This window comes from Schistocerca americana, chromosome 4, assembly GCF_021461395.2.
Source record: "Schistocerca americana isolate TAMUIC-IGC-003095 chromosome 4, iqSchAmer2.1, whole genome shotgun sequence".
Taxonomy (NCBI): domain Eukaryota; kingdom Metazoa; phylum Arthropoda; class Insecta; order Orthoptera; family Acrididae; genus Schistocerca; species Schistocerca americana.
Window position 1 is genome coordinate 643,667,684 of NC_060122.1, and position 288,358 is coordinate 643,956,041.

The 288,358-nt window shown below is 42.6% G+C and overlaps 1 protein-coding gene across 1 annotated transcript; it reads left to right on the forward strand.

Moving 5' to 3' along the window:
* Nucleotides 1–46,207: 46,207 nt before the first annotated feature.
* LOC124613669 (galanin receptor type 2-like) lies at nucleotides 46,208–175,018 on the forward strand. Its single transcript, XM_047142386.1, has 7 exons — nucleotides 46,208–46,446; nucleotides 118,250–118,438; nucleotides 118,517–118,843; nucleotides 145,619–145,698; nucleotides 157,756–157,771; nucleotides 168,688–168,943; nucleotides 174,545–175,018. Exons 1-7 carry the CDS (start codon nucleotides 46,208–46,210, stop codon nucleotides 175,016–175,018), a joined length of 1,581 nt encoding a protein of 526 aa, XP_046998342.1.
* Nucleotides 175,019–288,358: the final 113,340 nt, after the last annotated feature.

A 288,358-nucleotide genomic window follows, 5' to 3' on the forward strand; every position in this document is an offset into this window, starting at 1 on the left:
ACAACAGATCGACGTCAGAGATATAGGTCTATAGTATTGCGTATCTGCTCGACGACCCTTCTTGAAGACTGGGACTACCTGTGCTCTTTTCCAATCATTTGGAACCTTCCGTTCCTCTAGAGACTTGCGGTACACGGCTGTTAGAAGGGGGGCAAGTTCTTTCGCGTACTCTGTGTAGAATCGAATTGGAATCCCGTCAGATCCAGTGGACTTTCCTCTATTGAGTGATTCCAGTTGCTTTTCTATTCCTTGGACACTTATTTCGATGTCAGCCATTTTTTCGTTTGTGCGAGGATTTAGAGAAGGAACTGCAGTGTGGTCTTCCTCTGTGAAAAAACTTTGGAAAAAGGTGTTTAGTATTTCAGCTTTACGCGTATCATCCTCTGTTTCAATGCCATCATCATCCCGGAGTGTCTGGATATGCTGTTTCGAGCCACTTTCTGATTTAACGTAAGACCAGATCTTCCTAGGATTTTCTGTCAAGTCGGTAGATAGAATTTTACTTTCGAATTCACTGAACGCTTCACGCATAGTCCTCCTTACGCTAACTTTGACATCGTTTAGCTTCTGTTTGTCTGAGAGGTTTTGGCTGCGTTTAAACTTGGAGTGAAGCTCTCTTTGCTTTCGCAGTAGTTTCCTAAGTTTGTTGTTGAACCACGGTGGGTTTTTCCCGTCCCTCACAGTTTTACTCGGCACGTACCTGTCTAAAACGCATTTTACGAATGCCTTGAACTTTTTCCATAAACACTCAACATTGTCAGTGTCGGAACAGAAATTTTCATTTTGATCTGTTAGGTAGTCTGAAATCTGCCTTCTATTACTCTTGCTAAACAGATAAACCTTCCTCCCTTTTTTTATATTCCTATTAACTTCCATATTCAGGGATCCTGCAACGGCCTTATGATCACTGATTCCCTGTTCTGCACTTACAGAGTCGAAAAGTTCGGGTCTATTTGTTATCAGTAGGTCCAAGATGTTATCTCCACGAGTCGGTTCTCTGTTTGATTGCTCGAGGTAATTTTCGGATAGTGCACTCAGTATAATGTCACTCGATGTTCTGTCCCTACCACCCGTCCCTCAGGATGGCCCACCAATGGTAGCCATATGAATTTTAACCAATACTATCATTTCTCCAGTACGAACGCCAGAAGACTCCCCCTTTATAAGTGGACGCGACACTCGTCTCTGACAGTGTTCTAGCGGTAGTGGACACCAAAAGATCCCAGCAGAGGGGTCGAAACGTCGAACATTTTAGAAAAAACATGATGCGGCCTAACAACCCAGAAGATTTTAACTTCAAGTCAGTAACATGCTGGTCCCTCTGTGGTCCTTATGCAAGCAGTTATTCGGCTTGGCATAGACTGACAGAGTAGTTAGATGTTCTCCTGAGGAATTTCGTCCCAAATTCTGCCAAATCGGCGTGTTAGATCTCAAAATTCCGAGCTGATTGAACGGCCCTGCTCATAATGCTCTAAACGTTCTCTACTGGTGATCGATCCAGTGACCCTGATGGCCAAGGCAGGGTTTTTGTGAGCACGAAGACAAGCAGTAGAAACGTTCGTCGTGTGCGAGCGGGCATTATCATGCTGAAATGTAATCGCAGGATAGCTGGCCGCGAGGGGCAACAATATGGGGCGTAGAATGTTGTTGACGCATCACCGCTGTAAGTATGCAGCGGATAACAACCAGAGGGGTTGGCACCCCAGACCTTTACTTCTGGTACCGGGCGACTGTCGGGTTGGCACTCCACACCTCTCTGGGACGTCTCCAGACACGTCTTTGGCCTGTATTCTCACTGACTGGAAGTAAATTGTCTTTATTGAACAGTCCAGCTTCGATGAACGAAGGCTTGTTTGGAGACGCAATGATAGTGATGGGATACCAACCTGATTGTTGCATTCCATACGACCCGACAGCCAGGAATGACAGTCCGGGGTACCATTTCTTTTCATAGCAGGACCCTCTTGTTTATCATCCTCCGCACCCTCACAGCACAGCGGTATGTCGGCGGTATTCTACGTCCCGTTTTGTTTCCCATAATGGCAAGCCTCTCTGGCTTATATTTCAGCAAGATAAGGTCCGCCCGCTCACAGCAGAGTTTCATTGCTTGTCTTCATGCTTGCCAAACTCTTACCTTGACCAGCGAGGTCATCAGATCTCTCCCCAATTGAGGTCGTTGGGAGCATTACCAGCAGAGCGCTCCAACCACCTCGGGATCTAACGCGCCAGTTGGACAATATTTGCCACGATGTCGCTCAGCAGGACATTCAATAACTCTATAAATCAATGACAAGCCGAATAACTAACTGCATAAGGGCCAGAGGTGGACCAACGCGTTATTGACCTGATCTTTCGATAAATAAATCATTCCGCTTTTCTGAAATTGCAATTTTTTTTTGTCTGTGCATGTAGATAACATCTAATGATTTGCGTCTCATTCGGGCAATTCCTTCATGGTTCGCAGTTCTTTTGTCTTAACATACAGGCTGATTATAATTAAACTTTCAAACCGCTGTAGAAATAACACCACTAGTCAGAATGACGTCAAATTGCAACGGAATATTATCGGAGAAGGGGGAAAACGTATGGCAGAAGAAAAGTAAATAGTTACAAAACGTAGCAAGAGATGACGCTGTAAGCATCATAATTTAATAGTGGTCGACTACAAATAACAAGCGAATCATACAACAATGCCTAAGGTGTACGTTTGACGTTAAACAAACTGTACTACTCAGTGTGGATGGGTATACAGGTTTGATACTGTTAGTTACGTAAGCCCATCCACCACGGAAAGGTCCTGAGGCCAAAAACCGCAAAAAAGCATCAATCAAAATCATATCGTATTATTAATTTCCGTTTGACTGGCGCAAAATATGTTCAATATGCTGTCCAGCGTTTTCTGCAACAACTTTAAATCGAGAAACAGCATTGCCCACAAGTGTTTCCGGGGCCACGTTCAGAATATGTTGCGCAATGCGTGCCTTCAATGCAGCTAAGTTTGCAGTCGGAACACTGAGCACAACATCTTTCAATTGGTTCATATGGCTCTGAGCACTAAGGGACTTAACATCAGACATCAGTCCCCTAGAACTTAGAACTACTGAAATCTAACTAACCTAAGGACGTCACACACATCCATGCCCGAGGCAGGATTAGAAACTGCGACCGTAGCAGTCGCGCGGTTCCGGACTGAAGCGCCTAGAACCAACATCTTTCAGATAGCCTCACAGGCAGAGGTCAGACGGATCAGGTGATCGGGACGGCCAGGCTGTAGGGAAATGGCGGCTGATAATTCTAGCCTTTCCGAAATGGCGCTTCGGCAGCTGCTTAACTGGATGTGCAATGTACAGAGGTGCGCCATCTTGCACAAAAATGATCCCATCCACACATCTACGCTGTTGGCGGTCTGGAATGTCGTGGTTGCGCAAATGACACTCATAGCGCTTACCGGTGACGGTACAGGTAACAGGACCGAAAGCACCTGTCTCCTTGATAAAAATGTGGCGCTGTGATAAATGGTGCCGTAAACCCGCACCACACTGTGACCTTTTGAGGATGAAGTGGTACTGGTCGATTTGCGCGTGGATTTTCCGTTACCCATATTCGACAATTCTGTGAATTGACATATCCTGTCACATGGAAGTGGGCTTCGTCTGTCCTCAAAATCTTCCACGGCCAATCATTATTCACTTCTATGCGAGGAAGAAATTCTAAAGCAAAGGACTTTCTTGCTGGCAGGTAAACAGGAAGGAACTCGTACACATGGGTAATTTTGAATGGATGGCAAAGAAGGATGTTTCGTAGGATTTTACGGAGCGGGCTCACGGGTATGTCCAATGATCGGGCAATCCTCTATGCACTGCACGTTTGCACACCACCTCTCGTCTCCTCCTGCGTTGCTGTGGCCCCACATCGAATCAATTCGTTTCCTCCCACTACCAGGTTTCCCACCAAAACAACACCTCTTTTCGAATTTCCGAATCATGTTCTCCAGACCCACAGAAGTCATCGGACCAACGCCTTTTTCAGACCCTTCAGTGTCCGGAAATTCTGTAGAGCGACGTGTGCACAGTGACATTCATGTAATACAGCTTTACAAGCAGTGTGCGATCCTGCATTGAGACATTCATGGCGAACGTTACAGACGCGAAAGGAGGAAAAGCTGTGTATGCGGCGCGTTTATACGAACTTCAATGGGTCTTGCACATGAGAGGGGTTTTCATTTACGTATTTTGACACATACAGCGTCATCTATTGATCAATTTTCATACTTTTTTTTTTTTTTTTTTTTTTTTGCTGTACGTTCTCCCCCTTCTCCCATAATATTCCGTTGCAATTTGACGACATTCTGACCAGTGGTGTTATTCCTACAGCGTTTTAAAAGTTTAACTTTTATTACTTTTATTATAATCACTCTGGATATAGGCTGGAAGCTCCTAAGATTGTTTGCAGATGAAGCATTTGTATATACGCAAGTTGAAACAGTAGAAAACCATACAAAAATGCAGAAAGACCTACAGTGGAGCAACACTTGGTGCAGCTATTGCTCCTGAACATAAAGAATTGTATTTTATCGCCCACTACATGTTTTCAGAGCAATGAGTAATTGCAGTCTCACCCCTTAAACGTTTGGGAGAACATCTACAGAGCAATTTGAAGTGTAACGACCACATGAAAGTAATAGTAAGAGAGGGAGATGGCAGACTGAGTCTCTTTGTAAGAATGCTCAGTAGCTCGGTACGGGCTTTTGTCAAAGTTTCGAGAACATACCTTCACCGAAGAGTCAAGCAGTATATTGCTCCCTCCTACGTATATCTCGCGAAGAGACCAAGAGGATAAAATCAGAGAGATTAGAGACCACACAGAGGCATACCGACAATCCTTCTTTCCACGAACAATACGAGAATGGAATATATGGGAGAACCGATAGAGGTACTCAAGGTACCCTCCGCCACACACCGTCAGGTGGCTTGCGGAGTATGGATGTAGATGTAGATGTAGATGTGTACTCCACCCACAAACGAGTCAGCTTGCGAAACCATGGTTCAACCGATACTTAAGTTTGGCTTTAAATCTGGGCAATTACCAGATAAACTAGACAGAGGAAATAGTGAAGATCTAAGGAGGAACAGCAAGTTTCGTGACACGAGTTCGTTGAGTAAGCACGAAAGCGTCTCAGAGATGCTCCTCAAACTACTTCTGCATCAACACTCAACAAGCCTCCTGATGGTTTGTGGCGGAGGGAACTTCTGGTACCACTACAGGGAAGGGTCCCTGTTCGATTCGCGAATGGCACTTAGGAAGAATGATTGGCGCTAAGCTTCTGTAATTAGCTCTAACTCAAATTGTCTCGCTACTGTCATTTCACGAGATGTATGCGGAAGGAAGTAATATTTTGTCTCACTCTTCACGGAAACTACTCTCTCTAAATTTTAATACTAAACCTCTCCATGATACACAACGCGTCTGTTTCAATGCCTGCCACTGGAGTTTGTTCAGCTTATCCGCAACGATGTCGCGCCGACTGAATAATCTCTTAATTCCTTTGGATCTTCTTTCTTCTATCAGTTCTACCTGGTAAGGATCCCAGATAGTGTGAACAATATAATAATTCGTTGAATAAGCGCCTTTTAAGGCACTTCTTTACTGGATGAATGACATTTCCTTAAGATCCTTCGTATGAATCTCAGTCTGGCATCTGCTTTTCCTGTTATTTGTTTTATGTAGTCATTCGAACTAAGCCCGCTCCGGATAGATACTCCTAGATAGTTTACGGTGATTACAGTTTCCAGCAATTTGTCATCAATAGCATACTTTTACAGTAGTGGATTTCTTTTAATATGTATGCGCAATATATCGCCTTTATTTACATTCAGGGTTCATTGCCAGTCCCTGCACCATTCATCAGTCCTCTGTTGGTCCCTCTGTAAATCGTTACTGTGTGTCGCACTACTACCTTCTTGAAGACAACTTCATTCTCTGCGAACAGCCTTCAAGAAACTCCGATTATTCTACTAGATCCTTTATATACATTCTAAACCGTAATGGTCCTACCACACCCCATGAGGTACCCCCAAAATTACGTTTACATCTGTCGATCTTACTCCGTCAAGGGCGACGTTTTTAGTTGTATCTGCAAGGAAGTCTTGAATGCAGTCGCAAACCTGGAGAGATGCTGAATGACGGCGCGGGGCTGTGTCAAATGCCTTCCTGAAGTCGAGGAATACCGTATCAGCCTGAGCTCTGTGGATCTCGTATTCATGAGAATAAAACGAGTTCCAGGCGTGCATAGTGTCCCCCAGTGAGTGTGGTAGCATTTACACATGTCAAACTATTCGCACTGTTTCTGAGCGTTGTGCACAGCATTCATGACATGTTAAACAAAGAGAACTTGAGAAGTCGCCCGCGGCTGAACATTGACTACAAACTGGATATAAATTGCAATCTGAGAAGACGAGAGTTTTGGCTCAAACACCATCGTACTGGGTTTCCGTTATAACAGAAGCGGCCGAAGTTAGAATGAACAGCAACAGTTTTAGCAGGGACGAGGGGTACACGCTTAGTAGGGATGTGGGAGGAGTTAGGACACTGAGCGAAAGCAAAAACCGAGGCTTGACGCTTTCAGGGACGCGAAAGCGGTCGCGGAGCTGACCCACTGCGCCGTCTGACGTCAGTTGGTCCCGCGCGAGGCCCTCGAGAAAGACAAGCCGAAACGCGTACGTCACGAAGGTAGTCCTGAACTCGCCCGCTCGCCCAGCTCAGCAGACAAAATGCGTTTTTAAACCTGTCAACTCGCAGCTGGGCGTGTAAGTACTAACGAGAACTACATCTTCCACTGGAATCTGCTGTTATGAAGTCTTACTGATTAACAGTAGTGCAGCAAAGTTTAAGATCAATAATCGATATAACTGATATAACGGCTTGTTCATAGCATTTAGTCTCTTCTGCTCAACAGTATTCAATACATGCTGGAAGTGGTACCTTATTCAACTGATAATCATTTTAGCATGATTTTATTTTATTGTACGCCAGTAAAACCTTAACAAATTATAAGCAGGCCCATGGACTTCCCATCATTATAGGACTAATATCAGTAAGATTCCATAGCAGTGGGTTCTAGTTGATGATTCAGTTTTCGTTTGTTCGGACACGCCTAGTTACGAGTTAACACGTGTAGAAACGTAGTTTGTCTGCTGATGTGAGTGAGCGAACGACACGAGGACTACCTTCCTGACGTACGGGCCGCGGCCTGCCTTTCTCGTAGACCTCGGTCCCGCGCCGGGGCCAACGAAATATACAGGCCCTGTGGCGTTCGTCACAGCACTACAGGCTGGGCACCTTTTCAATTACATATTGATTTCCCGTGGGACCGGCACGGGGCCGAGCTTACGCAATGTATGGCGAGAAAGATTTTATTGTATTCCAAGTAGATTCTATTGAAATTTGCCACATCTAAAGACTACAAAATGGTTCAAATGGCTCTGAACACTATGGGACTTAACATGAAACGTCTCCTTAGAAAAATTAATGAATGACAGTGCTGGAAAACCTCTACGTTATTTGATTTTCAAACAGCTGAGCAAAACTGAACGTACTCAGACATTCACTAAACTGACACACAATATTTTTAGTGCAACGCAAACTGACTTTCAATAATCCCTACAAAAGAAGGACCGTGATTAACAATAACCTGTACCTTTCATGAATCGCTTACCTCACAAAAATCTTCGCTACTCGAACTACTGCAATACAGCGAGCGCCAATACTGCCAGCTAAATAAAAGATTCTAACTACTGAAAGCACTAACTACTGATAGGCGTACTTAGCAAATGAAAGATTTCGATAAAGAACAAACAATGTATTTACCTTAACAATGTTCAAAAGTCATTTTATATATATATATATATATATATATATATATATATATATATATATATATATATATTCATAATATCCAATATTACAAATTTACTCTTTCTGATGGACACACGTCCAGATCGTCCACTCTCAAAATTCTGCCATCTCTCTCCCCACATCCAACACTGCTGGCGGCTAACCTCCAACTGCGCAACGCTACGCGCTGATCACATCCAACTGCCCACCACTAGAATATTCCAACAATGCAAACCGGCCACAGACTGCACACAACACAGTGATTTTCATACAGAGCGCTACGTGGCATTACCAACGTAAAAACCTGAACAGCACTATGGGACTTAACATCTGAGGTCATCAGTCCCCTATAACTTAGAACTACTTAAACCTAACTAACCTAAGGAGATCACACACATCCATGCCCGAGGCAGGATTCGAACCTGCGACCGTAGCGGTCGCGCGGTTCCAGACTGAAGTGCCTAGAACCGCTCGGCCACAACGGCCGGCTGGAAGACTGCAAGAGCGACTAGTTCTCGGAATGTTAACTTTTTTGCGACTCTTCTTAGGAACCTTAGGATGAAACCAATAACTCTGTTACTTTTGTTAACATGACGTTTAACTTTGAAGTTTAATGAAGAATGAACAGAATCGATTCGCTTGACGACATCTATCTACTGTGTAACTGTCCTGCTGAGATGTAACAACTTTCCTGGGGTTCTCTTTAATAGAATAAATGTATCACAGAGGAAATAAGTGCCAGTAAATCAACGAGACGTAACCTCAGTCTGTGTAACAAATACGTCACTACGAGTAGTTAGGGTGTTCCAGTAGATGTTCCCTAGGAGCCCGCCAACCTCTGGGACATCCACTGTGTTTCGAGGCCGCCTCGCTGCTGACTGCAGTCCTGAGAAAGACTGCGCCTGGCCGGGCTATTGTGTGCAGGCGTGGCGCCATCACATGCACCGCAGCGGCTGCGGCGGCGGCCGCTCGAATTGCATCGCAGCGGAAATGCAGCGCGCCCTGAACCAGGCAGTCGCCAGGCGGCCCGCCGTTATCTGTCCTGTTCCTGGCGCAGTCCCATAATATTCCAGGATCAGCAGAGGTCGTTTTATTCGAGTATCTCTAACATAACAACACCGGAAACTGCAGACAATAGTAGTCTAGTATTAAGAGATAAAATTACCGTTGCTTCACTGCCAATTGCCATTAGAGCTTCCATCTAACTCAAAGTTTTGTACCTGTACATTTATATATTTTCTCTGTAAATCACACGTAAGTTTCTAAATGATGAACCACTTTTCAAAATCCACTGTCAAAATGCACCACGTACATATTTTACATTACTGGCCAGCTTCCACCGTTGGCCACTTTCAAATGTCTGCGAACACAGTACGAAATGAACAGTAAACACGCAAGACACATGGGTGAAAATCATTATGCTTGCATATTACAATTGTTGTTAAAGTACTTGCAAAATGTTGTTGATATGTGCGTCAATTTCAAACCGTTCGTGTTCTGTAGGGACTGACACTCGCATTATATTACACGCCATATAAGTAAAAGCACTACTATCAAGTAGCTTCATGGTCATTACGAAGTCATTCAACGACACAGCAAGTCCTTTTTTTTACCTATACATAAACACAGCTGTCACAGAAACTCAGGGAAAATACATCATGCTAAGACTTTGCTTCGACATGCCATTTTGCATACAGTCAAATTTTATTGACAGAGGTTGCTACAGTTGTACAGATCCCTACTAACACGCCATAAGCCATCGGCACCCAGTACCGAAGCGCAACGTTTTACAAACATTTGTGTGGGATATCAGGCGCCGATATTCCGCCCCATGAGCTGAGCCACCTACTCCAGGTTTCCAGGAACAAAGGCTATACAGTCCATCGAATAATGAAGTGATTTCAAGCAAGACTCACAGCAATACCGTTGACGAGGAGGTGGAAAATAAACTTGCTTTCTTGTCATTCTGTGGCTCTGTGTCGGGCAACGTAAGCAACCTGCTGAAATTACAGAAATGGTTCAAATGGCTCTGAGCACTATGCGACTTAACTTCTGAGGTCATCAGTCGCCTAGAACTTAGAACTAATTAAACCTAACTAACCTAAGGACATCACACACATCCATGCCCGAGGCAGGATTCGAACCTGCGACCGTAGCGGTTGCTCGATTCCAGACTGTAGCGCCTACAACCGCACGGCCACTCCGGCCGGCCTGAAATTAGAGATGATCAAATCGCTCTTCAAGTGTCCGACAAAGATCCGTCAATTACTGAGACAGTTAAGGTCGCAGCAGGTCTACGAGATACCTTGCGAGTGTGGCCAGGCGTGTATCAGACAAACAGTACCCACTGTGGAACAACAGACGAAGAAGCATGAGAGTTTTTAGTTGACCGGGCTTCAGAAAACGGAAACCGGATAAATTTTGACGATACATCCGTCGTGGATCACACAAATGCGTCTGGGATTGTGTAAAAAAAATCTATTGGAATAAAAATCACCGGTAACACCTAAAATAGAGACGGTGGCCTGCAGCTCAGCACAGTGTAGGATCCAGGGATCACGCGGTTGAAGCGGGTTCATCGAACGCCGAGTCGACATATGCCCATATATGTCGATGCTGGGGCACCAGTGACGTCACAGCCGACAAGCGAGAGGTGTACGCCTGCACCGAGCTGGCTCTGCTTCACAACGCCTGTCGGCCGTGTTCTGCTTTGCAGTGCATAACACTCTTACCTGCCTGCGGCTGGACCTGTTGCAACTCATTTCGGCCCTGATGTACTTTTTGATCGAATACGGTCGATACGCTACAAAAATGACAATGTTTTACTCGTAATTCATAATCTGAGAGGACTTTTAGCTATCAGTATCTAAATAGAGCAGCAAAACTAGGATTAAATAGTTCAGTTGAAGTAGCAAGAAAATATTTAAAAAGCCATTCCACAGAACTTTAAGCAATTAGAATAGCAACCACATCCTACACTGAAATTAACAGAACTATAATAATTCTAAAAAACAAAACGTCATGTGGCATATGTGGCATTGATGAATTTTCAGACAGAATTCTAAAGCTTTCTTCCTTCTTCTTAAATAAGGTTCTAAGTGGTATATGTAATGCATCACTGTCACAGAAGATTTTTCCTGATAGGTAAAAAAAATGAAGTTATTATAAGATAACTGATAAGAAAGACTTTAATAACTATCACCCAGTTTCCATACTGACATCTTTTTTCCGAAATAGTCGAAAATGTTACGTACTCAACAATAGTTGCGCATGTAAGTAAACACAGTTTATTTAGCATACCACAGTTTGAATCCTAGAAGGTTTGCTGTACTAAATATGTTAATTAAAAATTCCTGCTTCAAATGTTACAAGCCTAAAGTACTAAAATATTGCCCGTTGGTATTATTTGGGATTTTTTTAAGAGGTGTTTGATTGTGTAGATCATGCTGAACTCATGGAAAATTTTAAATTTTATGGAACTGAGGGCGTAACAAATAACTACTTTAAAACGTACTTAACAATCAGGATGCAAAAAGTTGTGCGAATAATCTATCGACGTTGAAAGCAGAGAAAATTTGAGAGACTGGGAATAAATCACAAAGGTGGTCCAGCAAGGTTCGATTTTGGGTCTACTCCTATTCCTTATATATGTCAAGTTCAACAAGCAGAATTTGAAGTTTTTGCACATGATTCTAGTGTTATAATAAAGACAACTAGAAATAAAGCTACAGGAGATACTATTAATTATATTTTCTTAAGAATTGTCACATGTTTCTCTGAAAATAAACTCTCCTTATCTTTTGGGAAAACAGACAATATTCAGTATTTCAATAAATAGAGCCATACGAACAATTGGTGTAACACATGACTGGATCCAGTAAATAGTCTAGAATGCTCAAAATTACTCAGTGCATATACTGATGAAAACTTAAATTGGTAGAGGTATATTACTGATTTCGTCAAATAATGAAGTTCGTAAGATTAGATTCGTGTAGTTGCTAGTCTTGGAAACGAACAAATCAACCTCCTGACATATTTTGCATCTTTCTGCTTAGTAGTGTCTTATGGGATGATTTTCTTCACTTAAAAGAAACTTACTGATTGCGCAAAAGTGAGCAATAAGTGTAGTAGATTGTGTTTATCTGCAGATATCATATAGGTGCTTCTTCAAGGAGTGAAGATTTGTAATTGCGACATTACGATATATATATATATATATATTCGTTAATGAAATTCGTCATAAATAATCAGTCACCATTTCAGAAGATTAGTGATGTCCAAACATAAAACACATTGGAAAAATTGACCTGTATTACGCTTTATTAGACCTGTCAGTGGCCAAGAAAGGAGTTCAATACGCAGCAACATAAATTGTTGATCTTTTTCCCAATAACATAAAGTGTCTGTCAGTTAAAAAAGCAACCTAGAATAATTTCTCCTGAGCCACTCCTTCTATTACACGGACAAATTTCTATTTAAAATCTGGCGTCCTGCAATAAAACGTTTTTCAGTGTAGTTGCATTAGTATGACTAAAAATTAATGAGTTCATTAACGTTAACAGTAGTTATGTGCATGTTTCATGTAAACTGACTCGTTTCACATCATCAACAAAAAAAATCGTTTAAATAACTCATGGGACATGTAACTCTTTAACTAAATCAGGAACTGAGGTACGATACTGAAAGTATTATAAGAACTTCGTTACGTGGCAGGTAAATGGCGATGACTGAAGTAAAGAAATCGTCCTGGCAAAAGTAGCAACAACTCTTGAGAGAAAAGAGAAATACATTCATGTTCAGAAAAAAAGAAGACCTTGAATATCTAGACATAGGATGTTCATACTCACAGGACATGTACATTAGAATTTTCTGCAGAAATTATTGACATTTCAGTCACCTCAATTCAGCATGTCTCCTGTTGCCTGGTAGACACAGGGTCTACCATGAGCCCTGATAACTTGTTCCATGTGTAATGGCATTGACGCGTATAAGGCGCGAATGGCGCCCTGTGTTAAAGCCATTCACATTGCATTCACCCAGTTCCTGTGATGGTTGGCATTAGGTCATAGCACTGCACCCGTCGCTTCACCATATCCCACACATTTTTGATTGGCGACAAGTCTGGTGTTCTGGCGAACTAGGGCAAAAGGTTGACATCGTGTGACACCTATAGGGCACATGTTCATGCAGCAATATGTGGTCGTGCATTGTCTTGCTGGAAAATGGTGATTGGGATGTGGTGCAGAAAGGTTGTGGCTACGGGTTGCAGGATGTCACGCTGGTGACAGTGCCTGAACACGCACCAGCTGTGATTAGTGGTTGTACCTTATAGCAGCCCACACTGTAGGGCCATGCATTGGCACTGTAGGTCTCGTGACAATACAGTCTCTGTGATGCCACTTCCTCTGTTTGCGGCGGACCAAAATGCGGCCTACATTTTCAAACAAACAGAACGTGGAATGGTCCGAAAACACTATGTGATACCATTCTTGACCCCAGTGACGTCTTTCCATACACCATTGCCGTATAGCATGTTTCTAGACATTCGTTAGAGGTAGACGGAGAAGTGGACGACGCACACGTAAGCCATGCCATAATAAACGGCGACGGATTGTCACCCCTGGTCGTTTAAATGTGTTACACTGTTGCGCCAGAGCTGAGGACGACGCACATCTGTTCTGGAATGCCATTCAGATGAGGTGTCGATCTTCTTGGGGGAGGGTGTGGAGGGTGGTCTCGGTTGTTTCTACTTGCCCCATGTCCTCGCGTTCTACCGCCTTCCGTGAACCATTCCGCACACACCCGTTGCACTGCCGAGACAATTCGTCCCACACAAGCAGCAATTTCCCGGATGGATGCACCACATTCTCTCAAGCAAGTCATGCTCCCTCTTTCAAACTCACTGATTTGACGGTACGGTTTACGCGTATGTGTGCAAGGCATCATGCACATCTGCTCAAGTCACACTGATCCATTACCTTTGGTTTATAACGCCAACGACAGCGGCAGGCACATTTTATCAGAAGGTGGTGTTGCGCCGCGATATCGATGCTGACCTTCAACCCACATCCCGACATGGTACAAATGCTAATCATTTCTGCAGAACATACTACTGTACGTATCCAGTGAATATGAACGTCCTATCTCTAGTATCTCAAGGTGTTCTGTTCTTTTTGTACATCAGCGTACGTTAACACCGAAGATATATTTACGTGGTAGGAAGTCTGTTCTGAAGGTATTTCTATAGAATGTAGCTCTGCGTGGAAGTGAAATGTAGACGATAAATACTATAGGTGAAAAGGATTAATTTTTAAAAAATACAGTACTACAGAACAGTACTGAAGATTGTGTACGTAGATTCGATAACGAATGAAGGTGTTCTGAAACAAATCAGGGAGTAAAGATCTTTACTCAACAAGTTGATTAAAAGAATGACAAGTGGTGCTACACATCTGGAGACCTCAAGAAATAGTTAGCTTGATAATGGAGGAAGACGTGTGTGAAGCAGAAAGGGGGGGGGGGGGGGGAAATTACAAGCAGACCAAGATTTGACTTCAGAAAGCGGGTTCAAATGGATATCTATCGTGTGAACAAGAGGCAGTAGCTGTATAGAGAAGAGGCTTCAGCAAGATGGACTTTGGACTCAGAAATGCAACTACAACAGAGTGAGCACTGCCTCAAAACCATACTGCGGAGGCATGTGAATGTCAAAATATCTGTGTAATTTGGAGTCTTCAGCTAATGTATGTCAAAATGTCGTTACATTTCCTGATGGCCACAAACCCCCACAATTATTTTCACAGTACCCAGAGAAGGTTGGCGACATGAAGTCTCTGATAGCGACCGCTTTTAAGCGAGCAAGAGGCGGTACCACTTGTTTTGAGAGTTAAGGCCATCACCACTTCCACGTGCAGCACTCCAGCAAGGAGGGCTGTGCGTGACGCCTGTGTATTTCTATCAGCGAGAGGGAAATTTTCGGCGCCCTCCGTCAGCTGCTTTTTTCAGGGCTTCTACATCTGCATCTACATCTACATGGATACTCTACAAATCAAATTTAAGTGCATGGCAGAGGGCTCATCCAACCACCTTCACAATTCTCTAGTATTCCAATCTCGTATAGTGCGTGGAAAGAATGGACACCTATATCTTTGCGTGCGGGCTCTGATTTCCCTTATTTTATCGTGGTGATCGTTCCTCCCCATGTAGGTCGGCGTCAACAAAATACTTTCGCATTCGGAGGAGAAAGTTGGTGGTTGAAATTTCGTTAGAAGATCCCGTCGCAACGAAAAACGCCTTTCTTTTAATGATGCCCAGCCCAAATCCTGTATCATTTCTGTGACACTCTCTCCCATATTTCGCGATAATACAAAACGTGCTGCCTTTCTTTGAACATTTTCGATGTACTCCGTCAGTCCTATCTGGCAAGAATCCCAGACCACGCAGCAGTATTCTAAAAGAGGACGGACAAACGTATTGTAGGCAGTCTCCTTAGCAGGTCTCTTACATTTTCTAACAGTCCTGCCAATAAAACGCAGTCTTTGGTTAGCCTTCCCCACAACATTTTCTACGTATTCTGAGCTGCACTCCTTGAAATGTAGAGTAGCTGTCATCATCACTGGCAGGCGTGAGGCGGGTTGCCATTTCAAATCCGACCACCAGAACATATTTGTTACTTTGTGTTTATCATTATTGAAAACTTCTCTAAATTTCTTGTGTTTGTAGTGTTTGCACATTTTGCAATATTCATTGTTTTTATAAATAGCAATACTCTCCATCCAGGCGGTAGTTCTGTTCTGTGTGTTCGCTAGTGTGAGTATTAATCTCGCTTTCAATATTAAGCGTTGCACTTCACTGACGACCTTGCTTTCAGATTCAGTCTGATTGTGGTTACGACGTGACATTATCTGGCGGAGACGGCAGTTACTTTAAAACACCTGCATCACAGTGGCTCCAATCAGGCAACATACAAGACACCCAAACACCCGCGTAGTTGGTGATTGGTCCCTGTAGGTACCGGCTCCACCCGTACTAAGGAGCTTCTGGTCTGAAGAAGGTTACTTTGACAGAAACCGTTACCGGAGTCAATAAATAAATAATTACTGCTATTTGTGCTGCGTAATGCTGTGGTAGTTTTAATTACTATTGATATCATTTCGCTATGACATCAAAAATTAATTAAAAAATTTCAATCGCTGTACTTTACGGTTTCTCAGTAGTAATAAATAATTTTTCCTGGAAAATAAATAAAAAAATTATTGTGCACTTACTTTTTCCTCTGAACATGTAATTTGCAATGTAAAGTAGTTCTTTTATCTGTCATTATACTTTTCCAGAGTTAAAACTGGTTTTCTCAATTTATTTAACACTTTTTAGCTGCGTAGCCATTATGTGTTACCTCGCCGGCACAATGACCACTTGCATATTTTTAAAGATTATTGACTATGTAGGTGCTTTGCTTCAGTCCAACAAGAACGAAAAAAAAAGGCAAGTAGGAGAAAAGCCTTACTGGAAACCCTGCTGTTTTGAAGTTTCTAGAGTGACTGAAACACAGGTAAGGAAAATAGCCAAACCATAAGGTGGTTGTTATTCCTGTTCTTCCCCTACACTTCCATAAAACTATTCCTCATTTTTATATTAGTATCCAATATCAGTAGAGCACCTTCACTGAACAAAGCGTTGTTCGCCTTGACAGTTTTCTTCTGATACTTTCCTTTTTCTTCTTCCACCACCCTATGTAATCTAGCTATCAAGGAAGGAGACGCGCGTTTCACAGACGAACTGCATCTGAAAGCAGCCACAACTGGTACACCTGCGTAATATCGTATAGGGCCTCCACGAGCATGCAGAAATGCGGCAACATGACCTGGCATGGACTCAACTAATGTAGCGCTTGGGAGAACTGACACCATGAATCTTGCAGGGCTGTCCATAAATCCGTAACAGTACGCAGTGGTGGAGATCTCTTCGGAACAGCACGTTGCAAGGCGTCCCAGATATGCTCAATAATGTTCATGTCTGGGGAGTTTGGTGGTCAACGGAAGTGTTTAATCTCAGAAGAGTATTTCTTGAGCCACACCGTAGCAATTCAGGATGTGTGGGGTGTTGCATTGACCTGCTGCAATTGGCCAAGACCGTCGGAATGCACAATGGACATGAATCGATGCGAGTGATCAGACAAGATGCTTACGTACGTGTCACCTATGAGAGTCGCATCTAGACGTATCAGGGGCCCCATATCACTCTAACTGCACACGCCCTATACTATTGCAGAGCCTCCACCAGCTTGAACAGCCCGTTGCTGACGTGTAGGATCCACGGATTCATGAGGTTGTATCCATACCCGTACACGTCCATCCGCTCAATACAATTTGAAAGAGACTTGTCCGAGCAGGCCACATGTTTCCAGTCATCAACAGTACAATGTCGGTGTTGAGGAACCCAGGCGAGGCGTAAAACTTTGTGTCGTGCAGTAATCAAGGGTACACGAGTGGGCCTTCGGCTCCGAAAGCTTATATTGATGATGTTTCGTTAAATGGTTCGCACGGTGACACTTGTTGAAGGCCCAGAACTGAAATCTGCAGCAATTTGCGGAACGGTTGCACTTTTGTCACGTAGAACGATTCTCTTCAGTCGTCGTTGGTCCCGTTCTTGCAGGATCTTTTTCCGCCCGCAGCGATGTCAGCGATTTGATATTTTACGGGACTCCTGATATTCACGATACACTCGTGGAATGCTCGTACGGGAAAATCCCCACGTCATCGCTACCTCGGAGATGTTGTATCCACCGTTAGTGCGCCGACTACAACACCACGTTCAGACTCACTTAAATCTTGATAACCTGCCATTATAGCAGAAGTAAGCGATCTACCAACTGCGCCAGACACTTGTTACCTTATATAGGCGTTGCCGACCGCAGCACCGTATTCTGCTTGTTTACGTATCTCTATATTTGAATGCCCATACCTTTACCAGTTCATCTGCATTAAAGAATTTAACAGTGTGCAATGGACATTTAAAATAGTTTTAGCACCCAAAATTCTTTTACTTCTCCCGCTGCTGTGTTTGGTTCAATTTCGGTGTTAAGTCAGTCGTTAGTCTTTCTTCTATTACTCTTCATCACCTTTCTCTTTACTTTGTTTCCCTTATTTCCTTGAATCCGAATTCTGTGTTAAATGTGCTGCCCATTCCTTTCAGTACGTTCTTCTATGTTTTCCCTGCAAGCGACTAGAAGAGCTATGTGCACTCCAAACTCTAGTAGTGGTATCTTTTCCCTTACCCGTTTGTTTCTCGGTCGAAAATTTATTTCTTTTCCTTCATTGCTTCTTCGATGTTCAAGTCGAGCAACAATGTTGATAAGCTACAAATCTGCTTTAAGCAATTGTTAACTTGAAATTTTCTTTCTTGATCTTGCACTTTATTCCTTCCAACTGCATTTTGTAGATGATTTAATTATTCTCTCTCTGTTCTTTAACCCTAATGTACACAGTTACCCTGGGCTCTTTCACAGACACTGACGACCCTAAGTATCACGACCACCTGCTTAATATCGTAATGATACACCTTCAGAATGCTATACAGCATTGATTCCTCTTTCGCTTGAGGTCACCGACGTAGCTGGAATACGTGCTCTGGACAGAACGAACTGGTGAAAGGTCGCTTGCGGCACTTGACTGCATTTATCCAAGGATAAATGCAGTTGTAGTTTCCTTGGATCTGATGAAGATATCAAGAAGCTCTTTCGATACTGATTATTTGTTGACGACTGACTTTTTCAAAATCTTCTTATATTTTAGCAAGTTTGCTTAAGGCAGATCGGCTCTTTGTGGAAAACAGCAGCTCTTTTGACGTCATTAATATATCACTGTGCTGACCTTTTAATTGTGTGTCGGACAACTTAATTTAAAAAATGTGCACAGCATTGAACATGTGGTAGGTCCAGAAGTATTACAGATGATTTTATATCTGAAGCATTCTCCGTTATTATAACTATGATTTTAAACTTGACATTATACGAGTATTTGGTGATAACAACCTTTATCCAGTTTGAAATTATTTCTGCAGTATGTCCTTTTTCAGCTTGTAAGCACTCACAATGATACGATTTAAATTGAGGCTCCCTGTCTCCAAAATGTGTTGTGAGTCCATAGAAAGTAATATTATTTATAGTTGTCAAACCACTGGTGACTCTGCATTGGTCAAATCACTTCAAGTTTTTTTAAGTTACTGAGCATTACAGAACTTAATAACAATATTCGAATTCGTAAATTATAATGTGGGCAAACCATTTTTTTAATTCTAAGGATTATGAGTCCCTAAAGGATTAGTTTTAATTAATGTGATCATCTTCATAACTTCAACAAACTCATTTATGGGTTGTTGCCAACGAAAATCGCTTCAATGTGACAACATCACAAAAAATAAATCAAGATCTGATCAGGAAACAAATGATAATGGCAGGCTGCATACAAACTTAAAATACTTTGACCGTCTGGAAAGAGATTCTCATCTGAAGTGGGAGCAGACTTTGCTGAGGACGATTTGTGAGAGACGATTTCTCGAATTTCTGTGGAACGAACATCAGTTGATCGTGATTTTGACTGTCTTTTTGACACACGCTGTCCCAGGGGTACTACTGTATGCTTCGACTTTAGATGTCTTTTCAGCTTTGTTGAGGAGCCAGAAAGTCAGGAAGTTATCAGCTGACAGTAACAGTGTTTCGTTTCCTTGTCCTGTTTGGTAATATGATCCTATGCCACTTGAAGCATTGAAAAAGACATGATGTGGAAAAATTAAAACTCTTACCATTAAGTTGCACTTTTTATATGGTAAAAACTTGAAATACTAACAAATGTATATGCAGTATATTCTGTAATCTTTAAAAGCACTAATATACATGTAAAATGTGATAATATAGCACACATTCCCTCTGGAATGTGGATCTAAACGACACACCGAAATCGCAGGAGTAATCAATTGTAGTTGCCACATGTTTTTTTATTACAATCAAAGCTTTTATCAAATCCCAGTCATAACAATAACACAAAGGCGATTGCCTTATAAAGCCACATAACTTTAACAAATGACATAAACAAATTTCTTTAATCAGAACAATGCCCACAAAATCTGAAAAATTGAATTTAACTGTGTGAACTAACTCAGATAAATTTCATTAGTTAGATGAAACTAATGTCCACACGATTCCTATCTGAACTCCAATTACTTCCAACCGCAAAGAAAATACATTAAGTCCAAAACACAGATCTTTCAACGTTTGGCTAGCCAACTTTCCTTAAATAAAACAATATTGATAAAAGCTTTATTAGTAAAAAGAAGAACCACTTCCACGACTAAGGAGGTGCATTAATTTCACCAAACAATTTTTTTTAAGTTTGGTTAACCAAGTTGATTAATGAAAAATATTCATAAAACCATTGCTACTAGAACATAAATGAGGCCACTTCAATTCTGCGTATGAATCAGATAGAACCGAGCACACCAAAGGATTTTAACCAATACAAGAGATCCTCGGGACAGAAAATGAAATAGAAATGTACTCAACTTTGCAATGCAATTTAAACTTCAGACACCACTACTCTTCACCGCAAGGGTAGAATCACAAAATACTAATAACATAACCTGATATGCAAAGGGGGGGGGGGGGGGAGCAGGGCCTTAAATATCACTCTGCTACCGTGGTACTCGGCTCCCGGTTTTCTAGCGTCTATCACTGCCAATGATCTGCAACATAAAACACATCAGCAGCAGACAATATTCTGAGGAATGAGATACACAAGCTTATCTAGAGAACTGGTTATCACTAACTTTCAATGATATACGTCACACCCAAATGCAAGCACAATTAATTGACCAGTCACGGCCCTTAAAATTTAATGAACCAATTACTTAAAACCACCAATAAAATAATGGTTCAAATCGCTCTGAGCACTATGGGAGTTAACTTCTGAGGTCATCAGTCCCCTAGAACGTAGAACTACTTAAACCTGACTAACCTAAGGACATCACACACATCCATGCCCGAGGCAGGATTCGAACCTGCGACCGTAGCGGTCACGCGGTTCCAGACCGTAGCGCATAGAACCGCTCGGCCACTCCGACCGGCAATAAAATAATGGCCCAGAAGTCAAAAAGACACGCAGTTATCACGGCGCACATTTTTTTAACGCAAGACTACAATAATGAACTACAAGATAGAATGGGAGAAATATCCCGGCGTGGCTTGGAACGCCAGACACCAACTTACGCACTACTTGTTGCACTTCTAACTACGTATTTAGCCATACTTCGTGTCTGTTTATTGGGCGTAGCTACACTTTCTTAACTGCCGTCTAGGTATCAAGTCACTACCCGATTTGAGTGATAAACAACTAGAACAGTCCCAAACGGTTTTAGTACATTGGAATATTCAGTTAAGATGCACACAACCCACCGAAGCAACTCGACGACTCCAGTTCATTCGCCCTGTGCAGATTGTAACAAACTCGAAGGAACTTGTTCTTCCAACCTCTAGGAAAATCCCATCACCATGGGCAATGGATCTGTCTTGCACGTTTAAACACGTCGTAGCGGCTGGCCACGCTCCTTCTTGATGCCGACTCGGCCTCTCGGCGTGCTACATACATACATAGTCTGGCATCACTCCACCTCATACCGCGGATACCCGCACCCGCCTCTGACAGAGCGCACGTGCTGCCGTTAAATCCCGTCGCCGAAGATGTGAAGAAGACAAATAAGCATCGAAGTCGACTCAAAGATCAAAATGACAATCGATGGAAACAGGTGCCAGAAACGAACCAGCTCACCCTCATTCCCTTATTATTACAGTGAACCATATCCATAGCGAGCTGAACTTGAAAGGAGAGCGCTGGGTCAAGAAGGAATCAGGTAGAATTTTGATCTGAATCAGTGAAGGAGCAAGAGCACAGCGAGCTGAAACAGTGAGTGTGGCAAGAACACAATGAGCTTGGTGACTCTTGAGTCGCCTTGTGGTCGACTCCATCGAGGATCAGGAGGGATACCAAATGCCAGGAGTTAGCTCACCTGCGATCCAGATGGTGCAGAGTAAGGAGCGGTAGGGGAGTGTCGAACGGTGAGCAGTGAGCTGTAGTAGAATCGTCAAAAGAAGACCCCTGAAGATTACACTGGTCTTTGCGCACCTGTTCTATGCATCTATTTCAGCCAGTCACTTAACACCATTTTTGCATGGTTCAAATGGCTCTTAGCACTATGGGACTTAAAATCTGAGGTCATCAGTCCCCTAGAACTTAAAACTACTTAAACCTAACCAACCTAAGGACATCACACACATCCATGCCCGAGGCAGAATTCGAACCTGTGGCAGTAACAGTCGCGCGGTTCCAGACTGAAGCGCCTAGAACTGCTTGACCACATCGGAAGGCCATTTTTGCATGTGCCTATCGCAACCCCTCAGCGTTGTCACAGCTCTACAATTAATTTTGCCTGCAGCCATTTGTACCTCACAGTGTAAATCTGGAAACAGCACTGCCAGCTGTGAGGGATCGTTATTCAGCGACTTTACTATGACTAGCTCACCATCTCTCGTGAGTAAATTCCTTACAGATCCTTCGCTCCTAGGTCACCTGCCAAGCGCTGCCTCCTCCACAGAGCATCGTCTCTCTCAGTGAACTGTCGAATGGGCAAGCAAGGCTGGTCCTTGAAAGCTGTATTTTCAAATCTGGAGTGAAAAAATAACGAAAGGAAGTGTTTCCTGTATTAATACAGCGCTCTGAAGAACGAACCTTTCTCCATTTTCTATTTTTTTCATGGCTAACTAAAGCTCCTCACAACAGCAAGGTAAATGAACACCTACATACGCATTGTCTATAGCGTGTTTTTCTGCAGCTTATTTCTGTAATTTTCAAATGAATAATTCAGCCCGTTGTGTGGGAGGCTGTTGCAGAAACCTGCCCTAGGGTCTTCGTTGCAAGCACTGACGTCACTAGAGAGACATTTCGAATCAGAAACATTTCAGGATTGAAACGTCATCTCTCCTACACACAGATCATCCGACTTCAGTAAATTGCAAGCTGGTGGTTTGTCACCACAGCTAGTGCCTGATAGCATCGTAGAAGTGTTTCATGTGGATCAGATCAGAAGAATTTGGTGGTCAAGACACCTTTTGGAGTTCTCCATCATGCTCTTTAAACCACTTTAGAACGATTATAGTCCTGTGACAGTGACAGTTATTCTGCTGGAAAATACCATCGCACTGTGGAAGACATCAAGTATGAAGGCATCCAGGTGGTCTGCAATAATATTGACGCATTCACCAGCTCTCCTGATGCCTTCGAATACTATAAAATCCACATGTAGGTCAAGGTGATTGTCCCCAAAGCATATTACTGGACCCACTGGCTTGTGTATGTGGCACAGTACATGTTTCAAGCAGCTGTTCGCTTGATAGTGGTATATCCAGAGGCTACCATCGACCTAGTGTAACATTAATGTGGTTCATCCTACCAGGTGACATATTTCCATTGATCCTCGGTCCAATCTGCATGATCGAATGCCCACTGCAATCATATAGAGGTTGTCTGCCGCGTAGCCTCATATTCAATGACGTAATGACGTACACTAAATTAAGTGCTCCGAAACTCTTCTGCCTGCACCAGAATTGATTTTTTTTTCCTTTGTTGGTGACCACTGTCAGGCAGATTTTTGTGAACGAAATTTACGTCATTTTTTGTACTATAAATGGTCGAAATTTAGGCGAAAAAAATTCCCCTGTCGTCAAAGCTGCTGTAGATTGTCGCATATCCTGTTGTACAGAGCGGGAAGTCTTCGATCGCTACGTTTTGCGCTGAGGAGTGGACATCCAACACCTTGTCACCCGCTCATGGATTCACTGTCGTTAAACTGCTTGCTGTTTCCACAGATGCTCACGACAGTAGCGAGCAATCAGCAGACCAACTTCGCTATTTTCCAGACGCTCGTTTCCTGGCACTCGCCACAGTAATCTGCCGCTTGTCGAAGTCGCCTATGTCAGTGGATTTTCTCATTTGCGGCTCGAATCTTCGGTAGGATGATTACCCTTTCGTCGCTGTTTTACTTCCTTTTCTTGCTCACCGCGGTCTCGTGCCCACAACGCCCACAAGCAACATTTAATCTTGCGGTGGGAAATGATCGTAATGTTTGCCTTAATCCGTGTATACAAATCATTGACAGTTGTCAACGAAGCGATTAGTTAGAGAAAACTCTTTGGACCGTCAAAGAACTGATCGTTGGACCCTTGCACCCTGTGTTCTTCCGCGGGAGCTACTAAATTATTAAGGTACCTGTTCAAGATTTCATTCACCCGGAGATTTGTATTCTTGTGATATTCATCGTAAGATACGTTATGTAAGTTAGTGCTCGTTTCTCAAAATGAATTATAATGTGATGAAGGATTATGCTGTACTCTACGTTAGTGAAATTACTCCAAGATCTCCAGAGGTTTAGCCACATTACATAACACAGGACGTCGGCTGAATTTTCTGTCTTTTTAGGGGGAAATGGTAGAATTCACGCGTGTAAATGGCTACACAAAATCTATCCTTGCACAGTTTATATGGTGTACGATTCTGACAGATGAAGACTAGGCACTGATTTCAATCTGTTGAAACGGATAGGCGGCAAACTTACCACTGAATATGGCGTAATGATAAGCAGAACAGAAACAGATGACGAAAAGAAGTAATAAAAAAAATAACCCGCTTAACATGGAAATTGAGTGCGTTACAATGGAGGAAGAAATAATGTAATTCTTCTGTCAAGGAAACCAGATTACGCTGGACGAACGAAGCAAACAATACAGTAGTAGACTGGAACATGTCTACTGGTATCAGATGTTGATGGTGAAATAAGGCAGAAGTACCTGTAAAAACATGTCAGGGGCACAGCACTATCGCAAATGACACGCGGTTGACGACAACTCAGGAGAGGAAGTAACAGGAAGAACTTAAAATGCGAAGCTATCAAAAAATGCTTAAGTTCAACAGAGAGATAAAGTATGAAATGGAGTAGGTTAGGCAAGAAAACTGAAGAATAATTTTGTCAAAAGAAGGGAGAGATTAGTTACCTTGGTTCTGAAGAAAAGACTAGAGAGAAAAAGAAGTACGGACAAACAGACAGATTATATGATGTGTTGGATGTAAAAGATGCGTAGAAATTTAATGATGGAGAACAGCATAAAAGTCAATCAAAATCTAGATGCCAAATAAGTTCATTTGTCTCTTACAAGAAATGTAGTGCAACCCTTCCCATTTCAGACTAACGCAACAGCTGGAAGTGTAGCAAAACACCGTGATATTTACATTACGCTGCTGTCAGTAGCAACAAACACTCGCTTAATAAACAATTGTGCTTCACTTCAATCAGTTGAAGAACGCAAATATCCTTTACTTAAAGTAGTTGAAGAAATACAGGGAACCGGTATGTTGTGGCTGGTTGCTGTATTTCTTCGATTAATTTAATCCACAGCCACGGCGCCTTGCAGTTATTAACATAAAGTAATTACGCTCGGTTGTTTGTAGTATCCTATTGCAAAATTTTTTATCTCTCAATGGGTGTAGTTTATGAATGCGAGAGATATGTCTGAAAAATTGAAAACATTGTTAGACCCCAAACTATCCATTTTTGTCGGGCTTCGCTAGTAAAGCGAAATGAAGTACTGTATGCAGTTAATATTTGAAAAATCAGTCACCAGAACACTGGACCAAAGAAACTGTAAAGGTGAAGTTGCTGTAGGCAATGTAATGTTCAGTGACTTTTAGATTTGTGTCTCACAAGAGAAACTCTTTTGTTTTTAAAATGCGGAGATCTGAGCCTCACAATAAAGACTGTTTTGCTGGTAAAAATACGGAGGCGGCTTTGTAGTATAACCAGGTGTAGCCTGCGGACAAAAATGTTTGTAAACAATTTTTTTGAAAAAGTTGTTTCATTTCTAGCGTTACACACAGGGAGGCCCGAATTACCACAGATAAATCGCCATGCCACAATGTAAGTCACATTAGCTTTCAGCTCTCGTAAAGTGGAATTTGATTTTTACATAATTGAAGAATAATTGTCAAGCTACGCGGCTCTCTGAAAAAAAAGTCGTAATTGACTCCCACATATGTGCAATGTGCGGTCCGTTTAATTACTTACACCAACATCCAACTCCCAAAATCATTCGCCTACATAGCTGTCGCTAATTGCAAGATCTTAAAAAAAGATAGCAACCCACAATCGAGACGGTGAAAACTAGAAATATTTCAAATGTCTTACCTTATCTTGTTTACAACATCTCGGAACTTTTTTATCGATTCAATGTGATTTCCCTTATCAATCTCATTTTCCGGGAAAAAAATTCATTTTCATGCCAATAACCTTAGAGAACTTTCATTATTACAAAGCCATCTGTTTCTCCAACAAACCACAGATATTAGGAATAATCCTGTTGTTACAAATTAAAGAAGGGCTAATTAATCGTTTGTAATCAGGCGATGTCACCGATTTAAAGTTCTGTGGTTCGTTTCAAGTTTACATCATTGACCCACAGATGTCACTCTCGACGACAGTCCATATTATTTCTTTCAAGTAATCATTATTTACATCAGATAACAATACCCTCGTCGGTCACAAGTAAAGGTCTATATAAGAGAGGTGTGGGCACCACTTTTCGACTGGCTGAAGAGCGGGTTATTTGTACCGCTGCAAACACCTCTGCACTCCCCCCCCGCCCCCCCCCCCCCCCCCCCCTCCTCGCTCTCCTGCTACGCTTTCAGAAATTATTATCGTACTGAGCTGGTTTGGAGTCGGAAATAATCTTTTTAAGTTTAAAAATAAAACGTTGATTATTCGCAAGGCCAGTTTAGTTCCCTAGGTCTGAGTAAAACGGTACACCTTCAGAAATCTTACGACGGTATCTGCTCAACATAATGACTTGACAAGAAAATGTGATGCAGCACCACTTGCGAAACGTTCGTTTCGAGAACATAAAGAAATCGATTTTAACTAAATTATTATGGCATTTTATTTTTTACTGTATCCTAAATGAGTAATAAATATGGCAAACGGAAGTTATGTAATGTGACAGTAAGTAACTCATTACGTGCAAATTTGCTCTTTTCATGTGTCTGCATATAATGCTAGTATGCGAACCAAACTGGCCAGAAATGCTGACTAGGAGTACAGTTCTACATCAGAAACCCTCAAACGTTGCCAATAATATGGTACTTAAATGATTGGAAGGCGGTGAAGGATCATACTAAACAGGTATTTCAAATGATAAGTAGGATGAGGAATAAGCAAAGGTTCTCAATGAATGAAATTCCAATACTACTACAAATTTCTATTTCACTGTGGATTTTCAAGTGAAAACCTGTACATTATAACTTTAAAAAAGTACCAACTTAAGATTGCTGCTTGTTATCACCTTTACGAAATAGCAATAGAAGAGAAATTAGTCATGTATCAATAGTGACTTAGCACTAGAAGCTGCAATTTAAACAGCCCCTCAGTATGGCTACATTTGAGACAATGTTTTACAGTTAATTTATCATTTGTGATTAATGAGGGTACGTCAATATGATGACAAATATCTTCTCTTTCATCTTCTACATCTGTGAAGAGAGAAGAATATTTTATATAGGCCTGTCATCCAGTAACATGTAAATGATGATTACTGAGAAACGTTTTCCACTAGTGAATCTTATTATGATGAAAGTGACGTCAATATGAAACCTCATCTCTGATTTCAGTCTTTTGTACCGTAACTGCAAATTTACAATAACATCTTCAGTTGTACTGCGTATCTCCTGCCTCAGTTTGCACGTTTCTTCCTCAAACACTCCAACGGTCGAAAATATATTTCAGAATCTCCTTTATGTCCCAATTAAAAATTTTCTAGGCTTTTCAGTAGCCTTTTTACCAGTATTAGATTCCACAGTTCTTCGTATCAACACTGATCTATGGTGTTACAGTTGCAGTTACTTCAATTTATAAGTGATAATTTACCCACAAGTACGCTCTCAGATAAGAAACCAAATTCGTCTTTTACAATTTTCCCAAGCACAAAATCGCACTTGCATAATACAGTTAATTATTGTGTCAGTTCTGACAGTTGCTATCTTCATGTTTCTTCTTTATATGAATGATTTCACTGATTACATTACAAAGTAACAAACTGCACATACGTATGTTGTCAACAGAAAGCATGCGAATACTGTACCAGTAATCAACAGAAATTGAAATTACGGTACAGCTGAGTTGTAAACGGGAATGCTTCTAATAAATTTATGAACGTCCACAGTTTAATTCAGGGCACAAGTTGCTCGCCACTAATTTGGTACCCTCTTATCTAATTAGAATTTAGGCTAACAAGTGATGGTGACAGATCAAACATTGAGAGCTTACATTCAACAACTTAAGATTAACAACTGCGTTCTGTCGGAAACATGGATACCTGAAAGCTGGGAAACACTGATTAATTTCTCACTTTCATTACTGTTTGATTTGGTTACTATCCTTGATTTTAATTTTTTCAGTTTAGGAAAAACAGGTTTCGGGAATCTGGGACGTCAAATTTCGAGGGAATCGCATTCATCCACCATCTCTCTTCACCTCGAATTTTGACAAATCAAAGTGGAGCTTAAGAACTCACAAAAATATTTGTTGTGTAGAAAGCACAGGAGACATCACCCGTAATTACTTTTACCGGTTATTTTACGTACCTTGCATAACTTGGAAGGTTTAGTCAATTTAGACTCGTCTCTCCTACAGTTTTTTGCTCTCTGATCTTTGTCTATATTGAATCTGAATAGTCTGATCTCTGTAGACGAATTACTGCTGCAATAGGTTGCGATATGTCATCCCATTTCGAAACTTCCTAACAGCAGACTTATGTTCTGGAGAACACTATGCAAATGAGGACTGCTACAGTCGCATTAAAAAGCCAAAATAGCTGCCAAAGCATAGGATCGTGATGGCGTGACCAGATATGTCATACGCAGACATTGTCAGAAATCGCCTCTTTCTCCTGCACCTTCTACAATCATTGCTTTGCGGCATGAAAGAAATCCAAATTAACATCTTCTCCCTTTTTATTACATAGCTGAAACAATTTTACTTAAAATACAGTTTCATTTGCGTGCCGTGAAAATTCTGTACTTTTCATTGGACAAAAACACAGAGCTTGCGAACGGAATTCGCTTTTCTTGCCAGTGGTAGTCTACACGAAAAAGTGTTACAGTACAAAATTGTGAGTACATGCATGAAAATATTTTAAAACATAAATGGAGTCATACATATAGTTTATAGTTAATGATTTTGACATTTGTTTTTTAAAGTACAAACATTTATAATAACTGCGTCAGATTAATTTCATGTGATATCTGAAAATAACATTGCGTCTTCAGATTTGTGTTTGTGAATGAGTGTACAGCAGTTATTAAGTGTGTTACTACGTCACGTTTTGTGACCTGTTTACGTGTGTAACTCTTGATGAGTTGATTGCACGCAATATGAAAAGTATCTCCCAGTGTGCGTCAAGTGTTAAGCAACTCCTGCGCACGCTAGAGGTACAGTTCCGATGGCCATCGTGCAGTAAACATGGAAGATCTGGCCAGGCAGTCATAGTAGTGGCCACGGTTATTAGAATACGCGGTAGGATTTGTGCACAATATCAAACTGCGACGCTGACGTCACAGCCTGCATTGACACCGGTCAGTAATTTGTCACTACAATAACTTCTTGTGTTGTGTGGTGTCATTGCGTTTCTGATTGAATACAAGGTTGTCCTCGCTAGTATGAATTCTTATCGACTGCTGAAGACTAAGTTTAGAGCTAAACTGGAGTTGTTAATGTACTGAAGAATGCTGAGTGTTTACACTTGAATCCAGTGAAAAACAATGATTTGCTACGTAATCGCGAGTTGTACTAACCACTGCAGACCAGAGAAAAGGTTAGGATTTGATTCCATGTAATTCCTAAGAAAAATATGACGAAAAATAAGTGAATATTTGTAAACAGTCTTATTCGTTTTCATTCTGGGATACTTGTGTGCGCACAATACGTTTTACTGACTTGGATTATGAAAGGAATTTTAATATTTAACTGTCGAGTATTTCTCTGAAACGCAAGATGATGCCTGACAGTGTCCCATGTCCATGTCTCCCATCGTGAAAAAATGATTTAGGCGTCAGTAATGAACCTCATACTGAGAGTAAAATTCCAGTAGGAAATCAAAATTATCGTAAAGAAGTAGAACAGAGTTCTCAGGTAAATGTGTGACCAACTAATGAACAAACTTTTAGTAGAGAAGACATCAGATATTAAAAGAAACAGTGCGGGAAATGTGGCAATGCGTTTGTGAGTATACAATTATAAATTATGGAAAAACATAGGTAAACGAAAGGAAATTTTCAGGCTATTCTCTCTCTGTGGAATGCTGAGTTACTTAAAATTAAATGCTTTCATAAAGCAATTGAGTGTCTTCTTTCGCCGACTGTCGACTACAAATAGTTATGAAAGTACTGATTGTTCATTTTAAGATATGGCAATGGTTGCGTCCTTATATTGTACATCTTTCAAAGAGTTACATTTTAAATACAGGGAGATTTGAATATTTATCTAGTAAACAAGTTAATAATAGGTATATAGTACAACAAGAAAAAGCCCAGGCTGTATCTACAGTTGTGTATAAGTTGAACATGAGTGCTCCGTGTGCCTATAAGCTTCTGCACAGAGCGTTGAGGGTAATGACGTCTCACAGAACATCTGCGCTAGATGTGCACGTGAGAGTTTTTCACTGTCAGAAAGGGTATGCGAGCAAAACGTGTCGTGTAAACACCAGCACGAGTTAACTTACCAGCAGTGTCCAAAACTGGGGCAATATAACAGACAGCCTCACTCTACAAGTTCACACCTCTCGTGTAGACGGCACGCACTATCCCTAGATAGCTGCTCGCCGTACCGGCATTGTCAGGAGACCTGAGAGTACTCGGAGATTGCTGAGCGGCATATAGCTTCCCAGATTTCTGCCATATTTTACAATTTTTATTCTATTCTGCCTTGATAAAATATTTTTTCCACTCAGAGCACACATTAAATAAAAGTAGAAACAAAACTGCTTGTTTTCAGCCATAACATGTGGCCGTGGCATATTTCTCAGCGAGGAAATCGCCCGTTTTACCTCCTGAACGAGCAGCATGAACAGTTCGCCTATTTAGAAAGATCTACACTTAAACAACAGTAGGCAGAAAATAAAATATAGGAAAATCACAGACATATTATATAGAATTAACGAACAAAAATAAAAAGATGTTGTCACTGAATAGAACCGACCCACGTAAAATACAAATACGAATCAAAGACTACTGCACTATCCACTGTGCCAAACAACACAGCAACGAGCCGCTCTATATATACACTCCTGGAAATTGAAATAAGAACACCGTGAATTCATTGTCCCAGGAAGGGGAAACTTTATTGACACATTCCTGGGGTCAGATACATCACATGATCACACTGACAGAACCACAGGCACATAGACACAGGCAATAGAGCATGCACAATGTCGGCACTAGTACAGTGTATATCCACCTTTCGCAGCAATGCAGGCTGCTATTCTCCCATGGAGACGATCGTAGACATGCTGGATGTAGTCCTGTGGAACTGCTTGCCATGCCATTTCCACCTGGCGCCTCAGTTGGACCAGCGTTCGTGCTGGACGTGCAGACCGCGTGAGACGACGCTTCATCCAGTCCCAAACATGCTCAATGGGGGACAGATCCGGAGATCTTGCTGGCCAGGGTAGTTGACTTACACCTTCTAGAGCACGTTGGGTGGCACGGGATACATGCGGACGTGCATTGTCCTGTTGGAACAGCAAGTTCCCTTGCCGGTCTAGGAATGGTAGAACGATGGGTTCGATGACGGTTTGGATGTACCGTGCACTATTCAGTTTCCCCTCGATGATCACCAGTGGTGTACGGCCAGTGTAGGAGATCGCTCCCCACACCATGATGCCGGGTGTTGGCCCTGTGTGCCTCGGTCGTATGCAGTCCTGATTGTGGCGCTCACCTGCACGGCGCCAAACACGCATACGACCATCATTGGCACCAAGGCAGAAGCGACTCTCATCGCTGAAGACGACACGTCTCCATTCGTCCCTCCATTCACGCCTGTCGCGACACCACTGGAGGCGGGCTGCACGATGTTGGGGCGTGAGCGGAAGACGGTCTCACGGTGTGCGGGACCGTAGCACAGCTTCATGGAGACGGTTGCGAATGGTCCTCGCCGATACCCCAGGAGCAACAGTGTCCCTAATTTGCTGGGAAGTGGCGGTGCGGTCCCCTACGGCACTGCGTAGGATCCTACGGTCTTGGCATGCATCCGTGCGTTGCTGCGGTCCGGTCCCAGGTCGACGGGCACGTGCACCTTCCGCCGACCACTGGCGACAACATCGATGTACTGTGGAGACCTCACGCCCCACGTGTTGAGCAATTCGGCGGTACGTCCACCCGGCCTCCCGCATGCCCACTATATGCCCTCGCTCAAAGTCCGTCAACTGCACATACGGTTCACGTCCACGCTGTCGCGGCATGCTACCAGTGTTAAAGACTGCGATGGAGCTCCGTATGCCACGGCAAACTGGCTGACACTGACGGCGGCGGTGCACAAATGCTGCGCAGCTAGCGCCATTCGACGGCCAACACCGCGGTTCCTGGTGTGTCCGCTGTGCCGTGCGTGTGATCATTGCTTGTACAGCCCTCTCGCAGTGTCCGGAGCAAGTATGGTGGGTCTGACACACCGGTGTCAATGTGTTCTTTTTTCCATTTCCAGGAGTGTACTTGTCGAGACAGTTGAAACTGCTGACGCGATGGCTACGCTCTGTGAGTGAATGTCAGTAATGTGGCGGCAAGAAATGCAATAAAGAAAGCTTATAACATTTCTATAAAAAAATTGGCTGTATGTGAGAAAACTGAATACACTGAGTTCAAAAACACACTTAGCGTTTACTTTAGATACCGTATTCAATTGGCTCTGAGCGCTATGGGACTTAACTTCTAAGGTCATCAGTCCCCTAGAACTTAGAACTACTTGAACGTAACTAACCTAAGGACATCACACACATCCATGCCCGAGGCAGGATTTGAACCTGCGACCGTAACGGTCACGCGGTTCCAGACTGTAGCGCCTAGAACCGCTGGGATACACCGGCCGGCCCGTATTCAATTGCTGAGCAATACTCACTGTCTTCCGCATGTGAACAGTGTCGTGAGTTAAAACTTTAAACTTCGTGAAATGCAAAATTTAAAGTAAGTACGATAAATCACATTAAATGCCAAAAGAAACTAATGGCCTGCTCAGTTGAAACAATTTAATTAAAACTGCGTCCCGACGCACATTATATGAACGTTGCATGATATAAAGTTTAACGTTTTGCTTGGCACGTACACAAAAATAAATAACTGCTCGACTCGGAAGAAAATAACTGTTTGAAACTGCCAATACTGTCCACTGAAAATTGCCTTACTTGCTAGCACGACACCTGACAATCCTGACTACACACTGTTTGCTCAAGAATGCAAGGTGAGATCTGCTGTGAAATAAAAGCGAATTACCTCTTGCTTGGAGTGCTGTTTCGTGTCTGATGTACTGACGTTCTCGAAAGCAAATACAAAACAGCACATGCAGCAGCGAAGGGAAAATAAACTACTCATTACTAATTTATTTCTGTTTGCTTGTCAGAAACAATCTGTGACTTCGCGTGACGTAAGGTTCAGTACACACACAACAAAATATATTCAACTATTCACTATGAACCACAGAGGTGGGTTTCACTCTAAAGAAAATATTTCTTAAGAAATCAAACTCGGATCATTTAGTAAAAGACAGCACAACATACGAAGACTCTAACAATTCCAAATTTCTCTCATTACAAAAATTACCAACCATTCTGCCAAAAATCTTCTTCATCAATACAAAGAACAAGAAAGTATTATATATCAGTTTTCATCTCCATAACAAAATTTCCAGGTAGTTTCTCCCAGATCCACAAATAACACACCTCATATATATATATATATATGGTGAATATGGGCCTTGACTCTGTTTTTAGTTTTATTTATGGTTGACTGCTCAGTCAGTTCCACAGCCCTGGCGCGTTCTTATTTGAGGCGTAGTAGCGAGCAGTTTTTATATATATATATATATATATATATATATATATATATATATATATATATATATATATATATATAAACTGCTCGCTACTACGCCTCAAATAAGAACGCGCCAGGGCTGTGCAACTGACTGAGCAGTCAACCATAAATAAAACTAAAAACAGAGTCAAGGCCCATATTCACCATTCATGCAGTGCCCTCATTCACCTTTGTGAATTTTATGCAATAGCAGAAAATATGAGAACCTTACCACCTACCAGGATGTGAAATTAGGACGATGTTGTGCAATGAATTAGTTTGCCCATGGAATAGCCAGTACTGTGCAATGTACAGTTACTGGACTGCAGGAACTGTGATAAGAAACAAAGTTTGTTGGTTGAAATGACTACAGTTTTTAACAACTCCACAGAAGAAATGTACCAGAATATACGCAGTTCAAGGAATCAGGTAAACTAGATTTGTAGTTGAGATGGCTCTGAGCACTATGGGACTCAACACCTGAGGTCATCAGTCCCCTAGAACATAGCACTAGTTAAACCTAACTAACCTAAGGCCATCACACACATCCATGCCCGAGGCAGGATTCGAACCTGCGACCGTAGCGGTCGCGCGCTTCCAGAGTGAAGCGCCTAGAACCACTCGGCCACTGCGAACGCAAATTAGTTTTATAACATATTTTAATTAACATAGGGAATCAAATGAAGCTATGTTTGAAATAATCATTTTGGAACTCGGAAAACTGCCATTTAACTTCAGCTAATACAGTTTACCCATAATTTTATATGCCGTGGTGTGTATTTATTACCCTTACATTGGGAGGTGAAGAACAGATAGAAGTTTACGAGTAGTTCCTCAAGTCACAAGTAAAAAAGATCAAATATATACTTGTCCGCAAACGTCTCATTTGTCAGATATCCGCCCTATTTGGCTTTTGAAAGTCTATGGGTATCAAGATGAAATGTAATGTAATGTTATTTCTTAGTAATTCTTACTTTACCAAATATTGAAGAGAAGAAATGTAGCTCATGGTCTTAATATTGGTGTCACAAGCAGTCCGCCTTTAACAGTAACTGATTTTCGCTTAGCAGCACGTAGACTGGAAATTTCGGGCAGTAATACAAACAGTAATTCTTGTATCTCCATCCTGTCATTCTAGTAATATTTCGAAATTGTTGCGGATTTTTCATCACAAGCTTTACAATGAGATTCTTGCACTCCAACGTCATCCCACAGCCTTTTGCGTTCTCGTATGCAACACAAACAAGGTCGCTTATGTTTTTTCTGTACCATTAAAGTATTAAAAGCGCAACTCTAGCCCGATCCTCTTCCATCGCAACCTCTTCCTCCGTGCACAGAACCACGACAGAGAGTGATGTCTTAGCTCTCACAGACGCTCTCACCATGCTGTGTGTGCTCTCACAAGACTCTCGCGCACTTACAGAAAGTACTCCCAAGGAAGTATCAGATAGTAAGAATCATCGAAAATTCGCTCCTAGTGTAAACAATTCTGCGAGTACTAATAAAGAATACTAAACTGTTTGAAAGCATAAAACTCTCTCGTGTAGGCCAGCTTACTGCGTATTCTAGTAACGGTTGGGGTAACCGAAGATGACTTGAAGTTAGCTCACCGAAGGTGGTATTCCACCAGGAGCAAGCTGACAGTAGCCTGAAGCTATTCCGGTGGCAGACAGTGCCGCAGGTTGCAAGTTAGCAGAGCAGACGCTCCGTGGCGTGTCGCGTGTGTGGTGTGGTGTTGTGTCTGGCGCTGTGGGTGGTCCGCGCTGCCCCAGGCGACACTTTTCTCTGACAGGTTCGGAAGCGGCGCTCCGCCTCGCGTTTAGGTGGCGCAGTTGGACCCAAGTCTGTGCTCTAAAGAGACAGTTGTGAATAAGGACGCTGGTCGTAGAGGAGACGCAGAAGAGCTCCAAAGACCTGAAGGAGGATGAGTCGGTAGAAGTGGGAACGCTTCGGCTGGTAGCCATTTTCATTTATTTATTTTGGACGTAAGAAATCTATTCGCTTAGATTAGATTGGATTAGATTAGTTTTTCGTTCCATAGATCCAAAAAAATGTTCAAATGTGTGTGAAATCTTATGGGACTTAACTGCTAAGGTGATCAGTCCCTAAGCTTACACACTACTTAACTTAAATTATCCTAAGAACAAACAGACACACCCATGCCCGACGGAGGACTCGAACCTCCGCTGGGACCAGCCGCAGAGTCCATGACTGCAGCGCCTTAGATCGCTGGGCTAACCCAGCGCTCCAAAGATCCGTGGATGTGGAACATGTCAAATTTTTTTAAGCTGAAGTAACATTACTAATAGTATGAGTATATACAATACATCATTTGCTTCTATTAAAAACTTTTTTTAATCGGAAATAACAGTACCAATACTATGTGTATTTACAATACATCTTTTTTTAAAGCTGAAATTACAATACTAATAGTATGAGTATATACATCATTTGTTTCTATTAAAAAATTCGTCAATGGAGTAGAAGGAGTTGGCTACTAGTAAGTCTTTCAGGCTCCTTTTAAACTGATCTTTATTTGTAGCTAAATTTTTTATGTTTGCTGGCAAATTATTGAAGATAAATGTTCCTGAGTAGTGGACTCCTTTTTGAACCAAAGTAAGTGCTTTCAAGTCCTTGTGCAGATCATTTTTGTTCCTGGTATTGTATGTGTGAACTGAGCTGTTTGTTGGAAAAACAGATACATTATTTAGGACAAATTTCATTGAGGAGTAAATATACTGGGAGGCAGTAGTTAGTATACCCAGTTCTTTGAAGAGGTTTCTACAGGACGTCTGTGAATTTACTCCACAAATAATACGTATTACACACTTTTGGACTCCGAAAAGTTTTGTTTGACTTGCAGAGATACCTCAAAATATTATACCATATGACATTATGGAATGAAGGTAGGCAAAGTATGCAAGCTTTTTCATTGTTATGTCGCCTATGTCTGCTAACACTTGTCGGTCAACTTCCTTGTGTGACAAAATACCGTCAGAATTGAATCGTTAACAACTACGATAATAATAATACAGCATATACGAGGGGGACCGATGGACCTAGCAGTCTGGTCCCTTCAATCCCACAAACCAACCAACCAACCATATACGAGGGTTGGAACTTTAATAGTGGCAACTATTTATTTACAGCTCGTTCAAAATAGATGCGTGTTCCAAAGTTTTACTGAACTTCAAAGTAGTCACTAGCATTGTGTATAACCCGTTGTCAGCGATGTGGAAGTCGTAGGATACTTTTAGCAGTGCCAGTCGTGTTGACAGTTCGAGCGGCGCGGTGTATTGCCCGACGAATTTGTAGCAGTTCTGAAGCGAATGCCGTGAAGTGTTTCCTTCAGTTTAGAAATCGAGTTGAACTCACGAGGGCTTAAATCAGGGGAGTGCAGTAGATGGTACAGCACTTAGTAGCCCCACCAGTCAAACAAATCAGTAACAGATTGCACTGTACGTGCTTGAGTATCGTCCTGCAAAATGATGGTCAGGTCCTGCAGGTAGTGTCATCACTTCTGTCTCTATGCTGTTCATATTTGGAACACAAGCTACGACCATCTTAGAGACAGAAGTGATTACATTTTCTGCAGGACCTGACCATCATTTTGCGGGACAATGCTCAAGCACGTACAGTGCAAGCTGTTACTGATTTGTTGGACTGATGGGGTTGCTATGTGGTATACCACCTACTGCACTCCCCTGACTTAAGCCCTCGTGAGTTCAACTCGATTTCTCAACTGAAGGAAACACTTCACAGCATTCGCGTCAGAACTGCTACAAATTCGTCGGGCAATATACCGCCCCGCTCGAACTGTCACTGCTAAGACTATCGTACGACTTCCACGCCGCTGGCAACGGGTTATACACAATGCTAGTGACTACTCTGAAGGCCAGTAAAAATTTTGAAACACGTATCTATCCTGAACTAGCTGTAAATAAATAGTTGCCACTATTAAAGTTGCAACCCTTGTACATTAGTTGAGCGTACAACGGATAAACAGTGTCTGTACGTGTTTGTCGCGCAGTATTTGTTTTGCCTCTGACATCATCGCACCTGTGTAGGCCCACGCGCGTGATTACGAGTCAGTTTTGTGTTAAGATATAAAATGGTGTAGCCTTAAAAGCGCTTTTAAGCTAGGTTATAGATTCGGCTGTCATTTTGAAGAGCTTGCGGAGGAATACTAGGATCCAAAGTGAGACGATGAAAGCATTTGCCGTATTATAAGAGAAGATCAGTATTAAATTTATTGAAAATTAAAAAGTAATAAAAGATGTCGCCTCGCAAAATTCATAAATTTGTTCGGAATGATAGAAAACGCAAGTCAGAGAAAAGCTCGAATCGAAAGGAATCCAAAAAGCCCGAAAAGTCAAGTTCCGAGAGAATTCAAAAGCTACGGCAGCGATGAAAAAGAAGTAAAACGGCGCAAAGCGTTTTGCACAGATGGCTGTTCGGACATACTGCGGCCACCAACAGCACAAACTTATTGTTTTACTTGCTCTGTACCTAGTATACTATTCCATGTAACGAACGTGTTGAATAGATTGACGATTAAATTACATATTAATGTGAAACATTTGTTAGATTTTATCTCGATGGCCGGCCGGAGTGGCCGAGCGGTTCTAGGCGCTACAGTCTGGAACCGCGCGACCGCTGCGGTCGCAGGTTCAAATTCTGCCTCGGGCATGGATGTTTGTGATGTACTTAGGTTAGTTAAGTTTAAGTAGTTCTAAGTTCTAGGGGACTGATGACCTCAGCAGTGAAATCCCATAGTGCTCAGAGCCATTTGAACCATTTATCTCGACGTTTTTGCGAAAAAGCGTTCCGGCGCTGAACACTCAGAAACTTTTTGTTACTGTCACAGTTACCTACCTAATAGTACATTGTCAGGTAGACATTGTTGTCTGCTGTGTTGATGTAATGTACTTGATTATATTTCCCAGTGTTTCCTTTCCTTGAGATAATTCCACGTAATTGTTGCGGTTAGGATCTTTATTAAATATGTCGATATCATCGATATCATTTCACTTTCAGCCGGCCGCTGTGACCGAGCGATTCTAGGCGCCTCAGTCCAGAACCGCACTGCTGCTACGGTCGCAGGTTCGAATCCTGCCTCGGGCATGGATGTGTGTGATGTCCTTAGGTTAGTTAGGTAAAAGTAGTTCTAAGTCTAGGGGACTGGTGACTCAGATGTTAAGTCCCATAGTGCTTAGAGACATTTGAACCATTTCACTTTCGATTACGGCAGCATTTAAGCGGTTTTTACTATCGAAGCATGAAGCGCATGTAAACGCACCTGCCCTGTAGGAGTGAGGCATGGACTGTTACCCCTCCACATATCCTAACCCAATGGCGGTGTATGTGGGGGCTCAGTACGCGTAAGACGCTCTTAGCAATCGCTCAAGTTACAATTAACACACTGCAGTGAGCAACTGAGTTAGAGATAGCTGTTGCATTTGCGGAAGGACTGCAGCGAATGGAATAGTTTGGTGTATGACATCACAGTAACATCGTCACACTTTATGCTCTCAGTAATCGTTACACGCGGCGCAGGCTGAACAAGACGTGCGATATTTTGACCCATCTGTCGCTGCCGGGACATGTTTCACTGATACATGACAACAACTGATGGCTGTATTTTGCAGCCTCAGGTCACATAAATAGTACCACTACCGATTTTTACTTTCAAGCAAGTAATCATCTGCTGGTGACCTGTTTATAGTAAATTAAAAAAGAGGTTAGTAAAATACACAGCATGACAAAAAAAGCGAAGCACCCAGCAGACAGAGTGGGATGTTAGTGTATTTTCTTCGCGTACAAACCATCGCCCGATATGGAAATTAAACTTGCATTTCTCTGCGACTGGTATAAAGCTCATTAGTCTTACGATCTCTCAGACTTTCTCGGCGTATCTGATTAGCGGTGTGTTCCCGGGTGTTCTACTCAAAATGGAAACACCAACTCGGCAGAACAAATGAAAGCACAGCTTTAACGCATTAGTGTTCTTCGTGTCTTGCGTTGTTACCACGTCTGCTAGGATATATAAGAGTGGTGAACAGCATCAGATGTTGACTCTTCACTGAAAAGGACGCAGACACGGCGCATAGTCGTCTGAGACAGCGTTATCAGCACCTGACAGAGCTTAGAAGGAGGCCACATTGTAGGTCTTCATTTGGTAGGCAGGTCGAAAGTGCAATATCTAGATCTTTAAGGAATTCGGGAAGGACAGTGACCTAATGCTGGACTATATAGGAACATGTGGGCAGGCATATCCGTCGTCCATGTTCCGGTCGACCACGTCTTTCCACCCCAAGGAAGTATCGCAGTTTTGTGCATCAAGCAGTTAGTAACCCGGTCACATCTGCATCAGGTACCTGAGAACAAGTAATGGACTCCCAGTAACATTCTGTGTCATCCTACACCGCTGATCTGAGACTAGCAACAGCTGGATTTGGAATTATCCTCCGATGCGCCGGTTGCAGTTAACGCCAAAACACAGGCGTCAGCGTTGGCAGTGATGCATTAATCAGAAAGCATGCGTTGCTAATGAATGTCGTCGCAATGTGTTCAGCGATAGACCGTGGATCTCAAGTGTTCTGGATAACTGTTGTCGATTTGAACGGCGGTAAATTGCGAAGAGATCTCATTCTTACAGTGTTTTGGAGAGGCACAGTGATTCATGGTGTGCCATCCCGTGTGATTTCACAGCTGTTCAGTGATTGAGGGAAGTCTGACACCACGTCACGGACATCCTGTATCCTCAGATGTCACCTCTCACGTGACAGTATCGTGCTGCCATTTTGCAACAGTACACAGCTCGTCCACATATGACACGCGTTTCTACTATCTGGCCGCATAATGTTGAGGTAGGCTATAACAGAAAGATACACAGATCTGTCCCTGACAGCACATGCGTGGGACCAGCTCGAACATCAACCTCAACCCACTGCCAGTTCCCAGGAAATTAAAAAAAAAAGGTAGGTGGAGACACTCCACGCCCACACCGTCATGTTGGCCAACACAGAATGTCTACTGCCATCTCTGCATAAGGATTAGTTTTCATTAAAGTGAGGTCCCGCAGGACGTGGATACTTCGATGTTTGCGTACGTCTGGTTAAGGTTAACCGTTAATACCCGCTCATCTGGACATAGATTGGGAACCAGTTTCAGAGGCAGAGGGAAAAGAGTGCCAAGCAAAGAGCCAATGGAAGAAAACCTTTGCGTTAGTTGAGTCGGGTAATAAGAGCAGTAGCGGTTTTCTTGCTGCCTGCGACAGGTCATGCAAGGGTAGGCTTTGTTAGTAGTGGGTATCATGCAGGTCGATAGCTTTGACGTTGTGTAGTGGTGTTACTCGGCGACTGTTGCTGCCTGCCGATGTTGGTTTCTCGGACAGTGTCAGCAAACCTGTAACAGTTAGGTTCATCATCGTTTTGTGTCCGAAAGGTCGTATTTCGGATTCACAGTGTAGGGTAGTGTTAGCGGTTTGTTTGTACGTTAGTATTCGAGCTTGTCGGTCTCCCTACTGTAGCCTGTTGGTCGTCTTTAATAGCAGCTGGCACATCCGGTAAAAGTTGTTGATATGCAGGGCCCTGCCGAAGTTGTCGCTTGTGGGTGCATGTTAGCTTGTCGTAGGTGGTTATGCCCTAATACCTGTTGCCATGTGGTGTGGCCTATTAGATGATACCCGAATACATGCAGTATGCGATACGTGCCCCCACTTGATCTATAAGCAAGATTCTTGCAATCGTCGTCGGATATCAAATGTACTACAGAATGGCACCAACGCTAATCTGGAACTATTTTAACAAGTGCGGTATCAATGATGTGCAATGCACCATTTGCTATAACAGATTAAAAACGGGAAGAGACACAACGAACTTAATAATTCATTCACAGTTTACGATAGAAAAAGGAGGTAGCTGATCTGCTGCCTGTGTGTACACAATATGCCTTTCTCCACTTGTAGCCCTTGAAAACGACAAATTAACACGAAAGACGGAGATTTTTAACCTCAGTTTTCATCGTTTAGCACTGCCTGTTCGAAAGGACCAAATGGTGGTATGATCCTCGATTACAAAATGATTTTTGATGAGGGTTTCAAGAAAGTTGGACCAGTAGGAGAATACTGGAGTTTTTTGCAGTATACAGATTAGATTAGATTAGATTAGATTAATACTAGTTCCATGGATCATGAATACGATATTTCGTAATTATGTGGAACGTGTCGAATTTTCCAATACATGACATAATTAGGTTAATTTAACAACATACTTAAGTTAATATAACAACTTTATTTTTTGTGTTTTTTTGTTTTTCTTTATTTTTTTCTTTTTTTTTCTTTTTTTTTCTTTTTTTTCTTAATTTATATCTAAAAATTCCTCTATGGAGTAGAAGGAGTTGTCATTCAGAAATTCTTTTAATTTCTTCTTAAATACTTGTTGGTTATCTGTCAGACTTTTGATACTATTTGGTAAGTGACCAAAGACTTTAGTGCCAGTATAATTCACCCCTTTCTGTGCCAAAGTTAGATTTAATCTGGAATAGTGAAGGTCGTCCTTTCTCCTAGTATTGTAGTTATGCACACTGCTATTACTTTTGAATTGGGTTTGGTTATTAATAACAAATTTCATAAGAGAGTATATATACTGAGAAGCTACTGTGAATATCCCTAGATCCTTAAATAAATGTCTGCAGGATGATCTTGGGTGGACTCCAGCTATTATTCTGATTACACACTTTTGTGCAATAAATACTTTATTCCTCAGTGATGAATTACCCCAAAATATGATGCCATATGAAAGCAATGAGTGAAAATAGGCGTAGTAAGCTAATTTACTAAGATGTTTATCACCAAAATTTGCAATGACCCTTATTGCATAAGTAGCTGAACTCAAACGTTTCAGCAGATCATCAATGTGTTTCTTCCAATTTAATCTCTCATCAATGGACATACCTAAAAATTTGGAATATTCTACCTTAGCTATATGCTTCTGATTAAGGTCTATATTTATTAATGGCTTCATACCATTCACTGTACGGAACTGTATGTACTGTGTCTTATCAAAATTCAGTGAGAGTCCGTTTACAAGGAACCACTTAGTAATTTTCTGAAAGACAGTATTGACAATTTCATCAGTTAATTCTTGTTTCTCAGGTGTGATTACTATACTTGTATCATCAGCGAAGAGAACTAACTTTGCCTCTTCATGAATATAGAATGGCAAGTCATTAATATATAATAAGAACAACAAAGGACCCCAGACTGACCCTTGTGGAACCCCATTCTTGATAGTTCCCCAGTTTGAGGAATGTGCTGATCTTTGCATGTTACGAGAACTACTTATTTCAACTTTCTGCACTCTTCCAGTTAGGTACGAATTAAACCATTTGTGCACTGTCCCACTCATGCCACAATACTTGAGCTTGTCTAGCAGAATTTCATGATTTACACAATCAAAAGCCTTTGAGAGATCACAAAAAATCCCAATGGGCGGTGTTCGGTTATTCAGATCATTCAAAATTTGACTGGTGAAAGCATATATGGCATTTTCTGTTGAAAAACCCTTCTGGAAACCAAACTGACATTTTGTTAGTACTTCATTTTTACAGATATGTGAAGCTACTCTTGAATACATTACTTTCTCAAAAATTTTGGATAAAGCTGTTAGAAGGGAGATTGGACGGTAATTGTTGACATCAGATCTATCCCCCTTTTTATGCAAAGGTATAACAATAGCATATTTCAGTCTATCAGGGAAAATGCCCTGTTCCAGACAGCTATTACACAGGTGGCTGAGAATCTTACTTATCTGTTGAGAACAAGCTTTTAGTATTTTGCTGGAAATGCCATCAATTCCATGTGAGTTTTTGCTTTTAAGCAAGTTTATTATTTTCCTAATTTCAGAGGGAGAAGTGGGTGAGATTTCAATTGTATCAAATTGCATAGGTATGGCCTCTTCCATTAACAGCCTAGCATCTTCTAATGAACACCTGGATCCTACTATATCCACAACATTTAGAAAATGATTATTAAAAATATTTTCAACTTCTGACTTTTTGTTCGTAAAGTTTTCATTCAATTTGATGGTAATACTGTCTTCCTCTGCTCTTGGTTGACCTGTTTCTCTTTTAATAATATTCCAAATTGTTTTAATTTTATTATCAGAGTTGCTGATTTCAGACATGATACACATACTCCTAGATTTTTTAATAACTTTTCTTAATATAACACAGTAGTTTGTATAATTTTTGATAGTTTCTGGGTCACTACTCTTTCTTGCTGTCAGATACATTTCCCTTTTCCGGTTACAAGATATTTTTATACCCTTAGTAAGCCATGGTTTGTTACAAGGTTTCTTACGAGTATATTTAACTATTTTCTTGGGGAAGCAGTTTTCAAATGCATTTACAAAAATGTCATGAAATAAATTATATTTTAAATTGGCATCAGGTTCACAGTACACCTCATCCCAGTCTAACTGCTGTAGGCTTTCCCTGAAATTTGCAATTGTTAAATTGTTGACTGAACGTACTACTTTGAAGGACTGTTTAGTATTGCTGAATGGAGCTATGTCATATATTGTAACTAGCTGTGCACCATGATCAGAAAGACCATTCTCAACAGGCTGAGCATTTATCTGGTTAAACTTATCTTGGTCTATAAAGAAGTTATCTATCAGTGAGCTGCTATCCTTTACCACCCGAGTAGGAAAATCAATAACGGGTGTCAACCACATATCACTTGTCGGGAAGAGAGGCGAGCGGTGAACGGACTCAGTTTTCTTTCATTTGCATATTTAATGTTTTGATTCTATGTATCTTGATATTGGGAGAGTGAAAGTTTTTCAATCTTTGTTCGATTTCTATGTTTATTACAGCAAATAATAAGAATAAAACCGAAAAATCAGTTTTTCCAGAAACTGGTTTTATTGTGCAGGTTAAAATGGTTTAGTAAAAAACGGTATAAACGAAGCCGTGAGGGATTAGCCGAGCGGTCTAAGGCGTTGCAGTCACGGACTGTGCGGCTGGTCCCGGCGGAGGTTCGCGTTCTCCCTCGGGCATGGGTGTGTGTGTTTGTCCTTAGGATAATTTAGGTTAAGTAGTGTGTAAGCTTAGGGACTGATGACCTTAGCAGTTAAGTCTCATAAGATTTGACACACATTTGAACATTTTTTTGGTATAAACGAAAACCGGTTGTTTCAGCGATAACCGTCATCCCTACCACAAAATATTTGTTCTGTTGCAGACGGTTTGCCAGGATCATCCGATGTAGGACGTAAGTCGTGAATACGACTACAGGTGGCAGCACTTTCCCGCAAAATTTCAGACATTTCATTTCCTTTGGTTGGAGCATTCCCGAATTGAAGGACACAGTTGTCCGAAAAAAAAAAAAAAAAACGGTTCAAATGGCTCTGAGCACTATGGGACTTAATATCTATGGTCATCAGTCCCCTAGAACTTAGAACTACTTAAACGTGACTAACCTAAGGACATCACACAACACCCAGTCATCACGAGTTAGAGAAAATCCCTGACCCCGCCGGGAATCGAACCTGGGAACCCGGGCGCGGGAAGCGAGTGGCACCAAGTCCCTTGCGCCACACAAAGTCACACGGGATTACAGTGCGCTGTGTTTTAGCCACTGTCGAAGGTGATTGTGGTCAATATGTCGGTAATGACAAAACTGGCCACCAGGCGCTGTGTAAGACTGCTGCATCTGTGATCTGCTGCTCCCTGGTGATACGCGCAGTACTATAGTTGAGTCGCCGTTAAGTTGGTCCCTCACAGTAGCAATTTTCTGCCCGCGGAAGCTTTGCGGGCCTACCTCAACCAGTAACGTAAGGCGATTTTGTAAACGTTTCTATGGCAATGCTACAATGCTGTCACAGCTCCATAAAAGGCTGCTTTTTGCGCCTGCAGCCGTTAGCGGTTTTGAAAGGTGCCAATAGCGATACGAGCTGTCAGGGATCATCTTACACCATCTTGACTGTAGCTGGTTGGGTTCTGTACCGAGGAGGCGTGTTGTGTTGCAGGCAAGGCGGTGCCGTTAATCGAACTGACGATCCTGGCTATTAGCTTCCAGTACTAGTACAGTGCCTGCGAATTGCTGCATGTCTGTGGTAGTGGCTGGTCAGTCGATAGGTACTGAGGAGTCGCGCTGTGTTGCAGGCAAGGCGGTGCCGTTCGTGGAGCTGACGGTGGCGCACGCGTCGGTGCTGACCATCCTGGCCATCAGCTTCGAGCGCTACTACGCCATCTGCGAGCCGCTGCGGGCCGGCTACGTGTGCACCAAGGCGCGCGCGCTGCTCATCTGCCTGCTCGCCTGGGCCCTCGCCGCCCTCCTCACCAGGTAGGCACGCACGCCCGCCTACCTGCTAGCGCGGGGACTGTCACAGCTAACTACCTAGCGGCGTGGCGGGCTCTAACCACATTACCCCTCCACAGAGGCTTCCTAACAGCATCGGGAGTTCGCTTAGTTTGCATCTCGGGGCATGTTGCATCTGCGGAACCGTGACGCTCTCCTGAAGTGCAAGGTCACTCGGAAATTACATCTCCCCATTTCTTTTTTAAGTGAATGTATTTAGCCGGAAATGTATCGGTCGGACAAATATCCCCTACAGTTAGCAGCGCTCCAGCAGTGAGTGAAAATGGCAGCTCTTATTCTTTCTCTAGCTTTGTGAAGCTTGTGCGGCAGTGCGATGTGGATCTAAGTAGCCACATTCTGCACAGACCGCGAGGCTTGTGGCATGAAATTGTCACTGAGCACCTGCTGTTCAAGAAAAAACATCACACAAGAATACCAAACGAATCGCTTAGGGAACGGCACTGACTATCCACCGTGCAGTTCTGTTCTCGTTACCAGCGATTGTAATCTTTTTTTGCACCTCAGGAAATTCCTGCCCTCCAGTCAGCACTTTCACAACGACGAAAAGCTGAAGACGACTGACACACATTGTGTACATTCCCAAGCGGTAGACTAACTGCTGTGGCTGTTCCCAATATATATATATATATATATATATATATATATATATATATATATATACTCCTGGAAATGGAAAAAAGAACACATTGACACCGGTGTGTCAGACCCACCATACTTGCTCCGAACACTGCGAGAGGGCTGTACAAGCAATGATCACACGCACGGCACAGCGGACACACCAGGAACCGCGGTGTTGGCCGTCGAATGGCGCTCGCTGCGCAGAATTTGTGCACCGCCGCCGTCAGTGTCAGCCAGTTTGCCGTGGCATACGGAGCTCCATCGCAGTCTTTAACACTGGTAGCATGCCGCGACAGCGTGGACGTGAACCGTATGTGCAGTTGACGGACTTTGAGCGAGGGCGTATAGTGGGCATGCGGGAGGCCGGGTGGACGTACCGCCGAATTGCTCAACACGTGGGGCGTGAGGTCTCCACAGTACATCGATGTTGTCGCCAGTGGTCGGCGGAAGGTGCACGTGCCCGTCGACCTGGGACCGGACCGCAGCAACGCACGGATGCATGCCAAGACCGTAGGATCCTACGCAGTGCCGTAGGGGACCGCACCGCCACTTTCCAGCAAATTAGGGACACTGTTGCTCCTGGGGTATCGTCGAGGACCATTCGCAACCGTCTCCATGAAGCTGGGCTACGGTCCCGCACACCGTTAGGCCGTCTTCCGCTCACGCCCCAACATCGTGCAGCCCGCCTCCAGTGGTGTCGCGACAGGCGTGAATGGAGGGACGAATGGAGACGTGTCGTCTTAAGCGATGAGAGTCGCTTCTGCCTTGGTGCCAATGATGGTCGTATGCGTGTTTGGCGCCGTGCAGGTGAGCGCCACAATCAGGACTGCATACGACCGAGGCACACAGGGCCAACACCTGGCATCATGGTGTGGGGAGCGATCTCCTACACTGGCCGTACACCACTGGTGATCGTCGAGGGGACACTGAATAGTGCACGGTACATCCAAACCGTCATCGAACCCATCGTTCTACCATTCCTAGACCGGCAAGGGAACTTGCTGTTCCAACAGGACAATGCACGTCCGCATGTATCCCGTGCCACCCAACGTGCTCTAGAAGGTGTAAGTCAACTACCCTGGCCAGCAAAATCTCCGGATCTGCCCCCATCGAGCATGTTTGGGACTGGATGAAGCGTCGTCTCACGCGGTCTGCATGTCCAGCACGAACGCTGGTCCAACTGAGGCGCCAGGTGGAAATGGCATGGCAAGCCGTTCCAAAGGACTACATCCAGCATCGCTACGATCGTCTCCATGGGAGAATAGCAGCCTGCATTACTGCGAAAGGTGGATAAACACTGTACTAGTGCCGACATTGTGCATGCTCTGTTGCCTGTGTCTATGTGAGTGTGGTTCTGTCAGTGTGATCATGTGATGTATCTGACCCCAGGAATGTGTCAATAAAGTTTCCCCTTCCTGGGACAATGAATTCACGGTGTTCTTATTTCAATTTCCAGGTGTGTATATCGTTTCTTTTAACAGTGGGTAAACTTAATTTCTGGATGGCCCTCGTATTTGGTTACAAGACACATTCGTCGATTGCTTCCCTAAAATACCACGCTGATATAAGTCACAGCCAACATTTGGATTGTGTAAGTATTAACTCATGAAGAAAGTCTGTGATTCGTTTGTCGCAGAAAAATCTATCGTGTGTTTTATGCTGAGTGTTTGAGAGTGTCACCGTAAATCGTCTGGGGCAAAGCGCAAACACAAAGGGCTATTTTGTGTAAGGTAACATTTCTTTTAGTCCACTGTTAGTTGTTTGCGTGAAATGTTCACACTGTTCTCAGAATGAATAATAACTGTGTTCACTCTGCCCCGAGCCTAAGGTCCTGCTTGAGATTTTCTCAGAGATGGCTCCTCAGTTCTGACAAACACTGAGAATTTTACTTCATGGCACGTCGTCGGTCAGGTGTAAAAAAGTAAACCATACCTTTTATATTCCACAGAGGAAATAAACGAATGTTTATTACATCAAAATACACGGCAGCAAAACGGATTCTCTCATTCATCCAACGTTCTCTGGTGTCGACAATTATTTGTGCCCTTGGATCAACACCGAAATGCGTGGGGGCTGCGACATGGCGATTCCAGGAGTTTCTCCACATAATGTGCTGTTCTGCGCCAAGCAGCATAAAGAAAGGGAAGATTCCGTTGACGCTGTCACTATAGATGGAGCAAAAGCTTCTATCGAGGCGAGAATGGAAAACGAACAGACTTTGTCCTTTCGAAAACAACCATCCAGGAATTTGTTTTTAAGGCTTGAGCTAATTCACGGAAATCCTAAATAGAAGTCGCAATTCGGGTTTGAACCGCCACCCTCTGGAATGCGAGTACAATTTCTAGTGACTGTGTCACGTCGCCCGGGTTTGACACTTGTTTCATCATAAAGGACGCGCCTGAATTCTTCCGCAGTCTCGCCCAAATTCGAGGAATATCGGCACCGGTATGTACTGACTCGAATGGGAAGTCCTTGAGAGGTGGAGTGTGGGGTGTAAAGAGCGACTTGTTTGTAAAATATAAGAAACTATCAGCCTCGATTGCGGTAATGACACCAACCTTTACCTAGGTTTCAGCCCAAGCAATTGGGTTTTAAGTATTTTTCCTAGGTGTTTCTCCATGAGACCGCTGAGTTCGCGAACACTGAGCTACATATTAAGTCATTACGTCAAAACGTGGTGGTGTCGTGAATGCTGGATTTGTTATTTGCTAAGGTGCCTTCATTCCATTCACTGTTTCGCATCTGATCCGTTCGATATACGTCAGCTGCTGATTTGACGTAACGCTAAGATATCTTGCCATTACCCTTCTCTTCTAAACTTCCGCTCGAGCCGGCGATGAAATCTGTTTAACGATCTGCCTCTGCATAATGAAAATAATTCAGCATTTTTCAGCATTGTAGGATATCCTCATCATTGTTCAAGCAGTTATCTAGTACTTTCTTGAAGCGTAGCTGCATGTTTGTGTGTGCGTACTGTGGCTAATTATGGTGTGTTTTCTGCATAGTATTTGTAACGTTCTCAGTGTATGACATAGGGATCGCCAATTTTTACGAGTCTTGATATACATTGGATAGATCTTTATTTGTAAGACATCACACATTCAATGCCTTCTCTGCGGGATGGCAATGGAGATACTATAGAAGACAGTGTTGCCAAAGCAGAGTTACTAAACACAGCCTTCCGAAATGCCTTCACAAAGAAAACGAAGTAAATGTTCCAGAATTCGAATCAACAACAGTTGCCAACATGAGTAACGTAGAGGTAAATATCCTCGGAGTAGTGAAGCAACTTAAATCAATAAAAGCAAGTCTTCTGGTCCAGACTGTATACCGATTAGGTTCCTTTCAGAGTATGCTGATGCACTAGCCCCATACTTAACAATCATATACAACCGTTCACTCGAAGAAAGGTCCGTACTCAAAGACTGGAAAGTTGCACAGGTCACACCAATATTCAAGAAACGTAGTAGGAGTAATCCACTAAATTACAGGCCCCAATCATTAACGTCGATATGCAGCAGGATTTTGGAACATATATTATGTTCTAACATTATGAATTACCTCGAATAAAACGGTCTATTGACACACAGTCAGCACAGATTTAGAAAACATCGTTCTTGTGAAACACAACTAGCTCTTTATTCGCATGAAGTGCCATTGACAAGGGATTTCAGATTGATTCCGTATTTCTGGATTTCCGGAAGGCTTTTGGCACTGTACCATACACGTGCTTGTGCAATATCGTCTCAGTAATGTGACTGAATTCGTGATTTCCTGTCAGAGAGGTCACAGGTCGTAGTATTTGACGGAAAGCCATCGAGTAAAAAAGAAGTGATTTCTAGCGTTCCCCAAAGTAGTGTTATAGGCCCTTTGCTGTTCCTTATCTCTATAAACGATTTGGCAGACAATCTGAGCAGCCGTCTTAGAATGTTCGCAGATGACTCTATCGTTTATAGACTAATAAAGTCATCAGAAGATCAAGAAAAAATAGCAAAATGATTTTGAAAATATGTCTGTATGGTGCGAAAATTGGCACTCACCCTAAATAACGTGAAGTGTGTGGTCTTCCACACGAGTGCTAAAAGGAATCCGTTAAACTTCGGTTCACGATAAATCAGTCAAATCTAAAGGCCGCAAGATTAACTAAATACCGAGGAATTATAACTAAGAACAACTTAAATTGGAAGGAACACATAGAAAATGTTGTGGGGAAGGCTAGCCAAAGACTGCGTTTTATTGGCAGTACACTTAGAAAATGTAAGAGATCTGCTAAGGAGACTGCTTACACTACGCTTGTTCGCGCTGTTTTAGAAATATGCTGCGCGGAGTGGAATACTTACTAGACAGGATTGACGGAGTACATCGAAAAAGTTCAAAGAAGGGCAGCACCTTTTGTATTATCGCTAAATGGGGGAGAGATTGTCACTGAAAAGATACAGGGTTTGATGTGCACATCATTAAAACAAATGCGTTTTTCGTTTGCAGAGGAATCTTCTCACGAAATTCCAATCACTATCGTTCTCCTTCGAATGCGAAAATATTTTGTTGTCACCGACCTACATAGGGAAAACGATCACCATGATAAAATAAGGGAAATCAGAGCTCGTACGGAAAGAAACAGGCATTCGTTCTTTCTGCGCGCTATACGAGACTGGAATAATAGAGAATTTACAGGCACTTAAATGTGATTTGCAGAGTATCCATGTAGATGCAGGTATTAAGGGGACAAAAATATCGATGTTTCAATACATCGATCGATATTTTCAACTTTACAGGATTTTTAAAAAATTGACCGATGATTGAAATTGAAATGATTAACAGACATTTAAAAATTGACAGATACTTTAGTACATCCAACATTAACTAACAGAAAACAAACATTTATTACAAAATCACTTACTTAAAAAAACTACCGTAAACTGGGACAACTTTGCCAATCAGGGCAGTATCGCCAGTTTTTTTTTATTATTTTACATTTGGCACCATTCCAAGTTCCTTAATCATCCAATAGAGAAGTCAATACTTTCATTGCACAGGGCAAACAATGAATGACCGATCTGAGACGCATTTTATGTCTGTTTACTGTTTATTGGTCTTTGTCAGTGGTTTTTATTTCGGTTTGTGGAACACGCGTTTTCTGGTAGTCTACAAAAGTGTCTCGCCGTTCCCACTCATTCTAACGTAAGTGAAAACAATTTCTTTTCTTCGGTGCAGTATATAATGACGTTTTAGAATCACTTTTAGAAATAAAGTTATATGGTATATGTAATACAGTAATATAACTTGGGAATTTTGCACCAGGAAGATTGGTAAAAATGGGACAACGTTGCCAATCTAGAATCTTGCCTTTTTCTTACCTCGTTCGCACTTCTTTTAAATCAAGCATTTTTCGGTCTCTGTATAGGCAATTAAAATGCCAAGTCTTATTAGAACCGAACTGGGAGCACACACGTATCAATACTATCAATCACTCGTGAACATAACGAAATGAATACCAGGATGGTCGAGGATCTTACACGACTAAAGCTTGGAATGTCTGTTGTGGTAAAATTCTTGACAAAATAAAAAGTGTCGAGCATTTTCTTTGTTAACGTGTACAATTATACGGAGGACGGGAGCTCGAGGTGTCGTATACAGAGAGGGAAAATGTTTTACTTTCCAGATGTGTCAGATGAGGCATCCCTGAATGTAAAAAACATCGTACGCATAAGTAATCCTCCTTACAATCAAAATTGTGGGAATATTTCTTTTATGATGAAAAGTCAAACTTTTCTTTTAACGTATAACTATGAACATTTGAATTTTTGTGTATCTCTTCGTACAAAATTCTTTGTGACAACCTTCACAATAAATTGTTTAACACTAATTGGTAAATTGTATTCAGTGCTTTAAACTCCATTTTTTGTAATTTTTGTAGTGATTTCCATTGATCTTAGCACAAGTGGCAAAGTTGCCCACTTTGCCAGCTAACTTCGCCAAACCTGTTTTCATATTCTCTGTGCATAAACAGATAACAAAATTTGAGACCTGAGTTTCTCCTGGCGTATACAACTTTCAAATAAATTCCGGGAATTCAGCCAGATGACACTTTCAGCGACCGCCGATATTTCGGCGGGAGAACACCCCGCCATTTTCAAGCCAAACTGCAACGGACAGGCGGCGTACATGCAAATTTAAAACCTCGGTTCTCGGACTGATGCAGGAAAGATAGCACACACACTGAACACTAGTGCCACCAAGGATGACCAAAGTCAGAGCTATCGATAGTGAGACTACGGATTCGCAGGTGAGGTAGTAATGACTCTGCCCCCTTTTTTTTTTTTTTTTGACAAGGGAGAGAGCCGGATTCCAAACAAAGTTTAAACAGAAACCTCCATTCCTCTTAACGAGGATGCTCGCTAATTTAATATCCACTGCCTCCCTAATAACACTGTCCCAATAGCTGGAGGTGCATGCCAATATCTCGGTGTTATTATATAACATGGGGTGACCTGTATCCAAGCAGTGTTCGGCAATAGCAGATCTGCTTGGCTAAAGTCGTGTGTGCCGTTTATGGTCAGTACATCGGTCCTCCACGGTCCTGATAGTTTGACCAATATATGCCATGCCGCAGCTACAAGGAATACGATATACACCCGCCTTACGCAGTCCAAGATCATCCTTAACGGAACCCAAAAGCGCTCTAATTTTAGATGGAGGTCGGAAAACACATTTCACATAGTATTTCCGTAAAATACGACCGATCTTGTTGGACGTGCTTCCTACGTAAGGCAAAAGGCAGTAGACTTAGGTGTTGACTCAGAATTATCATCAGTCACCCGATGTACAGTTGGTCGATAGCGCAACGCACGTACAATCTGTCTATCACTATAACCATTTTGAAGAAATGTAACTTCAAGATGGGACAGCTCAGCTGGCAAAGTCTCAGCGTCAGAAACGACATGTGCCCTGTGTACCAAGGTACGAAGTACCCCTTCACGCTGAGCCGGATGGTGACAACTATTAGCATGTATGTACAAGTCGGTGTGAGTACGTTTCCTGTAGACTGCATGTCCCAATGATCCATCATCCTTCCTCCTAACCAACACGTCAAGAAAGGGAAGACAACCATCCTCTTCCACCTCCATCGTAAAACGAATGTTCGGGTGGCTCGAGTTCAGATGTTCTAGAAAGACATAAAGACATTCAAATTCTCCCTACCATGAGGCGAAACAACGAAGGTATCGTCAACGTATCTAAAGAAACAGGCGGGTTTCAAAGGCGCCGACTCCAATGCACTTTCCTCGAAGTCTTCCATAAACAAATTTGCGATCACAGGAGACAACGGACTACCCATGGCAACACCATCTGTCTGCTCATAATACTGGTCATTAAATAAAAAGTATGTGGATGTCAACACATGCCGAAAGAGATTAGTTAATTCAGCACCAAACCTGGCCTCAATTAACCGCAACGAATCAGACAGAGGAATACGAGTGAAGAGAGAGACCACATCGAAACTCACTAAAATATCAGAGTGATACAACCGCAGTCCCTCCAAACGACGTAAAAAATCAGCTGAGTTCCTGATATGATGTTCATGCCGACCTACTTGTGGACTCAACAGAGAAGCAAGATGCTTGGCTACATGATATGTCGGAGCACCGATGTTACTCACTATAGGACGGAAAGGAACCCCTTCCTTGTGAACCTTCGGAAGGCCGTATAACCTAGGGGGAACAGCACTATGGGTGTTAAGACTCTTGATAGTGTCCTACGACAAACCACTTTTCTTCAGGAGGCTGTTGGTCTTTCTCTCAACACTTTTTGTGGGGTCAGCATCGATTCTGCGATACGCTGAATCAGATAGTAAACGTTGCATTTTTTGTACATAATCATGTTTATTTAAAACAACGGTGGCATTGCCCTTGTCCGCAGGTAAAATAACAACATCAGGATCAAATTTGAGAGAGCGTAAAGCAGCCCTCTCTGCTGATGTTACATTACTTTTAGGTGGACGAGCTCTAGTCAGAACACGGCATGCCTCCCTCCTAGCATCCTCTGCAGCGTCAGGAGTTAGTTTGCAAACAGCCTGTTCAATTGAACTAATAAAATCAACTACTGGCAAAGTTTAAACCCTTCCCAAGCACGGATAAGGTTGCGTCGTCAAAATATTTCTCTGTGAGATTTATCACAGAACGTCGAGATATAACATCAGACTCCGCACGATGAAAACGGTCAAACTTCGCCAAATGCCAGGCAGTAACGGAGTTGTATTCCTAGTCAGCTTGAGTCCATGACGCACCGTCCAACCAATCCCAAGTTAAATTTTGCACCTACTCCGAAGAGTTTGCCAGTTGTTCATTTTATTAGTTCAGTTGAACAGGCTGTAGGTGTAGGTCAAAGTAATCCCTTGCCCCCTACTTCCTCCCTCTCCCATCTATCTTAATAGGGTGAAGTGCAATCGGAAGGAAGTTCAAAAGTGTGGAATGGGGCACTGTCCTTTTACTTGAGGTACGAGAACTGCCTGCAGTTTCCAGATTTTTTGTCGGACATCATATCCAAACATTGAGGATCCAAAATGGCGGAAGGGCAAACATGTCGACAGGTACGTAAAGTGTTGTATGAATTCACCCAGGCTCATCGCTATGACACGTCCGCCCCGATAGCTGAGTGGAGTGGTCAGCGTGACGGATTGCCGTCCTACGGGCCAGGGTTCGATTCCCGGCTGGGTAGGAGATTTTCTCCGCTCAGGGACTTGTTGTTGTGTTGTCTTCATCATTTCAGCCCCTTCCGGCGCGCAGGTCGCCCATTGTGGCGTCAAATGTAATAAGACCTGCACCGAGGCGGCCAGACCTGCCACGCAAGGGGCCTCACCGCCAACGACGCCAAACGCTCATTTCCCTTTCCATTGCTATGACATTACTACGTAAAAACGTTGGGGAATTAAAAATAGTCCACATACGGAAACGTTCCTGAAAAGTATATACCAGTATCAAGTTAAAAAAACGCGCTGAAGGTCACACATTAGGCATCCCAGGTGCTGGCAAGAAATTTAAAAAATGCAATGTAGCCCGCTGGTTTTCTTTTTGTACAAATGGGTTACTATGTTTTGTCGCCACCATCAGTTAATCATGAAGCATCAAAGTTACATTTCAATGAGGGAGGGTGTCGCAAAATTCACGACCAGTAAGGTTTCCACGCCGAACTGTGTCACGTGAACTCGCCTCAATTGATAAGCGCTGTACTGTTACAGACGCCACTGCTGGGCGCTACCACACTTTTGCTTTGTGAGGGCCACGCCAGGAACACCTGCTGACAACCGACATTCCACTCACACATTGCAATTGTAATCTGAGATGTCATTAGTCAATACGGGAACAAATATAGGTCACATGCTACAGAACTCCGTGCTCGACAATTTCAGCTGGACAGTTTCTTCCTAAAAGTCTGTGCCCGCATCAGCATTGTACATTGGCTTAAAATCTGGCGCAGACTGCCGTCTATCCTGATTTACAGAGCAAGCAACTTTCCGACCTCCACATTCTGTCTTGAGGCAAAGTCGTCCAACACCTTGTCGCCTACACGTGGTACTACCACACTAAAAACTCTATCGATAAATACTCTCGAAAGTACTGCACGAACAGCGGACCAGCTTCGCCACTTCCTAGATGTTCGTTCCCATCCACCATACGACGACAGTCTACGCTCTGTCAAAGTCACTGTATCAATTAACTTCCCCATTTGTGAACAGTAACGTCACTAGAACGAACCCCTAATCACTTTTGTTCTCTTACATAACTTCATTACTGCATCAAATGCCTGCACAGTCATCAGGCAGTGAGTAATGGTCATAATGTTATAGTTAATTAGTAGATATACTCTAACCTCCATCGGAGCAGTCTTCGGAAGGCCAGTTGGTACTGTCATCCTCAGCCTATTGCTGTCACTGGATGCAGATATGGAGTGGAATGTGGTCAGCACACCCTCTCCGGCCGTTTTCGTGACCGGAGCTGCTACTTCTCCGTCAAGCAGTTCCTAAGTTTGCCTCCCAAGGGCTGAGTGCACCCTCCATGCCAACAGTACCCAGCAAACCGGACGGTCACCTATCGAAGTGCAAGTCAAGCCCAACAGAACTTAACTTCGGTAATCTGATGAGAACCACTGCGGCAAGGCTTTTGGTTCGTTAGTGTCTATAACAGTTGCAATTTTTCTCAGCTTGTTTGTACTGTAAGGCCATTTGTCAAAAACTGGTTCAAATGGCTCTGAACACTATGGGAATTAACTTCTGAGGTTATCAGTCCTCTAGAACTTAGAACTACTTAAACCTAACTAACCTAAAGACATCACACACATCCATGCCCGAGGCAGGATTCGAACCTGCGACCGTAGCGGTCGCGTGGTTCCAGAGTGTAGCACCTAGAAGCGCTCAGCCAACCCGGCCGGAGCCATTTGTCATCATTCATTCTAACAACAGCCTAATTCGATCTATTTGCCCACACAGTGATTGTATTACGTTTACCAGTAATGGTCATAGTGTGACAAACCGCACGCAAACCCGATGGCGGGACGCGAATGGGCCGAGGCTCGCTTTTCCTCGGGCCTTCTCGGAAGTACCTGGTATTATGTTGCGGTGTTTTTCGCTTCGTACGACTCTCTTCAGTTCGACACAATCGTAGTATCAGCGCTGTTTACCCTTCTTTATTTGTTCATGATATGAAGGACATTCATGGGACCAGTGACTGTTTGCACACAAAGAGGCAGTCTTTCGATCTATCGTTACAAGCGTTTAAAAATCAGTGGGAGTGACGGAAGAGAGGGGTCAGAATTCTCAATATCTATTATGCAGTCGCATAATCGATGGATACCGCAAATTGCATCAAGAAGCACTTGACGCTAAATTTGCAGGCATAGAGCACACGAATGGATCTGTGGTGCGAACAGTAAATTTTCTGTAGTCACACCCATTATTCCTCAGTCAGGTGCAACGGCTTTCGATGGAACTGAAAGAAGAGTAAGGAGACTTTATATATTTCTGCAAAGTATGTTGATGAAGTAAAGAGGCATTCCTGCAACAACTTCCCGATTTAAGTGCAGTGGAGACCCAAAACCAAAATTAGGACATCCAGAATGGATTTCAGACCTCGCATTTTAAGTGGACTTGACTGCACACTGCCCACATTACAGGGCGAGAAACAGCTTATTCCTGGTTTGACAGGGATGCATTTGAAAGGAAAATCATACTGTACCAGGGTAAACTCTGAGAGAAAGCACAGTCGATTTCACAGTTTTAAACATGGCTGAGAACAGCAACGTAAATATTCAAAGAATAAGGTAAACAGCCAAATAGTTGACTGTATACTTTATTTATTGAGAACAGTCGATTTCCCTTGGCTCACTGACATTAAAAAAAACCGAGGCTTTAAGAATTCATTGTGTTCTTGAAAGCATTACAAGACCAGATTTATAGACGTTTCGAAGACACGGCCAATCTTACACGTATTGTCGAGCTGTTTCCGACACCATTTGCCTTTTCAGCTGGAAGTGCCCCTGTGCGTGTCCAAATGGAACTGATTACCTGCAACAGAATTCCCATTTTAAAGACAAATCATTTTACGTTAAAACTGACCAGCACATTTACACTGTTTTCGTCAGGTAGAGTTTCCACATCTCAAAAAATGTTCAAATGTGTGTGAAATCTTATGGGACTTTACTGCTAAGGTCATCAGTCCCTAAACTTACACACTACTTAACCTAAATTATCCTAAGGACAAACACACACAGCCATGCCCGAGGGAGGACTCGAACCTCCGCCTGAACCAGCCGCACAGTCCATGACTGCAGCGCCTAAGACCGCTCGGCTAATCCCGCGCGGCTTCCACATCTCGATAACGAGGTTCCAAATGTTTTGCAATATTTAGATTAACATGTGTGTGCGAAAAACCTCTTTTACATTATGAAACTAATAAGTTACGAGTACGTGACAAATCTGTGAAATTGTCCGCATCTGTGCATATGCTGACAGTTGAAATTATATTATGTCTTCAGTTTTCAGCGGACACACAAAAAACCCTCCTCAGGCTGAGTGCTGTGGCACACGATCCAAGGCATGGCTCACAAGCTAAAATCTCAGCCGTCACTGACGTATACAAAAACCAAATAAACATTGCCAAGCAAAATCGTTACTTTTTTTAAGCGGAGGTTACTGTTGTGCACATCAGTTGCAGAAAATATACCAGAGGCTATTCGTTTAAAAGATTCTTGTTTTTATGCTGAATAGTGCTTACTTCTGTGGCTGACAGGCAATGTGAATGGAAGCTGCACGGTGGACGTCAACACCAGTACTGCCACATTATCGCAGTAAGAAAAGAAATTCGTCTTTCGACATAGCTTTCCGTATAACTAACAAGGCGATGCATTAGTTTCCTATCTCCTTGTCACAATGAAGCAACTTTCAGTAAACAGCAGCATGCCAAAAAATTAATATGTAATCTTCTGCATGTTTCTTCAAAGGAAGAAACTAAAAAGACTGCCACACTAGATCATGTAAACACAGAAATATTTCGTAAGAATCTGGTCACAGGTACCTATATTTCAATTCAAAAGTACTTCAATGTATGGACTTTGCACGTCTACTAACAAATGTATCAATTAAGTGAAATCACAGACGCATAAAAGTGGTTGAAAGATAACTAAAAATATCATAGCACAATAATAATTAGTGAACAAATTCATAATAGTCACTGGGACCTAATAACTTCCTGATTTCAGCACTGAAGGTCTATAATAAGTGCTTTACTTACTGACCCAACTTAACGACCAAGAAAGTTAAATTTAATTATTACAGCAAACTTCTTAATATTGCAATCAAATTTAGTGGCCCCGTTTGATTATAGTTCTGGGGTTATCTCATTACCCCCGTGATAGCTATAATTAGCAATAGGTGCAAAATCTTATTCCAGGTAAGAATAAGAAGAGAATAATGATGATCACTAACTACATAATTACAGTTACAACAACAGAACTGTCTTATTATAATTCAAGCGGGCCGGGACTGCATTTTATTAATATATGCGTAACAGTATGCTTAAAAATGTCTAAGTTTTGATAACGGTAGCGTCAGACGATGATCGGCTTCAACAATCCACCGAACTCCAGTGTACATCTCTCTGGCTTGTTGCCGCAGCGTAAGTTTGCTTGGAACTCTTTCCAGACAGTATCTAGCACGCTACAGCCCACTGAGGTGTCTTACACCGCAAATACTGTACGATTCGCTATTATTCCAGCGCGCCTGGCACCCTCTTCTAAGCTCTACTTCTCTGCAGCCTACACTTCTGATTTCCTAACCGTGGAGGCTTAGAGTGGGTCTTGCGTCTTGTGTCCTGTTTCCTAAGACTTGGGAAGACTACATAGTCCTATGAGCATTCCTTTACAATCCCGTGCCCTGACAAGCAAAGTGCACAAACACAATTTATACATTTTAGATATTTGGAATACAGCTTGAATTAAATTTCGTAATTAGTTTCACGACTGTCATACAAAAATACGAGGGATAAAGTTTCAAATTATCACCTCGGAAAAAATCAAGCAGGGACCATGAAAGCTAGTGATGGAGTTAGTCCTTCTCTACATATACTGTACATCCTTCTACGCGTCACATTTTTCCCAACCATGTATGACTTGGCTGAAATCTTGGTTGTCAGAAACGTATGTTTTGGCTGTTCAGTAAACATTCTACCTCGGACATCGCTTCATCGTCATTCTTCAGAAGCCTACCAATCTATGGGTCCTTCTCCTGACGAAAGGTGAAGATATCGTTGTATGCCATGTCAAGATAATACGGAAAGCACTGGGGCCTGGTGACGCAAAACTTTCGTAGGCCAGGGAAACACCATGTGTCAGTGTATCTTGCGGAGACCGACCTGGGGCCTTGTCAGCAAGCAAAACAACTAGCTTGGATAGTTTTCCTAGACTCTTCGTCTTGACAGTCGTAACCTCATTAGAACATTAAAGTAATATAATCGGTGATGCTTTCCGCCTTACCAGCATGATCTGTTAGCACTACTCCACAGCAGTCCAAAAAAAAAAAAAAAATACTCAGCATCACTTTGTCCTACGTTGGTCGAAGTTTCGCGTTTTTCAGCGGTGGTGAACCTATATATTTTCACAGTACACTTTTTTCGTTTGTATGCAGGTCAGCACTCATCCATGCTGTCAAAAGAGGTCAAATGGATTGGCGTGACACAACTGAAACATTTCCGATCCTGCCTTAGTCCGGTGGACTTACGGAGTGTGAGTGAGCAGTCGCTGTACCCCGAGAGCGGGGACTTCTATCATGTTCAAAATGTCGTCCGAAATGTTGAAAGGTTATATAGGACTGATATTTCACATTTTTCACTGTCGCCTCCATTGTGACGGACCTGTCTCTGAGCTCCGGGGCCTTCGCTTCTTTTGTGTTCCCGATTCTTCACATACGACTGGTCAGCCACTTCGTTCCGCAACTTTTTGACTTGTTTGACCACACTACAATTGTCTCCGCCACCAACCACTGGTTCATATGATGATGCAGTGTCGACACACACTTGGACCCGCTCAGTATGGATTATTACAGTGTTGATCTCCTTTGAATACAGAAAACCAAGGACCACGCGATACTGCCTTTATCAATGGATTGTGATAGTTTGTTTCAGCTCTAGCGGCGTGCTACGGTACTGTGATGCGGGGATTTCAATTTAAACGAGGGCAGCAGACGTTTACGAGCAAATAAACAAAAAATTATTTACATAAGATTATTTTTCAGTGTGATAATTCAAACCTTTTGACTACGCCTCGTATTATATACATACAGCATTTACTTTATGAAATTCGCAATACGATGATGCTTGTGTTTTAAACTGTTATGATTTGTCATAGGCAGAAAACTTATACGTCGAAAGCTCTTTGATGTCAGGATTTCTATGCCCCAACTCATCAACGTGAATTTAAAAATGAGACCGTCCCAAAAGAAATTAAAAACTAACATCTCGAACTTACGTATCGACCAGTCGACCTTTTCGCTGCCATTCTGAAAAACCCTGCCAGACACGCCATCATGAAAAACCTTTGGAATGAATCGTGCAAGGAATATATGTTGCAGATCTGTTCTCCACCAACAAAATTTTTGTACACTGAAGTGCCAAAGAAACTGGTATAGGCATGTGTATTCAAATACAGAAAGACGTAAACAGGCAGCAATCAGCAACGCATGTATAAGACAAAACGTATTTGGCGCAGTTGTTAGATGGGTTACCGCTGCTAAAATGGCAGGTTATCAAGATTTAAGTAAGTTTGAACGTGGTATTATAGTCGGCACACGAACGATGGACACAACATCTCTGAGGCAGCGATCGAGGGAGGATTTTCCTGTACTATCGTTTCGCGAGTGTACCGTGAATATCAGGAATCCAGTGAAACATCAAATCTCCGACATCGCTGCGGCCGGAAAAAGATCCTGCAAGAACGGGACCTAGGACGACTGAAGAGAATCGTTCAATGTGACAGAAGTGCAACCCTTCCGCAAACTGCTGCAGATTTCAATGCTGGGCCATCAACGAGTGCCAGGGTGCGATGCATTCAACGAGACATCACCGATGTGGGCTTTCGGAACCGAAGGCCCATTCGTGTACCCTTGATGACTGCACGACACAAAGCTTTACGCCTCGCCTGGGCCCGACAACACCGACGTTGGTCTGTTGATGCCTGGAAACATGTTGCGTCATCGGACGAACCTCGTTTCAAATTGTATCTAGTGGATGGACGTGTACGGGTGTGACAACCTCATGAATCCATGGACCCTGCATGTCAGCAGGGAACTGTTCAAGCTGATGGAAGCTGAGTAATGGTGTGGAGCGTGTGCAGTTGGAATGATATGGGACCACTGATACGTCTAGATACATACGTAAGCATTCCGTCAGATCACCTGCATCCATTCATATCAATTCTGCATCATTCTGACGGACTTGAACAATTCCAGCAGGACAATGCGACACCCCACACGTTCAGAATTTGTACAGTGTGACTCCTAGCCCTGCAGGATTCAAGGTGTCAGTTTCCTCAAGCACTACTTTAGACATTAGTCGAGTCCATGCCACGTCGTGCTGCGGCACTTTTGCATGCTCGCAGATGCCCTAAACTATATTAGGCAGGTGTAACAGTTTTTTTTGGCTCTTCAGCGTATAACAAAACGTGTACAATAGGTAGAGATGATGATTCCAGTGCTGCTATGAATCTGTAAAAAAGTGTTGGTCTTTGTTTAGTGAGCACCTGTCGCTATTTGTCTGGGTAGGTATAGACCAGAAGTATCGTTAAGGAATCGAAGCAATGTATTCTTCACCTGCAGCGTATTTGCTAAAAACCGGACAATGAGAGCATGACTCGCTCTCCATGGGTTCTGCACAAACTTAATTATGTCTGTAGGAAATAATAATAATTTCATGTGGGTCAGGAGCCTGATGCAAGTCTTTCTATTGGAAGTCACTTCGGTAACCCGCGTGTCGCTAACCTACCACAGTTATCCAACTGGGGAAAGAGAACCCGCAGTTTAATGGGGAATCCGAATAGCGTGTTGTTTTTGGCGACTCGTCACATCGTCGAGAGATGGGGGACAGGTTAAAACTGAAAAATCCGCGGTCCGATCCAGACTCGACCCCGCGACCTCTCGGATTCCAGGCACGTGCATTATCGCTTTTCTCTTCAATTCTTTCGTCATCTTTCGGGTCATTTGGTCTGTGAGAACATCACAAGACACCCCTTCGAGTTAATCTTTGAATATTTCACTCAGCCCTTTTTTTTTTAGTGTAGGTGGAAGCGAGCCCTCTGAGCACACATGCTGACCTGCCGTGTCGTCATCGCTAGACTACAGACCCGCCATGTATCTAAATATCTCGTCTATAGGTTTTGATTAGTGATTTTGCGAGTATCAAAATATGTCAGTTATATGGCCTTATCGCCCGACTGCATTTATTTAGAAGCTTAATTTTTTTCACCGCCAAGGGACTCCAGGTCTTAGTAGGTGACGTAAATTTCAACGTGATACTTCTGCCTCTTCCTGAGAAAAAGGGGTAATAACAGTCGGACAGACAGACAGACAGATAAAGAAATAATCCTATAAAGCTTACGTTTTTACCGGTTGAGGTACGAATTCTAAAACTGATTTCATATAATTTTTGTAGGTATCTGTACACTTCAGTTGACAGGGGTGATGGAAGCTGAGTTATATGCGAATACTATTACCAGTCTAAACGGTACACTGATAGTGGCGGAAACTTTCGGCCTTGTGCTTGCTGTGAGTGTGCACCAACATGCACTACCGCGACTCACAGATAAACGCAACCAGTTCTTACTCCCGGAAGGTCACACACTTTTCTCTCCGCTAACATGGCTTTCATAGTGAGTGGTTACACAGGGATAGACAACTACAGAAGGCTATCCAAATTATATCCAGAAAAAGGTAATACACATAAGTGCAGTTTTCACAAAGTCATAGCGATAATGTGATGAAACATCCAATGTACGCAAGCAATTTTTAACGTTTAAAGTTGCCGAATTATGACAGTAACTTTGGGTTTTTCTTAATGTAACACAACTTTTTAAAGCGGAATTGGAGAGAGCCTTCGAAGAGTACTACAGTGACGTTCGTGCGTGCAGGCTAATCAAATAGATACAAGGTAACAGCACCATAAACCACTGTCCCCCATCTGTAGAAGAGATTCCTATCATCCGAAATGTAAGCATGCACGTAAGTCTAGTGCCGGACGTGGGTTACTAGATCGCAAGAAGTACACCAGTCTGTTCTGCTGTTTCAGTGATCACGTAACTTTATCGTGAATGTATTCAGAATTTCACATTGTACATTGCATGGGGGCTTAATTATTATTAAATTTGAAAATAATTTTTATTTTTGGTAGCTGTATGTCCTATTACGCTGTGTCTCGTAAACGGTTGGCCCTGACTAATATTATTACGCAATCTGACTGCATAGAACAACAACAAAGAATGAAATGAAAATTTTCGTTAACACAATTAATTAATTAAGTCCCCAGCAACTATAAAACCTACGAAACCAAAGCACAAGTGTAATTGTTCTGTGTGTGGGAGTGTGACTCAACGTACACATCTGGCACGGTTCTTCTTCAACAAGACAAGAAATTTTAAATACCATTTATACTGAAGTAACTAAAAAATAGAAATACTATAATTGCGTAAGGAAAGCAGAATTACACTCTAATGCAAGAACACAAGCCAGATGCTTTGTTGACTGAACCTGTAATGGTGCATTATTTAAGACATTGAGATAATAAAAAGAAAAGGAAATTTTTTTTTCTTTTACCTTCATATATTGACGAAAAGCACTCTAATCATTACAATAATTCCACACCGACTCGTTACTATCACATCTCAACAAGAACTTTTCAGTATCACATCTCAGCAAGCACTGCCTACTACGAGTTCTCGACCATCACTGACTACCACGAGTTCTCCCCAAGCACTGCCAGTGGAGGCGGCTGAATAATGCTCTTTGGCGCAATCTCTGGCGCTGTGGCTCAGTGTAGCCACCTTTCAACATGTGACTCAGTAAACTGGGTACGGTTTTACTTTATGGCGAATGTTAGAGCTGCGATGCGGTTGTATGCTGAAAAGCATCCAGATCATGGAAATCCCTCACTACCTGTCTCAGCAAACTACCAAAAATTTAATAATTTAAAAAAGTCAAGAATAAAATAAAATAAAATAAGCCAACACAAAATAATAGCACCTGGGAGAGAAATGTAACTACCATTTTGCCAACGGCAACACTACAAGGCAGCTTGAATGTACCAGAGCTAGCTGTCAAATAAGCGTTCTGTGAATACTACATTCGAACACATTTCATCTTTTCTGTATCTCTCTCCACCAACAGCTTCAATGACATCACTTTCAAAATGTGCTACAGTTTCCCCAGTGTTTTCAGGGAAATTGCAATGTGATGTATATTTTAAGGCTTGCGGACGCTGCATTGATAACAAACCACAGACAAACCTATCTTAACAATGAGCACTAACGGTCAGTTGTAAATCCATACTGGCTAACATAAGACCTTCTTTCGACATTTCAATCCTTGTGAAGTAAGGGAAGAGGACCACAGCCGATTGGAATATTACAATTGTCAACACTACTATCTGCTGTAATTTCATCCTCAATTTACTGGCAACCGGTTCCGACGACACACTCCATCACCATCAGGCCCTCTAAACATATAGTGCGATGAAGTGTATCGTCGAAACCGGTTTCCAATAAACAGATGATGAAATTACACTGACGGTAGTGTTGCAAATGATAACGAAAAAGCACCTTGTTCTGACATAGTTTGCAGGCTTTTGAATAATCACATTGTTAGAACCTGATTCAACCACCGGACTGTATATAGCGACACGTACTTACAGACATGGTGGCGCAGTTGTTGGAAGCCATCCCAGTGGACATAAAAGAGTCATTGTGGTACATTACGGATATACCGCTCAATCCTCACAGAAAATTACAGACCTTCTTAAATAATATTTTAAGATTCTTCGAACGGGCGTTCATGGTACAAGAAATATTCTGCACGGTCACCAAACGTAGTACCACTGGATATTTATCTGTGGGGACATTTAAAACAAGGGTCTACCTGGAAATACTGCCGACCCCCAAGGAGATGAAATTTCTTACGACACGGTACTTCGTAAGTGCAGACGAAATCTGACGTGCACTATTATCTGTCCGATATCGGCTTGTAGCGTCTACCAGTGCTCAGGGTGAAAAGTGTGAGTATTTGGTAAGACAGTAAAAATTACAACCCCCTAATGGTACCTGACATACCCGTTAGCTGATACTTGGTACAGTATGGGAGACGTGTGTGGGGTCTCTTCTGCAGAACAGCGGGTTAGTAGTTGGCGGCTCTTTTTTTCGTTACTATTTCACCATGGTCCATTGATGATGTACCCCTCTTTCTGAATGTCTGCGTCAATCGGCAGCTATTACCGTTAAAGATAACTCGCAGTCATCAGAAAATTCGCTGCATTGTCGACTACCTCTTAACGAGTAGTGCACCTCTTGAAATATGTTAACGATGTTCTGAGTTATCTGCCTCACCCTCTGTAGCATGAGCAAGGCTTCGGAACCACATGGAAGAGGAAGACATGAAACTGCAAGCTGCTATTCTTCAGATATTGCCCTTGTTCAGCAATGAGTGGACGAGAGACGTACTGCGTTTTTGTCGAACTCTGAGCAAACCGGGCGCTGATGTGATCGTATGCCTTCCATTATATTGTTCTGAGTTGCTGTAATATGTGTGTAGTGCATAAACGATGAGGACCATCTGCAATACTGGCCGAAACGTTGTGTCACCATTTTGCAGTAAGACGCGGTCTGCAGTTTAGAATACTTTTGTGAAAAGTGACTGCAGCATTGAAAGCTTACAAATATTTCTCATTATTGTGCAAATGACTTATAAAGGCATCACATAAAAATATTCACATTTAGGCCGAGGCTTTACAATTTTTCACTAGTATCCGTTTCGGCTGTTTCACTCTTTGTAACAATATAATCCACTGCTTCCAGATTCCGTAACGATACGAAGAATATTTCACGGACAGAACAACGAAACTTTCAACCCAATTCTGTTTACTACTTTTGTGTATTATTCTTTTAACATGGTCTGATTTATAAAGGATGCTGTCACATAAATTCCTTCACGTCCGAATTGTGCAGAGATTAATTAGCATCCGTGTCTTTTCCCGTTAGAATGCTGAAACAATATACACCTTGTTCTGACAGTGAAACGTAAGACTTAACAAAAAGCCCCTACAACGCTTCAGGAATTACGGAATGTCCTCTTGTATTCTCATCGAATTAGAGCTGCGAAAGCTGTAATGCATTATTCCTTTTCTTTCCTTCCCCTCTTGATGAAATCTTCATTTATTCGAGCACAAGTTCTACAAATTACTTCTCATTTATTACCATAAGCTGCTCTACAAGCAGCCAACGTTAATGGCTTTTAAAAAGTTCTCAAACTTTCGCTGAAGAGCTTTCCATTTCTTCCCAAATTAGTAATGGTGATTTGTTCTGACCGAATCCCTTTTAAAATCAGCTGAGTGCAGCAGACGAGTAAACATCACTACGCTCTAAATAATAATAGACCATCGTTATGAACTAGATACGTTCTCAATTTACCAACTCAAGGCACATCAATGCTTTTTTATTATTACAAATACGGTTAATCTGAACAAAAAGACATTCAAGAATTTCGCATAGGTGAACAATAATAGCACAATGAACCTGTGCTCGAGAAATATTAAATTGAAACAGACGCTGTCCTTTTTTTAATTTCCAGGGAACTATAATCAGCATCTGCCAATGAAAACGCTATTTAATTCGCGTGGTTCGACTCTAAGACCTCACCAATACGTAACGATACAGCCATACATATTCGTGTAGTTTTCTTTCCCAAGTCCATAAATATGAATGTCATTCCATGAGGTAATAGGCTCTAAAAGTGCATAACAATAATATAACCCTTTAACGCACATAATTACAAAAAGCATCTTTCTTGGTACCGAATTTACGCGAGAGAAATTAGTAATAACATATTATCCATGATAGATACTGTGAGTTGTTGAAAGAATCCTCAAACAGAAAAAATGCTGTAAATAGTATCGGGCCGTGGACAATCTTCAAGTGGTCAAATTACAATTGAAATGACTATTTGAAATGTTTTCAATAACTACGGGAAGATACGTGTGCATTAAAATACGATTACAGCTGTTATGGACGGCCAAATATCAGATTCTTTTTCCACTCTGTAGTGGAATAAGCACTTCCACGGAATTCACTAACGTATTGTAATAGTTCATGAAATTTCATAGCAGATTAGATTTTGATTTAGAGTCAAATTTTTAATGTTGAAAAGCTCAATGTGTTTATTTGGATCGTTGTTCAAAGGGAGTTCGGGATAGAAAATCGGTAGAGGGCTGTCAGTAAAAGGAAAGAACTAGATTAGAATCAGTTTTAGAAAGAGTTTCCATCTGGCTGGAAGTTTAAAAGTCTTTGCAGAAAAATTACTTTATTGAGTTTCAGTTTCAGAATTTGTATGTGCAAGGAAACACAAGTCAGTTTCTGTAAACAGTTGTTTTAAGTTTTAAATTGTTAAAATAATTCACTTATTACTTCTCACACATTTTGTTGTTACACTCGTTTTTCTAGACGCCATTAAACGGCCTGTATGCAGCTGTTGTATTACTTCTTTCCCTCAGCATAAATATCGACTTCATTTTCTGTTGCATCGTCCAGAAACACAGTTCAAAAGAAGCGCTATTTCACAAATCAGACACTCACACTTCAAATATTAAGGCTTCTTTGACATTTCTTCATTGTCTATGTCTATTGTGGATCCTTACTCTCCAAAGCGATTACTTTCTTTGCATTCAGCATCGTTCCCTGCGACGAAATAAAAAGTATTTCCAGTTTCTGCCAAACGCGTTTCGCTTCCTTTATTTATTAAGTATTAAAAGTGCCATGTAATATAAGTATTTACTTCCGTATATACTAAGATATGCGGTTCTGTATTTTAAACAACTTTCTGTTTCGGAGGTCTCGGCATTAGCTTTGTTTTGTCAAGGTAAGAAAATTGGACTCAGGTCACTCGAATTTTTAAAACTCTTTAGCTCGACTTCTGCATTCTTGCAACTCGTTCTCCAGAACTGGGACACGGTGATAATTTTATATAGTCTAATATGTGATACATCGAAGATCTGAGTGAACATTTCAAAGAGCTACAGCTCATATTAACTAACACGTTTTCAAGCGCCTTTCTTTCGTATACACTGCTGCCAATTATCTGAGTCGTCCCAAATTATCTGGAGATAGAAAAACAGCCTTCAGTTGCTGTTTGTTTCTCATAATTGTAGATACTTGTGTAGAGGAAGGTGCTGCCAAGAAAATGGTGTGGGTTGATACGTCGAGTGTGTAATTTTGGCATATGGGTAGCGCCTTTGGGTAGTAATCAGAACGCCCGGGTTCGATCTCAGTCAGTGCTCAAATTTAGAATAAAAGTCAATTAGCAATGGCAGCCAAAGGGTTCCGCTATAAGGAGTCACTGTGGTTCTTCCAACGGCCTTGTCAAAGACGGTGAAGGAGTAGACAGGCTTTCACGCCAACTTCTTGCCCTTGGGGTGGAAAACTGTAGCTAAAAGACAGATCAATAAGCAATGATCAACGGTGTAAGGATGCAGAAGGCAATGGAAACCACAATGCTCAAGACAAGTAATTTATATCGATAGGACATGTAGCCTGTAATGGAAATGTGTCGTGATGGTCTCTCCATCCAGAATAGTTCCCCATTCGGATCTCCGAAAGGAGATTTTCTACGAGGAGGTAGTAAAAAAAAAAGACTGAGTATTCCAAGAAAGGATAGCATTCTACAAGTCGGATCGTAGAATGGCACAATTTCGAACATGGTAGGGTAGCTAGAAAATGTGAAAAGGGAACTGCAAATGCTGAAATTAGAGACAGCGGGGGTCAATGAAGTGAAACAGAAAGAAATAAGGATAAACGGTCAGACAAATAGAGAGAAATATCAACAATAACGGAAAACGGAATAACGAAAGTAAGATTCGTTAAGAGGAGGATGGTGTGGCTGAGAGTGAGTTACTATGAACTGTTCAATGATAGGCTTGCGCTCGTAAGAATCGACACCAAACTATGGCCAACAACAAAAGTTTAGCATACGTGTCGAAGTCACAAGCAGAGGAAGAAGACGTGAAGACAGAATACGAGGATATTGAACGGATAATTCAGTTTGTAGAGTGACATGAAAATCTAATAATAATCAAGGGGATTCGAACGCGGTGCTAAGGGAAGGAATATAAAGAAGAGTTAGTAGTAGGAGTCACAGAGGAGAAAGACTGATTTCAGCCACAAATTTCAGCTAGTAATATTGTTAAACAGCCCACCCTGTTGGCCGTGCCGTCTAACGCATGGAGCGCCTGGTCCCCGGCACGAATCTGCCTGGCGGATTTGTGTCAAGGTCCGGTGAACCGGCCAGTCTGTGGATGGTTTTTAGGCGGTTTTCCATCTGCCTCGGCGAATGCGGGCTGGTTCCCCTTATTCCGACTCAGTTACACTATGTCGGCGATTGCTGCGCAAACAATTTCTCCACGTACGCGTACACCACCATTACTCTACCATGCAAACATAGAGGTTACACTCGTCTGGTGTGAGACGTTCCCTGGGGGTTCCACCGGGGCCGAACCGCACAAAAACCCTGGGTTCGGTGTGGGGCGGCGAAGGGGTGAAGTGGACTGCGGTAGTCGTGGGGTTGTGGACCACTGCGGCTGCGGCGGGTACGGAGCCTCTCCGTCGTTTCTAGGCCCCTGGTTAACATACAACAATACAATACAATTTCGTAAACACTGTTCAAGAATCACAACAGGAGAAGGGAAAAAACTGGGGGGCACGGGAAGATTCTAGCTTAACTACATCACGGCCAGACAGATCCTAGAATCAGATATTGGACTGTAAGAAGTAGCAGATATAGATTTAGATCATAAATGTTCTTGTCTGTCTGAAGCTCTCTGAATCTGTGGATGCTGTGATAATGAGTGCCACAGTAGGCAATTCAAATGAAAACGACTGTCACTGAAGCTGGATGGACAACCACAGGTAGAAAGAAGTGGAGTTTTAGTGGGTCAGTATTTAGTATGTGCATCTCCGTACCTGAATGGTCACGGTGTATGACTGTCACGCGGAGATCCTGGATTCAGTTCACGGAAATGACAGGAAATTTTCCGTGGTGTTAACACTGTAGCGGGGTGCTTTCAGCTTCGTAATTCTGACCGAGTAGCTAGTTGATGAAGAAGTAACGACTCCAAGGTCTGAGAAGCTGACCACGGCTGGAAGAGCGTTGCACTGCCCCACATCCTCCAAACGGCACTGGAATTACGCCATTGTCCGAGGATGTCACGGTGGCTAGTAGCCACTGAATGTTCTATCATGGCCGGAACGAGAATATTGTACAGTTTGGTAGAATTATGTTCCATATTCCTGTTTGTCGTTGTCTGAGCAGCTAACAACTTCTTTAAGATGTTACGTTTATTATTTGGGTATGTTATCCAATTTCTTACTCAGTATTAGGTGCTCTTGTCTGTAAAATTTTCCCTGGAGTATTAGAAGCATCGGTAGAAGCTGTAGATTGTTATAACCATATCTTGTTCCATATACGATTACCGACGGTCATGCTTTACTAAATGCTGTGAGAAGATGGTGTGGCTGTCCACGTATGTATTTTTGTACCGCATTTAGAAGTTTGTATGCGTTATCCCGAAAAGTATTTAACTGCAGTATTCAACATCTAACTCATGTATATTTGTCCCTTCGTATTTTTCTGCTTCTGTGTCCTGTTTGGCTCCCCAAATGAGCGCTAGCTGCTTTGCCAAAGGACAGTCTTGGCTTCTGGTAATCTCATGGACGCTTCCTTGATCTCCAATGGACAATAGATACTTTGCCATACATTTGTATGTGACCTGCAGAGAAATCACATAGTTGTAAATGCAGACGGTGATTAAGAAGACTTGATAGGAGTGGTCAAAGGAATTCAGAGACACTGCGAGTATTTTTACCTGTCATATTGGTTCGTACATTATAGTCGAAGATTAATTGAAACTCTTTGCAATTTGACGAAGACAGTGGAAGTTAGTACCATCATTCACTGAAAACGCTTTAGTCGGTAGTAACGTATCTTCGTTCTCTAAGCACAGGGTAAACCACAACACCACCGACAAAATTTTAGAGGTGAAGTAAGAATCAAAACAAGGAAAAAATGTCTACTACACAAGGGCTCTAAAATACCTACCCTAAAAGCTGTGAGCACTTGCTCATCTTCGCTACTGTGAAACACATCTCTTCCACTCATAAAACTCTATGTTTTCCAATTTAGTAAGGACCAAAACAAGCAAAAAGTGTCCAGTAAATATAGACTCTAAAAAGCAGAACTTAAGATCTGTGAGAACTTGTTCATGTTCACCATTATGAAGCACATTTCTTCTAATGAACAAGTGATCATAGCTCTTAAGCTATGAATCTTAGAGCCAATGGTTGCTGAATCGTATTTTTCTTGGTGTGGTCCATACTATCTCCTCCTAAAATATGTAAAGCAAAGATCTTGCAATAGAAGAGATGTTTTTCTCAGTATGGAAGATGAACAAGTGCTCATAGCTCTTACGATAAGCAATTTAGAATCCACGTTTACTAGATTTTTTTTTCTTGTTTTGGTCCACACTGCCGCCTGTGATGGTCTGTCAGTGATGTTCTGGTTCACCCCGTTTAGTCTCTACGGTGCGGTATTCAAACTCCAGGTGTAGACGACAACTTAGAGTTGATGAAATATGTGCATGCGAAGCAGATGTGTTTTGCTTATTGAGTTTCACTATTTGAATTTATCTTAAATTGCACTGTCCTAACCCCTTCACTTTCTAAATAAAAATTTAATATTTGTTTCCACGCACGGATCCTCAGTAGCCATATCTTTGGTTCTCAAGTTTAAACGACCATTTGTATGAATCATTATTTCCAGTCTCGGAAATACTACAGGGGAAGCAATATGAAGTAATGAAATACTTCTTCTTCGTATAAACGTACGAAAATAGTTAACGTCTCGTGCTGTTTGTCAGAAATGTTGTTATTCGATCAGTGATATAACATTATGGGACAACTTCTTCAAGAACCTGGCTGCGCAACTGGTACCTTTCCTTAAGAAAATTCAATTACCACTTTCTTCAGATGGAATGCATTGTTAAGTATATTATTTAGTTTATCTCTCGCGAGGGGGGGCGGGGTGTGGCGTGTAGACATTGGTCGTACAATAACAAATAAATAAATGAAAAGTTACATTGCATATTCATGTTACGTGCTGCACAGAAGGTGCATAATAGGACGACGTGCTAATCATCTGCTCACCCTTAGGAAGCGGTATGTCAGTCATGTTCTGCCACATATTCGTATGTTCAGCTATCCTGCAACTTACTGTGTTCTGAGGCGTACGTAAATACGTACAGGAATATATTAGTACTACCTGCGGTTCAGAGGTGACAACTTCTACCATGTAAATCAAATTATGTTAACAGACGCAAGCCGTATGAAGATATTTTCCGATGATATGTGTTGCTAATAATAAAAGCATCTTTTTAAAGAGACTGATTGCTCTTCTCAGTCATCAATAATAAATTCTGGTAACAGTGATCTTCCAAAAACTATGAAAGTCAATCTAAGGTTTATGCTTTTATAGAGCAGTTAAGTACATTTCAAAAAAGTCGCATTAGCAGGACATGATACATTCAAATTTTGTATAAATAAATGTAATTTCTAGATAAAGAGCAAGAAACAGGAGTCAATTAACTGTGTTACGTATTCTGGTAATGTGGTGACAACTTTTTTAAAGTTGGACGACATCCTCGATGTAGGATATAATCTAGTACGTAACGGTATTAAAAAAAAAGAATTTGCATCCTGTACGATAGTTAAACAATACGAAAAGGTCTTAGCGACAATTTGTGAAGGAGATGTCACCTCTTCCCCCCCCCCCCCCAAAAAAAATGCCCACCACTATGCACGATCATTTCGAGGTATCTCAGGGAATGTTTAGAACGGAATCCATAATTTTAAAAAGATTACTAATAGATTTATTACGCAATATTCAAATTAAGTTCCGTAGACATTTTAGCACAATGCAAGAACGAAAATTGACAAAAATCTTCCCATTGTAGAGTTTCTTTTTCCTCATTCTTTCTCAACCGTCTCTTCAAGACGTACGAACCTCATGGTATCATTCCAGCAGGAAGTCCGATGGAAAAGGCAGCTGATAATGAAGATCAATTCTCAGTTCATTTTGAGAGCGACTTAATGGTTGTTCGTCAGAGGAATGAAATACTTTCGGAATACCCAAAAAAAAGAGATCATAATCTAATGCAAGATGTCTGTGTTTGAATGCTGTAAAGTTAGTATTTTTTTTTTCATCGATAGGGAAATTAGTTTCTTTTCACTGAAATGGTAAATCGTCCCGATGCGCATTGAGGCTGGTGGTGTATAAACACTATTACTGGATGTCTTGGCAAATTATGGAGTAGCAATTCTAGAAAAAATAACTTCTTTACTTTAATCGATGTCAGTTGAAATTTCAGTCACGAACCGCTAAACTGAGTAAAGATATGCGATCTGCCAAAGAATCGAACAAATAAGGCCCTCTGCCACGCAACAGTTTCCTTTCACGCCGCCGCCTGCTTTATGAGTCTGTCGGCGTAAGTACCCACCGCTAATTGGAATCACCGTCTGCCTCATTTAGTTCCTTTCATTTCTACTCCGTAGACCGAGCTTAATTTTGTCAATCAGAAGCGGTTCGCATTAAGCCCAAAAGCGTGCGCAAATTGGCACACCTGGCGGCTTTCCGGTTGGAAATTGGGAAATTGTCCCCCCGTAAGGCAATACTTCCCCCGAGCAGAGGCCTAAGTTCGGTCTCTAAATTAGAGCGGTTCGATGCAAGTTTCTTTGCCGTCTCGCTTTGAGATAGGTTCCCCACGGCAACCGCCGTTTTGGCTTTGTGTTGGAAGAACAAAGGCTGCCGCTCCGAATTTCACCCAATGGGAGTGTGACTCCTTCGTTCGTATGTGTGTGTGTGTGTGTGTGTGTGTGGGTGTGTGTGTGTGTTCTGCTGGTGGGGTCGTTAAGATGAAACTCTGAGAGGTGCGAGACAAGACTGATAAACTAAGTATTACTCACGTATGCAGGTTCCAGGAATTGTTGTTCTCTGTAAATGCTGCCAAGTAACGTATCAGCAGCAAGGATTATGGGAATCTGTGGCACTGCAAGCCATTGGTAGGATTTCAGTAAACCTAGATTCTTTAAGGGCTCGAACGCCTACGTATAAAATACACTCCTGGAAATGGAAAAAAGAACACATTGACACCGGTGTGTCAGACCCACCATACTTGCTCCGGACACTGCGAGAGGGCTGTACAAGCAATGATCACACGCACGGCACAGCGGACACACCAGGAACCGCGGTGTTGGCCGTCGAATGGCGCTAGCTGCGCAGCATTTGTGCACCGCCGCCGTCAGTGTCAGCCAGTTTGCCGTGGCATACGGAGCTCCATCGCAGTCTTTAACACTGGTAGCATGCCGCGACAGCGTGCACGTGAGCCGTATGTGCAGTTGACGGACTTTGAGCGAGGGCGTATAGTGGGCATGAGGGAGGCCGGGTGGACGTACCGCCGAATTGCTCAACACGTGGGGCGTGAGGTCTCCACAGTACATCGATGTTGTCGCCAGTGGTCGGCGGAAGGTGCACGTGCCCGTCGACCTGGGACCGGACCGCAGCGACGCACGGATGCACGCCAAGACCGTAGGATCCTACGCAGTGCCGTAGGGGACCGCACCGCCACTTTCCAGCAAATTAGGGACACTGTTGCTCCTGGGGTATCGGCGAGGACCATTCGCAACCGTCTCCATGAAGCTGGGCTACGGTCCCGCACACCGATAGGCCGTCTTCCGCTCACGCCCCAACATCGTGCAGCCCGCCTCCAGTGGTGTCGCGACAGGCGTGAATGGAGGGACGAATGGAGACGTGTCGTCTTCAGCGATGAGAGTCGCTTCTGCCTTGGTGCCAATGATGGTCGTATGCGTGTTTGGCGCCGTGCAGGTGAGCGCCACAATCAGGACTGCATACGACCGAGGCACACAGGGCCAACACCCGGCATCATGGTGTGGGGAGCGATCTCCTACACTGGCCGTACACCACTGGTGATCGTCGAGGGGACACTGAATAGTGCACGGTACATCCAAACCGTCATCGAACCCATCGTTCTACCATTCCTAGACCGGCAAGGCAACTTGCTGTTCCAACAGGACAATGCACGTCCGCATGTATCCCGTGCCACCCAACGTGCTCTAGAAGGTGTAAGTCAACTACCCTGGCCAGCAAGATCTCCGGATCTGTCCCCCATTGAGCATGTTTGGGACTGGATGAAGCGTCGTCTCACGCGGTCTGCACGTCCAGCACGAACGCTGGTCCAACTGAGGCGCCATGTGGAAATGGCATGGCAAGCCGTTCCACAGGACTACATCCAGCATCTCTACGATCGTCTCCATGGGAGAATAGCAGCCTGCATTGCTGCGAAAGGTGGATATACACTGTACTAGTGCCGACATTGTGCATGCTCTGTTGCCTGTGTCTATGTGCCTGTGGTTCTGTCAGTGTGATCATGTGATGTATCAGACCCCAGGAATGTGTCAATAAAGTTTCCCTTTCCTGGGACAATGAATTCACGATGTTCTTATTTCAATTTCCAGGAGTGTATCTTCAAACGACTAATTACTTTACAAGTGAGTTAGTGTATTGCGTATTTGACGTTACGCATGGAAGCGTGAGGAGTTCAGAAAAAAATTTGAAATTAGGATTAAAGTTTGTTTAGGTCACTAGGTGTTCTCATTATGAAACACTGGCTGAATGTAGTCTGAGCAATTCTCGCTACATTATAAACAAAAGCAAGTTTTTCACGCGTCTCAATGTTTATGACATCATGTCTTATGAACTATTGATCGTGCAGTGATACAATTTTGCAGGTACATTCACTGATACAAATGGCAAATCGTTCAAATGGCTCTGAGCACTACGGGACTTAACATCTGAAGTCATCAGTCCCCTAGTACTTTTTTTTTTTTGGGCATCAGTCTACTGACTGGTTTGATGCGGCCCGCCACGAATTCCTTTCCTGTGCTAACCTCTTCATCTCAGAGTAGCACTTGCAACCTACGTCCTCAATTATTTGCTTGACGTTTTCCAGTCTTCCTCTACAGTTTTTCCCCTCTACAGCTCCTTCTAGTACCATGGAAGTCATTCCCTCATGTCTTAGCAGATGTCCTATCATCCTGTCCCTTCTCCTTATCAGTGTTTTCCACATATTCCTTTCCTCTCCGATTCTGCGTAGAACCTCCTCATTCCTTACCTCATCAGTCCACTTAATTTTCAACATTGGTCTATAGCACCACATCTCAAATGCTTCGATTCTCTTCTGTTCCGGTTTTCCCACAGTCTATGTTTCACTACCATACAATGCTGTACTCCAGACGTACATCCTCAGAAATTTCTTCCGCAAATTAAGGCTGGTATTTGATATTAGTAGATTTCTCTTGGCCAGAAATGCCTTTTTTGCCATAGCGGGTCTGCTTTTGATGTCCTCCTTGCTCCGTCCGTCATTGGTTATTTTACTGCCTAGGTAGCAGAATTCCTTAACTTCATTGACTTCGTGACCATCAATCCTGATGTTAAGTTTCTCGCTGTTCTCATTTCTACTACTTCTCATTACCTTCGTCTTTCTCCGATTTACTCTCAAACCATACTGTGTACTCATTAGACTGTTCATTCCGTTCAGCAGATCATTTAATTCTTCTTCACTTTCACTCAGGATAGCAATGTCATCAGCGAATCGTATCATTCATATCCTTTCACCTTGTATTTTAATTCCACTCCTGAACCTTTCTTTTATTTCCATCATTGCTTCCTCGATGTACAGATTGAAGAGTAGGGGCGAAAGGCTACAGCCTTGTCTTACACCCTTCTTAATGCGAGCACTTCGTTCTTGATCGTCCACTCTTATTATTCCCTCTTGGTTGTTGTACATATTGTATATGACCCGTCTCTCCCAATAGCTTACCACTACTTTTTTCAGAATCTCGAACAGCTTGCACCATTTTATATTGTCGAACGCTTTTTCCAGGTCGACAAATCCTATGAAAGTGTCTTGATTTTTCTTTAGCCTTGCTTCCATTATTAGCCGAAACGTCAGAATTGTCTCTCTCGTCCCTTTACTTTTCCTAAAGCCAAACTGACCGTCACCTAGCGCATTCTCAATTTTCTTTTCCATTCTTCTGTATATTATTCTTGTAAGCAGCTTCGATGCATGAGCTGTTAAGCCGATTGTGCGATAATTCTCGCACTTGTCACCTCTTGCCGTCTTCGGAATTGTGTGGATGATGCTTTTCCGAAAGTCAGATGGTATATCGCCAAACTCATATATTCTAAACACCAACGTGAATAGTCGTTTTGTTGCCACTTCCCCCAATGATTTTAGAAATTCTGATTGAATGTTATCTATCCATTCTGCCTTATTTGACCGTAAGTCCTCCAAAGCTCTTTTAAATTCCGATTCTAATACTGGATCCCCTATCTCTTCTAAATCGACTCCTGTTTCTTCTTCTATCACAGCAGACAAATCTTCACCCTCATAGAGTCTTTCAATGTATTCTTTCCACCTATCTGCTCTCTCCTCTGCATTTAACAGTGGAATTCCCGTTGCTCTCTTAATGTTACCACCGTTGCTTTTGATATCACCAAAGGTTGTTTTGACTTTCCTGTATGCTGAGCTTCCCACAATCATATCTTTTTCGATGTCTTCACATTTTTCCTGCAGCCATTTCGTCTTAGCTTCCCTGCACTTCCTATTTATTTCATTCCTCAGCGACTTGTATTTCTGTATTCCTGATTTTCCCGGAACATTCTTGTACTTCCTCCTTTCATCTATCAACTGAAGTATTTCTTCTGTTACCCATGGTTTCTTCGCAGCTACCTTCTTTGTACCTACGTTTTCCTTCCCAACTTCTGTGATGGCCCTTTTTAGAGATGTACATTCCTCTTCAACTGTACTGCCTACTGCACTATTCCTTATTGCTGTATCTATAGCGTTAGAGAACTTCAAACGTATCTCGTCATTCCTTAGTACTTCCGTATCCCACTTCTTTGCGTATTGATTCTTCCTGACTAATGTCTTGAACTTTAGCCTACTCTTCATCACTACTATATTGTGATCTGAGTCTATATCTGCTCCTGGGTACGCCTTACAATCCAGTATCTGATTTCGGAATCTCTGTCTGACCATGATGTAATCTAATTGAAATCTTCCCGTATCTCCCGGCCTTTTCCAAGTATACCTCCTCCTCTTGTGATTCTTGAACAGGGTATTCGCTATTACTAGCTGAAACTTGTTCCAGAACTCAATTAGTCTTTCTCCTCTTTCATTCCTTGTCCCAAGCCCATATTCTCCTGTAACCTTTTCTTCTACTCCTTCCCCTACAACTGCATTCCAGTCGCCCATGACTATTAGATTTTCGTCCCCCTTTACATACTGCATTACCCTTCCAATATCCTCATACACTTTCTCTATCTGTTTATCTTCAGCTTGCGACGTCGGCGTGTATACCTGAATTATCGTTGTCGGTGTCGGTCTGCTGTCGATTCTGATTAGAACAACCCGGTCACTGAACTGTTCACAGTAACACACCCTCTGCCCTACCTTCCTATTCATAACGAATCCTACACCTGTTATACCATTTTCTGCTGCTGTTGATATTACCCGATACTCATCTGACCAGAAATTCTTGTCTTCCTTCCACTTCACTTCACTGACCCCTACTATATCTAGATTGAGCCTTTGCATTTTCAGATTTTCGAGTTTCCCTACCTACCTAACGACATCACACACATCCGTGCCCGAGGCAGGATTCGAACCTGCGACTTAAGCAGTCGCGCGGTTCAGGACTGAAGCGCCTAGAACCGCTCTGCCACCGCGAACGGCTTCACTGATACATATAGATACTGTGTGTAGAGCGTTTTTCAATCAGATTTGCTTGTAAAGAAGTAATAACTGAAAACGTCATGCCGACGTTGAAATTTCACTGTGTGCCATTTTAAGCGGGAGCCAATTTTTCATTCATTTAAGTGTTTATAACGCCATACCTCCTCAATTATGTATCAGTCAGTGATGTTAGTGTTCAAGCACACTCAGTGGCAAATGTGGATAGTTTCTGCCAAATGAGTTGCAAATAGATGCGGTAGTAGAAAAGTATAAATTAATACGTCATGTCTAATGTTGAAGTTTGATTGCACGAACAGCGAAAATACAGTAAACGATACACTTTTTTTCCATTCATCATTATGTGTGTTTGGTGGCGGGGGGGGGGGGGGGGGGGGGGGGTCAGCGAGAAAAAGTTTCCGCAATGGTTTGAAGTTCTGCGTACAATTTTTAGGAAGTCGCCAAGACTGGATGAGCAAAGTCTGTGCTCTTGCGCGTAGTATGTTACACTGTCTCGAGACAAATACATTGTTTCCGACTGTGCAATGAGGTGATAAAAGTCATGGATTACCACCTAATATCATGTCGGACCTCCTTCTGTCCGGCGCAGTGCAGCAGCTCAACAAGTCGCTGGAACTCCTCTGAAGAAATACTGACCCACGCTTCTTCTATAGACGTCCATCATTAAGAAAGTGTTACCTCTCGATTATATCTCAGAAATATTGTGAAGGATTCATGTCGGCCGATCTGGGTGGCCAAATTATCAGCTGGTACTCTCCACAATGTTCTTGAAACCGTATCACGAGCAATTGTGGCCCAGTGACAGGTGCACAGTTGTCTGGGAACATGAAGCCCATGAATGGCTGCAAATGATCTCCAAGTAGCCATTTCCAGTCAATGATTATTTCATTTGGACCAGAGGACCCGGACCATTCCCTGTAACCACCAGCTTTCACCTTTCCTTGTTGACAACTTGGGTCCATGATTTCGTGAGATCTGCGCCATACTCGAACCGTCAGTTCTTACCAAATGAAATCAGGAGTCATCTGACCTGGCCGCGGTTTTCCGGTCCTCAAGGGTCCAACCGATACGGTGACGAGCGCAGGAAAGGTGCTGCAGAGGATGTATTGATGTTAGCAAAGGCACTTGCGTCGGTCGTCTGCTGCCATAGACCATTAACACTACATTTCACCGCACTGTCCTAACGGATACGTTCGTCGTACGTCCCACAGTGATTTCTGCGGTTATTTCAAGCAGTGTTGCTTGTCTGTTATCACTGACAACTCTATGCAAACTCCGCTGCTGTCAGTCGTAAAGGGAATGCCGTGGACCACTGCGTCGTCCGCGGTGGTGTGGTATTCTCGGCACATTCTTGGCACTGTGGATATCAGAATATTGAATTCCCTATCGATTTCCGAAACGGAATGCCCCATGCGTCTAGCTCCGGCTACCATTCCGTGCTCAAAGTCTGTTAATTGCTGTCGTGTGGCCATAATCATGTTGGCTCCTTTTCACATGAATCATTTGAGTACAAATGACAGCCCTGCCAATGCACTGCCCTTTTGCGTCTTGTTTACGCGATACTACCGCCATCTGTATTTGTGCTTATCGCTGTCCCATGACTTTGCGTTACCTCGCTGTAGTACTTGTCTTATTGTGTCAAACATTTAACGTAGGAATGTATCTCTTTATATCTGGACTATAAAAACACTTTAAATTGTTAAATCCGGCCGTTAACTACGCGAATACTGAAAACCAAATTTTTGTCGTTCCTGGAAGCCGTTAGACGGTAACGTACAACTAGTTCACACTCCAAGTCCGGGTTATGTTTTCATTCGTAGCATAAGGTTGCAAGATCCCCTCGCTTCTAAACTGATACTGATATTACTCAGCTTAGCCGCGAGTCCGTAGAGGGTGGTTTATTTGACGTACAGTATAACTGGTCAGCATTTCCACCCGGAATATGCGAGTGTAAGTCGGACCTTCCTTGATCCTCCTTGGTGGGTCGTGTCGTCGGATTTCCTCCTAGCTGTGCGCGGTGCAGCTCTCGTAAATGTCGTCCCGTGCAGATCCTTCATTGGCGCATTGGATGTCTCTGTCGGTGGAAGCCAATTATCTGAAATTGCTGTCGGTCAACTTTGGGGTATCTATTTACTCGAAATTAACATTCAGAATGCCGTAACATCACTTTTATTCCTATTGGATCAATAATGAAACACTCATGTCACAAACTACTCGCAACCGAGAGCAGGGCTACCATCCAACAAGACAGGAAGAGCTCTTAACGCCGACTGCCGACTTTGGCGCGCAGTTTGTATCTCTTACTAGTTTCGTCATAGTTCGTGGATTTCCGATCAAGTTCGTACTTACTAAGATATGCATTTGTTAATGAACGGGTGTGAATTTTAACGAGGCAAAATTATGATAAATAGTTTTAAACATCCAGAGGCTCCTCCTAGTATTCATGTTGCCATAAATGACTTTAATTATTAAATATAAATAAACAAAATCGGTGACTTTGGCGCCAAGATGGCGGTACTTCCCGTCATGTATATTTCCCAGGCTGACGCTTGTTGCTACGGTCCAGCGCCGAGCCTCACCCCACTACGCGCGACATATGGTCGCTTCGTCACCTAGCCAGCCAGCGTGGGAAAGGCTCTCCGATTCATGACCGGCTACGGACTACAACACTTCCTAACTATCGTGAATACATCAATAAGGGACAATAATTTACTAAAACTGGTAAAAATGTCTTCCTCACGAAAGAGGCACCTCACAAGGTTTTAATTATTGCGGATGCCTCAGCAGGTCGCATTATTTGAAGATGAGTTTATACATTTGAAATGATACTGTCGGGCACTCCTAAGGTTTTTGGTACGTCGTGCAGCCAGAGTGGTTTTTCACCATTCAGCAGAGTGTGCGCTACTTAGAAACTTAATGGTCGATTTAAACTCTGTGCCCGAAACAGGGCTCGACTGCGGTTAACTGTCCTACCGACTGAGCTACCGAGGTACGACTCACGACCCATCAACACAGCTGTCAGCATCTCTCTCATATATATCCTGCTTTCAGGATTAGTACTGCTGCAAGAAAAGATATCGCGTGATCTTAACATGCGAGAAAGTTTCGAAACAGCGCACATTCTGCTATAGAGTGAAAGACAAAAAATGTTCAAATGTGTGTGAAATTTTATGGGACTTAACTGCTAAGGTCATCAGTCCCTAAACTAACACACTATTTAACCTAAATTATCTTAAGGACAAACAAACACACCCATGCCCGAGGGAAGATTCGAAGCTGCGCCGCGACCAGCCGCGCAGTCCATGACTGCAGCGCCTAAGACCGCTCGGCTCATCCCGCGCGGCGAGTGGAAGACACATCCTCTCTGCACCAAGCACCAAAAGTTAGTTCAATGATTAAAAATATTTATTTTATGCCTATGAATTCGCTTTCAAACAAAGAGACATATTGGGGTATAACCGCAAGTTAGAGTCTCATGCTGTGAGTGTAAATCATATACAGAGAAAGGAGGGGGGGGGGGGGGGGGGGTGGAGTGACAAAAAAATAGAAACACACAAACACAACGAATTGCCATACTTAATACGGTGTAGGAAATGCGTTGACATTCAAAACAACTTCCAGTAGTCTCGGAATACAGGTCCTAAATGCTTTACAATGCAATCTTTTACCCTTCATTCTGCAAAATAGCAGCAAATTCGGGTAAGGAGGATGGAGTTCGATAGCAATCACGTATCCTTCTTTTCAAAATTGGCAACAAAGGCTCAGTAATAACGAGATCGTGTGACTGAGGTGACCAGAGGAGATGTGACGATTCATCCTTGCCTTCACAAAACCAGTCCTAAGCGATGTGCGCTGTGTGAAGTGCCCTGTAGTCTGGAAACACAGCACCACCATTGGAGAACAAACATTGTACCATTGGATGTATCTGATATGCCAAAATTGTCAAATAATTCTCGGAATCCGAGGAATTCTTGGCAGTAATGCGACATTGCAGACTAACCATATGGCCCAAAGAATACCATGGTATGGCTGCCAAAATCGTCACCGAACACTCACCACGTTTCACTCTTGAAACGTAAACTAGGCCAGAAATTGGAAATGAGACTCATACATCCAACGGAATTTCTTCTATTGCTCCACAGTCCAGATTTTGTAGCTTGCACACCACGTTTTCGTGTTACAAGTATTTGTATCATGTATGGATGGTTTTGCAGTTCCAGTTGGAATTGTAATTCTCTGCTTATGCAGTTCCTTTCATGTTATTTTGATGCTGACAGCGTTCGCGAGTGCGACATTCAGTTCTGTAGCGACTTTTGCTGCTGCCGTCCTGTTATTTTCCGTCGCAGTTCTCTCCAATGATGTCTGGCACGATTCCTCAACACATTTTCGTCGGCTTTGTTACTTAACGAATGATGTTTTTCAGTTTTCCCTGTACGCGGCATGAGTTTTCAGTAAGATCCCTCTTGAAATAACTGGCACTTCGGTTACCTTGGTTACGAAAGAACCCACCATGCGAGGAACAACAATTTGCCCATGTACGAATTCGCTAAGCTCCAACATAATGCGCTTAGAACTACAAATAACACAGCTGTGGCCACTGCTGACACTTGCAACGTATGAAGGGCACAGCACAGGTGCCTTTCGTGGCCAAATACGACAGCGCAGCCTGCAGGTTTGGCCAGCACCTGCATATTTTGCATCTATGTTCAAGCACGCTTTACTCGCAGCGTTTCCATATTTCCCTGCAATCCCGTATGCTAGCAAAGACTTGTAGTGCTACAATCCTAAGGCTACACTTACGCCGTTTCTCTGTGATATCCTTTCTTCCTAAGCTGCTACTGCTATGCGAGAGTGCTTCTATCCAGTTTGAGAACTGGGAGATAGGTACCGGCAACATGAAGCTGTGACAAAGGGTCGTCAGTCGTGTCTGCGTAGCTTAGTTGCTAACAGCTTCGCCCTAGGAAGGAACAGAAGTCAGAAGAACTTTTCATCATTCGAAACATCCTTCTTTGCTTATGCGACATGCCCTGTTAGTCTGATCTGGTATGAGTGCTGTACACTTCAGCAGTATTGTACAATAGTATGGGCAGTACTAGTATTCCCCTCCAAATGTAGATTGCTGATATACTGCGTTTCCCAGAACTTAGAACTGTGTACGGCACTGTCGGCTGGTAAACCAAGGAATAAATTCACTTGCCTAGTAGGAAAACGTTTTCTTCCAATGGTTCAAATGACTCTGAGCACTATGGGACTTAACATCTGAGTTCATCAGTCCCCTAGAACTTAGAAATACTTAAACCTAACTAACCTAAGGACGGCACATACATCCATGCCCGAGGCAGAATTCGAACCTACGACCGTAGCAGTCGAGCGATTCTGGACTGAAGCGCCTAGAACCGCTCGGCCACCGCGGCCGGCACGTTTTCTTTCCCCGCTCACGAACGCCCCTTTCCTTGCGGATATGTTACAGTTGTCATATGTGTATTTTTTGTTGTGTGTATTTGACAAACATGTGGTTTCTGAAGAGGGTAAGCAGCCTTTTCAGAAGTTGCGGGGCAACAATCCGGATGATCGACTGATCTGGCCTCGTAACATCGACCAAAACAGCCTTGCTCTGCTGATCCTACGAACAACTGAAACCAAGGGAAACTACAGCCGCAATTTTTCCCGAGGTCATGCAGCTCTACTGTATGGTTAAATGAGGATGACGTCCTCTTGGGTAAAACATTCCGGAGGTAAGATAGTCCCCCATTCAGATCTCCGGGCGGGGCCTACTCAGGGAGATGTCATCATCAGGAGAAACAAAACTAGCATTCTACAGATTGAAGCGTGGAAATTTAGATTCGGGCAGGTAGACTACAAAATTTAAAAAGAGAAATGGTTAGGGTGAAGTTAGATGTAGCGGGAATTAGTGGAGTTCGGTGGCTGGAGGAACAGAACTTGTGGACTGGTGAATACAAGGTTATGAATACATAGTCAAATGGGGTTAATGCAGGAGTGGGTTAAATAATGACTAAGAAAATTGGAATGCGCATAAGCTACAATGAACAGCATAGTGAACGCATTATCGTAGCCACGATAGACACGAAGCCCACTCCTGCCACTGTAGCACAAGTACGTATGCCAACTAGATCCGCAGGTGATGAAGAGATTGATAAATGTATGATTAGAGAAAAGAAATTATTCAGATAGTTACAGAAGGTGAAAATTTAATTGTGATAGGCGACTGGAAGTCGACAGTAGAAAAAGAGGAGAAGGAAATAACAGTAGGTCAATATGGACTGTGGGAAAGGAATGAAAGATGAAGACGCCTGGTAGAATTTTGCACAGAGCATAATTTAATCATCACTAACACTTGGTTTAGGAATCATAAAAGAAAACTGTATACATGGAAGAGATCTGGAGACACGAGAAGGTTTTAGACTGATTATATAATGGTTAGACAGAGATTTAGAAAGCAGATTTTAAACTGTCAGTCATTTCCAGGAGCAGATGTGGGCGATTCATTGGTTATGAATTGTAGATTAAAGTTGAATAAATTGCGAAAAGGTAGCAATTTAAAGAGATGGGACCAAGGTAAGTTGAGGGAATGAGAGGTTGTAGAGAGTTTCAGAGGGAGAATTAAGCAGCAGCTGACTAGAACAGGGGAAAGAAACACTGTAGAAGACAAATGGGTAGCTTTAAGATATGAAGTAGTGAAAGTAGCAGAGGATTAAGTAGGTGAAAAGATAAGAATTAGTAGAAATCTCTAGATAACACAAGAGATATTGAATTTAATTGGTGAATGTAAAGATTTAGAAGCATATTTCATTAGGGGAAAGATGGATACCGCATACAGGAAAATTAAAGAGGCCTTTGGGAAAAAGAGGAGCAGCTGGATGAACATGAAGAGCTCAGATAGGAAACAAACGCGAAGCAAAGTAGGGAAAGCTGAAAACTGGAAGGAATATATAGAGTTTCTATATAAAGGAGGTGTAGTTGATGGCAGTTTTATAGAAAGGAAAGTGAACGTAGAAGAAGATAAGAGAGGAGATGTGACGCTGCGAGAAGAATCTGACAGAGTTCTGAAAGATGTGAATCTCTAACAAGGCCCTGGGACTATACGAAATTCCATCAGGACTACTGATAGCCTTCAGAGAGCCATCTGGTGTGTAGGATTTGTGAGACAGATGAAATATCCTCAGACTTCAAGAAGAATGTAATAATTCCAATTTCAAATAAAGCAGTTGCTGGCAAGTATGAAAATTACCAAACTGTTAGATTCATAAGTGATGGCTGCAAAGTGCTAACATGAATTATTTACAGAAGAATTGAAAAACTGGTAGAAGCTGATCTTGGGGAACATTAATCTGGATTTTCTGAAAGTAGCAGGAGAAAAATACAGGGAGCGAAAGGCTATTTACAACTTGTACACAAACCGGAGTCAGGAGGTATGAAAGAGAGGCAGTGATTGAAAAGGGTGGGGGACAAGATTGTAGCATATCGCAGATTTTATTCAATCTGTAGATGAAGCAAACAGAAGGGAAACCAAAGAAAAATCTGCAGAAGGGATTAAAGTTCAGGAAGAAGAAATGAAAACGTTGAGGTTTGCCGATGACATTGTAATTCTGTCAGAGACAGCAAAAACTTGGAAGAGTAACTGAACGGAATGGACAGTGTCTTGAAAGAAGGATGTAAGATGAACACCAACAAAAGCAAAAGAAGGATAATGGAATGTAGTCGAATGAAATCATGTGATTCTGAGGGAGTTAGAGTAGGATACGAAACACTTGAAGTAGTAGATGAATTTTGCTGTTTTGGCAGCAAAATAACTGACGATGTCCGAAGTAGAAAGGATAAAAATGTAGGCTAGCAATGGCAAAGAAAGCATTGCTGAAGAAGACAGATTTGTTAATATGGAATATAGATTTAAGTGTTAAGAAGTCTTTTCTGAAGATATGTGTTTGGAGTGCAGTCATCTGTGAAAGTGAAACATAGTCGATAAACAGTTTGGATAAAAAGAAACTAGAAGCTTTTGGAATGTAGTGCTACAGGAGAATTCTGAATATGAGGAGGTACTGAACAGAATAATGGGGAGACAAGAAATCTGTGGGAAAACTTCACGAAAAGAAGGGATCAGTTGACAGAACACATTCTGAGACATCAAGGAATCATAAGTTTAGTGGTGGAGAGAAGTGTGAGAGATAAAAATTGTAGAGGGAGGTCAAGAGATGAATATAGTAAGCAGATTGAGAAAGATGCAGCAGCTATTAAGAAATTACTTTCCCCTTTTTAATTCTTCCAAAATAAAGTCTATTTATCCCCAATTTTAATTAATATGATGCTAATTGACACGCCTGCCCGCAAAATACCGTTATACCGCCCCCATAGAATGTTGGCAGATTGCTTGTATAGACAATCGGGCAACATTCTACCTTACTATTGACTTTCTCTTGCTTTAGGGCTGTTAAGTTGGTATAACATTGTTTTTTGGTGATATGACTTAGATCTTTCTTTTTATTTTTATTTTTGGGTTTGGGCTTGCCTTCTTAGACTTACAATTTTCATTGGGGAATGAGGTAGGGACAACATAATATTTGGTGACTAGTTTTCCTTTTCTTTGGGTTAGGGGTTTCTTTTTTCATTGGGGTTTGTTGTGACCTGCGAGGCGGGAGCAGCCTCTTATATTTTGCTTGGTTGGCACGGAAGTGCTGATCAATGATGTTGGTTGAATGTGATTGATGGAATGATACATCGAGTTATACATCGAATAATACATGTCTCAATATCATTTCAGTTCTCAACACAGTACTTCTTAGGTTCGAATTAGATTAGCACTTAAATATTTCATTTTTTGTCTACTTTGCAGAATAAGTCCGCTTATCATAGTAAGATGTCAATTTTACAATATTCTTTGAGACGTCTTCATCCTGTTGTACCAGCTGCCAACGACCCTTGGGGCCGAACTCCAACCCGCCGAACTGCATCTTCTTTACGCCCTAATTCTCGCAGATCTTCGTCTCCTAACCCGCCGAACAGCGACAATGCTCAGCGACTCATCTTCTTCTCTGACAGTTAACAAGTCACCTCTTAAATGGCTAGTGGCTTGACTATGGTGAACCTCGGCCTCAGTTGTCAGATACGTTCATTTACTCAAGCCAACTCTTTTATAGCTTGTGAATTGCAACAATCTGGATCGTCTGGACAATTTAGTGACATTAACATCGACTGAATGTTCTGGTGCTCGCCTCTTCTTATAATTTGCGAACCACCGAGATAATCAGTCCCGAACGTTTCCAGAGAATGTTGTTCGAACATGACGATAAGATCTCTGACAACTTCTGCTCTCGCCGAGATGTCCGCCAGGTGTGCGCGGTTCACTGTACTGCCAGATGTTGATCTCCGACCACTGGATTGGTAGGCTCCAGACGTCGAAGATGTCTGCGCTACTGTAAGCAATGTCGCTCGCCCCATCGGGTAGGTTATGCCGCGACAGCATGATCCAGAATCACGTGGCAAGCGGCGGTTCATACCACTCAGCAACACAGCTCATGAAACAAAAATGAGAGCATCGGTTTCTGCAAGACATGTACATTGTTTCGTCACTCCTCTCCTTAAACGTTGGTCACCTCCCACCTGCTACGAAACTTGTACAGTACTCTGTTCATCATCCTGGGTATTGGTTTCAAAAATGTATCGATAATCCCTTCCTCCACTTTCCTTACACTATATACATCATTAAAATATTCATTTATCATCAGTAGCAATCTCTTCATACTAGTTCAAAACGTTTTTCACGTAACTGTTCTCAGTTACCATCAGTAGCAATGTCATCATGCTAGTTCAAAACGTTTTTCCCGTAACTGTTCTCAGTCTATCATAGTCTTTAATATGATACCCATTACGCAAGTCCATGCGAGCATAACGTTTTGTAGTAATACTTTTCCCACAAGAAACGTACCACATAGTATATAATTATCAAATATAGGATACTCTGTGTCCTTAACTAGCTCCATATTCCACACGCTATAAATGTGTTACCAGTCACACGTAATCTCAGTCTCGGATTCTGTCTGTATTCAGTTCCTCGACCGCAACACACTCTCTGATTGACCATTCCAACTACTAGCAACAAGTCTATACGTCAGTTATCGTTTATTTTTGACCTCCATCACGAACATCTCTGCTTTTCATGCAGCATCGGTATTATTCGTGCCGTGTTACAGCATACGTCAACCTTTACACGTCACATGTTTGGTATTTCACTCACTGTACTGCACACACGTAATCATAGCAATTTATAAGTTTTTTAATTACGGAAGGATAGGAAGAAACTAACTTTTGGTAGTTGTATCAACCTCGCGACATTAAATCCCAGACACACTCTTCCTGATAATCATTGTACTTTTACATAAAACATGTACTCATCGGTACATGAAAACATACATATTTATTCATACATACACATATACATATATACAGCCTCATATTGACTTTTACAAAGAGGCATAAACTTACTTAACTAATTTTTCCAAAAACCTAATACTACCATGAACAACGATGAAATCTTCAGTTGCTCATACAGGAACACATTATGTACCACTCGAACACAATAACAACGAAGCACTATACATACCTCGAACTTTTTCATTTTGTTCATTTGCATTATACGCAGAAATTAGAAATTCTTATATACTACGTTCTATTGTACTAATACTAAATAACGTCATTCACTTTTCTCAATTCCGCAATTAGGCTCACTCATAAAATTTCTTCAAGTCTTTATGCGGATACAATCCACCTGTTTTATAGTCTCCACTTACATCTCGTAACAAATAACTCCCGGAATGTGGGATGTCGATTATTTGGAATGGACCCGCGTACAAATATTGCCACTTTTTGTTAATCTTCATTACAGATGACGACTTTACATGCTTCTTCAACAGGACATTATCGTAAATTTTACAAACACATACTCTAGATAACTTCTTATCATATTTTCGTTTTCTTAACTCTGCTTTTTTATTTAAAGCCACTTGGACGTGTTCAATGACATCTGCATAGTCCATCTTATTATCAAAGACACGTGGTAAACCTTTAATCCAGTTAGAACTAGGTTCTCGATGAAACATAACTTCAACTGGAGAAAAACCAGTCGAGGAATGAGGTATTTCATTATGTATCGTTTCAAAAACTTTCACATAATTAAACCAATTAAAATGGTTCTTTTTAAGAAAAGTTCGCATGAACCGGTTAAAGTTATCCGTTAATATGGCTAAGGGTTTACCCACATTAGGAATAAAATCCTTAATCAATTTTGTTAACTTAGGTCGATCAGTTGCTGTTCTTAACGGATACATTCTGACATACTTAGTGAAACAATGAAAAAAAGTTACAATGTACTTAAATCTACCCTTCGACGTGGGCAATGCCCCCACTACGTCACATGATACCAATTCCAACGGTCGAGAAGGTATGATTGGGTGTAGCCAAATCTTCGTGGAATAATTGATAGGCTTAACCTTTTGACACAGCTTACATCGTCGCAGGATTTCACGAATTTTTCGTTTCATATTAAACACGAAGCAATGTTGTTTCAGAATTTCTGCGCATTTATCCGCACTTAAATGTCCCCATGTAAAATGAGTATACCATGCAAGATCATTTAGAACACCTTCCGGAATACATACACGCCATTTCACCAGACTGACCATCACCATTCGAAGAAGTACACCATTTTCTAACTTATACTTATCTAACCTAGACTCAAATATACCTGATTCCAACTTATCAATAATGACTCTCCGAATCGGATCTAGACGTTGTAACTTTTTCATATTTTTTCCTAGTTGACTTATTTCCTTCTTGTACGGCACATTTTCTATTACCATAACCTTAAAATTATAATTGGTATCCTCAACACTTCCACTTACGTCGCTACCCCGTGGTAAACGAGATAGAGCGTCGGCTATCACGTTATCTTTTCCCTTTACATATTTAATGCTTATCTGGTATTCCTGTAACAATAACGCCCAGCGCATCAACCTTGTATGCACGATCTTACATGTCATCATAAAAGTCAAGGCTTTGTGGTCACAGTATATGTTAACCTTCCTAGCGAACACGAAATACCGAAACTTATGCAACGCCCATACAACGGCCAAAATTTCTAGCTGCGTCGTGGTATAGGCTCTTTCACAATTAGATAATGTCCGATTGGCAAGCGCTATTATTTTTATATCATTTAATTGATCTTCTCGCTTGGTCTGGAACAGAATCGCGCCAAACCCCGAATTTGCCGCATCAGTCATTATACAAAAATCTGCGTTAATATCAGGGTGTGACAACAATCCAGCGTCAAAAGCTTTACTATGCCTCTCATTCCATCTCCATGGTGCATTCTTCTTTAAGATCGCCAACAAGTCATTGTTAAGCAAGCCACTAGGTACAAATTTTCTAAAAAAAGAAGCTAAACTCAAAAACGACTTCAACTGCTTTTTTGTTTTAGGGTATGGGCAACATCGTATAGTCTCCAATCTTAGGATTTGTTAAAATACCTTCTGGTGAGATAATGTGTCCAAGAAACTTTTCCGAACTTAGATTTACTTAAGTTTACTGTAACATTATACTCTCGAAATCGACTCAACACTTCTCGTATAACATCTATGTGATCTTCCCATGTCTTAGTAGCAATTAGCAAGTCATCCACGTATGTGGTTACCCTCTTCCTCAGATCTAATCCCAGTACCGTATCCAAAGCAGTTATAAAAACCCCTCCACTGACGTTGAGTCCGAACGGCATTACTCTTTGGATTTCCATTAGCGTTATCTCCGTTAATACGATAATCACATCCTCTTCCATTATTGCCATAATGATTTCCCATGCTTTTAGCATCTTCCATTATAACATCTAACGAATGAATAACCGCTAAAAAATGATGTACATCATCTACGGGTACATTAATTAATTTCTCACGTAAATGTATGGGCAACTTCCCCGTTAATATTCTTAACACTTCACAATGGCTCATAGGATTGTTCCAGTAACATGTTTTGTTAATATATTTATCAAAATATCTCCTAAGCGTACCTTTTTTCGGGTTGAAATACTCAGCCCTATCTTGTCTATTCATTGACCAATACTTTGCTATAAATAATTGTTCAAATTTGTGGCATGAGCGACACTTTTCAGCGATTTCAGACGCCCACAACGCTACTTCTCCACTGCTGTGTTTTGTCCCGTTCCCTCCAGGAACAGGGAAATACATTTTTAAAACTATTTAGGAACACCATAGGGTGTAACCAGTTACGCTCATTAGAAAATATCCGAAATTGTCTTGACTTAAAAATACTGAGCTCTATTTTACCTGATTCTACAGCCCCCCTGTCTGTACAACTTCTCTCGTTATCCTATTTCTCCTTATTCTTAGTGTTCATTCCCATTCCATTCACCGTACAATTATGATTCCGGTCAGATGATACCGGTGGACGACTACCTTCACACATTTCATCTCTATAATAAGGGTGACTTACGGGACTATTACTTGTAGTTAACCGTTTATCTACCTCTCCTGCCACATGGATAATTCAGACATTACTTTATCTTTAATTATATTAAATTCTTCTTTAAACTTACTTACTAAGTCTGATTCTTTCGACTGTGAGGCATCAAGTCTACATTGGTGTACGGCAGTACTGACAGCCTCAGTAACCTCCGTTTGAATTTCCCCCGATTTTACTTCGATCCATTCAGACATTTCTTCCTCAAATTTTTTTGTTTGCTTCTGAAAATAATCATCTACGTAATTTTGCCCCGAGATATCCAAGTTCTTTACTTGCTCACAAATCTGTGCCAACTGTGTGTTCAATTGATTCTGTTATTATTAATAGCTTTATTATTAATGTTATTATTAATGTTATGTTATGTTAATGTTATTAATGTTATTATTAATAGCTTCTACCTTATTCTCTAAATCGCTCACAGATGTCTTTAAGGTGCTCACTTGCTTATTATTAGTCTCGACACTTAAATCTAAGTTGTCCATTTTATCAGACAACAACTTATGACTATCCTTACTTTCCTTTTCACATTTGGCAACCAAGTCTCGCATCTCTTTCTTATACTGATTAAACTGTTCATCAATTTTTGCAAACCTTAATTCTAACTTTCTATCTACTAATTCCGCCATAGCTCTAGTTTGTTCTGCCATGATTTGAGCTTGTTCTACTTTGGATTCGTCAAACCTTCTATTTAACAATTGTAATATTAATCCAAGGTCAACTGGGGCTGAAAACTGTACGTTCCTCAGATTGAGTACGTGTTCTAGGCACCTCCGTTACATGTAAATTATCATTATTACTAAGGACACCCGAATCATCAGTCACTGCGTTATTGCTAGGAATAAAACTAGTTCCAACCGATTCCATAGTTTTATTACCTCCAATCTCTTCCAATCGACCAACATCACTCGATAATTCAGTGGGTTCACCCATCGACGAAGTGTCACTGGCAGATCTCAATAAGTAGTTCCGCTTCATGGCTGTAACTTTAAACTCGCAATCTACACAGGCAAATGACTATTAAAATTCACCCGACACTTCCTTGCAATCTCTGGTTTAACCACTATCCTATTGAGCTAAGTACAATGGGAATCAGGATCTCGAACCAACTGTACTCGATTTATAATACAAAGCCCTCACTACGAGAATAAAGTTAGTTAGTTCCTACCTCCTTGCCTCTGCGCGTGATGTGTTGTAGCGATGTCTCGAGTGGCTGCAGCGCGCTGTCAGCTACCCCTCGCAGAGACGACAGCGCCAACTGTGATCTGCGCGCCGGACGATGTCTCCAGGCCCGCGACGAGAAGTCGCCGTTGTAGAACACCGACTGATGTCATGATGACGGCACGTCTCAGCCGTCGGAGTTGCGTAGATCTCTGCTTCGACGGTTTTTTCCCAAAGTATGGCCCTTGAGTGACCACACTGACGCACACGACTTTTCTTCGTAAGATTTCACTTTCTTCCCGACTTCGCGCACTTTCTTACTTCATCTGACTTTCTTCTGATTCGCGCCCCACTTTGGGCGCCACTTTCTTTCTCCCTTCTTCGTGTGTCACCGCTCAATGTCATTCAATACGATCACGACGACACCCCTCGATCGACGTCAGCAATCGTGGTGCCACTCGCCTTCATACATGGCAGTCGACGTTTGAAAATTCGTGACGCTAGCTTAGTGGTCGTCAATTGATTTAAATGTTATTCCCGGCTGACTCTTAATTCAATTACTGCCCACGGGGGGGAGGAGAAAGAACACATCCTGGTGATACCAGCATTATGCGTATGTCGATGTTCGATTAATCTGAATGGTTTGCAACGTTCCAGCGATTCTATTCGAACTCTACGCTGAAGTACCGACAAGGACCATTTTCGCAGATAAACATGCAAGTACGTTATGAATGTTCAGTTTCTCAATATAGTTCGTCTCACTCACACATTTTACATCCACTGTAAGAACAATTTCATGCATTTTACATTTTTGGTGTCCCACAAAATTGGTTGGCTAAATATTATGACGATACGTTGTATAGAACTTCCACAGATATTGTTTATCATGTAGTCAAGACTACGTAATGAAGCCAAAATCGTGGATAAAATTGGAATGTAGTTTATTTATTAACACTTTTCTTTTCACTAACTAAATATGAAATATGAACCGGGATTCTTTTCAGTATTAGAATGGTCGATATCGTGTTCTGAATAACGCGTGACATAGGCTGCATAAAACCAGTCTTCGGACTGAAGACCACAAGAACAACATTTGATAGTAACGGATACGCGTATAAAGTGATGTTATGATTGCTTTGTATCGTGACAGTCATTATGTTGATAAGCATGATGAGAGAAGCTGAAACCCAGAACTGGCAAAAAGCGGGAGGGTTGCGGAAGTTTGAATGACGACTGCCACAGCAGTGAGAAATAGTACGGGGGCAGTAATTTTCGCCATCTTGTCCAGTGCTGGCAATACATATATGGTTTTTACGTAGTGCCGATCAACTGCTATATATGGTAGAAAAGTGACATGTACAAGTACTGTAACCAGGTCTGGTCGAAGCAATTAGAGAGTCATTCATGTTCACTTAATGGTACTAATCTGTAGCAAATAATATGAAATTAAATTAAATCGGTTCTGACACAGACATTCAATGAGTAAGAGAGAAATTACATTCCAAATATTTATGAAACTTTAACATCATAAACAATAGGAACCATTTGTGCGGGAGAGTAACAAACTGAACATGGAGCATGATAAGCTAAGAGTCCGAAAGCAAAATTTTGACGATGAATCAGACTTAAAAATCGGTTCCATTAACGTAATGTGCAACAAAGTGACAATAACAACAATAAACCGTTCACTGCCTATTGACTACTACAGCACCATACATTATACACCACGCAAGTTGGCAGCAGTTGGAAAGAGTCACGAATACTTTCGAATACCCACCGATAAGACCCGACCAAAATATCGTCATCGTCGAAACGAGATGAATCATTCCCGGCCAATGAAGCGATGACTGATGAAGGGAGGGGTTGTGAGATTACAGATGGACATTTCTCTGTCCTGCATACAGTCCGAAACAAACAATCTGCAGTAACTCCATTTTCATTTACATTGTACGATCTGCAGTAACTCCATTTTCATTTACATTGTACAGATCCTACTTTTATCAGTCGATTTTCTCATTGTAATTTCAGTTTTTCTCATTGTCATTTCAGTTTAAAGGTAAAATAACGTAATACAGTAATTGTACTGTTTTGTTTACATGCACGTGTACGACCTGCAGTGTCATTGCGTAGCACCAGAGGTACGCCTTCCACCGTCTCGGAACCCTGACCTATAGTGCCATTATTGTTAATGTTTAAAAACCCCTGAAGTGACGTGGATGACACTGAGACAGGTAATTTAATATAAGCGCGCTATTTGTCACTCAGCCTTCGTCCTCATTCCACGTCACACCTCTACATATAGGTACTCACAAATGTGTGTATGACATGACTAACTCTCGTTGTGACTCGTTGATGCTGCAGTCAAAGGCAAGGCTTTTTACGTTTTGCATGGTTCGTACCTCTGTGTTTCTCTGAATTAACGTCTAGATTATATGTAAACTGAGCCGGCCGCGGTGACCGAGCGGTTCTAGGCGCTTCAGTCCGGAACGGCGTGACTGCTACGGTCGCAGGTTCGAATCCTGCCTCGGGCATGGATGTGTGTGATGTCCTTAGGTTAGTTAGGTTTAAGTAGTTCTAAGTTCTAGTGGACTGATGACGTCAAATGTTAAGTCCCAGAGCCATATGTAAACTGAAGGTGGAGGAGGAGAAAAGAAAGGAAATGGAGGGGACTATTGATGTCAGTTGCATCGAGACCTCACGTGGAATTAGCCATGACAAGTGAAAATGTGTGCGGGATCCGGATTCGAACCCAGGAGCTTCTGCCTACTAAGCAGTAGCATTAACTTCTACGACACCCAGACTCAGTATTTGCCTAGTAAGCAGGAGGTCCTGGGTTTGAGTCCTGATTTGGCACACATTTTCACTCGTCACCGCTGATTCTGCGTATAGTCCCGATGCAGGTGACGTCAACAGTATATTCCCTTTCCTTTCCTTTCTCCCCCCTCTACCTTCAGTATACATATAATGTATCACAGCTGCAGATTCCGCATGGTGTCTGTTCTTTTCTACACACTCCAAAAAACCACAATATGGTGCGTGCCAGAGGGCACCCTGTACCACTCCTTTTCTGTTTCACTCGCAAACAGAACCACGGAAAAACTACGGTCTATCTATGCCCGTCTATCTCAGAAATCCTATCTTCTTGGTCCTTACGCGAAATGTTCATTGGTGGCAGTAGACTCGTTCTGCAGTCAACCTCAAATTCTCCTTCCCTAAATTTTCTCAATTTTCTTCCTCGAAGAGAACTTTGCGTTCCCTCCAGTAATTCTCATTTGAGTTTCCAAAGTATCTCCGTAATAATTGTATGTTGTTGGAAACTACCGCTAACAAATCCAGCAGCCTGCCTCTCAATTGCTTCGATTTCTTTCTTTAATCCGACCAGGTGCAGATCCCAAACACTCGAATTCGCTCTGCAGTTATTTTTGTTATCTCTTCATCACTGAGCACGCGTGCGCGTTCATATAGTCAGTAGGTCGTTTTAGTCTGGTGGAGCTACTCAGCATTTTGACAAAGGGTGATAAATAGAAATTAATGAATATAAAATGTAAGATTAATATATACCACTGGTAATGCAAGCGAAATATGTTCAAAGGAACATATGAAAAAATGGTAAAATGGAAATATTAAAGAAATAATGTGTTTATTTGAAGTTGTTAAACGAACAGGTGTGGATGATAATATAGAATAACTGTCAGCGTCGTCTAATTTTTTTTAAGGATTTATGGTGAAAAATCTATAATAATACTGGCCATAGAGATAACTGTAACAATCAGGACTAGTGACAGCGCGAACAGGAAGTTTTGTAATTGAAATGAATGTTGAATAAACAATGACAGTACTTGCGAATTTTGTTCGTTCTGAATTACTGAGTGTGTACCACGCACATACAACTATCCAACTGAACTGAAATAAATAACACTCAAGAAGTACTAAAATGTAATGGGGAAGTAGGTTCGCTACTAGGCACATTGTCACGGGCATTGACCTTTTCCTGTTATCCTAAGTACGCCACGATAGCTGAATGGTCACAGTTCGGCGCTAACGGCCGTGCGAAGCGGAGGTCCGATACTTCCGCCTGTGCGGCGAGTGCGAGTGTTTGTTTACTTGTGGACTTAGTCTGCGCGCGGGCTGGTAACAACGATCATGGCGAACAAGTACAGGAAAACTACATTACGGTTCAATTTCTGCAAAGACTACGAACGACCAAAGGCTTTAGCAGTGGAACGATTCATTCGAGAGGACGTCAAGATACCGCCAAACGATATTGTTGGAATTCACCTGTCCATCGTTAGTCCCACGGTGTATGTTAAGATGGTAAATGACGCGGCGTGTGAGAGAATTCTACAGGCGACAAAAGTAGGTCTCCGATTTTGCCATAGTGACGGGAATGTCGTCACGGTAGCTGTAGAACATGCTGGTCTGGGTGTACGGACAATACGTGTGTTTGAGCTGCCATTTGAGCTCCCGGCTGACGAAGTTATCGAGGCTTTTAAGCCATACGGCACGGTACATGGTCACACAGCAGAACGCTGGACAAAATTCGCCACGTACCCTGTTCTTAACGGAGTGCGACAGATCACTATTGATCTTCAGAAACATGTACCGTCCTATCTGACAATTGGTGGTTGTCGGGCGGTGGTGATTTACGATGGTCAACCACGTACATGTTCTGGCTGTGGCCAGGAGGGACACCTCAGGTCGAACTGTATGCAACGGCGGATTACGCAACTGCCTTCAGGTGTGCGGGAGCCGTCGCCAGCGATGACAGTACTACCGATCACCTATGCCAAGGCCCTCACTGCGTCCGCTGATGACCGAAAGGACACAGCCCCGATGGGAGATCAAGATGGCACTCTCCGACACCTTGTAGCGGACGTCGGGATGACAGAGGATGCTGCTCCATCGAGCTTACAATCTACGGCGACAACTTCAGATGAGACCGAACTCCCACCAAGCACACTGATAGTAAACGGAGCAGTTCCAGCCACTACGGATGCTGTTCCGTCTGGAACGCACTCTGCGACGACAGCATCAGTTTCGACCGAACTCCCGCCGAGTACAACGATGGGACTCGAAACACTTCCTGTTCCTACGGATGCTTTTCTGCCGGGCAGCCGTGATTCCTTACAATCTGAGGACACGGAAGGAAAATCACGCAAACAACGCTCCCCGAAAAGGAGGAAACGGCGTCGTCGCACGACATCTCCTGGGGATGACTCCCCTTGCCCCGACGACGATGTGCCTGTGGACCAAGACGACACAACAGCCTCTACGAAACAGGATGAGACAATGGAAACCGTTCGATCAGACCCGCAGCGGCCTGTCACATTGCCGGTACCGGGACGTGGTGATGCTGAAGAGGAAGCACAACCAGTTGGCGCTCCAGACGCAGATGATGTGGCAATGGACACGAATATATCACTGCCTGCAAAGATGTGGTATGACGATATTGAGGAGGCGCCGGACGTCATACAGAGGCAGCCGGCACTCACGAAGACAGCCTAATAATTGCTGAAGGTGAAGGGAGAGGGGCGAGAGAACGTCTTCTAACTCAGCCCCCAGCGCTGTTCCAGGGAGATGTTTTTGCGCGTCGACAGAGTGGGATTCAACGCCATGCGAACCGTATTGCGACATTAAATATAAATGACGTGCGTTCACCGGCCAAAATACACCTACTGAAGGAAACGATTTGGGCATCTGATGTGGATATTGCTTTGCTGCAGGAAGTCCACATAGCTGCACTCCCATACATCGCAGGCTACCAATCCTATTCGTCACATGGAGATCACAATGAGAGTGGGGTGGCAGTTTACGTGCGAGATGGCTTCCCAGTGGAAAACGTGTGTTACCTTCCGTCGGCCAGGGGAATGGCTTTCACGACGTTTGGGACACGCATCATCAATCTTTATGCACCGTCGGGAAACAATCGGCGGCGGGAAAGGGCACGATTTTATGCAGAAGACATTGCCCCACTTTTCCATGGACGTTATGAATGTGTAATAATTGGTGGAGATTTCAAATGTGTTCTCAGCCAGAAAGACCAATGGCCGCAAGCAAACATCAGCCAGGAGTTGCGAATCGTTGTCAACGACCTTGTACTTCGTGACACGTGGGAATTACGACATGGAGATGCACCGGGATACACCTATGTGACCAGTCATTCGGCGAGCAGGTTAGATCGCATTTATATCTCGCGGGCTCATGCAAATGATGTCCAGAACGCGGAACGCTGGCCATTGGCGTTTTCAGATCACAGCGCTTACATCTGTACGGTGCTTCTTCCCCGTAGAGAGGTGTGGAACAGTAAGGCCCCGTGGAAATTAAACATTCAACATCTACATGATCCTGAATGCCGTCACCGGATCCTTGAGACATGGACGATGTGCGAGCGAAGGGTTGGAAGGTATGCGACGAAGCTTGATTGGTGGCTGACTTGTGCTAAACCGGCGCTTCGCCGTACGTTCATCTCATATAGCAGGGAGATGGCAGAATGGCGCCGCCGTACGACCGACTTTTATTTTGCAGCGCTGCGCGACCTGGACGATGGTCCACCGGGACAGGACGTCTGGATCGAACGCAAAAGGATAAAAGCTAAACTAGTGGCTTTAGCTCGGAAACATCTTCAGGGAACCATGGTGCGCGCCAGATGTCACGATACGATAATGCACGAGATTCCTTCCATGCACCACGTCGTGAATGAACGAAAACACCGACGACGCGTTTTGGTACAGGAATTAATTACCCGCGAAGACCGAAGGGTGACGCGTCAAGCGGACATTGTCTCTGCATTCGTCGACCATTACCAACACATCTATCGGGAAGAAGCAGCCCCTGTCGATGACCTCGAACGTATAGCCACGTACGTCTCCCGTACACTGACGGTGGAAGCCGCGGGAACCTTACTGGAAGCCATTAGCTGTGAGGAAGTACATGATGCGATCGCAAAGGGTGCGTTGAATCGGTCCCCAGGCATTGACGGACTTCCTGCTGAATTTTATCGCGAATTTCGCAACGAAATGGCACCGCGATGGACGGAAATGTACAACGAGATGTTAAATTCTGATGCGCCTATTCCACCGGCTTTTATGGAAGGCCTCTTGGTGCCAGTACATAAACCGAAGCCAGGAATTACGGTCACACATTATCGCCCCATCACCCTGCTTAATGCCGACTATAAGATCTTTGCACGGTTGCTAGCGTCCCGATGTCGTATGTTAATTCGTAGCGTTCTCTCTCCAGAACAGACGACACCGGGTGGATCGGTGAATGTGCAAACAGCTACTGCCGAATGCCGTGATGTGATAGCGCTAGCGGAGGAGTGCCGGCTTCAAGCGGCGATGGTGGCGGTTGATTTTGACAGTGCTTTTGATAAGGTGCGCCATAACTATCTGTACGCTGTACTGGAACAAATGGGATTTCCAGACCGTTTTACTGGTCTCATTAGAAGGATTTATGGGGGCGCACAATCCTTGGTACAGGTTAATGGGCGTATAGCAGGGCCCATTCAAATTCGACGATCCATTCGCCAGGGCTGCCCTCTTTCGATGCTGCTGTTCGCGATAGCGTTGGAACCATTAATTGGGAGGCTAACAAATTCTCTTTCTGGGATGGAACTGCGGGGCTACACCTTCAAATGTCGTGCCTATGCGGACGACCTCCTGCTGCTCGTTCGTTCTGAGGAAGAGGTGAAGACGGTCCTTGAACTGTTGTTGGACCACAGTGTGACGGCGGGTAGTGCTGTGAACATGAACAAATCGGCAGCAACGCCGGTTGGAAGGGGCCATACGCCGGAAGAAATCAGTCCGTTTCCTTATGTGCAACGATTCCGCTATCTCGGCATAGACTTTACCTCATCTGTCAAACATACTGCGGCAGTTAACTACCGACGTATTTTACAGACAACACGTACCATGGTCCGACAACATCTCCTACGGCGCCTTGATCCTTTGCAGCGAGTCGAATATCTGAACACTTATGTGGTTTCTCGAATGGTGCATATTTCGCAGATCCTGCCCCTACCACTCACGCTCGGACGTTGACTTCAATCAGCACTCGGCTATTTTGTGATGATTGGATCGCCCCTCAAGGTGCGATACGCAACGCTCACGCTCCCTACGGACAAGGGGGGACTCGGACTTACAAATGTTCACTGCCGAGCGACGGCGCTCCTTCTAGCCACGATGTACAAGCAATGGCCTAGCGGGCGTGATTCCCTTACATCCCGCCTACTGGATCTCCTAGTTCCAGCGTACCTCACACCTCCGGTGGCGGTGGGCAACATTACGTCACATCTTGCGCATGTATCAACATTTATCGTGGAACTTAGTTATATCAGAGACGAGCTTCCGCGCACGAGACCACCATGCGCGAAGGATTTTTATGTTTGGCTGCTACGACGGATAAGTCGTAATGTCATTGAACTCAAACACCCCAAGTTGCATTGGCCGAAGATTTGGAGACATGTGCACCAAAAATTCCTTCCTACCTTCGTTCGGGCACTGTGGTTCTCTGTCACCTGTGGCAAGTTCAACACCAACCAACGACTCCATGCAATTGGACTAGTGGACACTCCACTATGCCCGAAATGTCGCCAAGTGGATGACGACCATCACCGCTTAACTTGTATCGCGGTGGAGGAGGTATGGCTCCTAGGAAGACAGATGGTGGCTTGCTACCTCCGTGTGACCCCGCAACATATTACACCTGCTTCCTTCTTACATCCGGAGAGTGACTACTTTCCGGCGACTAAATCACACTCGATCATCTGGGTCAAAGGTTGGACGATCGCGTACCTCTATGGGGATGCTGCCAAGTCGTGACTCGACTTTTGGTATTTCTTGCAGCAAGCCCACAATGAGGTTCATAGATGGTCTCACTATCGGAAAACCTTTGCCAATTATCTTCAGGCAGTCTTCCTCGACCCCCCACGCAGTTGGGAGGTGCCGGGTGCAGTCGGTGTGCACATTTGACAGCTGATAATGAACCTCACGTTTCTCTCACCGCTCCATATTTAATGCACAAACTATACCATGAAATGCTCCACATGTTCCTTTTAACAGAGTGATCTTTATGAAAAATAAATAAATAAATACATAAAAATAACATCCCTGTATCCCTGTTCCTTTACATTTGTAAAAAAAAAAAAAAAAAAAAAAAAAAAAAAAAAAAAAAAAAAATGGTCAACGCGGCGGTCCATCACGCCAAGGACCCCGGGTTCGATTCCCGGGTGGGTCAGAGATTTTGTCCGCTCAGGGACTGGGTGTTGTGTTGTCCTCATTATCATTTTATCATCATCAGTGGAAGGCAACGGGAAACCACCACTGGATCACTTACCTAGACGCCATGCGATGTACTTCTCTGACGAGGCTTCCCCCATGACAAGACCTGTCGTATGGTAGAACACAAAGTTGTTAACCTAAATGTGAGGTCTACCCCTTCACACAAACAAAGAAGATTCAATTGACACAGTTAAACATCGACCCCTAATCTCCAATGAAATATAGGGATACAATATGCGAATTCACAAGATCGAAGGCAAATCTGTACATCTGTCCCACATGAAAAGAGCCGTTTACGCTACTGCGACCCACAATCCGACTGGCTTCGGACTTACGTTTCATTCACTGTATCGTTTGGTTAGCCAGCGATGCTCCACATTATTAGATTACCTTCGTTGAAGCCAATGTCTCGGCACTCCTTATTACGTTGCTGTCTGTTAAATTTCCGACCAAAGAAAAGATGTCAAATGAAGAAAATTTACTTAGTGTGTATACATTATAATAGGATGCATGAATGATTGAATTTGCAGTTGATTTAGGGGTTTGGAGGACGCGGAAATTAACATATAGAGCTTTCACCTCTAGCAGCGGCAATGGCCCTAAGCCATCTGCCATTAAGTCGAGCTGATCTTGTATGATAGAAGTGGGTGTGTCACCCCAGACTGCTCGACGTAGGTGGCAAGTGACGATTTGCCAGTCTATCGCCAGTCGAGGAGATATCTGGATATAACGGGCTGGCCACGGCTGTAGTCAGACGCCGTCGAAACTGAGGAAGGTCAGGAGAGCACGGACAACATGGGGTCTTGCGTTATCCAGATGGAAGATATCTTCGTGGAGACCCTCAAAGATAGGTTCCAGCCATCGACCTTAACACGCTACATATGTAACGGCTATGTTCAAATTATCGGTTTTCCGAAGCAGAGGTAATGGATCGTCCTGTGTACTCAATGCCATCCCATACCATCCAGCATGTGCTTGCACATGTGGCGATAACGAATGCAGTGTGGCGAGAGTCATTCTTCTCCGAGCTTCCAAGCACAGGTATGTTACGTACGCAGAGCATGGACTCGTTTGAAAATACGATGTGATCCCACTCAAGTGTCCAGTGTTATCTTGGGATCACCATTGTCGGTGCATCTCTGTCTGCTGCATCGTCAGGGAAAACCACAACAGCTGGCAGTCCGTGGTGCTACAAACGTTGTCGAACTGTTCGTTTGGGAAACTGTCTTGGTAAAACAAGACCATTTGCTGAATGAAGCCACATGATGCGGTTGTACAATCCAGCAGCTAGTGTCTTCTCGGGCGCTAGTATTGTGGTGCCACTGACAAATAGCCTGGCGTTGAGTATGGTCCTCCTGAACACATCGATTCCATCCATATTCACATGACAGTCGTGGAATCGCAATCAATGGGAACAGCAATATCGTGGAATGACAAACTGGCGCCTTGATAGGATGATACTATCGCTGTCGAATTCCGTCACGTTCTGTATTACGACCAGATGAAACTACAGTTGTCGGGCCATAACCAGTTTGTGATTCCTCTGGGAGATTGCTCTTTGGAACTACAGTAGGTGAAATATTAGTTCACTTTATTACGTGAATGAAGAAAAAGATTCACTTAACTTGATACATTGCTTTGCCGCAGGAGAGCTTGAGAATTTAAAACTCTCACTGACTATTGAAGCATCATCTGAAGCCTAAGTAACAAATTATTCTCCTGGAGTAAAATGTTCATCAGTCACAAAAGTACATTTCCCTTTGAGACTTTAATTACTCTTTAATCCTGCTCAATGATGTCAACCGCTTTAGCTGAGGTTATGAGTTAGGCAGAGTCGATTCTGAGCTCGGCTCCATATTGGCCTCCGTGTGAGGGTGCCATTATGCTTAGAGAGGGGGCGTGTCTTCTTCAGCCTCTACCATTCGTCGTTTCGAGCTGCAGCGAGACATCACTAATGTCTAATATCGATGTGCGTTGCCATCATTGGTGTGGCGCAGCGATCTTTGTACGATACCACACACTGGTAGACATTTCTTCTTCTTACTCGAGCCATAACATGATCTCTTGACAACCAAACAATCAACTGTAATTTCCTAATGAAAAAACCGCAGCGTAATCCTCCATTATACAGCGGGCCTCACAGTTCCTATTACAGGCTTTAGAGTTTGTGGATGGGACTCAGTAGATAAAGGCTTGATTAGATTAGGAAATGAGACACTTAAGTAATAGATGAGATTTGCTATTTGGGGAGCATAATAACTGATGATGGTCGAAGTAGAGAGGATATAAAATGTAGACTGGCAATGGCAAGGAAAGCGTTTCTGAAGAAGAATAATTTGTTAACATCGAGTATAGATTTAAGTGTCAGGAAGTCGTTTCTGAAAGTATTTGTATGGAGTGTGGCCATGTATGGAGGTGAAACATGGACGATAAATAGTTTAGACAAGAAGAGAATAGAAGCTTTCGAAATGTGGTGTTACAGAAGAATGCTGAAGATTAGATGGGTAGATCACATAACTAATGAGGAGGTGTTGAATAGGATTGGGGAGAAGAGACGTTTGTGGCACAACTTGACTAGAAGAAGGGATCGGTTGGTAGAACATATTCTGAGGCATCAAGGGATCACCAATTTAATATTGGAGGGCAGCGTGGAGGGTAAAAATCGTAGAGGGAGACCAAGAGATGAATACACCAAGCAGATTCAGAAGGATGTAGGTTACAGTTGGTACTGGGAGATGAAGAAGCTTGCACAGGACAGAGTAGCATGGAGAGCTGCATCAAACCAGTCTCAGAACTGAAGACCACAACAACAACAACAACAACAACAAGGGATCACTGTCCTGAAATGTACTATTCGGATGTAAAATAAGTTTGAAAATCGGGTCACTTTCAGATCTAACGCATCACGATACGCACTCAGCGGAGGCAATGAGCTCTGACCTGTGTACAGTACAGGAGATGAGCCACGTGGCGGCGCTGCTCTTGGGTGCACAAGATGCACCAGTGACTCGTGCTTTAATATGCAACGTCCACAAACACTGGCGTGCGCCCGTCAACAATCCCAGGTTCCTCGAAGCCGTTGCTGTAGTCAGACGAAAATGGTGTGTGATGGACTGTTGCCATCTGGAAAACACCGTACGGGGAAGCAGGAGATTTGGAAGTGGTACGATCTTCAAACCTATTTTATATCAAATCATTACGTTTCCGGATATAAGTTCCTTGTCAAAACTGTATCTACTAAGTCCTCCTCTATAATCCCTAGAATGTTGTGTTAGAAATTGTGGAGCACCCTCTGCATAGTACGTAGATATTGTTACTCAGTCTCTGTTATAGATTTCTGCTGAAACGAAAACCATTGGCGTATCCAACCATATGCGACGCTTCATATCAATTTTACATCTGTTGCACGCGGACTTCATGCTGTTACGATTTTTATGAAATAACTGACTGTAATAGCGACCCATTAATCATGTACTGAAAGGATATCACGCTTTTCCATTTTGTGCACGGCTTTTCATTTCTCCTCGTTAAAAGCGAGCTACCACTCTTGGCGCCAGCGAATCAGCAGAGCTGGAAACAAAAGTCAAATTCTTACGTGATCTTCAACTGGCGTCACCAGTTATTTACAATGCTGCCATCCACAGTCTGGTCGGCGTTGGAGATGTGTTTGATTCCCTGTATCGCTCACGAGGAGAGCACGGCAGGTGTCATAAACAGAATCTTCGCTCAGTGGGAAAGGAGCCAAAATAAACGAACCGGTATGTAGGCTTATCCGTAGATACTAGACCATTTCTGAGAAAACTACTGTCAAAGTTTACGTCACAACTTAGAAACCTTTTTGCGCGCCATAAACTCAGCCCACCTGGTGATATAGTGGCTAGCATTGCGGCCATCCACTGTCGAGTCCGTGTTCGAAGCCCGATTGTAGTTTTATTTACTTTATTTATTTATTTTTTCATTTATTTATCCTTGTCGGTAGACGGTTATTGCACGAATGTTTCTTATCAGGCTATTGGATAAAAGGGCGTTATATTAATTGTAAAATTCCAACTGGATGCCAGAAAAAGTGTTATACATTTATTATATACTGTATGTGTCTATGATGTTTTCAAGGATTACAATCTTTTTAAATTCTCATACTCCTATATTTCATTCCTATGCCCTTTCTTGACGCTTATATTTTATTGTTATGTTTATTCTTCAGGATAATTTGATGCGTTCCCTTCGATGATACTGATCGTAGAAACACTCGAAACATAGGAATTCCGAACACCATAAGCATCGCAGGTTTGTCACAGCTACATTTCTTCGTAAGAGTCTCACACGCGAAAGAAACATCGTTAACATTGCTGAAAATTTCACGCGATGGTAATAAATTCGCGGCAAGCCGCACGTAACTGATCACTTTTCCGAAAACTGGCTCTTGCAGCTAATCATGAATCAAGATACGCAACAGGAATTTGACAGAAAACAATTTCGAATATTTTTACATTCATTTATTTTTCTTTTTTTAATTCACTCACCAGACATAAAATTAGTAGATGAATAAGGTTAACGTTATTTCAATATACACAAAACATTCGTGTAGCAGTCGGCTACAGACATGGGCAGATAAATGAAAAACAAAAAGGAAAACAAAAATAAGAATCGAGTTTCGAACACGGAGGCGAAAGTCTATAGCTTCCATTTCACAGTTTACTCTCTGAAAGGCACACACAGTACCTCGAAAACTTTGACCGTTCGTTGCTTGCCCGTCTAACAGGAGCAGTACCCAAGGCTGTCACGCGCGTACACCACATGTCTGCTGTCTTTGCTGCCCTGCTGCGATATGCCCCTGCCGTCGCGTTTTCTGCTGGTCAGTGCGGCCACAGTACGTCGCAACTGTAGCCTTTAAGTCGACACAGGGCCGCCACCTCTCCCACGCAACAGTGCGCCCGAACAATGGCAGGGGCACTACGGCACCCGCCACGCTTCGCTGCTTTTTGTAATTACAGTGGCGACATCGCCGTTAATGATCCGAATTGCCTTTTGCGGACACAGATCGTGACGAGGGAGGGCGCTGTGTTCGTACCATAGTTGCTGCGTTACACTCCGCTGCAACTAATTATCAGCTAAATCTTTAAGCGAGAGACCTGACATACTTCACTTGGAACAAATGTAGCCTAGCTTAACGAATCAGTGGTTGACGAGGAAAAAAAACAAAGGGAAAGTGAAGGTAAAGAAAGACGTAATTTAAAGATATGGATAATACGTGGTGGCAACGATACTTTTATATTGTTTATTAAACGACAACACTCTCAAGGTAGTACCCTAAAACGATGTCACCTGTGCGTTGGAACACTGGTCGGACGCATATTACTAGGTATTTTTCAAAAAGAACGTCTCGACACTTAAATTCACTGACACGAACCAATAAACAAAAATCATACTAAAAATTTGCCTCTTTCAACTCATCATAATTTATGACTGAGTCAGCAATGCAGCGACAACAATTCCTGAATATCTTCACACTTCTCGAATCAACTTCTAGAAAATCTTATTTCCAAACAGCAGCATCCTCTACGTTTCCATCTCTGTGTTCTACTCGTTATTACCAGACCGCTCATCAGCGTGACCAACAACCGACTCTCTCATTTACTTCCCACTGAAAGATCTACTGGCAACGGCAGTGCCACTGATGACAAAAGATCACATTGTTTGTACTCAGAACCTCTGTGGCATAGCATGTCGACTGCTTCAAAAATATCCAGAGAACTAGTGTGAAGTATGACACGTCCAATAAAGGAGGGTTCACATCGCTTTCATTGAATACCAAAATAAACTAGAAATCTTACACTCTAACTGATGGAAAGTGTCCGGACACGCCTACGTAATGCAACGTTGACGGCTAGATGTCATGACAGGGGGGATCCGCCATTAAAGAAAGAGGCAGTAGAAAAGCGGTAAAGCAGAATGGGTCGTTCAGGAGATCTCAGTAATTCGAACGCGGACCGCTCATTGGGCAGCAAACGAACAGCCTCTGGTAACCGAGGCCTGGCAGTCCTCGTGTGCTGGCAGATAGGGACCGCCGATCATTGGGGAAGGTGGCTGTAAGAACCCGTTTGAAATCAGCGGAAGGAATTACACGTGAGTCCCAGAGCCCTACCAGCAGGCCATCTGGCACAAACACCGTAGTAGGGAGTTAAAAAGATTTTCTGCGGTGAATACTGGCTGACGCTTGAGGCGGTGCAAAGAGAGAAACCACTGCACAGTGGATGACTGGAAACGAGTGATTTGGAGCTATGAATCGCGCTGTACATCATTGCCTTCTGGGGTTTGGGCTCTTCGGGACGAATGGGCCGATACCCCTCCACAGATACTCAGACACCTCGTTGAAAGTGACTTCAGCACTGATCCCGCCGTCATAATGGCAAAGAATGGACATAATGTACGTGTTCTTTTGATTAGGTATTGTTATAGGATGTCAAAAAAGTCATTGTTGAGCCATTGACAACTAAAAGAACTACATGTAGACAGAAGTGCGACTCTTACCAGATCGCGTCCAAACAACTGAAAGAAAACAAGTCTGGAAGGAAAAACACATTAGAAATGACTAAAACCACTACTGAGAAGATGAAAGATTTAGGAAGATAAGAATACTAAAGCTGATTAATGATTTTACTTGCTCTTCGAAGGGCCAAACAAGAAAGTAATAGAATTTCCAAAACTAAACTTCCTATATTTCCGAAAAGGAAATTTTATAGTTAGTGCGTGTCATCAGATGGCTTAAGGGAACATGACACAGATTTTCAGTGTAAGAACAATTCGAAAACAGTGGATTACCCAGTGAGTGAAGGGGAGATGCATGCTGTGTACTGCTAGGAGATACAGAACAGCAAAAGAAAGTGTCAGGGAACAGACTGGAATGGAAGTCCCTATTATGACCATTTTGGGAATGAGATGGAAGTATATAGTGGGGGTATATAGTTAGGGGAAATGAGTGGTGGATGGACCTAATCAGTCATGGACTGTGCGGCTGGTCCCGGCGGAGGTTCGAGTCCTCCCTCGGGCATGGGTGTATGTGTTTGTCCTTAGGATAATTTAGGTTAAGCAGTGTGTAAGCTTAGGGACTGATGACCTTAGCAGTTAAGTCCCATAAGATTTCACACACATTTGAACTTTTTTTTTTTTTTTAACCTGATCAGTACTTTAGTGGATTCCAAGGCTTAAGAGCGGAAGTTGGGAAAATAACCGTAGAAAACGTACTGAATGAACATGAATGCATACATCCAGCTGTGGATGTAAACCGATACGATGACAATGAAACCAACTAGCGAATATATCCGACATTGGTATACGCTATAAATAAATGTTTACTAATTCATATGAAAATACTATTCAGAAACAGAAGCCATATCTTAAATGTAGTGTTACAACATACTCGTATATGTAGAAATTAATGAGGTACACCAAACCATACAAATACCAACTGTGTTTTGTGATGTCAGTTACTGTTGAAATAAATTAGTGTGGTGGCGTCGAAAGGTTACAAGTCACAGCATATATCCAAACGCCAGCGACAAAATCTTTTTTTATTTTTCAAATTTAAATTACACTTACTGAATAAAGGTGTGTAGCAGAATATTCTTGTGTGCCTCACAGACATTGGTGCTTCGCTTCTGTTTGTTTAATGTTAATGTGTGGGAAGATATTCCCCATTTTCACATATCCTAATCTCAAAGCTCACTTCATCGTCTCAGTGTCTATAGAACAACCCGTTAGCAGAGTGTTCACGCGAGTGACTGGTGCTTTGATCCCGCAGACACTACTTCAGTCTGATGCCGCTGTCAGAGTAGACGGGACTATTGTTCTCCACAGCCCTCTTTGTCGTTACTCACGTCAGTTCACTCCCTGTCGCCTCCGGGTCTCCTAAGCCAAACACACCTGCTGCTGAGAGAGGTACGCTCTTTGTGAAGCTGAAATCCTACACCTGCTGTCCCGCACGACTTCTGAGCAAAGCACACCTGCTCGTCCACACACTACGCGCTTCCGTGAAATCTGAGGCGAGCTTTATTTTGCTAGCTCCTCCAGTCCATCACGGCCGTCTGGAATTTTTCTCTACGGGTCCCGTATAACATTACGTTCCAGCACTCAGGGCATTTCGGGGGTCCTGAGCCAAGCTGTCTATAGCCTGCAAAACAAAAGCTCTGTCAGTCTGGGCTCCCAGTGTTACGTGACGCAATGAAAGCAGAGTAGCGCCCAATCTAGCCAGCTCATTACGCACGATGGCAGTGGACTCTGCTTTATTAATGTGCTGTTAAATTTCGCCATTGTTTGTACACACACGACCGTTACGTTTAATGTCCGATCGACATAAAGGTCATTAATGTGTAAACGTCAACGAGAGAAAACAACACAATAATTATGAAGTACATGAGCGTAATAAAACCTCCGATCGACTGGCTGCATTTGTCCCTCGTGCGTGCCGTCAGGCGAATTTTGTCAGGTGGTACGGCGGATATTCGCAATTTCGTTTTGGTGGTGTGCAGTTGGTGCTACCCTAACAAATACTGTTCACCACGCCTTTAATAAGACAACCGTCGTGGATGGGGAGCGTCCGTTTGTTGCCCATTGAAAACAGAATGATTTTTAAAGCAGAGTCCTATGTGCCTATCCGATGGAACGATCCAAATTAGTTTTATGAGACAATGTAGGCTATTTTTGACAACGTTTGTACAACATTTAGATCATCTGAAAAAGAGAACGAGAAACAGAAACAGCAGATAGAAACAAAGACAACACGCAAATTCAAAGTAGGACTGCCAGAAGGATGCATGTAATCGACATCTCTCGTTAAGCTGACGGTTAGATGGAAGAAACTGTGGAAATCTGCTCTGTAATTCAATGGTAAAGTGCTGGTCTGTGGATGAGTCGCGGATTAGATCCCTGGTCAGAGCTAAGATTTTTATTTCTCACTTATTTAATATTTGTTAATGAGAAAAGTGCTGAGATGCAATGAGGATCACAGTCAATGTTAAACAACGGTTCTCCTGTAACCGTTTGGGTATCTGAGTTGAAAGGTCGAAGGAAAACAAGAGTATTCCACGTCCAATAGAACTGTGCCTAGCAACACTTATGTTCAAGTCAACCTTCTGTTTCATGACGGCTTTGCATTTTAAAATCACACAATCAAGAAAGTAACGAGGGATTATATTAAAATAAAGACACATTAACGAGATTTTGGACCACTTATAAATGGAACACCATCCGAACAGACCTTGAAGACTGCAAGGCACCGACCGGCCGCCGTGTCATCCTCAGTTCTTAGCGTCATCGGATGCGGATACGTAAGCGGCATGCGCCCAGCACACCACTCTTCTGGTCGTTGTCAATTTTCGTAACCGGTGCCGCTACTTGTCGATCAACTAGCTCCTCATTGTTGTTGTTGTTATGGTCTTCAGTCCACAGACTGGTTTGATGCAGCTCTCCATGCTACTCTTATCATGCGCAAGCTTCTTCACCTCCGAGTACTTACTGCAACATACTTCCTTCTGAATCTTTTTAGTGTATTGATGCCTTGGTGTCCCTCTACGATTTTTACCCTCCGCGCTTCCCTACAATTCTAAATTGATGATCCCTTGATGCCTCAGAACGTGTCCTACCAACCGATCCCTTCTTCTAGTCAAGTTGTGCCATAAATTCTTCTTCTCCTCAATTTTATTCAGTACCTCATCATTAGTTACGCGGTCTACCCATCTAATCTTCACCATTCTTATGTAGCACCACATTTCGAAAGCTTCTGTTCGCTGTAGCTCCTCAATCAGCTCCAACGGCTAAGTGCACCACGCTTGCCAACAGCACTAGGCAGAGCCGTACGGTGACCTATTCAAGTGTTAGCCAATCCCAAAAGCGCTTAACCTCAGTGATCTGACAGGAACCGGCGTTACCACTGCAGCAAGGCCGTTGTCATTTTAGACCCCTTACAAGACATTTATAAGCAGTGGATGGCCCATTTCCATTTTACTCCATAAAAGCAGGAACACAACATAATTGTCATAAGCATTAAAGTGAAACAAAAATGATTTATGACGTTGATTGTAGCAAATAAATATACACAGCTGAAAATAAGCGCGAACTCATGATGAAATTCATGAATACTGGCGTAATAAAATTTTCTTTTCTCTGACAGAGGATTAAAACACACCTGTCCGGATTCGAATTCCTACCCGAGAAAAACACAGTTGCGTATGTCTGCTGGAAGTGTTAATGGCAAATAGTGTTTCTTTCAAATAAAGTCAAGCGGAAAATAAAGGGAGGGAATGAAATATGAATGAAACTCTTCTTGGTCAAAGAAAATTGAATAAAGAGGGGCTTCCAGCAAAAGTCGAGGACTTGCGCCAGGACAAAAAACGTACAGATAGCAAGAATAGTTGCCAGAAGAATGAAGTAAGAACCTCCGTGAAAGAATGAAATAGTTCTCGGACAACAAAACGTGACAAATCAGTAGTTGTTGCCCACAGTCCACTGCCAAGTAGATGACGAAAAAGAATCGTACACTCTAGAATAGAGATGTTCCACAAGTGAAGAAAGAAATCGTCGTTTAAGAGAAACAGGAGCGTATTTCCAGTTGACTTTGTATCCAAACTGGATGTAGCGTATTTAATAAGGAGTCGACGTAATTCAAGGTGAATTAGCTAACGGTGTGTACAATGGGTATTCCAGAATATAAACCAAGAAAAAAAGGCAGTGCTTATATAATGACTCATATGATCGCAGCGACAAAATGATTACAGAAAGCGATTTTATCTTCCGCTCTCAGTTACTGTTGACGAAGTTTTCCCATGTCAAAACTGAATGTTTCGTTGAGCTACCATGAATTGTGAAATGTCTGGTTTCGAATCAAAAGGATTTATTTTTAATAAAGTAATGTCTGTACAGAGTGCTTCTACACAGTACCAAAGGGAGTCATCGACTTGTGAAGCACCTGTCTTGCGGATGGCATGTTGTTAAGGTTTCCTTCCTCAATCCATGATGCAAGTAAACGTAATTTTCCTGCATAAGGAAGATCTCAAAATAAATTCAATTTTGTAAACTCTTTTTATGGCACGTGAATCGAATTATTTTGCAAAAGACAACTTGCCAGGATACAACAGTTCATGGACACCCCAACTGAAAAAGTCAGAGGCCATGCTATGTAAAACAGTGTCACATAATTACAATGGCATCAGATTAAAAGTTCGTGACGTCAGACTCTACTAAATTCTTACAGTAGTATATGTTCCCAAAAATTTCACTACAAACAGCAACGAATGTTAACCTGTTTTATGGCTTCAACGGTTCCCAATAACGCCTTATCATAGCAGGTTTGTCAACATGTTTCATTATGCCTACCACACATAGTCTGTACAGTGGCCCTACGGATATGATATAAAAGACTGAAATACCACCGTCGTCTCCGCTTGAATACGAAATCTATGACAGGGAAATGGAACATGTTTAACTGATAAACACAACAACGAACCGTACATGAAAAATACGAGAACTTCGACTCCTTCCCGTTGATACTATACACTGTTGTCACTCTTAAATGGTTATTTCTCGATTTGTGTAGACTTAATTCTGCCTGTTCATCTGAATGTCGCGCTGGCTTTAAAATGATACTGAGCAGCTAGTAACGTGTATGGAATTTCTAAGACGAAACGTATGAGATCCAGTTGTTGTCACACTGTGCACTTATTGTTTGTACATCAGCAAGAGTGTTCAGTAAGGAAATTTACCATTAATGTGGACATTCTTCTCCCTTGGTGAGTGCTCTAGAAAAGCCTCCTTGAGGTTTGACGAACCTACCAAAGGTGTACTAGCAAGTGGTAATCACTTCGTTATTACATTGTCAGCACTAATCCACTTCTGGAAGTGGGTTTCCCTTATGTGAGACGAATTGTGCTGTAACACCCGGAGAAGTAGAGGAAATATTTTATTTAACAAATGAATTTTTATTTTTCGCCTAGTACCCATACTAACATGCCAAGAATTGTAGTTCAGAGTCATCTTTTCGGCAGCTGACGTCATTGTACCCTGTGCTTGTGCTTTCTTACAGTTACCGTCCACAGTGATGTGAAAAGTAACTTATTATCATACTTTAGGTGAGCAATAAAGGGATTTCGACTAATGCTAGAAGACTGGTGCTGTTAATACAGTATACCCTCTACAATTTTTTCCTCTAGAATGAGATCGTTAGGAGATGAGATTTTACTCAGCGTGAAGGAGTCTGTTGATGTGAATAACGGTCATATGGAAGTAATTAACGGAAACTAACTGCTCAGTTGTAAAAGTCATTGACTCAATCAGACAAGTCTACCACTACATTTCGATTCCGGTAAGGTCGCATGTATAGCACTTACTGTATGTTAATCAGAGACTCCACTCTCAACTAAATCGCCGGAACAAAAGACGTGAATCTGTGGTTAACTGTAGGCCAACTTTCCCGTGAACTGTGACTACCTACTCGTGTAGGATATTTTGGAGCGTGTGTTAATAGGCGGTGAACGATAGAATGGGTAATCTATGAACGATGGAAATAAATTTCCTGATGAGTCTGCTATTACTGAGGATATTTTATGTATAACTCTGTTTAGATCTCTAAATCCGGTACATCATTTATTACTTATAACATCGTTTCGGCTACTGCTGTCATCAGATCAAAATTTAGAACTTATAGAGTAAAGTTCAGTACCAGACGCGAAAAACTATTCCTAAGGGGGGCGTCAGGGAAACGGCCTTGCCGCCGTGGTTACACCGGTTCCCGTGAGATCACCGACGTTAAGCGCTCTCAGGCGTGGTCGGCATTTGGATGGGTGACCATCCAGCCGCCATGCGCTGTTGCGATCGGGGTTCACTCAGCCTCGTGATCCCAATTGAGGAGCTACTCGACTGAATAGTAGCGGCTTCGGTCAAGAATACCATCCTTACGCCCCTCCTATCCGCATCCTCCTCAGAGGGTGGCACGACGGTCGGACGGTCCCGATGGGCCACTTGTGGCCTGTAGACGGAGTGTAAGTGGGGCGTCAACTCACCTAATCTGACCCAATCTAGGAGCGCGGAAGAGGTGTGGAGTGATTCCTTCTAAAACACTGTCCGATAATAGAGTAGGTGAAAGTTGTAACAGCATGGTGACGGATTACTAACGACTTAATTACTAATTCAACAATAACGGAAAGATGTACTCTCCAGTAACTGTATAAATGCCTGTGGAACGTGAAGGAGGAGGCGTTCTGTTTGTCGCTGCGACCCTGTGATGGTGACAATGCAGTTCATGAGTGACTATTAAAAGATTATCTAATCACCGGGATGAACTTCCTGGAGAAATGGTAGAGAGTCGTTTAGCTGAAGCTTTTAACAGCGTGGTGATGGATTACTAACAGCTTTAATAACTGCGTCAGACTAACGACCAGGTGTGCTGTGAACTAACCGAAGGTATGACGTCTGGACGTAAAGAAGGACCTGACACTGTGTCTGTTGCTGCAGCCCCATGCTGGCCATTTCGCAGTTCGCGTACCACCAGTACGCGGACGGTTCGCTGGTGCCCACGTGCCTCAGCGAGGCGGCCGCCCTCTGGCAGAAGCTGTTCTTCACGGTGTCCAGTGCCACCTTCTTCGCGGTGCCGGTGGCGGTGCTGCTGGCGCTCTACGGCAAGATCGCGCGCCACCTCATGGCGCCGGCCGCCGGCTCCACCTCCTCCGCCTCCACAGGTGGTGCCGGCGCCGCCGCCCACTCCACTTGCGGGGGCGGCAGCGCCCCGGGCGCTGCCGCGGCGCCGCCGGAGGCGGGCGGCAACGTGCGCGCCCGCCGCCAGGTGGTGCTGATGCTGGCCACGGTGGTGCTCTCCTTCTTCCTGTGCCTGCTGCCGTTCCGCGCCTTCACCCTCTGGATCGTGTTCGCCAGCAGCGCGTCGGTGCGCGCGCTGGGCATCGAGGCCTACTACAGCCTGCTCTACTTCTGCCGCACCATGTTCTACCTCAATTCGGCGGTGAACCCCATCCTCTACAGCCTCATGTCGTCCAAGTTCCGCGCCGGCTTCGCGCGCCTCTTCGGCTACCGCGAGCGGCAGCTGGCGCTGCTGCGCGGCGCCGACGGCGAGATGCGCAACGGCGCTGGCAGGGCGTGGCCGACGCTGGCGGCGGTGCGGCGGCAGCACCGCTCCGCGCCCGACCTGTTCGCCTGGCGCTCCGGGTCGCGCTCCTCGCTGGCGTCGGTGCGGTCGGCGGCGGCGGCCGCGTCGGCGTCGGCGGCGGCTGCCCGCGGCCCGGCGGCGCGCGCCCGCGCCCACTGCCCGCTGCCCGCCAAGCGCACCGCCTCCGACGCCGGCCCCACGTGGAAGGAGCGCTCTGCGCGCAGCCGCATGGCGTCCTTCCGGCGCAACGCCGTCATGCGCTCCACGGCGCTCAGCTTCGACCTCGACGGCAGGGGCCGCGATGCGTCGGAACCCCTCAAAGGAAACAACGCCTCGGACAGCAGCGTCTGAACGTTCACTGTCAACATCTTCGTAGTGGGCACAACTGCCATACACCTATGAAGTGAAGGCGCCTTTTTCCACTTGCACTCTATTTATTTAGACCACTTTCTCGTTGTGCATAAAATTCCAACATCTAAGCTGCTGTCAAGTACAAAATAACTGAGGCTTTCGTGGCCAGTTGTGATGTATTACCTACTGGCATCCATCACAGGGTTTACGCCTGACGTTTGTTTAACGACTTTCCTGACGTTTTGTCAGTACTAGTTGCTGGCATTATCATAGATCCACTCTCCACCACCAGCAGTTGAGAGGGCGGAAGTCGAACAAGCGCCAGAACAAATGGACGTGGCCAGCCCATAGAGGGATCCGCGTCAGCGACGGCTCTTCAGAGCAGCGGCTCTCGTGCAGCGAGGGCGCCACCGCTACGCCACGCGCAGACAACGGCCAATAGCCGCTCCCTCCGGTTTCGTATGTAGGGACCCACTCTGCCCTAGTCCAGTCAGTCTGGTACTCGCTCTGGATTGCGTCTGTATCTCGGCGGTACTGCGTTCTGGTCGTTGCTCGTTGTTGACATTTGCCTGGCTCTGGTTCCGAGTGGATTTAGTGTTGGTGTTTGGTGCTGTGGTTTCCACAAGCCTCCGTTTATCTATTCCTTGTTGTGTCGGTCATAGTTGGTCGTTGTCGGTTGTCGTTCGTCTGTCGTCCGACTCGTCCTTGTGTTTACCCGGTGGTGCGTGCTCCACCGCCAGCGGCTTCCCCGCCTGGCGGCTCCGATCCGCAGCCCAAGGCGTTCCCGCGGTTGGTTTTGGTTACTACAGTAGTAACACCAGCCACTATCGTTGGCGGAACGTCAGGAAGATCGTTGAACAAGCCAACAGGTAAAACTCCATTAGCGTTCTAGAATAAAACGCACATCACATTACCGCCATGAAACGGGAACACAGTGTTGTGAACGTAACTTAACAGAAAGATAATTACGTCGACTAAGGTGCAACACACATGAAAATGGCAGCGTAATCATGTGATGCACTACCGTTCGTGTTCTTTTACAAACTATACTGGGCTCGATGGTCTGACGGACAATAAGAGCACGTAAGGTGGGAGACATTTGCAGATATATAACAGTGACCAAAGAATAAAGCTAAGAACAGACTAAGAATTTCAGTGTGAATATTTATTCACATACCTGAAGAAACGCTGTAACAAACATTAAAGATATTAAAAAGATGTGGAGGTAAAATATGTGGTGACAACGAATTATACATTTTATACAACATAACACTCGATAATTGCTTAAAAATAAGCTAGAGCACTAACGAAGATTAGGTTTAAATAAATAGAGGTCTAAATGAATGAATTCCATCTTCGTCTAGTGCTAGATTTCATTACCTTGACCACCTCCTAGCGTCCAATTTGAGCACCACACTCTGCACCTAGACGTGGTGAAAGTCAACAGGGTGAATGCCAATATGTCTCAAGGTATCTGGAGGCACCTTGTTTGCCCTGTTGAAGCTGTCGAAGCGTACATTGATCTAGATCTTGATGATGTAGGTGGTACTTCACTTCAGCTGATGTAAGATGCAAATAATTTGTTGATTTGAGGAAACTTGTTAAACCTTCACAATGATTTTCACAATATCTGTTATATCTGTGTTTCTAAACGGCGGAAGGGTGTTATCATCACTGGCGTTGCTATTATTTTAATCTTCAGAAGATGGCTATAATTCAGCTCTCCACAGCACTTATCTTATTCAACTCTCTTCATCTCTGCAAAAATGCTGCACCCTATACCCATTTCAAGTCAGACATTGGTACCCACTAAAATCTTAACCGCCGCCTCCCTCACGCCTCCCCCCCAGTGGTACCTCAAGACGTATCACATCAGCCGATCCTTTCGTCAACTTGAGCCATAAATTATATTATTTTCAAATTATACTCAATACCTCTCCATTACTTATTCGATTTATTCACATAACAGTCAGCATTTATGTGTAGCACAAATTTTCAAACGTTTCTCTTCCTGCCTCAATTATTTATCGTTCACACTTCACTTCCATACAAAGCTACACTCCAAACAAATGCCTAACACGTTTATATATTATCTCTACTTCCACCAGAATCAGTAATTTTTCTGCTCTAGAGTTACAACTAGTATAATACTATTAGTGTCTCATCTGCTAAAATGACTGCTTCATTATCGCCTGACTTAATGTTACTACCTTCCGTTTCCTTTGTTTTATTTTTGTCCATGTTCATTTTGTTTCCACTTTTGGACACTATCTACTCCGTTCGGGTGATATCCCAAGCCCCTGAAATCTCTGAGAGAGTTTCAATGTTTTCGGTAAATCCCAAACTTTTAATTTTTTCTCTTACTGTAATTCTGTTCCCAGTCCTCTCCGTAGTTTCCATTACTACTTACGCTACGTAAGTAGCTAATCCGCTGTATCACCTCCTTCTTAACTACTGCTTCCCTTTCGCATTCGTATCTTGGGCTCCCTCTGCAATTTTTACCCTCACACTTGCTCTCAGGTCTTAAATGACAGTTCCGTAATGCCTCAGAATACATCCTATCAATCGATCCCATCTTAATGTCAAGTTGTACCATTATTTTTTCTTCCCAATTCGACTTAATACCTTTTCATTAGTTTTTCGATCTAACCAAATGATTATCAGCATATTTTTCTGTAGCACCTTACTTCAAAGCCTCTATTCTCTTCTTGTCTGATCTCCTTATAGTCCATGTTTCACTTCTGTACAAGGATACATTGTACGCACATACCTGCAAAAGAGACTTCATAAAATTTGAATTTATACTCAGTACCAGCAACTTCATCTTTTCCATAACTGCTTTCTTTGTTATAGACACTATGTATTTTATATGTCTGCTTTGCCCCTCATCAGTTATTTTTCTGCCCAAATAGCGAAACACACCTATTACTTTTAGTGCCTTATTTCCTAACCTAATTCCGTCAATATCACCTGACTTAATTCGACTACATTCGATTCTGATCACTTCAATATTCTTGATTTTCATCTTATAACCTCTTTTCAAGACACCATCGTTCCGATTAACCTACCAGTTAAATCCTATGACATCTCTAAGAGAATAACAATGTCTTCAGCTAACCTCACAGTTTTCATTTATCCTCCCTGAACTTTAATTTTAGTTCAGATTTTCTCCTTGGTTTCCGGCAATGTTTATTCATTGTGCGGTTTTAATAACATCGGGATAGGTACAACTCTGTCTCACTCCCTTCTGTTATAACTTCCTTTCTTGTCCTTTGATTCTTATAACTGCGGTCTATTTTCTGTACAACCTGTAAGTCCCTATATTTTATCTCTACTACTTTCAAAATTTCAAAAAGTATAGTCTAGCCAGTAGTATCGGAAGCTTGTTCTAAGTCTACAAATGTTATTAAATTTGGTTTACCTTCCTGTAGTCTTTCTTCCAAGATAAGACGTAGCATGAGTATTGTCTCGCATATTTCTACATTTTTCCGAAACCAAAACTGATATTCCCCGAGATCGACTTCTACAAGTTTCTCCATTCTTCTGTAAATAATTTGTCTCAGTATTTTAAAATAACCACTTTTTAAACTGGTATATCGATCATATTCACACCTGTCAGCACCTGTCTTCTTCGGAATTGGCACAGAAGAAATTGGCACTGGGATAATCTGCTTTTAGAATGATCACGACATTGCTATTAAAGTGGGTAGGAATATCGTCCTGTTGAAACCCCATCATTTCGCGGAATATAGATAGTATAACCTACTATATTTGTGACAGCACATCTCGAAATCGCACCCGGTAGCATGGTCCATTTTGAAACATGAGCAGATAAAATACGGGTCTCATTCGAGAACTCGCACCGTCTGAAATGCTCGTTTCCTATCGTTGGTTTCTCATCTCCAAGTATTCAGTTTCTGATGCTCAATGAGACTATCTAAGTCTGACCCCAAATTATTGGGACACGGGGTCTACCATATCAGCTGCGAAATCAATATATGCAGACATCCTGTCTGACCGACAATTTACTTATTTCATTAGATCACACCAGTCCACGACCTACAGGCTGTAGACATCATGGCTACGAGGTGGTCACTGCAACTTTACCAGGCAGAGAAGCCTAGTCTCAACTGAGCTGCGGTCGAAATAAGACGCCGAAATGGTCACATCACATCCGTAAACGACCATAAAAGTCCTTCCGTCTACGTGTGTGGGTGTTTTCAGTCAGTGTTATTCAGTGGCTTCTATTTCTGTCACGACGACACACTACACAAAAACAGAGACTACAGGTTGAGAAATGGTGTACAAAATGGCAGAAAGCTCGGCTAGGTAAGATTCATCAGAGACAATGAAGTAAATCTGGCGTCTTAATTTCATAAGCACACTTGCAAATTGCTGCGTCTCATTTCAGTTGAGCGTCTTGAAAACTCCGTCGTCGATACTCTCGCCATGCAACTTACTGAGCGATTTCACAACGTACACAAGAAGGTATCTTGTCCAGTATATTATCTACCTCAGTATATGGTGATGAAATTCACATTTTTCTTCCAGTGTAGTTCTTCATTTCGAAATAGATTATGTGCTTCATCTTCATGTATTACATACATTAGAAACGTAAGAAATCATAATTAATAACAGACACTGAAAGTCTCTACAAATTAAATGTTTTTACGTATTACCTCCATTACCATACGAAATCGTCGTGGTTGCAGAAATTTTATCATCTTCTGAGACGTGTGTGCCTAGTCTGAAGTGCGGAATGGACGGACGATTTCCACACAACTACAGCCTCTGAGAATGGATTGTACTTAACTAAACTTTTTTGAAGAGACTTCAATGGCTTCCCGTTGTTTTGTATTTCTGAAACTGCAATGTTCCACGGGACTAAAAATTAAAGGATTGACTTTTAAGTTACAAATACTGCCAAACTGAAGCCAAAATTAATTACAAAACACTTTGTTTTACCCCGTTGAGATGGATAATATCTGGAATATTTTCTCTGCTCGTCCGTGTTTAAGAAGTCATGATTCCTAATTCGTTTAGGCTGCTTGGTCTCGAAGCTGGAGACAGAATGAAATAAGTAGTTGGTGAAGACATTCTTTTCGTATTTCACTCCAGAAATTGCTACCATATATGGAAAAACATGGCCTCCAGTAGTAAACTCTGTTGATTATGAGACAGACACACACAGCAGCCACTGAACTGTGTTCTACGAACTAGTCGACCTATTTTTGCTGAAATCACAAAAGCGTGTTAAAATGTGTGTAAATTTTGTTCGTTATCCAATACCATACTTATTTCATGAAACGTTTTTCAGTTATATCATCCGCATATTAAGAATTTCGATGGGCTGCGTTGTGTTATCCATTAACATTTCATTCAGTTTACATTTGTATACCTCAGGTAAATGCCATAACCACATATTGCCTACGTCACCGCAGCATATTTAACGGCCGTCGCTGTATATTTAAAACGTCGTACAGTGGGCTAGCAAACATTTCAAACTGCTACTTAAAGCAGTGACGAAAATTTCGGATTATAATCCTTGAGTACCGTTAATGTAATGGAAAAATACACGTTGGAGTATTTTTGCAAACTGAATGTCCTACTACACACACTTCTCCTTCCGGTGCGATTTCAGAAGCTATCCTTACACACTTAGTTCACTTGCATAGGGACTCTGAGAAATACTCCGAAAGCAATGTTTCAGGGAGGTACATAGTTGAAATCTCATACACTGCTTCTTACTTTCATTTAACGACTAATATATACACCCAATACAATGAAACATGCGGCACCAGAAAATTACTTTTATTTAAAATTTGTTGCAAAACTACTTACTGAAACATAATAAATTAAATTTACACTCATTATGATGATAAGGGACCTTTCTACCAAAAGGGGTAAAATTAGACAGTTAGTTAAATCACCAAGGAGTTCTCAAACACTTCTAAAGTGGCTACATCTCAGTTAAACACACTAAGTAGCATTAATAGTCATAAAATGAACCAATCTCAGCTGTGTATGACTACTGTAGGACAGGTCTGTTTATATTGTTGAAGTATTACTATCAAATATTACTATCAAATAAAAAATATAGAAGGAACGATGTGGTAAAGTCACAGTAACGTTCCATTTGCTACTGCAGAAGCTATTACTCCGCAAAACTCATTGGCTAGTATTGAGTGCTCACTGTGCGACATTTTGAGGCAGCTGTTGACATTGAAGGCTGATATTCAGAAACAAAAATCATAAACAGTACAACTTAAGAGACTTTCTTCTTCCCCTGATACGTACTTGGGACGTTCACACAGGAACGTATAAGAAAGGTTGATGTAAGGAAATATTTCTGGCTTATTTCTTGTGTATTAATGGTTTGATGAAATGTCCCTCTGTTTTCTTTTGTGTATTAATGTGAGTTTTGTAATGTTTTGATTTATTTTGTACATTGTTTGACTATAAATAAAGTCTATATATATGTTTGTTTATTTGTAAGGTTTTATTCGAAAAACGTATAACGTACATGTATCCGTGTTATGAAACGCTGCATCTATCTTACAAAAATCACTTACTTCCACATTATAAATTTTTCTCATAGAGGGGCACCAATTAGCTTTGAAGTTCGGTCATATTTTTGCAATGTTTGAAAACAGAGTTATTTACAACGATCCCCTAGGTAACTCAGGTTTCTAGGAACATCACTAACAGAACCACAGAGCGAGGAATTTGATCTTCAAGTGCTTTTTACATGAGTTACTTGTGAGACCATATTGCCTCTTTCAGGGCCAGACAATAAGTACACAACTTGACAAGAAAAAGTTAACCATCCGGAAGAGATGTCCGGATGTCAATGTAATTTCATAGGCTCTACACATACACACAATCAGTGGGTATGCAAATGATTTCGAGTTGCAGTTCTCTGTCACGGATAGAAGTGCCACCAGATTACATTAGTGTTTTCGTGTTTAGTGTTGTTACCAGGCCTGGTATGGTATATAAAGAACGCGAACTGCGCCAGATATTGAGCGATTACTGTGAAGGACACGCAGATGGCGCGTAGTTGTGTGAGATAGCGTCATCAGCACCTGACAGATGTCCAGAGACATCTCATTGTGGATCTACGTTTGTCTGGCTGGTCGAATCGCGCAGTATCGAGATTTGTGGGTCACTCGCTTGTGACAGTGAAGTCATTTTGGTACGCATGCGAACGTAAGGACAGACATATTCGTCGTCAAGGTTCTGGCAGATCACGTTTGACCACTACATGTGAAGGTCGCCATACGATGTGTCAAGCACATCGTCTCAGCTTCGCATCTGCGCCTGCCGTCCGAGGACATGTAGTGGACTCCCTGTCGCATTCTTTGTCATCTTGAACCGCTGGTCGGAGTCTAGCAGTAGGAATGACACTGCCACGCGTAGTCTTCCGCTAACCCCACAATACAAAGGTTGTGTTCGGAGTGATGCCATGGCCAGGAAGAATTGTTGAATTGCGTCGCACTGTGTTGAGCGATGAATCGTGGTTCTACACTTCTTGAGATCGTTGCCGAGTAAGGCGCCTACCTATGGAGAGGTCCCGTTCTTCCGTTGTTTTGGAGAGGCGCAGTGGTGTTACTCCTGGAGTCGTGACGAGCGCAGCCGCTGAGTATGACTTCAGGTCATGACTGATAGTGATTGAGGGAACTCTAGCGGTACAATGGTTTGTCACCACAACGTACGCCTTCCTCAGGTGTACATCTTTATCGTGGTGCCGTGTCTGAACAACACAATGCTCGTCCACACCTGGTAAGTGTCTCTATGAAACGTCTGTGTGATGTATTCCGGTGGCCAGCAGGACACCTGGATCTGTCCCCTATAGAATATGTGCGGGACTGGGATGGACGTCAGCTCGGTCCCAATGCCAGTGTCCAGGACATCAACGACCAGTTACAACAGTTGTGGACCATATAGGCTCAAGAGATGATAAAACGCCTATATGACATTCTTCCCAACCGAATCAGTGTATCCTGGTTGTAGGAACTATGACGTCATAATAATAAGTGGGCTTATAATGCCAATTGATTTTTAAATCTGATACATTTTTGTAATCAGTGAAATAATATTATATTCTCTCTCCATCTGTGAAGTTTCATTTCGTTTCGTGTTAGACAGCATATTTCTGAGCTCATCGATCGCACCACATCAGAGAATTAAAAACTGATATAACAGCGCATCTCGATGATATGATATACGTCTCTTGAATACAATATTCTCGGTTTCCAAAACCACATCAGTTCGAATAAAATACTCGAGCTTTTGATGGCCATCTGCGCTATCGCGGTCAATAGTAAAACCACTGATTGCCGTGTCTGGGAAGATTTCCGCTTATAGAGCCAAGATTCGGCCTCTGGCACCAATCAGAGAGGGCTGAGATGACGCGAGCGCGGAAGGTGATTGGCCAGCTCATAGCAGCTCCGGCCCGCCCCGGGACGTCAGGTGGCGCGAGGAGCCGGCGTCACATTTTAAACTACAGCTCACGCCTCCCTACAAGTGTCAAGCATCCGCCGTTGCTTCCTCTCGACGTCCAAAGCACACCTCCACGCCGTACTAAGTGTATACCCCCGACCTCTGTTAAAATTTTTGTTGTTCATTCTGATCTCAGACGCCTGTTTTATGACGGAATCCCAGTATGTTGACGCATGCTACAACACTCTAGTGTTTTCAAAGAGAATTTTGAGCTCTTTTCCAAGCACTGCTCAACTATGGCCAATTTGTCCAGCTCCCTTTGTTTAATTTGTCGCTTGCGCTCAGTACAACGCTCTACAACTGTGTGAATTGACTGACGTATACAGGGTGATGCATTGATAGTGACCGGTCCAAATATCTCACGAAATAAGCATCAAACGAAAAAAATTCAAAGAACGAAACTCGTCTAGCTTGAAGGGGGAAACCAGATGGTGCTATGGCTGGCCCACTAGATCACGCTGCCATAGGTCAAACGGATATTAATTGCGTTTTTTAAAATAGGAACCCCCATGTTTATAACATATTCGTGTAGTACGTAAAGAAATATGAATGTTTTAGTTGGACCACTTTTTTCGCTTTGTGATATATGGCGCTGTACTAGACACAAACGTATAAGTGCGTGGTTTCACGTAAAATTCCGCCAGTGCGGACGGTATTTGCTTCGTGATACATTACCCGTGTTAAAATGGACCTTTTACCAATTGCGGGAAAGGTCGATATCGTGTTGGCAATTGTGATCAAAATGCCCAACGAGCGTGTGTCATGTATGCTGCTCGGTATCCTGGACGACATCATCGAAGTGTCCGGACCGTTCGCCGTATACTTGCGATAGTTAAGGAAACAGGAAGTGTTCAGCCACATAGGAAACGTCAACCACGACCTGCAACAAATGATGATGCCCAAGTAGGTGTTTTAGCTGCCGTCGAGGCTAATCCGCACATCAGTAGCAGACAAATTGCGCGAGAATCGGGAATCTCAGAAACGTCGGTGTTGAGAATGCTACATCAACATCGATTGCACCCGTACCATAGTTCTATGCACCAGGAATTGCATGGCGACGACTTTGAACGTCATGTACAGCTCTGCCACTGGGCACAAGAGAAATTACGGGACGATGACAGATTTTTTGCACGCGTTCTATTTAGCGTCGAAGCGTCATTCACCAACAGCGCTAACGTAAACCGGGCATAATATGCACTACTGGGCAACGGAAAATCCACGATGGCTGCGACAAGTGGAACATCAGCGACTTGGCGGGTTGATTTATGGTGTAGCATTATGGGACGAAGGATAATTGGCCCCCATTTTGTCGATGGCAATCTAAATGGTGCAATGTATGCTGATTTCCTACGTAATGTTTTGCCGATGTTACTGCAAGATGTTTCACTGCATGACTGAATGGCGATGTACTTCCAACATGATGGATGTGCTGCACATAGCTCGCGTGCAGTTGAAGCAGTATTGAAAAGCATATTTCATGACAGGTGCTTTGGTCGTCGAAGCACTATACCATGGCCCGCACGTCCACCGAATGTGATGTCCCCGGATTTCTTGAAGGATATTTGCTATCGTGATCCACCGACAACGCCTGACAACATGCGTCAGCGTATTGTCAATGCGTGTGCGAACATTACGGAAGGTAAACTACTCCCTGTTGAGAGGAATGTCGTTGCACGTATTGCCAAATGTATTGAGGTTCACGGACATTTTGAGCATTAATTGCATTAATGTGGTATTTACAGGTAATCACGCTGTAACCGCATGCGTTCTCAGATATGATAAGTTCACAAAGGTACATGTATCACATTGGAACAACCGAAATAAAATGTTCAAACGTACCTACGTTCTGTATTTTAATTTAAAAAAACCTTACCTGTTACCAACTGTTCGTCTAAAATTGTGAGCCATATGTTTGTGACTATTACAGCGCCAGCTATCACACAGCGAAAAAAGTGGTCCAACTGAAACATTCATATTTCTTTATGTACTACACGAATATGTAATAAAAATGGAGGTTCCTATTTAAAAAAACGCATTTGATATCCGTTTGAAATGTGGCAGTGCCATCTAGCGGGGCAACCATAGCGCCAACTGGTTTCCCCCTTCAAGCTAGACAAGTTTCCTTCTTCGTAGTTTTTTCGTTTGACGCTTATTTCGTGAGGTATTTGGCCCGGTCACGGTCAATGGACCACCCTGTATAGATGCAGCCGCATTCTCAAGGAACACTACACACACCGCTCACACGAAGAGCTATGTCTTCTTTAACAGGGCGCAACATATCTCGTATCTTGGGGACGGGCCGGGACACTGGCCTCTGTCTATGTCTCTGTAGCAGACGTCCTAACTTGCCGCCCTTTGCCCCACGGTATGGCAGGAAAGCTGCCGGCTTGGCCTCTTCAACCGATTCGCAAGGCATCCTTCTTTGGTGGTACCTGAAAGCGTCTGAGATGTCTCAATTGTTATAACCATTCTCCCTGAACACGTGTCTCAAGCGCTGCAATTCAGACTGTAGGTGCTCGTCGTTAGTAATTACTTTTGCTCTGTGTATCAACGTGTTCAGGACCGCTTGCTAGAGTGCAGGGTGGTGAAAACTATCGACGTTCATGTAGCGATCAGTGTGCGTCTGTTTCCTGTACAGTGAATGAACAAGCCGGCCTCCTGCCTTCCGCTAAATTAAAACACCCAAGAACGTTAGCTTGCCATCATTCTCCATCTCGATGTTAAATTTAATGTTGGGGTGGACACCTTTCATGTGAGCGACGAACTGCTGCAGCGTACTTTCGCCGTGAGGCCATATCAGGAAGGTATTGTCGATGTACCTTACGAAGCAAGACGGGAGGCTGAGTGGCCGAGCGGTTCTAGGCGCTACGGTCTGGAGCCGCGCGACCGCTACTATCGCAGGTTCGATGATGTGTGATGATGTTTTGGTTTGTGGGGCGCTCAACTGCGTGGTTATCAGCGCCCGTACAATTATCCAATCTTTGCTCAGTCCAATTTCGCCACTTTCCTGGATGATGATGAAATGATGAGGACAACACAAACACCCAGTCATCTCGAGGCAGGTGAAAATCCCTGACCCCGCCGGGAATCGAACCCGGGACCCCGTGCTCGGGAAGCGAGAACGCTACCGCGAGACCACGAGCGGCGGACTCGCAGGTTCGAGTCCTGCCTCGGGCATGGATGTGTGTGATGTTCTTAGGTTAGATAGGTTTAAGTAGTTCTAAGTTCTAGGCGACTGATCACCTCAGAAGTTAAGTCTCATAGTGCTCAGAGCCATTTGAACCATTTGAAGCAAGACGGACGCAACGTCACCGAGTCCAGAGACTGCTCTTCAAAGTACTCCATGAAGAAATTCGCGACTGCCAGCGACAGTGGTAAGCGCATCGCTGTGCCATCCGTTATTTTACAACATTCGTCACAGTACAAAAAGTACTTTGTCGCTAGAGAATGACGGAACAATTAGACGATTATAGGTGGGAACTGTTGGGCCAAAAGATACAGCGCATCTTGTATCGGTACCTTCGTAAAAAGTGACTCATGGTGTTTAGAAAGTCACAGTTTCGGTGCTAACAATAGTACGAGGTGTTTTGCCAGTCTGTAGGAGGGCAGGATGATTGCTATCTAAATGGGCCTAAGAGGTAAATTTTTCTCATGTATCTCCGGCAATTCACAAAGACTGAGAGGTCTGGAGACACGAGGCATTAATTTCTTTACTACCTCGTCTGGTAAAGCAGAGTGCTTTAATTACTTCTCGTCTTCCTGACGATTGCCTGTGTCGGATAGCTGCTAAGCTTCTGGTACGCACCGCCTTCTAATAAACGTATCACCTTCAGGTGGCAATCGTCAGTGTTCAGAACCACAGCGCCATACGTTGGACTCTTTGCCCAAAAGTTTTCACCTGGGATCGTCTAATTGTTCCGCCATATTCTAACAGCAACGACTTGCTATAGCGCGGCGAATATTATGAAATGACGGACAGCACAGCGATGTGCTTACCACTGTTTCTGGTAGTCGCGAATTTCTTCATGGAGCATTTTGAGGAGCAGGCTCCTATCTCGGCGACGTTGCGTTCGTCTTTCTGCCTAAGTCCGTCGACAACACCTCCCTGATATGGCCTTACGGCGAAAATACACTGCTGCAGTTTGTCGCCCACATGAAAGGTGTCAATCCCAACATTAAATTTACCATCGAGATGGAGAATGATGGCAAGCTACCGTTTTGGGTGTTTTAGTTGAGCGGAAAGCAGGAGGCCGGATTGTTCATTCAGTGTACAGAAAACCAATGCACTCTGATCGGCACTTGAACGCCGATTGTTTTCGCCACCCTGCACTCTAGCAAGCAGTCCTGGACACTTTAGTAAACAGTGCGACAGTTATTTCTGACGAGACGTATTCAGGGAGAGTGGTTATAGCAATGGAGATATTTCGTACGTTTTCAGGTATCACCGAAGAAGGACGCTTGCGAATCGGTTGAAGAGGCCAAGACGGCTGCATTCTGGGCATACTGTGGGGAAACGAGCAGCAAGCTAGGACATCTGCTACAAAGACACGGAATGGGGCCGGTGTCCCGGCCCTTCCCAAAGACACGAAATATATTGAAACCCTGTTAAAGAAAACACAGCTCTTCGTGAGCGCGGTGGGTATGCTGTTCCTTGCGAATGCGGCAGCATCTTCAAAAATGTTCAAATGTGTGTGAAATTTTATGGGACTTAACTGCTAAGGTCATCAGTCCCTAAGCGTACACACTGCTTAACCTAACGTCGGAAGGAAGCAACGACGAATGATTGACTCTTTTAGGGAGGCAAGAGCTGTAGTTTCAATTGTGAGGCTGCACCCCCCACCCCCCACCCCACACCCCACACCACATCTGACGTCACACAGTCCTGCGCGACGCCTACGAGAAAGACAGGTCACAGCGCGTACGAAACGAAGGTAGACCAGCGCTCGCTCGCTCAGCTCAGCAGACAAAATACGTTTGTACCTGTTAACTCCCAACTGTGTGTGTTCGTACAAACGACAACTGCATCTTCTCTGGAATCCGCTATTATGGAGTCTTACTGCTATGGGTCCTACAATTACCGGAAGTCCTACTTATAATTTTGATACAGCTGTATTGGGGTACAATAAAAATAAAATCATGCCAAAGTCATTAGCAGTTGCATGAGGCACCACTTCTTGTCTGAAATGAGGACTGTTAAACAAAGAGACTAAATGCTATAAACAAGCCGTTATACCATTTACATCGAGTACTGATCTTAAATTAAATTTTTTGTAGTACTGACTTCATAACAGCAGATTCCGGTAGTAGATGCAATGCTTGTTAATACGGACACGCCCAGCTGTGAGTTGATAGGTTTAGAAAACGTGCATCCTAACGTTGAGCGTTGAGCGTGCCGAGTTTCTGACGTCACAGCATGGAATAGCAAGCTAGGGAGTCTTTCCGAACGTGCAGAGCAATATCTGGCATGTCAGATATTCTGAGCGTGCGTCTGAGCGTTGACCAATGAAATGGCACAACGCCACCCACGTCACAAGCACGCCGTCTCCCTTCAGTACAAAGTTGTGAGGCGCCATATTGGCATTCATTTCAAGCCTATATGAATATATGCCGTTCCGAGCACCAGGAAATTGAGAATCACTGCAAAACCCGTTCTTAACTGTGTGATTTGTTCCAGTAAAATAATGAGAAACATCATATTAGTAGCAAAAGAATTATTGTAACTCGCGTATAATGAGAGTAGGCTATTTGAAGGCAGCGATACACTTAAGATCCACTCAAAACGCATTGTTCTTGGTACAATGTGTTATAATTAAATTTCAGTTAGTAACATATGTACGATTAAGGTTTTTAGCGGGAGGTAACGTAATATGATAAAATACAAAAAGTGTGATGTTGGTTAAGCGTAATGAATGGCGTCACTGTCTAATAATCAGTTTCTTTGTTGGGGCGGTGGTTCGCGCCCTGACACAACCAATTTTATTTTCCTAGCATTCGCGTTTTTATTAGGTTCTGATTATTATTAGTATAATATAAGTATAGACTATAATATTTGATGTTATGTAAATACAAGTTCCCCTTTTTTGAGGCGTGACTTCGTTCGATTGGCTCAATCTAAAGGACAGATTGCGCTACTTGTATAAAGATATTTTGCTCCTTCTTCTTTTACGCTTCATAATTCACATGTTGCAAAGATTCTGCTACTGGGTAGGAATAGTGATCAAGTAAGACTGACCTTGGGGTTGTACTAAAATGTGAGCATGATGAAATAATGTTTATCTTATGCGGAGAAGTATTCCAAATTTGTAAAGCACTCCAGACTGAGATTTTCACTCTGCAGCGGAGTGTGCGCTGATATGAAACTTCCTGGCAGATTAAAACTGTGTGCCCGACCGAGACTCGAACGCGGGACCTTTGCCTTTCACGGGCAAGTGCTCTACCAACTGAGCTACCCAAGCACGACTCACGCCGCGTCCTCACAGCTTTACTTCTGCCAGTACCTCGTCTCCTATCTTCCAAACTTTACAGAAGCTCTCCTGCGAACCCTGCAGAACTAGCACTCCTGAAAGAAAGGATTTTGTAAAGCACTATTTGTAATGGATCTTTTATAAGCCTGTGTCATTGACTGGACGTGGTACTTTCCTTTTCGTGGACGATGGAAGAAATGTGCGTTTTAACAGAGCTAACGTGGGAATTTTACGCGCGCCCGATGAGTAAACAGTGTGATTAACGAACTAGAAACATCCCTCAACTGTCGCTGGAGTGCGTTGCGAAGCGCGCTGCTCTCCGTTGGATCTTCTCTATCTCTTCTATCAACCCTATCTGGGGCGGATCCCACAGCGGCGAGCAGTATTCAAGCAGTGGGCGAACAAGTGTACTGTAACCTACTTCCTTTGTTTTCGGATTGCATTTCCTAAGGATTCTTCCAATGAATCTCAGTCTGGCATCTACTTTACCGATGATTAATTTTATATGGTCATTACACACGTACCGTATGCACAAGTCGCATCGTTCCTGAGCGTTGAGCAGCACTTTGGACTTGGCACGCTCAACGATAACGTTCGGCAGCACGGTCGGTGTGCCGACGGCTTAACCTTCGCGACGTACGCGTATCGGTCTGTCTTTCTCGTAGGCCTCGGTCCTGCGGCGAGCCGGAGCTGCCATGAGCTGGCCAATCACCTTCCGCGCACGCGTCGTTTCGGCCCTATCTGACTGGTGCAAGAGACTGAATCTTTGCTACATAATCGGAAATCCATGCCGGCCGCAGCAGTCAGTGGTTCCACTGCTGGCGACGACGGTGGTGACGGCCACTGAAAGCTCAAGCCTTTTATTCCAACTGACGCGGCTTGAAAACCGTGAAGATTTCATTCAGTTATGCTGCCACGAAGCCACGAAGGACTCCGAGGAAATGTGTATCTTTTATCAACAATCCTAGAGCAGAAAGTAAAATCAACATGTTCGAGTTCGTTTTCATTGAATGAATTATACGCTGTGGAAGGATGACGTCGATCTTTGATTTTTGGACATTCTCCAGCATGTCCATTAGGGCTTTACCTCAATTAATGGGGTGAACGTTATCCGCACATTTCACGAGAAAACATCGATTCCGGCGGAAATAAAACAAAACTCACACATATCCATACTCATTCTTCATCTAGCACAGAGAAGTGAAGATCTGTACCGTAACCCTACCTTGCAGTTTTCTGTAACAAAGTGTGGCAATGAATACCAAATAACAAGACAAAATAACGGTTGACGCTTTGACAGTGAAAATACACCCTCTTGTGACTGATTTGAAGCAACACGTCTCGACTTCCGCTCCTATTTCAATGTCTTCATCTCACAGTAGCACTTACACCCACCGTCATCAGCTGATCATTGTATACATTGCAATCTGTGTCCTCTCTTGCAATTTTACGGCTCCCTATAGTATCACAGAATTTATTCCCAAATATCTTGAAATATGTTCTGTTATCGTCTTGTAATTCTGTCAGAGACAGCAAAGGACTTGGAAGAGCAGTTGAACGGAATGGATAGTGTCTTGAAAGGAGGGTATAAGATGAACATCAACAAAAGCAAAATGAGGATAATGGAATGTAGTCGAATTAAATCGGGTGATGCTGAGGGAATTAGATTAGGAAATGAGATACTTAAAGTAGTAAAGGAGTTTTGCTATTTGGGGAGCAAAATAACTGATGATGGTCGAAGTAGAGAAGATATAAAACGTAGACATAAATATAAAACGTTAACATCGAGTATTGATTTAAGTGTCAGGAAGTCGTTTCTGAAAGTATTTGTATGGAGTGTAGCCATGTATGGAAGTGAAACGTGGACGATAAATAGTTTAGACAAGAAGAGAATAGAAGCTTTCGCAATGTGGTGCTACAGAAGAATGCTGAAGATTAAATGGGTAGATTACATAACTAATGAGGAGGTATTGAATAGAATTGGGGAGAAGAGGAGTTTGTGGCACAACTTAACTAGAAGAAGGGATCTGTTGGTAGGACATGTTCTGAGGCATCAAGGGATCACCAATTTGGTACTGGAGGGCAGCGTGAAGGGTAAAAATCGTAGAGGGAGACCAAGAGATGAATACACTAAGCAGATTCAGAAGGATGTAGGCTGCAGTAGGTACTGGGAGATGAAGAAGCTTGCACAGGATAGAGTAGCATGGAGAGCTGCATCAAACCAGTCTCAGGACTGAAGACCACACCAACCAACCAACCAACCAATCGTCTTCATCCTTTATTGTATAACATTTGTTCCTTACCTCAACGGTTCTGCGGAAAACCCTCATTTTTAATATTATCAACCGACTTAATTTGCTACTTTCCTCTTTAATACCAAATCCCAAACGCTTCGATTCTCTTTTTCGGTTTTCCCATAGACTGTGTGTCTAATGGAAAATACATTGCGTTTGTCATCATAGAACGCCGCGAAGGGTACATATGACTGATATGGTTTTGAATCACCGATTATGTACAAGACGTCAGGATTACAGATTTGTACATCACCTGTAACATTGAGAATTCTGCACGACGTGAAGCCTTCGAACGCTCCAGAGGTGCCAAACACCTTGTGAAGTGCTGAGAAAGGGCCTGAGTGATTTCGTTGCTCGCAGTTGGTTCGTGACTCTACAAAGTTCCTGCATTGGTTGCTGGTGGACCAACATGATTAAGTTTCCGATTACCGATATTTTATACGTGATCGCTTGGTCTCATATTCCTTCCTAAGCCAGGAGAATTGTGGTACATCTCGTCGTTCTTCGATGAGCGCTTCCTCTTTCATCTGAGCCAACCATCGACATCGATTACATTGATAGTACGAGTTCTCCAACTTCTCTACGGACGGCGGTAAGGGCATATCATAACAGCAGGCTTTGCCAAGTAGCCATGAGACAAACTACGGAAGGACAACATAACCGGCCACAGAGTAGATTTACGGCAGTTCACGTGGGGCAGCCTTGCATAGTGGACCAGCCAGCTGCCACTAGAACCCGCTGTCGCCGTCCAATGTCTTCTGTTGGACTTGGACGCAACCTTCACAGACTTTTGACTCTATACGCCGTGCTTAAGGACAAGTGATTAAATCAAGGACGTCACCTGGACGAGAATGAAATGGCCATGTCTGCTGGACTCCAAACCCTCACCAACACCGCTTGTGTTACTAATAACTGGTGATAGACGGTCTTTGAAAATTTCAGTGGATAAAACAAAGCTGACTGAAAAGCTCCGCTGTACTATGCCTTGTAGCCAGTAGCCTAATTTTGCAATGGACTAGCCTGGTCCCGACCGAGGGGTTACCAAAACTTAGCACTTTTAATCTGAATATTTTATTAATTCTTTGCTCAAATAAACCTTCTCATCTCTGATGTTTCATTGTGACCTTCTTGACGTTTATTTACTACTTGCGAATCACTTCCGTGAACAAGCATTGGCGCTGGCGTTGTCTTATACTGTTTCAGTCCTGTTTCTTTCCCTATTTATGTTTTAGACATACGTTCATTCTTCCACATATATTTCCACAGTTTGCTAATTTCTTTTCTATGTTTTCGTTATGTTCGTATTTGATGTCACAACCTAAATACGGTAATTAAAATACTGACCTTTTATATTATTCGATTCTTAATCACAGTTTGATCCATACATGATGCTTTCCTCTAAAAGGCATTGCTTTGGTCTTCTTTTCTGAAATTATCGAATGGTATTCTTCGCAAAAGTTATATAATAAGTGTATTCCTCTTTGTAGACTATCTTCATTCTCTACCACCAATCTGACGTCGTCTGCATATAAAAGACACATCATGCGGAAATTTCAGTTAACCTTAATTTTTCCATTAAAAATCTGTTTCCGTTTAAGGATTGTATCAGTCAAATAAAAATTCAGAAGTATGGGTGAATTGCTGTATCCTTGTGTAACTCCGATTTTTGTGTTTATAGGCAGTGTTAGAGTTCCAATTATATTTAAAAGTACAATGGTGTGTTTGTACAGACGCTTTAAAACGTCTATTAGATGTTGTGCATATCTCCGTATCCTCATAATTTTCCATAGTTTCTTTATATCAATGTTACCAAATACCTCAATAAAATCAATAAATGCTAACGTCTATTAGATGTTGTGGATATCCCTGTATCCCCATAATTTTCCATAGTTTCTTTATATCAATGTTGCCAAATACCTCAATAAAATCAATATGCTAAATGGGATTGCCTCTTTTTGTTTTTAGGTTTTTTGTTTATTTGCAAATAAACAGTACACCGCCTCGCCCCCCCCCCCCCCAAAAAAAAAATCCCATTTGTCATTTGTTCTTCGCCTAATAAACTCTCAGCTATAACCTTTAACCCCTTCGTTTACTATTCCTGCATAAACTTTGTGTGCGGTGTCCAGTAAGCTGATTCCATTTAAGTTCTGGCAGTTATTCTACAGGACATATTAAATAAATCTACCAGTCTCCTACACAAACGTTGCGGCAACGAAGTCAGCCAAGTTAGATGTTGATTGACACAAGCTAATCGACCGTATGTCAAGTCAGATAAACCAGATGAGCTGCGAAACCCGGCATCCATTGAAATTCACCGTATTGACCTGCAAAGAAATCACCCAAGCTAGATGACGATTGACACAAGCAATTGTGAAAGTCAGCCAAGTTAGGTGCTGATTGACACAAGCTAATCGACCGTATGTCAAGTCAGATAAACCAGATGAGCTGCGAAACCCGGTATCCATTGTAATCCACCGCATTGACCTGCGAAGAAATTACCCAAGCTAGATGGCGATTGACACAAGCAATCGTGAAACCGTCTATTGAAGCCTGGCATCCATTGTAATTCGTCGCATTGACCCGTGAAACTGTCCACTGAGGGGTGAAGCCTGGCATCCATTGTAATTCGACACATTGACCCGTGAAACTGTCTACTGAAGCTTGGCATCCATAGTAATTCACCTACTTCGAGCCCTCAGCGACAATCGTATGTGCACGCCGCGCTCTACCCCACATCTCTATCGGTAGCGTGCCTACGCTGAAGGTATTCAAAATATTTACTTTATTATCTGAAGAAATATAGGCATCCTTTTTTGTGTTATACTGCTAGTGGCCAATTTGTGCACTGTGAATTTTGGTTTGCCTTTGCTATAGTCTCCATGTGGCCACCCTCCCAAACTAACACTGCCAAACCCATAATAACACGGCCGACCTGGCGTTGGCGCGAGACAAAGGCCGAAAGAAAGAAAGAAAACCGTGCTTACATCCGACATCTTGCTGTGAGTAGCCTCGGGTATGACCTCAGGCCTTTGCTGATAGTGACTAAGCAAACTGTGATTGCGCAATCAGCGGCAGCTCTACATGGAGGCGCCAGGCCGCCGCCGGCGCGCCACAGCGCCGCAAGGATCCGGCGCGCGCCCTGCAATGCCACTTGTCGTTGCACATTCCACCTACTTTTTATCCTCTCCATGTCTGCCTCACCACCCTAAAAGACGCGTCCGTACAAGTAGAGGTGGGCCATCCCTGCGAACCATCCAACCCGCCCCACGCCCTGTCGCGAAGCGCCCAAACGAAGCAGGTCATTCATTCATGAAGCACGGAAGCCTCCCGAAGCCGCGGCCACGACCGCCCCGCGCCGCCCGCTCAACAAAGCCCCGCAATACCCCACAATTTTACCAAAACATGGCAGAAACATGGGGAAGCCTGTCTAACAACCCTACCACAACAAAGGTCTAAAATTAATTACGATTGTAGTGTTGCTCACGCTGCTAAATATTGCATTTTCGGGCAACAGCAAAGTTATATTATGTGGCAGGTGTCATTAGAGCACAGTTAATAAAGTCATTTCTTGAAATAATGGATAAACTAGGCACTCATCTTTTCGTATTTCCCACTCTGGTCTCGTTGTGAACTCATGGCTCAATCGTCGAAAATCTAGGTAGTGATGATTCCAAGCTCGGATGCAAAGAGACCTAGGTGTTATTCTGCGATATTCAAAAGTTTTATAGATGTGTTTCATAAACCATTCTTGAAGATTAAACTTTTGCAAGTTAGGACAATGATGATGTAAAAAAGTAATCAGCACTCCGACTTTAAGTTACACTTCTTTTTTATTACTTTTGTTGCAATATCACGTAACTCATATCAAAACATCACTTCACAATATAAAACATACTTGAAGATATCTTCCTCACATTTCATAAACTGACTACAATTTGCGTCATTTTAACATGACGACCAAAGCTTGACTCTCTAATAACCGCTTACGCGCCCAAACATCAGAGTTACAAGTACGTCAAAAATCATAGTGACAAAAGAAAGAACACACATAAGAATAATATCATTGCAATATATACATATCGATGTATCGAAGTACTTTTGTATTAATGAAATCAAATCTGAATGTTGTCACAGAAATACGTTAACTATTTTACAGAAACACAATAGAATATTGCTGGTATCGAGAGCTTGAGGTGACGTGCTGTAATGGTTACGTAATTCAAGTACCATTACACCTGCCGCATACAAAGAAGGTACTACCACATACAAAGAAGGTACTACATTCAATCTTGCTCGATATTTTCTCATGAAGCGCCCAAAAAAGTCTTTATCTGCCAAGTGAAACCCTATTTGTTGTATTCATGGACTGAAAACTAGGGCTACCAACGAAATGCAGTCCAATATTATGTTTCTTTTAAAATTTAATCCAAAATAGAATGAGTATGTTCATACACTTGTGTTAAGTAATTATTCAGAAGCTTTCCTGTAGATTTTATTTTTGTTGAGAATAATAACCCTCCAAATTCAAAACGTCAAGTGTCACCTGTAGCCATTGGTACGATTTCAGGTAAAATCCCTCTTTATTTTATTCGTAAAGCAGTTTTTGTGTCTGTTCACTCTTATACAACGATTAGCAACTCGCGATCGCGTAAAAGTAGTGAAATTTGGGGTTTCTTCGCCGATCTAGGTGATGGGAAAGCAAAGTGCAACTGCTGTTCTAAGTGTATTTCATATAAATGAGGAAATACATTTAATCTAGCGTCTCATGTTCGAGTGCTGCATCCAACAGCGTCATTGCGTCAGGCGCTTAGCAGCCCCTGCTCCAGCATCTTCCGATATATCTTGGACAAATAACCCGGACAATCCGGAACCAGCATCAGCAATTCACCAGAAGCGAACAGCAGTCGGTGCCAGAAAATAACAGTATCACTTCATTATCAGACAGCAGACATCAATATCACGGAACATACCCTATGTATTTTCCGAAACCTCTTTCGAACAAAAGAAATCAGGAGAAAGATTTCGCACTTCTGGAGACTGTTTTAAAGGATTATTTGCCCTTCAACATAGTGGAAGGCAAACATTTCCAAAGTTTTTTATGCAAACTGAATGGTGCTTACAGAATGCCAGCTCGGAAGACCATTTCCAATGCACTGCTACAACAACGGTACGCCATGATGAAAGAAATTGTGAGAGTCAAAATTAATTCTGCGGAAGCGGTTGTGCTGACAATGGATGGGTGGACCTCGACCACAAATGAGAGTTATTTGTCGGTGACAGCACACTACGTTAAAGACCTGGAGCTGGCGTCTTCCCTCCTAGAGTGCTTTAAATACGACGAAAGGCACACGTCAGAAAAACTCTCCGAAGAACTACGACGTGTCACAAGGGAATGGGGCATTCACTAAAAAGTCGTGTGTATTGTTAGCAACAATGCTGCTAATATTGTGGCAACTATAAGACTCACAGCCTGGAAACATATCCCCTGCTTTGCACACACACTCAGTTTAATTGTTCAGAATAGACTTCCGCACATTCAACCCATTCTGAATAAAGTAAAAAAAAATTGTTGGATTTTTTAAAAGAAGCTCACAGGTCTGCACGAAACTGAAAAATATGCAGGAACAGTTAAAAGAGCCAGTTCTGACACTAAAACAGGACACTGTTACAGGATGGAATTCAACCTATGATATGCTGCGAAGAATAATCGAGTTTACGAATTCCCTAATGACAGTTATCACTCTGCATTATCCGGATCTTCCAGATCTGACTTCAGAGGACATTGCAAGTGTAACACAAGCCTGTGACCTGTTGAAAGTTTTCAAAGACTGCACTGGGGAAATGTCAAGTGAAAATGTTGTCACTGCTTCTAAAGTTATACTCCTTAGTCGCTCGTTGAAAAAATGGTGTTGCAAGTTTGTTAATAACACTGAAATTCATGTAGACGGGCAACAGATGGCCGAAAAGTTAGCTGAAGACATAAAACGACGATTTCGAAATATAGAGGAAAATTCCATTTTCGCAGAAGCAACTTCATTGGATCCCCGGTTCAAATTACATGGTTTTTCTGATAAAAATACTGCTGAGAAGGTGAAATTAAACCTGATCAGGCACTGTGAGAAATCTGTGACGAACACATCCACTGCTACTGCAACAATCTCAGTTCCAACCACTGAATGTACTTCTGGTCTATGGCTCGAATTTAATGAAGTGTTTTCCAGGCTGCAGAGTAATCCACACCCGAGAGCTGCTGCTATAGTGACAAGGCAATCCAGTTCAGTGGTGGTCTTAACGGCTGTCAGTATACCCCTCGCTCTGTGAACTTGCAAAAATACGACTGTGTATTGTTGCAACCTCCACGCCGTGTGAAAGAGTGTTCTCGAAAGCAGGACACCTTATAACTGACAGAAGAAATCGCCTGACAGGAAAAAAAGTGGAACAAATGGTGTTTTTAAACAGAAATCTCTGAACATTCGCCAAATCCGTTGATGTTTATTCATAAATATATATATATATATATATATATATATATATATATATATGTATTTTTTAAATTTAATTAGGACAATCCTCAAATTGACATTTAGTGTAATTATTTCAATAATGTGTACGAGATAAACATTCCAACATTAACGATTATGTTTCAAGCGTGGATTCCACGCATGCTTCAGTTTCAGACTCACAAGGCAAACATTTTATTTTCATGTTGGCTGTGCGTGCTCACACAGCCAGCCCCTTCGTCTGTATCTTTAATATTCATTTGTCTGCAAGCGCTGCCAACGTAGACGCGACGTATAACTGCACAAATAGTCAAGGGTAATGATGCTCTGCAGGAAGCAGATGACGCTGTCTTCCCCTCGCCTCTCACCTCCCCAACCCCTCCTAAGCCTATCGTTCCCCCCAAACACCACGCGATTCGTCGACAGGCAGTAGAGGGAGGACTGAAGTGAAGGGAGAATGAGTGACGTAGCGCCGATGTAGTGGGAGAGGGAGAGGGGAAGAGAGTGAGTGAACTAGAAAAAAGTGTGGAGTGTGCTATCTGTGAAGAGTTTGAAGTACCAATTCGTTGAAATTGAGTGGTTAGTTCACACTTCACTCGAGTGAAGCGTTCATTTGAACGACTCATTCACGAGCTCCCCATCACTACAAACCAGTATCTTTTCTATTTTTTATGGCGTTGAGATTTCTCTTGATTGATTCATACACAAATCATCTACGAATTCTATTCAACTTCATCGCCTTCATTCTATGTGGTGGATTTTTTTCATACACACGTTCTCTCTATTTTGCTCGTTGGATGTTATTTATTTGAGCAATTTCTTTTTTTGTTTGATTAAGCACTTTTATTGTTTAATAAGCTATCATTTTCCTTCCGTGAATATCGCCTTCTATTACGATTATAAACCAGTTCCAAGATTCTTGACGAGTTCGTTTCACTGGTTGATTTTCTAAATTTCTGTCTTGTTTGTGCATATCATGATTCTACTCTGTCGGTTCATTCAAATACTTAAGACACGCTGCTTAACTTTATCAAATTTTGTATACTTTCTTCAGAAGTTTCCTTAGCTACAGTTTATGTGTTTGTCTATTCCTTCTCTATTTCTCCCGCTTGTGCTTCATTATGTCTCCTCTGGTTCAGATCTGTATGTTCGTTTAGTGGATATATTTGGTACATTTCTATCTTCTTCTTTTCTTCTGACAATTTATGGCTCTTTCTTCATTTGGTGTAAATATGTATCACCAACAAATGGCCAGAACCTAGTTCTTATCCACTGTACACTCTTGTGTCTCTTATCCCGCCTCCCCACTGTTCATTAATAGTAATGTAGTCAATAAGATGCTTAAGTCCTCGAGTTGACAATGTGTGTTAATGGAAATCTTCCTTTGCGGAAGAAAGTATTGGTTACCTCTAGTTTGTTGAAAGGATCTAAACCTCTAAGCAGTCTTCCGTTGTTATTTATGATGTTTTCTCCCATCGTTGCTCCAGTCTTTGGAATAGATTTATTCCGTACACTTGCGGCGAATCTCCTATCAATGTTATTTGATGCTTTTTGTTATACCTGGCCAAAATTGATTTGTTATTTTCATCTCTGTTTCCTTAAAATATTCGTATCTAATGTCACATCCCAGAGAGTTAAAATACTTAACTTGTAAAATTTCGATTTAAACAACAGTTTTTATCTTCTAGAGAATTTTTCCTTAAAACAATTTTTTTTTTATTTTCCTGCTGATAGCAGAAGCCTTCTTTGGAAAACCAATTTATTTTACCAAAAGCCCTCGAAGCCACTTGTATTTTTCCCTTTATGCCTTCCATCCAGTTGTTTTTACCAGACCACCGTACATACAAACGCTCATCATCTACTTAAATGACTTTTTCAGTATGTTAAATTATTATGACACTTTCGTGTTACGGCATCGACTTTCAGACCTCACTTCAAACTTTCAGTATCAAGTCCTTTCATTCGTTGTTGTACTTTCTCCATATTACAGGAAGAATGCAAAATGTCATCATCGAAACGTACGAGGCTCTCACATTACCACGTATTTCTTCTTCGCTTTCCCAGGTCACGAGTACGAAAACATCCTCTAGGACAGCTGGGAATAACTTCTTGCCTTACTCCTCTTCCAGTTTTTAATTTGAGTCTTGATGGAGTCTAGTGGTAGTTTTAGAATTTCTGCATATGGTCTCCAACATACGAACATAGGATAATTCATTGACTTCTTTCTCATGTAAATAAATTTCCTCAAAAAATTTGAACCTGAATCAAAGTAGTGTTTCATACTCAATACGACGTTCTGTACTTTCTGTATTGCAAATATTGTGTGTGAAATCTTATGGGACTTAACTGCTAAGGTCATGAGTCCCTAAGCTTACACACTGCTTAACCTAAATTATCCTAAGGACAAACACACACACTCATGCCCGAGGGAGGACTCGAACCTCCGCCGGGACCAGCCGCACGGTCCATGACTGCAGGCAGCGCCTTAGACCGGTACTTTCTGTCCCAACATGCAAATTGTTATATTTACTTCTACAGTCAACTTATTCCCATGCTTTAATAGAATCCCTTCTTTCTTTGTGGCTACTGGTAGCTTTAGCAAATACCTGAAGCATTAGAGGGAGTACAGTAACCCGTCTTTTCACGTTTTATTTCCGGTGTTTTTCATTTCTTCTTCAGCAGAACACCCAAAGTTTTGTTCCAGTTTTGGGAGGACGACGGTTCAACCCCACGTCCGGCCATGCTGATTTAGGTTTTCCGTGGTTTCCCTAAATTGCTCCAGGTTCCTTTGAAAGGGCACTGCCGACTTCCTTCCCCATCCTTCCCTAATCCGATCAGACCGATGACCTCGCTGTTTGGTCTCTTCCCCCAAACAATCCAAATCCAGTTTTGGGGAAATATCTTCCTGTGGAGACATTCTTCATATATTTTCGCGAATTACTTTTGTGTTAGATGTTCTTCTAGCTATACTAGATTCTGTCGCAACACCATAACTGGGAGTGTCTTTCCTCTCTACATACGTCGAATATTTATTATTCATTTATGTTTCTAACTATTTATCGTTATGGATTACCCAGCATTGCACGCCGTTAACTGCTGAATTGTGCGCAGAAGTCTACCATCGTCATTTGCTTTAATTCGCATCTACACCTAAAGAAATACTCTGGAAAAGAATGTAAATGGCTGAATGGGCGAGTACTTCCCACCGTACCACGTACTTCTGTTTATTCTACTTCCATTCATTGATGGAGCACGCGAAGAATTACTGATCAAATGACTCTGCACGGGCTATAATTAGTCCCATTCTGTCTTCACAGTCCATAACGGATCGACAAGTAGGAAACTGCAGTATATTCCTGGACTCTTCACCAAATACAAATTTTTTAATCTTTGTGGGCAGGATTTCGCTGGATACGTGCCGTTTATCTTCAAGTGTCTGCCAATTTATCTTCAAGTGTCTGCAAAATCAGGATTTTCACCACTATCGTGACGCTCTCCCGTGGCTCAGACAAACTAGTCACTATTCGTGTTGCCCTTATTAGAATACATAACATCCTCCGTGAGTCCTATCTGGTGTGGATCCCACATATTTGAGCAGTGTTCTGCGATGGGACCACGGATGTTTCTTTCGCAGTCTCATTTGTAGACTGCATTTGCACAATACCCTCCCAACGAACCGAAAACTGCCATCTTCCTTACCCATGATGAATCCCATGAGGCGATTGCAGTTCATATCTTCACAATGCTTACGTCAAGGTATCTATCTGAATTGTTTGATTCCAGCTGTAAGTCGTTGATACTCTGCGTCATCATAGTCCACTGTGCCGGAATTGCCCCAACCCAGTAAAAGAGGAAATCGAGAAAAAAAATTAAATGTAGATCCAATAAACTGCAAATAATTCGTGAAGAGGCGCAAACGATCTAATCTCTCAGAAGGGAACAGGTTCTTGAAAACACAATAAGAGCAATTGAGGCAGCCGGCCGCTGTGACCGAGTGGTTCTAGGCGCTTATCCGGAACCGCGCTGCTGCTACGGTTGCAGCTTCGAATCCTGCCTCGGCAGGGATGTGTGTGATCTCCTTAGGTTAGTTAGGTTTAAGTAGTTCTAAGTCTAGGGGACTGATGATCTGAGATGTTAAGTCCCATAGTGCTTATAGCCATTTGAACCATTTGAACCGATTCAGATAAGATTCAACACTTATGTAACTGATCAGACTGATGAGTAAGCTTTCCAACGCTAATATTGTAACTACCCCACGGATCTTTTTAGGTTAACCTCATAAATAATTATAGAAATCCTCAACAGAACACAAAAGTGAGTACATATAAATTGCTATTAATGAAAAGTGTACGGAACAATCGTGCTCTACCACGCAATATTGACACCACTTAACTCTTTACTCAGGTAATAACCACACTGTACTTAGCATTAAATTATTTAGTTAATTAATCCTACTTCTTAGTTACAGCACTTACGCATTACAAAATGTATAAAAGTTTGTGTAGTTACTTACTTTTATAAAACACTAATCGTCTCAGGCCAAAGATGTACTGGTTACTATGGAAACAAACAACAGTTGTTTACATCCTCTAATTAGTGATACCTCTGCAAGTAAAGTTTAAATATAATCCTTTGTACGAAATCAGAATTCTTTCGTAAGTAAATCTTTGGGTATTGTAGTGATTAAAATTCTTCTGCGCCTTATGCCACGTCATTGCTATAAACTAACAACAACAATAAACTAAAACCGACGTTTCGGCCGAATTGCAACGACCTTCCTCAGGGCACGACTGGTTTTGCATTGGGATAGGTGCTTCTATTTATTACAGACTATCGATGTCTGACGTCACTGTTGTAAAACTTTTAATTGGCCCTCTAATATGATTGGCTAGTCATGACATAAGGGAAGGTGGAAGGAAAGAGGCTACTCATGGATGTCCTTGTCGTCAATGATTGGTAGCTGTATAAATATAAAAAATGTGAATATACAGAAATAAATAATATAATATATAATATATTCATATATAATACAATAATTTATGAATATAAATATACATAAAAAATATAAAATTCACACATGAGACTGAAAACAATGGTATTTTGCCAGTTCTGGATGTGGAAGTATACAGAGCTGCCGACGGTAAACTGGGACACAAAGTGTATCCGAAACCAGCGCACACTAATCGGTACCTGCACGCGAGAGCCACCACCACCCAGCTCAAAAGTATTCTGTTCTGCATACGTTAACTGCCCCAGCCTACCGGATAAGCGATGAAAATAACACCCAAGAAGAATTAAAGGAGCTACAACACACGTTTCGTGCCAACGGCTATGATGACAACATCATAAGAAAGGTAGCTAAAACCAAATGGAGCAAAACACGAGAAGAAGGCAAAGAAGAGAAGCTGCCACTGGTACACTTACCATATGTAAAAGGTATCAGTGAACGGCTAGGTAACGTTCTCCGCCGACGTGGTTTCAAACCGATTTTTCGAAGCAGTCACAGGATCCATAAAATGATAGGTTCCACTAAGGACGTAGTCAACAATCTTAACACTGCAGGTGTTTACGAACTACGGTGTGAGTGCGGAGCTACTTACATAGGAGAAACCGGAAGGCCTGTCAGCTTACGAGTAGCACAACACGAATGCCATGTACGATTACAACAACATAATAAATCGGCGATAGCGGAACACCACCGTGACTGTGGACAACCTATCAGGTTCCAGGAAGCCCGAGTACTGGCGAAAGAATCGTGGATGCGAGAACGCAAAATACGGGAGGCGATCAAAATTATTAAGCAGCTTGACAACATCAACAGAGAAGATGGCTACAAGCGTCCGGCGTCCTGGCTGCCGACCTTCCCAGTCCAACGGGCCGCGAGATGTCGCAGGGCAGAAGCTACACGGGACACGGACGTAATTTGCGCAAACAGCTGTGGAGCAACTGTCAGTCCACTTCCGCGCACACCAGGAGGAAAACTTGCCGAGCAGAAGCCGAACGCTGATTGGCGGACAGCTACCAATCGTTGACGACATGGACATCCACGAATAGCCTCTTTCCTTCCATCTTCCCTTACGTCATGACTAGCCAATCATATTACAGGACCAATTCATAAGTTTTACTACAGTGACGTCAGACATCGATAGTCTTTAATAAATAGAAGCACCTATCCCCACGCAAAACCAGTCGTGCCCTGAGGAAGGCCGTTGCAATTCGGCCGAAACGTCGGTTTTAATTTATTATTGTTGTTAGTTTTTAGCAACGACGCGGCATAGTACCCAGAAGAATTTTAATCACTATGACACCGGCCGCGGAAGCTTACGTTCTTATATCTTTGGGTATTGGTTTATAACAATCAATATTTCTTAACTGTAACTCCTGACATTACACAAATAGTAAACTTTGCGTCGTTAAACGTTGATAAAATACTTCTCTACTTTCTTTTAAGAGTTTCATTTTCATTTATTTGTATTATATCACTGACTTGAGCGTGCTTGCTTTGCTTGATATACGTCGGATCACTAAACGTTCAACCTTTATCAATTTTTTGTCGTTTCAAAGTTCGAAACTGGATTTCATTTTATTTAGAGTAGTGGGTAAAATGATAATACGGGGACTTGGTTTTAATTTTAACGAATCCGAGTTTATTTAAAATTGAATCATATCTTTACACATGCAACCGTAGATGTGAGCGAGCTACCACAAGTCTTATTCCACCATTGAAAGAGATACAAAAAAAAAAAAAAAAAAATAAACAAATAAACAAAAATATGACATAAACCTAAGCGCTCGACCACTTTCAAGCTCAACTTAAAATCAGGTTTTCAAAACTCAACTACTTCGGGTGTTGGCTTCTTGTGTACCCACTAAAAATCTAATTGAATGTCAGTCGTCACTTACTACTAGCATAACGATAGCGGTTGGATTATCCACCTTCAAATGGTTCAGCTAGGGCAAGGGAATCTCTATAATTGCGTCAGTAATAATGAGGACAGGCTAAATACACTGGTAGTCACAACTCACTTTCGGTCCTTTTGTTCCTGTACTTGATTCTACGATCAAGATAAACTCGAGAACGACGCTCCATTATTAAATAATCCACAGAATAAAACTAGTTAATACCTCGTAGTAACATTATCCTACACAAATTTACACGCTAAAAATGTAATTGACTACCTTACAGAGTGCAAATCTTCGAACTATACGCAACACCCAAATCCTTTCGCTTGTCAACCAACTATTATAGGCAACAAAACCTGACCTTGTCAGACACAATTACTGACATTAAAACTTTCATTGTGGTCACATCTACGACAAAACACATACCAATCTTCAATCTAACACACCGTACCAGCAACACTACACTAAGCCCGTCGCACAAAGATCGCTTGACAATAGCTCAAGTACAAAACAAAACTGCAAGGACCTACATTCCAACAAAATTCATCAAACAGTTCCACTGATTGTGTCCTAGTATCGTTACTGCATCTAATCTTGCATTTAAAAATCTAAATCCACTCATTACCAGCTTCCGTTACCTTTCCAGCAAAATTCACGGAAAATCTCCAACTGTCGTGATAGTCGATACCGAATTCTCATATCAAAGTATCGACAGTGACACACATAAACGTGTCTCGCCCAACATGCAGTAACACAACAGTCGTCTTACTAACTCAAGATCACGTACCCTTCGCCTACTACACTACTGGCCATTAAAATTGCCACACCACGAAGACGACATGCCACAGACGCTACATTTAACCAACCGACAGGAAGAAGATGCTGTGATATACAAATGATTAGCTTTTCAGAGCATTCACACAAGGTTGGCGCCGGTGGCGACACCTACAACGAGCTGACATGAGGGAAGTTTCCAACCGATTTCTCATACACAAACAGCAGTTGACCGGCGTTGCTGGTGAAACGTTGTTGTGATGCCACGTGTAAGGAGGAGAAATGCGTACCATCACGTTTCCGACTTTGATAAAGGTCGGATTGTAGCCTATCGCGATTACGGTTCATCGTATCGCAACATTGCTGCTCGCGTTGGTAGAAATCCAATGACTGTTAACGGAATATGGAATCAGTGGGTTCTGGAGGGTAATACGGAACGCCCTGGTGGACCCCAACGGCCTCGTATCACTAGCAGTCGAGATGACAGGCATCTTATCCGCATGACATTAATGAGGTCATGGCGTTCAAGAAGTTTTTTTAAGGTTGAGCTCAGAATAGGTCCTAAGATTCAACAATTCTTTGTAAGATATAATTAAGCAGTCTCCCTCTATTTCTTTGTACAGTTACTTATGACTGTGTGCGCAAACTCACAAAAGGATCCAATTATCAGGTACTCCATCTGTGACTAGAAATTCAAACTTTTTCAATAATAAGGAACAATGAAAAGTGTTCTCTGACTACGCATTAAGAGAATTAATATAGTTCTTAGCGGGTTGTCAATCTACTTCGTGTAAACTCTAAGGCATAAAAAGCGACTCACGACGAAGGAATTATCCTATTAGCACGGAAATTGTTAGACGTGATATACAGTAAACGAATGGTTACAATTTCAGAAAATTTCGATGAATTCTTCAAGAGAAAGACGTTCACAACTCGAGCGTTGGCCAATCTCTGGCCCTTATAGAGGCAGTAATTCGGCTTGTCATTGATTGACAGAGTTGCTGGGCGTCCTCCTGAGGGGCATCGCGCCAAATTATGTCCAACTGGCGAGCTGAATCGTCATAATCTCGAGCTGGTTTGACGACCATGCTCATAATGGCTCTGAGAACTATGGGACTCAACATCTGAGGTCATCAGTCCCCTAGAACTTCTACATCTACATACATACTCCGCAATCCACCACACGGTGCGTGGAGGAGTGTACCTCATACCACAACTAGCATCTTCTCTCCCTGTTCCACTCCCGAACAGAACGAGGGAAAATTGACTGCCTATATGCCTCCATACGAGCACTAATCTCTCTTATCTTATCTTTGTGGTCTTTCCGCGATATGTAAAATTATACTGCAGTCAGCCTCAAATGCTGGTTCTCTAAATTTCCTCAGTAGCGATTCACGAAAAGAACGCCTCGTTTCCTCTAGAGACTCCCACCCGTGTTCCTGAAGCATTTCCGTAACACACGCGTGATGATCAAACCTACCAGTAACAAATCTAGCAGCCCGCCTCTGAATTGCTTCTATGTCCTCCATCAATCCGACCTGATAGGGATCCCAAACGCTCTAGCAGTACTCAAGAATAGGTCGTATTAGTGTTTTATAAGCGGTGTCCTTTACAAATGAACCACATCTTCCCAAAATTCTACCAATGAACCGAAGACGACTATCCGCCTTCCTCACAACTGCCATTACATGCTTGTCCCACTTCATATCGCTCTGCAATGTTACGCCCAAATATTGAATCGACGTGACTGTGCCAAAAAATGGTTCAAATGGCTCTGAGCACTATGGGACTTAACGTCTGAGGTCATCAGTCCCCTAGAACGTAGAACTACTGTCCGAGCGTCTCCACAGAAGTCTTCGCTGCTTATTGGGGCTCATTTCGAAACGAGACTCTTCATTGAAGACTATTCTATTCCAGTCAACGAGATTGCAGACCGAAGACGCCCCAGAGGGCGGTGGCATGCAACCTGACAGTCGCTCGGAACCAGGAGTAAAGGTCTGGCGTGCGATTTCTTTTCATAGCAGTACCCCTTTGGTTGTCATCCGCGTTGCAGTTACAGCACAGCAGTACGTCAACGATATTTTATGCCTAATGTTGTTGCCCTTCGTGGCAAGCAATCTTGGACTTACATTTCAGCATGATAATGCCCGCCCGCACACAGCGAAAGCTGCTACTTCTTATCTTCGTTCTTGCCATACCCTACCTTGGTCAGCAAGGCCGCCTGATCTCACATCAACAGAGAAAGTTTGGAGCATTGTGGGCAGGGCCCCCCCACCAGCTCGGGATTTTGACAATCTGAAGCGCTAATTGGGCAGGATTTGGCACGATATCCCTCAGAAGGACATGCAACAACTCTGTCAGTCAATGCAAAGCCTAATAACTGCATGCGTAAGTGCCAGAGGTGGACTAACGTGCTATTGACTGCCACAATTTTCTCTTGAATAAATGATCCAAATTTTCTGAAATTATAATAATTTGTTTGTCTGATCTACCGATTTCTTTCCCATTGCGATAACCCCTTCGCGGTGCGTCGTGTTTTATGTGTTGGAGACCATTTCTTATACACACGATTGTCATCGAACAACATGTCCGGGATATGTGATACTCCTGACGTCTGTTACTTAAGATGGAACTTCCTGACAGAATGCAGTTGTGGGCCGGACAGGAAACAACAGGTATAGTGTTTAGTTCTCAGAACGCAGCGCACGAATGCGCTACACTTCGGGGCGTAAACTTGCTATTTTTTTTAGACTCGCAGATGGTGCAGAAAAGAGCTCTCTGTATGCGCCTGGGCAGCCAGCACGAGCGGCCCACCATTCACCGGCAGCTGGCACGGCTAGGGAAGAACGGTGTGGAAGCAGCTCTTTGCGTTTCTCTTGCTATGTAGGAGTGTGGCGGCTGCTGATCAAGCACCGATGCGCGCCGCATCGGAATGGGTGGCGTCCGCCCCTCCTAGCGACAGGTGCAACCAGCTCTATGTAAAGGTGGAGCTGCGGATGTCGTCACCTTGCGCTGCGTAAACACTGAACGGCGAGGCACCCAATGCGACCAATTCCTTAATAAAGCTTTCTATGCGAGAAGTTCGTTTCTGAGAGTATTTTTATGGAGTGTAGCCATGTATGGAAGTGAAACATGGACGACAAATCCATCTAATATTCTGCATTCTTCTGTAGCACCACATTTCGAAAGCTTCTATTCTCTTCTTGTCTGAACTATTTATCGGTTGGTAGGACATGTTCTGAGGCATCAAGGGATCACAAATTTAGCATTGGAGGGCAGCGTGGAGGGTAAAAATCGTAGAGGGAGACCAAGAGATGAATACACTAAGCAGATTCAGAGGGATGTAGGTTGCAGTAAGTACTGGGAGATGAAGAAGCTTGCACAGGGTAGAGTAGCATGGAGAGCTGCATCAAACCAGTCTCTGGACTGAAGACCACAACAACAACAACATGTGAAAAGTACGACCAAGTTGATAGCGGATGTCTATTTAGGACCATCAAGTTGCTCGTCATAAATTCACTGTTACATTATAATTACCGCTTTCCATTACAGACCCAAGTACGATACTTGCTCTAAATGTCGAAAGATGTAAATTAATGCACATGAGTAGAAAAAAAATTCTATGATGTCTGAGTGCAGTATTAATGATGTCCTGATTGACACAATTATATCGCATAAATATCTAGTCGTAACGTTACAAAGCGACATGAAACGCATCGAGCACGAAAGGTCGTTCTAGGTAGGGCGACTGGTTCGACTTTGGTTTGTTGGGTAATTCTAGGAACATGTGACTCATCTATTAACGCTTATAGAACTCTTCTGTGGCCCATTCTCGAGAACTGCTCGATTATTTAGAATCTTCATCACGTCAGATTAGAGGGAGACATAAAAGCAATTCTGATACCTATTGCTCGATTACGGATGAGTTTTAGCAACACTCGAGTATTACGGATCTCAAATGGGAATTGGTTGACGCTCTTTTCGCTAAATGCTAGAGGCAATACTTAGAGAATAGACATTTGCGTCAGACAGCAGAACGATCATACTGCCGCTTACCTGATTATATCTCTCGCAAGGACCGAGGAGACAACACAAGAGAAATCAACGGTCGTGCGTAAGCATGTAGATTCTTGTTTTCCCTCGCTCCATTTGCGATTGCAGTAGGAAAAGGGGTGACTAGCAGCGGCACCACGCGTGGTATGGCTACAAAATTACGGAACTATTGCTGTAAAACGTTTTATTTAAAAAAACATACACATTTAGTTATTGTCCCCCTCAAAATGTTCCCTTCTTTATCCCTACAACGCTCCATGTGAATTTTTAACTGATAGAAACAGTACTGGCCGTCTTCGTCTGCGCCGGCCGAAGTGGCCGTGCGGTTAAAGGCGCTGCAGTCTGGAACCGCAAGACCGCTACGGTCGCAGGTTCGAATCCTGCCTCGGGCATGGATGTTTGTGATGTCCTTAGGTTTAACTAGTTCTAAGTTCTAGGGGACTAATGACCTCAGAAGTTGAGTCCCATAGTGCTCAAAGCCATTTGAACCATTTTTTTGTCTTCGTCTGTGAGCTCCTTGATGACGCATTCCGCTTTTTCTTTCCTGCTTCAGCCGACTGAAATCTTGTTCCTTTTAATGCAGATTTGACCTTGGAGAATAAACAAACGTCACATGGAGCTAGGTCAGTCGAATAATGTGGGTGGTCTAACAAACCAGATAAGAGACAATGCGCATATGATTCGGTGTGTTGTCTTGATGCAGAAACCATGTCTTGTTCTTTCACAATCCGGGTCTTTATTATTATCATTATTATTAGTATTTTCTCAAAGAGTTGAACAAGAACCTCGATGTAGTAATATTGATTAATAGTTTGACCTACAGGAACACAGTGAAGATACATAGTTTCATGAATATCGAGAAAAACGATCATCATCGCTGTGGATCTCCATTTGCTCATTCGAGCTTTTTTCGCTCTCTGTGTAGTTGTGCCCTTCCACAGCATGGATTGGCACTTGGTTTCTGGATAATAAGTGAAATACTAATATTCGTCACATGTTATTACTCCCTCCAAGATATTAGCATCATTTTCAGCGATATTCAAACAGTCAAAGCAAACATTTTCACGATATTGTTTTTGTTCGATCGTGAGAATTTTCAGTAGCAGCTTCGCACACATTTTTCTCGTGTTAAATTGGTTACATAAAATTTGCCTTACACATTATTTGTCAATTCCTACAGTTTGAGCAATCGATATAATACCAATGGGCTGTCAGACCGAATCACATTACCTCCTTTTTTCGATATTTTCATAACTTTTTTATGTTGAAGGGCGTCCCGGGCGTGAGTATCTTCAACTTCTTCTCGGTCATCTTGGAAACGCTTGTACCACTCAGAAACTCGCGTACAGGATAAGCAGACTTCGGCATGCACTTCTTGTACCAAAACATAGATTTCAGTAGCACTTTTTCCAAGTTTCATGTGAAACTTCAGGACAATTCGTTGCTCTGTTGTCACACTTACCATTTATCTGGCAAAACGAACCAACAGCTCTTACACAAACGAAGGCCACGGCCACAATGATTTGTCTACAAACACCAGAGATGCCACATTTGACTAAGAAAGCTTCACGCTTCACAGCTACTGGTCATTCATCTTTGGCGCACGTACACTTACTCTGTGACAGCATCAGCCCCGTCAGTTTATAGCCGCTCCCCTCGTGGCTTGAGGAGTGTGTACGAGATGCAGATGTAGATGAAGCTGTAAGGACGAGGATTATCTTCAGCCTAAAGATTCGAATCCTCAGCAAAGAAAAATGTAAACGAAACGCATCGAAAAAGATAATTTGTGAATTTTCATCTTTTTTCATTTATTAACAGTGACAGTAATAGGCTTCATAATTCCTGACAAGGCAGTGAGCTCAAATACACATTGTTTTAAGTAGGTTGAAATAGACTGTCTCAGATCCTCTATAAAAGTAGTGAAAGGTAACCAAAATTAGGCCAGAACCGAACGCTTTTCCTCGGAAAAATGAAATCTGTGGAACAAGAACCAGAACTCTGGAGCAGTTTTCATTAACGAAGTTTAAAATAATTTGATAGAAACCTCCTACAGTAGCAAACTCCATATAAGATATCAGATGAAAAGGTATTCTTCTCAAAGGATTTTTATTACTCTGCTTTCGTTAGCTCTCATTTATTACATGGGCAAATTCAAAATATATTACATACTATGTGTGCAGTAATGTTGTATTTTTTATCAATTATTTTTACCGAAGCAAAGTATTGTGCAAACATAAATGCCTTAGGGATAACGGACACGCAATGAACAATATCCCCCGTATGTGTCTACCATTCAAGCATGGAGCATTCACATCTTTGCATTTACTTAACATCCCATATATGGATACCTCGAATACAGCGCACATCAACGCTCTTTACTAGAAATGACTCTTACGCTGTACAGTGTGAGGAAATGTATTGTTCAAAAAAGGTACAACTGACGAAAACAGCAACGTTCAATTTTCGTTACGTCTCATGTGTTACAGCGGACAGATAATGTACTTAAGAATTGGGTCTGAAATTGCTTACTGTAGTATAGAACCAACTGCAAAATACCGAGGATTAAATAATTCGACTCTAAGCTTCTAATTACAGTCATATATAGTTTATGTTCTTCTCTTCTCTTATTTCTTTGTTTGCTGTAGCGAGATTCTGTTTATCTATTTAATGTGATCTGATAACAGCCGCCAGGTCCTCTCTTACTTCGGACCAGGGTTTCATACATACATTATCTTTTTACATCACAGTTACCTAAGAAATAACAATTTTAGTATGACAGTAGTTGTCGCATTAAATGAGTTGAGTGTCAGAAGTGGCAGTATGAGTAAACAACACTGACTTTCAACTAATATCGTTAATACTGACAGTTCTTGTACTTTTGCATCTGCTGCCACTATTAGAGAGTGGCAGATGTAAAGTGCATTTGTAGGTGTACAAAATAGATGTTTTTTGATACATGGTGTTCTGGGGGAAGGCAAATTTAAGGAGACTGCATCAGTTAAGAATACTGGGAAATGAGGAAATTCTGGTTGGAAAGAGAATGTAGAACGGTAATTCTAATCCTTATTGTTGTTTTACAGGGGGTAGGACTTTAAAGGGGCCGAGTTGGAGCAGCAGAGGCACCACAGGACATTTTAATTTCCAATGCCTAAACTTTTACAAATAAATTCATAAAACTTTGTCAGCGTGACCAGAAAGAATTCAGGATTCACACTCATAGCAGTGGAAGTTCAAAAACATAACGAAATAATTTTTTACATGTGAAATTTCATCAGTTTTCACTTACTATTGGCTGTATTTGTTGCTACAGGTACTTTATTTTTCATAAGTGAGAGAGATTCTTCGACGGATTTTGCCCAGCATACGAACCATACTTACAGGTGTATGAAACTCCAGAATTTATTTAATTTATGAAAAAATGAATGACAGTTACATTTTAAACATCATGTTAAGAAAAAACTCAAATTATATACCTAATTATCTCAATTTTACCGCAGTATTTAATAGATTTGGAAAATTCTTTCATACAAGTTTAAGTGTGATTGGTATGCTGTGCAAAATTCATCGATGAATCTCTCTTATTAATGAAAAAAAGTGTACCTATAGCATCAAATGCAACCAATAGTAATTGAAAATATGATGATATTTCACATATAAAAATTATTTTGTTATGTTTTTGAACTTTTACCTCTATGAGTGTGAATCCTGAATCCTTCCTGGTCATACTGACAAAGGCTTATGAATTTGTTTGTAAAAGTTTAGGCATTGGAAATTAAAATGTCCTGTGGTGCCTCTCCTGTTCCAAGTCGGCCCATTTGACGTCCTACCAAAAGATATGTCATTAACTGTCTTCTGAAACTAGAGACGTTATTCATCTCTCTAATACAACGGGTGAGGTTATTCCAGAGTCGGCTTCCTGCCTCTGAGGGAGGACTTCGAGGAAGTGGCTGTACGATGGAGTGCAGCAGTAAGGATTTTGCTCTGATGAGAACGGGTGTTTCTGCCATGTTGTTCAGCCAAGCACGTTAAGGTCGACGAGACTGTATTCTTTGATAAGACAGTAGAGAAAACAATGGGTATGGAAATCTTGGCGGCTGTCTTCTCTCAGCCAGGATAGCTGTGAATAGGATGGTGAAATTGAATCAAAAATTCGAACATCACAGACAAAACGAAACTAGTCATTCATAACCAGTTCCAGCTGCTGGATGCTTACCCGAGAAAGACCTCACCGGATAACGCCGCTGTAATCAATAATTGGACGTGTAAGTGTTTCTACACGTTTCTTTTTGCTTCTGTCGTGCACGGAGAGAGGCTGATGCCTCCTTGCACATTGCAGTTACGTGCTCATTCCAGTTTAGATTTTCATATTTTATTACTCCTAGAGTTGCTGACGGAGAGAAGTTGATATACGTCCCATTTATGGCTAAAGATGGTTGGGATTCCCTATATTTCGGGCTTATTAGCCTAGAATGACCACCTATTACCGCTTGGGTTTTGGATGGGTTGAGCCTTTAACCCTATATCTTGCACCAATTTTGATAGTGCACACAGGTCGGTATTGAGATTCTCGATAGCTGTCTTCAGGTTTATTGGATTTGCACTTCGATACACCTGGACGTCAATTGCGTACGTGTAGTATTTGGAGTAGAACAAAACTGAGGACACATGGTTGAAGTTTTTGGTGCGTAAAGAAATTCCATAAGATTTAGATTTAGCAGCCAGGTGATACTGATAACTTACTAAGATATTGCAACAGATTAGGGAGTGTGACCCGGCGCTTCTTTAAGATCTGCAGAAAGGAGACATTTTACTTCTAATAGCACGTCTGGTGAACGTTGATTATACAGGGTGGTCGGAAATTCCCGTTACAGACTTCTAGAACTTGTAGAGGGGAGTGAGTACATCGTATTCTGAATAGGAACCCATGTCCGGAAACGTCATCCAACGAGACCACAGAGCGTCAAAGTTACAGGTGCGGGCGTCTGTAAATGTACGTATACACGGAGTGATTCCGTGATGATGTTACAGACTTTCTACAATGATGGATAACTATAAATGTATTAGTGTGGGGTAAGGATCCCCGTACCGGAAACGAACGAGTAGAAAGTTATAAACGAAAACCGTTCTGATACCTCTGACAGTTGAATATATCTACCGTTCTTGTGTTGAGAAGAGTGCAGGGTTAGTGTGGTAGTGTGGACAAAAACGAGAAAAAATATCCAATAAACGTGGGCTTTATAGTGCGTACCTCAACAGCTATGAACACTTGGTCAGTAGAGGAGATGTGTTTCACATTAGCGAAGATGAACGAATGGTCATAGCTCCTCAGGTATGCAATTTAGAGCCCAAGTTTATTGGACATTTTTTCCTCTTTTTGTCCAAACTACCACCACTGAAAGTTACCAACCCGACACTCTTCGCAACACAACAATCGGTACATGAATTCAAGTGTTAGAGGTATCAGAACGGTTTTCGTTTATAACTTTCGACTCGTTCGTTTCCGGTACAGGGATCCTTACTTCAGATTAATACATTTATCGTTCTCCATCATCCTAGAAAGTCTGTAACATCATCACGGAATCACCTCGTGTATACATACATTTACAGACGCCCGCGCCTGTAATTTTGACGCTCTGTAGTCTCGCTGGATGACGTTTCCGGACATGGGATCGTATTCGAAATACGATGTACTCACTCCCACCTACAAGTCCTAGAAGTCTGTAACGATAATTTCCGACCACCCTGTATTATTTTAATACCTGAATTTCAGTCGCGCAGGCTAGCTACACGACAAAGAGCGTGCAACCAATAACGCCATTTAGCATGCGTCTGTGCGCCTCAGGTGGACCAATATTCTACAGAGGGCGCTACACTGGACAAAAGGCTCTCATGCAACGGTAACCTACGCTCACACGCCTCCGGATAGTTTTCGATATAAACTTAACGACGTGCACCAGCAATCTCCAGTGTAAACACTCATCTGAAGATGGATGACTGGTTGTCAGCTGAAATATCGTGACAAGATGTCAGTGTTATCCAGATGCTATCTTAAACTTTATGGAATATTCCCTTCCCTGTTCCACTCGCAAATGGAGCCTGTGAAAAACGTCTGCTGTATGTCTCCATATGAGACCCAATTTCTTTTATCTTGGCTTCACGGTCCTTAAACGCAATATCAGTAGAATCGTCCTGCATTCAACCGCTAGTGCCGGTTCTCTAGGTTGCCTGATTATTCTTGTGTTGTGGATTACGGTATGTTAAAATTTGCGTCCGCTTGCTGGGTGTTCCGAATGATAAGTGACGCCACGGTAGCGTAGAGGGCGTACAAAGTGTAGCTTGTGGTCAGTGCCACCACAAGCTGGCGTGGGGCGAGTTGAGATTCACTACCAGACGAGCCGCGGAAGTGGTGGGTTGACCGGTGTGAAGTCAGCCAGACTGTCGGTCCTTGGACTGCGAATGGTGGGCGCAGTGGACTAGAGGAGGGACGGCCACCAGGAGTTGCTTTGCGAACAACACAGGCTGTCCCCGGTACCTTGCATCCCGTAAGCAGGCCCGTCCATACACTCTAGCCTTTCCTCACGGATCAGCCGGAGAAAGGTAGTGGGTCAGCGGAGAGCCAGCTAGGAAGGAAGCGAGATTGAAAAGCCGTTGCGAAGCTGTGAGTTACGTAGCGGTAGGATATCCTTGTGTGGGGACCCAGCCTGGACTCTTGGCTAGTGGCAACGTGGTGTCAACACGCCGACATCGGATCCTGAGCCAAGCGGATGGACGATGCCTGGCTGTTTCCTGAGACAAGTGAATTCTGCCCACAGTTTTGGTCCCTGCAGGGCGGCGCTGCAAGAGGATAGAGATAGAGAGACAGAAACAGACAGAAAGAGAGATTCATTGTACACTTGGGCAGTAATTCTCTTTAACCCTGCGGCACAATAGCGTCCACTGCAGTGGAGAGCTGTTAATGGTCACTTCTCTGGCGTTTTGGGTCAGTACTGAGACTATAAATGAACTGACCACCGTAGTGCGCTCACCCTACTGGTGCTGTGTCCTGCATGCATTTGCAGCCTCATGACTGATCGAAAACGCCAGAGAAGCGACCATAAAAAGCTGTCCACCGCAGTGAACAGCATGGGCCAAAGGGTTAATGTTGTCCCAGCAAGTCTATGAGTCAGAGTCGTTCTGTGTTTGATTGTCTTAGGGGTAGTGTCACTGCTAGTCCAAGTTGCACTCTAATGAAATAACCCTCTGTTCTCGAGCGTTCTGTGTTAAACCAACTTTGAGAGTGTTATTATATCTTTGTTAAACTTATGTTAGGGATTTGAATTCTTACATTTTGTCTGCAATTTAGTGTTTCTGCAGCTATTGAATTCGTTTGATGTTCCTGTATTCCAGCAATATGTGGTCCTTGTTCGCATTACTTGAAATTATTATTGTTGGTCAGTTAAATTTGAACTGTGGAATCAATTTAAGCTTTTGGATGATTTCCGTGTGTTTGTCGTTTTAGTTTAGAAGTGAGCAACCTTTTTTAATTATTGTTCTTACAGTTGCATATTAATTAGTTATAGGTTCTGATTCGTTTTGTGTGCTACCTTTCTTGTGAAGCAACATCCACTGCATTTCTCAGAGTATCGCTTAGAGGGAAATTGGCATAAGAGGGCCTGTCTCTTTTTGTAAAGCAATATTTGGTTTATGATTGTGTCTAGCGATGTTTGCGGAATTTGAGCGCAATTTCTTTCTGTGTTACTGATTCTGAGGCGCTCTGATTTAAAGTCAGGACATTAATAAATTGTAATCAAGTAGGAGGTACTTACGCCGACATTACCCCCGACCACTTACCACTTCCATCCTTGCCTGCGCCTCAGTGTTCCGTGAAAAGGACGTCGTTTTCCCTCCAGAGATTCACATTTGTATTCTGGGAGTATCCCTGTAATAGGGCCTACTAGCTTGTCGATCGAAAGTAACAGTAACAAATCTAGCAGCATGCCACTGCACTAGTGTTCTATACGATTTCCCTTCACAGATGAGCCGCACTTTTCTAAACTTTTCCCAATAAAGTGAAGCCAACCACTCGCCTTCCCTGCAACAGTTTTTTCATGCTCGTTCCATTTCATATCGCTTTGAACGTTACACCTACATATTTAATAGACGTGACTGTCTCAAGCAGTACACCACTAACACTTTACTCATATGAATTAACTTAGAGCAAACTGCTATTCTTCTCACCAAATAGAAATTCTGTCTAAGTTATCCTGATCCTACAATCACCCAACGACGAAACTATCCTGTACATCATATCGTCATCAGCATACAGTCTCAGGTTGTTGCTGATCGCGTCTGTCAGATGATTTATGAATATAGACAACAAGAGCGTTCCTGTCACACTTCGCAGGGGCACGACTGACGATATCTTTGACGTTTACTCGCCGTCGAGGAGAACGTATTGAGTTCTATTACTAACGGAGTCTTCGAGCTACTCACATATATGGGAGCATATTACTCGTACTGGGACCATCACTAACAGCCTGCACTGGGACACCGTGTCAAATGCTTTCCAGAGAGCTTGGAGGTTGGAATCTGCCCGTTGCGCTTCTTCCATTTTTCGCAGGATATCGTGTGGGAAATTGGCAAGCTGCGTTTCGAACGATTGGTGATTTTTAAACCCGTGCTGATTTATGCACAAAATTTTTTTTGTCTCAATGAAATTTGTTACATTCGAATTTATAATGCAGTCAAGAATTCTGCAGGATGTTAAGAATGTTGGTATGTAATGTTACGGGTCGATTCTTTTATACTTATGTACTAGGCGGACTCCTTTACAAGCAAAGTATTTCAAGGCTTCATTTTGTTCACGAAGTAAGTGACGGAATCTGTGACATCAGATATGGCTAATCAGAAACTACTCGTTGCTGAGCTGCATACCTTCAAGTCCGGTAACCAAAGAATAAGTACGTTAAACTACTGGGTTACATTCCATAACTCATGTACATCAACGTTTTGTTCTCAGTTGCACAGCACGTCCTCAAACATCGTTCATTATTCTTGCTCCTTGAACGATGTGCAACCGACGTTTAGTAAGAACAACCTCGGCTCTGAATGAGATACTGTATTCTTTTTCGAGAGGAGAGGGTTTCAGAAACCACACATAGCTGTTCTGTGCTTACCGTAAAGCGCTTTTAGTTTATGTACTGCAATTGGTAGTCACTTTGCATTACTTGATAATTGCTTCTGAGGACTGATGGGCTGTTGTGTGTATAAGATATTCTCAATAAGGGCTGTCTATTAACTTCTTGTCACGTCTTTCCTCTTGAGTGGGTGTCGTCTCAGTGACTGTGTCCACGTCACCACTATGGTCGACGTACGTTGGGTGGACGTGTTGATGTTTGTCAAAATCCTCGTCAAATTCTTTTACAGTTTTTAAAATTAGACTCGAAGGGACTTTTGCGTTAGCGATTTCAGATCTGAGAGATTGTCTCGTTTGGAAATTTTCGGCAATATAGCTGATTTATAAATTATAACACAATTATTTATAAATAGGTAAGTTTATATAAACCTCAACTTGTTGCGTAGAATGAATTCTCAAAAATGTGATTCGTCCGATAAGTAGCACTCAGTAAGTTATACTTCATGGTGAATGCTCCGCAGAACGAAAACAACATGCGCTGTGTGCCTAGGAAGATTAACAGGACCTCAGACGTTGTCAATATGCATTAAACGATTTATCAGATAGGACCAGCAGGACAGAAAAGTTACGCTGACGTTGCTGTTGTGTGCAGGAAAGGATCGTCGTTGGATGACAGTATGTAAATGCAGAATGACATGGGAAAAATTTCCACTCGGCTTAATGAATGGCAGTTCTGTTTAACTGTAGACAAATGAAGTGCAATGCCCATAACCAAGAGAAATAGTCTGATAGTATCGGAATAAATATATTAGTGATGAACATGGAATGGACGTCGAATCACGTAAGCATTTAGGCGTAACATTATGAAGCTATATGAAGTAGGACGATCACATAAAACCTGTACATCTCGGAAGGGCTGTAGGAAAGTGCAGTGCATCTGTAAAGGTTTTGGCAAGCAAAAGTTAGTGCCATCAGTTCAAGTCTATTATTCCAATGTTTGGAGTCTCCAGTAATCACGTAGGACGACAGAACACGTCGTTAAATTAAAGGATAGAAGAGCATCGTAACTAGTCGGTATAGCCCATACACAAGCACTCGGGGAACTTACAAGAGAATCTTTGGAAGAAGAACGACGTAGTTCTCGCGAATTTATAAAATCTATAGTCTAAGAAGACTGAAGACTACAAACGTATTGCTGTTGTAAGGCGAGTGTGGTGTTGAAGGAAATGAAATATTCTCCTATACAGTAATAGTTAAGTCTTGGACCTTTAAACTACGCAATAAGTATAAATCTTATGCCCCTGAAAACAATTCGGAAAGGCAATCTAACCCATAATATTTAATAGAGACAGTCACACACACACACACACACACACACACACACACACACACACATACAAAGCCTAATTGAACCGAACAATGAGCATCATATAGCTATCATTTGAACACTGATTCATCAAGAAAGTGATCTACAGTTAAATAAGTGTTTACCTTCTGCGTCCAGCGGTAATAATGAGGATGTTTCCTCGCCTTTTTAATCATTGGCTCAAGCGTAAGAGAGTAACTGACCCACGAAAATCATCATACAACTTCTGAATATAATTTCCACTTAATATGACAGTAATAAGCGAGATCAGTCCGCAACTAAATTAAGCAAGCAGTCATTGTCGAAACAGCGCTCGCCGGGCCATCTTTTCTTCGTCTGTAACCGGATGGGATGGAAAGAGAAACTATGTATTACTAACCTTTTGCGACTGCAGTTCAATATGTGACATGAGAATACGCGAGAGCCGTAAATCGAATCCACAACTTACAGCGAGATACCTGCCACGTAACGCGGCACAGTATCAAGCACAACCGACAAACAAACGACCTGATTTGAGAGGAATTATTTCAGAAAGAAGTTAGTTAATGAACACATGTATCGGTACCGAACGAAAAGAAATGGTTTACGAGCCCACCTGGTTTCTCAAAGCTGCAGATGTAAAATTCAGTTTCACAATGAATGTTTGAAATTTTCGGTTATCGGTGTACTACTTTAAACAAGGCAGTAACTCTTTCATAATTCAGGACAGGATGATAACTCTGAATTCACAGCACGACGGATTGAAAGGATAACATGCGTCGGTAAAACAGCTTCCATTCTAACTAATTTGCGCAACCTACCAGATTTCATTTCGCCAATGCGGAAGGATACTGCTGCATCCCTAATCATGAAAGACGGACCTTTGTCTGGCGGGGTTCTGTGACGGTGTCGAGATTCTGCAACAATCAGCCGCAATAATATCAATTATTTGCCGAAATAAGGATTAGATGAACTGGTAAGATTATTTTGCAGTGTTTGCTCACGATACACTCAAACAAACAGGCTAGATTGAAGTTTGCTGAAAAACATGTGTCGTGGACGCGAATAAGCTAAAGTGGTCTTGACTGATGATAAGAAGCTTAATTTAGATGTTCTATGATCTTGAGTGATGAGATGTATTTCAATATGAATGACATTGTCTGAGAACAGACCAGCACGTAAGAAAGAGCAGAAAGTTTGGAGGTGGAAATGTTATGATTTGGGCAGCCATTCGCACTAAAGGTAAATCATGCATTTCTGGAATGAATGCTAGAATGAACTATAATATATATGCTGAGATGTTACAGAAAGAATGGATTAGTATGTATGAGGACCTAGAGGACGGAAGTCTAACACTTCTGCAAGAAAATGCGTCTGTGCATGTTTCTTCTACAACAAAAAATGGTTTTGAAGACAAAGATATAAGTCTTGCCCTGCCCTAGCCTGGATATGAACCCCATGGAAAATCTTTGGGGAACTTTTGCAAGGCATGAATTTCGCAATGTAAGGCAATCTGAGGTACAGCCATGTAATGTGAGCTGAAGCAAGGACTGCAAGGACTACAAACCCTAAGAAAATCAATGCTGAATAGAATTTTGGGGTAGTTAGGAAGAACGGAGGTTTTACAAAGTATTAACAATGCAATAACACACCAAGACAATGCGTACCTCTGCACCATTTTCTATCTGGGAAAGGCAAACGCCCTATTTTGTTACTCCTGCTGTGAAAGAAACCATGGAATTCTGAAATGATTATTTATGTCTTACATTTAAATACTACATTCATAATAAATTCGTTACATTTCAAACATTGTCTATTACACTACAGGGCATTAAAATTGCTACACCACAAAGATGACGTGCTACAGACGTTAAATTTAATCGGCAGGAAGAAGATGATGTGATATGCAAATGATTACCTTTTCAGAACATTCACACAAGATAGGCGCCGGTGGCGACACCTACAACGTACTGACATGAGGAAAAATTCCAACCGACTTCTCATACACAAAAAGCAGCTGACCGGCGTTGCTGGTGAAAAGTTGTTGTGATGCCTCGTGTAAGAAGGAGAAATGCGTACCATCACGTTTCCGACTTTGATAAATGTCGGATAGTAGCCTATCGCGATTGCGGTTTACCGTATCGCACATTGCTGCTCGCGCTGCTCGAGATCCAACGACTGTTGGCAGGATATGGGATCGGTGGATTCAGGAGGGTAATACGGAACGCCGTGCTGGATCCCAACGGTCTCGTATCACTAGCAGTCGAGATGACAGGCATCTTATCCGCATGGCTGTAACGGATTGTGCAGCCACGTCTCGATCCCTGAGACAACAGATGGAGACGTTTGCAAGACAACAACCATCTGCACGAACGGTTCGACGACGTTTGCAGCAGCATGGACTATCAGCTCCGAGACCATGGCTCCGGTTACCCTTGACGCTGCATCACAGACAGGAGCGCCTGCGACGGTGCACTCAACGACGAACCTGGGTGCACGAATGGCAAAACGTCATTTTTTCGGATGAATCCAGGTTCTGTTTACAGCATCATGATGGTCGCATCCGTGTTTGGCGACATCGTGGTGAACGCACATTGGAAGCATTTATTCGTCATCGCGATACTGGCGTATCACCCGGCGTGATGGTATGGGGTGCCATTGGTTACATGTCTCGGTCACCTCTTCTTCGCATTGATGGCACTTTGAACAGTGGACGTTACATTTGAGATGTGTTACGATCCGTGGCTCTACCCTTCATTCGATCCCTGCGAAACCATACATTTCAGCAGGATAATGCACGACCGCATGTTGCAGGTCCTGTACGGGTCTTTCTGGATACCGAAAATGTTCGACTGCTGCCCTGGCAGCACACTCTCCAGATCTCTCACCAATTGAAAACGTCTGGTCAATGGTGGCCGAGCAACTGGCTCATCACAATACGCCAGTCACTACTCTTGAAGAATTGTGGTATCGTGTTGAAGCTGCATGGGCAGCTGTACCCGTACACGCCATCCAAGCTCTGTTTGACTCAATGCCCAGGCGTATCAAGGCCGTTATTACGGCCAGAGGTGGCTGTTCTGGGTAATGATTTCTCAGGATCTATGCACCCAAATTGCTTGAAAATGTAATGACATGTCAGTTCTAGTATAATATATTTGTCCAATGAATACCCGTTTATCATCTGCATTTCTTCTTGGTGTAGCAATTTTAATGGCCAGTTGTGTACTTTCGTAGGAACTCTGCCTTTATACCGATTTCCACCACTGTAGGAGAGGACGTTGATGCTATTGGGACAATGTACGCTCCACCAATGTATAAGCACAGTTCACTGAGCCTCTGAGCCACACATTGACGATTTTAATTTAATTTGCTAAACCTTACAACCCCTACGACATTATGAACCTATGCTTTAACAAGTAAACCTGTCTAGTACGAGAATACGGAGTGATACTAGAGGGAAATGCTGCGCCCACACTGGCTCCCGGGACGGTGCGTGTCCGCAGCCCGGTGACGGCGCTGTCGTCGTACGAGCTGGCGGAGTACACAGACGGCAGCGTGGTCGCCATCTGCCTGACGGAGGCGGCCACCTTCTGGGCGGCCGCCTTCTTCGTGGCGGCCATCTCGCTCTTCTTCCTGCTGCCGCTCGTCGTGCTGGTGGCGCTCTACAGCGTCATCGCGCGCCACCTCATGGAGGCGCCCGACATCGTCCATCACCACCAGCACAACCACTACCGTTACCGGAAGCAGGTAAGCCGCCCGGCACCTGGCGCTGTAGGTTAGCCGCGCTTGCTGGTCCTGTAGGTTACACTGCGACTGTAGAAAAAACCCTGTGTGAAGTCGACGCGGAGAGATATTGGGACAGACTGAATCTGAGACCAACTCCTATGAGGTTCCCTTGCCTGGCTCAGCTTCAAGAGTAGTATTCCCTACAAAGTCGGAGGTTAGGGCTTTACTTTCTGTCAGGCATGAACATGAAAATGTTGCCACTCAACCTTAAGGCAGTTCCATAATTCACATTGCTTGCCTTTAAAACTGCAACGCCAGAAAGGCAGTAAGCAGAAAACGTCGAGTTGGCATGAAATGTACCACACGCTTCGATGTAAAAATAACCAACCTGTCAGTGCAAGTGCCACACAACGTAGCACTACACAAAACTGGCGCTAATAAAAAATGGCTCTGAGCACTATGGGACTCAACTGCTCAGGTCATTAGTCCCCTAGAACTTAGAACTAGTTAAACCTAACTAACCTAAGGACATCACAAACATCCATGCCCGAGGCAGGATTCGAACCTGCGACCGTACCGGTCTTGCGGTTCCAGACTGCAGCACCTTTAACCGCACTGCCACTTCGGCCGGCCTGGCGCTAATAGCATAGGCACATAGGGAACACACACGACACAGATCTGTAAGTCCACAGTATTGGTGATAAGTTGAGAAAACCGTCCCGAAACACATGTGCTACAAAACGCTGCTGTTTTCTGCACATGTAATCCGACATCAATATGGGATTTGATCACCATGCACACGAACACAGACCGCACAAGTGGTTAGCATACTCTGGATCAGGTGGTCGAGCAGCTGCTGAGGTACAGCCTCCCATTCGTGCACCAGTGCCTGTCGGAGCTCCTGAATTGTCCTAGGGGTTTGGAGACGTGCAGCGATACGTCGACCGAGAGCATCCCGGACGTGCTCGATGGGGCTTAGGTCTGGAGAACAGGCAGGCCACTCCATTCGCCTGATATCTTCTGTTTCAAGGTACTCCTCCACGCTGACAGCTCGGTGGGGCGTGCGCTATCATCCATCAGGAGGAAGTTGGAACCCACTGAACCCCTGAAAAGGCGGACATACTGGTGCAAAATGACGACCTGATACACCTGACCTGTTACAGTTACTCTGTCAAAGACATGCAGGGGTGTACATGCACCGATCATAATCCCATCGCACACCATCAAACCACGACCTCCACACAGGTCCCTTTGAAGTACATTAAGGGGTTGGTACCTGGTTCCTGGTTCACGCCAGATGAAAACCCGGCGAGGATCACTGTTCGGACTGTACCTGGACTCGTCCATGAACATTAACCGGTACCACTATTCCAATGACCATGTACTGTGTTCTTGACACGAGGCTTTGCGTACTCTCCTGTGACCAGGTGTCAGTGGAGTGCACCTTGCAGGTTTCCAAGCGAATAAGCCATGTCTGTTCAGTCGTCTGTAGACCGTGTGTCTGGAGACAAATGTTCCAGTGGCTGCGATAAAGTCCCGAGCAAGGCTACCTGCAGTACTCCGTGGCCTTCTGGAGGCCCTGAAGGTGAGATATCGGTCTTCTTGTGGTGTTGTACACTGTGGACGTCCCGTACTTTAGCGCCTGGACACGTTTCCTGACTGCTGAAATCGTTGCCATAATCGTGAGATCACACTTTGTCGCATACGGAGGGCCCCTGCTACGACCTGCTGTGTTTGTTCAAATGTGTGTGAAATCTTATGGGACTTAATAGCTATGGTCATCAATCCTAAGCTTACACACTACTTAACCTAAATGATCCTAAGGACAAACACACACACCCATGCCCGAGGGAGGACTCGAACCTCCGCCGGGACCAGCCTGCTGTGTTTGACCGGCCTACAGTCGCCCTTGTATTCTACCCCTCATAACGTCATCAACATGTGTTCTTTGAGGCATTTTCAACACACAGTCACCGTTTGCACGTCTGAAAACGTATGCACACTTACTCGCTGCACCGTACTCTGACACACCTCTGCCTATGTGGACTGCTGCCAGCGCCACCGTGCGACGACCGCAGGTCAAATGCACCGCATGGTCATACCCCGAAGTGATTTAAACCCAGAAACCGCCCACCAGAGCGTTGTTTCACCATGTATCAGCATTATCCTTATTTTATGAGCATGAGTGTAGCTAGGAGTAACGCCACCTACATTCTGTGTATAAGGAAAGTTTCGCACTGGTTTAATTGTGAGAATATCGAATTACGAAAACGGCGTTGCCGCAGTGGTAACACTGGTTTTTGTCAGAGCACCGAAGTTAAGCGCTGTCTGGTTGTCTACCAATTGGATGGGTCATTATTCGGATCTGCCGTACGCTGTCCGCAAGCAGGGTGCAATCAGCCGTTTTTGTGGCTAATTGAAGAGCTATTTGAGTGAGAAGTAACGACTACAGTCACGAATATTGGCAAAGGCCACGAGAGCACTGTACTGACCACATGCCCCTCCATATCCGCATCTAGTGACGCCTATGGGCTGAGCACGACACGGCGGTCGATTGGAACCGTTGGTCCTTCGGAGGCCTGTTCAGACGGAGTCTTACGCTTGGTGTGAGAAGGAGAAACATCTACCAACAGTGTCAGAATTAGCCAGTGGCAGGATCATGACCTATCTAGACTGTAGTTCATCACTGCGTGATTTTGCTGCTAGTGTTTCTTGGGAGTCGATAAATATGGAATCTATTGGTTCAGGAGGGCACTAAATCACCAAATGCAGGCTGTCAGTAGCTACATGCGAGTAAACACCCCGAAGGACAGAAATATTATATCCTTCGCCACAAATGACCGTACACCTATGTCACGTACCTTGGGTCACTAAATGGAGCTGTTGCTTGTTTGAAACAATGCAGGCATCCACACATACAGTTGATAACTGTCAGCGTGGTGACCATTGTCGCTGCTTCCGATGACAGTGCAGGTGAGAGAGGTTAACTAACGGTAGTGCGCCCGGGGAGAACACGGGACACAGGAGTAAAATTTCTAGTCCTTTCACAAGGACTGTTTCTGCATAAAGCATCAGGTATCTGTGTATATCCTCTGAAAGGAACGTACATCACCATATTACATTCGTCGTCATCATATGCACCCAGCACACTGGGCTGTAGTTTGGAGTGTCATTCAGTAGACAACATAGTTCGCATAATACGGACGTCGGCCGCGACATTTCCATTGTGTTAAGGCCAATGGCTGTCTGCGCCCTGCTTTCGAGGTCACCGTGACGTTTACTTTCATATAGATAACGTAAGATATTGTTTTGCTCGTCCTGTCCTGACCTACCTCGATACAGAGGGTGTTCGGCTGTAGCCTTGAGCAGCACTTTATCCACATCTCACACACATAGAAAATATATGGTCCAGGATAGCGGACACGTTAGGATAATGGCTTTATCCAGCAATTATACATGATATAACACAGACAAGGGATTGAAGCAGCATGTATGACGTGCCCTGATCTATTATCCAAGACCAGTTCCACTCACACCCTACTCATATCAGAGCCATTGTTGTTACAAAAGGTTGCAGCTCTGTGCGCTAAATTTAGCATCCAGTATTACTCTAAATCACCTACAAATTTAATCATGCATTCTTCCAACTGTTTTGTAGGTACATAGTATTTAATATTTCCTTATTTTTTGACGTACCTGGCCTTGCACTTTTAAGGGCTAACAATTTAGTTTCTGCAGTATGGTGTACTTGTTTTCCTCGTAACACAGTATGTGACATCCTTCAGCTCTGCCTCTAGATATAGTCGATTGATGCATGGTGATATATGTAGGCTTCCACACCCAGCATCAATGTTACTAACATAATTTTGGGTATTGTAACAAGTCACTTTGAATCACGAAATGCTATAAAGTGGACGTTTCGAAAATCGTTGTACCGGTTCTCTTCAGATCGATTATACTGTCTGATTCTTGGATTTCTCATCCCTACATACCATCCTATTTCGATTGTCACTGACAAGATACAGTTCCAAGGATGTATCATCGGAAAATTAGAGAACCTATTGAGATAATCAAACGGCACAACAGCTTGACCAGGGACTATTTGTACAAGTTCCTGACTGCCTGATATCAATACTCCCTTCAGATGTATTACATTCAGCTCAGTGGAACTAATTAATATGTGAACATTTCTTTTCCTCAAAGATTTAATAGTGAAACAAAAACAAAAAATTGACGAAAGTTATTATTATGAAACAAGGATCAGCAGCATACCGACGCCTCGAAGTGCAGTTTCTTACGATCCTAGACTTGCATGCCAGAGGTAATGGTGGTCAGTTTACAAACAGTAACAGACGAAATTCAGTCGGCCGAAGTACTCGCTCCTTCCACGTGAAAATGAAAAGCAACACCCCAGAATCATACCTCATGAAAATAAAACTTAAATATATTCGAACTGTACTAACTGCATAACAATACTTAGTAAATATACAGGGTGTTACAAAAAGGTACGGCCAAACTTTCAGGAAACATTCCTCACGCACAAAGAAAGAAAATATATTATGTGGACATGTGTCAAGAAACGCTTACTTTGCATGTTAGAGGTCATTTTATTACTTCTCTTCAAATCACATTAATCATGGAATGGAAACACACAGCAACAGAACGTAACAGCGTGACTTCAAACACTTTGTTATAGGAAATGTTAGCGAGGATACATGCATCCACCCTCCGTCGCATGGAATCCCTGATGCGCTGATGCAGCCCTGGAGAATGGCGTATTGTATCACAGCCGTCCACAATAAGAGCACGTAGAGTCTCTACATTTGGTACCGGGGTTGTGTAGACAAGAGCTTTCAAATGCCCCCATAAATGAAAGTGAAGAGGGTTGAGGTCAGGAAAGAGTGGAAGCCATGGAATTGGTCCGCCTCTACCAATCCATCGGTCACCGAGTCTGTTATTGAGAAGCGTACGAACACTTCGACTGAAATGTGCAGGAGCTCCATCGTGCATGAACCACATGTTGTGTCGTACTTGTAAATGCACATGTTCTAGCAGCACAGGTAGAGTATCCCGTATGAAATCATGATAACGTGCTCCATTGAGTGTAGGTGGAAGAACATGGGGCCCAATCAAGGCATCACCAACAATGCCTGCCCAAACGTTCACAGAAGATCTGTGTTGATGACGTGATTGCACAATTGCAACATTACCTTCCTTCAATTGGGCCAACTGGCGGTGAATCGAGGAAGTACAGTACATACTGACGAAACTAAAATAAGCTCTAACTTGGAAATTAAGCGTTTCCGGACACATGTCCACATAACATCTTTTCTTTATTTGTGTGTGAGGAATGTTTCCTGAAAGTTTGGCCGTACCTTTTTGTAACACCCTGTAAATAGTAACAAAAGTCGACATTACCTGTGATGGGGGAAGTGGTAGGAGTGTGAATGTCCGGGTCAACAACTTTGTGTTAGAGTCCCCTAATTATTGCGCATTATTTTCGATACACTCTTTTATACGATAACACAATTTACACGAGCTAATTGTGTTTCCTATTCCAACCAGTGGACGTGTGGAGGCATCAGTGCCAGCTGACCTGTTAGTGTCTTCGCCTGCCCACAGGTGGTGCTGATGCTGGGCACGGTCGTGGTGTCGTTCTTCGTGTGCCTGCTGCCGTTCCGTGCGCTCACGCTGTGGATCATCGTGGCGCCGCCGGAGGCGCTCATGTCGCTCGGCATGGAGGGCTACTATAACCTGCTATACTTCTGCCGAACCATGCACTACCTCAACTCGGCGGTGAACCCCATCCTGTACAACCTCATGTCGTCCAAGTTCCGCAACGGCTTCGCGCGTCTGTGTTGCGGTCGACGGCGCTCCAGGCGCGCTGGCGGCTCCGAACCGCTGGGCCGCAAGGGTACCGCCACCTCTAGCACCGCCGCCACCAACACCACGGCCGCCACCAGCGGCACCACCGCCACCAACGCAACCACCGACGGCGGCTCCCGGCGGCACTCGCGCTGCCGCGGCAGACGCACGTCGGGCAGCGCCAACGGCGTCTGTGGTGACAACTCTGCCCCGCGAGACAGCTATGTTTGACACGCGATGCCCTGCCAGCAGGTCCCACACCGACTACATTCCAGGGGTTACAGACAGAGACGTTGGGGCCCGTGGGCTTCAAATGGACCTCGTTATCCAGCCAACGTAACATCCATTTTCCATTGTTTCCTTTCTCTTCATGTGGCACGTTTCTGGACAAATTTCAGTTGCTTTACGATTACTAGCACCGCTAAAATTAAATCAAGTTTCCCAAGTTTCTATGGAGAAATTTGTCCCAGGAGAGTCAACTAAGCACTTTCGCGTACTCCAACAGCTACCCTGTCTGTGAGGAGCGAAACAGCTGAGCAGGCCACCCAAAAACCTGTAGCTGCATCCAGAAAGAGTAAATATGTTGATCTGTGGTCATATGACACACATTTGGTTCTCTCTACTAACTGAGAATTTATACTTTTTTCTGTGGTATCTTAAGGACATCTGAGGAAGTCTTCAGCAACAAAATGTCTGTAGAACTGATACAACAGAAAGCAGATAACTATGCCACAACCCATAGTTCCACAGTGAGGAGAAGAGTTCACACAAACGTCTGTCCTGTTGTATGAAATGGAAGCAGTACAATGATACAGGGCGAAGAGTCACTGCAGAAAAAGTTGTCGATTAAAGGCATTGAAGAATAGTACAAGCAGAACGCTTCCGTGATTGCGCAGGGGATGGGGGGAGGGAGGGAGGGGGAGTTACTTAACACAACAGCGATCTCTTAACGCGAGCAACACATTTTCCATAATGTTCATTGCCAAACTGGGGGAGGGGTACGATATCGCCAGTCTAAAAAAAATTAAAAAAACAAAATTAGTTAATTTTTGTTGACTTATATGAACAACATACTTTTTAAAGACATGCTGATTGTAAGAAGGGTCCAGAAAATATAATTTAGCATACTCGTTGCAAAACCATTGCTCTTTTAATAACGAGCACTACTGCAGGGGGTATTTTATGACCATGAAAAACTTAAAAAATGTAAATTTCGTTCATTATTTTTTACTTTTACCCACAACATAATTTTTAAAGAGCTATTGATGTGCAAGTGGGATCCTGAACGTGAAATTATTGAATGTTGCATTCGTTGTGGAAAGTGACTACTGAGACTTTTATAGGTCAAAATTAACTTAAAAATTAAAACATATAAAATTTTTGAGAAAATTTCATTAAAAACAAAAAAACGTTTTCCAGAATTTTAAAATGTAAAATAACTGACTAGTTTACAATATTTTCAAAATGTGAGCATATAGTAACCCCCAATCTGGTATTGTGACAGTTAACATGGGATAATGGATTGTATAACACCAGCAACTCAGCGGTCGTAGAATCAATAACGCCGCATTTCTCAACACATTCTTTATTCAATGAGTCACTAGTAGAATGACTGTTGGCATGAACTAGAAGACCTGTATACTGAACCCCCAGACAACTGTGGCAGTCCGAGCAAACATACTGCAGCATGCTCAGCTAATGACAGTGTAAGGACACTAGGGTGGTTGTATGATGCCTCAACTAAATAGCAGCACCAGTGGTCTTGCTGATTCGTGGCAGGTCCCAGCAGTGTGTGCACAATAGCCAGCTGTTCCCATGGACGGTCAGGTGTGAAGTGTTCGAGTGCACAGGCCCAGACCCAGGGGCACCTGTAGTTTCCCAAAGACTGAATGAGGCCATTTTGGATGTGACCCCTCTCGATGGCTCTGTCTTGAACCCTAGAAACAACAGATCTTGTAGCAACTCATTCAGCAGCAGCTAGTGGATGATGCAGCTAGGTGTGGTCAAAGCTGATTGGCCCACATGGGACAGTCACCTAGCATGAAGTGAGTATTCACATTAGCAGAAGTCGAAGACAAGATACTGCTAGGCCCAGGCAATAAATTATTCATACTACTTGACTCGATTTTGTTACGACAGGAAATTATTTTTTGTCACACACACTACCAAAGCAGTGCAGTACAGAGCCATGGCATGAGGTAATTCAAGTAATCACTGCAGTGAAGTGGACCCTTGCAGAATTCTGTATCAGCAATAGCCCAGGATTCCATAGGCAGCAAGTTTTTCTGCCTTGCCATCGATTGTGAAGTCAAGACAGATAAGTGTTACTGCAACACTCTCACCCTTTGGAAGAATGTACATCCATCGAATCACAGACTACTGTTAACAGGGTAATGGCTAGTTTTCCATGCACTGCATGGTGTATATCTTCCTGTAACTCAGTTACCTCTATGTGAGCATCCCCAACGCTTTCGACGACTGGGCATTCAATTATGCTAAGATCTCGATTAACAGAGCTGTTTGCTGCCCTCACACAGCTGGTCAGTTCAGCTGCTGACCCTTACAACAACCTGGTATTATTTATCATCATTTGTTCCAGGTTGGCCAGCTGAGCAGTATGTAATTCTGCCGATATTCTGATTCCTTCCGCTTCTCGCTGTACCTGAACCAAAGCATCATTTACCTGCCATATAACGCCTGCAGTTGCAGTTTCAAAAATAGTCTTCAAAAATCTACCTCTTAAACCTGTGCACCCCCGTTTCTATCTCTTCGAAGTCTATAGAACCAAGTCCAAAACCTGCTGCAATTGTTCCCAGAAGTTATTAGAAGAGACATGCAGTACCTGGTGTTAGCTTTGTATTTCGTCTTGTAACCTCTTCCTTCTGGCTTCTATGTGTAACACCATCAAAGCTTCGTACAACCTACGCACAAACCTCTTTCCTTAACCCCATGATTTGTATGTCAATTTCAATACCCGCAGGTGATAAGTTGTGTCAACATCTTCTTGTAGGATGAAAAGTACGAAAAGTACCACACTCTCCAGTGGCCCTATCTGAAAGGAACCTACCCCTCCACAATTGTGCAGATGTAACAGCCTCAATAACGTGATTGACTTTGTAACCATCCTTGCTGACGGTGCTACCTGAAGTAGTGAAGCCTTAATCATACTCCCCTTCTTGGCTTTAATATATGCATATAGTTTGTTCAGGTGTAACTTGTTCTACCTGCAGCATTGCCTCTCCATTGCTAACTCCCTCACTTTTTCAGGATTGTTATCAGGAACAGTGTGAGTGAATATGATGCGCCCCAAAATGTACGACCATTGCACTAGAAGTAAGTTGTAGTTTCACATTCATCAGTGAGATCATTTCCAGTTACTTGATATTGGCCTTGAAACAAGTAAATAATTTCTTTGTCTTTCTCTTTGGGATGTGTAGAGGCTTGCCAACATCACGCACTGTCCTAAAAGTTGCTCAGGTTGCTTTGCATCAAGTTTTTTCTTTTCCTTATGTTCGAGCGTTTTGTATTAGTTTTTATAATTGCTTCCATACTATCCCACCACAAGATTCTCCTGAAATATATTACTGAATTTCCGTTCTTCCTTATTGTAAGCTTCACTCTCTCGAATGGTGATGACATTTTCCAATCATACACTACCTCACAGGATGACAACACAATATGGTAACAGTGTATTCATATCATTATGGTGGTTATGCACGTATTCACTTAACATATTTCCTGTTGTCTGACTCGTTCTGTCTTCCTTTCACCCGCGCATGCATTGCTTTTGCCTTTAACACGCAATTATGGAATAAATGACAGAGTTGGTTCATTAATTTCTAAGTGAAATTAGTGCCTCACAAGCAGTTAATGTCACCAAAAAACTGAATTTCAGCAACCAACTATTTACCTTTGTCTGAGTCAGCTGTATTCACTTTCTTACTTTGGATGGCTAGCTATCTTACTCAGTGGAGAAAATGATTTATTACTGACAGCACATGGCAATTCCCTAATAATGTTTATGGAGAAGAACCTAGGATGTCCATACTAATCATTTCAAATGGCTTGCTAGCGTCCAGTAATCTCTGTAGCGAAGTATGCTGACTTTACAGTTCAGCATGCTGTGCACACGGTACACAATTCTTCGCTTGTTGTTACACGTCCAGTTTACGTCACCAGTGCTACCCGGTCAAATGTCGTTCTGTGGCCCCCATGACCTGATAACACATCATCAAGTGTCAGTTTCGATACTTTCTCACGTAACATGGCTGGAAATACAACACACGGTCCAAGTTTTGTCTACTTGTATTAACACATCGTCATGCATAATGAACCGCGCTGGCATAGCAGATAGTTTACATTCCTCTTTAGCTGATTGCACTTTCTATCATTCTATCGTGTGACCCACTCTTCGTAACACATTGGACTTCCTTCTTAAACCATCTGCATCCCTATAATTCTTGTCAGTTTGATGAATTACCTGAAAATCGTATTCACTAAGGTTCAGTGCTCAATTCGTTAATTTTCTTGACAGATCTTTCAATCCTAGCAGTCGATTTATTGCTGCTTGGTCCATTATTACTTTAAGTTTTCTGCTATACAGGTAACATAAGAAGTTGGCTATGTCTTATATGGAGCTCATCATTTCCATTACTGCAGCAGAATTATTCCTTCCCCTTTTATTTAACTGGTGTTAAACATCCCAGAAGTTCAACTGGCGTACTTTTTGACTGAAAACATAGCCATGCAAATGATTACTTATGTCACGAGACTATATGAACTCTTTTTCATAATTTGGGAAAACCAACACCAGACCAGCTCTTAACTATTATTTTAGTCTACCTACCACATTTTCAAACTCTGGTGCCCAATGGAACTTTATTTTCGGCATATTCACCTTTGTTAAATAAATGGAGAGGACCGCAGGTGAAAGGAATATTAAAATTTTCAACACCACCGTCAACTACACTTTCATTGTCAATTCATTGGCAATGAAGTGTATCGTCCAAACCGGTTGCCAGTAAACTGATAATAAAATTATACCTGACGATAGTGTTTAAAATTGTACTAATGAAACTTCACTTCTTTTTCAACATGTGAGTAAGACGTCATGCTATTCGATCAAATTTTGAGACAATAATAATTCACTAACCTCAAGAATGACTTTAACTTCTTCTCTGTACGCTGCACTTAAAACTCCTGTACAGCTCTCACCAAACTAGGGTATGTTTGGATCCCTTCATGACCAGTCACGTGTTCTAAATACAGTTCCTGTAGCATGAAGCTGCACTGCTCTATACTGACAGTCAGGTGCGCTGTATGTAACCTCTTAAATATCTCCCTTAATCGTTACACATTCTCCTCCATATACTTTGCAGAGATATTTTCATCCAGATAGGCCATAAATTGCTTCAGTTTTATCCTTTGCAAAAACCCATCCAACAATGCTGAAATGTGGCTGGTGCATTCTTTACTCGAATGGCAGTGTCCCAAAGGAGCCATAAATTCCGGTTTAGGCTGGTTTTCCACTGCTACTTATAACTGATGATAGTTGTTCTACATTTACCTTGTGACAAAATAGTTTCACTAGCCTAAATTGTCCAAAGATTCTGTTATATTTATGACTGAGTAAACGTCTGTAATTGTTTGGTTGTTGAGGTATACTGAGATGTACATAGCGACACCAAAACTCATACCCTTTGTTTCCGTCCACACGCCTCAATAGTACAATCACTGCTGGTAGTCCCCAAAGACTGACACTTTGATCAATGATACCATCCCGTAACTGTTGATTAATGACCTCCTCCCTCAACAATTGTTGGTTATGAGGTACATGGTATGGTTTATGATATACAGGTAACTCATACACAGTTGTGAATGTGTTGCATCATCGATGTCAATGACAGAGGTAAATGAGGTTTACACTGGTCCTCAGACTCTAAGGACAACTATCCAATGCTACTCCACTCTTACCAGTAATGCATTTACACCGGCGCCTTGCTAATAATCAGGGTCCGGATTTACCCGATCCATATCATTCTCTTCCAAAATTTCAAGATTGGCGACCAACAATCCTTTAGACAAGTTCATGTCTTCAATCCCTAAGTTATCTATTCTGACAGACACAACCTGCTCACCGTATATCTCCCGGACACGTACAACACTCATGTGTACAAAACACCATGCATCTACTTCATCATTCTCCTTCAGTGGCTCAACCACACCTAACATTTTTACCAGGGAATCAGTTCCTACGCTCAGTTATAGATGTTTCCCTGTACTTTGTTGTACTTACCACACTACTCAATTCTTAGTACACCTGCATGCAGTTTGTTTTGTTCCCCTTTCATGAGAGATGAACCACGTGTAGTGTTGAGGCGACAGCAACCTTCACCTCTAATGGAACGATCCCGTCGAATTCTAGTCTAAGCTGCCGAAGTTCAAGGTATCAAACACTCATATAGAAAATCTAGCCTTAATATTGCACGGTACCCATTGCAAGAAAACTCAGTATCGCGGATCCCGGTGAACACGTGTCACTATCTCCCACCCTACACAATTTACATTGTAGTGGGCTTAACCGCCTCTTTCCTATGAAGTCCAAACTTGCGACAGACATATGCAAATCTGTATTCCATTAGAACTTATATTTGCTTCCATCCATTAAACTAATCAACAAAGTTCCGCCTCAACACATCTTTCAATGTTGTTGAAACGTACTGGGAGCGCCGTTCGGTGGCCGTTTAACGGCATGTGTCACTTTCGTTCCATGTCTTTCCGTTATGTTCCCTACTCTGGCTACAGTTTCGTTCCCGGTCCACATTTTCCGCTCTGCCGCTGATGGCAGTTCTACCGTATGTAATATGATCGGTCACATCGGTGACATTTGACGTCATCGGAAAAATTCCCTTTCTATTGCTGACAAGGTTCACTGTATTTCTTACTATTCCGTTGCTGTTCCAATGACTCTCGCTAACTCTTTCGGAAATTCCGCCCCTATCTCCCTCAGTACATTTGATGGTAATCCCCACGGTAATGTGTCCAACACACTCAGTTCCACCTTGTACAGAAGAATTTTATTAGTATAATCACTTTCTGTTATCTCATTTGTATCCACATTAAGCATTCTAATTCCATCCACGGAGCGCTCAATGAACTCCGCCTGTCTTTTGATGTACTATTTAACTGCTCCCCTTAATACAAACAACTACTTTTACTCCTATAACGCTGCAACAAGCGTTCCACTACAACTTCAAACGTCTGTACATTTCTTAAGTTCTCATTATACATCACATATCTTTTCACATCTCCAACAAAGCGTAAATTGGCCATATGTAACAACTGCCCTTTGACTAATAAACCACACCAACACGTCGTCCCCTGCTTTACCCAAAAGAAGGATACATGATGGTTGTGGGACTGGCATCCAGCATGGGTACTGACATACTAGATGAAGAGCTGTTCTCTTTTAAGTCATCTGTATGTTTGTGTAAGTCCTTATTATGCACTTGCATATGAGCCATTTGGTCTAACTGAACTTGATTCCGTAGTGGTAACTTTTAGTCCCACTGGTTTGCTAAATTTAAGGCGCGTTACTGCACCAAGAGGTAAAAATACAATAGGAAAATTACAATGGGTAAATATCACAGGGAAACAAAATATTGATAACAATGTCACGCTCGTGACTACAAGTACACGTAGTCCTTACACCTGAGCATTGACCATGTGAATACTTTGTACTCTCTAGACATACATTTGAAACATATCACGTCTAAAGTCTGACCGCTCGGAGCATTATGTCTGGGAAAACTGCACCGGCCTCACCTAACTGGGCATATACCGTCTCTTTAGTGTACTCCCTGAATTGACTCAAGTCACTGCCTCAGTCAACTTTCACGAAAAAAATCCTAAAACCAACCCTCTAATCCAAACATTGAATTACTGGCCATCATTAGGAAGACAAGTAGTCAATAATAGTGTGTTTTCACTCACCGCACTGAGGTAGCTATGCTCAGCGATGACCAACACCATCGCTCATTGTCACTGGCTCTCATATGACACCATAGTAATAGCGCTGGGATGCATACGCTATTACTTGTTAGGATGGCCGTCTCTTAACTCGAGACATGAGACGATGGGTTGTGTAACACCATCAACTTGGTGGTCGTGGAATCAGAAATGCATCAACAGCTAACACATTCTTTATTCAGTGAGTTGCTCAAACAAACAAACAGCAATGAAGAAGCACGGCATCCTTAGCAGGCAGACGGCAGCACGCTCGACTCTCAGCAGAGAGAGGTCACCGAGACTGCTGCAAGTTGTCTGAGAGAATTAGTGGCGCCAGTAGCCTTGCTCATGCTAGACGAATCAGGCCACAGACATGTATGTAGAATAGTCGTCCTCTCCCACGGACAGTTAGGTGTGCAGCGTGAAAATGCTCACTGCCTGAGCCAGGACCCCCTACAGAGTCTGAGACTGGATGAAAAAACTACGCAGGTGATCCCGTCCTGATGGCTCCCGCTCGAGCCTCAGTAGCTAGAAGGTGAAGCAGCTGGATGTAGACTAAACTAATTGGCCCACATGGGACTGTCGACTGGCATGAAGTATGTATGTATTGGCATCGGCAGCAATCGAAGACAGGATACTACCAGGCCTGCACGACAAGTACTTACATTTGCACAGTCTAGTTTTTTTTTATGACACATCATCACTTCTGGTCACGCAGGCGAGTAAGGCGTCCCACTGCTGGGTAACGACATGAGGTAGTTCATATCACTATTGTGGTAGCCTGGGCCTTTGAACCGTGCTGCGTCAACAATATGCCACTCCTGCCAGCAATAATCCATGACAGCTAGCCTCCCCCATTCCCACGAGTTGTGTAACCTGTACGGGGGGATGTTGCCATGACTTTTCTGTGGTTGATTCCTCTTGCACATTGTAGCTTCCTCATAGTGATGTGTGGCTTGAGTATTATCGGTGCTATAATGTTAGGTGCATTTCTATCATCGGTTGCTATTCATTTTCGTTGGCTCATTTTATTTTTGACGCTTCATTTTGTTAAATGTTTTCTTAACGTTTACAAAGACACATCGCGAAAACTAGGCACGACCGGGATACTTTAGAGCATACAACCGCAACGCTGCTCTAACCGTTCAGCAATATTCCCAAGGACGCAAACTATGTATGTCCACTCTTTCGACTGCCGTGAAAATCTGAACAGCTTCACGAGCAAACTGTCTGTTGCAGCGGCAGATCATTGGCTAATGGGTTTCAAGCGTACAGGTAAACAAACGAGCCATACCTGAGTCACGTGTCTGCTTGCATATATTTCACCAAGACAGACGTTTGTAAGACTTTTTGTTCTGACTACGTGCCATTGTTTTGCGGCACTGTTATCGTGTTACTATATGTACTATATGGTCAGGTTTCGCACACATGAAGTCGTTAAAGTCCTCTTCGAAGACTTTTTCTAGTGCCAAAGAAAACTTACATTTTTTCATTTGGTTCAAAATTCTGTTTTCATTTGGCAGCTATTAATGATAAAAAGTGCTTCCAAATGTCAGAAAATTTTGCTAAATGTTCGCTGTAACTGTTCGGAAACCGCTTCTCGATATATTCAGCAGCTCTGGATATAATTAGGATGGCCTGTCTCAGCTTCTCTCTCTGAATAAGCAGCAAATTCCTGCACTGCATATTGTCTGTAATGTAGGCAGAAGAACTAATTTTCTATCTTTCTGACAGACGGTTGAGAAGTACTTGTGCATTCAACATCTGCATATGGAAATCGACGTGATATAACATCTATCTTTCGAAGTACTATGGTCACGCGTTAAGCTTATTCATGTTACAAAAGAACTGGTTGCATTGTCGTCTACTTCAGAAGTTATACTCCAGAAGGGAACGATTCTTTTCTGTTACGTTCTCATTCTACATTTCTCGATACAGTACGTCTGTTAAAGTATTATTCGGCAAGGAGGTACTGTGCAAGAACCCAGCTAATAAACTGCACTTTTTCCAAAGAAACAAATGCCTTCACTCCGCCACATACCTTACCTCATAACGTTTATGATTTTCAGCTGAGCAAAGCTTATTCGTTCTTACTTCTCTACGACACCGATTATTATTTATTTTTATTCATTTGAGCAACGTTCATAATGATGAGAAAGTTCAGAATCATTTAACAAACAAACGTAAATTTACTGAAAACATTAATTTCTTGTCATTTATGATCTTTGCATCTTATCTACTCGATTTCACATTTCGTGTTGGATACAGACTCAACTTAGAGTATATGAAGTGAGCGTTTAGTTGCAGCTGATTCGTCCTTCTTCAAAATAGTTCCCACAATCCTGCACCGATCTGAATATATACATCTCTTCCCAGTTGTTCTATTCTCCAGAAGAACTCTCTAAACCCTTCAAAAAGAGCCTATGCATCCTGAATTGTCCTATCAGTCTTCCATGCGACGTTCAATTTGTTAGCAACACTGCAAATACTGATCGCGCCGGTATTTCCTGCTTCATGGAGATCTTCAATGTATCATTACTTCTCATTATAAAGAGCACAATAAAAAAGTAGAAAGATGTTGCAGTTATTGGTCCCGTCATTACTGAGTTTCCATCAGAACGCAAATCTACAGTCTTAAGTAATTATTGCAGAGAATTACATAATTCGTCTGTTCTTCAGCCCACTGCGTGTTTAGGCAACCTTACAGTGCCACTTGAAAAGATTAATTAAGCAATCCTCCGCTGCTGAGAAAGGGCAGCATTCAGTTGTAGGCAGTGTAACCACTTGTTAAAGCTTGTTGGCTGAAATACCCAAAATTTTCCGGCTGAGTACAATTAACTGTTCCTAGTGTGAGCAGTGAAAGATGACATCGAAATAAAGGAGACTGAAGAACTGAACTTAACCGAAGAATATTTTGGTAACATTAGAATAGTTTGTGTATGTCAAATAAGAGATTGCTATTTATGTCCTGATAATGAATTATTATTTATTGACTGTACGTTTAATTAAATATGTTGTGGTCCATTTCTTCTATTTTTCCTTTTCACTATGCATTCTGTTTCTCATATACATAGTTATTTACATCTTAAAAGGCAGTAACAGACGCTATTAATAATGTTCAATAAATATAGAAGGCTGGTGACGTGGTAATTGCCACACTAAGATGTATCTTCTGAAAAGAAATAAATTAAAGGAAAGAAAATTTCGGAACAGAAATAAAGCTTCAGAGGGTACTTATAGAAATGCTGAGGTTCGTTGACCACATGGCCATTCGGATTGGATGTAACGAAGTCTTGAGGGATCAGCTGAAAGAAATATCCAGACAAGCTAAGCAAGGAATATGGCTTTAGGATAAACAGACCAAAATCTGAGAGTAGTAGAAAGGCAAATAATTATTTGCTAATCATCAATATACAGTGCCTTAGAATAGTGTAAGAAGATATAGTTTTTTCGTATCCAGAATCTCAAATTACACAGGATGAAAGAGTACATCATAAGTAGATGGGCACTGACAAACAATGCTCTCCCCAGTATAAGAGTTTTACTGATAGCGAAAATTGATGTGTAACTGAGGAAACTGTATATCCGAAAGACAGCATTGTATGCATTTCAAATATCTTAAATCTGGAGTTGAATAAATTCATGCAGTGGTAATGGTAAGATGGTAACTGTCTGTCAAGCAGTTAGACCAGGCATATACTTCGCTCACCTGCCTGCCATACAGGTGCAAACCGACATGATACATACCAGGTGATCAAAAACTCAGTATAAATTTGAAAAGTGAATAAATCGCGGAATAATGTAGATAGAGAGGTACAAATTGACACACATGCTTGGAATGACATGAAGTAGGTGACATGAAGTTGCAGGGAATGTGATGTTGGTCATTCTGTTTTTCCTATAAATTTTGAAGTTGCATGTGTTGTTGTGTCTTGTAATATGTAGGTCAATGTAATTCAACCTTTTTTTTAAGTTCATGTTCCATTGTAAATGTATTTTTCTCAGGTAGATTATTAAAACAGGTTAGAATGTCTGTTATGTCTTTGACATCCTGTTTCATTAATAGCAATGTATCTTCTACATATCTCCTATAAAATTCAGTTTTCTTTAGGCAGGGTTCTTGGCTGCTAACTAACTTTCATATCAAGTGGTTTATGTATTTGTCAGCTGTGGTACCTGATATGCATGCTCCCATTGCTAGGCGATCTGGTAGCTTATAAATATTGCCACTAAAGGTAAAGCAGTTCTAAGTAAGTGTTAGCTGGAATAGTCCCATACATTGAGTAATCTCTTTGTATGCAGGTTTCTTATATTTCATAAGGTTTTCTGGATTACTGTTACAGCATATTGTATGGGCATCTTTAAATCAATGTTGTTAATGTCAAGTTATAAGAACTGAGCATATTGGGAGAATTTTTTGCCTTTTAGTTCTCCAACTAATATCATGCTGGGTTTTTAAATAGAATCTGTTGTTTCATATATATAATTTTTCATCAGTGTGTTATTCAGTTTCTGTGACAATTTGTATGCATGCCTGTCTATAGAGTCTGCCACACGACACATCGTATTACCTTCTTTGTGTATCTTTGTCTCTTGGAATGGTGCCTTTGGATTAATAAATCTAAGATAGTTATTTCTGTTTCTGACAATAGGAAATGTGTGCTTTTTAGTTGTTCCTTAGCAACACTTTGAAATTTTTTGGGCCTTTTTCAATGTATTGAATATTATTAGCATCAAAGAATCCATGTGTTTTGCCTTTGTACTCATTTTCTTTCATCACAACTAATGTACTGATTTTGTTTGACTTTTTGAATACAGATAAGTTGTTTTTCAGTTTGTCATTTTTGGATTTTTGAGGTTTTGTATCATTTATTATATATTTGGCCTTAAATTTATGTTGCAACATTTCTTTCTCTGGAATCTTACCTACTTTGTGACCTGTTGCTCCATTCGTATTTGACATCTAAACAAAATAACAAATCCAACCCTATAATACCTAACAAAGACATACACATTTTACAGCAGAGTGGTGAACAAAAAAGATATGAAATTTGACCAAAGAGAAAATAACTTACTCCATAAAGGACAAAAATAAACACAGAGCTTCACCTCAACAAGCATACACTAAAGCAGATAGCAGTTGCAACTAAATATGCAGCAGATGCTGCAAAATTAAATTAAAATACGAAAGCAGCAACACCTCACAAAGTAAGTAAGCTCCTTGAGAAAGATATGCAGAAAGACATATTTAGATCTAAATAAACAATAAATGACACAAAACCCTAAACTCCATAAATAATAAACTGAAAAACCAATCCATCATCACAAAGGCAAAAGCAGTACGTTAGTTGTAATGAAATAAAAGGGTACACAGACAAAACACACGAATTCTTTAATGTTAATAATATTCAGCATATTATAAAACACCCAAAAAACTATTTCAGAGCAGAATTAAGGAACAACTAAAGAACACACATCTCCCATTGACAGAAACTGAAAATAAATATCTTACTTGCATGAATCTAAAGGCACCGCATCTCTGAGCACAGCCCAAAATACACGAAGAAGGTAATCCAACATGTCTCGTGCCAAGCTCTTTAAATAGCCCAGCATATAAACTGTCACAGAAACTGAATAAGATACCGATGAAAAATTATACATATGGAACAAAAAATTCTATAAAAATACAGCATGATACTAGCTGGAGAATTAAAAGGCAAAACTTCTTCTAATATGCTCAGTTCATATTACCTAAGAATTTCAACCTTTAACACACTCACACAAGAAGCTGCAACTGCAATCGAAAAGAATCATATGAAACATAAGAAGCTTGCATACACAGGGATTACTGAATTTGTGGAACTCCTCCAGCTAACACTAGTTTCCAACTATACAACTACTTCACCTTTAATGGGAACATTTATAAGCAACCAGACGGCCAAGCAATGGGGCCACGTATATCAGGTATCATAGCTGACATATACACAAAATCACTTGGAAAAAAAGTTATTTAGTAGGCCTGAACCCTGCCTAAAGAACACAGAATTTTATTGAACAGATATAGGTGACACACTGCTGTTAGTGAAAAGGGTTGCCAAAGATAAAAGACATTCTAAACTACTTCAGTAATCTACATGAGAAAATTACGTTCACAATGGAACATGAACTAAACAAAACCCTGAATTACTTGGCCCTAAACTTTACAAGAAACAACAACACATGCACATTCAAAATTTATAGGAAAAATATAATAACTAACACCACAATCCCTGCAACCTCATGTTACCTGGACATCCATAAGCAGGCAGCATACAGATCAGTGTTACATAGGGCAACTAAAATACCTTTGAACCAAGAAAATACGCAATGAGAAATAAATACAGTGAAACAGGTCGCAGTTGCTAATAATTACACTGCTTCAATGGTTGACACATTACTGGGCAAAGTGAAAAAGGACCCAAACAGAAAATGCACAACCGAAGAAAAAGATAAAAACAAATACACATATAGCATGCCATAAACTGGCAATATATATCACAGAAGATTGAAGATGTTTTCAGAAATCACAGAGTATAAGTTGGGTTTTCTATATCAAATAAACTACAATAAAAATTAATAGACAATATAAAGTGAAATCATGATCCATACTCAGACTCTGGAAATACAAAATAAAATGCCATGAATGCTTCATGTTCAGCCTAGGACAAACAGGCCGAAATTTCAACACCAGGTGCACAGAGTATATCAAAACACAACAGACGCACATCAACAATAGCTTCACACATATGTAATATAGGCCACCCATTTGGATAAATAGAGCAAAAAGTCAAAGCACTCCACTGGCTAAGCAAAGGACATAAAATTGATTTGTTACAAGACCTGGAGTCACTTGCACATCATAGGAAATATTAGACAAAATGTTGTATGAAAAATACGAAAGTAAAGCAGAGAATTTTTTCAGATGCTTCGACAATATACTTAAATGAAAATGGTAACACATAGAAATAATCATCATTGTAAAATAGGTAAAAGCAAATTATAACTCATACTGGTAAGATAAGTATCTTCTGTAGAAAAGCATATCGCACTCTGTGGACGACCTGTAACGTTATCTCTGTTAACTACATCTAAAATCTTCTTTGTAACTGTTCACTTATGTAAATTATTCTCGATGTATATAGTGAACTGAAAGCTGTGTATGATGTTTAACATGTGTGAGACTCCACACAAATGGACCATAGGAAAACTGTAAGGGCACCGCCTTCCAAATTTCGCCGCTAATTACTTGTAAAAAACGGTAACTACCTAAAGACTGGCCGTTTCTTATTTGTTGCAGTAAAACCGACAAAACAAAACAGAGCATCACGCAGCGAAAACATTGCATAAAAATAGGAATCATTTCACGAAAGGCGTCGTGAGACATGAAGAAAAGAAAATCGTGACTGGCAGCAGAAAAGTTATTTATAAACAAACCCATTGTTCATTATACAACACATCAAAAAGATCTTTTACCATCAGTGTATTACTATTACGTTATCGTGGTACACCTGCAACCAGTGTAAGTATTCATTGTCATAATACATCTGTAGCTTTTCAATTAAATTTTTCTGTATCTACCACACACAGTGTAACATTTCAGCGCGTTACATTCGAAAACCTATTTTAGTGCTAAATCAGTTTTAAATGCCCCTACTGCATGCATGACTTCTGATTAGCCCTCTATTCTCAGAAACGACCCCACGTTATAGCGCTAACTTTATTGCAGAGTATGAGGTCTTTTGTCGCCATTGCTAATGATGGCAGAGTTAAATATCAGTAAAGCGTATGTTTATAACTTGCATTAATTTTCACTAGAACTTTCATAGATCCACTGCGTTGTTGTTCTGTATGCCTTTTAACATCTTGCTTTATATTGTATGTTTCAGGCCACAGATCTAATGGTGGGGTTCCCCAAAAGAGTGTCCCAGAATGATAAATAAAACTACTGTGTTTTGGAGAACTAAACAAGTGTATTACCATATAGTGCCAAATTTCGGGCTTGCAGCCGGTCGTCGTTCAGTACTTCGCACGATATTTCAACTGGGCACCTGTCAGTCATCTTCAGGTGAGCCGTCGCAGACTGGCGAAAACGTCTTTTTTTTTTTTTTTCCTTTATTGAAATTTTCAGCACCTCATACAAGGCGGGCTGGCAGCAGCTTCATACGCCGCTCTTCAGCCGTATGGGGTACAATAATATGAGATAGGTGACACAGAAAATACAAAAAATGGCGGGCAAAGAAAGTAGTTACAAAAAAACAAAAAAACAAGAAGCCGTTCACGTTGGACGAAAAAACACTAACACTTGTTGACACGGCGCACAAAACACGGAGAGCTGCGATGGCACATGTGAACAGTGGAGTTGTAACTGCACGAAACACAAAACGAAGCACACACACTAGACACTGACGGCGATGATCTCCGGCGCGCGAATGTTCACCATGCGTGTGCGAGTCCGGGGACCTGCCAAGAGAGGAGGAGGAGGAAGGGGAGTGGGAGAGGGAGAGGAGAGAGCGGAGATGCCACAGGCAGGGGAGAAAGGGGGGAGGGAGGAAGGGGGAGGGGAAGCCTGGGGGGGGGGAAAGTGGTGGAGGGAGGGGACGGGGGAAAAGGAAAAAGAAGGGGTGGGAAGGGAAGAGAAGGGAGGGAGGGAGGGTGCCTAAAGGAAAGGACACCGGAAGTGGGTGGTGGGGCAGGGTCAAAGTTGATAGGAGGGGTAGATGGAGGGGAGGAGGACATCATCAGGGAGGGGGAGCTGGCGGAAGCCACCTTGGGAGAGAGTAAGGAGGGTGGAGAGATAGAGACCGGGCGGGACGTGGGAATACAGGCGCGGCAGAGGGCGGGGATGGGAGAGGATTGGGGAGACAAGCGGGTGAGGAGGATCGAGTTTACGGGAGGTGTACAGGATCCGTATCCTTTCAAGGAAAAGGAGGAGGTGGGGGAAGGGGATGAGATCATACAGGATTCGCGTGGGGGAGGGGAGACGGATGCGATAGGCGAGGCGGAGAGCATGGCGTTCAAGGATTTGGAGGGATTTATAAAAGGTAGGGGGGGCGGAGATCCAGGCTGGATGGGCATAACAAAGGATAGGGCGGATGAGGGATTTATAGGTGTGGAGGATTGTGTAAGGGTCCAGACCCCACGTACGGCCGGAAAGGAGCTTGAGGAGACGGAGTCGGGAACGTGCCTTGGCTTGGATTGTATGGAGATGGGGAGTCCAGGAGAGGCGACGGTCGAGGGTGACGCCAAGGTACGTAAGGGTGGGAGTGAGGGCGATGGGACGGCCATAGACGGTGAGATAGAAATCAAGGAGGCGGAAGGAAGGGGTGGTTTTGCCTACAATGATCGCCTGGGTTTTCGAAGGATTGACCTTGAGCAACCACTGGTTACACCAAGCGGTGAATCGGTCAAGATGGGATTGGAGAAGGCGTTGGGAGCGTTGTAGGGTGGGGGCAAGGGCGAGGAAGGCGGTGTCATCGGCAAACTGGAGGAGGTGGACGGGGGGCGACGGCGGCGGCATGTCCGCCGTGTACAAAAGGTACAGAAGGGGGGAGAGGACGGAGCCTTGGGGCACACCGGCGGAGGGGAAAAAGGTGTAGGAATCTGTGTTATGGATGGTGACATAGGAAGGACGGCGGGAGAGAAAGGAACCGATCAGACGGACGTAGTTAATGGGAAGGGCAAAGGTTTGGAGCTTGAAGAGGAGACCGGAATGCCAGACGCGGTCATAAGCGCGTTCGAGGTCAAGGGAGAGGAAGATTGCGGAGCGACGGGAATTAAGCTGTTCGGAAAGGAGATGAGTGAGGTGAAGGAGAAGATCGTCGGAAGAGAAGGATGGCCGAAAGCCACACTGGGTGACGGGAAGGAGGCGGTGCTGGCGGAGATGCTGGTGGATGCGGCGGGTGACGCGAAAACGTCCTCCGTTCCGCAATATATAGCGTACTGTAAGTATTCTACGCATGCGTCGAAAACTTGATAGTTGAACCGCACTGCCCGCCGGCAGCGCCCTCCCTGGTGGAATAGCGGAACTCAGTCGCCCTCTGCGTTGCTGTTTGCCACGGCCGTCGATGCACTCTGTCGTCTTCGATTTGAGCAAATCGTGGAGATGATGGGATTCCATGCACTGTCCAGCTGGTAGCCGCTGCCACGCTTTAACAGATTTTCCGCAAGTCGTATTTCTACGGATTCTTTAATAATGGAGTCCCAGAAAGACGTTGCTATGGACAAAATCATTGTTTTCTCATACTCCATTGAATGTCCAGTAGAAATACAATTCACACCAGAGACTATTTGTCTAAAGGGATAAAATACCAGTTTCTCTTGTTTTATAATGGAATCTCTATGGAGCTTGGATAATTACGTATTGGACGTCATTTAATACACATTCTGGACCTTATGGGCTACCAGTTCGATTCTACACAGAGTATGCGAAAGAAGTTGTTCTCTTCTAGCAGCGGTGTACCGTAGGCTTCTTGAGAAGCGAAGCGTGCTTAATGATTGGAAAACAACGTAAGTCATTTCCTTTTTCAAGAAGGAAACTATAGGCCGATACTATGATGTCTGACTGCTGTAGAATTTGGGAACAAGTTTCATGCTCGGGCATTATGCCGTTTCTGAAGACAAACGTCCGCAGCTCACGGTCTAGTGGTTACCGTTGCTGCCTCTGGATTACGGGGTCTCAGGTTCGATTCCCGGCCGGGTAGCGGATTTTCGCCGCTCGGCCACTGGTTGCTTGTGCTGTCCTCATCATTTCATCATCACCCAGGAAAATAACGAGACTCGAAAGTGAAAAGATTGGGAGTTTGTACGGGTGCTGACAACGACGCCAATGGGCGCCCCACAAACCAATCTCATCATCATCATCATTTGAAGACAAAAATCTCCTCTGTTTGAACCAACATGGGTTCAGGAAACAACGATCGTGTGAAACCCAGCGCGCTCTTTTTGTTCATGTCACACAGAAAGCAGCAGATACAGGGGTCCACGTAAGTACTGTGTTCCTTGATCTCCGAAAGCCATGCGAAGCACTTATGCATGGCCGTCTAATGTACAAAATAGGAGCTTGTGGAATATTAGGCCAACTTTTTCAGCGCACTGAAGAGTTTCCAGCAAACTGAGCACAGCTTGTTATTCTGAACAGAGGGAAGTACTCAGACGTAAAAGCAACTTCGTGTGGGCCCCAGGGGAGTGCTACAGGGCCATTACTGTTCACAATATCTGTAAGTGACATGGTAGATAACGTCGAAATTTCCATGGGGCTTTTCACGGATGATGCTGCTGTATACGGGTAAGTCGCGTCCCTAGGAAACTACAGCGAAATGCTGGGAGACCTGCAAAGGGTCGACGCCTGGTGGAGGGAGTGGTAGTTGACACTTACATAAACAAATGTAACATATTCCGAATATATTGACAGAAAGAGCTTTCATTGTAAGATCAAAAAACCATAGAACTGTCACTCTAAGTAGTTCCTTCCATAAAATATCTAGGAGTTTACGTATGGAGCGATATGGAATGGAAGGGGCACATATAATTAATCGCGAGTAGAGCAGATGCCAGACAAAGTCACTGGAAGAATCCACAAGAAATGCAGTCCATCAACAAAGGAAGTAGGTTACAGAACACCCTGTTCCACCAAAACTTAAATACTGCTCCTCAGTATGGGATCCATGCCAGATAGGGCTGACACAGAAAATTGAGAAGAGCCAAATAAGAGTAGCACGTTTCGTTACAGGGTCATTTAGTAAGTGCAAAATCGTCACGGAAATGCTCAGCCAACACCCTTGGCAGACGTTGCAAGAGAGACGTTCTGAATCACGTTATGGTCTACTGTTAAAATTCTGAGAACGTACACTCCTCGGAGCGTCAACCAATATCGCTTCTTCGTACGTATATCTCAAGAAAAGATTGCCTCTCCCTACGTACATCTCGCGAAAAGACCGTGAAGCTGAAGTTACAGAAAGGCTCGAGTCCACATGGAACCTTAACAGCAATCGTTCTTCCGCAAACTACACGCGACTGGAACAGAAGAAGAGGAAAGTGACCCTGGTACAAAGTACGTCTTTTTCTTTACATGTCAAATTCCGTAGGACCATATCGAGAAGCAAATCTGTAAGGTCATGGAACGTGTCAGTACATGAAATTACAACATAAAATCAATAACAGATAAAAACAAACTGTTTATGAACCCGAAAAAAGTCAACCCATAAGTTTAAGTAAACACAATCAACAATACAACAAGAATCAGCTTGCTTTTTCAAGGAACTCCTCGACAGAATAGAAGGAGTGACCCATTCGGATACTCTTCAGTTTCGATTCGAAAGCGCGTGGATTACTGCTAATATTTTTGAATTCGAGTGGTGGCTTATTGAAAATGGATTCCGCAGTATACTGCACACCTTTCTGCACAAGACTTAAGGAAGTCCGATCCAAATGTGGGTTTGATTTCTGCCGAGTATTAACTGAGTGAAAGCTGCTTATTTTTGGGAATAAGCTAATATTGTTAAGAAGAAATAACACTAAGAAATATGTATATTGAGAGGTCAATGTCAAAATACCCAGACTCGAGAACATGGGTCGACAAGAGGTTCGTGGACTCACACCACTTATTTCCCGAACCGATCGTTTCTGAGCCAAAAACATCCTTTTAGTATGAGAAGAGTTACCCCAGAACATAACACCATACGACATAAGCGAATGAAATTAAGCAAAGTAGACTAATTTTCGTGTCGAACTATCACTCACTCCAGATACCATTCAAATAGTAAAAATGGCAACATTAAGTCCTTGATCAAGATCCTGAACGTAGGCTTTCCACGGCGGTTTACTATCTGTCTGAAGACTTAGAAATTTGAACTGTTAAGTTTCACTAATCATATTCCCATTCCGTGAAATTAAAATGTCAGGTTTTGTTGAATTGTGGGTTAGAAAATGTAAAAACTGAGTCTTACTGTGATTTAGCGTTAGTCTACTTTCTACAAGTCACGAACTTAGGTCATGAACTGCTCTATTTGAAACCGAACCAACGTTGCACCCAAAATCCTTTGCTTACAAGCTAGTGTCATCAGCAAACACGAGTATTTTAGAGTTACTCGTAATACTAGAGGGCGTATCTTTTATATAAATAAGGAACAAGATGTCCCCAACACTGATCTCTTGGGCACCCCCCCCCCCCCACTTAACCATACCCCACTCAGACCCCACATTACAGCCGTTCTCAACATTGTGAATAATAACCTCCTGCTGTCTGTTGCTGAAGTAAGAGGGGAACCTATTAAGAGCTGCTCGCCATATTCCATAATGGTCTAGCTTCTGGAGCAATATTTTGTAAACAACACAATTAAAAGCCTTAGTTAAATCAAAAAATATGCCTAGCGTTCGAAACCTTTTGTTTAACACATCCAGTTGCTCACAGAGGAAAGAGAATATATCAATTTCAGTTGTTAAACAACTTCTAAATCCGGACTGTACTTTTGATAGCAGATCGTGTGATATAAGATGATCAATTATCCTTACATACACAGCCGTTTCAATAAATTTAGCAAACATTGATGGCATAGAAATAGGTCTAAAATTGTCTACATTATCCCTCTCACCCTTTTTATAAAGCGGATTTACTAATCGTTCAGGGAACTGACCAATCCTAAAGGAAAAATGACAAATATGGCTAAATACAGAGCTAATGTGTGCAGCACAGTATATTCTGCTAGGCACCCCATCATAACCATGAGAGTCCTTAGCCTTCAGTGATTTATTTATTGACTCAATCTCCCCCTTGTCTGTATTACAGATGACTATTTCAGACATCAATCTCTGTAACGTATTTGTCAAGGAAGTTATATGATTCCCTGTAGAAACTAAATTCTTATTTAATTCTCCAGCAATCCTCAGAAAATTATTGTTAAATATTGTACCTATATCTGATTTATCAATAACAGACATATTTTTACTGCGAACTAACTTTATATCGTCGACCTTGTGTTGCTGACCAGACACTTCTTTCTCAACTGACCATATGGTTTCAATTTCATTTTGAGAATTCGCTATTCTATTTGCATACCACATACTCTTTGCCTTCCCAATAACATTTTGAGTCACCTTACAATACTGGTTGCAGTGGGCTGCAGCAGCTTCATTGTGACTACTTCTAACATTTTGATATAATTCCCACTTTGTTCTACATGATGTCTTTATCCCAGTAGTCAGTCACCCAGGCTGCCTATTACTGCGAGTACACCTTTTAGAACGTTGTAATGGAAAGCAACTCTCAAACAGCATGAGAAATGTGTTAAGGAAAGCATTATATTTATCATCTATGTTATCGGTACTATAAACATCCTGCCAATCCTGTTCCTCGACAAGGTTTAAAAAACTCTCTATTGCTGTTGGATTAACTTTCTTACATAGTTTGAAATTATATGTGACATTTGTTTGAGTACGAAAGTATTTTAGTGTTAAAATTTGTGCATCATGGTCTGAAAGGCCATTCACGCTTTTACTAACAGAATGGCCACCTAGTAATGAAGAAAAAAATATTGTATTTGGCTGTGCAACTGTTCCCCTGCAACCTAGTTGGAAAAAACACAGTCTGCATCAGATCATTTGCATTTTGGAGATCTACCAACATCATTTTTCCGGCACCATCATACACAAAATTTATACTAAAGTCACCACATAACTAATTTCTAGCACTTCCTACAAAGTGAATCAAGAACCCTCTCTAGCTTGAGCAGAAATACTCCGAGGTTAGAGTAAGGGGCCCTATAAAAACAACAATTAAAAGTTTACTTTCATTAAATTCAACTGCCCCCTACACAACATTTATACATCTGTTCAGTCCACTGCCCTTTTAGGTCTGTGGACTCAAGTGGGGTACTGTTTTTACGTACGTAGCCACTCCCCCACCCCAAAAGGAACTCCTTCTGATGCACGCCGTAATGATGCCTGCAGAGTATAGAGGCAGATGTAGATGTAGATTTTCAGAAATCATCAACGCCTCATTCCTTTTCTAAAGAATGTTTTACAGCTTTCACTCTGTGTGTTATACACTGCGTTTTAGTACTAAGAGCATGTATTTTTGCTTCCAGTCCTGTGAATTCTGTAATAATGTCCCATGATAATTCATGTTTCATTAAATCCAGTTTCTTCTTTTTGTCACATGTGATGTTGTAAATGTTGTTTCCTGGATACACCATAGTGTCAAAACCACATATATACATCATTTTTAATAACATCATAGCTATGTGAGGTAGCTACACTATAAACCACGTTGTCTGTGTAACACAGTTTACCGTTTTTGGCCTTAGTTTTCTTTAACATATACCCATAAGGCAAATACACAAGAATAGTCTAAGGAATATATAAACTAGCCATTCCTACCAGTACTGCCTTGTCAAAACCAATCCTAAGTTTACTTAAATCAGTAGTAACAAAGTTATCTCCTTAATGCGTCACTAAACTTGATATTCGGTCTTGGAATCAGAGCAGTAGCTCCATATCTACCTTTTCAGCATGTTACTATCTTCATATCACACAATTTCCACGCACCATGTGTAGACCTGCCAAAAACACGTTTATTTCTTAGTCTGAAAAAATTCTTTTCGAAATCGTTTTTTGGATTCATGTGTTTCTCAGCATTTATATCGATTTACAGTTTTATTCATGGAGACTGAGTCAATGATAATGTCTGCTGAATTTGGTTATTATTGTTGTGACAGTGCTTTAAATTTCTGTAGTGAATTACATAATTTTTAGTAATACAATATGGAAAACAGCTTCTTTGCAACCTCTGGGTTGTTGACTTTTGGTGGCGGTATTATTCTATCTGTACATTATGGTAGGCTGGAAAGGATCACCGATATTTTTGGGATACTTAAGATGTACTTCTGAAGTATAACCTATAACTGAATCAGCTGGCATCCACATTACATCAAAACAGTCCACAGTCAGTCATGCAGAAGCTGAGAAAGGTACATAGTTCTTCGTTGCACAGTTAAAGAGACTACTACCAATAAGATCTGTGCATGTAAAGCAATGTATAGAGCAGAGTGTATGTAGGTGTTTATTTCTGGGATCTCCTCAAAAACCCCAGGATCGATTTCAGCAAAATTTGGCACAGAAGCAGCAGGTGTTATGAGTATCAGCACTGTGGCGTTTATAACCTCATGGCCCATTAGGATCGGAGTTACGGCAAAAACGTGTTTTTTCCAGCCCGTGGGATGTAGGCAAATAGGCTGCACTGCATAACAGGCGGATTACGTGCGAGTAGTATCGGCCTCCCTTACTGCATTTTGCCAACAGCCTACACATCAGGGGCAAGACAAATTTTTCCAGTTTCCGTCGAAAAGGCTGCCTTGCATTACAGGCATGTTGTGTGGGAGTAGCACTACAATTAATAAAAAGGTCCAGGTATTTTGCCATGGTCGAATGGATTTCACCTTAAAGAATTGCTTTTCATTCGCTGAGGTGAAAAGAGCCTTAACACGACCATGTAGAAACCAGAGCGATGCTCAAGCGCCTGTGAAATTGGAAGTTTCCCTGCCTTTCATTAAAGACGTTACTACTGAATAGGAAAAAAAATGGCTCTGAGCACTATGGGACTTAACATCTGTGGTCATTAGTCCCCTAGAACTTAGAACTACTTAAACCTAACTAACCTAAGGACATCACACACATCCATGCCCGGGGCAGGATTCGAACCTGCGACCGTAGCAGCCGCGCGGCTCCGGACTGAGCGCCTAGAACCGCTAGACCATCGCGGCCGGCACATAGGAAAAATCTTGATAAAGTGGAACATCGCCGTAATCTACAAACCCACCTGGATGATACAAGGTCACTTAAAATCGGCCAAGGAAGCTCGCTAACCGCTGGTAAAAGCAGGAATTTAAATGGAATCCGTGTGCTTGTGGGGGCTAAATAAAGACCGGTCAAAAGCCGATTAGAAGAGTACAAGTCTAATTGCAGAAGACGGGGGATTGGCAGATTAACTGTTGCAGAACATGCTTTGCTTTCTTTTATTTCAGTAGGACTCAGGTACTGGCAGCCACAAGTGGGTACCATGAAAGGCTCTAGATAGATGCCACAGGGATTGTAACACACCTAGGAATTTCAGTAGGAAGGAGGAGGGCGTGAAACTGAGTAACATCTGGATTCTGGTGCTGAAGAATATGTGTACCAACCTTTCGCCATGGGCTGATAACAATAGCCTACGGCAGCAGTCGACAAAAACCGATTGTGCTCGCGTCTTCAGGAGATGCAATGTCACGCCACTTCGCGTAAGCATGCAGAACCGGAATTTTGCTGTAATCAGTAGCGAGCCAGGTTGTGAACCGGACATTCCCACATGAAAATTTTCTCTCCAATGGTAGTTTTAAGGTGAAATCCATTCCACCACGGCATAATTGCATGGACCATTTTATTAACTGTCACATTTCAAGCAGTTAAAGTTTACATTTTACAGGGAGTACCATTGTCCTGCTTTAGCGACCTCCTTTGCAGGAGGTACTAATGCAGATTAGTACTGAGCAGAGAAATAAAGGAGGGGAGATGGATAGTCAGAGGAAGAGAGGTTGCGGTTGACGGAGAAGAGGGGGAGCACGAGATGAACGGAGAGGTGGTGCTGAGGATAGACAGAGAGATGAGGAGGATAAGATGAACATAAAATGTGGGAAAGAGAATACACAGAGTTGGGAGGAGGCGTGTTATTCCAGTTGCATCGGCATGCCTGCAAGTGCTGCACCTACACATGGACACAGCTGAGCAGAGAGAATGAGGAAGGAAGAGTTGGATAGTGAGGGAAGTGGAGAATGAGTTGGACAAAGAAATGGGAGAGGAGGAGATGGATAGAGTGAGTGGCAGAGGAGATGGACACAAAGTTGAACTATGTGGGGACTGACGAGGAGGAGATATGCAGAGGACAGGCACAATAATGTGGATACCAGTACTTACTTGGTAATAGTTTATTAATAAGGGGTTGGACCCCTATTTGCCCGCACTATAGCTGCGATTCTTCTTGGAATACTGACATACAATGATTATATAGTTTCCTGTGGAATGTTATGTCACTCTTCGATAAGAACCTCTTTTAAGTCTTGTAGTGACGAGGGAGGCAGAAATTTGTTCTGGAGTCTGTGCTCCAATACCGCGAACAACGGTTCGATAATTTTCAAGTCCAGGGACTGTGCTGGCCAGGGAAGCAGCTGCAGTTCAGTTGCGTGCTCCTCATACCACGACTGTACTGTCCTTGCTGCGTGAATTGGTCCATTATAGTCCTGAAATATGGCATCATCGTTGGGGAACAACATTTGAATCATGGGGTTCACCTGATCATCTAAAATTTTCAAATAATCGTTGGCTGTAACATGGCCTTTGAGAGTAATGATGGGACCAGCAGAATACCATGATATGGCTGCCCACACCATCACGTTTCCACCTCCATGCTTAACCGTTGGAATCAGGCAGTAAGTGCTATGGGTTCTTTTGGCGTTCTCCAGACGTAAACCCGGTCCGATGTTGGAAATAACGAAAACGTTGACTCGTCGGACTATATGACGTGTTTCTACTGATCAGCCGTCTAGGATTTAGGCTCCTGATACCATGTTTTAAGCTTCTTTGCGTTGGTTGTCGTCACTAATGGTCTCAGTATAGCAGGTCGTCCATGAATATTCGCTTTACGGAGTTCTCGGCGGACAGTGTCAATAGATACAGGGTCTCGAAGATGGCTATTGAACTATGTCGTGGTTTTGTGTTGTTTTGATACAATTCGTGTTAGCCTACGGCGATCACCGTCATTTAGTTTTGACTGGCGTCCACTATTACGTTTGTACGATGTAGTCTTGCAATGTTTTGTGTATGCTGTCATGACTGTTGAAACAGTTGTTCTTGAAACATTCAGTAATTGGCTGTCTTGGTTACTGGTGCTTCAGCTAATGGGGTCACAACTTTCCCTCTTTGGAACTGTGTTACATCTTCCATTGTACGTCGACCTCGGCCTCTGAATGCAAATACGAAGTATGCACTACTCGCAAACAACTTGCACTGGTGCCTAGCCTATACTGAACACGCACAGTCCAGGCGACAAGTGCTTTACCTGCGTTGCAGACCTTCAAACACAACCATACCCTTACCACCACTGTTTACATTATTTTGCCTACCCTCTGTACGTTGCGAGGAAGGAGATGCAGGAGGCAGGTGGAAGAGTTAGATGGGCACGAGGATATGGGAAGAGGAGATGGAAGGAGATACGTTCGAGAGGGGCAGAGGAGAAGGACAAAGAAAGGGGGAGCAGGAGAGTGGGAGGAAGGAGATCGTAATATAGAGTTAGTAGGATGAGGTGGGCAGAGAGATGTGAGGGGAATGAGATGGAGAAAGAGATGGAGAAAGTAAGAGGTGAACATGAAGATGAAGGAGGAGGAATGTGTGTGCGAGCTAAGCTGCACAGTGAAATGACAGCAATAATATATTCATCATTATTTTTATTATAATCAACAATTAACATATTGCTTGAAACTACCAGGGCGATTAAAACCGTGGGCCAGATAAAGACTCGAACTCTGGACCCTTACCTTTCGCGGGCAAATGCTCTACCAACTAAACTACCCAAGCACGAGTCATGATCCGTCCTCATATCTTTACTTCCTCTAGTATCTCGTCTCCTACTTTTCAAACTTCACAGAAGCCCTCTTGCAGACCTTGCAGAACTAGCACTTCAGGAAGAACGGGTATTGAGGAGACATGTCTTGGCCACAGCCTGGGGAATGTTTCAAGAATGAAGTTTTCAGCTGTGTGCCCGACAGAGACTGGAACTCGGGACCTTCTGGAACCATCCCCCAGCTTTGGGTAAGCCATGTCTCCGCAATATCCTTTCTTCCAGATGTGCCAGCTCTGCAAGGTCCGCAGGGGAGCTGTGAAGTTTGGAAAGTAGGAGACGAGGTACTGCTGGAAGTAAAGCCGCGAGGAAGAGTGGTCCGTCGTGCTTGGATAGCTCTGTGGGTAGAGCACTTGCTCATGAAAAGCAGTGGTCCCGAAATCGATACTCGGTCCGGCACACAGTTTTACCAAGCCAGGAATTTTCATATCAGCGCACACTCCGCTGCAGAGTGAAAACTTTATTCTGGAACTTATTGCTTGTAACAGCATGTCTGCATGAACAGTGAACAACACCACCTCTGATGCCAACTTCAAGAAACTGTGATTGTCCTATGCCTATAATAGGTTACCACTGCACATCAGAGCTTTCAGTGGAGCATCCCACACTAAACAAGGTGAAAACATGTAATGGATAGGAGTGAGTTTGTAATGTTAGAGACACTGTGCAGAAATTTTCAAAGACATCGAGCAATATCAAGCCATCAGTTTACAAATATTTGTTGTACTGATCTCCTAAGGTCTTGCATTCAAAGAAACACCCAACTTGCATGCTCTTTGGTATTCATATTCCTTGATAATTGTTTCGTCGATCAGCAAGTTCTCGGAAACTTTAATTGATGGGAATTGTTCGTCCAAAAAAAAAAAAAAAAAAACCTATTCGCCAACTACATACTTATATGAAAACATGCATTTCTTTCTCATCAAATTAAACTGATCACTATCAGTGAAATTCTTTCTTGTTGTTTTCAACTAATTAGATCTTAAACATAAGACGTACTTTTCTAGAGAGCACACCAGAGAGTTCAAGAAATCCATAAATCGATGTTTTACGTCTTAGTGATGTTCCACTGAGACAGCTTTAGTAAACGTTTTAGTCGTTTCCATATTTTTCGCAATCATAGAATCATAGCTTGATTTGTTTTCACGTTTTTATGTTCACTGCCACTTGTTCGTATAGGTTCATAATAATAAAATAAGCATCATAAACCATCAGAATGTGTAACACAACAGATACCCCAAAATTTCATCTATAATTTAAATCACACCTTTTATGCGCTACACCTCAAAATCTGCTTGAAAATGGCAATGACTTATGTGTTTCACATTAGTTTGTTTGAAGTGTCCCCCGCATATGTGGCAAATTTCAGCTGGTCGACACGCTCCTCCCTCTTCAGAGCCAATATTTATCTGTTTGTCGCTCAGCAAGTAATCTTGTACACAGTCGGCAGTCAGATACAGCTGTTTGCGAAACCATTCATTGCAGTCAGCAGATTGGTGTAGCTGAAACTTTGAACATTACTTGCCATATCGACAGTGCATACAGAAAACAACACTCCATGGTCTGTGCGCTAACACCATGTTATACCAAGCATTCGATATCAGCATATATAACAAATAGTAACTTTAACTGCTGGAACTACTTCTTGAATTTTATATACTATTCCTCTGTCTTGGGCATGATTTCAACTTTGAATAGTCAACTAAACGTCCAGTCATTTCACTTTAAACTGGAAATGGCGCAAACAGTACTCATGTAGTCCATTTGAACGACCATGAAAAAAATAATAATGTTTTGTCATAAAACTGACAGCAACATAATTCCTTTGGGGTTACCTGCACTGACTCTTCACTTTTGATGTGACGTGGATACCAGATGATCCAGACACAGATTACAGTTTAGAAGTAGACATTAAATACCTAAAAAAGTCACTGAATTTCACTCTAACCTACTATCAATACTAGAGAAAATAATACTACCTCCATCAACAAACCAAGAGTTCCAAAAGAGCTGACATCCACATCACACAATAACAAAATTATATGATTCGTTAAAGAAATTTGATTCAATGGCTGAACATTGATTATATTCCCAAAATTGATCAGATATTATCATGCGTTCGACCGCCTTGCATGAAACCTTGTGTTGATATTTAATGCTGAGAAACATATGGAAGTAAAAAAAAAAATCATTTCGAAAAGAATGTTCATATTAATGGACAACTGTGTTTTTGGCAAAACGGTGCACATTGGGGAAAAATGGTGATATAAAGCTAGTAGCTTGTTGGGAATGTAGATACGGATCTGATGATCTGTGTGAAAGACCGAATTTTTCAGTTAAGTGTCGTATTTAAGGAAAATTCATTTTCTATTGAATTAAGTAGACCTAAGCTCGTTTGGCAATGTTATAGCCGTTGGCGCGACTATTCTAGATATTTGTACAACCCCTCTTGCGAATTTCCATTACGTATAGATGTGAGGCAAAATATGTTCAAATCGATTACACAGACGTGGACAGCTTGACACACCCAGCTGACAAAACTCACTGGATACCAATATGCGCACATACAGATTAGTCGTATCACGTACGCAAGGTATAAAAGGGCAGTGCATTGACAGAGCTCTCATTTGCGTTCAAGTGATTCACGTGAAAAGGTTTTCGACGTGATTACGGTCACACGAAGGAAATTAACAGGCTTTGAATGCTGAATGGTAGTTGGAGCTACACGCATGGTGCGTTCCATGTCGGAACTACCTCATTTATTTCTGATGTTATTAAAGCTGACGTGGATATCTGATTTGGGGCATATATACAATATTCAGAGATCCACAGTGTCAAGAGTATGTAGTGAATGCGAGACTTCAGGCATTACCTCTCACCACCGACAACGAAGGGCCGGCGGCCTTCACTTAACGACCGAGGGCAGCGGCGTTTGGTTAGAGTTGCCAGTGCTAACAGACAATAACAGTGCGTGAAATAACAGTAGAAATCACTGCGGGACGTACGACTAACGTAACCGCTAGGACTGTGCAGCAAAGTGTAGCGTTAATGGGTTATGACAGCAGTTGATCGAGCTAATGATATGGCCACCCATATCACCCGACGTGAATCCCATGTAACATTTATGGGACATAGCCGAGAGCTCAGTTCGTGCACAAAATGCTGCACCAGCAACATTTTAGCAACTAGGGATGCTATAAAGGTAGTATGGCTAAATGATTCTGCAGGATACTTCCAACGACTTACTGAATCCATGCCACGTTGAGTTTCTGCAGTACACCGGGCAATAGGAAATCCAGTACTATATTAGGAGGTATTCCATGAATTTGTCACCTCAGTGGATATCTTCTAATTACCTCAAATATTTAGGATGTTATTAAAACTGACATGGATATGTGGTTTGACACATACTTGACAGGTTGCTCTGATAACACCCCATGCATAAATGGGAAGAAAGAATTTTAGTGAAAGGAGATGACATTATTACAGAATTCATAAGACTTTGAGCAAAAATAAACCCTCTCAAAACTGAAACAGCGTGTATTGCATAGTGCGAAAAATGTGAAGTACTTCTCAGCAAAGGAATCAAGTGTATTAAATGATGTTGATAAATTGTCTTTTCAGTCCACAGCTAGTGGTGAGCGTTACTGCCTCTACATCATGGGGCTCTGGATTTGATTTCCAGCTAGGTCGCATTTTGTCCGCTCGGAACTGGATGTTGTGTTGTTCTCATCATCATTTCATCACCGTCGACACACAAGTCGCTGAAGTAGCGTCAAATGAAAAGACTTACGCTAGGCTGCCAAACTACCTTAGATGGGGTCTTCCGGCTGAAAATGTACGATCATTTCATTCATCGAATGTTTAGTATATAATTCGTTCTAAGTATCACACAGTGTCCACTACAAACCAGTATAAATTGTCAATATTGGAAAAAAGGTGACAAACGCTTCGTACACCGTCATAACGTCACCAATATATTGTGGGGAGTGTTTTTCAGGAGACAAAGCTAGTCAGCAGCTGTGTACACTACAGTGTTCATTAAAACTGATTTAGCTGTAAAATATTGGTTATGAGTGTACTGTTCTGAAATAGTAACCTACATGTTATATACATAGAAAAGGAGCACCCTGAAATGGTACCCTATATCTGATGATAATGTAATGTACTACTGAAGCTGTTACTCTTTATACTGTAGATAGATATGTGATGGCATTTGTAACTAAAATTGTAACCAATGTGTTACAGGTACTATGACGATAAAAATGTAAAACGCTGGTTGTAGATGTATGATGAAAATGTTATTGCATTACGGTAGTTGCAGATTTGGAAAAGATGTGATTAATGCATTGTGCAACAAACCACTTCTACACTTATCATGTGCTACATAGCTCACTGTTGCTCTTTGGATCTACACCTATCAAATCCGTCTGAACATGCATGGCATACAGACAAGCGTAGTGTATCTCTGTTCCAATCTGTAACGTGAGAAACTACGCAGTCACCAATGGATGAGAATGCTGCCATGTTCCATAAGCATTCGTGTTGTAGGAAACTGTCTGATTGGTAGCTTCTTTTCTCTGGCAAGAAAATATTGAACTGTGATTATCCGAGCTAAATACATGCAACACAGTTTGCTTGGATAGGTGTGACTGAGGAAGGCGTAGAGAAATGTAACTGGCTGTTTTTTTTATCGACATTAAAATACTGTGCTGTTATAGAGGGATTCAAATGTACGTAAACGAACATAGAAGCTCTCTGATTGGTATATTTCTAAGTAAGTGGCGTGGCTTGGAAGGAGCTGAGCAATGTGACTGGCTGTTTCCTTTTTATTGCAGTCAAATATTGAGCTGTTATTGCGAGAGTAACAGAACCGGCTTAAAAGCACTCTTATTGGCCTACATCCAAGAAAGGGGTGTGGCTTAGGAAGAGGGAGAGGACTGGGTGAGTGAGAGGGTAGGATTGAGGGATCCTGGATGGGTGAGGATGTAAAGGAGAGACCGGGGTCAGATGGATTGGAGAACTAAGGAGGATGAGATCAGGAGAGGGGAAGGGGAGGAGGAAGTAGGGAGTTATTTAATTTAAGTGTCAAAGAACAAATTTGGTCCAAAATCGCTTTGCAGTACTAGTGACAACAGTTACCAGGAGGAGGTACTGGTTAGTGGGGTATGTGGTAGAGCATCCAGCACTGGAAAGAGCAGTAGAAGGTGAAAGTAAGAAGCAGAATACGGATAAAACATACAACACAGATTGTACAGTGTGTTGAGTGTAGTAGTTGTTTAGGGATGAAAAATTTAAAACGTAATAAAAAATGTGAAGAATAGTGTCAAAGCAGTCTGAAGACTGATGACTTGAAATTAAATAAATTAAATAAAACAGAAAAAAGATAAATCCACATACACTCTTTGACATTAAATCTACGCAAAATATTTACAGGGTTGTGTTAAAACTTTGGCATATGCAACAAGAACACGATTGCAACGAGTTGTTCGTGTGTGTCAAGATGCTCTTAATACAAAAAACATCAGTGACAGGTAAGCAAACGAACTGTAATAACCAAGTATACTTATTCAGTTTTAGATTAATCTGTGTTGGTCACAGTACACATTTGGCAACATTTATAGTGGTTTTTTTTCATAAGTACTTATGAGTAACCCAGTAGAGCAGCTGGTAGGCGTTAGCAAAATTTCTGTTTGGAACAAGTTGAAACATCTGTAACACAAACAATTTCTACTTGATAATAAAAGTGAACAAATCACATGTGACATTAGTCGTCTTATTCAGATAAAGAATTAATTACGAAACGACGCCGACTTTCTATTGCATAATTACTAATGACAGAGTTAAAGAACTTCAATATAGTCAAATCTAAGAGGGTATGGGTCAACTGCAATGTGTTCATACGAAATTCGAAATCATCTTACTTCTCCCAATACGTTTATCAGCTGCCTCTTAAGGTTGTCTTATAAGCACAGTGAGAGAGTACGGAATGCATATTTGGCCTAAAGATCGACGTTATTTCACTTACATTATAAATAAACAAGGTCTTTAAATTATATAGCGTACTACAGATGAGTGCTTTGCTATGTCGCTGTGCAACCCACAATTGTACCAACGCCTGAAGATACTCTAGAACAAGAAAAAAAGCCGACAAAACACGTGCCCAGCATGTTTCAAACAAGAATATAACGCAGTTTACCACTGTCACCCAACAACAAGACACAACCAAAACTCTGGGCAGCCATTGTCTACTCCATAGAATCACTCAGCTACTCACTTCAAAGTCAGACAGAATTACTACAGATTTAATTTCACTCCAGTGCTATTGGAGCTGCACAGACAAGTAATCCATCATTCTAACCACTACTAGAAATATAGAAGCAAAGATCAAACTTGAAGAAACAAAAAACATGAAACAAACGCTTTACGCTATTATTCGTGTAAAATCAATGCAATCTGCAGCACAATGTGGCACTTTCAAATGCCCTTGGGACACTGAAACTTTTATCTGTAGAATGTTATATACCATTGCCACTAAATTACTGAAATTCCATTCGATTACTGAATTACCTAGGGTGCAAATTGTTTCTACGTTTATCGACCTTATCGATATAAATAATTACTTTTAGTTGCAAACTCAAATCAAATGCTTCAATAAATATTTAAACTTAAGAAAAAGAAGCTAATCTTTTGTGTTGAAATCATGAGCTGCTGGTAAAAGGAGCCCGAATTCGACAGTATTGGGTAGTCTGCAGATTATAAAAAAGACTGTTCACCATTACGTATTTTCTGAAAACAGACATTTACCAGATAGGTAGGTATTAGAGACTGCTAATGCCTCTAACAGTTCGTCGACTCCCTCTTATTGCGAAGTCGTTTATTACCTCGCTCCCAAATTGCATTGTGATTGTGCCAGCAGCGTAACGGATCGCGGTAACAAGTGATCCGAATTATTTGGTCGTCCACTTCATGCAAGCTATCAGCTCTTTTCGTAACGGCAAAGCTTTATGCCACTAATGTTAGACAGTATTTATGCACGTTGGCAACGCACAACCGCTATTGTTGGAACACAAATAAAAACTAAATCATGAAATAAGGTCGCGTTGACCTCTGAAGAAACTGGTGACATTGACAGCTAAATAAAAAGTAAAAATTAAAACCTTCTGTCAACTTTTATCTTATATGGACAGATAACCAGTTTCGGCTTGACATTCACCAACAAATCTACTTGCGGAAAATAAAAGTAAAAGTATTCCACAATTATGGAACGTGAATCTGTTACATACAAACGGAATAACAAGAAAGCTTAAGGCAACGACATAGCTGATGTGCAATCGTTAGTTGAACTGATTAACTAACTATATATGTTGCACATAAATATTAGATAACAATTTTAAATACTGGTGCTGATGAGGGAGTGGTGAAAACTCTTTGCAATCATACATTCACAATCAGATATTCACTGAGGGTAATTGAATGTGAAAGCATAATCAAAAGAAGTTCATACGTATACCAGTCACATATTTTAATAAAGTGATACAAAAAACAGTGAAATGGGCAACTTCTGGACATAAAATGGCAAGATTAATTACATAAAACGACAACATTTCCACTTTTAGTGTTAAAAGTGTAAATGTAGTAGTGTAAAACAAGGTTGAAATTAGTCATGCACTGAGGTACACAATTGCAACTTGCGGTGAAAGTATCTACAGAGCTCGGGAAGAGGAGACTGTACGTGTGAGCAGGAAAGAGAAAGCAAGTAAGAGGGGACAGGAGGAAGAAAGCGCGGATTACGCGATCGGCTTATACATGTTGTGAAATTTGAAACTGTGTAACACAGGTAAGACCGTGTAAAACAGTACGAAATGTAAATGCTGTAAAAGAAATAATGAACAGTAACAATATATAAGACACATGAAGTTAAAAGTTCATGGGTTTTTCGTGTCGTGTCTTCCTTTTTCAGAAACTCTGGATGCAACGTTTCGGACCTCTTGCTGAGAACTGCTTGTGAGAACTAACTTCACAACATGACGCACTGTCAGACTCCCATAAATATCAGGATTTGCGCGTTTATCGCTACTTATGTTCGTGGTAGGTTATTCAGTGACACCACAGCAGGTAGCCTATAACCGTGCTTTCTAGTAAATTGTTTGAATGTTCAGACTCTCAGCTGTCTCTCTGACCTTCCGTTAAAAGGAGAACATTAGCAAAGGTTTTATCTAGACCTAACGATTCACAGTGCTCAGCTATACCTGACGCGCTTGATTGCTTTCGATGCACATGTCATTCCTACTCTTTCAGCCGACTGCATGAGCTGTCTCTCCGTGCAGTCTTTACTAAACTTCTGGTCCTAATTTCGTACGCCCCAGCAGTGTGTGGTGGGTCTGACTGGTTTTTCGTCCATGTCATTTATTCTGTGGCAAACTAAAAACAACCAGCTCAGCGATCAGTCTACGAGGAGCACGCAATGACCACCAGCTGCGGTCTCATCCTCTGCCATTTGGTGTCATTCGGATACGGTGGAAGGGAAGCTTTGGGTCCGGACACCGCTCACTCAGTTGTTGTCGGCTTTGCATATCTTGGGGCCGATACTTGACATTCAACTAATTCACCCACTGACATCACAATGCTTCCACGAAGGAAAAACTTCTGCCTCTACCAGAAATTGAACCCAAGTCGAACGCATGGCAGTTAGACGTCCATGGCGAGGTACAGCTTTGCAACCACAACACCACGCAGCGCAGTACAGATGGGCCCAACAACATGCCAAATTGACCGCTCAGGATTGGCATCACGTTCTCTTCACCGATGAGTCTCATATGCCTTCAACCAGACAATCGCCGGAGACGTGTTTGGAGGCAACCCGGTCAGGCTGAACGCCTTAGAAACACTGTCCAACGAGTGCAGCAAGGTGGAGGATCCCTGCTGTTTTGGGGTGGCATTATGTGGGACCGACGTACGCCGCTGGTGGTCATGGAAGGCGCCGTAACGGCTGTACGATACGTAACTGCCATCTTCCGACCGATAGTGCAACCATATCGGCTGCATATTGGCGAGGCATTAGTCATCATGGATGACAATTCGCACCCTCATCGTGCACATCTTGTGAATGACTTCTTTCTGGATAATGACATCGCTCGACTAGAGTGGCCATAATGTTCTCCAATGAAGAATATCGAACATGCCTGGGATAGATTGAAAAGGGCTGTTTACTGACGACGTGACCCACCGACCACTCTGAGGGACCTACGCCGAATCTCCGTTGAGGAGTGGGACATTCTGGACCAACAATACCTTGATGAACTTGTGGATAGTATGCCACGACGAATGCAGGCATACATCATTGCAAGAGGACGTGCTACTGGGTATTAGAGGTACCGGTGTGTACAGCAATCTGGACCACCACCTCTGATGGTCCCGCTGTATGGTGGTACTACATTCAATGTGTGGATTTCATGAGCAATAAAAAGGGCGGAAATGATGTTTATGATGATCTCTATTGCAGTTTTCTGTACAGATACTGCACCTCTCGGAAACGAGGTGATGGAAAACTTTTTTTGATATGTGTAATTCTCCTCGCAGATGAAAATAACTGGACTGTAACTTATATTCCATCAACTCTGGTATGTCTCGTGACACCACCTCCTCCTTTAGGTCACAAACATCTTGCATAGGAACATGTGTAAATGGTCTAACGTTTTTATGTCAATAGTCACCAATAATGCGGCTAGCGTGCCTCCGTGGTTAAGAACATAGTCCACATTGCCACTCCTATGGGGTGGCTGCACAGTAATAACCCCGTTATGTCCTTAAGGCAGAGGCGACGACTTTTCTACCCCAAAGATTGGGCATTGCGTACTAAAGGGGCTCTAAAGTGAAGACACAGAGTTGAAATTCCCTCTGTGTTTGCAGTGGCTTTCCCTAATACCTACTGTCATTTTTGAAATTTCATTAAAAGTTATTTATGGTAATCAGATAAGGGTTCTGACAGTCCAAATGTTACAAAATACTGTGGGAGTTTGGGAAATTAGTGCATCTTGGGTTTCCCGTCAGAGATATGGGCATTAAATTTACGTATTTGCTTAATATCCACTAAAAAACTTAACTCTGCCCAAACAGGTTATGAAGACCCAACGCAACCGACCGGATATGGAGGGGCATGTGGTCGGCACACCGCTCTCCCGGCCGTATTTCAGTTTACGACACCAGAGCCGCTACTTCTCAATCAAGTAGCTACTCAGTTTGACTCACAAGGATTGAGTGCACTTTGCTTGCCAACAGCGCCCGGCAGACCGGATGGTCATCCATCCAAGTGCTAGCCCAGCCCGATAGCGCTTAACTTGGGTGATCTGACGGGAACCATTGGCTTAAAATCCATCCTAAGACAAAAAAAAAGGAAATGGTAACAATTCTGGTACAAATTGAATGATTTCTTCAACTAAAGGAGGAAATGAATAACGCCTTGGTCCACCTCTGGCCCTTATGCAAGCAGTTATTCGTATTTTTGTTGATTGAGAGAGTTCTTGAACATCCTCCTGAGAGATTTACTGCCAAGTACTGTCCAACTGACGCGTTAGTTCGTCAAAATCCCGAGTTGTCAGAGAGCCTTGCCCATAATGTTTCAGATATTTTCAATTGTGAAGACCTTGTGTGTGTGTGTGTGTGTGTGTGTGTGTGAGTGTGTGTGTGTGTGTGTGTCTGTATTTACATTATGTTTCACTTACGTTTTCTTTTTCCTCCTGTTCATCACTGTCAAACACTGTATATTGAGCTGTCACTGTCACTGTTTCACTGTTTACCAGCTGTAAAAACAAACATGGCGGACAGTGGACCAGTGGAAGGTGTAAAAACAAGATGGCTGACTGAGGAACAGTTGAAGATGTTCCTGGCGGTTGTTCTGAATCTATCAGAGGTGTCTGTGCATTTTTTTTTTTTTTTACAGTGACAGCGAAATATACAGTGTCTGACAGTGATGAAGATGAGGAAAAAGAAAATGTAAGTGAAACATAATGTAAATAGACACACACACGCACGCACACACACACACACACACACACACACACACACACACACACACACACACACACAGAAGTAATTAATTTCAGGTATAGCCAGAATAATTTTCAAATCGTAATTTTGGCTTAAATTATTTATCACTTTAGGGTGTAAGTGGTTGCAGATGTTGCAGATGATAAACTGTGAAACAAAACAGTCACTGTAGAAACACAATACATCAGAACAACCACACCATGTGGTAAGAAGATATGAATTCATAATTTTATGTGCTTTTTCTAATATCTGTAATTACAATTTAAAAACTAATAGTTACATGCATACAAATAGTAAAAAACGTTCTTTATCTTTAACCGCCATAAAATAAAAGCCCACTGAAGATGCTGCAACTGCAGTGAAACATACTTTGGTTAAAAAACAAAATTGTGTTTTGCTAAAGGCGGGCCCTATCCAAAAACATAAGCATTGTTAAAGCAAGCACAGAAAGAAGAGCTTCAACCCCAAGAGGCAGTATTTGTTTGGGCAGACTCCAACGAAATATTGCGAAAAGAAACTTGCAAATACCTGTCTAAACAACATAAAGAATGTGCCTGAAGGTTTCTGGGAAGAACACCCCATATATACTGCTGAGTTGTCCATTTATGTATTTATTTTATTTTATTTACACGTCTAGTTCCGTAGGAACAAATTGAGCAGCTAATCTCCAAGGTCGTGGAACGCGTCAGTATATGAAACTACAACATAAAAGTAATATCAGAAAAGATGAAATGTATATGAACCAAAAAAAAAGACAAGCCATAAGTTTAAGTAAACGCAATCAACAATATAACATAGGATTCAGCTTAATATTTCAAGGAACTCCTCAACAAAAGAAGTGACCGATGGGGAAACTCTTCGGTTTCGATTTGAAAGCACGTGAATTACTGCAAAGATTTTTGAATTCATGTGGTAGCTTATTGAAAATGGATGTAGCAGTATACTGCACACCTTTCTACACAAGAGTTACAGAAGTGCGATCCAAATACAAATTCGATTTCTGCCTAGCATTATGTGAGTGAAAGCTGCTAATTCTTGGGAATAAGCTGATATTGTTAACAAAAGACGACATTAAAGAATATATATATTGAGAGCCCAATGTCAGAATACCCAGACTAGTGAACAGGGGTCGACAAGAGGTTCATGAACTTAATCACCTATTGCCTGAAATGCCCATTTCTGAGCCACAAATATCCTTTGAGAAAGGGTAGAGTTACCGCAAAATATAATACCATACGACATAAGCGAATGAAAATAAGCAAAGGAGACTTATTTTCGTGTCGAACGATTACTTACTTCAGATACCTTTCGAGTAGTAAAACTGGCAGCATTAAGTATTTGAACAAGATTCTAAACGTGGGTTTTCCATGACAATTTCCTATTTATCTGAAAACCTAGAAACCTGGACTGTTCAGTTTCAGTAATCATATGTCCATTCTGTGCTTTGTTGAATTGTGTGTTAGAAACTGCAAAGACTAAGTCTTACTGTGATTTAGGGTTAGTTTATTTTCTACAAACCATGAACATATGTCATAAACTGCACTATTTGAAGCAGAGCCAATGTTGCTCACAACATCCTTTACTACTAAGCTAGTGTCACCAGCAAACAGAAATATTTTAGAATTACCTGTAATTCTAGGGGGCATATCATTTATACAAATAAGGAACAGGAGTGACCCCAACACCAATCCGTGGGGCACTACACATTTGACCATACCCCACTCAGACCCCCATCACAGCCATTCTCAGCATTGCGAATAATGACTTTTTGCCATCTGTTGTTAAAGTAATAGGTGAACCAATTGTGAGCCACTGTCCGTATTCCGTAATGTCCCAACGTCTGGAGCTATATATTGTAATCAACACAATCAAACGTCTTAGTTAAATCAAAAAATATGCCTATTGTTCGAAACCTTTTTTTTTTAGCCCATCCAGTTCCTCACATAGAAAAGCGAATATAGCGTTCTCAGGTGTTAAACGACTTCTAAAGCCAAACTGTTCACTTTATAGCAAATTATTTGATATAAAATGATCAGTTATCATTACAAACATAGTTTTCTCAAAAAAACATTGCCAACACTGGTGGCATAGAAATAGGTCTCAAATTGTCTACATTATCACTTTCTCCCTTTTTATAAAACGGCTTTACTACTGAGTACATTAAATGTTCAGGAAAATTACAAATGTGGCTAAGTACTGGGCTACCATGTGGAGCACAGTACTTTAATATTCTGCTAGGCACTCCATCGTATCCATGAGAGTCCTTAGTTTTCAGTGATTCAATTACTGACTCAGTCTCCCCCTTGTCTGTATCACACAGGAGTATTTCAGACATCAATCTAGGGAAGGCATTTTCCAAGAGAGTTTTCTGATTCCCTGTAGAAACTAAGTTTTTATTTAATTCACCAGCGATGCTCAGAAAATAGCTGGTTCAAATGGCTCTGAGCACTATGGGACTTAACATTTGAGGTCATCAGTCCCCTACAACCTAGAACTACTTAAACCTAACTAACCTAAGGACATCACACACATCCATGCCCGAGGCAGGATTCGAACCTGCGACCGTAGCGGTCGCGCGGTTCCAGACTGAAGCGCCTAGAACCGCTCAGCTACACCGGCCGGGCCTGAAAATAATTGTTAAACACTGTATCAGTAACAGAAATATTTGTACTACGAACTGACTTTGTATCGTCGACCTTGTAATGCTGGTCAAGCACTTCTTTTACATCTGACCACACTGTTTTAATTTCATCCTGTGAATTAGCTATTCTATGTTGTGACGCTTACTCTTTGTCTTCCTAATAACATTTTAAGCACCTTACAATACTGTCTGTAATGAGTTGCTGTAGCTTGATTGTGTCTACTTCTAACATTTTAATATAATTCCCGCTTTGTTCTACTTGATATCCTTATCTCACCAGTCAGACACCTAGGCTGCCTTTTACTGCTCGTACCCCTTTTAGAACGTTCTAATGAAAAGCAACTCTCAGAGAGCATGAGAAATGTCTTAAGGAAAGCATTATATTTGTCATCTATGTTATTGGAAATATAAACAACCTGTCACTTTCGTTCCTTAACGACGTTTAAAAATCTCTCTATTTGCCATTGGATTAGCTTTCCTACAAATTTTGTAGTTATATGAGACATTTGTTTGACTTTAAAAGCCTTTTTGTGTTAAAATTTGTGCATCATGGTCTGAAAGGCCATTCACCCTTTTGCTAGCGTAATCCCAACTAATAATGAAGAATAAATAAAAATATTGCCTATGGCTGTGCAACTGTTCCCCTGCGCCATGGTCGGAAAAAACACAGTCTGCATCAGATCATACGAAGTTAGGAGATCTACCAACATCCTTTTTCGTGCACAATCTTGTACAAAATTAATACTGAAGTCACCACACAGGACTAATTTTTGGTATTTCCTATAAAGTGAATCAAGAACCCTCCCTAGCTTGAACGGAATTGCTCTGAACTCAGAGTTATCGGATCTATAAACAACAACAATTAGAAGTTTGGTTTCACTAAATTCAACTGCCCCTGCACAACATTCAAATATTTGTTCACTGCAGTGCCGTGTCACGTCTATGGACTAAATTGGCCACTCTACCACTCTGCAAGGAACTCCTTAGAAAACAGCCAGCTAATCTGTATCATGGTAAAGGAAGCCTCTGAATTGTCATATTATTTAAGTGGTGCTCCGATATACCAGAAATGTTAAGAGTCAACATCTATAAACAGTTCTCTAAATTTATCTCTAATACCTCTTTCAATTTGATAAAGTATGATAATTTCTTCTCTACTTGGATACCTGACCTCCTCTGAAGGCGATTCTTTTGTTAGAGACACTTCCTTTAAACAAGTATACCTATCTGTTGACTTCAATCTAAGAAAGGTGCACATCGAACACCAACTACTACAGGAATTTTTCCATAAGTGATCCCATCACCACCCACTACACTGTCACCTATAAGCTTTGGCAGCCTCCCCTTCCCATACATACTGAGGTGCAGGCCATGCCTAGTGAAACCTGATCTATTGATAGGTTCAACTGGCACCACTGCAATGTGAGCCATGCCCTCTGCCATCAGTTCCTTCTCCAGCTCTATGTTAACGTTCCTAACAGCAGCATTAAGGTGAGGCCGATTATGACGCTGAAATCGTTGCATGAAGTGTACATTAGCGCCACCAGTTTGAGCAGGCATTTTTACCAAGTCACCACGTATATCATATTCCCCATTCATGTGAAGACTAGTCTCTGTTCCAACCACAATCACTACCTGATCATCTTTCGCAAAATTCCTACATAACTCCCCTATGCTGTCAGTCACCTGAGCCAACCCTGCACTAGACTTGACAATGCTGGTGACATGGTACTGACTCCCCAACACTTTCTGCAACTGGTAGCCCATACCTCTACTGTGCAAACTACCTAGCAGCAGAACCTTCTTTCTGTCAGACTTTCCAACTGACTTATTTATTCCAATATTCTAACAGAACGTCTCCTTCTCTCCCCTCTCTGTTCATCTCCATCTTCCCACTCTCCCTCTCTGTCCATCTCCTCTACCATTCACTCTTTCCATCTGCTCCTCCCTTTCTTTTTGTCCATTTCCTCATCCCTCCTGTCTCTGTCCATCTATCTCTCGTCTTCTCCTCCTCTCCCTCCTTTCCATCCATCTCCTGTTCCTGTTCTCTGTTCATTCCCTCCTCCTCTCCCTCTGTCCATTTCCTCCTTTACCCCGTCACTCTCCACCTCTCCTTCCTTCCTGTCTCTACCATTTCCTCCTGTTCCCATCCTCTGTCCATCTGCTCCTCCTACTGTCCATCAGTTCTTTCCCCCTCATCCATCTCCTTCTCCCCTCTAAACCTTTTCCTCCCCCTCCCTCTTTCTGTCCATCTTCTCCTTCCTCTATTCCTGTCCACCTACTCCTCCCCCTCTTTATGGCCATCTCCTCTTCATCCCCTCTCTCTGTCCATCTCCTCCTCTTCCTTCTCTGTCCATACCCCCTTCACCCCTGTCTATCCATCGATTTCCCCCTTTCCTTCTCTGTCTGTCTATCTCCTCCAACCCACATTCTCTCTCCACATTATCACCACCAACCCAGTTGGAGGCTGCTGGTTCTTTTATCCCCACAATGGTTCTTTCCAGACAGTAAATAATAATATGTGTACCACACTTGGCTGAAATCAGTCCAGGAGTTTAGGATGTGCTTTTAAACCATGGCTTTGCCCATGTATGCATTTGTGACATATTTTAGGTTCATTTAGGATAATTCAAATATAATCACACACTTACTTGACCTGTATGTCTTCCGAATCTCACCTTGATTTTCATGCAGTTCAATGTTCATGACATCATACCTCCTGAAATGTGTGTCATATAATAACATAATTTTGCCAACACGTGCATTCCGTGATATATGCGGATATTCTCTGAGAAATTTGTTGTAAATTGGGTTGTCAGTAAAGAAGTATTAAATTAAATCTTCATACATGACTGTTTCTCAATCATCTCAGTGTTTATGACTGAACCGTAAATTTACACTTTCAAAATCTTTTCTTAAAGAATTTGCTTCATTTACTAGCGATTCATCAAGAACATCAACACATTTAATCACACTAGGTGAGTGTGGAAGTAGTTGCCAGGAAGTAACTGATGGGAAATAAAATTACCTTTAAGAAATGTGAATTTTATTCCTAAAAGCCTTTTCAAAAACAGATTTAAAATTACAATCAGGAAACACCCTCTAAATATCAAGTTACAATTCTTCAGAGGCAGAATAACAATGTTTTTTTTTTTCAGTAGGAGCCTTCGGGCTGAGAAGCTTTCGCTCCCTTTCAACACGGCCGTAGTCACGACTGCTGACAACGACCTTTGAAAAACTACACTGGTGCAAATCTGCAACACACCAGATTACTTTAAACTAAAAATTTTAACCACTCACACAAACACATTAACTATGCACCCCGTAAGAGGGATGGAAATGGTACAAACACTCACCCTAAGAAATTTTTTGCCACCAAAAGTGCAATTTGTTTTTAAAAGGGCTCTTACGGTGGAAGGGTGGCAACTTTATAAAAACGACTATTTAAATAAAACCCATTAAATTCAGACTTACATAAAGTGCACCACATGCTCTACATTACACATATACCGTCTCGCACAATGATAGGCAAGATAAAAATATATTTCAGGAATTCGGCCTTTACCTAAATAAATGCGCGAACACCGAATCCGACAAACATGACAGGGGCAGCTATTAACGTATGGCAGACCGACAGACATACAGACACTAATTGCCTAACAAATGCGGACGAGAGGCAGACGAGTAAGCTGGGGACGAGAGACTGACCACGAAAACAAGTAGAATTTAACAAGTAAATGAAACATCAAATCACTAATCACTTAACTTTTGGCAAAGACCTGGCGCAGCACTCCTAACGCTTTCCCGAACCGTCCGCTGCCAGCCGCTTCAACGGAAGCAGGAAGACGCGCCGGTCTCCAGTTTCACGGCGTCGGAACTTGTACCGGCCAGATTGATGTAGTAGGTTGACTCCTGTTGCTCTCGTGCCAGCCGCGAAGCCACTACGCCTCGATACACGGCGCGGCCACTGGACTCACGTGGCGACCTCACATGCGCCGACGCTCCAGGCGGACAAGTCATCTTGTGTCGCAGTGCGCGACCGACCAACCGATCGATCCAACCGACAGTGCCCATTGCCTGAGCAAACTCTAGCAGACTGGCCGCCTAACACATACTAGCACTCCGGACGACAGACAGAGACTAACCGCCTCACCAATGCGGACGAGAGACAGACCCAGACTAACTTGGCTGACCAACTGACCAGATTCGCCCAGACTGACAGACTGGCTGACCAACTGCCTCCGACTGACTGACCTAGCCTCACTCCGACTGATCAACTGCCGAGACTCGCCCCCTCGTGCCGGCATTAACGTTTGATCCAAACGACAGACATACTAGAACTCCAAACGACGGGCAGACACTAACTGCCGCACACTGACTCGGCTGACCAACTGACCAGACTCGCCGAGACTAACCGACTCAGACTGACAGAGTCTATACTCGCCGAGCTCTTAGCGCCCCTTAAATGCACGTAAACAGGCAACCTTTCCCCTTTTCCACCAGGGGGAGACACCAAAGCTGCGATTGCCACAGCGGCGCCACCGCCACGGCTCAATGACATTGTATCTTTTGAGCTATGTGTCATACAGTGCTATGTTTTTGCAAGTACATTTAGTAGTATATGAAAATACAGTCTGCAAAATAAGTTGCATATAACGTTAGTAGTAAAGAAGTAATAAACGAAAAGATCATGCCCAAAGAGGCAAGTTTTGTGCATGAAGAGCTAAAACGTAATAAGCGATAAACTTTTTTACTTTCATCATTTTGTGGGGGTGCTTGCGAGAAAAAGGCGTGCAAAGGTTTGAAATTAAGTTGGTCACTAAGTGCTCTCTTTCTCAGATACTGGATGAGTATAGTCTGGCTACATGCACATCATCAACTACACTCCTTCTTCAACCCCACCACCCCTCTGAACCAAAGATGGTTCTCACTTCCACAGTGGTTAATTACAGTCTGTAAGTGATATTTGTACCAAGGTTTGATGATGTCATACCAGTGATTTAGGAGAAGATGTGGAAGATGTTTGTACATAAACTGATCAGCCAAAACATTATGACCACCAACCTACTATGAACGCATACAGGCGATAGCAGCCTCACTTGGCGAGTGCCAGTCAGACACGCGCACAACGCATGTAGTATCAGTGAGCTTGCTGTCCACGTGTCGAATGAGGAAGATGTGTGACCTGTTTGAGTTTGACTGAGGGCAGATTCCAATGGCCCGGCAGCTCAGCATGAGCATTTCAGAAACTGCATGACTTTTCAGTTGTTCAAGGAGCTGTGGTGAGTGTCCTCACCACATGGCGAAGCCAAGGTGAAACGATCTCCAGACGTCATGGTGTTGGGCAGCCATCCCTCATTACAGATGTCGGACTTTGTAGGCTTTGCACACTGGTGAAACAAGACACATGGCAAACTATGATAGACATCAGACTTTAACGCTGGGCAGAGTACAAGTTTGCCTGAACACACAATGTTCGAAATACCCCTAAAGATGGGCCTCTGCAGTTGACAACCCATACATATGCCACTGTCAACACCATGACATTGGCGCTACAGCTGAAATGAGCAGGTGACCATTGGCACTGGGTGCAGTGGCAGAGCGTTGCATGGTCTGATGAATCCCTATACCTTCTTCACCATGCTGATGGAAGGGTGTGAATCCGTCGTCTTCCAGGGAAACACCTGCTTGACACCTGTGCTGCAGGATGGAGACAAGCTGGCAGTGGCTCCATTATGCTCTGGGGAATATTCATGTGGGCACGCATTGGTCCAGTGGAACTTGTGCAAGGCAAATGATGGCCAAGGAGTATCGTACACTGGTTGCAGACCATGTACACCCCTTCATGATTATCGTGTTTCCTGATGGCAGTGGCATTTTTCAACAAGATAATGCGCCATGTCACAAAGCTAGGAATGTGATGAAGTGATTAGAGGAACATATTGGCGATTTCCAATAGATGTGCTGACCCTCCAACTTGCCAAATCTGAACTCGATCGAAAACATCTTGGATCTGATTGAATGTGAAGTCACAGCTTGTGGATCCCCATCCCCAGAATTTAAGGGAATTAGGTCACGTGCCAACTCCGTCCAGCGACCTACCAAGGCTTCATTAGTTGCATGTCATGGTGGTTCACTGCTGTTAGGCATGCAAAAGTTGGACATACTGGGTATTGGGTAGGTGGCATAATATTTTGGCTCATCAGTGCATATTCACTTTAATAAAACACTAGCTGATTACCTGGCATTGTTTGGGTATATATTAGTTCGTCTCCTCCTTACTCCTTTTTCTGCCCATCGTATCCACGCCTCTGTAACTCACTCCCCCCCACTAGCTGTCCGTATCCTCCTGCCATATCTCCATTCACTTCCTCCTACCCCTCTTTGTGTGTCAGTCTCTTCCCTCTCCTTCTCTGTCCATGTTATCACCCTCAGGCCACTAGCATGCTTATAACCACAGAATTTCTTTCCAGATCATAATTAACATGTATACAAGTTTAGGTTAAAATAGTTACAGAGACTTAGGATGAGCTTTTACCCTTGGCTTTGCCAAAATACGCATTTATCAAATATATTTCACATGTATTTTTACAAATGTCTAGCGAATTTCGTCCTGCACTTTCATTTCCACACAACTCAATGTTTATGACGTATCTTCTGAACTATGTGTCCTTTTCAGTTTCAACCATTCGTATTCCTGGCTACTGTCTGCGAAATGCGTTGCGAATAGGGTTTGTAGTAAAGAAATAATAAAACGTTATATATGACATGGTGATTTTTCACAGTTCTTAGTATTTGACAACATGTCTCTCTTACCTTCTAAACTTCGCATTTCTTCAAGGTATGCAGGAGACGAGGCACTGGCGGAATTAAAGCTGTGTGGACGGGTTGTGAGTCGTGCGTGAGTTGTTCAGCGCCGGCACGGTAGCTCAGCGTGTTCTGTCAGAGGGTTAGCTGCCCTCTGTAATAAAAAAACTGAGTTAATGGATCAACGACGAACTGAAACGGGTGTCTTGCGACGTCCGCCCCGAGCAGATACAACGAACAAAATGAGATTTAAAAAAAAAAGGTGGTAGAGCACTTTCCCGCGAATGGCAAAGGTCCCGAGTTCGAGTCTCGGTCCAGAAAATAGTTTTAATCTGCCAGGAAGTTTCAGTCTGGAGACAGTCTGCACAAGTCAGTGCCTGCAACGACGGAGAACTGTCGTTTATATGTGCTTGCAATTTAGGCGATGGTAAAGATGGTAAAAATTTGAAACCGAGATAACCTTTCTCTTCCCACTTAGTGAAAATCGTGAGTTGGAGCGCTATGGTTACTTGGTACATTTGTGGAGGGAGGAGATTAGTGTTTAACGTCCCGTCGACAACGAGGTCATTAGAGACGGAGCGCAAGCTCGGGTGAGGGAAGGATGGGGAAGGAAATCGGCCGTGCCCTTTCAAAGGAACCATCCCGGCATTTGCCTGAAGCGATTTAGGGAAATCACGGAAAACCTAAATCAGGATGGCTGGAGACGGGATTGAACCGTCGTCCTCCCGAATGCGAGTCCAGTGTGCTAACCACTGCGCCACCTCGCTCGGTTTACATTTGTGTACACATTTCATAAATAAGCAGTGCTCCGCATCTTTTAGTTTTATTTTAGGATGGAGAGACTTATTGTTAGTAAACAGTGATTTTTCGTTGTGGCGTAGTTAATAAGACTGAACTGTGACGGATAGATCCATATCTTCGCGATATAGACTACTAGATATCACGAATGGTAGAACTGCCATTATAAGAGGGGGTGGAGATTATTGTGATGTCAGTAGGAAGCCAGATCTCTCAAGAAAACACAGTGACGTCAGACGTGAGTTAGGCATTCCATGTTACCTGAGTATAAAATCCGCAACGGACTCTTCAGCTGATCAAGTCGACCGTTGGTTATGAGATTGTGGATGGAAAAATAAAGAAACAACACAGCTTAATCAAGACCATGCAGACCTGATATGCTGATGTAAAGGAACCGTCGATCATTAGGGACGCCAACTGTAATAAAATGCGTGAAATCAGCGGAAGTAATGACGCGTGAGGTCCAAAGTCCTAGCAACGAGTCTAAAATAATGGGCTACAATGGCTGAACAGTTCTTCAAAAGTCACGCATTTCTGCAGTCGACACTAAGCGACGCTCAAGGTGGTGTAAAGATTGTGGTCATTAGACAGTGGATGACTGGAAACTAGTGATTTCGAATGATGACTGGAGCTATAATCTGTGGCAATCGGACGAAAGGGTTCCGGACTGCCGAATGCCTGGAAAGCATTAGCTGCCATCACCTGAAATGGACTGGTCTGCTCAGAGCGCCAACCTGAATCCAATGAAATACCTTTGGGATGAATCTGAACGTCGACTTCGCTCCAGACCCCAGCATGCTGCGTACTGTCTTCTCTAGTTTCGGCTCTTGAGGAAGGATAGACATAGGCAATCATACACCTCACTGGAAATGTCAGCAGTAGAGTTCAGGCCGCCATAAAAGCGAAGGGTAGAGACACCTCATTTTAATTTCCGATAGTAGATTTTTGATCAGATTGTGAATGTACTGCTACATTCCGTGCCCCTCTCCCTCCATTTAGAGCAGTGTTAAGGGCCCTCGATATTTAAACCTGCACTGCACCTTTTGTAAAATCCATTCTACAACCACATTCACCGGATGGCGCACTCAACAGTGTGGCTTACCGGGGGCCTGGCGCCCTGCTGGCGCACTATACACTACTGGCCATTAAAATTGCTACACCATGAAGAAATGCAGATGATAAACGGGTATTCATTGGACAAATATATTATACTAGAACTGACATGTGATTACATTTTCACGCAATTTGGGTGGATAGATCCTGAGAAATCTGTACACAGAACAACCACCTCTGGCCGTAATAACGGCCTTGATACGCCTGGGCATTGAGTCAAACAGACCTTGGATGGCGTGTACCGGTACAGCTGCCCATGCAACTTCAACACGATACCACACTTCATCAAGAGTAGTGACTGGCGTATTGTGACGAGCCAGTTGCTCGGCCATCATTGACCAGACGTTTTCAATTGGTGAGAGATCTGGAGAATGTGCTGGCCACGGCAGCAGTCGAACATTTTCTGTATCCAGAAAGGCCCATACAGGACCTGCAATATGCGGTCGTGCATTATCCTGCTGAAATATAGGGTTTCGCAGGGATCGAGTGAAGGGTAGAGCCACGGGTGGTAACACATCTGAAATGTAACGGCCACTGTTCAAAGTGCCATCAGTGAGAACAAGAGGTGACCGACACGTGTAACAAGTGGTACCCCACACCATCACGCCGGGTGATACGCCAGTATGGCGATGACGAATACACGTTTCCAATGTGCTTTCACCGCGATGTCGCCAAACACGGCTGCGACCATCGTGATGCTGTAAACAGAACCTGGATTCATCCGAAAAAATCACGTTTTGCCATTCGTGCAACCAGGTTCGTGGTTGAGTACACCATCGCAGGCGCTCCAGTCTGTGATGCAGCGTCAAGGGTAACAGCAGCCATGGTCTCTGAGCTGGTAGTCCGTGCTGCTGCAAACGTCGTCGAACTGTTCGTGCGGATGGTTGTTGTCTTGCAAACGTCCCCATCTGTTGACTCAGGGATCGAGACGTGGCTGTACGATCCGTTACAGCCATGCGGATAAGATGCCTGTCATCTCGACTGCTAGTGATACGAGGCCGTTGGGATCCAACACGGCGTTCCGTATTACCCTCCTGAACCCACCGATTCCATATTCTGCTAACAGTCATTGGATCTCGACCAACGCGAGCAGTAATGTCGCGATACGACAAACCGCAATCGCGATAGGCTACAATCCGACCTTTATCAAAGTCGGAAACGTGATGGTGCGCGTTTCTTCTCCTTACACGTGGCATCACAACAACGTTTCACCAGGCAAAACCGGTCAACTGCTGTTTCTGTATGAGAAATCGGTAGGAAACTTTCCTCATGTCAGCACATTGTAGGTGTCGTCACCGGCGCCAATCTTGTGTGAATACTCTGAAAAGGTAATCATTTGCATATCACAGCATCTTCTTCCTGTGGGTTAAATTTCACCTCTATAGCACGTCATCTTCGTGGTGTAGCAATTTTAATGGCCAGTAGTGTATAACGAATATGAGTAAGAACGCCGCGACTGGACTGGTTGGAGTGAGATATTACTGCCACGCTAGGCAGCGTCGCGAGCCGCGGAAGGGGGGAGGGGAGGTATTCTGGGAAGGCTGCCTTGAGCCATTAGCGTGGGGAATGCGTTGGCAGCGGCGTGGCCCGCGTTCCTGGGTCGTGACTCGCGGCTCGAGGGGCGCAGAGCACGGCCGCGATCTGGCTGCCTGCCGGCACCCCGCTGCTCCGGGAGAGAGACTCAGCAGCTGCGACGCCCACTGGAAGCTCCCTCAAGGTCTAGGTCTCTAAAAGACCTGCGTGGAAGGTGCAAGGTATCCTCTGATCACTGCCTGCATCATCACCCATTAGACGCCCACTGCTACGAAAAGGCCACCTGAACGCTTTAACATACCTCATGATTCTGGAGGCGGCAATAACAAAGTACAGAGATCGAAAGCTAGTTTACAATTTTACCGAAACCAGGCTGCTCTTATAAATTTCTTAAGACAAAAACAGAGGTAGTAGTGAAGAAAAAATTGAGACAGGATTGGTTCAAAAAATGGCTCTGAGCACTATGTGACTTAACTACTGAGGTCATCAGTCGCATAGAACTTAGAACTAATTAAACCTAACCAACCTAAGGACATCACACACATCCATCCCCGAGGCAGGATTCGAACCTGCGATAGTAGCGGTCACGCGGTTCCAGACTGAAGAGACAGGACTATAGAGTAACGTCAGTGCCCAGTGAAGGACACCAAGAAGTAATCAGGAAAATGAATTAAAGTCCAGGCAGAACAGACTGAAACTTTGAGGATTCCCGGTGCAGATGTAATTCTCCCACGGCAGAGAGGCTCTGGCTTAGGGCCCGTAGAAACAATAGTGGACTAATTACTGCACGCACAGAGGAGTTCAAGCAGTCAATCTTCCTGCTCTCCATAGGTAAAATGCTCGGGATGACGACCCAATATGATGTTTAATGGGAAATACCGTTCACCATGCACATGCACCATAAGGAAATTGCAAAAATACACTTATTTAAAAAGGCAGCTAAAAAGTACTTGTTATGCAATACATTTTATTCGTTGAAGGATTACTTAGCTAAATCAGAGTAGAGGTTTGATAAAAATGTTATACAAATAAATAATAATAATTATGATTATAAAATATCGAACATTCCACATAACACCTTCACTTTATGTTTTTTTTCCTTATTTTTTTCCTTTCTAGAAATACGTACCCCCAAGCTACGCAAAGCACAATACTAACACCTCTTCCTCTTTCTGAGCTCAACATCTCACTCATTATGCAGGGATGCTGATTCAGTTTTTCAGGATAGCAAATGGGAATTCGCGGTGCAGAAATTGCCCAGAGATCACCAGTGTGTGTGTGTGTGTGTGTGTGTGTGTATAATGAGTGAATTGTTATGAAACAATGTGTGTATAGTGTGTGCAGTGACTGATAGTGAGATATGAGTGAACAATGTGGCATTACATTATTTAATACGTTATTTGTAAAAAAAAAGTATTTTATACCGGGAATAAATCTAATGATTGTCTGTAACTAGAAGTCTGTAAATATATGTGTATACGTATTAGCTTATTTTAAATTTATCTAAATTTGTAAATACTTTGACATGTCCTGTATCCTTGTAAAAAGAGATCTACGGATGAATAAAGCTACTACTACTACTACTACTACTACTTCAGTGTGACTTGCGAATTATTATGAATGTAGACCTAGGTGTAAAATTCGTCTTCGGTTCCAGTCTGTTTCTTCTTGTAATTTCCAGCATACACCTCGTTACTTCTGGGACTAAGAAACCCTTAATTTTTTAATAGGGTTGTGATTAACAACGCCGAGAGCCCTTCCGATAGCCAAAACTGGCCATATACACCGACTGAAAACACACAGTACTCAGAGCCATTTGAACCATCGAACACATACGATGCTCACTTTTATGATTGCATGCTTAGGCTAGTTCCCAAAACCTGTGTCAGTCATCAAAAGCCAACATGCTCCAGTTTGTAAATAGCGTCAAATCACTGCACACACAGCCGGATACACCCTGCACCATCCGGAACTTGCTTCGCTTATCTAGACACCAATCGTATTACTTATGTCATCAAATGATGCCGGATACATGGGTTTGTGATATCGCCAATCACATTGGCCTCTACGCACCTTGTACATATGTGATCTCACTACAGGACCCCTATACACACACTGACAATCAGAATAGCCGTCTTAAGTGCTGGGGCTTAGTTATCTTACTGACTGCCCGCCGAGTCTGCTAGAGAGCCCTCTGCCGATGATAGGGATTCGTAACATCTTCGTAGGGCCACCACCGCGGCACCTACACGGCCGCTACAACGCATGTTGGCCGGCCATAACGGGCTGAGATGATCATAATAGATCTACCGCATTGGAGACAGTACCACACTAGCTCAGACCCTGTATACTTTATAAAACTTCCTGGCAGATTAAAACTGTGTACCGGACCGAGACTCGAGCTCGGCACCTTTGCCTTTCGCGGGAAAGTGCTCTACCATCTGAGCTACCCAAGCACGACACACGCCCGGTCCTCACAGCTTTACTTCTGCCAGTACCTCGTCTCCTACCTTCCAAACTTTACAGAAGCTCTCCTGCGAACCTTGCAAGACTAGCACTGCTGAAAGAAAGGATACTGCGGACACATGGCTTAGCCACAGCCTAGGGGATGTTTCCAGAATGAGAAACTGTAGACTTATGTCATAGTTTATCAGTCGTGAAACGGAATTTATCTACCATAGAACACAAGATCCTTGCAAAATAAATGTGTTTCTTTAATGTCTCAACAATTTTATCTGTCTTGAAAATGAAATTTTTGTAAGTTTCCAATAGGTTTCATTTCAAAATGTTGTTAACGTGTTACTGGTTTTTGTTATTACTTCTCCCTAAACTGATTTCACTTACTGATTATTGGCGTCTAGTTGAGTAATAATGTAACACACACACTATTAAATACAGTACCGATAAGATTTTGTCAACTGCAACTTTAAAATGTGAATAGAGCAGTTTTCCTATATCTTGGAACAGTTTTTCACATTTCGGAGAATATTACTTTTCTGGAGTGCTTTTTGTAATTTCACAAAAAGACTCCCGCACATATAAAGTGACAGCTAACATTCATGGAGGAAAGAACATTGCGAAGAAATGGTTTATCCACAGCCTAGAGACTTTATTTCAGAATGAATCACTGTACACTGGAAAGTGCGTTGTTTTCAAGCTTTCTGGTATGTTTTAATAATTGTGTGTCCGACGGAGTCTCGAACGCGGACCCTCGCAATCTCGGATGATGATGGTCGGAGCTATATGCTGTTCGTGGAATCAGTTGTTGGGGAATGCTTCTTGAGATTGCATGCTTCAACATAAACGCAGCGGTAGCGTTCTCGCTTCCCACGCCCGGGTTCCCGGGTTCGATTCCCGGCGGGGTCAGGGATTTTCTCTGCCTCGTGATGGCTGGGTGTTGTGTGCTGTCCTTAGGTTAGTTAGGTTTAAGTAGTTCTAAGTTATAGGGGACTTATGACCACAGCAGTTGAGTCCCATAGTGCTCAGAGCCATTTGAACCATAAACGCAGTTGCTAGCCAAACCTGCAGGTTGCGCTGTTGTGTTTAACCACAAATGACATCTGTGCAATGTCCTAAAAACGTTGCAAGTGTCAGCCATGGTCAGAACAGCGTCCTGTGTAGTTCTGTGTGCTCTATGTAGTTTTGAGTACATTATTTTGGAGATAAGTAAATTCGTACGTAGAAAATTGCTGGTGCTTCAATGGTAGTGTTGTCGTCAGTGAAGTCCACCACATGAGCGTCTAGGGAAGTGATTCCAATGGTGGTTTCCGCTGCGTTCCGCTTACGACGATGAAATGATAGTGGAGGCAACACAACATCCAGTCCCAGAGCGGAGAAAATCTCAGATCCAACCGGGAATCGAACCAGGGCCCCTTGGCGTGAGAGACCGCCGCGCTGGCCACTCAGCTATCGGGGCGGACGCTTGTGTGGTGGGTGCTTCCGAAACCAAGGGAGCGGATGTGTCCGGTGTTTCAAAGGATCTCCGTATCGAAGATTTATACCACATACAGAGAAAGCGCAATAACATCATCGGCTTTGTCACAACGCGGAAGAGTGTTTTGAGTGATTGTAACGGACGATCAATCAAGAGGACTGAGACGAAAAATAAGAGGAAGGCAGCTGCGAAAAGGCGCTACAGAACTGAATTTCGCGCTTGTGGACACTGTCACCATCAAAATAAGACACAGGGATCTCCATAATCATAGTACTGCTGGGTGAGCTGGAATCCCAAAACAACTCACTGTAATACAAATTCTCGTAACTCGAAACGTGGTGCCGCAGCCTTAGAACATGGGCTGTGGGAAAATGGAGGATAGTCATTTCGTCGGATGAGTCTTCTTTCGTACTAATTCTAACTTCTGGCCATGTTTTAGTTCAAAGAGAGAAAAGTGGTGGGAGTTCGGTGATGATTTGATCAGCCATATCGTGGTATGCCATGGGCCCCGTAGTTAATCTGCAAAGTCACGTAAGTATCAAGGATTAAGTGACCCTTTTGGCTGGCCGGTGTGGCCGAGCGTTTCTAGGCGCTTCAGTCTGGAACCGCTACGGTCGCAGGTTCGAATCCTGCCTCGGGCATGGATGTGTGTGATGTCTTTAGGTTAGTTAGGTTTAGGTAGTTCTAAGTTCTAGAGGACTGATGACCACAGAAGTTAAGTCCCATTGTGCTCAGAGCCATTTGAACCATTTTTTTGACCCTTTTGACTGATCAGGTTCATCTCATGTTTCAATGTTTGTTCGCCAGTCGCGATGCCGTGAACCAAGACAACTGGCAAAAGAGGAACATTATCACTAAGTACAAAGAATATACATCATAACAACATTATTATTTCGGAATATGTTTTAAAGAGCTATGGGGATCTTTGTTTGAGATGCTGAATACGATATGCGCTGCAATAAATATTTCAGGTGGAAAACAAATCCGACTATGTCACGTGCATGTAGCTGAAATTTCGTACTGAATTGTATATTCAGGTGATGTTGCGTACTTCAAGCACAACAATTACGTTGCCAACAGTGGTCAAATTATACCAAATAACACGAGTTTCCTACATGAGTAATATAGCCCCCAAATTAAACCAACGGGAACCGATGGCATACCCATTGAGTTCCACGCCTCGATATGGAACATAACAGCTACCAAATTCAACAATATTTACGTACGCAATTCGATATAACGTATTTCGTTCCACCGGAGAGTTTCAGCGAAGGCTTCTGAGTTTCTCATTAAGCATTTCATTCGATGTTGAATCATTGGACGCTGATCTTAGGCTAAAAAAGAGGTACTCCCATATATTTCAGGGGTCCCACCTTAAAGATTTTGCTATCATTAAGCCAGTTTACCCTTTCCTTTCCTACTGAGACGCAGGCCATGCCATGTGATGTTCTACCTACCAGTAGTATAAACAGAAACCAAACTGATCTATATTACCCCTCCTGCCAGAGATGTTAAATTGGGCCTATCACACCGCCTAAACGCAGGAACCAAGCCAACATTTGTATGTTTCGTTGCAGATGCTACTTTTATCAAGTCACACTCAATACTCTAGCCTTGATCCCTTTCAATACTGTTTCCAGCTGCACCCAGTATCATAACATAATCCTACTTTCTAAAACCGTTTCACAATGATTGCATCCTCTATCACTTGGCTAAGACATGTACTGGGCTTGCAAAAACTTGTGACCTGCTACCTGTCACCTAATTTTTTCTGCAATATCTTGCCCACACCTCTTCTATGGCTACTACGTAACAACAGAACTTACTTACTAGTTTCTGTTTTTTCTTTTTCTTTCAAATGGTTTCTTGGTAACAGTCTGTTGACTATTAACTACACTTAATCTACTTGAGCCAGCAAGGCAAATCCATTGTTTGTGCCAATGATGAAACTGTCAGGTACTATTCTCTTTCTGTGCTCCCGCTTGCTTGCTACCACTTCAACCTTCTGCCCCCTTTACCTCATCAGTTACTCCCTAGAACCATCCAATTCAGCCTTAAGTGCTCTAATCTTCCCTTCCTGTTCAGCTATGTTCCTATACCTTGAACATAATTTGCAATACCATGGAAGAGGCCCATTTACTTATCCAATTCCCTTTCCACTTCATTCCCCCCAACCTAACCATGTGTCACAACAGCTGCATAAACCCCAGAACCAACTTCCTTACGGCAGCTCACACACTTCTCGCTCACTGTTGTTTACAATCTTACAAAATTTATCTAGATAATAACAGTAAATTTCAATTAACTACACATCGCAATAGTCACTAAATTTGTATAGAACACTACTATATAGTATACTATTAATGTAATAACGTAACGCACTTAAAATAACGCCAAAACTCAAAACATAGATGAAAAATTATGCCTGTGGCTACGTTTACAGTGGCACTGAGAAAGGTCGTCACACACCTTCGCCAGATGTCGCCCGATAATGTCACGGTGCGTCCGATCTCACTCGTCAAATTTTTGGCAGGGTCTAGCAGGTTAGGTTAGGTAAGAATCTGGCATGTATATGACGTAGATTATATTCTAACGTCCATGGATGGGATGGATACCGCGACGCACTGTGCTTGGGGATGATGAATAGATAAAATTTGTTTGTGAGTAAGCAAGTATTATTTAACTAATGAAGAGTACATTTGCGCTTTCACAGCAGCTCACTTTATTCTAAAAACCGTGTTTATTAATGTAGTACTGGCAGTAAGTATATTCAGAAAATGATATTCTAGTACTGGAAACTTCTCTGCGCTTTGAACACTTGCTCAATGGATTTGAGATCGGACGTAACAAGATTTCTGGTGGTAATATTATTTCAGATTCAGTGTAGCTTTTAACAAGGAAAATCAATTACATTATTGTGTCTTTGAGGGCACTTGCACGAAGCGTAGGATCAAAAGTCAGATTACAAATTTCGTAGTATTTGAGGTGCACTAGTGAAAACATCAGCTTTTACGTTAGTATTCAGGGAATAGTAAATAACATCCAAAGTATCACACAAAAACTTTGAAGTTGTGCTTTTCATAACGCGGTATACGCCGGATCATTGGAAAGATGTAATCGCTAGATGTCAGATATCGAAGCGTCACTTACTTTCGCTTGAGCCAGAATTGCGTCTTTAGTGTGAGTATCGGATTTTTAATAGATCTCAAATTACACCTATCAGCAAGCACTAGAAATCTGTTTTGCTGAATTTATTTGAAGTTGTACGAACATGCCTCAGTTAACTTGCAATGACTGTCATGCAGCATACGTGTGAAAGACAAACACGAAGTCTGGGTTAAGGTACTCTGAATACTTAAAGCACTGTAGAGTGGAAAAACATAAGGGAACTACATTTAAAACCTACTTCATGGAACAGAATAACCAGCCAATAATTTGTAGACAGCTAATGTCCACCTACTAAAACCCAAAAAGATCCTATATAGTAACTTTAATCATAAGATACACCGTCCTTGTCACCTGAAGAAATTATTTTTCGAAGTTATAACCTACACCTAAAATTTCTGATAAAGATTTTGCCTATTGTGGTTTCCAATAAACCAGCGATTTCAGTACATAGATTCCGAGCTATATCCCGATTATATTTTTCATCCTCAGGACGCCACAAACCACTCCTCTGACAAAACTTATCACTTTCACGCAGCCCATGTTTCGTGTAGTGTCGGCCATTATGACCGAAAAGAAACAACTGATTTGAATTTCACCGGTTGTCGTCCAAAATCTGCTCGTTCGGGTGATGAGGTCGGCTACATTGCGACCACAAACGCAGTGACGTACTGATCTGGAAAGATCGGACGTCTTCGGATGACGTCGGTCATCGGAGGAACCCACCGACATCGGTGCCACTGTGACCGCAGCCTAAGATTGCGTATGCGTGATGTGAACTTAACGCGTTTTGAAAAGAAATAAAAGATAGCCTGATCATATTTCTTGCAGTTCTCAACAGTTTCATTTGCCCAAAAGGCTTCCTCTCCCTAAATAAACACCGCGGAAAACTGAATCCTCTTTCTTTAGTTCCAAGACTTAGGAAGGACACCTCTAAAGGTTTTTATAAAGACAGTTAGATGTGGAGATTACTTTTTGGGTGAAATCACCTGACATTGGCGATGTTTCAATAAGCTTTCTTCCAATAGCATCACTTTCAAGATGGGTGCTGCCCCCGCTGTTACTGTAGTATGTGCTATGGGTGGACTAATTTATTCTATCTAATTGTGGTAAGTTCGGTTGTAAGCATTGGTTGTCTCATATATTTCATAAGTGCGATCTGTAGCGGGCCCCCGCTATGCTTCATTGCCATGACTTCGCTGTGCAAGTTACTGACTTGGAGCAGATACGCGATTGCATCGGATCAGGAATATTGTGATTTAGTACATGTTTCATGTTTTCTAAATCACTCTCAATTTCTTCACCTACGGTAGCTGATTCGGGTGATGTTTCAGCACTAGCTCACTTTTTAGCATCTTTCTACTCGGTGTTCAATTTTTCATTAACTTATTTATCCCTTTCCTCTAACCACTTTGTAACAATGGTACAAATTCCTTGGCCTTGAGCGTCTAGACGCTCTCGTTGCATTTCTTTGGGTTCAGGGACTAAATTTTCTACCATTTGAGACTGCTGCTGTGCCATACTCAGAATTGTAGCCTGAGTTGTCTGCAATTTTGTAACATCACTGGCTCCATTCTTTACTACCTACGGCAAGGGACCCATGTGAACAACTGAAGCTGCTGTTGCTTGCAAAATATTTGATCAGTTTTAGAAGGTCTTCCTGGACGAGTACTGTCAGCATGCATGCAAGGAAGTAACGAAGAATTTGCTACGGAAATAAGTAATTCACTGACCGAACGCCTCAAATGGGTAGTGTTTACCTGAGCAGAAATTCGCGTGGCTAATTCCTGTTCATGTGTATCGATCATAGCTACTATCTTTCTGAGCAAATTTCTAAATGGATTTACACTTTCACTGGTACCTGCAATTTCCTCAGTAAATAATGATTGACCATTTAATTACGATTCAGAATAGCATGATTTATTTCCTCTGTTGACGTCTTTGGCATTGCTGCTACCATTGATATCAGATTCAATATTCATTTCTTCTACGTGATCCATTGGCACCAACTTTCACGTGATTAATGTTATTGAAAATTAATATGCCTTACAATACAAATAGTTATTGCTACAATTATGCACGGCAAAAATTATTTCAATGTGCAGTTAAACAAGATGGACGCTAGATTTTAAAACAGCAGGACGTCATCTACGGTCCATCTTGTGTGCGCGCTGCTTGTTATTTTGGTCACGAACTTTTGCAGCAATGTGATTTATAGATTATTAAACTTCTTCAAAGCAAAATTTGTTATCATTAAACTTGAGTTTTGAACTTTCCACTCATATGTATTTGAAAAAAAAAAAAAGCTGTGCTGCCTCCATTTACAGAAAGAAAAATCTTCTTAAAATTGTCGTTATTTTAGTCTTTAGCGTACCTGTGTTGCTTTATTAAATCCTCTCCAGATAACATGTATGTTTGCTCCAGATTCGATTATAGTACATGAAACAAAAAGGCACAATACATAATTTCAGACAGTAATGGAAATTTTCATGTGATAGTGCCCCATACTGGGCGCTGCGTCTGACGTTACCTCCCGTTTCGCAATGAGAGGATCGCTGTGTAGATTTCTCAAAGATGCAACATTAATTCAGCAATTTGCTAGTTATGTAACTCAATATAGAATAACAGTCGCAACATGGAGGCAACCCAAATAGACGCTAGATAATTTTTGCATAAATATCACGATGCGGTGCAGCTCATAGACGTTTGTATGGTTTTATTCGATAGGTTACCTTATTGTAGCCCATCCTCTGATTCTTTTATCGTAACAATTTGAATTTTATCAGGGCCGTGAGAAGAGGGAACAGTAACCGATCAGACCCACGTCATTCTCACTATAAAACGTTGCGTGCAACAGGAAAATGATCAAACATAATATGTGACTCGTAACTAATATAGTATCTGGCTCGTAACCGAAAAACAATCAACGAAAGAACACCAATAGTGTCCTATCGGTGGTCTCCGAACAGTCCGACGCCAATCTCGCTTGTCTTTCCCCGAAACATATAATCTCACAAAGTAAACTGAATAAATGGTAATCAATGATGACAAAATATAGAGATATAAGAAATATTTATCCAGTAAAGAGGTGACCTGACAAACATCTGCTGAGCTTGAGCCCCCACTAACAACAGATAAGCTATCAAGAAGATGACAGATGAACAGAACTCTTTCACATTTTTCAGTGGCTTTACATTCACCTCCTACACAGTTTCTGGAAGTATCGATGTATCAAATATGTTCTTTGTATCTTCGGCGATTATTGCCTTTCACTATGTTTTTAATGAAATCACATCAGCACTTCAATTAAATAAGGGGAAATTAAAGAAAAAGTAAATAATAGAGCTATTTCACCACACGTGACCTATTACGTTAGGAGTAACGGTAAAAGAAACTGCTGCGATACAGTGGCGCGAGTCTTCAAGGTTCTATGGTAGAGGTGGAACGTAAACTTTTTCTTTGATGTAACTCCACAAGAGAAACTCCAAAGGTGTCAAGTCTGGTGACAGCGGTAGCCAGTCGGACAGTGCCAGGTCGGTAACTGAAGCTACGGAAATGTGGAGGTGTGTCATACTGAAAGATGAACTCCCAGCTGTCAGTTTCAAGTAGAGGCATGAGTCACAACGGCAGCATGTCGACACAGACGATACTGTTGAAAGTTGTCTGATCAAAGACGGAGTGTCCTAACACTTGTTTTTTGGAAAAGGCACAGAACATGCACAATAGCTCGCAATCCCGGATGTGTGCGACATTTGCTTGTGGATTCTCTGTTTCAGTTGACCTTCCACGAAAAATGGAAAGTGTCTTCGTCACTAAATTAATTTGGTTATGAAGTCATCAAGATGGTTCTGTATATCAATGCAGAACGGAGACGGTGTAGTTAGTCGCCATTGCTTCAGGTTTCCAGGAGCTGCAACTTGTATAGTTCCACCCATAATCGCTTATGAAGGATTTTTCACACTATTGCCTGAGGGATATTCAATTGTGCAATATCTCAGTTGGTAGATTTCGTATCACCTTGTAACATCAAGTCCCTCGCGCAGTCCTCTAGTAACGTTTTTGTACAATATCGACTGAACATATATTAAGTAATTTCTTTACCTTCTCATGCGTAATGTGACGTCTGCCTCACCACGTTCTTTGGTTAAGCGTCTACTAAAATGCTTATTTATATTCCCTGTTATTTTAGCTCACTGTAATTAATCTGTGCATGTAATTTTCAAATCTACGTTCTGTTTAAATGCTGTTTTGTTAAAACAGTACTTTAGAACTGGTGCATGCATAGGGAACGTAGGTTAGTACTGATGCAAAAATCTAGCGGGGAGTTCCTCCGGTACGAAATTCACACGGCGGGGACAGAAAAGGTTTAATTGCTCGACAGAACCGGAAGGAGTCTCTGCAGCATACTCAGTCTGTGGCTAGCATGCAAACTGATCACATCTTCTATGTTGAAGGAGGCAAGGAAAACGGCAAGATTGATTAATAATGCCTCGCTTGGGGAAGATGGCATTCATTAGCTGTGAATCACAGAAATCCGGCGTCGAAGAGAGAATTTTCAGAACCTTTACACACCATGAGTAAGTTTGATATCCGCATTTTAGCATCAGAAGATCGCCACAGCAACCATCCGAATCTGAAGACCTGCGTGGACCAGTGCTTTATATGCAAATAATAACCTGTTTTACTTCAACTTCACGTAGAAACCTTGGATTGCTCTTTTGTCACGTTACCTAGATAGGATCCTTTTCCTAGTGATGCAATATACAACCTCTGATAATGAAGTTCGGTGAATAGTCCTGTAATTTTAACGTAGATGAACTATGAACAGCCGGCCATTGTGGGCGAGCGGTTCTAGGCGCTTCAGTCTGGAACCGCGCTGCTGCTACGGTCGCAGGTTAGAATCCTGCCTCGGGTATGGATGTGTGTGCTGTCCTTAGGTTAGTTAAGTTTAAGTAGTTTTAAGTCTAGGGGACTGTTGATCTCAGATGTTAAGTCCCATAGTGCTCAGAGCCACTTGAACCATTTTTTTGAACTATGACCTACAGTTACCTTACTGTCCTTCGAAATAGTCACCGCCCATAATCATGCACCGCTGAGTTCTCCGATACATGTCTTCGAAACTTTGCATGAAGTCTTCCTTTGGTATAGTGTTCAAAAGGCCGCGTCACGTTTCGTAGGATGTCAGAAATATCGTCAAATCTCTCTCCTTTCAAAGCAAGTATGAGTCGAGGGGATAGGAAGAAGACTGGAGGATTGAGATCCGGTGAGTATGGTGGATGTTCAAGTTGCACCACCCCCTTTTTTGTCAGGAACTGTTTCACGATATTGGCTGTGCGTGGGCGAGCGCTGTCGTGAACAAAAAACCAGGAACCTTGCTGTGCGTACTGGGATAGTAATCTGCGTAGACTTTCCGTGAAACGGGTCAAAATTTCAGCGTCGTTCCCTCAGGTAGAAATTCCTTGTGGATAATGCCTTGACTATCGTAAAAGGTGACGAACGTCTTTCTGATGCGTGATTATTCGGCTCTGACCTTTTTCCGACGAGGTGATGTCAGAAAACGCCATTCCATGCTTTGCTGTTTCGTTTTAGGGTCGTACTGCAGACACAAGGTTTCATCATTAGTGACAATACGGTTCAAGAAATTGGGTGTCGCGTCCACCTTTTCTACAAAATCCTGGGAAGCCTCTAAGGGTACCTGCTTCTGACCATCAGTCAAGTGGTGTGGCCGAAGACGACAACACGTTTCATCTTCCGTAACTCCTGGGTAAGGATTTGTCACATGGATTCACGGTTTACCTGCAGTTCATCTGCTATCATGCGCACAGTTAATCGACGGTCGTTCTTGATTAATATCCTCGATTTCTCAATGTTTTCATCACTGACGGCGGTCGCCGATCGTCCGCTACGAGGACTGTCAGAAACACTTTCCCAGCCTCATCGAAAGCGGGCGAACCACTCGCACACACACTTCACGGACAGTGCTTGATCCCCATAAACACGTATCAGCATTGCATTCGTTTCTTTTGGTGTCTTGCCAAGCTTAAAACAAGACTTTAAATTGATCCTTTGCTCGTTCATTGTCCTGTTCTCAGTTCAGAACCAATGCACTATACAAGCATTTCGTCCAACAGGTCTCACACGGAACACACACGATGCTCAACTGAACTACGGCGTGGGCAGGTTGTCAACACAGGCCGCTACGCGGGTGCTCCGTTGTTAGTCGCCAGTGTTGACAGATCGACCGTCCTGACTTCATTCACCTAACTTTATTGTCAGAGGCTGTATCCGAGTGGCCCATTAACTGAACTGGAGAGTATCATTATATGCATTAATTTAATAGTGTTCACTAACTTTTGTGGAGTAATAATTTTCTTAAGCATTCGGTTAGTTTTGTCTCTGTACTGCTCACGTAAAATTTCACGCTGCAGTTGTTAAATACGATATTTCATTGCCTGTCTTGTTAAGAAGTATTATTCACTGTTCCTTCGGAGTGCAGATTGTGATACGTGAACGACGACATGGAAGTCTGGATCTGGCCGTGAGTCGAGCACGCAGAGTCAAGGCACTAATTTCCTTTTAGTCATTCCATTACACAGCTGACGATTGTCCGGATTCGCAACTGTGAATACAATTCATGAACAGTTCAAGTTTTGCTTAAGTATAGATGCGAAACCAGTGATCATAATAAGTGAATATTGGACGTTGCAGTAAGGGCCAACATAATGAATACATGCTGCGCCGGTTTATAAAAGTAATAATATTCTTGTATTTGTGTTTAAAAGTGTTTCCTCGTTGTGTCAAACCAGAAGTTAACTGTCCTTACTAAATCAAAAAATGGCTCTGGGCACTATGGGACTTAGCTTCTGAGGTCATCAGTCCCCTAGAACTTAGAACTACTTAAATCTAACAAACCTAAGGACATCACACACATCCATGACCGAGGCTGGATTCGAATCTGCGACCGTAGCGGTCGTGTGGTTCCAGACTGTAGCGCCTAGAACCCTCGGCCACCCCGGCCGGCCCTTACTAAATGCTCATCCGGTATTTGAGTCATTATTACAGTAAAAGCACTTGTGAAATGCGGTATCCATTTTAACAGTTTTTGCACTATTTAAAGATTAAATGGTTACAACTGCTGTGACCAAAACAGGTTCAAGGACCCTTTGTTTTACTTATGATGTAGTCAGTAGAAAGAAGAATATGCTTTCAAAGGAAACATATAGTTATCAAATCAGTTACCATATCAGTTTATAGAGCTTTGGTATTTCAATATTTTTAAATAATTAAATGGTGTTAACTCCACATATCCATATTAGTTGTTCTCCTCCATCAGTAATTTATTTCTTAATGAGTATTAGCTTTCTTATTCTGAATACAGACAGTGACTGTTAGTGAGTGACTGAACATTTTAAGATTCCATCTGTGTTGCTCATGGTAAATTACTGTTCCAATAATTGCTGGATTGTGCTACTGCTGAATGTCCTATTTGCAAAAGTACCAAGTAAAGACAAGGCAACAGCTAATTTTCTTAATGAACACTGTACTCCCTTGGTACCAGTTTTCGTAATTAGGCTGGCGACCATTTTGCTTTCCTGTAGCTACTGTTTACGATATAACTATCAGAACCTAGGCTCAATTTCTGTTAGTGCAACTACTTGTCCCCTTCAAAACATAATCTTCTGGATAACGAAGCATAGTCCGATACCTGAACCGTTAGCATGCGTTCACCGTACCAACTAAATTATTTTCGTAGGGGTAATATTAATGGCGAATTGCTGTAGTAATAGTAGCTAGTAGTGTTATACACTGTCTGTTATGACACGAAAGGTCGGGCCAAAAGTTATTCATCGGACAGACAGCCATCCTTCTCCAATTTCGTGTACCACTTAACTATACTGTTGTAAACAGGCTATGTCTGGTGAAACTTGCCACGGAGATCTCTGTACATTCACTACCGACTGGCAACGGGTAAATCCTAACTCGCAAAATGCGTTCTGTGCCTGGTTTGCAGCGATATTCAGCAGCTAAAGTCTCTGGCAACCAGTTGGCGTTTTTCAGACTAACTTGTTGGCACCACGTCAAAAAAATTATTCAGAATTTCTCTTTCATCTACCGTATCATTTTTTACGTTGTGTTTAGCCTTTCACCTTTATCGACTTTTTAAATGTTTTGTGGACTTAATAGTTATCCTGTATTTTCTTCTGCTGTCTGAACCGCCTGGTTTGCGTCTTAACGGCGCGCCTCATTCTGCGTTTTTCCTCCTCATCGCTGTGTACCACACGCAGCCAGGGCTGTAACTGTTAAGCTAAGCTGAGTCGCGACGCTCACCGGTCCGTACCGGCTGAGCGCGGCACTCCCTGGAGCCTGTTGAGTCACGGAGGTCGCGACCCGCTGGGCGGCGGACGAATCGGGAAGTCGACGCATGAGGAACGGCCCGCCGATGCGGGCCTGAGGTGCGGGCGGGCCAGTGCCGAGCGCTAATAGTCGCATTCCGGGGCGGCAATCGGGCCCTCCATCTCGGTCTCCGCCTCGCCGGCCAGGCCGTCCTACTTGCTGCTCTTTTTTTTCCGGAGTGACCAAAGCACGCGCGTTAGCGAGTCAGTCAGCCAGCGTCCACACATATCGTGTCACAGCAGCCCAACAGCTCACATAACTGTGAAGCAACAGTCTTCACCGTTAAGCATCACACCGCTAGTTTGCAGCTCAACTAGGTTTGCTTCATTTATATACACTGAAGCACCAAGAAAACTCTTTTAGGCATTCGTATTCAAATACAGAGATATACAGGGTGGTCCATCTGAAGATTCGGATGAGATTATCTCGAAAACTATACATCTGGTAAAAATAGTGGGTAAGACAAGTTCGTAAGCTCGAAGGTGGACATCAAATGATACTACACGTGACTCCCAGCCCCCGCCCGCTTGGATAGGGTGGTGGGTGGGGGGTGGGCAACCTTTAAATCTTAAATGGGAACACTCATTTTTTATTGTAGATTCGGATTTTCCATAAAAAGTAATCAAGTTTTCTCCGAAACATTTTTTTAAACCATTGACAGATGGCGCTGAAATCGAGGAAAATTAGGATTGGGGAAGAACTCAGATTTATTTCGAATGATCCGAGAAGGACGCATCGAATCGATACAAAATGTGGACCAATTATTTCATTACGCCAAATTAATCGATTTTTTTTTTTTTTTTTTTTTTTACAAAATGTATCCTATCCACCAAAGTTTTTGATGGAGGGAGGCGGAATGGTATCAAAATCTCGTAAGGGAACTCTTCACAATTGCATTATTCACCCGACTGTGGCGCTACCGTCGCCAAACTGCGAACTATGGCTCAGTATAAAGGTCGGTGCAACGCGATCAGACGTCACTTCACTTATAGACTGCCAACCGTAAACATCAAATGACGGAAGTAAATTATTCTTCAGCGAAATATGGCTCACTTTCCTCCTACATAGATGGTGCATATGCTGTTAATTTTAGTTGACTGCCATAACAAATTCGCTGCAGCTACGCAATTGTACGCGGATCGTTTCGCAGACGACATCCAAGCGAAAACATTATTCGAAATTGCACTCAACGAGCTCGAAATGGATACATGCACCTTCCACCTCGTCATCGCGAATACAATGAAAATGACCCTCGTACCCTTATCGTTTTCGCCTGTGTTCAACTGGATCCCGAAATTAGTAGTCGTGCGATTCAGAGACAACCTGGAATAACGAAATCAACTGTTTTGAGGATTTTGAAGCCACATAAATATCATGCATACCATATCACACTGACACAGACATTAACTTCGAAAGATATGCAAATACAGGTGCATTTCTGCCAATGGGCCTTGGAAATGATAAAAGGTGACAATGATTTCTTCAGATACTTTGTGTTCACCAATGAAGCCACATTCAAAAACAATGGCGAATTAAATCGTCATGATTGTCATTATTCGTCCCGCGGCCCTCTGGCGCAGACCCGTTTACAATCAACGCAAACGGTCGTTAATGGTCTGGTGTGGAAATTTAAACGGTTACTTGATAGGGTCGTATTTTTTTGACCGAAATGTTACTGGGGAATCTTATTTACAACTTCTCCGCGATGATTTGTTAGAGCTAATGGAAGATGTTGATTTAGAGACTAGGTAACGAATGTGGTTCCGACAGGAGGGGCAGCTCCCCATTATGCTAAAAATGTACGGAACGTTTTAAATTTACGGTACCCTGGTCGGTGGATAGGACGCGGCGACAAATTCAGTGGCCTCCATGATCACCAGGCCTAACATCTCCTGATTTTTTCTTGTGTGGTTATTTAAAAAATATTGTTTATGGAAGACAGCCCACAACCCGAAACAATATGGAGCAACGCATTCGAAGAGCGTGTGCAGTCATACCACGGGATGTGCTGTTCAAAACTGTGGACAACTTTCGCAGACGATTGACTTTAAGCATTGAGGAAAACGGAGATAATTTTGAACAAATTCTTCGTGGCTAATTTCATTAAGCACCCCAAATTGTGAGAGGCAACGCCACTCACAATAATGAAGCACCCCATGGGAACATCATTCCACTACGTTCATGTCGTTGTTCCTGGGTAAAGTTAAAAGTAGGATACAGTACGTTTTGGACAAAAAAGCTTAATTTGACTTAACGAAAGAATTGGCGCACATTTTTTTTATCGATTTGATGCGTCTTTCTCGGATAATTCTAAATAAATCAAAGTTCTTCCCCAATTTTACTTTCTTTCTCGATTTCAGCTCCATCTGTCAATGGTGTAAAAAATGTTTCAGACAAAACTTGATTAATTTTTTAAGGAGAATCCGAATCTGCAATAAAAAATGGGAGTTTCCATTTAAGATGCAAAAGCTGCCCCACGCCCCATAGTTTTCGAGATAATCTCATCCGAAACTTCAGATGGATCACCCTGTATAAACAGGCAGACAGGCAGACTACGGCGCTGCGGTCGGCGACGCCTATATAAGACAAAAAGTGTCCGGCGCAGCTGTTAGAAAGGTTACTGCTGTTACAATGGCAGGTTATCAAGATTTAAGTGAATTTGAACGTCGTGTTATAGTCGGCTCATGAGCGATGGGATACAGCATCTCCGACGTAGCAATGAAGTGAGGATTTTCCCGTACGACCATTTCACGAGTGTACTGTGAATATCAGGAATCCAGTAAAACGTCAAACCGTCGACATCGCTGCGGCCGAAAAAAGATCATGCAAGAACAGGACCAAAGACGACTGAAGAGAATCATTCAATGTAAGAGAAGTGCAGCCCTTCCGCGAATTGCTGCAGATTTCAATGCTGGTCCATCAGCAAGAGTGAGCGTGCGAACTATTCAACGAAACATCATTGCTATGGGCTATAGGAACCGAAGACCCACTCGTGTAGCCTTGATGACTGTACGACACAAAGCTTTACGTCTCGCCTCCGCCCGTCAACATCGAAAGTAGATTGGTTAGAGTATTGACGACTGGAAACATGTTGCCTCGTCTGACGAGTCAGTATCGAAATTGGACTGTTGATGACTGGAAACATTTTACCTCGTCTGACGAGTCTCGTTTCACATTGTATCGAGCGAATGGATGTGTACGGGTATGGAGATAACCTCATGAATTCATGGACCCTGTACGTCAGCAGGGGACTGTTCAAGCTGGTGGAGTTTCTGTAATGGTGTGGGGCGTTTGCAATTGGAGTGATATGGAACCCCTAATACTTTTACATAGACTCTGACAGGTGACACGTACGTAAGCATCCTGTCCGATCACCTGCATCCATTCACGTCCATTGTGCATCCCGACGTACTTGGGTAGTTCCAACAGGGCAATGCGACACCCCAAACGTCCATAATTGCTACAGAGTGGCTCCAGGAACACTCTTCTGAGTTTAAACACTTTCCCTGGCCAGCAAAAGCTCCGACCATGAACATTATTGAGCGTATCTGGGATCCCTTGCAACGTGCTGTTCGGAAGAGATCTCCACCCTCTCGTACTCTTACGGATTTATGGACATCCCTGCAGGATTCATGGTGTCAGTTCCATCCAGCACTACTTCAGACATTAGTCGAGTCCATGCCGCGTCTGTTGCGGCACTTCTGCGTGCTCTCTGGGGCCCTACACGATATTAGGCAGGTGTACCAGTTCCTTTTGCTCTTCATTGTATGGCGATGCGTGAGACGTACTTAGAAAACTGAAAGAAAGAACTTGAAGAATTCGTCCACACGTCGAGCACCCTCTCCTTCAGCATGTCAGTATCAAGACACACACGGGCGCAGCGATTTCTGCAGCAATTTGACGCCTTGGGTTCACTGCCACCGATCATCCTACATACAGTCCCGACTTGGCCCCATTTGATTCTAGTTTGTTTCCCAAACTTAAAGAACACCTTCGAAGACTTCACTTTGATAGTGATGAAGCTGTGCAATAGAGGTAAGGTTGTGGCCTCGTGAACAAAGTCAAACATTCTACATTGATGGTGTCAACAAACGGGTCTCTTTTTGGGAGATATGTGTCCGCCGCCTGGATGACTATGTTGAGAAATAAATACTTAGGCATGAAGAATAAAGATGTAGAATTTTAATGAAGTTTGATTTGTTTAAACTGCTTTAAGAGTTTTCACGCAAAACATTCGGAGTCATTATGTTTCACATGCTCTCGTACAACATGAGCAGCAACAAGCTTCTCTGGTGCAAGCCTAACGTTTCTTGTACCTCTGGCGCTGACTCACTATCCAACGTAACATGCTGCATCATCCCTACGAAGAAATCCGCAATCCAGTCTCCTGTCAAGTATAGTTGGATTACTCCCACGTACAGTGTCTTGCAAATAGTAAATGCAAGTGAACAGGTAGATTCCATCTTATTATATTTTCGAAATGTGTTAGACACTATACCACATTTCCAACTGGTTGCCAAGATATGATCATATGAGACGTCTCCATAAAGATTTTGGGGCCTTGAAAAATTTTTCACTGATACAAACCAGTGCATTAATCGTCAGCATTCTCAGACTGTTTGCTGGTTATCCACTATTGTACTAAAAAGTATTATCGTTTGATATTTCTAATCTAATACAGAACTGAAACTTCCGGGCAGATTAAAACTGTGTGTCCGACCGAGACTCGAACTCGGGCCTTCGCCTTTCGCGGGCAAGTGCTCTGCCATCTGAGCTACCGAAGCACGACTCACGCCCGGTACTCACAGCTCTACTTCTGCCAGTGTCTCGTCTCCTACCTTCCAAACTTTACAGAAGCTCTCCTGCGAACGTTGCAGAACTGGCACTCCTGAAAGAAAGGATATAGCGGAGACATGGCTTAGCCACAGCCTGGGGGATGTTTACAGAATTAGATTTTCACTCTGCAGCGGAGTGTGCGCTGGTATGAAACTTCCGGGCAGATTAAAACTGTGTGTCCGACCGAGACTCGAACTCGGGACCTTTGCCTTTCGCGGGCAAGTGCTCTACCATCTGAGCTACCGAAGCACGACGCAGGCCCGGTACTCACAGCTCTACTTCTGCCAGTATCTCGTCTCCTACCATTCTGGAAACATCCCCCAGGCTGTGGCTAAACCATGTCTCCGCTATATCCTTTCTTTCAGGAGTGCTAGTTCTGCAAGGTTCGCAGGAGAGCTTCTGTAAAGTCTGGAAGGTAGGAGACGAGATACTGGCAGAAGTAGAGCTGTGAGTACCGGGCGTGAGTCGTGCTTCGGTAGCTCAGATGGTAGAGCACTTGCCCGCGAAAGGCAAAGGTCCCGAGTTCGAGTCTCGGTCGGGCACACAGTTTTAATCTGCCAGGAAGTTTCATATCAGCGCACACTCCGCTGCAGAGTGAAAATCTCATTCTTAATACAGAACTATTTGATGCACTGTACAGAAGCTTTCTAAGGCGTGGATAAATGCAAGCGTACGCACATGACAATGACAGAAACACAACAGAAACAATTTATCAGGTATAATCTGTAGTACTGTAAGGTTATTCACTGAGAATGCGGCTGTCTGCAGGAAAGTATCATCGATGGACAATAATTTCGACAATATTTCTGCTTGGTATAATAAACCGACTGCTGTGTTTAAGCGTGGATTAACGGACGGACTTAGAACAGCCGTTGAGGAGTCATACGGACAGCGAAAATAGCACGATTTATTTCCGTAGTAATCGGCGCCTCTGTGGCGCTAGTTGCCCCAGGGTGGCGGTGCTTGCTTGGCTCAGCATTCGACAAAAGGAGACGGCGACCGGCACAAGGTACATGTCCACTGTCAGCGAAATGGGTCGTTATTAGAGTTACTAATAAAGAAGTAATATATTAAAACCTCATGCACGATGCAGAGGTTTTTCACGCGTCTCAGTGTTTACGAGGTCAAATCTCCTGAAATATGAGTCACAGAATGATGTATTTTTCTAGGAGCATTCAGCGTAATATGTGGATACCGTGTGCGAAATGTGCTGCGAATAGAGTTAGTAGGAACGAAGCAATAAATTTAAACTTCTTGCATGTTACGGTAGGTTTTGACGCAGTCAGTGTTTATAACGTCATATATCTTTAACTAGGTGTTGCTCATTGATGTAATTTTTGTGATACATTCTGTGGTATAAGCGAATACTGTCTTGCCAAATGTGTCATGAATGCAGTAAGTACAGAAATAAGGCAAATTTATTTCTTTCATCATTTTGTGGGGGTCGTCAGTGAGAAGAAGTTTCGTAAAGTTTTGAAATTATGTATAAAGTCTGTTGCAAGTCTCTAAATTCTCATTGTCACATACGGAATAATTAAACTAAGGATATTCCCGCGTCGTGGGCTACACTGGTTTTTCACCCCTACCTCTTTGATAGATGGGTGTTTCTTATCACCACAGCTATTCTTTCCAGGCAGTAAATGGTATGTCTACCATATTTACTTGAAATCGGTCCACTATTTTAGGAGGAAATGTGGAACATACGTACATATGTACATCCATTTTTATAATTCTTATGGAGGATTATGTCGATGGAAATGCCGTGTGGCTAGGGCCCCCCATCGGGTAGACCGTTCGCCTGGTGCAAGTCATTCGAGTTGACGCCACCTCGGCGACTTGCGTGTCGATGGGGATGAAATGATGATGAGAAGGACAAGACAACACCCAGTCCCTGAGCGGAGGATATCTCCGACCCAGCCGAGAATGGAACTCGGGCCGTTAGGTATGACATTCCGTTGCGCTCACCACACAGCTAAAAGGGGCGGACATTATGTCGATAATATTATTATATTTTATTCGCATTATAGAGGAGATATTTCTTACGGCCTTTTCACATCCTACCTGTTTCACTTACATATATGACAGTATACTTTCTGGATACGTAGATCGAAAATAAATACTGTGTTTTCCTCCAATAGGATGAACTCCATTTGTGTATCAGTACTGTATTACACAAACGTTTGTTAGATTTCCAGTCGTAACTTAAACGTATTGTGAAACTAATTAAGTGACAATCCACATTAATTAAGTTTAGGAAAATACTATCATACGCTAAGATATTGGAGTTTGTTTTGGTGGGGAGCGCTGCCGTCTATCAGGGAAAGGTGTACAAATTTAGCCTCTTTTTCAATTTAAATTCGAACTCAGCGTTTGCCAGTGACTGACAGATACTGACAAAAGGATTGGAAGTACCTAAGGAGTCACATGAAAGCTCTCAGAACAGGTGGAGGAAAAAACTTTAAAAGCTTTGATCAGTTGCCAGGAGTGCTGTGCCAAAAGCCCTTGGCATCCACCGTGACCGATATATTGGAAGTAAGGCAGAAGATATTGGAGGAAAAAGAAATTATCGTCATGGATCTCACAAATCAATTGAAATAAAGATCATGAAACAGGCTTTATCAAGTAGACAAACAAGACATATACAGCAAATCAGTTGTCATATGATAATTGAAACTACGTGGCCATTTTGTTTTTTTATTTATCTTAATTCGATTCACGCCTAAGTATGTTTTTGTCGGACTGTTACATTATCAGCTTAATATGGTAGCCATGTCGCATAATTTATAGTTAACTATTCTCTGCAATAGTAAGGAGTCTATTGTGTCTTCTGTAGTATAGGCCTACACCAGTGATAATCAGAAAGTCCCACATTCGTTACAAGTTAGGGGATTTTTTACCTCACAAATGCATCGTACTTTAAGCGTACTGTTGATTATGTGTAGTGTATTCTGAAAGGTCGTCTGAAAATAAATTCGGGGTAGAAATCATTTTCATCAATAATTAGAAATACGCGTTTAATTTTTAATATATAATTGAATTACCAGTATTATATAAGTGTCACTGAGCTTGTAACTGAACAGGTTCTTCCACCCAGCTTCTGTAGTCTCGCGCTGCCAACAATAGAGACTTAAAAATATCGGATACAGCAAAATCATACAGCATTTGATAACTGTTGCTCACAAACATTAAAACTTGCACGTCGCAAAATACTGACGTGTCGATGTGAACTCCCATTATGCTGCTAAGTCTAATAAAAATAATTGCAAGTAATTTTGGATATTAAAGTGTATCTATACATTTGGGTACATAATCAGCTAACGCCGTACACGGCACACCTTGTGGTTTTACAGAGAAATCGTGAGTGTGGCTGCGAAGAACAAAACTTCACCATAAGCATCCTTTAGGGATTATCTATGTAAATCGGTATTCATAGGATTTCAAGCCCGACAAATTTTGCTGTCCGAGAAAAATTATACGTCAACAACACTGTAATCACTCGTGTCATTGGCCGAGCGTATGCTAGTCCATTGATTTGCTTGCAGCTAATTTCATTTTTCATTCCGGGTGCCGAAACGTCGCAAGCAAACTAAGTATCTGACCTGTCCTTGATGTTCTACACCTTGTTTTGGGTGCCTTGTAATGGAAAAATCGCGATTTATTCATTTCTTCCAGTTATAGCTAGCACTTCAGAAGCATATAAAATACTTTATAGTACTCACGTTATGACGATGAATGCTCCTGACAATTCAGTGAAACCATATATCAACAGTCACAGAAAGTCCTTGAAAAATGCCTGTAGACATAAATTACCTATTATGTATTTCCTAAGATATAGTCAGCTGAAACTGGAAGACTGATAACAAATAACAGGTTTTCATGTTGTGTAGCTTACTAAACAGAACTAAATAATTCTGGAAGCAGGACGATGGCACATTGAAAAGTGTTTCACATCCTGATGTGCATACTATATTGGACAAACAAGAGGACTCATTTACGCAGACGCAATTTCCAGTAATTTTTTTGACAAATCAGTGATACTTGTCGAGATACAGTAAACATAATGAGAACATCAACATTTCACACTCAGGGACTAAAGGGAAGAAGTTTGATCTTTTCATCGAGTGTCTAGTTTATGTGAATTTTCTAAAAGCAACTCATTCCATGAATAGTGACAAACCTGTTTTTAATAATTTCCATTTTCTGCAATTTTACGGAAATAGTGTTGAAGAACACGTAATCTGACAAAATCAGTCTTCAGAGTCAAATATCGCAAAATTTCCTCAGCTGCTTGTCGGTACGTGCTGTTTAAAGCATCTCATGCACGCTCGCCTTACTCCGTAAAGACGACCTTACGCCGTGTGTTTGTCATTCGCATGAGTGCGTTCTCACAGGTCTCGTAAGTAACCCCGAGTCACGAACAGCGACATTCTCGTCTTGATGTACGTTCCTTTTAATTCCCACCACAGAATGTAATACAGCGCTAAACTATTCTTCACATCATGCTTTTGACCTTCGAAATTTTTAATCAGATTGAAAGTTTTGTGTCAGAAATATTAATTTTGAAAAGTAAAACAAGGAATATCTCGAGCCCACTACGCCATTGTAAGTAACAAGTTTCATTTCTCTTTCTAACCATTTTACTGTATTTAATGGGACGGACAGGTAGTAATCTCTGGTGTGACCACCAAGTGTCCACTCCTTAGCCAGACGGGGTAACTGCGTGGTCTAGGGCGCCTCGCCACGGTTCGCGCGGCTTCCCCCCGTCGGAGGTTCGAGTCCTCCCTCGAGCGTGGGTGTGTGTGTTCTCCTTAGCGTAAGTTAGATTAAGTAGTGTGTAAGCGTAGGGACCGATGACCTCAGCGGTTTGGTCCCATAGGAACTTACCAAAAATTTTCAATTGTTTTTCACTCCCTAGTATTCCATACAGCCCATTTTTATCACCTTGATTGACCTCACCCCAAAGAGGGAACCATGTGTAACAAGAAAGAAATGTCAAGTCCATAAACTACAGAGCAAACCGTGATGTTGTTGTTGTGGTCTTCATTCTGAAGACTGGTTTGAATCAACTCTCTTTGCTAGTCTATCCTACGCAAACCTTTTCATCTCTGCAAAATCACTACAACCTACGTCCATTTGAACGTGCTTCCTAAGTTATGGCGTCATTTACAGCTTTTATTCCCCCCTTCAGAATACTCTCCTGTTCTCATTTCCAAATTATTTGTGAAATTTTAATCGCACGACATTCGACGCTTAGCTTTACAGAGAAATTTTGAACATGCAGTGCTGCCAATATTAGGTAAAGGTGTGAATTTTGCGGCTACACCAAAAGCACTACTTTTGTGAGTGATGTTGAAGAAACCTTGTGACACCTTCCTTTTGATGCGAAGAAGAAATGAGAAGAGACTCTTCTCATGCACTTTTCAAAACTTCTCCTCTACGCTGCAACTTCATCACTTACTCTAGGTAGATTGATTATGATCATACAGGACTCGTGCAAAGCACTCCTCATTTCTTCATCGGTACGCCATGTTGGGTCTAGCCTACTCATCTCGTGTATGGTACCTAAGGAATGCTAATGTCTCGGAATACTATACAACAAGCCAAGCAAATAACATTAGTAGTTTTATTTCTATAAAGCAGACTGACAATAATTAACTTTAATGGACGAAGGTGTTGCAAGCGATGGGAGACATGCAACATAAATCCGAGTCCTTGCTATACACAATGTTCAAACAAGTAGTGGATATGGATCATTACAACCTGATATCGTAACACTCTCTGCTAGGCCTTGAAAATACTCTGCAAATCCAGTCCACTAATGCCTGGCCGAGGATGGCAGTAGCGGCGTTTATATTCACTTCTTGCAGAGAGAGGCTCGTGGTGCGGCGTGGCCCTTGTCAGCGGGCTATTTGCTGACGTCCTCACACCGCCTTCTCTGGTCTTGCGTTCTTCCTCTTCGTTCCGGCGCTTGTGGTTACGCCAGAACACACCCAGAGACCACCTAGACGTTAAGATCACATTGTTGATTTCTGTTCACAAATATGGCCTTCAAAAAATTCCTAAAAACAGGTCTACCTTCTTTGCTTGATAGGAGCTTTGATGCCCATAAATGTAATTTATCCTTTTTGCTTCGTAGCTGATACTATGAGTGGGCTAATTCTCACATAATATATGTACTCACACGATTTTTGTCAATAGACTAGGGGCTCTCCATCTAAGTAGTCAAAATCTTCTAGCTACTTTTGATGTAGTATCACTTATTACACTTTGATGTAGTATCACTCTCACAGAGACTTTTGGACCAATTGGCAAAAAATTTCGAGAGAACATCGTTGATTTGTTCAAGCAAGCTCTTTCTTCCACCCATTTTCCATTAAATCAAGAATAATTTGACCACACTGACGTGGTCTTCATATGGGTAGCCCTCTGTCTACTCAGCTGGCCAACTGCTTTGTGGAAGACTATGAGGAGAGAGTTCTGGAATCAGTGGCTCTTAAACCAACTACATTTTTGAGGTATGTGGGCGATAATTCCATACTGTGACGTCATGGAAAAATAAATTAATGGAGTTTCTCCTCATCTCAGATCCATTCATACCAGCATCGAACTGACTGTAAAAGTGGCGGTGAGTTGATACCTATGGAAGGTAATGAAGACATTTTTCTGGCTGTGAGGATGGCATTCGGCTCTCCGACCTGAGCGTTGTGGGTTCAGTGAGTTGGTGGGGATTATAGGAATACACTGGAGCTGGAAATTCATGCAGCAAGGCAGAGGGCTTCGGGAAAACTCTCAATTAACTTGGGCAAATACAAGCGTGTACCCTCATCCAGAGGCACAGACCGGTGTTGACCAACATTGTGTTCATGCTTATACAGTAGTGGGGTCAGACGTGTTTGATGATTATACACAATTCTGAAAAGCAGTCCATTGAGTAGGCGTTGGGAGACACAGGTGACCAGCTGAGAATAGAACAGCATTGTTGCAGGCTGCAGTGACTGTGTTTCATGAAGGTGAAGACTGCATCATAGAGGTGAGATGACAAGGCAACCTCAGCTCCATACCTTGACACACATGTGGCACACAGGAAGATAGCTTACATTTGCCTCCTGAATATACTTTTATCGTGTGTTACATCAAATACATTGCAAACTTTGTAAATTTCAGCGTATTGTTATCAATTCTTTTTCAGTAACTGTGTAAGATATTTCATTTTTCAGAAGCATTCTGTTTCCAAAAGCAATTGTCTAGTGTACTAACTTCTTTTCCCTGAAGTATTTCTGCATCCAAACCAAAATTACTACTGTCAATGTGTAAATGAAATAGTAAGCTTAAGCCAGACCTGTGCAACAACTTTTGGTTATTTAAGTGTTTCTTGGTGCCTGCAAAAGCCTCTAGACATTCTTTACTCCACACCCAAACAGTGTTTTCTTTAAGCAGTTTACTTAGAGAGGGTGCCTCTAAACTTTGTCTGCCAAAAAAATTTCTGTTAAAACCACATAAAGGATGAAATTATTCGCATTGTTTTCTGTTACGTAATGCTGTCAAGTCTGAAACGGCTTTAATATACTCTGGATCTGGTAAAGTCCCCCCCCCCCCCCCCCCCGAGTAATCTAATATTCTAAAAATTTTAATCAGGTATTTCAAATTACATTTTTCTGATTTTAGTGTCATGACTCCTTGTCTAAGCTTTTCACATACTTGTCTCAAAAGTTCGACATGTTCGTTCCAGTTTTTTCCAGCTATGAACATATTATCTACATAAACTGTTAATTTAGATACAAGGTCCTACTCAAGTATCTAATGCTCTAATAAATTCTGCCACAGATAAATTTGAACCAAATGATACTAACATGGTATTGGTAACATTGTCCACTATGAATAAAAGCAATAAATATTCTGGATTTTGTTATTGGCCACTATAAAGGAAAGCAATACTTTTCCTTGATTCTGTTATTAAAGGCATCTGATGAAATCCTGATGTTAAATCTAAGCTTGACATAATCTGAATTTTTCAAATTATGTAGAAGTTCATCATTGTTCTTAGGATGATCTGTTTTTCTGTTCATAAATTTATTCAAATGTCTCGAATCCGAAACTAGCCTCACTACTCTATCTTTTTTTGAAACAATTACGAGTGGAACGTTATAAGGACTAACACTACTCACAGTAATGTCAAACACTTCCATTTTTTGTAACTCCTTTTCACCAGCAGCTTGTTTTGCTACAGGGACCCTGTGTCGTTTTAAGAAAAATTCCTGATGTGATTTTAATTGTAAAGTACACTGATATCCTTTAACTCTCTCTCTGTAATTTCACTAAAAACATCACTATATTCGCACAATAAAGATTCCGACTCCTGTATGTAGCTGTTATTAAGACCACTTGTTTCAGAGATCATTGGAGAGATCTTGCACCTACAAGACTTTTAAATTCTATTTCATCTATGTCTAATTCTGGTATACCTGTCTTTACAAGTCATCCATTTTCTGAGAGTCTTATGCTGTCAATTTTCTTATTACAAGCTACATTTGGTTTAAGGGGCTCCGGAAAGGCTCAGAATCATGAAAAGTTCAATTTTTACTTTTTTGCGTTTTCTGAATCTGCAGACTATTACCTTTTAATACACTCCTGGAATTTGAAATAAGAACACCGTGAATTCATTGGCCCAGGAAGGGGAAACTTTATTGCCACATTCCTGGGGTCAGATACATCACATGATCACACTGACAGAACCACAGGCACATAGACACAGGCAACAGAGCATGCACAATGTCGGCACTAGTACAGTGCATATCCACCTTTCGCAGCAATGCAGGCTGCTATTCTCCCATGGAGACGATCGTAGAGATGCTGGATGTAGTCCTGTGGAACGGCTTGCCATGCCATTTCCACCTGGCGCCTCAGTTGGACCAGCGTTCGTGCTGGACGTGCAGACCGCGTGAGACGACGTTTCATCCAGTCCCAAACATGCTCAATGGGGGACAGATCCGGAGATCTTGCTGGCCAGGGTAGTTGACTTACACCTTCTAGAGCACGTTGGGTGGCACGGGATACATGCGGACGTGCATTGTCCTGTTGGAACAGCAAGTTCCCTTGCCGGTCTAGGAAAGGTAGAACGATGGGTTCGATGACGGTTTGGATGTACCGTGCACTATTCAGTGTCCCCTCGACGATCACCAGTGGTGTACGGCCAGTGTAGGAGATCGCTCCCCACACCATGATGCCGGGTGTTGGCCCTGTGTGCCTCGGTCGTATGCAGTCCTGATTGTGGCGCTCACCTGCACGGCGCCAAACACGCATACGACCATCATTGGCACCAAGGCAGAAGCGACTCTCATCGCTGAAGACGACACGTCTCCATTCGTCCCTCCATTCACGCCTGTCGCGACACCACTGGAGGCGGGGTGCACGATGTTGGGGCGTGGGCGGAAGACGGCCTAACGGTGTGCAGGACCGTAGCCCAGCTTCATGGAGACGGTTGCGAATGGTCCTCGCCGATACCCCAGGAGCAACAGTGTCCCTAATTTGCTGGGAAGTGGCGGTGCGGTCCCCTACGGCACTGCGTAGGATCCTACGGTCTTGGCGTGCATCCGTGCGTCGCTGCGGTCCGGTCCCAGGTCGACGGGCACGTGCACCTTCCGCCGACCACTGGCGACAACATCGATGTACTGTGGAGACCTCACGCCCCACGTGTTGAGCAATTCGGCGGTACGTCCACCCGGCCTCCCGCATGCCCACTATACGCCCTCGCTTAAAGTCCGTCAACTGCACATACGGTTCACGTCCACGCTGTCGCGGCATGCTACCAGTGTTAAAGACTGCGATGGAGCTCCGTATGTCACGGCAAACTGGCTGACACTGACGGCGGCGGTGCACAAATGCTGCGCAGCTAGCGCCATTCGACGGCCAACACCGCGGTTCCTGGTGTGTCCGCTGTGCCGTGCGTGTGATCATTGCTTGTACAGCCCTCTCGCAGTGTCCGGAGCAAGTATGGTGGGTCTGACACACCGGTGTCAATGTGTTCTTTTTTCCATTTCCAGGAGTGTAGATATATAATTTATTCAATTCCGATGACTACAACAATTTTTAAATTTTTTTTGAAATGTGTTCTACATGGGCGTGACCCACTGTTGCGCTGTTAAACTCCTGTCAAATGGTGTTATTATTAACGTCCGTGTTCATCAGGTACATGTTAGTGATGTGAGATAAAGTATGTGTTGTGGCTAACCTGTGATGGTTCAATATATATCGCTGGTGTGATTGTCGATTGTTTCATGTTTATTTACTCTGTTGTTATCTCGAAAATATTCGTAATTAATTCTGTTTCTTGAGTCTCTGATTTGTTGAAGTATAATAATGAGTAAAAGTAAAGTTATTAGATATCCTCTGAAGGCTTTTAAGAAAAGGAGAAATGTTGGAAAGCCAAAGGTATGTGTTATTACTGTAAACAATAAAGACGATAACCAAGTGAGTGAACCTAACCTCTCAAGTACACCTGCCCATAGCAGTCAAAGTGGGAAAGAAAATACTTCACAGAAGAAGCTTGGTTCAATGAGTGAAAACTATGAATGTTTTATGGGCGAATCGGATGTGAATGAAATATTTGATATGTCGGTTCTCAAAGAAATTTTTTCAAACTGTGTAAGATGTATTCATTGTAGTGAAGTTGGTCTGGAACTCTCCATAATAAAGCACGTAGGACTTGCTTGTGAAATACAACTGAAATGTGATAAGTGTTCATACATGACCACCTTTTGCAACAGTGTTGCAGTAACTGCAACTGAAGAAAATGGTAGCAAAATCTACGAACACAACATTAGATTTGTTTATTCCTTGCGTTCAGTTGGTAAGGGTGCTACTGCAGGTGCAATTTTCTGTGGCATCATGAATCTTCCAAATCCCCCAACCAAGTTTACGACCTATAATAAATTAATAGGGTCTAAAGTAGCAGATGTCTGTATAGAATCTATGAAGAACGCTGTGGCAGAGGCAGTAATGGAAAATAATGGTAACAGAGATTTGACTGCAGCGTTCGATGGTACCTGGCATAAACGGGGACACACATCTCTTCATGGTGTAGTTTCTGCCACCACAATGTATACAGGGAAAGTTTTAGATGTAGCAGTAATATCAAAGTATTGTAGATGTCCACAAAAATATAAAGGTACACATGAAAATAATTGCAAAGCTAACTATAGTGGCAGTAGTGGAGGAATGGAAGTGGCTGGTGTTGCCAGTATATTCCAGCGTTCTGAGGCGTGTGATAAAGTGCGACATGTTAATTACCTTGGTGACGGTGATTCTAAAAGTTTCAAACATGTTCAAGGACTGTAGCCCTATGGTGATGATGTTGTAGTGCAGAAATTTGGGTGTATTGGACACGTACAGAAGCGAATGGGAACAAGACTTCGGTGACTGAAAGCTTCGTACAAAAAACAAAAACTCAGTTATGATAAAGGGTTGGATGGGAAGGGAAGGTTAACTGACAGTATAATTGACAAAATACAGAACTATTATGGAATGGCTATTAGGCAAAATACACAAAGTGTCGACGAAATGAAGAAGGCTGTTTGGGCTCTTTTTTTTCATACTTCTTCAACCGATGAAAATCCCCAACATAGCTTGTGTCCCAAAGAAGAAGACAGTTGGTGTAAATATAACAAAGGATTGCTAACTGGTGAAGCGTACACTCATAAGCATAGTCTGCCTCATGCAATAATGGAGGTGATAAAACCTGTTTTCAGAGACTTAGCAGCACCTGAACTGTTGAAAAAGTGTATTCACAGAAAAACTCAAAACCCCAATGAAAGTGTAAATAGTGTTATATGGTCGAGAATCCCCAAGACTGTACTAGTTGGAACAGAAACACTTCACTTTGGTGTGTATGATGCTGTTGCGACTTTCAATGATGGCAACATTGTAAGGTGCAAGGTATTTAGAAATATGGGAATGAAGATAGGTTCTAACATGGTACGAGCGATGCTTGCTTTAGACAAGGAACGCCTCCGAGCTGCAGACTGGGCTGTAAAGAGTCTAGAAATACAAGCAAGAGTAAACAGGAGGAGGAAGAAGAGGAAGCTGGAGGAGGAGTTTGCAGAGGATGAAGATAATCCATCCTATGGACCTGGAATGCACTAAAAAGTTGATCCAAACTTTGTCGCTCGATTCCCAAAACTTTTATTTTCTCATACTAATTACATGTTTTCTAAGGATCTTCCAAACATATTTGTTTCAAACTTTCAGTAAATGTTACACAGTACCTTCTGCATAATTTAACACAGCCTTTTTCCAAAAAACTGTATATTTTTGAATATATAAATAAAAAATTGCAAAAAATGTTGTGAATTTTCATTACAATTGAAAAAAAATCATCTTTAATAACTGAACTAAAACTTTGTAAAATCCCTGTGTTAATTTGTAGCCCATATTCCAATAAATAATCTGTAAAAAGTTCAACTTCGTACCTCAAATACTTTGTGAGGAAAGATGTAATTTACAAGTGTTATTTTAACATTGCAAGTATAGGGCGTTCTGGAGCCCCTTAATAAAATTACTGCAAATATATGCCCCTTTTGGTGCTGTTATGTAAAGCTTTTGCCTCCCTCCTCTAGTCATAACATGCAATCTCATTCATCATCCAGTTCACCCCCAGTATAAAATACGCACTGAGATCAGGCTTAATTAAACATCCATGTGTAAAAGTCACTCCTTCAGTAGCAAACATTCTGTACTATCTTGCTATGTCTCTGGGCTGCACCTCCAATTTCCATACATACTACTCAATATAATCCTTTTCATGTTTTAATTTTTTATTTATTGCTTCTGATACTCCTGAATCCTGACTACCTGTGTCCATAAAGCACTGGCCTCCTTAAGAGCCATAAGATAAGAGAGCTACAAGTTTCATCACTTCTACTAGAATCCACATCTTCATGTAATAAACCACCATCAGTGTCTTTAAAACTATGTCCTCTAGATTTACTATTGTTTGTACCCTCTTTACTACTTTGTTTGCATGACACAATGTAATTACATTAACACAGACTCCATCATCAACATTATTTACATTAATAATCTCACTAATCCAACTACACTCATTTGTTTCACACTAATCTTCACAGCGGTACTTACCTATCAGTTTTCAACAATACTGTACTTAACCGTTTGCCACAAATCAGAATACAAACTTACACAAGCATTTCCAATCATTGTCCTAAAGTTTTCATCTTTACCAATAACATCACAGTTTATCCAAAAATCATAAAGGAATAATTCAACTCTTCCGATTTCAACAGGTACCCTATATTCACTGCCATCTTTGGTAACTCATTTTTTTATCATCTACATGTGGCCTTTCACAATACGTAAAAACGAGAAATTTATTAAGCTACATTGTTATTATTGTTATTATTATTATTAATTTATTTCATAATATACACAACATATATTTATTTCATAATATACAGAATGTTCTTGCAGTCACTAATATCATCGTCAGTTCTCAGTGCTTTAATTTCTCCTTAAAACTATACTTCTCTTACTCAACATCTACTACTAAGTCACCACAGCCATAATTCTTCCTAATATTACAACCATCATCTAAATCTCTTGCCCTAGGCCATCAAATATTGCTTATTCACCCAAAAACATTTAAACTATTCACAATCAACACAGTTTTCACATCTTGCTTACCTTCATCAGCTTTTCCATTCCTAACTCATCATATAAATCAGTTAGATGCTCGTTTTCCGACAAGGGACATGTTTCTACCTGATCATAAAATTCTGTTCAGTTAATTACTTCTTCATGCTCTTCACCAAAATATGTGTGTTCATTTTCCTTCATGTACCATTCAGTTTGGGTGGTTGACATTCTCTTTTTTTTTAACAGACATTATACTGATATGGTAGTAAATTACTTCATATGAATCTTTGTGTTTTGTACTGTTACAATAGCACCATTTAATATTCTGTTCATTTGCTCCTATCTTGTGGACCAACAATGGGATGCAAGTTAGCTTTTTATTTCCTCAATGGTTACATTATCGTGTCTCCTTGTGCCCACGTCACTTTCTGTTTCCATTTTCAAAGTGTCTACTCCCATTTCTGTTCCAGTTATTTACACAACGTCCACTTGAATACAAATCATTAGCAGTGTTATTATTACGACCCCTTGAATGAAAGTTATTACCATTATAATTACTGTGTTCCCTTTCATGATTAGTGTCTCCCCAGTTTTGATTACTTCCCCTTTCAAATTGACTGTCGTATTGTAGAGCTGTCTGCTTTTCGATATATCTGTCCAATTTGTCCACAAATTTTAAAAACTCTTCTGTTGACCCATACAGTAAAGGCGATTGTATTTCATCTGCTAATCTGCTTTTCAAAGCATCTGCATATGTTGAGTCATCAAAAGGTTGGCTTAAGTGTGCTATCATGTTTATTTGGTCTTTGCAAACTTGTTTTGTGCTACCATGTCTCTCTCTGTAATTCAGCCCATTCAAATATTCACTTCTTATCCTGGCCTGCTCAGTTTCTGACCACAGCTTATTTAAGAACCTTTTAAACAAACTTGCCGGCCGAAGTGGCCGTGCGGTTAAAGGCGCTGCAGTCTGGAACCGCAGGACCGCTACGGTCGCAGATTCGAATCCTGCCTCCGGCATGGATGTTTGTGATACCCTTAGGTTAGTTAGGTTTAACTAGTTCTAAGTTCTAGGGGACTAATGACCTCAGCAGTTGAGTCCCATAGTGCTCAGAGCCATTTGAACCATTTTTTTAAACAAACTTAATTTTCTTACTGTCATCTAGCTACAAAGTCGGATTTATAGAGTTGTAAAAAGCCAGCTGGGTGCAAACTATCCTCAAATGAAACGTTTTTCACTGGGATGTTCCGCCACTTGTTACCAGTAGCAACGTTTCTATTAATCATGTCATTAGTATACTCAGAAAATTTCTTAGCACGTACAGAAATACTACTTTCTAAGTCTGACACATAACTTTTACTGACCATTTCATCTTAATTTTCGATGGACCACTTTTACCTATTACTCAAAATTGCTTTCAACAGTTGCCAGTTTCTATTAACATTTGTTTCAATACCAGAAACATAAATTTCCAGGTTTTCATTAAAATTTTGTTCTTTTCCCTATCATCACTAATTTCATCTTTGACCTTCTTGATCTCATTACTAACATTAGATTTTATTTCTCGTATTTTTTATTCTGCTGCCAAGACTTCTTGCTCCACATTATTGATGGAAACATTATAGACTTCTTGTCCCAAATTTGTGGCATGTTGTGTAGTTATGTCCTGAGAATTTTTTAATATTTTTACGTTTTGTCCAAAATCGAAGATTCTTGTACAAAGATGATGTGATACTTCAACCGACTGTCCTATTGTTTTTAAAGGATTCCCCATTTCTTCAGCAAATTGTCCCATATTTGTTAACGCATTTTCCACTTGGATACTCTCATGTTTAATCCATCTAACACTTTTTCATCGTTTTGTATCATATTGGCTACCTCTCTTAGCTCTGCTGATTCAGACAATTCATCCTCCATCTACATTGTCACATTCATCGTGGCTACAGTAAGTCATTGGCCGGTAGTTTACGGCCTTAAGTAGCTGCATTATATTTACACTATACACGTACCATTTAGTGATGACGAATTCTTAGACTGACGACTTGGGAATGCTGCAACGTGATGCGTCGCATTCTCCTCTCAGAAGAATGTTTTACGTCGGACAGTGAGAACGAATGATAAAAAATTAATACTGGTCCAATTTTAAAAGAGCAGCAGGTTTCATAATACTGAATAAAAGAATTCAATTTAGCTCTGCAAATACCTTTTCTTAACTCCAGTGTTCGACAGCTCGTGCACCTCCAAAAGTTCGCCTCAACGAGAATTCGAATCCTCCTTTATGTTCTCCCACAATACGAGAAGAAATGATGAAAACTTTCTTAACTTCACTATTGTTTAAAAGAAATTGATGAAGACACCCGACAAAGGCGTCACGTGTTCCGTCGACAGCTACTCTTACACATCCGTGAACGTACATTTGGTAAGGATGCAGGTGATACGTTGCTGTCTCTAATATATATTTTGTGTAAAGCACTCAGTGATAGATTACGAGAAGTTATGCCGTACATGGAGCGATGCATATACCTCTTTGACTGAAATTGGCAAGCGCGACACACACATATGGTTCAAGTGGCTCTGAGCACTATGGGACTCAACTGCTGTGGTCATCAGTCCCCTAGCACTTAGAACTACGTAAACCTAACTAACCTAAGGACATCACACACATCTATGCCCGAGGCAGGATTCGAACCTGCGACCGTAGCAGTCGCGCGGTTCCGGACTGAGCGCCTAGAACCGCTAGACCACCGCGCCCGGCACACACACATATGACTGGCGATAGATCCTAAGTTTAGCCTAGGATTTTTTTTTTTTGTGACTTGTCGCTCCTTTCTGCTCTGTCATTGACATTTATATGTAAATGCCCCTATAACTGGTAGGGTAAGTTACTTCAAAGGCTGTAGGGAAGCAAGGACACTACACTTCCACTCGAACCATACCTAGTAAACCACTATTCAAATCAAATTTCTGGTTGAAGACAGCCTTACATTATATGCGGGTGCATCCCTGTTCGTTGTCTATGTGGTAGACGAATGATTCAGGAAGACTGCTAAAGAATAACACATGATATGCACAATCTACAAATACGTGGTACGCTACTTTTCAAAATATAAACACAAATATAGATGCTAAGTACCAGTAAGACATGCATTTGTTTTGGGTTGAAAAATATTTACTGTTACTTTCGGTTAAAATTTTTTAACTTTTTTAATTACGATGTCAACGCTTGTCTAAACTTTACGTCGGGCTTCTTACTCAGATTTGTCATTTAATCATTGATTTGATCCATAGGTCATGCCACGACTTTCAGAATCTCTGAGTACCAAATGTAGAGGCTTCCAACCGAAGTAATTTCTGGTAGTGGCAGATCTCTTATAGTTCTACACAGCAAATCATTGTACCCTGCCGTGTACATCTCTGTTGTATGAGGCGTGGGCGTGAATAATAGTACGAAAAAGGAAGACGATGATATCAGAATCTGCATAATTTTCCGCTAATAATACGTTGACATTCCCTTTATTATTTTGTTTATGCAACTCCAATACCTTTGTGGGAGCTATTGCAATTTTTCCAATTACTACTTTCAAATGAGGGCGTTCCGCTGCGTTAAGAGACTTTGCATTGATTGAAATACTGGCCGTAATTACTGCGTCGGTTTCTTTGAAATTTCTCATGTGTGATTCATGCTACTTTTTATTACCTCTGAAGAGTATTTCAAGTGATTTGTGCAAACTTTGACCATATCTTTTTTTTATTTTGTAATGTTGAAATGTGTATAACCCTCCCACATATCCAGCTTATTAATTTCAGGCTGATTTGTCCGACAACCAATAACTAAATTAGTCTTTCTGATGACATGTATCCGGACAACTCGGTACAATGTAGAATTGACCATTAGATGTTACGGAATGCGGACCCATCAGTATAAAAAGAGACCGGGGGAGATTACCTGCGTAATAAATCCGTGAGCGATATTTCAGCCCTTCTAAAGCTGCCCAAGTTGACTGTTGGTGACGTGATGGTGAGGTGGAAACGCAAAAGACCAACCACACCTAAGCCAAGACCAGGCAGAACTCATGTACAGACGAACAGCGATCTTCGAGCACTGCGGTGGGTGATGGTAAAAATTGACATGAAATCTGCGCAATGAGTCACTCGTGGGCTCCATAGTGTTGCCAGTGGTTCACCTCAGCTAGCACAGTAACCGTGCGAAGGGAGTTAAAAAGGATGTGGTACAATGTTCGAGCAGCTCCTCGTACGTCACACGTTCTTGTAGTAAATGCTAAGCGATGACTGAGGGGGTGTAAAGTGCGACGCCAATGGACAGTGGATGATTGGAAACGACTGATCTGGAGTAACGAATCACGCTATATGCAGTGCCAGCCCGGTGGAATGACGGGTTTGGCGAATACCTAGAGCCCGTTGTCCGTCATCGCGTATAGCACTAACAATTAAGTGTGGAGTAGGTGGTGCTACGGTATGTGACTTTTTCTCATGGTTAGGTGTAGTCTCCTTACTGCGCTTAAGAAAACACTAAATGTGGAAGGATATGAACACAGTTTACTGTATTTTGCACTCCATGTACAAGAGGAACAATTCGAAGACGATGATTATTTGTGTGAGAATGACAGTGCACCATGTTATACAACAGCATCTGTTTGGTTTGTGGACAATAACATTCCTGAATCGGACTGGCCTGCCCAGTATCCCGACCGAATCCAACTGAGCAGCTTTGCTTGAGTTAGAACGTCACATCCTTCTCTGGTTTCGGATGTTGAGAAAGATTGGGCTCCCATTCCTCCACAGACACCCAGACACCTCATTGAAGGTGTTCCCAGAGAGTTCAAGCCGTCATGAGGGTGAGGGGTGGACGCAGCAATATCACTGCTCTCTAATAAGGGTCCAGCTGCTTTTATTAAGATAGTGTGGGTATAAATCATGACGAGTTACCACAAAATAATGTCGCTACGCTGTGGAAGTGTACAATACAGGCGTGCTAGTAAACATGTAGGTAGGGTGGCTCGAATACCAGAAACCAGATGGCAGTTTCAGTTGCACGTCTATAAAAACCTGAAAAAAGTGCGACCTCATGTTTATTATGCGACGTAATACCCAGTTTCACTTCCGGGTCTGATTTAATTTAATATTACACTGATTTTCTTTAATACATGATCCATAATATGGCCCTGGAAACTGTCTCCTCCCCCCCCCCCCCTCCCCTTGTCATTAATGTTCGAGTGGCTCTTGTCATTATCATTTATAATTGCTTCTCATTCTCCCCCAGTGCATTTAGATATACGCATGCGCCCAGTTCAGACTAAATACAAAAACCACAGACATATATAATACCATGTAATCACATTTACTTGGACGTTTTGTAATTTTTCTAATTAAAATTTTAATTCCTGTCCTGCGTCGTAGGTTTATCAACAGAATTTATTAGGGGAACGTTTGTTTTAAATTTCTGTTAAATTGAATCAGTCACTAGCCTGTAGTCTTTCTGTTTTTAACGATTGAATCTAAATCAGATTTACTAATTGCATTACATTTAGTATAGTTCACCAGTTATCCGGTGATTGTTTCTTTTGTATTGAGTCTGGGAGACAAGCCAAAACCAGAGGGAGACGCCTTCACTGGTCATCTGTAAATCGAGACCTGAGGGAGGAATTATACATGGCAACAGTTCCACTAAAGGCATGAGTGAAGGTGTTGTACCTCGTAAACTTTGTGACAGGGATTTGTAGGTTTGTGTGCCGCTAGTTTGGACAGCACTTTATCTACCATATCATACCGTAATTTGATCTGGCACGAAGCTGTCTGTAATATTTGATAATTAATAGCTCTCATTAGGTATGCCACACATAAACACACAAATGTATAGAAAACAATAAAACACAAATTATGTATGATTTCAGGCAAACGAGGTGTACTCACCACAAGAAAGTTCCTGCATCGATGATAAAAATCCTTGATAAGATGTGGTTGATTCTTTATCTCTGGTGTACCAACGTTCTTCAGAATTTTCACACCCAAATACAGTTGTGAATCTTCCAGATGATGAGCTGAATTTTTCGGGTCAACATCACTGAGATTTTTTCCCATGACATAAGTGCGTTTCATGAAATACAGAAGTATTTCTGTATAGAGAGCTCTAATCTTGTCATGAAGGTCAACAATTACTACTTCTCTTGACTGGAAATACTCGTTGAAAGCAGTAAATTTTGGTAGAATCCACTCTAAGAACATATAATACATTTTTGCAAAGGAGTCATGTAAACAGTTAAAAACTTGTTCAGCACTTAGAACTTGCTCAGAATGCCATTTTTGGTTAAAAAACAGCATTAGAACATCCCAGTTTTCCAGCACTGTCCTAACTACCGCGATCATTAACAGCCAACGTGACTGTGAAGGACGTAGTAATTTGTGTGGTTCCAAGTTTAAAAATACCTGGAATAAAACTAAATGTTTAGCCTATTTCCACACGATCGGGCGTAAAATAAAGTCTATGAGATATAAAATGCTACAATACCTGAAATTCCTTGAACACTGCCTGCCTCTTCGCACTGAGTTTGAAAAAACCATAAATATTCCTCGCGAGGTCCTCACAAGCTCTTGGAAGGTTCTTGCACGCCTCGCTTGCGCACATATGCACCGAATGACAAACACACTTCATTACAAAAGTTCCCGGGCAGCTATCTCGGAATCTGCTTGCTACAGAATTACGAACTCCCATCATAGTATTGCAACCATCTGCTCCAAAGCCAATAATATTGGCAAATGGAATGTGACGCTGTTGAAACGTTTTTACTACACCATTGTATAGATTTTCTGTAGTAGAAGCTTTCTCAACATTTAAGTCCCCATCTTCATAAACTTTATATAGCTCCCAAAACTTACTTTCAATACAACCTGTAAAAGGAGAAGTGATACAAAGTGGTAACTTAAGAGGAAAATCTATTTTAGAAATAATTTGGTTATTATTTCAAAACTAGCTCTTATTATTACTCACCTGAATCTTTGTCATAAAAGCGGATCGCCACGCAGGAATTTTTCACAGTTCCGATACCGATGGACTCGTCCGTTATTATGCTAAATTTGACGTGTTGTAGTTTTTTCACCAACACTTCTTTGTGTGACGTCCCAGTAACATTATAAACAATGGCACGTGCTTTGTGCCGTTTAAGAGTCATTGCCCTTGCAATATCCGAGTCTAAAAAATATCTTTTAACAAACCGGATAAATGGTCAGCAGCTAAAAATGCCACATTATATTCTGCTAAGAATGCTGATAATTTGATTTCGGCTTTAGCAACCCTCCTCTTAGTTGGTTGTGCGTTTGTGACAAATTGAGCAACTGAAGGCTGTCGCACGGTAGCAGACTGCACCCATGTTTAGGTGCTTCTTACTTCTGGAATGGTTTTTCATATTCTGGATTTCGGAAACCATGCTGGTATTGCAATATCTGCATCGCGCCCTGAGCGGATCACTATCGCGCACCAGCCAATTACGTAAACCTGGCATATGTAGCCACTCATCACGAATTTTTTGTTGTCGATGGACAGGCCGTTCTGTCTTCGAGATTTCACCTCTTTTTAGACGTTTTTTCTCCGGCGTGCACGAACGTTTCGTGCTTGTGTTTTCATATTCACTGCCACTTCCCATTTCTCCACTCAGAGTAACCCGAAACACTTACAAAAAGAAACTACATAGTAAATGAATTCAGCTAAACGTACTCGTAATGACTATACGCGAAATACGCATTGTTAAGAGTATCATTTGTTGAAGACGAAACAGTACCGTCTGATGAAATGTCTTTCGTTTGTACTTAACAGTTCCACAGTATTGTAGGGTAATTAGGTCTACTGTTAATTGCTTTCCAATAATATCCGATTAAAGTTCCATTCAGTGCTTTGAGATTCGTTGGCCACTCAATTTCTGAAACTTAACAATTCGAACTGAGTGAAATATGTCATGCAAAGTAAAGTGATTCGTTATTGTTAGCTTATTTAATTGATTTTCCAGGGCCAGGCTTTGAACTAAGCCTCATTCTCGACTTTAATCGTTTTGTCATGTCGGTAGTTTGGCGCTCTCTCTCCTGCCTGAAATTTGTTGATTGACAGACTGCATGGTTTCGTAACGGTTTCTAATCATTTTTAAAATATAGCAGACGAATTGATTATTTTCCAAACAAATGTGTATAATGTATATTTGTTAAAAAATTTGGACCCGCGTCTATAGCCACACGACTTGGTGTGGTGTCACGAGCCACGAGCCCGCAACTACTAATGTTCGAGTTCCCCCGTGGGCGTATATGTTTCTGTGATGTCTGTAGACTAAGTTAGGATAGGATAGGGTAGAGTAGGTCGTTCGTGCCCCCTGGGAATGTATGTTTCTGTGATGTCTGTAGACCAAGTTAGGATAGGATAGGGTAGAGTAAGTCGTTCGTGTACGATATTCACTTTTGCCTCGTACAAATGACGAAATTCTCGTATGCGTACGAAAATTTTCGTACATATCACATCCCTGCACACAAATACAACTTCATTACACAGATATCGGCATTATCGTATTATCAGCTAAATCAGATGTTCAAACAAACAACCAATAGGCATTCGTGAAATCTTCTCGGGTGATCAGCCGAGTAAAGGCGTCGTCTTCTCGCAACGTTTCGTACCCATCATCTTCAAGCGAAGTGTCGAGATGCTGCTGCTTACATCTAATACTTTCCCCTCTTTGGGGAAGTGTGAGGGGGAGTTTGTAGCCTTTCGGCTTTTACTCCCCTGTGTACTTGTGTGTGTGATTATTTCTGTACTTTTTTGATGTCTGTGAGATGTGATGTTTGTTCTGTGTGAGTCTGGTACTTGCCTGAGGTTTGGCGAGATAGTTGTAGCATTTTGGGTAGGAGTAGGATTTGGGAATGGGTATTGGGATTTTTCTCTTCGACTTAGTCGTCGAAGATCGTCATGGGGCGATTGTGTTTATCGCGGGACATGTCATACCGACCTAGGGAGTGGATGAGAGCGTTTCCCGACCTGGAAGTACCTTCATAGAAGGCCCTTGCCAGGTCTTGAAAACGCTCTCTCAGTAGTGGGATTTCCGCAGCGGCATGCAAATCGTCGATAGGGAATCCAAGGGGTAAACGCAGTGCCCTCCTGAGGGCGCGGTTCTGCAGCCTCTGGAGTTTGTCCAGGTGCTGCTTCGCCGCGTATCCCCAGACAGGACACGCGTATTCCATGACTGGCCGGATCAGGGCCTGGTACACGTTCACTCCTACTGAGCAGGAAAGGGAGCTGGATGAGTTGAGGATTGGATACAGGATGGACATTCTGGCGCAGACCTTCCTATGGACCTCGTCTATGTGGGGTTTCCACGTAAGACGAGAGTCCAAGGTTACGCCAAGATACGTGGCGGTTCTGCGCCAGGGGAGTTGGGTTCCGTTTAGGTGAAGGTGGAGGGGGGGCCGTTGAGGAGGTTCGCGCCTTCCGAGCCTACGGGTGATCAGCATCGCCTGCGTCTTTTCAGAATTGATGGTGATTCGCCAGCGACGGGCCCAAGTTTCTGTGTCATCTAAAACCCTTTGTAGCCTACGGATGACCAGGTCATTGTTCGCGTTTCTTGTGTAGAAGGCTGTATCGTCAGCGTACTGTGCAGCGTGCACCAGGGGGGCCGTTGGTGTGTCCGCAGTGTACAGACTGTACAAAACGGGCCCCAGGACCGATCCCTGTGACACCCCAGCACGAATACGCCTTCTGGTGGAGGTGGACGTTTCTACTTTGACAGAGAAAGTTCTGTTCGAGAGATAGCTTTTAATCTGTTTAACTATACTCCCGGGGAACCCTTGGGTGTACAACTTGTAGAGTAGCCCTCTATGCCATACTGAGTCAAAGGCCTTGGCTACGTCAAGTAGCACTATCCCGCAGTAGCCTCTGTGGTTGAAGCCCTCTGTGGCTGCTTCAACCACTCTCATGATCTGTTGTGGGGCAGAGTGGTTCTGCCGGAATCCGAATTGGAAATCCGGCAGAATTTGCTCTCTGGTGATGTGTTCTTGTATGGGTCTTAGCAGGAGGCGCTCGTAGATCTTGCTGAGAGTTGGCAAGAAGCTAATCGGCCTGTAGTGCTGCGGGAACAGAGGGTCTTTCCCTGGTTTGTGTATTGCGACCACTTCCGCGTGTTTCCAGCAAGCTGGGAACTCGCGGGTACGAGTAATCCCGTTGAAGACGTTCGCGAGGTGTTCGATCGCCGTGGGTGGGAGGTTTTTGACCAACTGGTTGGTGACATTGTCATGTCCTGGCGCCTTTTTGGAGGGGAGGTACCTAATTACTTTTGCCACGTCTTCGGGGGCAAAAACTGTGGGTTCGTCTTCTGGGTCCTCCTCAGCATTGAGGAAGACAGCCAGTTGACGACGGACCACTCTTTCATGCTCATCATCCTGGGGTTCAGCCGCTTGGAACTGCTTCTCGAAAGTGTCGGCGAGGGCGTTGGCCTTTTCAGCATGGCTGTAGGCCATACCCCGCTCGCCATGCAGTGGCGGCATCCTAGCGCGTCTTCTTGTGAATTGTTTGGTTGCTTGCCAAAGTGTGTGATCGTCTACTTTGAGGGCTGAGAGGCAGTTTTCCCATTGCTGGTTTCTGTGCTCATTGAGCGCTACCTTCAATTCTCTCTGTAGACGATTGAGCAGCCTCCTTGTGGCCTGGTTTCTGGTTATCTTCCACTCTTTTGCCACTCTGTTCTTATGTCGAATTTGAGCTAGCAAGTGTTCCGGGAGCTGTATTTGCGGCGGCGGGCCATCCCTTTGTGGAGGGGTGGCTTCTTCCGCTGCCTGCAAGATGGTGCCTGTTAGGTCTTGTAGCGCTTGTTCTACTGTTTCGGCAGTAGGTGGCGGGGCGCGAGCGATGTCAGAGGCGACAGTTTCTCGGTATCGCTCCCAGTTTGTACGTTTGTAAGACGTCTGGTACCGTGGGAGTGCTACCCATTCTCCCACGTCGACCTCTAGGATCACTGGGTTGTGGTCGGAGGACATTCTGTTGATCGTCCTCGCGGTCACAAACCCCGTAATCCTCCTAGTGAGAGCTATGTCCAACACGTCGGGCCTGCTTCCATTGTGTGGAAAATGTGTGGGCTCGACTGGACCCCAGGTTTCGAAGTGGTGGTTGCGCGCTAGTTGTTGCAATCTGGCGCCTGCTCTGGAGGTTACTCTAGAATTCCAATCAGGATGTTTGGCATTGAAGTCGCCCCCTATTATGAGTTTGCCTTCAATTTGCCCTAGAGTAGCTATGTCTCCCTCATCTATCTGGTCTTGTGGGGGTCGGTAGATTGCAACGATTGTTAGGGGTCCAGTGGCAGTGGCTACTTCCACCGCCACTGCTTCGATTTTATTGGTAGCTGGTAAGAATACCTGGTGGTGGGGGATCCCTCTTTTTATGTATATGGCCACTCCTCCGCCTTGGGTTGGCCTGTCTTTGCGATAGTGTCGAGATGCTGCCTGCCTGCTGCTCCTTTTCTGACTTCCTCTCTGCGAGGAGGTTCAGGTGGAAGTTTGTGGCCTGTTGGCCTTTACTCCCCTGGGACTCTTGAATCTTCTTTCTTTGCTAATGGGTTTTTCTCAACTGGCAAGGAATGCCGATGTCCTATTTCTTGACTTTGTCGATATGACGGCTTTTCTTCTTCTTCTTCTTACTTGAGGGCTCTCCCTCGGTTGGGATAGTGGATATGGTGTATCCTGCTCTCTCGTACTCTCCGTGGACCAGAGCGAAGATGACGTAGCGCATTTGCCACTCAGTGAATATGGGGAAGGAATTGATCAGTTCGTAATCCTCCCTGGAAAGACCAACAAGGCCTTCTGGGTACGCAACTGGTTGGTGTGGGGGTGAAGGTTTAGAAAGGTTAGGAGGAACGAAAGGATAAGGGTTGTCGTGGTGGGGATATGTACCGTCGCGAAGCGATGCAGCCAGCTTCTGCGTCACAGCGCTTGCGCTGTACATGTCGGGAAGCGGGAGGAATGGGACTTCTTCCCACCCTTCTTCTTGCGCTTCTGCTTCTGCTACTGTCTTGGGCAGTGTTGCCTCCCCTTCGGCAGGCACGTCGGTCTGCGTGGCCACCGTCGCGAACTTCTTCTCTCGTGGAGGAGTCGTCTGGCTGGCGGCGTCGACTGCTGTGGCGGAAGCTGCTTTGGCCGAGCGAAGCTCCCGCGTCAGCTCAGCGATCTGACGGCGAGCCTCGCCCAGTTCCGCCAGCATGGCCGCCCTCTCTTCCGCCATGGCGGATTTGAAGGCGGACATGGCTTCCTCCACGGCGCCGTTAAGGCGCCTGGTCACGTCGTCTTCTGTGCAAGTGACCACCTCTTCGTGTGTGGTGGTCACTTGCTTCTGGGTCTTCTTCGCCGGTCCCCGCCAGTTCCTTCTGTAGGCGCAGGAACGGGCATTTGCCGCGTGAGCGCCGCCGCAGTTGGCGCAAGTGCAGGGGGCGTCCTTCGGCTTCTTGCAGTCGCGTGTGTCGTGTGCTTGCGCACACTTCAAGCACGCGACTGCTCCGCTGCATTGCTTGGCAACGTGGCCAAGCTTTTGGCAGCGAAAGCACTGCGGTGTAGACTTCTTCTTCTTCTTCCCGGCAGGTCCTGCTAACGTGAGCAGAAGCTCCGCCAAGGCAGCAGCTTTGCGTCCATTTCCGCGTCCCGACATCACGATAAGCGACAACGAACTAACGTGTACTCTCCGCGGCGTGAGCGGGAATGTCGAGATGCTGTGTTGCGCGGTCCTATAAAGGCTCCTGGACCAGTGACTGATTCCGGGCGCCGACCAATCAGGTACCTGCGGAATCGGCCGCCGCGCCAGTGGTGGAGGGTTCGCGGCGCGGACCGGGCGTCGAGTCCCTGCCGGTTCCTAATACGTCTGTGGCCGCTACCGTCCTCGTGCCGGAGCGTTCTCTTCTAATTTTAGTTATTGCGGGATTCCAAGCTGTACTAAGTTGGAAACCAGTGTCTCGATTGATCAGGTTGCTGTTCAACCGAATTTCTACAGCCTCTTTGAAAACTGAATCCCAAAATCCTTTAGCGTCACACAGCTTCTTCGTACCCTCAAAGAGGAAGGTATGTCCTTCGTTAAGGCTATGTTCCGCTACCGCCGATTTTTCTGTCTGACCAAGGCGTACATTTCTAATGTGTTCCGAGCGCCTCTGCGTGATGCAGCGCTGCGTTTGTCCGATGTATTTCGTACCACATTCACATTCAATACTGTATACGCCCGCAGTCTGCAGTCCTAGGTGGTCTTTGACTGAGCCAAGTATGTCCTTAATTTTACTTGGGGCATGAAAAATTGTCTTGATGTTGTGTTTCTCCAGAATGCGGGCAATCTTGGCTGTTGGCGGTCCCGCGTATGGTAGAAATGCCAGGCATCTGGTTTCATCTTCTTCTTCTGGTGTGTCTACCTTCCTGCTCTTGTGTAGGGCGCGCGAGATTTGCGTCTCATTATAACCGTTGCTGCGGAAGGTCTTCCTTAGGTGTTGTAACTCTGCAGGTAGGCTGTCATCATCACAGATAGACTTGGCCCTGTGCACAAGTGTGTTAAGCACTGAGTTGCGTTGTGCTGGGTGGTGGCAACTCTGTGCATGAAGGTATAAATCCGTATGTGTCTTCTTCCTATACACAGCGTGACCCAAGGTGCCATCAGGGTGCCTCTTGATTAGAATGTCAAGGAAGGGCAAGCTTCCGTTTTCTTCCACCTCCATGGTGAATTGTATGTTGCTGTGTATGCTGTTGAGATGTCGCAGGAAGTCTTGCAGGTTCTCTCTGCCATGTGGCCACACGACAAAAGTGTCATCCACATATCTGTAAAAGGCTTTAGGTTTCAATGGGGCGGTGTCCAGGGCTATGTCTTCAAAGTGCTCCATGTAAAGATTAGCGATGCCTGGAGCTAAGGGGGACCCCATGGCTACACCATCCACTTGTTCATAAAATTTGCCTCCACACTTGAAGTAGGTGTTTGTTAACACATGCCGGAACAGCTTTATTGTGTCCTCACTAAAGCGTGTTTCGAGCAGCGCTAGGGAGTCTTCCAGCGGTACTCGTGTGAAGAGTGAGGTGACGTCAAAGCTGACAAGAAGATCTTCTTTATCCAGGCGAAAGCCTTGTAGTACCTTCACAAACTCCGCCGAGTTCTTGACATGGTGCTCACAGTGACCCACGATCGGTTTGAGCAGTTGTGCTAGGTACTTGGCTAAACCATATGTCGGTGAGTTGATGGTGCTCACTATGGGTCGCAATGGAACTCCGTCTTTGTGGATCTTAGGGAGCCCATATAGCCGTGGTGGTGCCGGTGCTCTGGGGTACAGCTTCCTGATGACGTCCTTTTCCAGTCCAGAGTCATTGAGCAAGGCGATGGTCTTGCGAGTCACGGAAGCTGTCGTGTCCTTGTCCAGTTGCTTGTAGGCAGTATCTTGTAGCAGTGAGTTTATCTTCTGCCAATAATCTTCTTTCCTCAGTATCACCGTGGCATTGCCTTTGTCAGCAGCTAGAACGACAGTGTCCTCATCCTCACGTAGGGCCTTAAGAGCCTTCCATTCAGCAGACGTTATGTTGTTCTTGGGCATTTTTGCCTTCTCCAGGACCCTGCACGTCTCTCTCCTAACTTCCTCAGCTGCCTCCGTAGGGAGGCCGCGCACGGCTTGCTCGATGCTGCTGATAATGTCTCGCTTAGGTAGTGTCCTGGGTACTGGAGCAAAATTAAGTCCTCTCGACAGCACTGATATCGTGGTCTCGTCCAGTTCTTTGCCTGCCAGATTGATGACAGTCTTGGCATTGGTTGTGTGGTCGGCATGTTGCCGGGCTCCAGACAGTCTGGTGAACTTGCCACATTGTTTTTCCGTGGCTTTTCTCTTGTGGATCTCACTGCTTGCATATGTGTTTCCGTCGATCCACTCCCATGTGTGTGGTGGGAGATAGGATGCCAATCGAAGGTGTTGAGTAAGCAGCATCCTTGCGTTCTTATCTAACTCCTGCCTGGTGACCCGTATGTGTTCGCGCACCAGGGCCGCACCGGCTCGTTGTAGTATGCGTCTGGATCTTGTCGTGCTAACAGGGTGTCGCAAGTTAGCAAATTTCGGCAACACTTCTTTATCTCGACACCGTTGTAAGAAGGCCAGTCTGCTAAGCAGCTTGCCCGTCTTGAGTCGTAGTTTCTGTAGCATCTGGTAGCTGCGATGGATATCCTCTCCGTAGAGGTAAGTTAAATGTGATTTGAGACTTTCTCGGCGTATTCCATTCGTGAAATCTTCTCGGGTGATCAGCCGAGTAAAGGCGTCGTCTTCTCGCAACGTCTTCCGCGCCGCGAACCCTCCACCACTGGCGCGGCGGCCGATTCCGCAGGTACCTGATTGGTCGGCGCCCGGAATCAGTCACTGGTCCAGGAGCCTTTATAGGACCGCGCAACACAGCATCTCGACACTTCGCTTGAAGATGATGGGTACGAAACCCTTCGAAACGTTGCGAGAAGACGACGCCTTTACTCGGCTGATCACCCGAGAAGATTTCACGAATGGAATACGCCGAGAAAGTCTCAAATCACATTTAACCAATAGGCATTTTCGATCAGCGAGTGAATTAAAAGCACCTCAAGTAATTTCGCCTGCGAGAATGATTTTAAACTAATTTGCTTCCTTATATGTGAAAGGAAGGCGCACCTTTTTCGAAAATTGTTATGTTGATAACCGTGGTTGTAATACTATAACGTTTATAATTGAAACAGCAACCAGCCACAAGTATGGCTTAAAAAGATTTATTTGCATCAAACCATGATCGGTTTCGAATTTTTTACAAATCCCTCTTCAGATGGCTGTTACACGTTTCGTTGTTTCCTTGCTGGGGCCTCGTTTGTATCCGTTACTGGTTTGCTGTACTAGAATAGACCAAGTTTTTTGTTCACTATTTGGGTAAGTTTGTGGTATAATTAGTGCCCTCCATAAACGTGTTGATTTCGAAATTCACACCAAAAAGACAAGGCGATTTCGTCACACAAAGCAAAGTTATCACCAAATTTTACGTTTGAATAACTTAAAAACATTTTCATAAATGCTTTGATACAGGTCATAAGAAACAGATCTATCGTAAACTTCACCAAATAGTAAACAAAAAACCGTTGTCTTTCCTAGTACAGAAAAACAACAACGAATGCAAAACGATTCCCCAGCAAGAAAATAAGAAAACGTATAACCAGAATCTGAAGATGCATTTGTAAAAAATCCGAAACTTGTCATGGTTTGATCCAAATAAATATTTTTAAACCATAATTGTGGCTAGTTGCTTTTTCAATTATAAAACTTATGAGATTGAAGTATTTAGTCTATATATTGGTTCAAAATATTATGACCTGCTAGAATTCGACTGCATGCGTGATACATTTTATTTTCGATTTCCATCCGCTGTCAGTGTTTTCCAGGGTCAGAGATACTTTCATTCCAGCTTACGTAAATGTGAGGTGTCACACGAATGAAATAATGTTCTAGGTATAGGACAGGGCTATTAAATCAAATAATCACCTTTGAAAAAGCGCCAATACAACTTATGGATTGGTGTCTGTCACCTTTCACTCACGGGAAGACATTTCTGTTGCCGTCAGAAGTAACGTTATGGTTGTTTTGTTGTGATCAAAGATGTATATCCATTAACTACATGTACTACATGACATATGAAGATGGCAAGTGACGCTGTGATCTTTGCTTCTGCTGTCTGTGCTGCAGCCAATATGGCGACTCCTCCTTCTTAAATTTCACGAAATTCGCTGTTAATATTATGGGTTATGAGTAAATGATTGACGACTGCTGTAATTTCACTATGTTTGAAACCCAAATCCACGTACGGGGTGTCCAGCGAAAGAGGACAAACTTTAAAACTAAATATCTCGAAAACTGAGATCGATAGACGAGTGCAACAAATTATATTTTTATTGTGAAACCTGTAATAATTTTATACAGCAGGTTTCGAAATATTTCGAAGAGCTACTAACAGACGGTGCTTCAATCTCAATTAGTAGCGCCTAAAAACAGTGTCCAGCAGCTCAGGGTGATCAGTTGCACCGTTGAAACATGAAAGGAGTTTATTGTACGGAAGGAAGAGAATATAAAACAGTCCTACAGCAATAAGACGCAGGTATCAAACATGATATAATGATTCAAAAGGACCTGATGTGAAAGTCACTCGAAAGCTCTTCAGCAAATTCCAACGGACAGGCAGTGTGGGTGATGATCTTATGGGGAATGTTGGCCCTATACTCCATATGCTGGGAGAAGAGCTCTGACAACTGGCAGTGCAGTTGCCAGTGTTCGACACGGCCAGGAAGAGAGCCAGCAGTGGTCGTCCAGCACTACGGCAACATTGGGGCGTTGCCATGGTAGTGTAAACAAAAGCACACTATCCGATTGGTCGTCGTGGATGCGCGAAACACGTGCGCCAAGGTCACTTCAACTTTCGGAGCTCTTCTCTCGCCGTACGCTCTGTAGGAGAACTGTAGTTACTCCTGAAAATGTTGCCGCGATTTCCAGAAGTACTCAGCAAAGTCCAAGGAAACCCATCTCAAAACTGCAGCAGAGACTGGTTTGAAGTTTTCTAGCATGCATTAAATACTGACACAGTGCCCATGCATGATTCCATTCAAAATCCATATCCACCTGTGCGAGTTGTGTGACAGAGGGCTGACTTTGAGAATCAGATTTTCACAGTGATTGATGATAAAGGATTTGATGTTTGCTGCATCTGGTTCACAAATGAAACACGCTTCCACCTGAATGGAGTCGTAAACAAACATAAGTGGGGGCTTTGGAGTTCCGTAAATCCTCATTTGTCTCAAGCAACGCCACTGTATTCTCCCAGAGTTACTGTTTGGGCTGCAGTGTGCAGCAGAGGCATTATTGGCCCTTTTCAATGCGAGAAACGATCACTAGTGCACGCTTCCTTGCTAGTTTGGAACAATTTGTCATCAAGTAGCTAGTGTTGGAGGACCGATCAGGCACCGAGTGGTTCAAGCAAGATGTGGCCAGACCACATCGTGACAAACAAGTGTTTTGCTTTCTTGTGAATACTTCGGAAATCGAGTCATTGAGTTGGACTACTGCATATTTATTGGCCCAGGGATGGACAGCCTCCATATTTGATAGATCTGACCACTTGTGGTAACTTTTTGTGAGGCACGTTGAAATGTATTGCCTACTGGAACCATGCCACCATGCTGGACGAGCTTCAATCGGCGATCTGTGTGGCATCTGGCTCCAATTGCGTTGAGACACTAAAGGATGTGATGGTAAATTTCATTGTCCGTTTGCATCATCCCCGTACTGCGAGTGATGAATATTTCGAAAAGATTGTGATGTGATTACAGGGATTACTTGCAGAGGATGAGTTTAATGATGTACGCTGATACTGTACGAGCTGCAACGCAACTTTTCAAACTATTTCGAAACTTCTGCCTAATATTCTTACAGCTTACTCAATAAGCATGCCTTGAGTTGCACTCGTCCATTGATCTTATTTTTCGAGGTATTTAATTCTGTTATCAGGGACTCCTTCGTTAGACACACTGCGCTACAATTTTGTGGTAGCATGTGCAGTTGATCCAAGTATTGCATTCATGTAGACACTGTTTTCATTCGTATAGACAGCTCTGGCACATGTTCTTCCTTCTGTAACATTTTTAGTATAAAAACCCTTTTTAGTAAAGTTCTTTCTTATTCAACAGTGCCATACAAGATACACAGGCACATTAGTATTCTCTACTAACGTTTTCGTTAGAAATACAACAGGGTAGACTCACAACACAGTTAATTACTAGCGTTTTTCACTATAATTTTTTGTGCTTCTGTCGTGAATCAGGACCACTGAAAGACCAACAAACACCCTTGCAAGTTCCGCCACACACATGAGACCCTTCAACTGTCTCCCTATTCCTGTTCAATTGATTTTAGATTATTATTCATTTTTTGGGCATTGTACTTAAGTTACAAAACAGGTAACTGTACAACTTTTACCCACATACGTAAACTGATATATTTCAGGTAACATAAATAATATGGTACAAGAAATACACTTAACGAGATCTCCGCCCAGATCTTGAAGGTCCAATGGGTGTCTGCCAGCCGTCATGTCAACCTCTGCCTTGTGGCGTCATGTGGAAGCAGTATGGAGGGGCATGTTGTCAACACGTTTCTCTCCCAGATCTTTCTCAGAATAGCTACTGCTAGGTAATATATCTACTCAATTGGCATCAAGGGGCCGAGTGCACCCTGTACCATCTCTCCCACCAAGGAAAAATCCTAGGCAGTATCGGGAACCGGACCCGGGTCTTTTGCATGGCAGCCATTTATGCTGAATACTCAGCTACAGAGGCACGCATAAAAATGCACCGCCCGACAACAAAATGTGTTGCAACCAACTACATGATCGGATATCATGTCACTTCGTACATCTTCACATCATCTGGGATATGTACACGATTACAGTTGCAGTTCGCTGTGACAGGTATGACAGCCACCAGCGTGCATCAGTTTTTTTCGTCTTTAGTTTGTTACGCGTCTAGTAAGGTATACAAGGGCTGTGAACAGTGTCAGATGTTAAGTGACTGCTGCGAAGGACACAGAGATGTCACAGGAGAGGCAGATTTTGGAAGGGAAACATTTGGAAATTTGTGGTAAGGCCTCATGGGACCAAACTGCTAAGGTCATCGGTCCCTAAGCTTACACACTACTTAATCTAACTTAAATTAACCTACGCTAAGGATGACACACATACTCATGCCAGAGGGAGGACTCGAACCTCCGACAGCGGAAGCCACGCGGACCGTGACAAGACGCCCTAGACTACGCGGCTACCACGCGCGACTTTTGGAAGGGGCCTCACTCTGGTTATCCATTTGGCTGGTTGCTCAAATTGTGCAATAACCGAATTTTTGGGGCATCTGGATTAACTGTGATCCGCTGTTCACTGCACAGGATCCTTTCCACCAAGTCTGACCACCACAAGGGAGGATCGCCATATATTACACCAAGCACATCCTAACCCTTTCACATCGGCACCTTGCACTTGCCAGCTGAGAACAAGTAATTGGACTACCTGCAACATTTTGTATCATCCACCACCATACATCACAGAGTATCACCAGCCGGGCTGGGAAATTACCATCCCTTCTGTGGGTTGCCATTGACACCACAACATAAATGATTTCTTATTTTTAACATTGAAGAAGGATACATTGATGACACCTTTGTAACTGTACTAAATTTATGAAGTTTATTCACAATATTTCTGACATTAGCTGCATTAAATATGAAGGTATTATCTATTAGTAACACATGAAAATTTTTGTGGACCAGGACTCAAAGAGAGATTTCCTGGTTGTCGCGAGTGGTTGTCTTAATCACTTCAGCTACCCCGCGAATGGTTGTCTTAATCACTTCAGCTACCCGAGTACGCTTCCGTGATCGACCACAACGATGTCATACTGGCTACAGTCCCATCACTCGCAGCCCGCCACAAGGAAAGTTAAAAATTTAGCTTAATCAAGACGAAAACTTGCGAACCTATTCAGTGCTAAGGAAAACAAATTTTCTGAAAATTTTTCAAAGTGGATTAATGATTAAGATGCAGAGATAACCGAAAAGTTAGATACTGTACTTAAAGCTACGGTACAACTGGCTAACATACAAATAGTATCTGAACAGAGTACTACAGGAGAAGAATGTAATCATGAATTCAGTCATATAACATCTGTCCTAACTAAAACCTTCCTTGGTGGCGAGATAAAGCGACTGTACAAATGAATGATGTACGTAGGGCATTGTCAACTGTGCATAGTGTGCATAGCAAAACACTTTTAATTGCTAGAACAGGTGACATGTTTATGACCACAAGTCTGTATCGCAGGGTATCTAAGGAAACAAAAACAATTTAGTCCGCCTCCTGAGTCCTCAGCTTCCGCTAAGTGCGCGACGCCTATGTTGTGACCAGTTTTAATAAAGTAAAACCTGCCGAAGCAAAGACAAATTTAAGTTTTCTCTCCAGCTAAGAATACCACACACCCCTCTGTATTTATTAAAGCATTTAAAGGCATTTTTCTAAAAACATGGACAGAGTATCAGAAAATTCAATTCACTATCAACTACATTCAGGACGAAGCTACTTTCTGGGTAACAGAATCTGCTGAAAAAGTACTAGTTATGAACGATTTTTAACAGGCGTCCTCAGGAAAATATTGCTCATTTTGATTCCTAGAACAATCCTCAACAATATAATAGCAAGCAAAGAAGTTTCGAAACTATTTTCAACTAAACATAAGTAAAACGCAATAATGGGATGAACCAATTTCGCATAAGGATCTCCTCAGAATACTGAAGACAAAATACCTCGCAGTATTTGTGAAAAGTTAGTTCATTTACCGGAAACCAACCTCGAACACCTCCTATGAAAATTGTATTCTATAGACTTCCTACTACAAGATTCTAAGAGTAACGGTGGCAATGATGGCGTGTAGTCTGTACAATCACGCAAAAAATCACAGCCGAAACGCTGCCTGTGAGAAAGCGCAGCATTGCCGGGTAGATCTGTAAATCAAAACAGACCACAAGAAGCTCAGAATTCGTTCCATTTCAGTAGGCGACAGGGAAGTAACAACAGATTTGGCCAAGGATACAATATGAATCACAATGGTCATCAAAAGAATCACGGCAAAATCAATTAGGGAAGCAGTGGCACCCACATTTTATGGACCACCTAATATAAACACCTCAGACCCAGGCACCAGACAAACATTGAACCATGTACCACATCCAGCTTGGTAGCAACAACAACAGAAGCCTGTGATACGTATTGTGGAGGTGGCAGACAAACGCCCCTCTAGCCCTAGTACCACTTAAAACTCCCGGACGCCAGTCACGGGATGGGGTGGGGGCACTAACCTAAACCAACAGCATTATATATCATATTACAATGATGGTATTGATATAAGGGATGACTTTTGTATGGCTTTGAATTGTGTAAAAAACAGAGTGAAGAAGTCGTATGGACAGCTGTTAGTGGCTGAATTCCTACTACAGTAGTAATGAACACTGGACCAATGGTTAATGTGACGGAAGGTAATTTTTTTAAGAGGGTAACTGAGATAACTGAAGTACCCACCCTGGTAGTACAGAACTGTGTGATTTCTGACACTATTGATGGTAGATCCCTAAGTATAAAATCGCAGGCAGAGATGAAGGTATTAAGAGAGAATTTGGAAACAGAGTCTTATGCTGCATGGTACTCATTGTAAACGGGTTATCTCTGAACTGTATCTAGAACATGGATTTCTTGCAAGAGTGGAAAAAAGCAAAAATATACCTCCCTATCAGGAAGTGTTATCTGACAGCTGAAAGTGAGAATATTGTCTTAGATTTATTGAAAAATAAAGTCAGGTTTTGCCATCTGGTGAAACTCAAGACGAGAAGAACTAAGGTGTAGCATATACACAGCAAACAATCCCATGCCTCACATCCTTCGTCATACTATGCTGCTGATGGGAAAAACGACTCAGCTGATATTCATAGGAGAACTATGGAATCTGAGTGCCTGAATGATGAACAGTGAGCCAAAGTAGCCGATTTGTTATTGAAATACGTACAAGTTTTTCCTGACAAACAAGTAATAATAAAAGTTTATTAGCATCATATGGACTAGCGTCCAACAAGACGTACTGCAACACAACATACTCTGTCGCAGGGGAAAAGTGAGAGGTGGTTAAACAAATGTAGACTCTGGCAAGATTAAACGCTTATACCACTTTTCAGATCCGAAAAAATACATTCTGTCACAATAAGATCTTGTATCTATTTTTTTTTCTTTCGCCATCATTTTACTTTTCCATGTGTATGTGTATTTTTATGTAAAGAGCTAACATATTTAGACGATAATGCATGAAACTTGTCTTAAAGTAACACAATAAGTTAGTAACAGAGGAAATGAAGGACATTTCAAACTGCACATTACTGTGGTCTTTTTTTTTTTTAGTAACTAGTCGGTATTGAGTACCACAACAGTGACAACTGTTTATTTCTGCATATTAATTTTTGTATGTATATACTTACATCACTAAGAGAAAAACGTAGACTCTGTTCTAAATATCAACGAAATTCTCTGTCACACTGACTTACTAGGAAGTGTTGAACGTTGTACACTAGAAACGAGTATACAAAATGAAGGAAGGAGGGATGGGGAGGTTGCTTCTCTCAGTGTCCTCTGTCAGTGCTATTGTGAACTAACTTAGTTAATATCAGCACAGTAGAGCGAGCACATGGTGTAACTACTTCCACTGGCCTACTATGGAAAGTGTATGTTTGGGAACAAAACAGAAAGTGAGTCTGGTATCAAAGGGAGATCAGCACCTACTGCTTACATACAGGCAACCGGGGGCTGCAACTGACAGCAGTCTGGCACTCTCAAGTCACTGCCCAGTGTTCAACGTGTGTGCAGCCACGACCCTGTCATCGCCCAATAGTCTGTGGATGGTTATTATGTCATCTTCAATGTAAATGATTTTCCTGTCATGGGGTCTTTCGACTCCACCAGTTCAGCGGCTTTTTCCTCCGGTCTTTTCTAGGATGGGTGGGGAGGGATGGGGGCTGTGACACCCTATGGTAGTGGCATTTTGCACTAACTCGGTCTATTCTTCAATATCAAGGCGATCACACACACGAAAATTTTCTGGCTAGACAATATCCCAATCTTTGTAATTACATAATTAGGGCATGAAGTTGCTGCACAAGGTAATACTTGCGCCTTCCATCCCAAAAGGTCAGCACAGACTGAGTATTTCCCATCAATTTACAGATGGGGAAAGTGAGGGTGCTGGGTGAAGGGCTGAACTTTTCCTGCCAATTTACAATATAGTAGCACCCAAAATAAGTAAAATAAATTACCCTGTCCTTCCTCTCCAGCAGCTCTGCACAGACTAAGTCTGTTTCACACCAATTTCTAGATAGGGGAGGGGTAGGGTGTGTGGGGGGAAGGGGAAGGCAGAAGGCTTTCTGAGAGGGATGAGGATTGAGGGAATGGGAAAGGGTGGGGATTTCTCAGAACGATGGGTTAACCCCAAAAAATCGACATCCATGAAGATCATAAATGAGATAGCATAACAACAGTTTTGCCCCTGAATGTATGCTTGCTCTGGATGTATGTAACCTGCACAAACAAAATGCCCCAAAACCTGCTATGCCCTACTACTACTACTGCCCACTTGATGTTTCATATTCGCTCTTGATGAGGTACCTATCAACTCTCTGTAAAGCTCTACATTCCGCTTTCACATGCCCGACCATGGGGTGTTCCACTGACTTCGACATCGGTGTTCCTGGTTATCATTGAGGGACATGTGGTCGACGAACAACGTCTGCTCACGCCACCAGACCACTGAAAACTAAACTAAAAATATGCTTACATCATAAGTATACAAAGACCAAAAAAGTATTTTTTTAAAAAAAGGTTTGTATAAATTCAGGTAATTTATTCGTGTTTGTTAACCATTTGAAAGATTCATTTTGACATGGATAAATGATGGCAATGAAGGTCTCGGTCTAGTCCATGCACAGCCATTTAATTCTCAATTCCCATTACACTCTAAAATATTTTTACGTGTCTGCCAAATAAATTGTTGAAATGTAAGTTTTTAACAGTGTTTAATTTTGCAATATCAGATACATTATCTGAAACAACATTTTTTGAGTCACATGTATTGTTTATAATTTTAAGAAGCCAACTTCAAAAAGTTGGATTCAGATTCTACAATGATCAAACGATTATAGTTCCATCTGTGCTCTTTCGTTAATCTTTCGCTTAATAGAGAAAGAATGTCTCTTCGTTAGTATCGACGTACGATTATCTAAATTCCTACAGTTTTTTCAGTGTAAGAATTTGATTAAACTTTCACTGTCGAGAGCCACAGTACAATGAGAGCAGATAACCAAAATGCATTGGCCAGAGGCATAATCATTTTCGTAAGGATGGGAATGATTACTGATAGCTCTTAATTTGTACAGATCAAAAATGGTTGCTCATAAAACGTATTACTGTAGTTCATAAGCCAAAATGATAATCCCGTCACTCTTGGACAGCGACACGACAAAACAGGCACGCAAAACTTTGAATCACTCGCATTTTTCAATGTCGTTTAGCTGGTGGACTGTTCCTTTCTAGAAGTTTTTCTATCGAGAGGGCACATTTCACATCCCAGTAGAAGTGTCCATGTTATCAAGGACCGGTTACGATGGGTTGCTGGCCAACTTTCATCACGAGAAGATACAACAGTTTTATGATAACCTTACCAACTGAACCAGTGCATCCAGTCAGGCGAAAGAGGAATGCAATGTAATACTGGAAAGTAGGCACGTACGGCCAAATTCTTAGTAAATTTGACTCGACTTTGTAATCACTGCAATTATATCACGTACCTTCTCAACCCAGTAGGCTTCATTTGCTTTTCGCCTTCCCTTCTAGGTGCTTCATACATTTTTTTGTCGGATGGTGTATATAAAACGCGAAAAAAAAATCGCTTTCAAGCACCGAAAATTCCTGAAATCTCTTCTCGTACGTAAAGCGAAAAGAGTGATTTAAAAGTTGATAAATGTAGTAACTGTAACACTGATGAACCCAAAACATGTTAATCCTATTGATGTGTGCCGAAAAAATACGAAATGGACTAAAATCACTTTTTGTATCTCATGAAAGCACAATAAAGTAATGTTTATTCAGGTACAAACAAAACCAGTAGTGGAATGGATAACGACTGGGCATATGGAGAGACAAGATGATAGATGGACAAAGGAGATGGTGTGTTGGATTCCGTGATGAGAAAAGGTGAAGAGGATGACCTACAGGAATATCGAACGACGACATAGGAAAGCAAGCAGGACAACCATGGACGTGAAAAAGAAGAGATCGAAATGTACGGAGAAGTCTGAGTCCATCGATGGTGCTGAACGGTTGTCGATGATGGTGATGATGATCACATTCACATCTTCTCGCAGAATAAAACATATAGGCAGCACTTCCAGTTTTATGGTGTAAATGTTATAAAAGACTTAGTGACAAAAAGTGTCCTTGAGTGCTACCTAACACCTGTTACAACTTGGATAACGACGCTTCAAATGCCAAATATGCCAAGAAATCATATTTTTTGAGACGAACGAAAATAACACATGCATCCCCAATGCACAAAAAAAAAACCTAATTATAAATACACTGTAACATTTGGCAGCTCATAACTACTTTCTTATAAAATAATTATCTAGTAACTAGTAGATGTAAGTTCTATCTATTTTCTGTGCTAACGAAAACAATTTCTATTGTGGACGGATGAACTGGTTAGTTCACTTAACAGCGCGGGAGGAAATTCCGGGAATGTATTTGACCCTGATGTCAGCTTAGAGGCCCAGAATGTTTGACGCTGTCGGACGGTCTACACTGCACAGCTACCTGTGACTCTGCCAGGGCCTTCCTCGCACGCAGCCAATGGCCCGCTGATATGCTCATTCCGTATGCGGTTGTGCACCGTGTTTCCAGGTTGCATAGCATCAAAGAGGTGATTCATTCGCTGCAGGAAATATGATTCCTAGATACGCAGTAAACACGTCCAGAGCACAGCACAGCGCCGAAATCAGAGGTATCTGAGCATGGCAGGTCGCGCTGTGAGATGAACCTAGGTGCACAGCGCGTCTCTCCTTATCTGTTTATGTATAGCTACATTAATTATTTTAGAACCAACTTGCGCATCCTCTAGTCTTTCATTCGTATCCATGGATGGTAAAATTTTATGAATTTTCTTAATTCTTTCGTCACGCCTGACACTGAGTTCTTACTGAGGGATTTTCCCTGACAAGGTTTCGATCTGCTGAACTTGGACCTCGTCATCTCGTAAATTCCATTGACTAAGAACGTACAATCCGATCATGACCACGTTCGAATACTATATACTCTGCCTCATTGTTTATACATTCCTTAAGTTACAAATTTGTCTCGTAATTAATGGGACACTTTAGTGAAACTTTCTGCGGTGCATTTACGCAACATTGGGAAGTCTAATAACCTTGTCATAAAAATTGTAGTCACATCTACGTACTGTTTAAAGTTAGTCAGATAAGTCATTTATCTAATATAGTTTAATTCCTTATAATGTCGAATCCGATTAACGTGTCACGTACTTCTGAATGTACAGAGCTTCCAAAAATAGCGTATACACTCATTTAAACTGAATGAATCATTAATTACAGCAGATAGCAGATTAATGAATAGTTTTTGGACTCATATAGATTAATGTGTTTTACGTTTTTCTACGACATTGTCAGGAGAAATATTTTAGGACTTTGAAATGGACATCAAGCTGCTTCTGTCTATCAACGATATCAGTAGCCTTTTGGAAATCAACAAACCTCTTTTGAATTCTGTATTCTCTCGCAAATGATTGACTTCTCGTAAAAAATTGGTTCTGAACGTGATATGCCCTTCCCAAAATCACTTTGATATTCATTGAAATTGCTCTCCAGTGTTATTTCTACTCTTTTTAGTGTAATCGTACAAAATATGTTACACGCAGTTCGTTACTGAGCAAATTCCTCTGTAATTCTTAGCAGCTTGATCATTGGTTTCTTCCCACTCTTCTGGGAATTTTTCTGTATTCCAGATTTCCTCAAAGATTAATTTTAGCTCTTTTTTAGTTTTGGTGGAAACCATTTCAAAAGTTCAACTGTATTAGAGTCATCTGCACTAGATTTATTATAAGCTTTTAATAAATTCTTCAATTTCTTTGATACTTGGGGCAAAATCATCTTCTAAATTGTTGTGGGTTTTTTGGGTCTTCGATCTTATGGTTTGGTTCTGGACAATTAAGAAGCTAATAAAAGTTTTTCGAAAGTAATTCTCAGTTTTCAGCGCAAACCAAATCAGTAAATCTCTTTTCACTCCCCTCTGTTGTTAGATTT

Excerpts from the sequence above, each read along its gene's own strand:
- LOC124613669 (XM_047142386.1), top strand. The coding sequence starts at position 46,208 with ATGTCTGTGGTAGTGGCTGGTCAGTCGATAGGTACTGAGGAGTCGCGC. Across the intron at positions 118,439-118,516 it reads ATCGCGCGCCACCTCATGGC|CGCCCCGGGCGCTGCCGCGG; the intron begins GCCGGCCGCCGG and ends CGGGGGCGGCAG. Across the intron at positions 168,944-174,544 it reads ACTACCGTTACCGGAAGCAG|GTGGTGCTGATGCTGGGCAC; the intron begins GTAAGCCGCCCG and ends GCCTGCCCACAG.